Source organism: Microcebus murinus, chromosome 15 (assembly GCF_040939455.1).
Source record: "Microcebus murinus isolate Inina chromosome 15, M.murinus_Inina_mat1.0, whole genome shotgun sequence".
Lineage (NCBI taxonomy): Eukaryota > Metazoa > Chordata > Mammalia > Primates > Cheirogaleidae > Microcebus > Microcebus murinus.
This window is the reverse complement of record NC_134118.1, coordinates 42,702,990-42,991,347: the sequence shown is the minus strand read 5'-3', so window position 1 is coordinate 42,991,347 and position 288,358 is coordinate 42,702,990. Positions and strand designations below refer to the sequence as shown.

At 36.7% G+C, this 288,358-nt stretch overlaps 3 protein-coding genes across 6 annotated transcripts; 1 reads left to right on the top strand and 2 right to left on the bottom strand.

Moving 5' to 3' along the window:
• Positions 1 to 96,888: 96,888 nt before the first annotated feature.
• On the bottom strand, positions 96,889 to 155,733 carry ANAPC10 (anaphase promoting complex subunit 10). Of its 2 annotated transcripts, XM_076010598.1 has the most exons (6): positions 155,591 to 155,733; positions 153,765 to 153,891; positions 149,632 to 149,722; positions 144,742 to 144,862; positions 105,593 to 105,669; positions 97,147 to 97,280 (listed from the first exon to the last, which is right to left on the bottom strand). In XM_076010598.1, exons 2-5 carry the CDS (start codon positions 153,877 to 153,879, stop codon positions 105,601 to 105,603), a joined length of 396 nt encoding a protein of 131 aa, XP_075866713.1. In that variant the 5' UTR covers positions 153,880 to 153,891; positions 155,591 to 155,733; the 3' UTR covers positions 97,147 to 97,280; positions 105,593 to 105,600. The 2 variants fall into 2 exon arrangements, with proteins under 2 accessions (XP_012639252.1, XP_075866713.1); XM_012783798.2 differs by lacking the exon at positions 105,593 to 105,669 and having other exon boundaries at positions 96,889 to 97,280; positions 155,591 to 155,731.
• A 60-nt stretch (positions 155,734 to 155,793) lies between these two features.
• ABCE1 (ATP binding cassette subfamily E member 1) lies at positions 155,794 to 183,616 on the top strand. The gene is made up of 18 exons (XM_012783795.3): positions 155,794 to 155,937; positions 162,118 to 162,244; positions 163,163 to 163,248; positions 165,882 to 165,979; positions 166,998 to 167,115; positions 167,488 to 167,625; positions 167,765 to 167,834; positions 168,113 to 168,209; positions 169,046 to 169,135; positions 174,207 to 174,328; positions 176,469 to 176,690; positions 177,693 to 177,752; positions 177,852 to 177,910; positions 179,448 to 179,558; positions 179,649 to 179,791; positions 179,916 to 180,038; positions 181,471 to 181,582; positions 183,097 to 183,616. Exons 2-18 carry the CDS (start codon positions 162,142 to 162,144, stop codon positions 183,142 to 183,144), a joined length of 1,800 nt encoding a protein of 599 aa, XP_012639249.1. The 5' UTR covers positions 155,794 to 155,937; positions 162,118 to 162,141; the 3' UTR covers positions 183,145 to 183,616.
• A 578-nt stretch (positions 183,617 to 184,194) lies between these two features.
• Positions 184,195 to 232,844, bottom strand: OTUD4 (OTU deubiquitinase 4). 3 transcript variants are annotated; one of them, XM_012783793.3, is made up of 21 exons: positions 232,066 to 232,844; positions 227,794 to 227,877; positions 225,186 to 225,236; positions 218,855 to 218,901; positions 217,928 to 218,000; positions 216,702 to 216,783; positions 214,664 to 214,796; positions 211,719 to 211,776; positions 211,358 to 211,475; positions 211,208 to 211,272; positions 207,243 to 207,337; positions 206,018 to 206,121; positions 205,729 to 205,915; positions 201,661 to 201,823; positions 199,680 to 199,803; positions 199,318 to 199,373; positions 198,726 to 198,806; positions 198,058 to 198,196; positions 197,198 to 197,458; positions 196,141 to 196,181; positions 184,195 to 194,802 (listed from the first exon to the last, which is right to left on the bottom strand). In XM_012783793.3, exons 1-21 carry the CDS (start codon positions 232,222 to 232,224, stop codon positions 193,588 to 193,590), a joined length of 3,336 nt encoding a protein of 1,111 aa, XP_012639247.1. In that variant the 5' UTR covers positions 232,225 to 232,844; the 3' UTR covers positions 184,195 to 193,587. The 3 variants fall into 3 exon arrangements, with proteins under 3 accessions (XP_012639247.1, XP_020135764.1, XP_012639248.1); XM_020280175.2 differs by having other exon boundaries at positions 198,058 to 198,193; XM_012783794.3 differs by lacking the exon at positions 232,066 to 232,844 and adding an exon at positions 231,853 to 231,965.
• Between the last annotated feature and the right edge of the window lie 55,514 nt (positions 232,845 to 288,358).

Sequence of the window (288,358 nt, the reverse complement as noted above, 5' to 3'; positions counted from 1 at the left end):
CAAAAGAAAGGATCTAGTCACATATGAGGGAATCCCCATCAGACTAACAATGGTTTTCACAGCAGAAACTTTACAGGCCAGGAGAGAATTGGATGATATAATTCAAGCTAAAAGAAAAGAAAAAAAGCTGTCAACCAAGAATATTATACTCGGCAAAGTTATTCTTCATACATGAAAGAGAAATAAAGTCTTTCCTAGACAAGCAAAAATGTGATTCACCATATAAACAGAAGTTAAAAACAAAGTCATCTGCCCACTGCTAGGGTTACAGGGTAGATTGGTGCCACCTGAATCATATGTACTGAGAATGAAGGATGGCTTCCCACTAAGAGACACTAGCATACAGAGAGAATATGCATAGTGCACTTCTGTAGCCTGCCCATATCCCCTTAGCCCTCATTGTTCAATACAAGCATGAGTATTTACAGTAAGCACTTGGGATTTCCTATCTAAGGACTCTATCTGGCTGCAGAGCGGGTTACACAGGACCACCAGGGAGGTGGAGTCCACAGGTACAGCTTTTAACTAATGACAAATAGATTTGGAGGACAAATACTCCAACTGCCTCACTCGTCAAGAGCAAAAATCTGAAGCATGTTCTATATCTTCTCACAGTGAGGGTGATCCCAGTGAGGGGACCATGGGGATTGGGCCACAGGTTTCCACAATGGTAGCCTCCTTTTTAACTCAAGTTTTCTGCTTCACTTCCCCATCCTTCTTCCTCAGTCTACTGGAATCACCTCCCAAATAACCTATGTACACTCCAATCTTTGTCTGAGGGTCTCATTCTGTGGAACTGGATTTAAGACATGTATATCATGGTTGGTGGACAGACTCACTGTTGTCTGTTCATATCATGTAAAGAAAATTTGTAGAGGCTGTTTGAGTATTGTCTCTTTGTTTTCTTTACAATGCTCAGTGTAAATGTCAGGACATACATTTGGTGTTAAAGAAAGTATTTGTCTAATAGGCCATTTAAATTTTAAGAAAGTATTTATCCAGAAAAAGATACCAAGGTATATGTGAGCATATTAGTTTTCTAGGGCTGCCATAACAAAGTACTGCAGACTAGGTGGCTCCAATAACAGAAATTTGTTATCTCACAGTTCTGGAGGGGAGAAGTCAAAGTTCAAGGAGTCAGCAGGGTGGATTTATTCTGAGGTTTCTCTCCTTGGCTTGTAGATAGCCATCTTCTGCCTGTGTCTTCATATGGTCTTCTTTTGGTGTGTACCTATGTCCTAACATCTTTTTATTAGGACTCCAGTCATTGTGTCCAATATTGTATTAGAGGCCACCCTGATGACCTCATTTTAACTTAACTACCTCTTTAAAGGCCCCATTTTCAAATATAGTCACATTCTGGAGTGCTGGGGGTTAGGACTTCAACATACAAATTTAGGGGAGACACAATTCAATCCAAAACAGTGGGTATCTATGTGTCTTTTTGTCCTTAGAGGAAAAAAGCTTTATGCAAAGATGATTTCTCTGCCATCTTCTTCTCAGATCAGCACAATTTGGGCTACAAAATAGTTTCATTTCTTTAAACTTCAAGATTCAGCATTACTGAGTGGTCCAAGACTCCTCTCCCAAAAGAACTAAAGGGAAGAGATGTTGAAAACAAGGAAGAACTGAAAAACTGTAGCAAGAAGAAATCTGTGAGCTTCCTAAGTAACATGACCAGGTTCTTGATGAATAGTCCTACCATGATACTAAAAATGAAAGGTATTCTGCGTTGATTTTGAGTCTCCACGAGAAGTACCCGCCTGCAGCTCTGGGAATCTTCACCTCCTCCCCACTGGAGATTTGACATGACAGACTAATTTAGTAACTCAAGGTTGTGTTATACATTCATTCCTCCATGACTTCAGAGAGGACACTGGGGCCAGCAGATAATGCTAGGCTCTCTTCACCCTGTGGATGGTTAGAGAACATTACGATTGTCTCTGAATGAGTGCAGAGTGTGATGATAGCATGATATATGACCAGCAGCGTGGATGTGGTTCTTATTCAGTGCTAACTTATGAATGCACTGAGAAAAATGTTCTCTTATGCCACATCACAAGCCGGCGTTATCTGAACAGCTTGGTGATGTCATGACCCAGAACTTTAGAAAGTATTTCAATTAGGAGATGAGCTGAATGTGAAGACATAAATGCAGTGATTAAAGAGGCAATGAAAGTTGCTCATTTCTGCCTAACAAATGACCTGTCAGTTACAGAGACCGTCTCTACTCGACTCTGCACCTTTTTGTATTTTGACACAGCCACGCCATCTTTCCCTACCACTGGAATTTCTGGCTCTCCTGGGCTTCCTTCCTGCACATATTTCATGGTTCAGAAAGCATGCTAAAAGACAGATAGAGATTTCTCGGTCAAGAAGCCAAGCCAAGTTTGTTTGCTTCCTGGTGCATGTCACCAGGCCACAGGGCCATTTTTTTTTTCCTTATTTTTTATTTTTAAATAGAACTTTCTTTCTCTAGGCTCCTGATCTTTCAGATCTATGGCAATCTGGGTCCTGTTTTCTCTTCCCCAGATGCACTTTCAATTGTGGCCTTTTTTCAATCAATTTCCAGATGTTGTTGCTTATTCATTTTATTTCCAGCATATTTTATCCTTTCCTGAACTTCTGCATAATTCCCTTCCAGGCCACCCTTCTTCCCCTCACCCATCCCAATTAGGCAAATTCCTGAAACCTGCCTCAATTACACCAAATTTAGTTGGGTCTTTCATGCCCCAGCTGACTGTGCCCTGGCTCTGAAGACGAAAGAGAGGATTGGTCAGCAGGAGCAGCCCTTTCAGAATGAGCTCCCAGCTGACAGCCAGATGCTGTTGAAGTCGGGGCTGACTATTGTGTAAAGCCTCTGTATACGGAGAAAAAATGTTCACTGGGGCCCTGAGGTCCAAACCGCAGTTTGTTTTAGAAACTTCTTAAAAAAAAAAAAAAAAACTCTTAAAAAAATATCAAAATAGTAAGCCAGAAATGTTTTTTAATTGTTATTGAACAATATAAAAATTGTAAAGAGGTCTTGCCTTTCTGTAATACTTCATGCATTTGGCACTATTTGAAAATGAGCTCTTCCACATATGTTAATTTTTTGAGACAATTGAAACTTGTCTTTTAGTCTTACATTGTTGCAAATCTTAACCATTTTTATATAAATCTTTCTAGAATGCATTGCATTGTAGTGTGTGCTGATCATAACCTAAATGTTTTCCTAATGATTCAAGGTCAGTGTTATGAATATTCACAGCCATATGATCTATGAGATGTTAATCTTCTTTCCCTCACATTCGGTTTCCCAACCTTGGCATTATTGATATTTGGGGTTCAATAGTCCCTTGTTGTCAGTATATGGCCTGCGCAAGGTAGGATGTCTAGCAGCATCCCTGACCTTTACCCACCAGGTGCCAATGGTGCCATTCCCTCAGTGGTGACAACCAATAATGTTTTAAGGACAAGAGTATGTACCGTCACATATTCTCAATATTGTACTGGAAACTCTAGTCAATGCAACAGAAAAGCAAAACCAAAATAATAAAAGATAAAAAGATTAGAAAATAAGAAAACATGGTCTTTATTTGCAAATATTAATAACATGAATATATACATGAAAAACCCAAATTAATCTGAAAACTATTAGAATTAATAAAAGTGAATTTAGAGGGTCATTAGTAACAAAATTGACATACAAAAATCCATTATATTTCTATGACATAGAAAACAACTGGAAAATGAAATGTTTTAACCCTTTGCACTCGCATGTCAAGTGTGGATAATGTCGAGTGGATAATGAGAAAAAAGCAAGCGAGTGCAAAGGGTTAAAATGCCACATACAATCTCATTAAAAAAGCAAGTAACTATAGATTTACAGAAAAATTGCCACTGAAATTCTGTGGAGAAAAAGACAATAATTTTAGTAAATGAGTCTGTAACAGTTAGATATCTATATGGAAAAATATGCAAAAGGCAATAACCATAAAAAAATATTAAATTGGATTTAATTAATCTTAAGAACTTCTGTTCATCATAAGATACCATTAAAAGAGTGAAAATACAAGCCATAGTGGGAGAAGATATCTACAACACAAACATCCAACAAAGGACTTATATATAGGATATATTTTTAAAAGATAATTTAAAATTGAGCAAAAGATATGACCAGAAATGTTATAAAAAGAGCTACATAAATGGCCAATATATCAAGAGGAATGCAAAATCATTACTTGTTGGGGAAAGCAAATTTAAACCACAAAGAGATACCATCACACACCCAGCCTAATGCTAAAATGAGAAGACTGACAATACCAAGTATTAACAAGAATGTGGAACAACTGGATTGCTGGTGAAAGTGTAAATTGGGGCAACCCCTTTGGAAAACTGGTAGAATCTCCTAACACTAAATATCTACCCACCTCATGACCAATGCTTAGAAGCAGTTACACTTCTAAGTATGTATTTAAGAGAAATAAATATATATTTATTTTAAAAACATATGAACAAGAATACTCACACCAGCTTTATTCATAATAGCCAAAAACTAGAAATAACTGCCCATCAAAAGGATCATGAATAAATAACTTACAGCATATTCCTACACTGGAAGACCTATCCAGCAATTAAAAAAGAATAAACTACTACAGTGGTGTGCTGATAAACATTTAACAACTGGCTCTCTGGGGAAGAAAAAAGTCTTGACTATTAGTATTTTCTTTTTTCTTTTTTTTTTTTGTTTTTTTTTTGGTGTAAATACTCCCAGCATGGAGTCAAATTCAAGTTAGCAACATGAAGTCACAGAATGCAGAGTTGCAAAGAAATGTACATGACTACCAGCCATGTGAGCATGTTCCAAATACCACTGCATTACTGATATATGCAACAACATTAAAGACTCTGTCACACACACTGTTGAGGAGCAAAATAAGCCAGAAATAAAAGAGGTACCAGTGATTTCTCTTATATTAATTAAAAGGAAAAGGAAGAATTTGTTTGGTGATGATAGAAGTCAGAAAAGGGGTTACTATGGGGACTTGGTCTTGACAGGGAAGGAAAACAAAAATCTTTCTGGGATGCTAAAAATGTTTTATATCTCAATATACCTGGCGATTACACAGAAATACATATCTTAATAGACTATATAAAAATTAATCAAGCTGTAAACCTAAAATTAGTGTGCTTTATACACTTCATTGTGTATATGTTATATATAAAAAAAAATTTTTAAAGCAGGATATTGCTAGGTAAACATCCCTAATTTAGCACACACATTTTTTGGTTCATTTTGAAACCTAACTAAAGGAACAGAACTTTTTAAGGCAAAGACTCATAAAAATGGGAAGAACAGAAGAGGAGACTATGAAATTTTTAAAGCTAAAAAACCACTAGACAAGAGAAAATTACTGGTCTAAGAAAACTAAATTCTCAGCTACCAGTAGAGAAAGCCAATACCAATCTAGTTTAAATCACACAATCTCTGAGAAATTCATAAATTAGTACAGAAGTTACCATTAAAAACAAAAGCAGGAAAATGGTACTAAAATATGGAATGCTGGTTGACAGCTTCCAGATAGGAAAAAACAGATCAAACAGGGAAAAGTAAGTGTGGTGGGGGGCCTGGAAATGGAGGGTGATCTTTTAGGGAAGGAAAGATTTGAGCAAAGACCTGGAAGCATGAAAGAGCACAGCTCAGTATTTTTAAGATACTGAAAGAAGACTGATGGGCTCAAAGAGAGCTAGGGCAAGAGTGGCAAGAAATGAGGCCTTACACACCATATCAAGAATTTTGAATTCCATCATAAAACCAATGGAAAAGTATAGACATACATTTAGCATGGGCTGATGTGATCTAGTTTTTATTATTAGTAAATGGCTACAGAATGGAGAATTGATTAGAGGGAAGGAAGACTGGATTGGAGAGACTATTTAGCAGACAGTTGTAGTAACCCAGGCAGAAGGTGACGGTGGAGTCCATTAGCCTGCATAAAGGGGACAGAGAGAAAGAAATGCAGGATACTTTGATGCTGATGATTGGATGTTAGGTGTAAAGTAAAGGGACACATCAGAGAGGTGTCCCACGGGTCTTCCCAACTGGGTGGATGACGATGACAGTTACTGAGATAAGGAACTCAGGAGAATGATTAGATCAAGGCAAGAGGACGTGTTCCACCACATCTTGAGATCTCTACAGGATATCCAAGAGGAAGACCTAGTAGGCAGTTAGATATATAGGTCTCAAAAATTCAGGACAGAGCCCTGACTTGTGGGTATAGATCATGAAGCAATTCTACTTTTTATTAGTGGCAGGATAACATTTTCCAATATTAACTTATATTTTGTTTTTCCTCCAGAATTCTCTTTTGCTTCGTAACCTGCCCCCATTCAGGCAACAAGACTTTACCACAAGATATTAATTCTGGATGGAATTGGAGATCATTCTTCTATGTGAAGTGTCACAGGAATGGAAAAAAAAAAAAAAAAGAAAAACACATGTACTCACTATTAAATTGGAAATAATCAATCATTACTTATGTGCACATAGGGAAATAACATTCATTGGAAATCAAGCAGGTGGGAGGGGTGAGAAGGCAATGAGTAAACCCACACCTGCTGTTTACAATGCACACTATCTGGGGATGGGCACACTTATGCTTCAACTCAAACGGCACAAAAGCAATTTATGTAACCGAAACATTTGTACCCCCATAATATTATGAAGAAAAAAAAAAGACTAATATCTAAGAGCCAGAAAGCTCACTACACAAAAAAGGAAAGAAAAGAAAATGTGGGAAATATAATGGAATATCCTTTAGCCTTAAAAAAGAATAAGATCCTGCCATTTCCTACAACATGGATAGGCCTAGAGGACATTATGTCAAGTGAAACAAGCCAGACACAGAAAGAAAAATATTTCATGATCTCACTTACATATGGAATCTTAAAAAAAAAAAAAGGTCAAATATACAAATAGAGAATAAAACAGTGGTTCTGAGGAGTAGGGTGGGGGGAGGAAATGGGAGATGTAGGTCACAGGTATGTAGGATGAACACGTCTAGAGGTCTAATGAACAATATGAGCACTATAAATAGTTAATAAAATAGTTAATAAAATTGTATAAACAGTTAATAAAATTGTAAGGATTTTTGTTAAGTAGATTTTAGCTGCTCTTGTCAAAAAAAGACTAACTGAAATGACAAACGTCAATTGGCTTCATCATAGTAGCCTTCTTACTGTCTAATTTGTATCCTATAACATCACATTGTAAATATCAAATATACACAATGAAACTTATTTTTTTTTTTTTTTTTGAGACAGAGTCCCGCTTTGTTGCCCAGGCTAGAGTGAGTGCCCTGGCGTCAGCCTAGCTCACAGCAACCTCAATCTCCTGGGCTCGAGTGATCCTTCTGCCTCAGCCTCCCAAGTAGCTGGGACTACAGGCATGCGCCACCATGCCCGGCTAATTTTTTATATATATATCAGTTGGCCAATTAATTTCTTTCTATTTATAGTAGAGACGGGGTCTCGCTCTTGCTCAGGCTGGTTTTGAACTCCTGACCTTGAGCAATCCGCCCGCCTCGGCCTCCCAAGAGCTAGGATTACAGGCGTGAGCCACCGCGCCCGGCCTGAAACTTATTTTTTAAAAAAATGAAAAAAAGAAAAAATAAGCGTCAAATTCTAAATGTCTAAGTCCAAGCCTTGACGGACTTGAGGCCCACAGCTTACATCATAAATAACAGATGCAAAAGAATACATCATCAGTCAGAATTAGTCTTCCTGCCCCAGGAAAGATAAAGAGTTTGGAGGACAGGACAGAAGGGAGCTGGAGAAGTGACAACATCTAGACTTTAGGCTGTTTCTCTGGTAAGAAGCCCTGTTTCTCACCCTCTACCCGTACCAACACTGGGCTGGGTTTTGGGAGAGGGAGAGGAAATCACAGAGACCTCAGCTCTGTTAAGGAATGAAATATCAGAGGAAACTATTCCTCCATTCTCCCATGGAGCTCAGGGAGGTGACAGGTCCTTCAAGGTTGCCTTAATATAGTGCAGGGTAACTAAGCAGACCTGCCCCAGACAGCCTGAGTCTTCCATGCCCCGGTGAGACAAGAGAAAATCATAGAAGCTGCTGACAGAGAAGAGAACTGGACTCTAGAGACCTCTTGGTCAATGTGAGAAAATGTAACAGTTATTTCAATGGATTCGTGACCAAAGAGCAGATGAGAACAATATAAAACCATATAAAAGTCTTATTAAAATCCCATTACCTTGCCCCAAATTCACACAATATATCACTTAGCTTTTGCTAGAAAAATGCTGTTTGACAAACTATCCCAAAACTCAGTGTCTTAAGATAATAGCCATTTATTTAGTGGATATGTCTGCAGGTCAGTTGACCAGGTTGGTGTGACTGGGGGTAAATTCTGTTATATTTGTCTCCCACCCTTTTACTGGGATTTGTGGGCTAGCTCAGGCTTGTTCTCATGGTGCTAGGGAAGGCACAAGAAAGTGCATCTAATTCCCTTCATGTGTGCTTCAAACCTCTGATCCATCCTGCCTGCTAATATCCCTCTGACTCTAAAGCAAGTTCCATGGCCAAGCCCACAGTCGAGAGCCCAGGATAGTCTTGCCCAAAGTTATACAACAAAGAGAAAGGTGAAGAACTGGGACCCTTCATTCTGTCTCTATCAACATCCAAACTTAGCCAAAACCCCTGGAAGGGGGAAAGAAAACCTTTGATTTGACCACAAAAGATCAAAATTAGTGATAAAAAAAAAAAAGTCATATTGCTTGCACAGCTAGGATTTTGAATGATGATTCCTATCTCTGACAGTTAGAAGTATCATATACAATAGGGGCATAAACAAAATGCAAAGGGAGCCTAAAGGAATGATCCCATTCTAATGTCAGAATGACATCACAAATAAGGTGACATCTGATCTGGGCTGTGAAAGATGACCAGAATTCCAAACAACAGAGGTGAAGCAAAAGCACAGAATCTTGCAAATCATTCTTTGGAATGCAAAGATTTCTGTGGCTGGATCATGGCATGTGACTAGAGCAATTCTCCTCAGGAGCCCAGACACATGAGAACAGTGGGAATCCATGGCAGTTGTGTTATCTTTCTATTTCTGCTTTGCTCAGAAAGAAGGCTGAGAGAAGGGCGGCCCAAGAGAATCACTACAGGTCAGGAACTGGGCCAGAGGAGAAACGTGCCTGTCGGCGGTGGGAGTAGGTACGGGAGGTCTGGGATGGGCTATTCGTTCCAGAGGCAAAAGCAGACCGAGAAAAGATATAGGGGCAGCAGAGAAAGAAACTAGCAAAGCTGGAAAAAGATTAGAGAAAATCACAGGAAGACCTGTTTAACCCTAATTTCTGTGGTTTTTCTGATGAAGATGTGGTGTTAATGGTTTCAGAGTTAATCAGAGCCCCATGTATCTTAAGTTTCAGATAGAAGCCAGATGAAAACAGACATCCCACTTGAGTGGTATTTTAGTGGCACAAAGGCTGAAAGAAAGAAAAAAAAAAGATTTGCATAGTAATGACTCTATCATTGCATTAAAGCTGCACAGAATTTTCAGAACACTTAACAACCACCAAATCAGGAATTCATACCACACCCTGGGAAGGCTGGGCTTCCTTTTGTTAAAAAGAAAAACTGAAGATCTCTGAGGTTAGTTACCAGGCAGTAAAAATCAAAGTCCCGATTCCCCTCTAACCACTGGAATATTTGCCATGTGGACCTACACCCACGTAGGACATTGCCAAAACCCCAAGAAAGTACCATGACTAAGATCCATGTCTTTCTCTGAGTACTATTTCCACAGAAAACTTCTTATGTCTCTTCCCTAACATTTCACAGTATAGAGAAAAAGGAGAGAAAAAATATGCCTGGGAAAAGTCCAAGTGTAAAAAAGAATTAGATTTTGGCATTCCTTTAAAAGGTTCCACATACTCCCTCAATCCATGCAAGGCTTATTGTTAAACCAACACTAAAAGAGGATATAGCTTCAGCAGCTAGAACAGACTGCACCGTAAGCAAAAGCACTGATTAAAATGGATAAATAGTAATAATAGCTAATAATCATTGAACTCCTACTATGTGCTAGAAATGGTGCTAAGAATTCTACATGTGATTTATATGAGGCTGACAATGATTTTATGAAGCAAGTACTTTTATTATCCCTATTTTATAGATGAAAAAGCTGAGACACAAAGAGATGACATAACTTCCCCAAGATTAACACAATAAACAAGTGGCTAAGCCAGGATTCAATCCTAGCAGTCTGATTCCAGGGCCCATACATTTTATGTGCACTGTTCACTGACTCTTAAAGAGAAGAAATTAGAAATAACAGTACTCTTACATTAAACTTCTCCAGAGAATGAAAAAAGAGAGACTACTTTCCAACTCATTTTATGAGACCAGGATATCCTTTACCCCAAACCTGAAAAGGATATAATAAAAAAGGGAAAGTATGAGCCAATCTCTCTTGGGAAAATAGAAAAAAAATAGTGTACAAAATATTAATAAATGGATTTCAGAGAATTCTTATAAATAAATAAGAAAAGGACAACCCAAGAGAAAAATTAGATTTCACAAAATGCCCCATGCCCCAGAAATTGCATTCCTAACAGTTCTACTCAATAGAAATTCATATATGTGTGCCAAAGATATGTATAAAAATGTTCATGGCACCTTTCTTCATAAGAGCTAAAAACTGGAAACAATCTAAATGTCTATTAACAGTAGAATTGATAAATTGTGATATTTTTATACCATGGAGTGCTATACAGTAATAAAAATGAACTACTGCTATACACAACACTTTGAATGAATCTCACAAATTATAACGTTGAGCAAGAAGGAAGCCAGACACAAAGATGGGCATACTTTATCATTCCATTTATATATTGTTCTAAAAGAGGCAAAACAAACCTTTGGTAATAGAAGTCAGAACACTGCTTATCTCTGCGAAGTAGTTGCAATGGCCAGTAAGAGAAAAAGAAGAGTGCTGGGAACATTTTATTTCCTGATCTGGCCATTGGTTACATGGGTGTGTTTCTTAATGTTTCAAATACAGTTCCAGAAGTAACATCTTGGTGAGACAGAGAAAGAAATCCAAATATACCATATACCTTAAGTGAAAGTGGTTCAACCAGAAGAGAGTGACATTTAGTAGATTCAACTTCCAAATCAACTAAACATCCATTCCATCTTTTATTGAGTATCCAAAATATGCCTGGAACAAATGCTAACTCCTGAGAATAAAAGGATGAAAAGACAAACTTCGTATCAGCAAATGGTTCACAACTGAGCTGAAAAAAGAGCTATGAAAACAATCTGTTTCAAAACAAGGTGTGCTATCATGAAATTGTACAAATAGTTTTGAGTTTGGGGGAGGCAGGAAAAGCTCTCCAGAGATGGCAACACTTAAACCTTGTAAGAGTTTTGCAGGGGAAAGGGCTGGATCAGGTAGGAGAGGGAGGGAGCAAGGGAGAGGTAATTGAATCAGAATTGTCAGCATTTGCAAAAGAGGACACAGAGAGAAAGGCTTATGAATTCTAGGAACTTTGGATCAGCGGGTATGAGTAGACCTTAAAATATAAGGCAGAGACTAGCAGGAGATGAGGCTGGGCAAGTATGGGGCTCTTATTCCATTATGGATTTTTATTCTGTAGGACATCAGAGTTATTGAAGAATTTTTACTTAATCCAATATAAGGAGTAGATGGGAGGAAGGTGAGAACTGGAGACTGGGAGATGAGGTAGGAGATTTTTATAAAAACTGAGGTATATGTGTTGGGTTTTATTGCACTAATAAGCAATCCAAAACCTTAGTGGCTTACAACAACAAATATTCATCTCTTCCAAAACTTTAGTGGCTTACAACGACAAACATTTATTTCTTACTCACGGGTCTGTGGGTCAGCAGTGGTTGGTTTTAGCTCAGCTGAGCTATGCTGGGCTGGGCTGGGCTTGACTTGGCTCCCGACTCCAGGCAGATTCACATGTGCTCCATGGGTCTTTCATTTCAGCACCCAGGATGAAGGAGCCGTGGCTGCTCTGTTCTTCTATTGGGGGATGGCAGGAGTGTGGGAGCAGCGGAGAAGGTCAGAAACATGTAATGTCTCCTGAAGCCTCTGTTCAGAGCTAGCACACTAATCCCTCCTGCCCATACTCTACTGGTCAAAATCACGTGGCCCAGGTCAATGTCTATAGGACACAGTAGTATTCTCTACCCACAGGTGAGGAAGGAGAGAGTATTGTTGAACATACCAACTCAATCTACACACCAAGCAAAAGATTATGAACACCTAAACTAAGGCAGACAGAATAGGAATAGATAGGAGGAGATTAGGAAACTGAGTTTGTAGCCAGATTCTGGCATTGTAGCTGATTGCGTTGGGCAGAGATGAGCTGTCATGTGAGGAAGCTAGAAATTTAACTCAGGCAAGTGCCTAATTAGAGCTGGGTAGTTGATCTAAATCAGTTCATCGATTTGAAAACATTAGCCCAAGTTAAGTGCAAGGACAAAGCCTCTCAAAGGTAGATAATGAGAGTGAAGAATTGAAATGAGGGGTAGGGTATGGGGTCAGTAACAATCTTGAGCTTATCCCAGCTCTTAAGGCAATGAGAATCCTGGAAACTCTCAAAAAAAAAAAGGAGGAAAGAAAGAAAAGAAAAAGTAAAGCAGCCCCAGAACAGAGAAAGAATGACAGAATAGGGAGGAAAGGGAGAGTTTAGGGGACTCCCAGTTGGCTGGTCTAAGACATCAGATAGATAGTAGGGCCCTGCTGAATTATGGAACATAGAAGAAGAAAGAATTTCAGAGAGAAGATGGCAAGTTGGGTTGGGTTTGGTTTAGCCATCTGGGTGGACAGCCTGCTAGTGAGTTTACTATCGGGCCGCAGAGCTCCTTTCTTTGTCTTTCATGCTGTTTTCACATCCAAGAACCCTTTCTGTCTCCTTTCTCACCTCTCAAAGTCTTAAATTTTCATGGTCTTTATACTTCCAGTGTTGTCTTCTTTCTCTGAGTTCCCTGCATTTAGAATCACCATGCCTCAATTAACACTGGTCATTTGTGCTATCCATACACGTGCATACACGTACACACACTTGTACCCTAAAGTAAACTGAATTCTGTGACAGCAAGTCCTCATTTGTCTTCAGTACCTCCCACGGAACTTAACACCATGCTAGGCAAATTATAAAACCTAAATTTAAAACTAAAATATTCACTGGATGATTAATTACTTCAGTGAAGAATAGTCCATGACTGTCACCCTAAGTAATGAAGTGCTATTATTAGAAAGATCATTTTGAAAGATATTTCTCTTTATTTGGACAGTGCACCCTGAAAATTTTCTTTAAAATAGCACATTTATGACCTAGTTTGAACATTTAAGGTAATTCTTATTCTTAAAATACTTACCTCCTGGTGTGTATTTCCATGACTATATCTTTGTTCAATAAACAATCGCTGAAATTTTAACCTAGATCCATACTGAGAGGCAGACAAGAATTAACCTGGTGTGAAAATTAGGCCATAAGAAAAAGTATCAAGTGTTCACAAGTTAGGATGGTCAATTATTTTGTGATTTCTTTCCAAGCAGACACCAATCAAGAGAAATAATACATGTAACAAATGTAAAAAACCCACGAAATGCTAAGTATTTTCTTAAAAAGTGGTCATGACTCCTTACATACTTAATAGCCAAGCACTGTCCATTTTATGAGAGAGGAGGGGACCCGGAGAGAAAATGATAAGCTCAGACTTATATCACCTTTTGTTCTGGGGGCAGAAGTAGAAGACGGGTCTCTGACTTCCAGACCAGAGCTCTCAGACCCACTGAGTATAAACTCCCAACCAGCTGCTTGATCCCAGCAGGGCAGGAATAAAAGATACAGTTGGGGCAGCTAAAATTAAAGGGAATGTTTTTAAATCTTTTAGTTCCTTTTTTTAAAGGTAGGCTTTGAAAAACTTCATTTTGTGAGGTATTCAATGGGGACCTGGAAAACTGCTCTTAGCATTTTAACATAAATTAAAAATCATTTAAGCAGCCCTCTATTCAGCTCTTGCCAACTGCACATTTATTTTTCTGGTCAAGGAGGCTTTGCTGTTGCAAATGAAGGGGAAATGAAGGCATTAGAGCTTGGGCATATCAGTGTAAAAAAGGAGAAGTGAATGTGGATGTTGGATTAAGTTGCTCTCATGGCTGCAATTCCATTTATCTGGGCAAGGAAATTGCCCCCCCCCCCATGCACACACACACACACACACACACATACACATACAAGGTACTCTTTAAAACATGCTCTAAAAACTTAGGTCGCTGTGCAGAACCTGGAGTTGCTGCAGGTGTTTCTTAAAAGCTTGTTAGCCCTCCAGAGAACTATGAAAATTAAACAGCTCCAGACCTAATGAGAGCTCAGTGAGCAAGGTGGTCAGTTGGAAGAACTAACTTGGGGTTGGGGGGGGGTGGCTGGTTCCACTGCACCTGTATGGAGAGATGGGTGACCTCCAAGAAGCCTGTAAGCCTAATTCCATTTTGGATAAGCAACTGAAAGAGTAGGGGGTGGAGGGTGGGGAATCGAAGGATAAAACATTACTTGCTAATTCCAAACATATGTAGCCCGTGCATTGGTGAGTTGAGGCTGGCAGAGGGTAAAACAAAATCCTGCTGAACTGCTTTCCTCAGTGACAGCTCCGTTTGTTGATTTTTCCACTGGCATCCAGCTTTTGGAGTCTCCATTTTCCTAATTCTGAAACAACAGAGGGCAGTCATCTCTCATGTCTGAATATAACACTTGCCATCCCTGTTTTCATATAGAGAAGATCATCCTCTGTGGGCCTGCAAAACATCAGTCTCACTCAGGCCTACAGAGTAGAGAAATTTATATATCCACAGTCTGGTGGATTCAAAGACCACAGACTAAACCTCTCCCTTCCCTTCTTGGCTTCCTCCGTTTCCCCAAGCACAGGCAGCGTCTGAATAGAATATGGCACATGAAGTTTCTCTCTACCCATTTGCTCCTATTAATAGAACGTGGCAAAGGAAAAATCCCGTTGAGTGTCAACAGCTAACTCAATTAAAGATGGCCCACCTGGAGTCAAAATCAATCAGGGGTCTCTTCTGTCAAAAGGCAGAAGGGAAGCCAGGAAGGGATGTCACCAGCCACCATGTCACGGAATGTGAGAATAACACGAACCAGGAAGCTGCGTGGACTGCAGAAACTGCGAGCACAGACTACACCCTATGATAACTAACACAGCCAAAAGGCTTCCTTTTCACTGTGCTTAAGCTAACATGGGCTGGGAAATACCGCAAATTTGTGAATATTTTATTAGTTCTTTCTTATGGTTCAAGGACTTCCTGTGGCAAAACCTTTATTAATTAAAAATGAGCTTTAGGGAAATAAGTTTCCTTATTTTTCCTGCCAAATCTTGCCCCAGTAGGTCATGAAAGAACTCAACTCATTAATTGCCCTATTTAAAGTATTATAAACTTTGTCCTCTTTGAAGGTACGGAGCTGAAATGTTGTCCAATTCGGGCAGTCTGTAGGCTCCCTGAGGGTGGGGAGCAGCCATATTCATCTCAATATTTAGCATAGTGCCGGCCCATGTCTGCAGATGTATTTCAATTGGTGTCAACAAATATTTATTCAAAATACACATTGTCCAAAGTGCTTTGTTAGTATTGCATGGGATATAAAGGTAACTAAGAAATGATTCCTATTCCCAAGGTCTTTCTACAATAGAAGAACATAATTAGAGATGTACAAATATTGCAATAATGCCAGGTGAAGTAAGAGAAGTATCATGAAAGAAGTTCGACACAGAACGCATTTTAAAGGAAGGAAGAAGCCTCTCTTTTTGGAGGTATCACTAAAAGCCAACTAGAAGAAATGGTTTTTGAGACAGCCCTGACAGAGCAACAGGATTTCAATAGGCAGAGTTACTTACATGTTTAGATTTATTGTTTCCATTGTAGTTACTCTGCATTTTTTTTTTTTTTTTTTTGCCTTTTTGTTCCTGATTCCCTGCAATCGTCTTCTAGCATCCAGTGTTGGTGATGAAAGCAGATGCCAATCTGATTCTCATTTCTTTGTAAGCAACTCTTTATTCCACTCTGGACAATTTGGGCATTTTTTTCTTTATGTTTGAAGTTCTGAAATCTAAACCTATAAGTAATCATAATATTAAAATGCTCAGATTGCAGGAATAGGAGGTACCAGCTATATAACATGGAGAGATACACTGGAAAATATATACACAGAAGATACACTGGAAAACTAATAACAAAAAAAGCTGGAGTGTTAATATTAATATCAGAAAAAAATAAATAAAATTAAGAGGAATATTTATGTTGTTATTGATGTAAATTACATTGATAACACTTGCAGATTCTAACAATTATGCAGATACAGAGTAAAACCTGCATTTGTGGGTGGATAAAAAGACCCTGAAAATAAAGCATCAACTCAAAAACTAGAGCATTAGAGAGAAAGAGAGGTAGAATAACCAAATAAGCCTAAATAAAAAAATTAATACAGATGAACAGAAAAAAATTAATACAGATGAACAGAAAGATTGAGTAGATAATTAATAAAATGATAGGCTAGTTCTTTAATAAGGGTTCTGCAAAAAGAGCAATTAAATAAACGGCCTTTGTCAAATGTGGTCAAAGTAAAAGAAAGAGGACTTTAAAAAACCAACATTAGGACTGGAAAAACTGTGGGAAGATGTTTAAATCATAAGCAAATCAAATACAAGTTTATACCAAACAAATTTGAAAATTAGTTGAAACAGACGATTTAGTAGGAAAAACTGAGTAATCAAAATTGACTCAAAAAGGAACTGAAAACCTGAAAAGGCCAATAACCATAAAAGAAATTAAGAGGAAATCAAAACCCTAGAAAGGGCACAATGCCCAGACAATCTTATGGGCATATTGTGTTAAACCTACAACGAACAGATAATTCCTGTATTATTTACGCTGTTACAGAACATAGAAAAAGATGGAAAGTTTTCAGCTTATTCTACAAATATAATATAACACTGAATCATAACCAGATAAAAATAGAAAGAAAGAAAGCCACAAAAAATATCAAAAAACCCAAAGACAAATAGAGACAAAATTCCCCCCAAAATACTGGAAAATTTAACTCAGTAGTGTATTAAGAGAATTACATCATGACCTAGTAGTCTTTTTCACAGAAATACTAGGATATGTTAACATTAATATGTCTTTCAGTGTAATTCACTACACTAAAAGCTCAAAAGAGAAAAATCATATCATTATCTTAGTATATATGAAAGGCACTTGCTAAAATTTAGCAATCATTCCTGATAAGAAAAGTTTGTTCTTGAGCAACTTGACAGAAGATAACTACTGCAAACCTCTACAATGCTTCTGATTAATCATAGACTATTTCCATTAAAGTTTAAAACAAGAGAACGGTTCTGACAGTCCTGTAGCTCTTCAATAGAAACTACTCCAATGAGACAAGATAGTAAATCAAGAGACAGAAACATATAGCATTCAGGAAACAGGAGATCCAACACAGAAGGGAGACAAAGGAAATTCCCAGGATTATAGTGAAGAAAATCCAAAGGTGATAAATGTGCAGCAGATCTACAGAGTAAGGAGCAGGAAGTTGAATGACTATTGGGAAAATAATTACAAGGAAAAAAATTAAACTGATAGAACAGAGTTAGAATGTATTAGAAGAAATGGCAACTTAAGTTTTCATATGAATTAGTAATACATGCATAGAAAAGTAAGCAAAGAAAAAAAATGAGTTATTAACCCTGGAGAGGGAGACTTTAAACAAAATATTTGAATTATAGTATACTATATGACTCAGCTGCAAATACTATTTATATTATGGTAATATAAAATATAAACTGTGAATATTAGCCAAAATTGTGATATAACCTACATGGGAAATGGGGGGGGATGGGATACATAAGAGAGCTAATTCCTAATCTTCCAAAAAAGGAAGTCAATGGAGAATATCTAAAATTTAAAAAGTAGTATAAGCCTGTTATGTAGAAATATAAATGTAAAAACCAGAAGAAACAGCTGTAAGAATTGAAAGTGGTTGTCACTGAGGAAAGACAGGGTAGGGAAGGATGCAACTAGGATTGCTGAGTTTTGTTATGTCTTATAAAACTAATTCAATTATTTAAAATACCTTTGTGAATTCCTTTGATAAAAATTAAAATTAAATTAAGATTATAAAAAGAATGACAATATCCAGTAAGGATGTGGAGAAACAGATATGCTCTTAGACAACATGGGTGAGACAGTAAATTAGTGCAAACTTTCTAGAGAGCATGTTGGCAGTAATTTCAAATGTTCCTATTACTTAATCCAATAATTCCTCCTTTGGCAAATTATTTAAGGAAACAACTGGGTAGACATGCAAAGATTTACCTAAAAGGATGTTCACAGCATCATTCTTTAAAATATCGGAACACTGAGTATTCATGTTCATTAATAAGGGAATGATTGAGTACATTATACACTTCCATGCAGTGGAATACCTGCAGACTTTTAAAATAATGAAGTAAAGTAGTAGTTTTCAATTCATGTGTTGGGGAGTCTGTATTATTAATTTCTTAAGGCTGCCATAACAAAGCATGAAAACCTAGATGGCTTAGAAAAACAGAACTTTACTGTATTACAGGAATGTAGGCTAGGACTCTTAGATCAGGGTTGGTTCCATCAGAGGGTTGTGAGGGAGAATTTCTCTCATGCTTCCCTCCTAGCTTCTTGTGTTTGCTGGCAATCTTTGAGGTTCCTTATCTTGTGGTGTAGATGCACCACCCTGATCCCTGCCTTCTTCTTCACAGACTCCCTTTGTGTGTATCTGAGTCCACATTTCCCCTTTTTATTAGGACACCAATCATGTCGGGTCAGGGGCCCATCCTGAAAACCTCATCTTGAGCATCTGCAAAGACCCTATTTCCAAATAAGCTCATATTCACAGGGACTACAGGTTAGGGCTTCAATATCGTTGTAGGGGATACATTTCAACCCATAACAGAATTGTGGGGTTTCTAGGGGGTGCCTCGAAAACTATGGCAACTAACTATTGGTCCTGAGCTGCTGAGTTCTGGACTTCCCTTCCCCACTTTAACTAGCAAATTTCCATTTTTTATAAATTAATATTCTGAAAGTTTGTATGAAGAAAGGGCTATGCAATTTAAAATGTTCAGAAGCTACCAATGTAAAACCATATCTATTTATGCCCCAAATATATTGCAAATTAAGAAAAGCAGTTTGCAAGCACATGAATATGTTCCCAGTTCTATAAGAATTTAAAATCTCTATCTATATTTATATCTACAGTGCTTACATTTAGATCAATACTCTTTTTGGTACAAGGTACCCCCAAAATGCTCACAGCGTTAACAGGGCTACAATTTTACAAGTGCCCTTTATATTCCTTTTTGTACTTTTCTTTATTGTCAATTTTTTTTGCAATGAGATATCTTTGTAATCATAAAAGACCATAACTCTTTTTTAAAGAGATAAAGAGGACATGACATTCATTAAATACATGTTGGTGAATTGATCAATATACTGTTATCAGGTATACATGATTTGGCTAGTGAGAATTTCAAACTGAGAGAATTTGTACTTATTCAAGTTCTTTTCTCTGAAACATCAATCCTTACCATTCAAACCCTATTCATGCTCCCCTGATAAAATTGAATCTGTAAATGCAAGTGTTTATAGATAAATGAACAAACAAAATGTGGCATATATGTGCATACTGTATGATTTCACTTATATGAGGTGTTTAAAGTAGTCAAATTCATAGACACAGAAAATAGAATGGTGGTTACCAGGGGCTGCAGGAAGGGGAGAATGAAGATTTATTGCATGAGTAGAGTTTCAGTTTTGCAAGATAAAAAAAGTTCTGGAAATGGATGGTAGTGATGATTGCTTAGCAACATGAATATGCTTAACTTTACACTTAAAAATGGTCAAAATGGTGACTTGTATATTTTACCACAAGTAAAAAATAAACAACTAAAAAAATTGCATCTAAAAAGAAATTGAGTCTGCAAACACTTCAAGGTAAGGTGTACCTATTTGACATTCATTTTTAATTGCATAAACTTATCTACTTATTATTTTTCATTAATGAATCATTATCCTCCTAATCACCACTTTCATTATCCCTATCATCATCAAACTATCTAGAACTATCTAAAGCAGTTGTATGATTTGTTTTAAAGATCATTTTGCATTTCTTTTATACAAACAGCATAAATACTTTTCAGTGAAAAACACTGTGAGGAGCATTGAGAAAGTCGTTGCTTGGAATACTCAGCCACACTTACCTAAACTCAACTTTCCCTTCCTGACCCAGGGCAACCTCTCCCCAGGCCACCACCACTCCCCTGCCTCCCCTGTCACTAAAGATTGAACAAGATAATCAGAGAAACCACCCAAGAAAAGAAAGAGGGGGAATCAGTTACATATTCAACCAGCCAGGGAACAAGAAAACCCAAATCTGTCCCAGTTCTCTAGTTTCAACTCAAAGGCAGAGAGAACTGTAGATGCCTGTGAGGAGCCTTTCAAAGCCGAGATTCACAGCTTCTCTACGCGGGAGGTTACAGGCATCTGAGGAAAAACAACGACTACCAGAAAAGCTCTTCTTTGTTTTCATTCTTTGCAGTCCTTCAGGAAACTCTTGATAATGTGAAATGTTATTACTGCAAATGTTGGCCCAAGCAAGTTTACTCTAGAGTCTGACCATCACTGACGGTTCACAAAATAAAATCATTTTTAAAGGCTGCGAGGAGAGCCAAGTGCAAACCACAAATCAGAAAACCACCAAGGCGGGCTGGCCTCACTGCCAGAGTTTAATGTGATCTAATGGGAGGACAACAAGATGTGAGAATTTGATTTTACGACGCTCCATGTAACATTTGGCAATACAGATGGGTTGGGCCCAACTTCCCATTCCTTAAGCAAACATTTGAAGTAATGTTTCACTTTCTCATCAGTTTCAATTCTGTCAACCAGAGGGTAGAGACCCAGCCCACCCTTCTCATTTTAAAAGTGCCCTCTGCTTTGGATGGTGGTCTATTTGCTTGCGATCAATTCCTATAGAGTGAATCTTTATAGGGATTCACTATATCAGGGATTCCCCTGCAGGCAGGGAAGGGGCCAGGAAAACAGGATGAAGCTCATTAGCATCAGTATATCAACTAAATATACTAGCCAGTCTCTTCTGTGTTTGTGATGTATTCATGGGCAGGAGGGCAGGGAGTAGGACTGACTTAAGCAACATTGTTTCATAAGCAAAAACTAGCCCCAGTGAGAGAGGGTCAGTTCTGGGCTGGATCAGGGTGCCCAGTTGCTCACCAAATGGACTTGGAACTCAGATGGACCTCTACTTCCCATCATTCATTTTATAAAACAGAAATAAAATGGTAGCAACATGGAAACTCTTTGCACATGCCAAATTAACAACTGAGGACCCTATGGAATAAAGAGGGACAGTCAGGAAATCCCACGTAAGGGCACGTGAACAATGAAAAATAAATCAAAGTTCCATTTCATGCCACTTTTATTTCTGTTGCCAGGACAATGGAATGGGAATCAGATCTCCTTTCCTCTTCTTAGAAAATAATACATGCTTAACGATGCCAAACTCTTACTTATACTGTCATTTTACGCCAATTACAAAGCTGGCCCAGTGAAGAAATGTAAAACCCAGAGTCAAGTTTCTTAAAGCAATAGTTTGCTAAGTGAAGTGTAACATATCGCAGGGGCCAGGAAAAAATTATTAAAATTTCTTTCTGTTGACTTTTTAGCTAAATATTAAGAAAGACAGAAAAGCCTCCCTAAGAATTAAAATAAGAACGACACCAGGTATCCTCACTAGTTGCAGAGATAGACAGTCACCTATCACCCATGGACTGGGAGTCTTCCTCAAGGAAGGCTGAGGGCTCAGCAATGCTGAAGATGAGGCAGGTGCTGCATCCTTTCAGCCAGGCTGGGCTGCAGTAACAAATAGACCAAGCATGCAACGGCTCAACAAAACACAAGTTTAGTCCTTGCTAAGGTAACCATGCTGGTGATCAAATCAGCAGGACAACTCAAACCATTCAGTCACTCAAGTGAACAAGGCTCTGCCAACTTCCACTCATGGCCAGCATGGCCATTTGTGTTGCTTCCAGAAGGAAACAGGAAGAGACACCATGAATCAACCCTAGAAGAGTTTTTTCCCTAGAGGTGGCACATATCATTTAAGCCCATCTTCCGTTGGCCAGATTTTGGTCTCATAGCCACACCTAACCATGAGGGAATCCAGGAAATGTAGCCTGGTTATGGGATCAAGAAGAGGAAAATGGACGTGGTGAACAGTTGGCAGTTTCTACCACAGGTGCCCTGCTCTGTCCAGTGGTTTGCAAGGTATCGTAGTCTACATGTTCCCCTGACACAGACCGAACCTTTTTAATAAAATTTAACTTCATAAAATGAACAGGTGGCTTAAAATATTCCTACCAAGAAGTCACCAATTGAAGATAATACCAATAACCCAAACGCAAGCCAACCACAAGAAAAGGTCATAGCTAAAGCTTCATATTGTTACCTCTTTGTCAGCCATAGTATGAGTTTTAAGGAGAAAAAAAAAAAAAGACTATTAAATTACTTCTGGAATGAAGACAAATTAAATATTTTCTAAAAATTTAAGTTTATTTCAAATACAGATTTATATCTACTTTTGTAAGAATGAACTATATATATATTTGAAACATTACTAAGAAGAATGGGACCATATCACAATTAGCAAAAAATTTAAGTAGTCATAAAATAAACATGGAGACAAGCTTCTGTAATTTTATGTGGTCAAGTCATGTTGTACTCAATCTATTATTTTGAAAAATGTTACTAACCTTGATGATAGATGTTTAAAAGCCTCTTTTGAGATTTCTTATTTAATAAAATAGTGCAAAAAGTCACATATCATTGAGTTCTCACTTTTTCTTCACTCTGTAATAAAATGGCAATAAAATAGATGTAAAACAATCTGGCAACAAATAAAAGTGTACTCCTTTGTTAGTGTAGAAAGTGCTAAAGTTTTAAGAAATAAGAATTAAAATATGTTATGCAGTGTTTGGGGGATTGGTTTATAGATGATAAAAGCACAGGTTTCTAACATTTTAGCTTATGATATTTGCTAGATCCTGTTTCAGTAGTTAAATATACAATGATTTGTGTGCCTTTGTGTGTACCTGTGCATGCACCACAAAAAATATGCCCTAAAGAATGCATATTCTCAAAAATCATTCAACTAATCTTTACATGGAGTACCTATTACTCACCCTCATGGTATTTTTATTACACCATCAATGGCAAATTTAACAGAAACAATATTTTAAGAGAAAATTGTGTAAGTATATCACTGATGGAGCAACTACTTTGACTGGAATGTTTAAAAAGGTTTCTGGGATAAATTTAGTGAGGTAACACAAGCGAAATGTATTTGCTTCACCATTCATAGTCAAGCTATTGTGATAAAATGCTACATAGTGCCATTGATGAGGTTAATTTTAGAAAAACTAGACCCTTCAAACATAAGGGAGTCAACCACCTCAGTATATTTTTTTCAATATACTGAATTCCCGCCCTGTGGATATTAGCATGACTACTATCAAAAAAAACAGAAAGTGATAAGTGTTGGCAAGAATCTGGAGACAGTGCACCTTTGTGTATTATCTGTGCACTATTGGTGGGAATATAAAATGGTGTAGTTGTTATGGAAAACAATATGGCGGTTCCTCAAAAAATTAAAAATTCAGGCCGGGCGCTGTGGCTCACGCCTGTAATCCTAGCTCTTGGGAGGCCGAGGCGGGCGGATTGCTCAAGGTCAGGAGTTCAAAACCAGCCTGAGCAAGAGCGAGACCCTGTCTCTACTATAAATAGAAAGAAATTAATTGGCCAACTGATATATATATAAAAAATTAGCCGGGCATGGTGGCGCATGCCTGTAGTCCCAGCTACTCGGGAGGCTGAGGCAGAAGGATCGCTTGAGCCCAGGAGTTTGAGGTTGCTGTGAGCTAGGCTGACGCCACGGCACTCACTCTAGCCTGGACAACAAAGTGAGACTCTGTCTCAAAAAAAAAAAAAAAAAAATTCAATTCATTAACCAGCTCCACCTTATGACCCGCCCCCTGCTACACTTCCCAGCCTCTGGTAACCATCATTCTACTCTCTGTCTCCATGAGATCAATTGTTTTTAATATTTAGTTTCCACATATGACTGAGAACATGCAAGATTTGTCTTTCTGTGTTTAGCTTATTTCACTAAATAGAAGGTTCTTCAGTTCCATCCGTGTTGTTGCAAATGGCAAGATATCATTCTTTTTATGGCTATGTAATATTCCATTATGTATATGTACCACAATTTCTTTATCCATTCATCTGCTGATGGACACTTAGACTGATTACATATCTTGGCTATTGTGAATAGTGCTGCAATAATGGGAATGTAACATGGGAATGTAGATATTTTTTTCAATATACTGAATTCCCGCCCTGTGGATATATATCCAGCAGTGGGATTGCTGGGTCATATGGTGGTTCTATTTCTAGTTTTTTTTTTTTTTTTTTTTTTTTTTTTTTTTTTTTTGAGACAGAGTCTCGCTTGTTGCCCAGGCTAGAGTGAGTGCCGTGGCGTCAGCCTAGCTCACAGCAACCTCAAACTCCTGGGCTCAAGCAATCCTGCTGCCTCAGCCTCCCGAGTAGCTGGGACTACAGGCATGTGCCACCATGCCCGGCTAGTTTTTTTTTATATATATATTAGTTGGCCAATTAATTTCTTTCTATTTATAGTAGAGACGGGGTCTCGCTCAGGCTGGTTTCGAACTCCTGACCTTGAGCAATCCGCCCGCCTCAGCCTCCCAGAGTGCTAGGATTACAGGCGTGAGCCACCGCGCCCGGCTTATTTCTAGTTTTTAAGAAAACTACATACTGCTCTCCATAGTGGTTGCACTAATTTACATTCCCACCAACAGTGTATGAGGGTTCTCGTTTCTCCACAACCTCACCTGGTATTCATTATTGCTGCTTTTTTGATAAAAGCCATTTTAATTGGGGTGGGATGATATCTCATTGTAGTTTTGGTTTGCCTTTCTCAGATGAATAATGATGTTGAGTATTTTTTCATATACCTATTGGCCATTTGTATGTCTTCTTTTGAGAAATGTCTATTCAGATCCTTTGCCCTAAAAATAAGCTCTTTGAGATCAGACTTTATGCTTTATTCACCTTTTAATCCCCAAAGTACTCTTCCCTGGGCTCTGCACATAGTAGGTATCCTCTAAGCATTATCTAAAGGTTTTTGCTTTGTTTTGTGTGTTTGTTTTTGGTTGGGGGTAAGTCAGTGTTTGTATATAAAAACTTTATAAAATCCAAATTTGATGCGAATTTAACCTAAGCCATGTTCATAGTTGACTCCCTCTATTCCCTGTTATTACCCTAAATATCTGCTCTGATCAGAGTAATAAAAAAGCAACAACATATTACACAGGTAATTCACTTTAAATCATAGGATCTTATGGAAGCTTTATTACTTCCTGTGGCAAGTAGCAAGAGCTTTCACATCCAGAGTTAAATAATATAGTTAGTTCTGTGTCATACAAAAATATAATAAAGCCTCAAAAAATATGAAAAGAAATGTCCTTTCAGTTGATTGAGCTATTCTTTAATTTTCCCTACCATTCACCCCTTAGAAAGATAATAGAGAAGGACTTGAGATCGTGCATTTTGATGACTGGAAAAGTTAGGGAAGGAGGAAGAGGAGAAATTTTCATTCTCAAAGAGAAGAAAAAACTTCAACCTCCTAGTTAGAATCATATCAGAATCTGACAAAGTTTCACTGGCTTTTGGTGATAAATGCTTGTTGTAATTTGGAAACATAAAAGACTTACATTATCAGGGTCATAGAAATACCAGAGCCACCTATCTGCACACCCTCAATCCCAGGGTGTTGCTGTATTTTCATTTTCCCACCTTTTTCCTGCTAACTGAAGAAAGCAAGAATGAGCTCATATTAGAAATAAGATATGGCAAGTCTGATACGAAAGTCAAGAGATCAGTACTAAAGACTTATAGTCTAAGGTTTACTCCCATTTTCAATAGTTCCCCCAAACCAAAGGTGATAAAAATAAATTTTATGTAATCACATTAGCTCATTAATTACACAAAGCCCTGGCTATTAACCCTTCACCTTTCCCAATGGAGCTAAGGAAGTCAATAAACTGACAAAATAAAAGGAAGTGTCTGTCAGAATTTTAAAAAGCAAAAAAAAAAAAAGCTTTAATGATTAAGAACAAGGTACACTTGAGATTCAGGTCAATTTCCCAAAAATTTTGCCAAAAAGACTCAAGAACATTAACTATACTCCCCCCAAAAATTGGAATTTTTTTTGCAATCTCTTTTTACAAATGAGAAAGAGAGAGAGAGGGGAAGAGAGAAAAGATTTTAATGAGCTTCCCTGTTCACCTTGATTAAATCAGAACTTTAGAGAAAGTAACCTAGCAGAACTTTAGAAATGTGAAGTTCAAGTTCAACTAATGAAGGAACAAAGACTTTAATTTTAGCTGAATGGTCTTCCCATTTCCGTGTCAGTTTTGCACTCTATTAGATCCTCTGGAACAAAAGGCTCAGACCCTCCCACTGGGAATCTTTCGCTGGAGCCCTGGGCACTATTGTTGATTTTATCCTAAAGGGCTTGGGAACACATTTTATAAACATGAAAATAGAGAGCAAATAAGTGTGAGAAACATCCAGCCAAAGAAGGTCAATGGAAATAGCTCTCATGCTGTCAAAGCCCCACTGGATTTCTTTTAAAATGATGTAGGTAGATGCGTTTCTGGTTGGTATGTTTATTCAAATAGAGGTTTGAAAATAATATTCATTTGTCCCTTTCCTTACATGTGAAAATAATCACAATTTCTCTGGGAAGAATCTCCTCCTGGGTTACCAACTGCTGCACTCATCCTCTCACACAAGTAAATATCTTATTTTCAGCCTGAGACTCAGGGATGCTTTCTTTGGACAAATCAACATTGGCTGCCTGGACGGAAATTCTCCTTCCTAGGGTTACCCAATGCAAGTAAAACATGGGAATTCCATGACACCTGCAAACCATTTCTCCTCTTCATTCTGGGCTTGGCATAGCTAAGCCTGGAATCAGAACAGAAAGCCAGAGACCTATCTGCCAAATGAATGCTATTTCAGGATGTCTTCGATGCTGCTGTTTTCCTTTTAAATAAAAATGAAATAAAATCCATGATAACATCACAATGAATTTTGCACATGCAAAAATGTAAAAGAAAGGACATCGTTTCTCAACTTTCTAATATATGTGAAACACATTTTGTACTGGAACAAACAACTTGAAAATATATTATAGACACAAATAGCATCTGAGTGGAACAGTTGTTTATGAGACTGGGAAGGAAAAGAAACTCCATACTTTGACAGAAGGCTGCCAAGAATTGATATTAAAAACCCAAAACCTTTCTTAGTTTGAATGAAGGAATAAAATTAGTCTTCTACAAATCCTACCCCTAAATCAAAAGATGAAAATCACCAAGCTTTAGTATACAAAGTTTTCCAACCAACCATACAAAAAATTCAGCCTAAGAAAGCCACTGTTATTCAGCATGAAATCTCTAATATTCTATAGAAAATTTTCTCAGAATCTCAGAGGAGTTCCAAGATTGAATTTCTCATTACAAAGAGTGGTTATGGCAAACTAAAATTCTACCATGAAATATAAAGTTGACAGTACACTGCAATCTATTCAGTCAGTAAGCACTCAGTCATGATGAACCAGCTGGAAAACACATACCCAGGACAAACCGATGTCTGTTCTGTCATCTATTCAGTACATATTTATTGAGGACCTACCACATGTACAGCAACCAGGCTGGGAGCTGGGGTATGAGCAAGTGAGACATGGTTCTCTTCTAATGGAGAGAAAAAAAGAGTCGCTTTCAATAGTGAGCATGCCAAGCTATAAGTGATAGTGGCAGCTTAGTCATCACCGCTGTCAGGATGAGAAAACTCTTAGAAACAATTTGCTCAAGGCCAAACTATTGGTGGAGTTGCAAAAGAAAAAAATGTACTTAAATCACTTTTATTAGTTGAAAAATAAATCATTGCATGGAGATAGTATGAATTGTTTTGGGTTTGTTTTTGTTTTCATTGCTATTATTCTTGTTCTTCTGTCTTTTCTCATTTTCAATCAAAATTCAATCAAAACTATGGGCAGATTAGAGTTGCATTAATGTTATGAACCACAGAACACTAACTCTCATTTAGAGTCTTTGGTGCTAAGCTGATCCAGACAAACATCACCATCATCATCATCATCATCATCATCATCATCATCATCATCAAGGTTGGCAATGCTTACTTTATCAATTCTATTTATTATATCCATAGAACATATGTTAGTATCACCCAAATGGCACTAGAGACTTAGAGAACATATCTCAATACGTATCTGCATGTATGGAATAGCTATTGGATTAAGTATTTTAGAAATTGCACACAGGCTGACAAATGCAGATGGGCTGAGACAATATGAAAAAGTAATAAACTACTGATAGAACACTTGAGCAAACTCACACATCTGTGGACAGATGGGAGGCATTATGTAATACAGGTCATTGTTACAACAACCTCTAACTGCCCTGGCGGCTGCTGCCCAGCCAAGGTTGAGTATAAAGGGCCTCTGTGAGTTTTCCTTCTCTGTCAGCATTCACAAAAATCACTTTTCATCTTTCTAAGATGAGCTATTAAAATAGACAGCCTTTGACCTACACCCACAAAACGATGCACAAAATACCTCAAATCTTTGACCTAGGACACAAGGTCTCACTGCTTGTATTTGTTTGCTTTTGGAAACATAACATTTCCATGAATATACTTTGCTACTTGCCAGAAGTTTTTGTCCCTGACAAATGCACTAGATGATAATGTTTGAGGTGGGCTCCTCCATGTAGCTTTGGGAAATAATTTCAGAAGCAGTCAATCAGCTATACAAACCACAAAACAAATGAGACATAGTTTTGCCATTTTTTAAAGGCTCTATTCCCCAGGCCCCATGTGAATAACATGAAATTATTAATAATACTTAGATACTCTTTTTAGATAGAGCGTAAATATATTTGTGGGCATGTATAAATTTTACTGAATTCCAGAGTAACATTAGAACTTCCTCTTTCCATCTACTGACTAACCTTCAACTTGATATTTTGGAATGACTTTCTTCCCTTGATGGAAATTATATCTCCTGGGGTATTAAACACTTAAGGTACAAAAATCTTGGGTGGGGTGGGGTCAGAAGGGAGGAAAGAGGGGAAATCACCTGCAGCATCTCAGTGAAAAGCTATCAAAGAGAATTTACGGAAGTGTGTCTTAGAGATGGGACATTGGCACAAGCTTTGGAGTCAGCTATACCCGGATTCAGTCTTATCACAGTTTTGGCCATATGATCTAGAACATGTTCTTTATTACCTTTATTACTCAATTTCCTCATTTGTAAAATGGGGATAAAAATAGTACTTAAAATGGAAATGAATATAGTACCCAAAATTGTTGTGATGTTTGAATGAAGTATGCATATAAAGTACTTAGAACAGTGCCCAGCATATAGTAAGTACTCTATAAATGCTAGTAATGATTATTGTTGTTGTATTTTAGACCAAGTTGCAAAAAAAAAAAAAATCAACTAAAAACGTTACTGTTCAACTATCAGAATCCTGAGTCCTACTAACGACAAGAAAAATCAAAGACCTCAAAATGTTTAGTAAATATGCCATGAGTCAGTGCCTCAAGTTTTTCATTAGAAGGTGGATCATTTATCACACACTTACCATTAGTGCTCAGATTTTTTTTGTTCCATCAATATCAATGAATTACTAAAATGAAGACTATCACTGAAGAAAAATATGTGTCTAGTCTTCCAGTATGGAATCCTAAGAACAAAAGAGACAAAGTGGAGCTTGATTATCAAATTCACAGATTTGAGAGATAATTTTTCCCAGAACAGGATTCATAGGATTTCATAGATGGAATTAAAATTTTGTGTTTTAATTCATAAAATATTTTATTATAAAACCCTTCATATAAACAAATTTGTAGAGAATATTATAATAAACACTTCTCACCCAGCTTAAAAAAAATAAAGCATTATGAGTACACTCAGGGCTACCATGTTGAACAACTGCAGAAAGCACTGTTCTTAAAGTAGAAAGTAAATGACCCACCTGGAGAATAACACATTGTATTGGGTGTAAATGGTGTCCCCTAGGATAGAGCTATGTAGCCTTGAACCTGGATCTGACCCACCATCCTGAATTTGGTGTTTATTATTCCCAGCCCCAGTTGTATACTTTACATATTATATATTTGCATAGATTTTCTGTGTTTTGAACTTATATGAACAGTATCACTCTTTATGAATTCTTCTGCAACTTGCTTTTTGTGAACTAAACCTTATACTTCTAAGATATATTCCTATTAATGTCTTTAGCTCTAGTTCATCCATTTTAACTACAGAATAGTATTTCACTTATACAATCTATCTATTTCTCCATTCTCCTTTTGATGAACAGTGAGAGGTTTTTTCCTTCCCACTTATTTTGGATGTAAGTATGCAATAAGCATTAGCTATTATTATGTCTTGTTTTATATTTAATGCACTGGTGAGCAGTACCTTTTCCATCCTCCTTCTTGTGTGCCTTCTGTAAATCAGTATCTAAAAACCTAAAAACTACATTTATCAGACTCTCACAGCAAGAGATGCACATATGATTTAGGTTTGCCCAAAGATGAACAGGAAAGGTTTTCAGCCTGGAAGTAAGATAGACGTTGCCCTCCTGTCATTTCTGCTCTGCTGTTGATGCAAGATCACAGAAGTATGTATAGATAGCAATGGCAGAAGTCCTAATGTATAAGGCATAGTGTATCCATTTTGTCACTGTGACTTGTTGTGGATTTGCTGTAGGTCTGAACTGGCAGCAGCAGCAACAACTTTCTTAATGGTGTGACCCTTTCCTAACTGTGGCAGCTTCTTATTCATGGTAGTGGGTAGTTTAGTTCTATGACTAGCAGCTTCCTGATCAAAAAAGAGACAGCCTCAGTAGTCTGTTCTGTAGTGTTTCCTTAGAAGTCATACCTGAAAGCTCCACTGAGAGTCTATTTTTTCATCCTCTTAATGATTTAATTTAATACCCTATAATTAGAGATGGATTTACCATGAAGCTACCGCAGCTTAAGACTTCAGAGACCCTCATTGCACAGGCCCATGCCTGGTCATGTAGTTTTATAAAAATTGCTAAAGCAAGATATCTTAATTGCTATAAATGAAGGCTATTGTCTTTTTCCACTAGACCTTTCCCCTCATTTATACTTTCATTTGTTTCCAGTGTTGATGGAGTAGCCTCAGGCATTTGGGAGATCCAGTTATGAAAAAAAATTGAGTATATGTTTAGATAGGATTAATAGACATATTTGTGTATTTGCATTCACTCCTAATGCCCACTATGTGGAATCCCCTATGTTCATGGCATGAGGGGACAGATTTAGAGATCACATTGTACCAGAAGAGTGGGTAGTAGAGAAGCAACAAAGTTTAAAATTGATGGAGCCAGAAACTAATCTGTGGAAATCTCTTCCAAATCTTGTAGTTCATATAAAAAAGAAATTTGACATGGATTTTCAAATTTTGGCAATAAATCTAAAAATGTACATGGCATTATCAGTTATGAGTTGTAAAAGTAAAAGAAAGTTTCTATACTACCAATAATAATAAAAACTTTGGCTGGGCACGGTGGCTCACGCCTGTAATCCTAGCACTCTGGGAGGCCAAGGTGGGTGGATTACTCGAGGTCAGGAGTTCGAAATTGGCCTGAGCAAGAGCGAGACCCCGTCTCTACTATAAATAGAAAGAAATTAATTGGCCAACTAATATATAGAGAAAAAATTAGCTGGGCATGGTGGTGCATACCTGTAATCCCAGCTACTCGGGAGGCTGAGGCAGGAGGATCGCCTAAGCCCAGGCAGGAGGATCACCTAAGCCCAGGAGTTTGAGGTTGCTGTGAGCTAGGCTGACGCCATGGCACTCACTCTAGCTTGGGCAACAAAGTGAGATTCTGTCTTAAAAAATAATAATAATAATAAAAACTTTATTAACCCACAAAAAATGATACTAAACAATTCTCAAAGAGGCAATTAAAAAGTGTATGGGGCAAAAAAAAGGTATGAAAAATGCTTGAAAAATATGAAAAATATATTGAGCATTTGATTAATAAAACATTACATATATTATTTTTATGAATTTGTGATATTTTGGGTAAATATCAGCTTTTCAGAATTTATATTTTTTTGTAATTTATTTTCCCATTATGAATAAATTTGAATTTCATACCTAATTTCACATTTGTAATGTATCATGTATGCTTTTTCCTAAAGATGCTCTCAAATTTTGTTTTACATTTGTGGCTCCAAACAATTAGATCCTTCTCTGCTAGTAAGAAATAGATTGCTTAAACTAGCTAAAGTGGATTCTGTTCTATACAGTAGTATTCTAAATTAGTAAATTAGGTAATTAGTATTGAGTGTGGTTGCATACAACCAAGTTTCAAGGAAATGGACCAGTGGAATCAATTATCTCACCTAGGTGGGTTTGAAAGCAATGATAACCTCATTAGCAACAGATGATAACCTCTGCTTGCCTGGGACAAAATACTTATCAAATGGAAGGCTTTGGGAGACCAGCTGGCTGTGGCACAACCCCCTATTGGGGGAATGACAAATAAAAGAAATGTGGAAGGAGTTGGCTAATTCTAACTGCATTGGAAAGTGTTTTTTTTTTTTTTTTTTTTTTTTTTTTTTGAGACAGAGTCTCACTTTTGTTGCCCAGGCTAGAGTGAGTGCCGTGGCGTCAGCCTAGCTCACAGCAACCTCAAACTCCTGGGCTCAAGCGATCCTCCTGCCTCAGCCTCCCGAGTAGCTGGGACTACAGGCATGCACCACCATGCCCGGCTAATTTTTTGTATATATACTTTTAGTTGGTCAATTAATTTCTTTCTATTTTTAGTAGAGACGGGGTCTCGCTCAGGCTGGTTTCGAACTCCCGACCTTGAGCAATCCGCCCGCCTCGGCCTCCCAGAGTGCTAGGATTACAGGCGTGAGCCACCGTGCCCGGCCGAAAGTTTTTTTTAAAAGAAAATGATTAAGCTCCACATTTTAAATTCTTAGCTCAGTGCACAGAGAACCAGATAATGTCCCTAAAATCATGGCTCTCAAATGTCAACATTCATAAGAATCCCTTGAAGGGCTGTTAAAGCATGAACTATGGGTCTCCAAACCCCAGAGTTTCGGATTCAGTAGATCTAGGATGGAGTTTGAGAATTTATTAATACATTTCCAGCCAGTTTCAATGTGATGCTAATGTTATTGTTCCAGGGACCACACTTTGAGAACTTTTGCCCTAAATGAATGTCTTACCTCTTGTACCTGCAAGCAGATATAACTAAAAATCAGATGCAGCAGTTTGCTGAAATACCACTTAAGTTAAATTCACAGCCTCATTTGATCTCTTATGTGAAAGTTAACACATTAATTAGGAAAGCGTGGAACACTATGAATGAGAATGGGGATATTTGAATGGATTTAGATGACTCTGAGTACCTAAACCTCCAAGCCCTGCTGAGCGTTTCATTCCAGCAAATAGAACCCCTCCCACTCCCGTCAGCTAAATCTGCCATGCTTGAAGTTCCAATGCGATTGCACCTGCAGTAATTACAATGAAAGAAGAGGCCAATTTTCCTTAGGCTCCATCCTTCCACTCCTCATTCACTCCAGACATTGATTCAGGTCCCAGCAGACCCCAGAGATGTACAAAGTCTGACTAATGAGAAGAAACTTTACATAAAAAATAACCTTAAGATTTTGCTAAGTTGCATTGGCATATTTGCATGCTGAATAACCATAGAGGTGCAGTGTGGTATCTGTGGCAGAGTGAGTGAGATTTACATGTGCAGAGGCTACAAAGCTAAAAGAAATTCCCTTCTTTACGGCCAGGTTCTGGAAGTGACTTAGATTCTGCCAATCAGATGAATTCAAGAAGATTTGGGAAATAGAAGTGAGACAGCAACTGCCCTCTGCTTCTGTGCTCTCTGCAGGAATGATCATGGAGTCAGTGCTGGCTGAGTACCATGGGCTAGTCATGAGCTTTGTAGGTGTCAAGAGCCAGGGCAGGATCTCTGTTGTGTTGGTGTGGATTGCAGCAGACATGGCATTGAACTGGATTCAGCTACAGTAGCAACAGTTTTCTGATCATGGCAGCTGAATTCAGATAGGGGCAGAGTATGATATGAGTTGAAAATGGAGAGATGAGTACTAGAGGTCCAGATCAGATTAGGCATTTTGGACTTGATTATTTTACTCCAAAAGGTTTTATGCCAGAAGTGACACAAACAATTTGTGATTTTTTAAAAGAATGTGTTAAATACCTTAAAGAAGGCACAATGCTAGAATTTCATTAATAAAGGGGAAATCGAAGCAAATATTTTCATAATTACCTTCAGTAGAATTATTCTGAGAGGCAATAAATTTCTCACCAATGTTTAAATTTAGCACAGAACCAGAACAGCAGAGAAGAAAGAGTATAGCCTTTGGAGAAATTCAGATCAGACTTTCATCTCAGCTCCTCAGCTGTGCGTTTTATGTCATTGCATTGATGACTCTCAATTTCCTCATCAACAAAATGGGAATAGTACTTGCTTATAGCATTTTGTTACTACCATTTGTCTACCAGCAAGAGACCACTTAAGAAATATAATTAAACTTGGTCCAACTCTCTGGCTGTGACAATCAAAAGCCCTTCCGCAACTTCCTGTAACTTCCAATGACTCATGACCCTATGATTCCCTCTACTTTTTTGTTTTTTCACCAGGATACCTCAGCATATCAATCTGGAAGGAATCCCAGCCCCTTGCAGTCTCACCAAAAGTTTCCTGGACCAACCTTTGCATAAGTTTAACAAATACACTCAAAATTGGATGGAGGGTGCCATGGGGAGGGATTATATTGAGAATTTCAGCCTTCCAACATCTACTGGTTCCTCTTCCTGTCTTCCTCTTCCTACTCCCCTTTTCTTTCTAGTTCAACAACAATGGAAAAAAGAGAACTTTAACTCCACTTACTAAGAGTGGTTCTACCCACAGTTACATTTGCTCACTGTCTCCCATTATCAATCATCAAAGTATTTTTCTGATAAAGATAGTTCTCCCTTTTAAAGATAAATTCTAGTGAGTAATATTTTCTTCATATCATTATATGAAGATTTCAACATCATCTAGATATTAATATTAGTTATTAGCAATGTCAAGATAATTATTATTCATTGCTACAAATATATTGTTTCTTAGTGTGTAGAAAAACATGACTTTAACTCTTTAGTCAGGGTTTTCTTAAAGCAGAACCATGCCCTTTGTCAGGCAGAGTATCTCTAACCCAAACTAGAGGAGGTTGTATTGCTTAGGTTTGTTGCATAAATAATGAACCTCAAATGATAATGGCTTCCAAATAAGGGTTTATTGTCTTCATTAATTTTTCACATGGGCTTCAGGTCAGCTGCCAATGTGTTTTTGGCAGTGGGGAGGCTATGGCTCTGTTCCATATAGCTTCACATTCTGGGACACAGGCTGAAGTTGTAGCCTATATGTGAGACACGCCATCCTAATGGCAGATGGAAAGAAGGGCCAGGGTCAAAAACACAATGGCTTTTAAACCTTCTGTTCAACCATGACATATACCATGTCCACTCACATCCTACTGACCAAAGAGAAAGAAGTCCCATTGCCATCTCAATGTCAATGAGGCAAAAAAATAGAGAGACTGAACAAACTAATGAATAGTGGCTGGACCCATGCAATAGATCTCTGACTTACAACCTCTGCAGCAACCAGCCCAGGCAGCCAAACCACAACCTCTGCAGCAATTGGCCCAGAATGGTCAGGACTTCATCAATGACTGCCAGGTTCCCTATTTATTGTCCCAGCTTCCAACTCAGGCACAACCAGAGAAAGCAAAATATGCTCTCCTAACCAATCACATAATATGCCCCACTTAGCTTGCTTCAAGTGTCCCCATGCCAACATCTTCCAATCAAAGCAGAACTGAAGGCTTCCCTGTTTTCCACTACAAAGCCTTCCCACTCTCCTGCCTGCCTTTGAGTCTCTGAGTGCAAGTGAAGGTGACCGAATCCCTTGCAATATAGAAAACTCTGCATAACCTATGTTTGTTCTCATTTGGGTGGTTTTTGCTTATTTCCACAAAACATACTCCTCCTATGGTGGCAGAGTGGGGTGGGGAGGGTTACTGCAAATCATAATACATTGAGTTAGGATAAATAATCTTATTTGAGGAAAGGGGAGAATAAATAGAAAAGGAAAATAATACAGTCTTCTATAGTCCACCTTTGGGATCATGAAGAGTTGCTTTCCTCCCCTCTGTGTGTGAAATTCCACTCAGGTGTGAGAGTATGCTTGAAGTCCAGGATTTCCCAGTAGTCTTTGTTTCACGTCTGGTCATGGCTACTCTTTCTCCAGAGATATACGGACTAAAACACAAGTTATATACCTGAGATAGAATAGTGACTCAGGAATAAGATAACAGTAACACTCTTTAGAAAAGAGAAGAATTGAAGGTACACAGCAGTCGCTTATCGATAACAATTCTAAAATCCCCCTGGACAAATGTTGCAAAGGCCTATTCTTCTATGTGGAAGAAATGTTCCTTGATTGGGCTCCAGTTCTGCTTCTTGGAAGTAGTTCTCCTGTCCATTTTTCTCCATGGCTTTGGCTCTACCTTCTGGGAGCTCCTGACTTTTCCATTATCCTCCTTGGCTACATCTAAAGAAGTCATTGAAGAATATGTTCTTCATTGTGGCTGAATATTTTTATTAACCTCTTTCCTGCCTATGGAAGATTAGGGACCCAACAGTTAACTTTTGTCTTAAACAGTCATCCTCTCTTTCTCTCTCTCTCTCTCTCTCTCTCTCTCTCTCTCACACACACACACACACACACACACACACACACACACACACACATACACACTACTGTTGGTTTTATATCTATTTGACTCCTGTCAGGTCCATGTGTGCTATGGTTTAAATGTGTCCTCCAACATTCACGTGTTGGAAACTGAATCCCTAATGCAAAGTGTTGACAGGTGGGACCTTTAAGAGGTGATTGGCTCTGCTCTCATGAATGGATTAATGTGGGTTAGTTATCTCACCTTCTGGTCTCTCATGCCCTCGTGCCTTTGCACCTTCCACTACAGGATGACACAGCAAGAAGGCCTTCACCAGAGGCAGTCCCTTGATCTCCGACTTCTCAGCCCCTAGAACAATGAGCCAAGTAAACTTCTATTGTTAATAAATTATCCAGTCCATGATATTGTGTTATAGCAACACAAAATGGACAAAGACAATGTGCCAATAGACACAACTGCAATTTTTGTCAAGACCCACTCTCGCTTTCACAAGTATTAAATAGTTTGAGCTTATCAGTGTTTTATGGGATAGGCATGTCCTTATCTCTTTTCCCTGGGCGATCTTTCCAGATTAAAGGATTTATTTTGGAGGGAAGGTATCCATTTAGAGATTTTAACAAAGGATGTGGTAGTCACACCCATAGATTGATTCTTTGCCCCAAGATTGAATTTTAATTTATCTTTATTTCAATTTTATCTTTCACTGGTAGATAAGAGTTAGAGTTGCATACTTCAGCCCTGTAAGTCTCAACAGGCTCATCTCTTCTTTATAGTCTCTTGTCAAATGCATTTAATAACCATGGCACTCCAGTGACATTCTGTTTCACTAAACCTAAAGTCACAAGTATGTTAAATATATTATCTGTCTTCAAATTATTGTGGACAGCACTTATACCAAATAGTCATTATTCCATATCATAGACTGCCATTTTTTGTGTGTTTAATTAAAGTATTAGGTAGATAGCTTGGATCTCTGGCTCTTTTAGGGACAAGGGTGCTCTGCTCTGGTGCTGCCTCAAGCAATTGTCCCATCTCGGAAGAAGGATAAGGGCGGATACTTCATTTGGTGGTTGTCCCACCCTTAATCCTATCCTGAGTAACTGGTGCACCTGGGGAAAGAGGAAACACTTTATAAATCTGGGAATTCCCCAGCCTAAGATTAATAGGATTTGGAAAGTGACCTAGAGTAACCTAAGAGTAATTATTATGTCATTAGCTTAAATCTACATTGTGGTTCATTCTCACCCCACCCCCCCACCAGGTAGGGCTTTTAGAGAAGGAGCTCACATAAGCAGATACAATCTTGAGAACACCTGTTAATCATTTGGTAACACCTCCTGAAAGACCTTCCCCAGACCAGGCCAATAAAAGGAAACAACTCAAGAATTCCCAGAAAGAGAGTCAGTTAGTCAGTCTGTCTCTCTCCACTTGTAGAGACAGACCTGTTTCACTTTATGATAAAAAGCTACTCCTGTGAAACTGCTTCCTGCCTGTGGTCACTCTGTTGCATTGGCCCCGCTTGTGATTTTTTTTTTTTCCAAGCAAGGAGCCAAAGAACTAGGATAATAGTCCACCAAGAGGCTGGACCTGACACTTTGGTGTGTCTGGTCATTCTTTAGCCAAGAGCACACCAAGAACTGAGAGCAGACTGCCACTTTGACAAAAATGTCCTTGTTATGCACTGACCAGAAGCCAATGCTACATCTTTTAGGGGGGTTGCTATGCAGCATTTCACTCCTGGTACCAATTTCTGTATTAGTCAGCTTTGCTGTAATAACAAATGATCCCCCGATCTCTGTGGCTTATAAAATAAAGGTTTATTAAGTACTGGTGTTACATGTAGGATACAGATAGGCTATGACTTTATTCCACACAGCTTCTCATTCTCAAACTCAGGCTGGAGAAGCAGGTCCAGCTTGGGACATGCCATCCTCATGGTAGATGGAAGAAAGTGTTACAGTCAACCATTTAATAGCATTTATTACATCTACTCAAGTACAATTGGCCAAAGGAAGTCGCATGGCCAAGCCTACTACCAAAATGGGACAAGGAAGAATATCTCTCCATGGGTGGGAATTGCAATGGATTAAAATGTGCCATCTTTTCACAAGGAAAGGGGAAGGAAATTATTGGAGATGTAAGAAAATTGACCACTATGGTAAAAAATAGAATTATTTGAGGAATATGTTTTTGTATCTTGATATTGACAAAGAAAGAGAATAAATAAATGAGTTAAAATCCCTGCTAAAACTTTGTTATTTGTTTGTTTGTTTGTAATCATAGCTGCCGGGAACTTTAATTTCTATTAGCAAGAAACTTGTCTTGTTCTCTCCCAGAGAACAGTGATGACTGCCATCTCTAATTGAGTATAGTTATAATTTGTACAGCCTTACATTTGTTCTTGCTAAAACTTTGAGAAGAAGAAGGAGGAGGAAGAGAAAGAGGAAAAAATAGAAGAAGAGAAAGAGGAGGAGAGAACAAACTATGTGTGTAACTTGATTTTGCTCTCTTGCTTTGTTTTCACCCCCTCTCTAGTCATATATAAATGTGTAATATTCCATGTGGAATAAAGGAAAAATTGTTCCCCAACAACTCTGCTCACTTTGCATTCCTAGGACCACCAAGACCAAGGAAGACTGGGTGGCAATGGGAGGGGAGGGTTACAGATTCCACCTTTCAGGGATATAAACCTATTTCTCCCTCCTGCAGCCTAACTCTCACCAGCCGACTAGGCCAATTTCTAGAATAGCATGAAGATAGTAAGGCCCCATCTACCCCAATAATAAAAGTTCTCAAAGTATAGGAGTAATCTGCCCTACATATCAGTAGCTGAAAGGTAATAACAAATGATCCCCCAATAATAACAAATGATCCCCCAATCTCTGTGGCTTATAAAATAAAGGTTTTAGTACTGGTGTTATATGTAGGATACAGATAGCCCTCTGTATTACCATTTTCCTATGGTCCAGTGTTAGGAGCAGAGATTCAATCTTTCCTCCTAGGGAAGCTGCTAGCTTATATGAGCCTTTGTGAGAAATAGGAAAAAGGTGTCCCCTCGATGTAGGAAAATTAGAAAAAGCACCCCACCACCATTGGTAAAATTTTTAAATATCCCCCCATCTTTGATGAAATAATAAAAGTTCCTTCTCCCACCAAGTGAGAGCACATGGTTTAAAGAAAGTAGCATTGTGGAAAGAAAAAAATGCACCCCCGTGCTTCCAGCTAATATAGCCCTTAGCCAGGGTTTTGGCTTGGCAAGTGCAGTGTGGCTTTGATTGCAGCCCCTACTCACCCCTTGGACTAGGTGCCTTTGTTCAGTGCACAAAAACACAATTATGAGTGACGGCCCTGCATCTGACATTAAGCATGGGATGCAAAAAGTCTCGTGTAAAACTTGTCCAAATGTATATTTTCCCCCAATAAATTTCATTCTCAGCTTCTGCGGACCAGCGTTGAGTGGTTTAATTAAACGCTACACTGACGTGAGCCAGTCACTTACATCCATTCTCTATTGAGAAAGGAGCCTTAGGGAACTTAGTGGTTTGAGCACAATAAGACCTTTCTCTTCCATGTAGGTAATAATATGTCATGTTTAGTGCCCTCCAATGGAGTTATTTATATACTTCTTAATGCAGAAACAAGCCGGTGGGCTGGGGCTTGGAGGTATTTTCTTTCTCTTTCACTATCATTTTGCATTTTATTCTCCTTTCTGGTTCAATCTTCCACATTTAGGTCCTTACCTTTTCTTGCCAGTTGTCAGTAACCATATACTTGAAAATGTCTGCAGGATTTTCTCCAGACACCTGCTGTCAACTACCACACATAGGAGGCTTGCACGGTAAATGGCTCTCATTAGAGAGATTTGCCATATGCTATCATAAAGAAGCCATTCTTCAACTCCTGTGCTTCACACAGCATCATAGTCGGCAGTGCAAATGTGCAGATTATTTAATGTTTCACAACACTCACATATAGAGTCTTAACAAAAAACGCTCAGCAAACCAAGACTATTTACTTTTGGGAGAAGCCAGTGTCAAAGCATTGCAGCAGCATGAACTATTATGTGGGTTCTAATTTTTCATATTTGTACAGTGTCCACCTGGGTGATGTGTGTGTGTTCAAAGTGCAAAGAGTGGCTGGTGACTTGTTTACCTAGTCACAGTATAAGCAGTTATGAATAATGTAGGGCCACTCATTAGAACCCACATGAAGTTCAGAAGGTGGGAGATAAAAATAAATATACTAATGTTTTTAAAAAACGTGTTCAGCTCTAATATTTATCAGGATAATTTGAAAATCAACTTTTTAAAAAATAATAATTTTTTTTAAGTTGTTAAAAAAAGAGAAGAATCAACATGGTTGGTCATTGCAATGTAACTAAAGTGAGTTTGTACGACTTTAATAAGATGATTTATAAATTCTCACTCCATTATGATCCTCCTGAGGATTCTAAGATCAAGTGATCCAGAGATGAATGCGCTCCAGGTCTTGTCCTTTTCAACTTTATTTGATGTGAAGATAAAAGAAGGGTGTTTTCAGTTGTAGGTAATAGAGATCTCAAATCAAACTAACCAGAATAATAAAAAAAGAAATTATCTCCACAACAGGATTTGCATTGTGAAAGCTGGAAAAAAAATAAATTATCTTACATAATAAGAGGTCCAAAAGCAGGGAGCTGATTAACTCCATGGCTAATAACGTCATCACTACTATCCTTCTCTCCACCAGTGTTGGCTTTATTCTCAGGCTAGTTACAAGATGACTTTGGCAGTTGTAGAGCTCATGTCCTAACAAAATACAGATGATAGACTTTCTCTTCTGCAGCTCTCTCTTAGGAGTAAGAAGATGTATCCTAGAGGCTCTCCCAGAAGCTTCCACATCTCATTCCTAAACCACCAAACCACCACTGTTAAAAGGAATGGGATGACCCTTTAACAAACCAGACCCACTATTGGAGCTGGACAGGCATTAGTTAGTCTTAGGCACATGGCTGCATGGTGTGGAGGGTATATTTTCACAGAATTGGGTTTCTGATAGAAAAGAAGAAAGAGGAAGTGGATGCCAATTGAGGAACCAATATGATCCTCACAGATAGCTAAATCTGCAAGTAGTTTAATAAATATTAGTAAAAGTATCTCCAAAATTATTACTGAAATCTTGGTTATAAAAACAAAAGCTCTTCCTTCTCAAGAGATTATCCAGTGTCTTGATTAGGTGTATTATTAAATGTTTTTAAGAAACAAACAAATCCCTATGCATTCTCAGAGATCCACTTATTGAGCCTATTCAACCTCTCACCAGAAAATTTCTCACTAACTATTTTTAGAGGAGACATTTTGGCTTCTTTTAATTGCTGGACACTCACTTCAGAGAAAGGTAAGTGGACTTGCAATCAGTATGAAGACTTAGTAAAAAAAACCATGGATCTTCTCAAAAGATAGGGTAAACATCCCTAGCTTACTATTATCTTTTTTTTTTTTTATGTTACAGCTATAGATGTACATATTTTTGGATCCTATGTAAGTATTAACATGTTTTCTAAATAGTCTAACATCTTACTACCCAAAGTATATAGCCCTAGGAGCTTGTAAGAAATGCAAAAATCTCAGACTCCATCGCAAACCTACAAAATCTGTATTTTAACAAGAGTCCCAGGAGATTCATGTTAAAGTTAAGTTGCATTATTAAAGTTTGAGCAGCACCACTGTAGGATACATGTATGTAGTCAGTCCCTTGACTCCTGGTGCCTGAGGGATACATATGCATAATTACACAGTAGAAACCAGACCCACAGTGTGTAACCCATATCACTCTAGCTTGGAACTTGAGCAACTAAGCAAATATCATGGGCTCAGAGAACAAAATTCCCCTGCTCATTGCTTATCACTGTTCCACTAATGCAAATGTCAGGATTCCATTTAAACTCATTGACTTGGACCTAATGGATGACAGAACAATGTCTGAGCTCGTCTTCTGTTAACATTAAAACATAGCAGGCCAGGCATGGTGGCTCACGCCTGTAATCCTAGCACTTTGGGAGGCTGAGGTGGGCAGATCGCTCAAGGTCAGGAGTTCAAAACCAGCCTGAGCAAGTGCGAGACCCCGTCTCTACTAAAAATAGAAAGAAATTAATTGGCCAACTAAAAATATATATATATATAAAAACATAGTGGACATTTGTATATGGGTTTGATAGTGGGAAAACACAGTGGGAAAACTAAAGATCAGGACTTGCTTGGAGTCGTTTAGTTAAATGCTGGCACTATTTCTACCAAATATGCACTCAGGGCACTACGGAGGCCAGCACACGGCTGTGCTAGATAAATACCTCACATTAATTTTTTTAAGTGATAATAAGGCTAAAGTTACAGACTGAAATTTTTCCTATGGTTTGATCATTTGGATTGGACAAGTACAGTATGTTCAGAGGCTTATCTACCCCACATGTAGCATACTCCCCTTCTTGGCATTTCTCTCATTTCCTCGAAAAGCCTTTTCTAGAGAAACTTCAGATCAGAAGCCAAAGCAAATTCAGCTCAATTTGCCCTGATCCCCATGGAGCTCCCAATGACTGAAGGCTTTCATTGCCTTCTCTCCCACATTCATTCTGGGTGTGCATTAGTCACCATCCATGTTTCCCCAGGCTTCGTGATGAGAAAGCAGTGAATTTGCCAGGCCATGCTGCACTCAGTTAGAGGGCTGCTGCTTCATCCTCATGAGCAGCTGTTTCACTTTATTTTGTTTTGTTTGTTGTTGTTTTGTTTTGTTGCACACTATTGAAGAGAAATACAGCCAAAGATTTCTAAAGGTATGGTAAAATCTATAAATGTATGGTCTACGAATACGTTGTCCCTGACACATTAGCTCCCTATTGCTCTTTTCTGCTCTTTGTCAACTTCTCACACCCATAGCTTTTGCAGTATTTCATCATTTTTCTCCTACGTCTGGCCCTATCTCCACTGCCTTTCCTCTGAACAGATTATCTTGCCTCCTGCTTCATACAGAAATAAGAGATTTCCAAGTCAGAACTCTCGGCTTCTGACCCTCCAACTCCAATTTCTGCACACTCATATCTCGCCCTCCTTTGCCCCCACAGTTAAGAGAGGCCACATCCCTGATCCAGTTCCAGACTTATCCCTTTACTTACACTCTTGATCCCTTCTGTAGTGGGTTGAAGGGCTGTCCCTAAAAAGATATATCCACATCCTCATCCCTGGAATTTGAGGATGTTACCTTATCTGGAAAAAGGGTCTTTGCAAGTGTGAGTAAGGATCTTGAGGACATCATCCTGGGTTACCCAGGTGGCCCCTAAATTCAATAACAAGTATCCTTATAAGAGGAAGACAGAGGGAAATTTGAAACAGAAGGTGAGAGGACATAGGCACATACAGCAGAAAGTGATGTGAACACAGAGACACATACTGGAGTGATCACATAAGTTGAGGAATGCCAGCAATTGCCAGGGACCAGAAGAGGCAAGGAAGAGCTGTCTCCCATCGCCCAGGCTCCAGAGGAAGCAGGCCCTGCTGACATCTCAATCTCAGACTTTTGGCCTCCAGACTGTGAAAGAATAAATACCTACTGTTTTAAGCCAACGAGGGTTTGGTAATTTGTTATGGCAACCCTAGGAAACCAAAGGAACCATACCTTCCTTGCCAGAGAAAGATCTTGCTCTATCCATTAGTTCCTTCTACACTTTTAGTCTCTGTACTGCTTCTTTTCTTTAGCCATACATCCTTGCAATTTTCTTCCATCATAAAAATTGTGTGTGTGTTTTTAACTCTACTTTTTCTTTCCTTTCTAGGCAAGCACTTCAAACATAGTCTGTATGCTTTGTTTCCTATTCATTAGCTCCCTCTCACATTTCAAACTGCTACAATCAAACCTCCCTATATAGCACTCCACTGAAATGCTCTTGCAAAGATCACCTATGTTCTCATAATTTCTAAAGCCAATGGATTCCTCATCTTGCATTTTATTTGGCCTCATTGTTACATTTGATAATACTCCCAACTCCCTTCTTGAAATTTTTTCCTTCTCTTGGATTCTAAGATGTAACTCTCTCCTAATTCTCTCTCCCCTCAAACCATTCGATCATGGTTGCTCCTGATCTGTTGCTCATGTTTTCCTAGTCAGCTACACATTGCTAATTCCCAAAGTACTTTCTGTTCGTGGCCTTCTTATCTTTCATTTATATGCTGTCTGGATAACTTCATCTTCTCCTATGGCTTTTTGAAAATCTAATAAATGTCTTGATACAAGCACTTCTCTGGAGCTCTAAGTACACATAGCCAACTGCCTACTGAATGTATCTACCTTAATACCCCCATTAACACTCAAATTTAATATTTCAAAATTGAACTCATTAATTTCACCATCAAAAATTGGCAAACATGTTTGCTATTGTTGGGAGGCAATTTCCTGTCGCATTTCTCCCTACACATCTCAGATGATCTTTTCTAAGATGTTAGTACGACGAACAACCTTGGAAAACAGAAATTGCAATGAACTGAATGTTTGTGTCCCCTCCAAAATGTATATGCTGAAATGCCATCCCCCAATGTGATGATATTAGGAGATGGGGCCTTTGGGAGGTAATTAGGTCATAAAGGTGGAATTCTCACGAATGAGACTAGTGCCCATATTTTTAAAAACCCAGAGAGTTCTCTGTTTCCCTTTCTGACATGCAACAACACAGGGAGAAGTCAGCATTCTGCAACTTAGAAGAACCTGACCACACCAGCACCCTGATCCCAGACTTCCAGCTCCCAGAACTGTGAGAAATAAATTCATTGTTTTTAGGCAACCTAGTCTATGGCATTTTGTTATGGCAGCCTGAACAGACCAAAACAGGTAATATCACTCTCTGGGGCACAGAGCAAATACGTTTCTTGATTAGGATAAGAAAGATAATTTCTTCCTCATGGGCAAAGGTTTGGCAGCTTTGCTAGTAGACCCCTTAAAAGAGCGGGGGGTTCCTTTGTGCAGGATTACTCACTCTGACAGACCACACAGGTTAGCGTTTACCTCCACATTGTCCAGAAGGCTCGGGGGAATAAGGAGAACCAGTGCAAACATGAAGCTTGCACTGCCTGCTGTGCTGAAAGCAAGCAACTATCTAAATCTGTTTGGATAACTGTTTCTTTATCATCTGAATTTATGGATGTGTGACCAGCCAGCCTAGCAGCTGCAGTAGTCACTGCTGCTCAGAGACTGCTGGACCACTTGACAGCTAACCGCCCACACAGAGAAGGAGGGAGGAAAATGGCCAAGATTTTGCATAAAAAGTTTGCTATTGTGTTGGTAGAGGCTGGAGTTGGAAATGTTTGAGAAAAGCGAAAGTCTGAATACTTCAACTGGTGGGTAGCCAAGACCAGAGGTTGGAAATTCTAGATATCTTTGGGTACTTCAATCACGGAGGAAGTCACCAGTTCTCTATTTCAAACAACAGAGTGGAACTCCATCTGCTGCATGTGAACCGCACAGATCTGTCCCACATCCATCAGACACTGGCTTCCTGCTGTCCACAGAGGAGACCATCATTGGTTAACAAGCTGTGCCACTTGTGTTGGCTGTAAGTAAACACCCAAGATTGATTAACAAATAGACAAAAAACAATCTTCCTCTAGAATTTTATATCTTAATTAAAGGCACTATTTGCTACTACCTCCAGGTCAAAAACCTGGAAATCATTCTATACTCTTCCCTTCCTTTTATCTTTTCTCCTACATTGCTTCATCAAATTGGTGTTTAAGTCCTGCCAATTTCATATCTATTATATATCTTGTTTAAGTCCATTTATCATCATCTCATTTCTACAGCTTTAATTCAGGCTATCATCACACTGCACCTGCACACTTGCTATAGTTACCTAACCCATCTCTTTGTCCCAAGCCTTGCTTTCTTGAAATCTTTTATCTGCTCTCTTGCTAAACTAATCACATCAGTCTTCTGCCTAGAACTCTTTTGGGGTTCCAAACTGCCTACAAGATAAAATGCCTGCTGAAACATGTCATATAAAGCCCAAAACAATCTGGCTTGTGCCTATATCCCTAGCCTTATCTCTCCCCTCCTCACTGCATCCCTAAGTCCTGATCATGTTGAGACATCTCTAGTTTTCCAAAACCTCAAGCTTTTTCACATCTCTATTCCTTTGTTCATGTTGCTTTCTCTGTATGCAATGCCTTTTCTTCTCCTTCTGGTGAACATCTAACTCAGTTTTCAGGATATTCTTCATAGATGCCACCTCCTCTATGAAATTTTCTTCATACTCTTTGCCCCCTTTGTTGGGGCTCTAACTGCATTCCACACACAATTCAATCAAAGCACTGATATACATTATTATATCTATGAATTTACCTATTTATCACTTCCATACTAGATTATAAGGTAATTCAAGAAATGATCCACCTTCTTTATCCCTAGCACCCTGCACAGTGCCGGACACAGCGTAAGCACTCAGCAAATGCTAGCTAAATACATTAATGAATGAGTGGATGAAGAACATTAATACTGTTTGCTGCCTTAGAGCCATGTTGGGTGTACTGAAGTGGAACAGAATAAACATGCCACCAACTTTATACATGGTGAGTAATTTAAAACATTTTAAATTAAAATAAGCAAGAACTTATGAATCATAGTGTAAATGTTGCATTCATATTTAAAGTAAAGTGTTCAAAGAAAGTTTGAGCCTGATTGGGACTGCTTTGGGCCAAGGCCCAGACTTCCCAAGGACAAAGTTAGTGTTCATGTTCTCTACCACTAAGAGTACTTTAGTGTAAAAGTCTCAGAGGTAATGTTAGAGTATTGTATTTATTGTAAGAAATAATACAGAACTCATTATATAAATATTATTAGCTAGCAGGCAAGGAGTCTGCATAAGCTACTATAGTCTGAATGCTGATGTCCCCCCAAAACTCATATGTTGGAACCTAAATACCCAAGGTGATGGTATTAAGAGGTGAGGCCTTTGAGAAGCTATTGAGTCATGAAGGCTCCACTCTCATGGATAGGATAATGTCCTCATAAAAGAGGGCTAAGCGAGCTCACTTGCCCCTTCCACCATGTGAAGACGCAACAAGAAGGTATCATCTTTTAAGCAGAGAGTGAGCCCTCACCAGACACCAAATCTTCTGGCACTTTGATCTTGGACATCCCAGTCTCCTGAAGTGTAAACAATAAATCTCTATTATTTATAAATTATCCAGTCTAAGGTATTTGGCTATACCAGCCTGAACAGACTAAGACAATCTCTTAAGCCAACACTATAGGAAAGTCTAGATTTACATTTAAAATAGATTCCGAGATAATTCTTTATGCTTCCCCCCAAATTCAACATAAAAGTCTTTCAAACATCACATTCTTCTATGGCAGTGAAAATACAGTTCAAATTATAAATATATGATCCCCCCAACTTCTCATAAATATGAAAATTCTTATATCCCTGAATTTCAGATCAAGTTTAGAGTCATTGATAACAGTTTAGAGGTCAGACCTGGTTTGTTTGTGGGTTCCAGCTTTAGTCTGCACTCTTTCTTGTAATCTGCAGATAATTGTCAGATAAACTAGGGAAGCAGTAGAACTCTAATGTTTCCGTAAATCCTGAGTTGAAATAGAGATTATGTAAATTTTAGAAATAGTTGACCACACTTTCACATCACAAAATACTTTTAAGCAAAGATTATCAAGGTTCATCTTCTGTAGAAATTAAGTTTTTTTCCCTCAAAGGAAGAAACTGTCAAAACAAGTTCTGTAGTAGGCCAACTATAGATTCTCTTCCAGCCACTTAGAATCCATTTAGAGACAAATTTGTATGTGAGTGTATGTGTATACATATGTTATGTGTCAGTAATTATGTATATCTAGCACATAACTGCTGCTTTAGGATACTTGTTGAACCACAAGTAAATAACTAAGTGGCAGCAAGAGTTAGAAAACAAAAGCAATCCAAAAACAGAGGGCGGAGGCAGCTGAAAAATTATAAGTTGCTCAAAAGACTATCTTGGGTCAATGCAAGAGGAAAATCTGAGAACATTTTCTTTAAAAGAAAAAAAAATAAAAGGAAACAGAGCATGCAACTGCAGACCTCAACTTGTGCCTAATCTCTTTGTGTGGGATTTTTTCATTCCAACATGTACCTCCCAGGACAAGCACAACAGCAATCCCTAAATCATGTTCATCTTCTGAGAATAGCATGTAATAAACTTAGCCTTCTTTCAGGAGATATGTGGGTCAGGGCAAAACACATTGCGTATCTCCCATCCTGCAAATCCAAACTGTTTATACAGATAATATCTAGTGAAAACAAACAGTAATGGCCACCTTCGTGGCCATTAAGAAAGGATGCAGATGTAACAAAAGAACATGTGGCTTATGGAATATGAAAAAGGAAAGGGATCCTCATAACTAGGTGAATGTGGTATGGATTTTATGTATGGTTCATTTTCTTTTTTTAACACCATCTCCTTTGCACACTACTATTGCCTCGCTGAGTAGTTCAGGTGCCTGGTTCTCACAGCTTCAACAGAGGAGCCCAGCAGATGGTCAAGTCCCTGATACAGCAACGTTAGAACAGTTTTCATGGCAAATATGTTATCTGAAGGACCCCTTAGATTTCTATTCCTATTCCAGTCTATGTCTTTGGGTAATGAAATCTATTATTAATATCATCTGACTGTTACATCTACAGTAGACAATGTTGTCTTTGAAAAAGAGTATTCAAATATCTAGAACATCAATCTTTTGTATATTCTCTCACCCTTCTTTTTATCTTTTCATATGCATATCAAAGTAACTTCAGAGGCAAAGGAAGGGAGAAATTATTCGTAGTATGCTATACCTTAAGGAAAAGCCAAAGAACAGATAGAAACCTGCATTCCCAGACACTACATGTTTAGAGCAGCCATTCTGTAGTCTTCTGGAAACTTTCTCTGTGTGGTAGGTCTTTGAAGCTGTAAGGCACAAGTGCTGAAGAAAACAGTGAAATGACCTGTTATTCTGTGAAAAGAAAAGAGGTGTTTCTCTGGGCCCACCAGTACACCTGCTATGCTTTACTGAAATTCAACCCCCACGTCGCTCAACTACTCACACCTGGGAGCTGGCTAGCAAAAACACGGTTGGGTCGGGTGTGGGGAAGTGTTCAAATACATCCACCTTGGTTCCTGGGTAAATAACTGTTGCAAATGTCTATGGTTTTCTGTGTATAACTGAATTTAGGTCTAACTATATGGTGAAAATATCCAGACACTTGTGTTTTAATTGAGACACACACACGCACACCAAAAAAAAAAAATTTTTTTTTTAAAGATATTTGGCAAAGCATTTTGTTTTTAACATTCATGAAATGCAGCCTAACAGTGTTCTTACTGTAGTCCTGCCCAAAAGTGATCACTTTTCTGTACTTTTCCTATGACAAATTTATTTTCCCTATATGCTTTTGTTGGCTAGCAGCTCTGGCATGGCCTGACTGACAATGAGCCAGAAGATGTGAGTTTGGGGAAAATGCATGGCTCTCGAGCTCTGGCACAGTGGTGGATAAGAGCTGAGTGAATGCCACACATTCAGGCAGAGTCCTGTCTGTTTGCTCATCAGCTCACCAAAGGACACCACAGATATCAGATGAAAACAACATGCCCCATAACCTCAGAGACAGAAACCTAGTAAAAAAAAAAAGTTTTTCAATGTTAAAACAATTAAACAATTGTCAAAGCCTCAGTTAGCTTAGTTAGCTAAATGATGGGTTATAAGTTACAGGTTTTAGTTCACATAATTGCTGCCCTATATAGAACTTGAGAAAGGTCCCCTCTGATGACTGACCTTTTCTCTATGAGACTGTCTGCTTAGAGTGAGAATGGAAAGTGACAGAGTTGAAAGAGATCATCCTAAACCATGAATTATAAAGGCATTGCAACAGCAAATTCTTCCAAAAAGAACATATACGTATGTGCAGTGGCAATACATAGGGTATTGCCTATTCTGATTAGGGTAGCAGAATTTGAAATTGATCTTTTAATCTAATACTCTAGTATTTAATCCTAAGCAATGCACAAAAGACTTAAGCACTATATACCAGGTGATATCAAGGTATGTTAGCTTACACCTAGAAAAGATATCCAAAGACTTCCAGTTCAATTGATAAAAAGCATGCATGGGCAAGCACACATACACATGAAAGTGTTTTTAATTTTCACTCTAACAAAAAGTGAGTGGAGATTCACCTACATCAGAATCTGAGTAGCTTAATTCAATAACTGAATGGATCCGCTATCTGCCATGTGAGTAAGCCTCTCACTAAACAAATAAGACAATGATCTGTAAAACTATTCTGGACCACGAATGTCTGAGAATTGTTAAAAGCTAAAAGTCTTCCCCAGAAAAGCCACGGATGTCTGAGAATTGTTAAAAGCTAAATGTCTTCCCCAGAAAAGCATACAAACATACCTGATTTTACAAACAATTTCCATAAAGTCTATTGTATCAGTTTGCTATGGCTATAGGGGCTGGGAAATAGACTTCTATGTAAGGTGTTATAAAATCACATTGCAAAGGGCATTATTACAGAGAGGGATAGAGAATTGGGAACAGGTTTTCCATCAATTTACAATAACTATCATGAACCTAGGTTAATAATTTTCTGCAATGAAAATGAAGTAATAGGTTTTTTAAAAAGGAGCATATTTTTATTGTGACATACAAGTGCAGAAATCAATAGTTGTTCGCCTTCCAGAAAGTGCCTTTGTGCTGTCAAGTCGAGAGCCAATAGAACACACACCTTCTTCCTAGCGGCAAGAAGGAAATATTCAATACTTTTCTTTTCTGAAGAAAGATAAAATATCTTTATCTTTATTGGTAGAAAATAAAAATGCCCACATAACTTAAAGTTCTCACTTTGTTCCCGATTAGGACATGGATTGAACACATATTTGGTGGGGTGAATGTCAGCGATTTTGATGGGCTAGTAAAAAAAGCAACACTGGATATGCTAAATGTCTGTGTCAGTTTTCATACCCAACTCTATTGAAGTGGTATCAGGCATCAAGACTTTCCATGTGTTTCATTCCTTGGTTATCCTATAGTAAAAAACCCTAAAATTTCCCAATAAACCAGAATCCTAGAAAGTACCATTTCCATAAAGCATAAGAAAACTTTAAGACAACAAAAAGTCCAAATAGGAAATACTGAATCCATAATGTATCCTAATGCGTGATGATTGATCCAGTGATTGCAGCAGCAGTATCAAAAATCAGCTGTCAATGGGTTTGAGTATGGTCCTATTTTCTTTCCCTGAAAAGAACAGAAAAAAAAAAATAACTGTAGAAATTTCAGTAAATAACTGATAATAGCTGACTGAATTTAGGCAAAATGTTAACCCTTTATTTAAGTGCATTTATTTCACATCAAGGCTGACTTGGCCATTACCAAAGGGTATACATGCCTAGTTAGAAGAGATTTTCTTTGATACTCTGATGCTATAATTCTTCTTACATACTTTTTTGTTTTTAATTATAAGAGAATTGGTGTAATTCACCCACATAGATGAATCCTCCATTTCATCCCAACTCCCTCTCTATAATGCTCTATTAATTTCCTGTTGCTGCTATAACAAATTGTCACAAATTTAGTGGCTTAAAACAACACAAATTTATTACCTGATATGGGTCTCACTAGGCTAAAGTCCAGGTGTCAACAGGCTGCATAGCTTTCTGGAGTCTCCCCAAAATAAAAAAATTAGTCACGTTTGGTGGTGTGTACCTACAGTCTTAGCTACTCAGGAGGCTGAAGCAGGAGGATCACTGGAGCCCAGGAGTTTAAGGTTGCTGTGAGCTATGCTGACCCCACTGTACTCTAGCCAAAATTACAGAGAGAGACCCTGGTAAAAAAAAAAAAAAAAAAAGCCACTTTAAAAAGTTGAGCTGAGATATTTTTATACATTTTTGATGCAGTACACCAAGAGACAGACAATTAAATGCATCACGCTTGGTTATTGGTAGGTTCCTTGATTTGCTATGAACTCTCTGCAAGTCTACTACTTATTTTACCCTTTTTTTATTTGCAAAATGTATAATAATAATTGCTGCCTATTTTGAGATAGTGATCAATGTCAATGTCTTGGTTTAATTTTTTTTAATTACCAAATAAAGACAAGCAAGATTACTCTTTGCTCTCAATTTATAATAAATTGGTACAAAAATGACTCTGCCCATCTGCAAACAGATATGAGGATTATTTAAATTCTGTGATTTAATTTCTTATCCTCTCAGAGAACAGTGAGCACGGTTTAGTCAAGTGTATACCAAAATATGGCAGTATGAAAACAGGTGTTCTAAAGCCCTACCAAAAGGAATAAATGAATTACAAAATAAGAAGTGAGAAAAGAAAAAAGACCAGTGAAGAGAAGAGAGAGTAGCTAATGCAAATACATGGGAGAGAGCACTAATTTCCTTGGGAGTTAAATAGTGGTTAAATAGCAGCTGCCTTCTTTTTTACTAGATACAATTTAATTTAAAATATTGGCACAAAATAGCACAATATTGTATTTGAATGCATAAGGAAATAGGAGAATAGATTAATGCTGATTTGCAAGTAGGGTCATTATATGAGTCTGTAGCTCTTTTGCTATGATATTTCATTAAAAAACTACCTACGTCTCCATTAAGAAATGATCACTCAGAAATGATGTAGTGATGTGTGGATATTCCCATTACCCATAGAAATTTGGGAGGAAAAAATAGGCATGAGCTATTCATTAGCTCCCTATTTATATAGTTAGTGAACATTAGCTACATTCACACAAGTCATGGATAGTCTTCTAGTATATTCAAAGTGGCTCCTGCTGGGACTCATGTGGAAAGGAAATATCATAATACAGTATGTAAACAAACATTGCATCTACACTTTTCTATTCAGCAGGGACACTGTGCACTGTCAGAGGCTTAGGGAGAAATGAATCATATTGTCTCCTCCTCAAGTTAGCTCTGATCAAAGAGGAGAACTTTCCAATCACACTAATCCATTTGGGTTTCCCCCATCATGACTGCCTCCATTCACCTGGAATCTTTCCCATCCGCCCTCCCCAACCCCCCGCCCACCCCAAACTAACTCCTACTCTACATTTAATGGTAAATTTAGACATCACTCTACTCTGTCTGAGAAGCACTCCCTGGTGGCACCCCTCCTGTGTATTCCCTTTATCACCGCACTCAGCACATAGTATTATAAATATCTGTGCCCTTGTTCCCCTCCACCCCACCCCACAAATGAGTCTTCCTGCTACTTGAAGGCAATGCCCCTATTTTTCAGGATTGTACTCTCAGCGTCGGATACATAGTGAGTGAACAACAATTGTTAGTTGAATACATAGATAGAAAATAAATAATATAGACGGATAATAAATAAGTGAAGGAATAATGGGAGGGATGGAAGAAGTCTGGGAGAGAAGATTCTTCACAATGCTTATTCATAGCTCAACCATAAAACTTTTGTAAAAGTGCTGTTTCTCACCATCCATGGTGTATAAAAAGGGCATTTATTGACAGAGCCTGGCCATTCTCAGCAAACTCCATTTTCACAGAATAGCATATACAGAGTTGTCCTGTGTAATTCAAGAATGGTTTCACTTGATCACTAGTAAGCAACCAATGTGACTATGTGAAGAAGAAACTTTGAGAGACTGAATAAAATAATTTGTTTCTACCAAAGAGATATGAGTAAACAGATGTAATTTCTCCTGATTTCATTAAGGCTTTTTGTTTCACAAAACAATGTTGAAGACATTTACAAAAGCAGATTTAGGGCCAAGTTGTGTTCCAAAGGGATAATCAAGAATACACTACATTTCTTCCCTTTACTCATGTTCAGAATAAAGGAATTAAAATATGCAGTTCACCACGTATGCATATTAAATGGTCACTTGTGCTCTGTAAGATAGAATGAATTCCAAATGATTGATAAAATGGGCAAATTTTCTATAAAATGAGATTAAATGGGAAGACAAAAATGTATATATTTAGAAACCAAAATAAACAATTCACATCCAGAATAAAATACCATTGATAGATAATCCTTAAGTACAAAAAGAAAAAATAACTGGGAAATAAGGGGCAAGATTAGACTTGACCAACAGCCAAATGATTTAGCAACATAATGCCCTAAGCTAGTGGTTCTCTATCAGGGATGATTTTGGTCTACAGGGCACATTTGGCAAAGTCTGGAAACGTTTTTGATTGTCACGATTGGGAGGGTGCTGTTGGCATCTAGTGGATAGAAGCCATAGAACTGCTAAACATCCTACACATAGCAAAAGTTCCTCACAACAAGGAATTATCTGTTCAAATTTTCAATAATGCTGAGGTTGAGGAAAACACAAATTAAACAATTATGTGATACATTATTAAAATAAATAATAATAGGCATTTAAAGTTTCCCTACAACCATATTCTGTCCCCAATCCTGATTAGAATATTGTGTCTCACTTAGGGTATTACCGTTTTTGGAATGTATAGGTTGTAAATGATTGTGAATAGACTCTATTATGATTGCCTATGTCTTGCTCCTCTGTTTATGTAAATAATATTTTGCTACTACTCTCTCCCACCTACTTAGAAGATTTGGAAATAATTTATGCCTTTTTTGAAGGTGAGTTCTGTGTCTTGGATTAGTGTCAAGAAAATCTAAGATTCCTGGATTTAAAATAAATGTTTCCTGTAATCCTAGCACTCTGGGAGGCCAATCTGTATAGTAGAGACTCTGTCTCTACTATAAATAGAAACAAATTAATTGGCCAACTAATATATAGAGAAAAAATTAGCCAGGTATGGTGGCGCATGCCTGTAGTCCCAGCTACTCGGGAGGCTGAGGCAGGAGGATTGCTTGAGCCCAGGAGTTTGAGGTTGCTGTGAGCTAGGCTGACACCATGGCACTCATTCTAGCCTGGGCAACAAAGCAAGAATTCTGTCTCAAAAACACAAAAATAAAATAAAATAAATGTTTCACAAATAATACTGGTAAACAGGCCAAAAACAAAAACTGAAGAAGGATTGAGTTGAATGTTTTAGAGAATTAAGTCAGTTCTCAATTATGTGCTAAAACAAAATCTCTAAAAGTTAAAATGCACAGAAAAATATCAAATATACTAAAAATACAAATACCACAAAACTCTCAATGAATGAGCCAGAACTTTTACGTTACCAACATCAAATTATCTAAAAGGCTCAATGTGTTTTAATAGTATGCATTTTATAGTCAGAAATGTGGTAAAAAGGAAGAATGAAGGATTCCAAAACAAAATAAACAAATCTTCAAGTCACTTTAGAGTAGACAACAGTTAGAATAGGGATAAGGCGCTGGAAATGAAGTTAGAAATGACCATTTTAAAAAGTGGGAAATGACAAGCAAGTTTTTGTGGTGAGAAGAGTTTATTTTCGTGAGGCCACATTGAATGAAATGACACAGTGGAACCATTTTGTGTGGTCCTGCTCATATTTCCGCTGGATAGGCACGCTACTGATTCTACCATATGCTTTGCAGCCAAATATGACAAAATGCAATTTTAAGCAAAAAATATGTATAAAATACTGTTTGTTATTTAAATTTCAAAACAAGTACTACCTTCAGAATAAGAACCACACACTAGTTAAGTATTATAAAACATACCATAACAATATATGGGCATAGTTTCAGTCTAAACACTTTCTAAATTTCTCTAATAAGAATATTTAATTTAAAATATATTTTAACTCATTAACCTGTTCTATTTCACAAATATACTAAATTCTACTTTGATAATAGATCATCTGATAACTAAAAGAGCATAACTGGTATTATTGCTATGTAATGTGATCTGGAAATGGAGAAAAATATGAGAAATCCTCAGAAAAGTTTTTTTTTACCTTGTAGCTAGTCATTTCAAGCTCTTCATAAGCAAAATTTTGACATACAGTGTAACCCAATTTATTAGTCAGGGCTCTCCAGAAAAACAGAAACAATAGGAGATAGATAGGTAGACATAGAGATTTATTATTGGAACCGGCTCACATGTGATAGAGGCTAAGAAGTCTCATGATCTGCTATTGGCAAGCTTGAGAACCAGAAAAGCCAGTAGTGTAATTCAATCAAAATTCAGTAGCCTGAAAACTAGGGTGGGGGGCTGATGATACAAGTAGCATTCTAAATCCAAAGGCCCAAGAATCAAGAGTGCCAATGTTCGAGGACAGAAGATGGATGTCCCAGCTCAAATATAGAGATAAAATTCATCCTTCCTCCACTTTTTTGTTCTATTTGTTTCCCAGTAGATTAGGTAATGCCCACCCAAATTAATGAGGGTGGTTTTCTTTACTCAGTCTACTGATTCAAATGCTACTCTTTTCCAGAATCACACTCACAGACACCCTCAGAAATAGTGCCTTACCAGCTATCTGGACATCCCTTAGCCCAGTCAAGTTGACACATAAAATTAACCATCACACCTGTCCACTGAGTTTTGTGTTTCTAATAATTATATTCTTCATTTCTAGAAGTTCTCTTCAGTTACTTTTCAAATCTACATTTTCCTTATTGATGGTGTGTTATTTTTACTTTTTATTCCTTCTTTCATGTCTTCATTTAATTTCTTTTAAAATATTTAGTGATTTTTGTTTGTTTGTTTGTTTACCATTGAAATCATGGAAGAACAAAATTCTAGCCAATGGGGTGGATTGTGCTGACATGGGACATTGCCCCTCACTTTAAACACATACCTATACTGAATAAAATAATATAATCAAAGAAAATTAAACAGTTGAGTTATAAATTAAGAGAAATTTTCAGGTGCTAAAAATGAAAAGGAAATTTGAAGAGTGCTGTTATGAGTTGAATTGTGCCCCTCCCACAAATTCACACACTGAAGTTCTAACTCCCAGTACCTCCAAATGTGACTGAATTTGGAAATAGGTTTGTTGAAGATTTAATTAATACTTATGATAAAGTCATACTAAAGTAGGGTGGGACCCTACTAAATAAAATTACACTGGGGCATCAACACATGAATGTTGGGGGGACACAAACATTCAATCCATAAAAGTCTCTAAGTATTTTCTTATTTCCCTTGTGATTTCTTCTTTGCTCCATTGGTTGTTTAAAAGTGTGTTGCTTGCTTTCCACAAATTTGTGAATCTTCTAATTTTTCTTCATTATGTTATTCATATCTAAGTTTATCCTGTTGTGGTTGGAGAGGATACTTTGTATGATATCTGTCTTTTTAAATCTATTGAGACTTAATTTGTGACCTAACATATGGTCTATCCTGGAGAATATCCCATGTTCAGATGAGAAGAATGTATATTCTGTTGCTGAGTAGAGTGTCCTGTATATGGCAGTTAGATCTAGTTGGTTTATTATATTGTTCAAATCCTCTGTTTCATTACTTATCTTATGTCTGGTTGTTCTATCCATTACTGAGATTAGGGTATTGAAGTCTCCAACAATTATTGTAGAAATGTCTTTCTCCCTTCAATTCTGTCAATTTTTGCATCATCTATTTTGATGGTCTCTTATTAGGTATGTAAGTGTTTATAATGGTTATATCTGTTGCTGTAAACAACCTTTTATTAATATATATAATGTCTTTTTTTTTGTCTTTTGTAAAGTTTTGTATTTAAAGTCCATTTGTCTGATATTAGTATAGCTAGCTACCCCTGCTCATTTTAGGTTACTATTTGCATGGAATATATTTTCCATCCTTTCACTTTCAAGCTTTTGTGTCTTTGAATCTAACATGAATCTCCTATAGACAGCATATAGTTGAACTATATTTTTTTATTCATGCTGACAGTCTCTGACTTTGGATTGGAAAGTTTAATCCATTAACATTTAAATTAATTACTGGTAGAGAGGTGCATACTTCTGTCCTTTTGCTATTCATATTCTATACATCTTATAGATTTTTTTTGTCCCTCACTTCCTGCATTATTGTCTCTTTTGTATGTAATTGATTTTATTATAGTGAAGCATTTTAATTCCCTTCTCACATCTTTTTGTGTATATTCTATAACTATTTCCTCTGTGGTTACCACAGGGATCACATTTAACATTATAAAGTTATAACCCTCTAATTTGTACTAACTCAACTCCAATAACAAAAATTCTCCTAATATACAGCTCTTTCCCTACTCCTTTTAACTATCAATGTTACAAAAGTACTCCTTTTGGACACACATTCATTTATGTCCAAACACATGAACTAATTGCTTTTTAATGCATTAGCCTTGAATTATTTAGAAAACAAAATGTGAAGTTACAAACCAATATTACAATAATACTAGATCTTATACTATTAATAACTTATTTTCAGTATGTTAGTATCTTAAATTGTGTAGAAAACAAAATGTCAAGTTACAGACTGTTGTTATAATAATACTAGCTTTCATAATTTCTCCCGCACTTTTGAAGAACAGTTTTTACTGGAGATAGATTTGTGGTTAATAGTATTTTCCTTTTAATACTTTGAACATATCAGCCCACTGCCTTTTGACTTTTGAGGCTTCTGACAAGAAATCTGCTGATAATCTTATTGAGAATTCCTTGTATGTAACAAGTTTCTTCTCTCTTCTGGCTTTTATGAGTCTCGCTTTGTGTTTTAACAGTTTGATTATAATCTGTCTAGGGGTGCATCTCTTTAAGTTAACCCTATTTAGAGTTCATTGAGTTTCTTCAATGTTTATATTCCTGTCTTTCACCAAATTTGGGAAGTTTTCAGTCATTATTTCTTCAAATAATCTGTCTGCCCATTTCACACTCTTCTTTTCAAACTTCCACAACATGCATTTTGGTCTACTTGATGTTGTACCACAGGACCCTTAGACTCTGTTCACTTTTATTCAATCTTTTTCTTTCTTTTTCTCAGATTTGATAATTTTCATTGTCCTATCTTCAAGTTTGCTGATTCTTCTGTTCAAATCTGCATTTGAATACTAATAGTGAATTTTTCCTTTTAGTTATTATTGTTTTCAGGTCTATAAATTCTTTTCAGTTTCTTTTTAGGTTTTCTATGTCTTTGGTGATGTTTTCCTTTTTGATTTTCCATACTACGTATTGTATGACTTTCATTTTCATGACTTTCCCCATGTCTTCCTTTAGTCCTTTGAGCATCTTTAAAATAGCTGTTTTAAAGTATTTTTCTAGTAGTTCTACCATGTGATGTTTCTCAGGGACAGTCTCTATTGGCTTATTTTTTCCCTTTCAATGATCTACACTTCCTGGTTTCTCTCTATGCTTTCTGATGTTTTTTTGTTGAAAACTTGATATTTGAATCTAATAATGTGGTAAGTCTGGAAATCGGATTCTCTCCCTTCCTTAGAGTTTACAGTTTTTGTTTCATTTTTATGTGTGTGTGTGTGTGTGTGTGTGTGTGTGTGTGTGTGTGTTTTATGGTTGTAAGCTACCTCTGTGCCAAGGATCAGCCTAAAGTCTAAACTTAAGGTCTTCTCAGGTCTTTTCTGAGCCTATGTTTTTCCCTGGTCACGTGTACTTTTTGATTTCCCCTGTATATGGAGTTTCTTAAGTCCTAGTTTTGAGTGTCTGGCTCCCTAAAGGAGAAAAATAAAAATAAAAAGGGGTCACAAGGGGAATGCCAGCCCTTTAAATGCCCTGGAAATCCCTGGAGGGAGAGGGGTTTGCAACAAAGGGTGGGGAAAGTGCAACAGTGACTGCCTACCTCTGTGTCTGTACCTCTGTGATCAGAAGCAGCAGTCAACAATCAGAAGACAAATCCTCAATATTTGGAGGACAAGATCCTTATTGCCTACAAGCTATATGTGAGCTGCTCCAGGAACACATGCACAGGATGGGTGGGGGATGGGTAGTTGGTACTGTGCTAACTGTTGAAATTTACTGAAATTAACTGCAAGTTACCATCCAAGTCTTCCCTTGGAAATTTCAAGCCTTCGATAGACTCCAGAGTTCCCAAATGGTTATATCTAACAGATTCTGCTAGTGAGATTGTTGTCTCAGAGGGGAGATTAATTCCTGGTGCTTTCTATTCTTCCATATTCCCAGAATCCTCCTCCCTGGTTAAACATTTTTTAAAAATATAAAATCTACAAATACCAACATTGCTGTGAACTGAGGTGTTTTCTTTCTTTTAAAGTAAAGAGTGAGAAAAAAGATTAACATAACCACCTGTTTCTACTTGGAAGAAATTCTAGAGTGCAAATGTATTCATATGGAATACTGGTTCATGACATCATCAAAAAATCATGGTCTGACTTCATATCCTTACTATATCATACAAATATTATTCCAAATGATGCCAAGATTTCGTGATCCAAGATGTAAAAGGGAAGAAAAATGAGATCTTTAAGTCAGAGAAAGTTAGATGCATGTGAAATCTGGACTTTGTAAGAGCTGAGTTTCATGCTTCACCACGGAACACATATGGAATGTAACTTATTCATTCACTTCATTCATTCATTCATTCATTCAATACATATTTATTATATGCCATTATGTCCCAAGCACTGTCCTAGACATAGAGTGTACAACAATGGACAAAAAGACAAAGTCTCTTTCTCATGAAGCTTATATGTAAATAGACAAAAATAGTAGACACAACAAATAAATTAGACACTGTGTTCAAAGGTAGTAAATGCTATAGAGAAAATATAAAGCAGGGAAAGAGAATAAGTAATGGAGAGAAGAAAAGTGCTATTATTTCTTATAGAGTATGTAGGGAAGACCAACCTTACTGTAGTAAATAATCTAATATATTTGAATCATAGTTAATTCAGTTCATAGTCAAACCTTCTGTTTAATCAGTTAATATGCAATACCCAAATTAGCCTAACTTTCTCCACCTGGATATTCTTCTGATCTTTTTTCCTTATTAAATTAAAATGTACCAAAATGCTATGCCTGTTCTTTAGTGGATCAGGCAGTTTGATGTACAGAAACCTGAATAAATACCCCCCACCCCCACCTCCATCCCCAGAGCTGTATGCAATTATTAGAGTGATTCTTTAAAGGACTTGTTAAAATGCCAAAATAGTGCCACAGAAAACACGTCAAATAAAGATTTAAGTTTTCTTTATGAAAAAAAAGTGTTTAACGAGGGTTTATGGGGTTTTATAAAAACACCTTAACACCTTACAGACCTAAGGGGGAAAAAGCTCTATTTAAGTATCATACACCAATAGCAGACCACCCAATGCTGATGACTAGAAGCCTCAAACAGACCCATCCTTGGGAGCCTATGTGGAGACCCTTAATTTTATGGTCATTTTAATTGTATTTGGGTTATTACCTCATGCCCCAGCAAACACCTACAGTATTTAATAAAAATGAGTGCAGAACACTGTTCTAGTTAAAGTATGTATTAGCCAAAATCATAAACTAAGTATGCTTCACCATAAATTAACTGGGTGTTTAGTGTTTCTTTGCCTTTAAGTTATATTTATTTTCTTATAACATGGTATGCTTCACTATGTAACAAATCAATGTTAGCTGACTTGGCACTTAGACTCTCCTATCTTGAGCTCATACACCCACAAACACACCTGCCCTGCATATTATAGTGATACGCATAGTTAATCAACTCTGCAGATATTCAAAAGAATGGCAATAAAAGATCACTGAAGCTGAAAAATAGACAAATTTTAAAAAGAGAAAAAATTCCTTTTGTAATCAATAGCCTTGCAACTAGCTGTAGTGCTACTATTTACTTGAATGTTGGTTCAGATGCAAAAAGTAGTGGTGTTCTACGCAGAACATAAGAAAATTATGGAAAGAAAAAAATGCTCCTTTATTTTGTAGAGTCTAGACAATAGATTCTGAATGGTTTTTTGTTTGTTTGTCTTTTTTTTTTTTCCGCTTCAGTACTCTGCAAAAAAAAAAAAAATTAATGGGTAAGGACAACATGCAGAATTTATAATTGACAATCTTTACCGCCACCACTTTCTGCCTAGATTTTCTGGCATTAACTCCCTCTTAATTACCAAATTTGTAGCTGCTCCTATTTCCTTACCTCACCATTCCATAACCCATTAAATTTTGCATCTGCACAATCCTCTCCCCCACTCACATTACACTGAAAGAGTTCTTGTTTAAATCCCTCCAAATCTCCTAATTGCCTGAATTTCTGGTCCCTTTTCAGTTCTCATTCGATTTGAATTCTCTGTAACTTCTAGCTGGTAGACCACTTCCTCCTCCATGAAACTCTCTCCTCCTTGGGCTTCCACTCCATCACCATCCTGATTCCCATTCTACCCTCTTAGAGCCCCTTCTCAGCCTTTTTTACACTTTTTCTCGGATGATCCTACATCATCCTGTACAGTCTTGTCTTTCCACTCTGCAAACACTCGGATTCTATCAATCTTAATCTACCAACTATATGGTTACAATTCAAACCAGATACATGATGCTCCCCTCCTCCTAGAGAACTTAGTTCCTCCTCCAGAGTTCCCTACTGCAGTAAAGAGTGGGGCCAGAAGCCTAGACGTCATCAGTGATTCTCCCTTTCTTTTACCCCCAACATAGGGTTGCCATATTAAAAATACAGGACCCTCAACTAAATTTTATTTCAGATAAACAAAAAATAATTTTTTAGTATTAGTATTTCTGAACTATTGAAATTTAACTGAGCACATCATATTTTATCTGGCAATCCAACAGCTACCTCTAATCGTGAACATCAATCTCCTAAATATTTATCAAACCTCCTAATGCCCCTTAATTTCCCATCAACTCCATCCTAGACCTATCTACCATTGTCCCTTGCTTAGATCTCTAAAATAGCCTCCCAACCAGACTCCCTGAATGCCACATGGCTCCCTAAAATCCATTCTCTATACAGCAATCAGAATGATCTTTTCAAAATCATGAGTTGGATCATATGTCTCTTCCTCTTATTTCCCCTCAAGAAATTCCTCATAATGAACACCCCAATTCTGGCCTCTATCTACCTCTCCGGCCTACTTTTTACTGATTCTATTGAGTTTATGATGTTTTAGCCACAATTATCCTATTTCTATTCTCCAAACTCTTTAAGAACCTTCACACATACTGTTTCCACTGTCCCAGACTTTCTAGACCACTTAAAACAGAATTTTTAAAGTAATTCATTGAGGTGAAATTCACATAAAATAAAATTAACCATTTCAAAGTGAATAATTCATTGGCATTTAGTGAGTTCACAGTGTTGTGCAACCACCACCTCTATATTGTTTCAAAACATTTCTATTAAACAGTTTTTTTCCATTCCCCCTCCCCTCAGCCACTGCCATCCATCAAACCACTGTCTGTCTCTAGGGACTTGTTTATTCTGAACACTTCCTATAAATGAAATCATACAGTATGTGACCTTTTATGTCTGGCTTCTCTCACTTATCATAACGTTTTGGAGATTCATTTATATTGTGATATATATCGGCACTTCATTCCTTTTGTTGCTGAATAATATTCCCTTGTATGTGTATGCCACAATTTGTTTATCCATTCATCTGCAGATGGACATTTGGGCTGTTTCCACCTATTGGCTATTGTGAGTAGTGTTGCTAAGAACATCCATGTACACATACTTTTTCGAATTGCTGTTATCAGTTCTTTGGGGTACATGCCTAGGAGTGGAACTGTGGGGTCATATGATGATTCTATGTTTAACTTTTTGAGGAACCACCAAACTATTTTCTACAGTGACTGAACCATTTTATTAATACAGTATTGCCAGCAATGTATGAGGGTTCCAAATCTCCATATCCTCCCTCAAGGCTTGTCATTATCTGACATGTTGATTATAGCCATCCTAGTGGATGTGAGGTGATAGCTCATGTGGCTTTGATTTTTCTCTAATGACTAATGATTTTAAGCATCTTTTCATGTGATGTACATATTGACTATTTGCATATCTTCCTTGGAAGAATGTCTATTCAAGTCCTTTGCCCATTTTTTAATTGGGTTGTTTGTCATGGGCACAATCCCACTACTGTCAGCACAGGAGTTTTGACCTGCTCCATTTCCGACCTGGCCCGGTTCACCCCTCCTTAGGCAACCTGGTGCTCCCTGCTCCTGGGAGGTCACCATATTGACACCCTACTTAGTGCAGACAGCCAATCGGCATAGCGCACTACAACCTAGAACTCCTGGGCTCAAGCGATCCTCCTGCCTAGGCCCCCTGAGTAGCTGGGACTACAGGCATGTGCCACTCCCTCCAGCCAGGTTTTCTTTTTAAACACAAGGTGAACCAGTAAAAAATATCTGTGCTCTGTATCTAGCCTGCAAGCCACCTATTTATACTTCTTGCTGGGGACACAGAATGCATACTAAAAGTTAGTAAGTTATAGAAGTAGTGGACATATATGTATAGGTTGTGTGTGTGTGTATACATATATATTTCCTAGCTCTGGCCACCGAAAGGCCTAGAAGTAATGACACTCTAGTAGCAACAAACACACCTAGCACCCAAATCTTGGTTTCAAAAAATCACAGCAGGCTACTTTTGGGATGAGACTGCTCATCATGATCCTCCCTCCCTGGGAATTGCTTATGACTAGAGGGTTGGAGCGGCAGGGGCCAAGTCTGCTGTGTGACCCTGCACCCTGGCCATAGCTAATTGTCCCAAGGATTTAAGCCTGACCCAGGCAAAGCCAGTAAGATTCTCGCTCTCTCTCTGTAGCTTTCTCTTTTTCAAGGTATTTAAAACTTGGACTGAAAAGACATTGCAACGGGGCATTACATGAATGGTAGAGCCCCCCAGAAAAAGCTCAATCAGATCCTATTTCTAAGGTCCCTGAAGCTTAATTCCAAAGGTTTGGTATTCACTTCTCCATGATACACACTAGGCTCTTTCCAATAAATGTCATCACTCCCATTTCCAGCTTAAGAAACTTAAGAGTCAGTTTCAATTGCTGCAAACAAAAGACAACTTTTACCACAAATATTTAAGGACCACTTCTAGAGTGCTACTCAAATTTTAGTGTGACTATTAATCACTTAGGCATCTTGTTAAATGTAGATTCTGATTCATTAAGTCTGGAGTAGAGGCTCAGATCTACATTTCCAACCAGCTTTCAGGTGATGCCCTTGCTGATGGTCCAAGGACACACTCAAAGCAGCAAGGCATTACATAATACCATCTCTGTCCTCAAGGAACTTATTCTCAGGCAAGGCAGGTAATTCATAATATGTGAAATAAATAACTCTGGGTAACAGAAAGTACCCTGGACTGATTTTAGCCTTGGCCTGTATTTAAACCTACTGTGTGATCGATTACATCCACATCATTAAATCAAATTAAGCCTTAGTATCTGCATTTGTAGAATGACAGTTTGACAGGATGACCCACCAGGTCACTCTCAACTCTTAAATCCTATCCATAATTATGGTTAAAATTGAATATCAACTTAGACATCTATCACATAAATATAGAAAAAATGTTTAATAAAAATATACATTGAATGTTTTAAAAAATGTACACAAAATATTGATTGAAGAAATAGTTTAATAAACAGTAGTTTTGTTTTAATTTAAATAGTATTATCTTATTTTAAACACATAGAGAAATAAAAAAGCCTAAAAGTCTTTGAAATTATGGTTCATAATGGTTCTGATTTTTCTAATATGGTTCTAATTTTTCCTCTTTATACTTTTCTGTATTTTCTATCAACAGGTTGATTTTTATAAGAAATCACAAATCTGTGAAAGACAGTATCCATTTTTGTCACTTCCTAACTGTCCCAACTCTATGCAACTGTTCCCCACCTCAGCCCTGAGCTGGGAATAGCTCAGTCTGCCAATACGTTAGAAGTTTCCTTCTCATGAGTAAGCAGAATCTGGAAGTAGTTTGTCCAGTGTTCCTCGAGGTGAATTGAGACCCCTGGGAATTGAGCTACCATTCAGTCTGACTGGCCTTCTGCCCAGCTTCTGGTTTTCACCCTAGCTCCCTGCTGGGATAGAAGCCCAGCTCTGAACCCCAGCCAAAAAAGCTGTAGCCCTTCCTCTGCTTAAATCTTGCTAGTCCAGAAGACACACTCTGTGGGGGTACACCACGGTTACCATCCCCAATCTCCCCAGCTACTAGATGTCTGTGCATTAGCCCAATGAGACCTCCCATTATACTCAGATAATGGGATAACCCACAAAACCTGAGAAATGCCTCCCCCACACCACGGACGTTAGTCTGCCAAAGGCCTTTTGCAAATGACTTCTTTACAATCAAGTAGACAACAAACTGCAACACATTTTGCAGGTTAATTCACTGTACTGACAAAATAGCGGCTTTAGTTTAAGTAAGAAGTGGGATGATGTATTTGCTATTTAATCATGGTGCAATCACACACTTGAATATCTATCTCTGCTTACATGATAGACAAATTGTAATCATAAAACTTTTCCTTGGGGTCAGATTTCCACCCTATAAAATGATTAGACAACTATCAAGTCTCAATTAAAATTCTAGGTAAATTTCTTTACCAAGCAATTATATTCACTTTTTGGATCCATTTTTTTTGCCCATAATGTTCATGCAGCTAAGGATAGCAGTGATCTCACAATATTTTATGGTCAGTTGTCCATTTGAGTTTTTACCAGTGAATTCCTTGAATGCAGGGATTTTATTTCACTTACCTCTTTGTATCTGAGCATCTTGCATGGTGATTTGCTTGCAGTAGGCCTCCATAAGCAGTAACTGAACTGTAAACAGTAACAACTAAGTTATAACACTATGTCGTAGAAAACACTCCTTGCTTTTTTTTTATTTCAGTATATTATGGGATACACATGTTTAGGTTATGTATGTTGCCCTTGCGCCCACCCCCAGTCCGAGCTTCCAGTGTGTCCATCCCCCAGATGGTGAGCCTCACATTCATTATGTACGTATATACCTATCCCCTCCTCCTCCCTCCCACCTGAGCGATGCCCCATAAATGTTATTCCTATAAGTCCACTTAGGTGTTGCTTAAGTAAAACTTGCAAAATACCTTCTCTTTATAGTTATTTACTGTTCCTTACATCCTGAAAAAAAATCATTTTTAGATAAAAATAGGCATGCTGAACTTCATCAGGGGAATCTTGAGCTTATTTTGGCTACTCGATCATGGGAAAATGAAAAAAAAAAAACAATTATTTTATGGATTAATATGGTCCACCTTCTTCAGAAAGAATTTAGAACAGTTTATAACATGCAAGAGGATCCAAGAACTGGTAAACTTCATCTTATGGATGTTCAGTAGCCCTGAAGCTACTTCTCAGAGAGAGAGAGAGAGAGAGAGAGAGAGAGAGAGAAACTCACAAGAATTTGGCAAGGAAATCGCAGAGGCACCAGAGAAAGCCCTAGAATTTCAAAGTGAATAATAAAAGTGTCAAGCTGGTGGTGGAGCTCGAGTTCGAGTGGAATAATTTTTATCCTGAAAAATGTGCCTTGGATCGCTAGAAGAACATTTTATAAAATATATAAACCTTAGTTTTTCTTGTTATCCCTAGTAGAGAAATAATGTTTGAGAGTGTAGCACAAGAGAGAGTCATTAAAAGGTAATTTTTAGAAAAAGGTGAGAGCACGGCTTCCATACAGATATAAAAATGAACACATGTTAAATATTTTTTCCCACTCATTTGATATGAGGGAACCAGGCAGATGTTATAACCAATTCAAAGGAAAAGTCAAAACAACACAAATTCATAAGGAGTAAAAGAATGTTGAGATGAATTACAAATAGGGACAAAACTAGTTTTTACATATGGAGAAGGTAAATTAAAATCATTACTAGATTAGACATAATCTACGTATCTGTCAGTTCCCTACAATTTACAAAGAGTTGCAAAATAACTCAAAGACAATATACCGGGCTAAAATCTGATCATCTGGAAGTCTGTGCTGTACATGATGTATAGTTGAAATGCATAATTTTTTCCTACAGTTTACTTAGTCCTCAGCCTTAATAATCTTTTTAATCATGCATGTTTCAGCCATGCTGTGGTGAGCAAATTGCTGTCATTTCATAATTGAGTTTTCTACTGACATCTGAGATGCCAATATTCAAATTGCTTGTTCAGAGGGAGCCACATTTTTGATATTAGAGATCTATCTGTGGCAGAGCTGAGCTTATGCTTTTAGATTCCTATGGACCAGGCATTCTCTCCCCACAGCAGAAACAGGACTCAGAGGTTTTGCTTATAAACCAAGCCAAATTATTCTCCACAAAGGAATATTGACTCTGCTCAAACACTCAGGTGAGTATTAAGCTGAGATTCTCCAGTTCTGTGCCCTGAAATGGGAGGATAAATTTAGGCCTCAAAAGTTTGGAAGCCTGGTGTTTCCAGACTTCATACTTGTGCCCTTCAGGTCAGCATGCCCCTGATCAACTGTCTTTCCTAAGCTTTAGAACCACACAGTGGTTCTGTGTGCTCCTATTTTACTTGCCCAGTGATAGAAGCCAAGACATATCCTTGCAAGTTAAGTCCTAGATAGACAGAAAGCAGGTTAGGTAGCTGAGCCCTCCTTCCCTCTTAGTCATCCTCTGGACACACACAGTGACCTCACCCCTTGGCTATCCTCCCGAGAGGCGCCACGGTGGTGGTCTTGCCTTGTTATCCTATCTCAGCCCAGGCACTGAAGAGTCTTTGTTCACTTATCTGAACTTGTGTGGGTGTACCCATTCTTTCTGTTCCATCCCCACCACCCCCACAAGGAGCTCCACTGCGCTGCCTCCTGCCCCAGGCCACTCCCTCTTCTCATGAATGTTTCTCTTATCTATTTTCCTGTTCATGGCAGCTGACAGCTTTATTCAGAACCTAAAGACTCATGTAATCCTGAGCAAGTAGGCTGGGGGAGGGATTAGGATGCCTTCTAAACAGGGAGAAGGGGCAGTTCCTAGAGGGCCAGACACTCTAAAAACTACTGATTGGCTGCCTTGACTATAAAAGAGGTTCAGCCTGGCCTTTGGCGAATGTCTGATTTTTTTTTTTAAGTAGAATTGAAATTTGATGGACCCACTCAAGTAAGTTAGATGCAAAATATACATTCAAATAGCTGAATAAGTTGACCTGTTGTATGGGGTTGCTTAGTATTGTTCATTTAAATACTGGAGAATGTCTGTCAGACACAATGGTTTTCGTTGTAGCATGGTTGATGTTAAACTGTTCTGACAGTAAGTAGCCAATATGTTCAGCAGCTTTGAAAGGAAAATCCTGGTTTGTGTTAATAAAACCATGTCATCAGCATCGAGAAGGGCACATGCTCTACTATGTATTATGCCTTGAAGCATTCTCCCCATTTATTGAATAGCTGTATCAAGTTATAGATGAGTGAGCTATGAGGCTAAATTAGAACACTACCCTGTTTTATACATTTAGAATTGGAATTTCATCCTACTCATAAGAAATTCAAAATGTACACCAGGATTATTTAAGTTAATTTATAGGTTCATTCAAAAGATATTCATTGAGTATTCCATTGTTCTATGAAATGGAGATAAAAAGACAAATAAGACATGGTCTCTGTCCTGGAGAAACTGAAGATGTAGTGGAGAAGACTGCAAATGAATACTGCACCATTAATATAATGTGACTGTCAATCACTCTTGTATTCTTGGTGTCTAGGATTCCTGGATTTTTACTAACCTCAACTTGAATGAAAATGGAATTCAGTGGTGGTATTATGACATATGGTTTTATAGGAACACTAACAAGTAATCTGATTGGAAAATAAATCATTATAAAAGGTCATTTTGCTTTTACTCCTTACTTTTTCTAATTGGAAAAATAAAAGTAACACGTCTATTATAAAAAATTATCCACAATCCCATCACTTCATTATTCTTAACTATTTTTTTCTGAATTAAGAGAATAATAATGGTCATTCATAGATTTTACCTAAAACTAGCTCATTCTTACATAAAATATGTAAGCTATATCCTTAGAGCTAATTAAGAAAAGGATTTGCTTACGAGCAGTGGACTTAATTTTCTTTTGTTTTGCTTTTAAGCTTTAGGTGATGATGAAAGAGTTACTGAACCCCATGTGAATAAAAGACTTGGACCTACGGAATACAAAGAGATCATCATATGGCCCTAGAGCTGAAGTAGTCAATTTCTTGCACTACTGGAGATTAGTACCACTATGGTTCCTCTTAAAGAAGCCTTCCGTGGACAATATGTTTCCTACATTTGTATTTATTATTGGTTTAGTTAATTCAACCTAATGTATTTCACTGAAATCAATCGTAACCACACTCACCCCTCCAAAAAAAAAAACAAAAACAAATGAGTTATAAAATGATCTGAACTTAGTAAGACAAAGTATCATTCCAGGTGCATCATTTGTAGGGTTGATTTGTAAACTTTGCAGGATATATTTGACTTCTCAAAAGTCTTTCTTAAATTAGATGAAATATAAAAAAAGATCAATGTGAAAAATGCAGATTTTTTATTTCTTTGTCTTTTATAATATCAAAAGATATAGAAATGAATGCAAGTCTTTATTTTTTATTTTTTATTAAAGGGCTTTTCCTCAGGACTGTGCACTGAAATTCAACACTAGGTTTGCCTAGCCCTACCTCAGTCTCTGACTTTGGCCAAGTCATCTCTTTATACCTAAGTTTTCTCACCCAAAACATCGTATCAATCACTAGAAAGTGATGAAAATGAAATCATGACTAAATACTTAAGAAGATAAATGTGTTTATGTATTTAAGAAAAGAATAGGCTACTGATACCAAATCCCATTAAGATAACAAAGTCAACACCAAGGACTGTCTCTTCACCTCTTTGACCTATAATTTCTTCACCTCCAAAATGAAGGGTTCACCTAAATGATCTCTTGGGTTCACTATGGTATTAAAATTCTATTTCCATGAGACTGAGATTCAGAAAACTAAGAAGTAAAATAGCAGACACATAAGTATTAATAGTAGATCCAAAGCAAACAGCTCTAAGTCATTTCTAATTTAGCTTTTTCAATAAGAAAGTAAAATCTCAAAGAGGGTTATCTGGTAGTAAAAAGATGCTCTCAAAATTAAGTCTGACTGAGGCCCAAGGTCAAGGAATTAATGTAGTCAGAACCACAACAAAGTAAGCATGATGGCAGAGGGAATCATTTAGAGTAAATTGGAGAGAAATTTGCTATTTTCTCCCTTCTGATTTTATTGAAATCAACAGAAATATGATTTCCAAAGCAATTATTAAATTGTATTTAATAATAAAATGTCAAAGTTGAAATAGCAGTAGCCGTTTCTCTAGGCCACTCATATCTTCTTGGGTGGCTGAAGGCCCTCAGCTTCCAGGGTATTTGAGGTATGTATTAATGGCTTAGTACAATGAAGCATCTTAATGGTATATTTGCTGAAGCACTTAATCTACTCTTTGCGGGTGAAGACATCAAGTGCATCCCAGTTAAAGCACAGAGGCTTCCTAGAGATAATATAATGGCTGCTGTAGGCTAAAGTCCACAGAGTTACCCCATGGCTTGTTGATAACCTCAACTTGTCAAAGTTATAATTTGTCACCAGGCATTTTGAATTATAACCTTAGACTTTTTGTCAATACCTGTCAATCCACACCCAGCAAAGAAAGCAATACAGTGTCAAGCAAAGGGTTTAATTTAACAAGTTGGCCATAAACCTGTCATGGGTTGTTTTTTCTTAGCTTCCCTTCTTTCACCACTTCCCAAGCCAAATCCAACCAAATACACAGGGTTCAACAAAATCACTCTGAGTTGAGAGAAATCCCCAAAGGCTTCCCCACTCACTATCTATACAATCTATTAGATACTGGCTGACCAATAGGGCCTCAGTTTATTTGTCTGTTGAATAAAGAGATTAAAAGAAATGGACTTTAGAACTAACATTCCATAATTCTATCTCATTTTTTCTTTGGATAACTAGCAGTTTCAAGAATGTTAAATTAAGACAAATTTCTGATTTTTGCCTCAAAGCAATTTTCTCTCCTTTTTCTTTGCCAAAATAATTTCTATGGTATAAAAGCTGAAGGTATCTATTTTAACTTTACTCCTTTAGGTTGATATTTAAAGAATAAAATCAGAAATGGCTTCTATTGAAAGAAGCAGTCATAAAGAAAAGTCATAATTTCAAATAGAATTATTTTTCAATAAAACAGTGCCACACATGAGTGCATCTTCTTAACCTATCAATGTAGGTATAAATGCCATCCCAACATCCCTGTGTTGTAAATTAGGCTCACAAAATAAAGGGCTCCTTTAAGTAAACTTTTTTTTATTGTAGTTCACATAAGGGATGAAAACAAACAAACAAAAACCCCAAAAGGCTAGTTCTGAAAAGGGTCTCGGAATTGAAAACAATTCCTATGTACCACCTGGGGGAAAATACTTAAGAACAATACTGTAGAGAGTGATGTTAGCAAGACAGCAGAGTAGAAGAAACAAGTCTTCTTCCCTCCCACAAAAAACAACAAATAAATAATTTTCCATAAATAATAATAGCCTCAGGAAGGCTCAAGAATCCATTTAAAACATGCAACTACACAGTATAGTAAAACACACACACACAGAATAATCATATAGAATGAATCACTGGGGAAATCAGCACAACTAGGACATCTGGAGATGGCTAAAGACTAAGAAGACTGAGGGCTATCAGTATCAACCACGTGGCAGGTGCCACTATGGTCCCCAGTGGCCTGCTCTGCAGATGACATAGGCACCTTTCCCCACTGAGATAACCAACAGCCATCCCACTGCATACACCCTGGAGAGGGAGAAACTATCATAACCAGTCCCCACAAAAAGAGAACTGCTGTGCTGTCTTGGGACGAGAGCTGCCAACCCTCCTACCCTGCATGCACCCTTGACCCCAGAGTCACAGTCATTTCATGCATGTTTGCACTTTAGACCCTGACTCTGTAGCTGCTCCATGCTTGCCTGCATTTCAGACCCTGCCTCAGTGGCTACACCATGTACACTTATTCCTCAATCACCAGAGTCATAACTGCTAGCCCTACCCTGGGTCTTGGAGTCTTGGTTTCTCTGAGCATGTCCACACTATAGACCCTTGGTCTGCAGCCACATCATAGGTGCCTAAACTTCTATCATCTGAGATGCTGCCACTGAGAGCTGGCCCACTCCCCAGACTCTGAAGCTGCTATAGCTCCTTTTATGCTTGTGCTCCAGACCCTGGCTCCATGGCTGCTCCATAAGCATCCATGCCTCACACACCATTATCAATGCAGCAGCAGGTATGCCTGTGCCCCAGGCACCAGTGCCACCACACCCCCAGACCCTGAAGCACTGGCCTCTCCATGTGTGCCTGTGCTTTAGACTCTGGCTCTGTGGCCATTCCACAGGTAATGCACAGCAGACCTACATGATGTGAGCACACCTACATTGTGAGCACATTGTAAGCACATTGAAAGACATTGTAAGCACACCTACATGCTGAATCCAGCACCAAGAGGGATTCCCTCAATCAGAACTTCCCTAGTATGAAAAAAAAAAAAAAGATGAGGAGGACCCCAGTAGCCTTTGCTATTGAAAACCTCAACAGCTTTTACCATTGCTGCAGACACGCACAGCCATGGCTGCTGAGGATCTCTGTCTTTGCCAATGTCAACCTCAGCTGACAAAGCTGCACAGGGACTAGAATGCTGCTCCCTCACTAGAGCCAGAACCACCACACCCCCACCCAACTGGAAGCCTTGCACTCACCCATAAGGGAAGATTTTTCCTTACTAAAACTAGTCTATAAATTCTGAAAGAGGTGAATGTTCCATCAAACGTGCAGACATCAACACAAGGCAACAAGAAATATGAAAAAGCAAGAAAATATAACACCACCAAAGGAATATAATAATTTTCCAGTAACTGACTCCTTTGAAATGGATACCTATAAATTGGCATAAAAGGAATTCAAAATAGTTGTTTTAAGGAAGCTCAGTGAGCTACAAAACAGAAGGATAATTCAATAGAATCTGGGAAACAATACATGAAAAAAACGAGATGTTTAAGAGATTAAAATCCTTAAACAGAACCAAACAGCAATTCTGAAGCTGAAGAATACAATGAGTGAAATGAAAAATGCGAGAGTGCCAATAGCAGAATTAATCAAGCAGAAAAAGGAATATGCAAACTTGAACACAAGTTTGAAAATAAACAGTCAGAGAAGAAAAAAGAATGAAAAAGAATAAAGAAAGGCTATGAAATGTTTGCGACAGCACCAAGTGAGCTAACATTCACATTATCAAAATTTAAGAAGAAAGGAGAGAAGTGGTAGGAAAGCTTATTTAAAGAAATAATGGTTGAAAACTTTCTTAATCTGGGAAAAGATATAAATATCCAGGTACAGGAAGCTCAAAGGTTCCAATACGATACAAGCCAAAGGAGACTACACTAAGACACATTATAATCAAACTGGAAAAAATCAAAGAGAAAGAGAGTATCTTGAAAGTAGCAAGAGAAAAAATGATTCTCACAGACAAGGGAATCTCCAAAGACTATAAGCAGAATCCTCAGCAGAAACTTTGCAGGCCAGGAGTGAATGGACCCATCCACCCATCCATCCACCCATCTACCATCCATCCACCCATCCATCCACCCATCCACCCATTCATCATCCATCCACCCATCCATTTGCAGTGCTGAGGGGAAAAAAAATGGACATACAATTGTCCAATAGGTAGATGAAAAAAATGCTCAGTATCATTAATCATCAGGGAAATGCAAATTAAAACCACTATGAGAGATCACCTCAACCCTGTTAGAATGGGTATTATCAAAAAGAAAAAAATAAGTGTTGACTAGGAATGAGGATAAAAGGGAACCCTTGTACACTGTTGGTGGGGATATAAATTAGTACAGCCAATATGAAAAACAGTGTGGAGGTTCCTCAAAAAATTAAACATAGAACTACCATACAATCCAGTAATCTTACCTCTTGGTATATATCCAAAGGAAATAAAATCAGTATGCTGAAGAGAGATCTGCACTCCCACATTCACTGCAGCATTATTTGTTATAGCCAAGATATAGAATCAACCTAACTGTCCACTGACTGACAAATGAATAAAGAAAATGTGGTATATATACACAATGGACTACTACTCAGCCTTCAAAAAATATGCCATTTATTGCAACATGGAAGAACCTGGAGAAAATTATGTTAAGTGAAATAAGCCAGGCACAGAAAGACAAATACTTCATGATCTAATTTATGTGTAGAATATAAAAAAGTCTAAGTCATAGAAGCAGAGTAGAATGGTGGTTACCAGAGGCTGAGGGTCAGGTGGGGAATGGGAGATGTTAATCAAAGAGTACAAAGCTTCAGTCAGACAGGACAGACAGGAAGAATATGTCCCAGAGATCTGCTATATAGTATCGTGGTGATTATAGTTAAGAATATTGCATACTTGAAAATTCCCCAGACAGTAGATCTTCAATGTTCCCAGCACAAAAAGTATGTGTGGTGATGATATATTAATTAGCTTGATTTAATAATTTCATAATGCATACATATATCCAAAGGTCATATTGTACACCATAAATACACATAATTTTAATTTGTCAATTAAACTTTAATAAAGTTGAAAGAAGAATAAAACTATATTCAACTTCAGTATTGAATATATCAGGTAAGTACTAAGCATATAATTACCAGCATTTCTAGTGCAAGCAATAAAAAAATTAAATTTCTTAAACATTGGCATAGAAAGCTAAAATATTAATAAAATACAGTATAAAGGTCACATAACAGAGTAGTCACCCCTCCTCCCATAGATAGGGAAGGGAAATATTGACAGTGGGAAATATGTAACAGAAAAAATGGCCTAAAAAAAGAAAACCAGCAAAAATGTTTCATGTCTCTTTAAAACATTCCCCACTCCTTTTCAGGAACTAGGACCTGCATCCCTGCCTCCAGCCAGTGGTCAGGAGGAACAGGAAAATGTCTTTTGTTCTTTGTGCTATAGGAGATGGCTCAGTGGAACTGCCAGGCCACCCAGACCTGGTTGATGGAAGTCCTGGAGGTCCAGGTGGGCCTCCTGGGTGGGCAGAGTTCCTGTGATTGTCTTTGGCAGAGATGAGACAATCAGAATCAGCAACTGTAGTTAAACAGTAATTGCTTCAAGCTGAATGGCCTCCTTTTAAAGTAAAAGCTCTGTATTTCTGCTTATTATTAGGATGATGGCATTTTTAGACAAAAGTCTCCATCCTCCTCATTTGCTGGAAAATTAATAAACCTCTCTTTCTTTCTCCTCAAACCACTTGTCCTCATTCTTTTGATGCAGCCTCAAGGACAAGTGCTGAGTTTTTGGTAACAGATTTGGCAACCTGGGTGGGCCACTGGCACTCTGGTGGAGTGGCACCCTGAGACTGCTGGAGGAAGCAGGGAGTGGCCCCCGTACAAGCTATGGGTTTAGAGGTGAGAGAGTTTGGGACAGTCCCAGCAGCTGCTGGAGCATGTTTTAGCTCCAGGGAACTCCCATCTGTCCCTCCCCAAAGTAGAGGCAGCTTCCCATAACCTGAACTGAGGGGAAGGAAATGGATTTGGGAAGTGTCCAAATGTCATGGCCATTTGTTTCTCTGGTAAATTCCCTGGCATGAACGCTGAGACCCCATTTTCACCCATTTGGGGGATGCACACCTTCCTGTTGGTTATTTGTTTGAGGGTGCCTTTGGGGTCTTGAGGACAAGTGCCAAACTTTCAGTTAACAATCACGTTTTCATTCTGGCTTTTCCTATAACCAACGAACGGTACAAATAACAATGCATCCAACCATAATTTCTGGGTAAGGCAAAGGAGAGGTAGTATATAAGAAATCCAGTTTTATAACAAGGGTCTAACGGGGAGAAGGACTGGGTTGATCTGAAAAGACAGAATAGTTTAGCTAAATCACAGAGGCAACTGAATACCTTCTCCATGAAGTGGCCTGCTCTTACGCTACAGTAGAGGATTAAACTAGTTAATTTCTAAGTCCTTCAAGTCCCTTTTTTCAATGATTCCTGGAACTTTCAAGAAGTTATCCAAATGAAACACATGCCCAGTTTGAAGGCAAATCCACCACTAAAAAAGCCCCCTTTCACACCCAGGTCTATCTACCCTCAGTCAGTTTATTCAAAATTCTGTCCCCTCAGGTTTCTGAGCCCAAATTTTCATTTCAAATACTCCACCTTTTAGAAATACCTAATGGACTATTAAAGAATTGGCAAAGAGTAAAAGAAATATTTCATAACTGGTATTTTTATTTTGGTTAGAAACATTCACAGGTTATTTTAATTCATAGCTATAGTTCTTAGCCCATTTTAGAAAAGCAGTTTAAGCTGGAATTTTTTTATTTAGCTTTTCTCTAGACTACCTGCAAATCATTAAAAATGTGTCCCCACTTGGGCCCATGGTTAATTAACTGTTCTTTGCCAAATCTATCTGTAAAGGTTGAGTATAAAACACATTTTATTTCCCACTTTGCTTGTGATCCTAAGTTATTTGGTGTCTCTGCTTAGGTTAATCTTGACCTAATTCTCATTAAAATAAGCACAATGTTGTTAGAGTTTTCAACCTTTAGGCATCACACTTGCATACTTGGGGCTAACACTGTTCATGTGGGACGACATAGCATGAAAGTCCTAGGAAGAAGTGACTTGAAGTGTGTGCAGCCCCACAAAGCTCCTATTAATGAAGAGGGTGTTTAATTAAATCTTATAACCCTGAATTAAGAATCCACTGGTATTCCATGTTGAAAAGTTCTTTGAAACTGCCATTTATTACATGCTTAAGTTAAGCATTTCTTCAATGATAAATGCTTCACCTCCTCCATTCACACTTGATCCTTTACTTCTGAGACCCAGAACAAACAGAGGAAGAGGAAGCAAAGTTAGTTAACAAGCATAGATGGAATTGATCAACTATTAATTGTCCTGTCGATTAACAGTTATAGTCCTAATGATTCCATGAAGTTTTAAAAAGGCAGTATCAGATATGAAAACTCAAGCATCCATATAAAAATTGGACCTTCCATTGCCATTTGGTCAAGGAACAAGATGAAACATGAAAAGACCACTAGCTTAGGAGTCAGAAGACCTGGGTCATTTACGACCTGAAGTTTCAGTTTCATCTGTTCTGTGGGGATGACACTTGCTTTATCTACCTGACAGCGCTGCTTTAAGCAACTATCCATGAGGAAATGGGTATGAGGCTCTTCGTAAACAATAAAGTACTTTACAAAATATTTGAAGAATTCCCATTATTCCCATTATTCCTTCCCATTATGTCTATAGAAAATGAAATACATTTTTAAAATTAATTTTTATTAAAAACTTTCAAAAGGACTTCTAAAAGATTCCTAATAAAATTTTCTAGTTCTTATCAAAAACATAAGGGTTGGAGGTAGCAAGATAGCAGCCGTCCAAGGAATAAGAGAACAGAAAGCTCAAAATGTGGCATCAGCAAGAGCACTGGAAAAATTTGAATCTTTCTAAGAAATTATGGAGAAAGTAGATTCATAATTTTCCACAAGATACAATTTAAATTGTTTTTTACTCCCCCCTCCAAGCTTTACTGAGGTATAATTGACAAATAAAAATTGTATATTTACAAGGTATACGATGTGATGATTTGATAAACATATTCTTTGAGTAATCATTACCTCAATCAAGCTAATTAACAAGCTAATTAACACATCCATCATCACACATAGTTACCCACCCTTTTTTTTTTTGTATGTGTGTGGTCAAGACACTTAAAATCTATTCTCTGAGTAAATTCCAAGTAAATGATACAATATTATTAGCTATAGTCACCATACAGTGCCTTAGATCCCCAGATTTATTAATTTTCTAACTGAAAATTTCTACATCCAACATCTCTCCAAATTTCTACCTTTTAACCAACATCTCTCCACTGCTAGCCACTGGCAACTACCTGTCTGTTCTCTGCTTCTATGAATTTGACGCTTTTATATTCCACGTATCGGTGAGATATGCATGGTTTGTCTCTCTGTGTCTGGCTTATTTCACTCAATATAATGTCCTCCAGGTTAATCTGTGTTGTCACAAACAGCAGAATTTTCTTCTTTTTTATTGGCTGATTGATATATACATAAATTATAAATATATATGTATATACAATATTTTCTTTAGGGGCAATTCTTTTAAAGGTAGTTTTTACAAGGTTTAAAAGCTAACAGCCTGTTAGTACATTACATGATTGAGAGTTAAGGAACATTCTTGGAGCTTTTAATTTGCATTTTTTTTTGAAGATTTTTTAAAAATTATTCTTTTTTTACTTTAATAGATTCAGGGGATACAAGTTGAATTCCATAACATGTATATATTGTATAGTGGTGCAGTCTGTGCTTTTGGTGTACTCATCACCCAAATAGTGCACATTGTACCCAATAGGTAATTTTTCATCCTTTCCCAACCTCCCCCTTCCAATTTAAGTTTAATTACTGATTTTTAAACTACAAAGCAGCAATATATTCATGCAAGCAGAGCTATTTATTGGCCACCCCAGGGCACTTGTCTTTAGATTGGCCCCTTCTTGCATCTTTACAATGTTTTCGGACACCTGTGAAATTCTGAAGGCAAAAGAAAACATCTGCTCACACTTTTGCCTCTGGATCTTATGAGACAATTTTATTATTAAGGGTGTTATCATAGTAGGACTTAGATTAAACCATGTATAGATAGCAATGATAAATTAGATAGATGAAGTATTATTTTAATTAAGATTATACTAATTCATTTATGATTTATTGCTAATCCAATGAAGGATTCCTAAATGTCTAAGTGCCTCAGGCCCAAATTACTTAAACAGGCCAAAATAAACATAAGCCTCAGTATGAAGTAAAAACAACGTTCAAGATGAAGTTTGCAGATACGTGAATTTCTCTTAAGATTGGGGAAAAAAGATCCATAGCACTTTGCAAAGCTCAGTTTAGGTTAATCACACTGATTTCTTTTTTTTTCTTCTTCTTCAAAATATTAAGGGGATACAATGTTTTTGTTATATGGATAGCTTTTGTAATGCTTGAGTCAGGGCTGTAAGTGTGCACATCACCCAAATAGTGTTCATTGTACCTGTTAGGTAGGTTTTTGCCTCTCCCTCCTCCCTCCACCCCCTGATTTCTTCTTCAAACAAAGTTGTAAAGTCACAAAATAGTCATGCAAAGAAGACACAAAGAGAAATGCAGTTGACTACTTTTCTCTCCTTCCATCTCTCCCTCCATCCTCTTTTCTTTTTTTTTTTTTTTTCTGAAAAGCAAAGAGCTTATCAGAAATAAATAGAAAACTGTATAGCCTGGCCAACTTGTCATGTTTCTTTACTTTTGTGTCTCCATCCTGCATCATCCCCCATTCTCCTAACAGTAGTGATGTGGGGAGGGAAGGTTTTATTTGATTAGGTCAAAGGTGAGGATCCGAGGACAACGCTGTCCTTTTAATAGTCTTTGGTATGACAGAAAACATAAAACCAGAGGCTACATACCTCACTTATCCACACATACCATCAACATCAATAGGTATCTACCAGGGTAGCCTCGGGCCACTGATTCTCACCCACATTCTGCCCTCCACTCACTCCTCTGCCCTCATGACCCAGCTTTCTTTTGGACTGCTCATCAATTCCTTATATTTTTGTTTTATCTACTGCTCGTGAGCAGAAATAAGCTATGTTGTATGTATCATAACAGTTACATGAATCTTTCTGATGCCCTAGTGATATTAAATTATTGCTATATGGTATCCAATACTGAATACTGTGATACAGAAGAGATGATAGATAGGTGATAAATAGATAGATAGATCTAACATACATACTCACACACACACACACACATATATATATATATATATATATATATATATATATATATATATGAGGGGAGTTACCTAGAAGTAAATGTTCTATTTAGTAGCTGCATGACTTAGTCAAATTAATCCAACCTGTTTTCTACATTCTAAAAGAGGGATAATGATAAGAACCTATTTTACTGGAATGTTGTAGGGCTTAAATAAGATAGTTCATAAAGACTATTTGATTATATATTAATACTTGATTTCAAATAAAAGTGGTATTACAGAGCTATGGGAAATGGGTCTTCAACAAATGGTGCTGGGTCAATTGGCTGTCCACTGAGGAGGAAAACATGAAATTTAACTCCTCTCATTTAAGGTGGATTGCAGATCTAAATCTGTGCAACAAGGAAAATAAAGATCCTAGAAGATAATATAGGAGAATATCTCCATTATATTCAGGTTGAAAATAATTATTTAAGCACACAAAAAATACTGAACATCAGGAAAAAGACTGATAAATTGGATTACATTAAAAATAAGTATTTCTGTTCATCAAAAGATCTCATCTTTTTTTCAGTTTCATTGAGATATAATTGACAAAATAAAAATTATATATATTCATGATATGCAATGTGATATTTTGATATACATACACAGATGATCACCAAATGATCACCAAAAGCAAGCTAATGAACATAGCCATCTCCTCACATATTTTGTGTGTGTGGTAAGAATACAAAAAGATTTCACCTTAAAGAGAATAAAAACACAACCCACAAGAACAGAGAGGATAATTATAACACAACTGCCAAAGGGTTTATATTCAGAATATACAAAGCCTTTTATAAATCAATAAGAAAAGTAAAGACAATTTTTAAATATGAGCAAAAGAGTAGGATAGGATATTTCACAAAAGAGGCTATCCAAATTGCCTAGAAACTTACAAAAAGTAGCTTGACCTCATTAGTTATTAGGGAAAATTAAGACTACAACAAGACATACTACACTCACCAAAATAGCTAAAATTAAAAAGATCGACAATACTAAAGGTTGGTGAGAATATGGACCAAAAGCAATGTTTATACCTTGCTGTTGAAATGTGAATGGGTAGATCCACTTTAGAAAATGATTTGGCTTTATCTACAAAACATAAATATACATATAGCCTTTGAACCAGGTCTTTGATTCATATATACATATCTAACAAAAATGCTCATGCAACATGAGTTAAAAGACAGGTACTAGAATTTCATGACAGCATTATTTCTAAGAGCCTCAAACTAAAAACTTCTTCAATAACAAACAACAGTAAAATGAGCAAGTAAATTATGGCATATTCCTACAATGGAATACAGTACATACAGTAGTAAAATGAACAAACTATAGTTATAGGCAGTAACATGAATATATGTAACAAAAATCATGATGAGTAAAAGAAATCCAACACAAAAGAAAATATTTTGCACATTTATATACACATTTGCACATAATGTATATTACATTAAACATAGGTGAAACTAAACTACAGTGTTTAACTCAGAATAGAGGTTAATCTTGGAGAGGAAGAAGGGAATAGTGGTTGAGAGGGGACAGAAGACATCTATGGTACTCAAGTGCTCTAGTCTTGTGCATGTACATGGGTGTCTACTTTGACCTAATTCATTAAGCTGGTGTTTGGTGCTCTGTATATATATTTTGCTATACACATGCACACACATACAAACACACACACTTAAAAGGAAAAAGGCTAACAAAATCAGACAAGGATTACAGTAGACAGTGCTCACATAATTCCTATCCAGCCAAGTTATTTCATTTCAGCTACAAATAATAATAAAGAGAAAATTCACATACAGAATCTTTCTATTAAAATAATATTTCTTCTTACTATATTCACTAGCTATACAAAAAGTATATGCAATATAGTTAATAGTATTTAAAACAAGAAACTATACTTATACTATATCAGGGGTGGGGAACCTTTTCATGTTAGAGGGACACATTAATTTAGCTATAATCAAATAAGGCTGTATTCAAAAACTTCAATTAGATATGCTTAAAAATGTAGATTATTTTGCAAAAATCTAACTATGTACTTAATAATTTCAAAAAATGAAAACTATTTAATTTAAAAGTTAACTAATTTTTAATGACTTTAGTATGTTTGCTTTTTTTTTTTTTGGAAATTCAATTCTTATACAGAATCAGAGAAGTAAAAACCAGTACCAAACTCCCAGTAAAATGGTTTGATCTGATTGATTTGGCTATATACTTTCTGTACATATACATTCTAAATTTTAAAAAAAGATATATTTCATATTACAAAATGTAGAAGTAAATTTTTTTTAAAAAGTTAAAGTACTAGCACATAAATGATATAGTGTGTTAGGGAAATGGTCTCTGTCAATTGCCCATTTTCCCAATTAAATTAATCTACAATTTTAACAGCTTATTTTTTTTTTTCATAAAAGTTGTACTTTCAGAACTTACCCTCTATGTCATAAGAACACAACTTGCAACCCTTTTCTCACTCCAGATCATCTTCTGCAGAGAGCTTTTCTATCAAGTTGGGGTCAACAGTACCCTTAGCACACAAAATGTTTTACTCTGTTTTACCTGCTTCCCATGTACTGTGTAATCAGTGAAAGAAATGTCATTTCACATCCTAAATACTATGGTGAAACACTGTCTAACAATTACTTAGATTTAACCAAATTACAATTATGTTTTGACAATGTATTTACTTCAAGAAAATGTATTTTATCAGGAAAAAAAAAAACACTTTGAAAGAAAGATCTCTGTGGCCAGGCACAGTGGCTCATGCTTGTAATCCTAGCACTCTGGGAGGCCAAGGTAGGAGGATCCTTTGAGCTCAGGAGTTCGAAACCAGACTGAGCAAGAGCAAGACCCCATCTCTACTAAAAATAGAAAGAAATTAGCTAGAAAACTAAAAATATATAGAAAAAAATAGCCTGTAGTCCCAGCTACTCAGGAGGCTGAGGCAGAAGGATTGCTTGAGCCCAGGAGTTTGAGGTTGCTATGAGCTACACTGACGCCATGACACTCTAGCCTGGGCAACAGAGTGAGACTCTGTCTCAAAAAAAAAAAAAAAAGATCTCTGAAATTATTCTTCAATTTCACTTTTAAAAATGCCTTTTCTATTAAAAAAATTTGTGGTGAAATGGGGAGATTTATTGATTTAGGACTATTGCTTGCAGCATGGAGGTCCGCAGTTTCAGTTGATCCTCTAGATGGGTATCAGTCATTTGTGACCCTGATGGTGTTTTTTTTTTTTTTTTTTTTTTTTTTTTTTTTTTTGAGACAGAGTCTCGCTTTGTTGCCCAGGCTAGAGTGAGTGCCGTGGCGTCAGCCTAGCTCACAGCAACCTCAAACTCCTGGGCTCGAGTGATCCTTCTGCCTCAGCCTCCCGGGTAGCTGGGACTACAGGCATGCGCCACCATGCCCGGCTAATTTTATATATATATATCAGTTGGCCAATAATTTCTTTCTATTTATAGTAGAGACGGGGTCTCACTCTTGCTCAGGCTGGTTTCGAACTCCTGACCTTGAGCAATGCAATCCGCCCGCCTCGGCCTTGATGGTGTTTTGATTTGGGTTAGGTAGGAGATTATGTAGATTTGCAGCAATAAGTGGTTGAAAAGCAAGAATGCATTTTTGGGCATTTTGCTGAAGGCATGGGTATTCTACTGCATTTTCCATATTTCAATTGTATCTTTCTTTGCATTAAACGATGACCTTAAAATGTTATCTACTGAGAGCTCAATAAATTCCACCTGTAGTTCTTTAGGTGCCTTGGTGATATCAACTAGGTGAGGCTGAAGCCATAATTTGAGGGTGACATCATGATTCTCAAAGTCAGTGAAACTTTCATTGTATTATCCAATTAATAGGTCTATATCAGCTGCATATTCTTCAAATGATTCACATGTATCATCCAGCCCATCAGTGACGTTTGCTAACCAGGGAAAATGTTCATCCAAAATTTCCTTTTGAAGAAGTATTATGAAAAAAGATAGCTTTTTTTGAAATGCTTGGAATTTTTGCCACATATCATATATAGACTTAGTTTTACCTTGCAAAGAAATAACTCAAGTCATTTTGATTTGACATATCACACAGAAACGCTGCATTCCTATAGAAGTCTTCTTTCAATAATTTACATTGCTGATTCTATTCTTCACAAAATTTAACTATCTGTTCTTACAGAAATAAAATTTTGGCTAGTGCCTATTCCTGCGATGGCCAACGCACTTTAGAATGATAATAGCAAATCCACACTGAATACCTCATCATTCAACTTTAGCATGTTATGAAACTGATGTCGTGCTGCATTTGCACCAATACAGTTGCCAATACTTATAACTTGTTGCAAAGTGTCACTTAAAATAGTAGCTTTCACAGAGATTTTGCTGATGCTAGATACAATGAAAAGAAATGAGAGGATCTGGATCTGTAAATACTTTTTTTAAATCTATGCAATAAACCCTTCATGTTTTCCTGTCATGGAAGGGGCACTGTCTGTACATAAACTCACTAAATTTGCCAAATTCAGTCTAACTTTATGACATTTATATTGAAAGTTGTTGAAGATATCTATTCCCTGTGTTCTGTTTGCAAGAGTGCCCAAAGTGAGTAACTCTTTGCAGCAAAGGTAATCTTCTGTTATGACCCCATGAAGTATAAAACCTGTGCCAAGTCACTAGGATCAGCTGATCCATCCAAAGCAATTGAATAATATATATTTTCATTTTGAAGTATTGCATGAAGTTGTTCTATTAAGTTGAAGGCTAATTCAAGCTGTCCATCCGTTGTGGTTCTCCTTGAAAGAGGCAATTGTTTGTACTTTGTTTGAAACGTTATGGGGGTCTAAGCATCCTACCACTTTGACAATGCATTCTTTCACAATTTCTATTAATACATCAGTGAATGGCTTCCTTTTTTTCCCAAGTATATAAAATACTTTAAGTTGCTTCAGTGGCATTATATCCAGGTCTTATAGCTGCTTGAAAGAATTGTTTGCTTTTGCTTTTCATCTTTTAATTTCTGCAATATAACCTTTCATGCCTCTCCCTCTACTTTAAAATATTTGTGGTCCTTATGAAAGTTATAATGCTGTTGAACATTGAATTTATTAATGTTGATATTGCATAATCACAATGCAAGTATATCATCTAATCTTTAGCAGAAACAAGGTAATATTGCAATTTCCAATCCTCATTAAAAAATGTTTTCTTCCTTCTCTTGGTCTCTTCGTTGACATGATGGGTTGCGAAGCTGACACAATCCAACTAGTCACAAATTCCACTTCAAACAGTGTGCACTGTTGTCAAAGCTGATAACACACTGGCATACTCAAATCCCATAAACTCTCGCCAACCAGCCCAGTGTGGTAGTGGGCCAGTCAGGTGGGGGAAGTTAGAACTAAATCATGAGCATAGCAGCTGTTAATTTACCCCTTTTGGTTTACTAATCTAATTGTGCTGGTCAATCTGGGAGGATTAGTTAGTTGAAACACTTTAATTTTTCATATTTTAAATACATTCATTTTAAAAATAAAAATAATAAAAGATGAACAAAAATATGAATAAAAATATTAATATGAATAAAAATATGAATAAAAATAAAAGGCTTTGTTCTGTAAAATTTGTATTCAGTCAAAAGTCCCCAATTAATGGTGTAGAAGGCCACATGTGACCTTAAGGATGCAGATTTCCTACCTCTGCACTATATTCTTATTTCTTTCATATCCCTAATATATTTCATGCTTCAGTTGACACTCCATGAAAAAGGATTATAGTATAAATAATACTGTTTCAAAGACTTCAGTTTTAAAAGAAGGCTTTCTGATTTTGAATCCAAAAAAGTAATTAGACTTGAGAGAAGCATGAATTACACCCAAAGGAATTAAGTTTTGTTCCTACTAATGATGATTTTATTTCAACACACAACATGCCATATTCCAAGAACACAAATATTTTTGTGATGGTCACTTGAGACCCTTATTTGGAGCTGTGTATGATTTCTGATGGTCTTGCTTACAAGTGGATTTTTCTAAGAATTCCATTTATTATCTAAATCTCTGTAATGGAGGGAGGGAACCTGGAACAATGGATCAAAATTGGCTGGACGTTTCCATGACTCCATAAGTATCATCCTCTAGGGAATGACTTTTGGAAAAGAACAGATTTCCACCCACCTTTTTACCCCAGGCAAACTTCTGATAGCTCTCTCCATGGTCTAACCATAGATAATTTGTATATGACAAATATTAACTAAATATTTTGATTTACGTAAAATTATTGCCTCAAAAATATAATTATTAGCCCCAGAGTCTCTTACAACTTATAATGGTGGTATGTGATAGGCTACCCCTATAGCCCCCTTTCTCCTCCAGTGCTTTAGTATAGCATATAATTATAAAAATTATACAAGAGTATGGCTATAAAACTGCAGCTTCGCTATACCTAACAGGGTAAGATAAATGTCACTCCACCCTAGCCTTCTTCCCATCCTTAAGTCTATTACTGAAGTTAACACTCTGCCGTATACTGCAGTCTGAGTAGAATCTGCTCACTCCACAGTTTGTTCAGTGTTCCATGCCTAAAATGCCCTCCCACTTTCTCTCTCTCTACTTAAATCTGCACATTGTTCTGGAACCAGAGTGTATATTTAGGAACACTTCTTCTCTTTCCTTGCTGGGAAGGACACTCAATTCCCTTAGCCTGGGCCTCTCTCACCCCTTCACCCTATCCCTGAGAAAGTAAATTCACCTGATTTGTAAGTAAAGAAAGAATAGCAGAGAACATATGGTTCAGCTCTATGCTCCTTCTGTTGATAGCAAGCTTCCTGCCCCAGTTAGGGCAACCAGCTATGATGTGAGCCTTCATTATTAGAAGCCCAACTTAACCAACACTTAAAAATACATCCAACATTTTGTCTACCAGGAAGGAAGGTGATATTTTGGCCTTCATTTTTACTATTTGTTTCATTTCTCAACTTGTACAGAACCTAGGAAGGGGGCCTCTTCAGATATCTCTACATACATGAATTTCTCTCTCCCCCATATTCTTACTAACTACACTGGGCATTGGCGATATCTGCTCTTATTAAAATAATACAACATGCATTATATTTTGCTCATTACCACCTTACATTGAGTATATATAAATTTCTGTGTGTTCCTAGTGATCATCATCAGCTACACTATAAGTTCCTTCTGAATAGAAAACATGTTTTCTACTTATTTGTGTTCTACACAGGATTTAAGGCATTGAATAATATATGTTGATTGTTTGTAAAAAGATGCAACACTCTTCTTCTGGAAACTATATATAATACAATTGATCACAGAATTGTGAACATCTTATTTATTTGATAGGGATGAGCAATCAGGTATTCTTAATAATTGAAAGTTGACACTTCGGATCATTCCCCCTTTTAAATAAATCTTTATAAAATGTATTGCACAACTTTCCAGCCTTAGTAAACTTCACAAGCCAAACTGTATTTATCTTTTTTTCATTGGCATAGAGTTCTAAAATGATCATGTTATCTTATTTTATTAGAGATGGTCTAGAATAGGAACTTCAACTCTACTGATCAAAATAGAGCAAATTTACCCAAAGTGGCCTGAGAGGACAATATTGAGAAGAGACAAGTTTGTAAATAGGAAAATAGTGTTTATTATGAAAATCCAAGGGGCCAAGAAAGAACAGAAACGAGAAAAAGTAGCTACCAGAAACTAAGAGTTTCAGAAGTAGAATCAGGAGTAAGGCATGGATCTAGCGAAGTGGCTTACAACTAAAGCTAGGTACAGCAGGAACGTGCTGGATCTTCCCTTTAGCATGATGCTCAGTGCATATTTCTGGGAATGAGCGTGTGTCTTAAAGAACTTACAGGGTTGTTCAGCATCTATTCCAGATAGCAACATTAGAAAGTCTTTATCAGGTATTCTTTTCTCTTTTAGTAAGATAGAAACAATGTCGTTAATCTAGCTAAAAATGTGGTTTTAGCCCCCATCCACTGTAATATTTACAGAATTTACAAATCGTACTGCTCTGTATGATAAAGTTCTATACAATTGCTATTATAGTGAGGTAATGGGATATAGTAGATGATAAAATATAGATGCTGAAAAAAGGATTCTAAGGCCACCGCATATGTAGTATTGCAGAACTAGCACCTATTTTCCCAACTCCTACAGAATTGATGAGGGAAGAGCAAAAAACAGCCATTTCTCTGATCAAACAGCATGAAATGATGACAAAGTAATAATGGCAATAAGAGCAGCTACTTTTTATCAGATACTATTTTCCAGGAATTGTGCTCAAGGCTTACATTTATTACCTCCCTTAATCCACTGAGGTGTATTGCTATTATTTCCAGTTTGCTGATGAGGATGCCAAGGCTTGGAGAGGCTGTGTGTGGCAGACATTGTTCACCATCTACCTAATACTCATTCCTCTGCTTCCTTGCATGATGAATACTGCTTTTTATTTATTTACTTTCAGGGAGGCTATATGTTCAGCCCTAGTCTTCCTAAGTCAACAATGGCAGTCCTGTTCCCTGCTTTCCCAGACATACTTGCTTCCTTTTATGAGGAAGTGACTGTGCGACCCCATTTTTACCAATGAAACATATGAAGTATGCTGGAAGTTTCTGGGGAATTTTTTCCCTTCTGGCAGGAGGACAGACGTGGCCAGTGTCACTCTTCTCCTCTCTTTCTCTCAAGTGCAAATATGATAGCTAGAGCTACATCAGGTATCTTTTGACCATGACAGAATGATCTAAAAATTCTAAGAAATATGTAATTAGGTTGCTGGACCAATGAAATAACCATGGACCTCCAGTGGCTTAAGTCCCTGTAGTAGGGGGTTTCTGTTATTCATAACAGAATGCAATCCTGACAAAGTGATTTTATAAAAATGAGATATAAAATCAGGAGGTATTTGTTGACAAAAGATTTTATTTAAAAAGAGTATTTATTGCATGCCCACTGAGAATTGTAATAATGCAAATGTAGGGGATAAATAAGACTGAATCTTTGCCTTCAAGAGATGACAATACATACAGTAAAATATTCATAAGTTAATACAGGTTGAGCATCCCAAATCTGAAAATCTGGAATCCTAAATGCTACAAAATCCAAAATTTTTTGAGCACCATGTCATTCAAAGGTAAAGTTCAATAGAGCATTTGGGATTTTGCATTTTCAGATAAGGGATACTCAACCTGTATAGGACTGGCAGATTACACAAGTGCTGAGGGGATTTAGAATAAAAGAAGGAACAGAAATATGCAGGATTAAAGTCAGGCAAGTAAGGCTTCCAGGGAATATTTTTTGAGTGACATAAATTGCCAGAAAAGTGACATGATTAGAGGCCATTACATGTTACAAATCAAAAAGGAAGAATGAGGGAGTTATGTACTTAAAACAGGCAAGTGTATTTGCTTGGCTAGAACAAAAAAATCTGAGAATAATGAACAGTTATAAAAGAGTCAGGAAAGATATATGGTCTTGAGGGGATGCCAGAGGACTCTGGATTTATTTATATAGATATATTTCTATAGGTAATATGAAATTAGTGTAGATACTTACAGAAAACCAGCCATATGATGGAATATTGTTCAGATAACTTTATCTTAACATAAAGTAAAGGCCAATGGTCCAGCTGGGAGCTTCCTGCAATTGACCTAGAAGGATGAAACGTGTGAAACCAAAAGTGATAATTAACGTGGAGAAAACAATTTGCAGAACTCAGGATTACCGAATGTGGACAGATGAAAGAGGAGTCAAAATTATAACCAATTATCAATCTTACAATTGAAAATTTCAAGAAAGAAATGATGAATTTTGTTCTAAACTGCCCAGATGACTTAGAAAAAAATGAAAGAAAACTTTTGAAGACAAGCACTTGCATCTCCTATTACTTACAGAATGCTACCCTGAAAAATAGGCACTAATTTTTAATAAATAGTAAAATCCCTTTCCTTGTCTTTGGTAAATACCTGAATGTGTTAAAACTTATAGCTGATGGCTTGTTACCATACTCCTTTCACCAAAGCTACTCTATTTCATTGCGTCGCCATATCTATTTAACATGTGATTCTTATAAATTTTAACAGTTGAAAAACAAACAGCTGGCTGAACTCTCTGCTTCAGTCTTTTGGATACTTTGCTTCTTGGTAAGTGATCAGTATTTTGATACTGCTGTAGTAATAACAGGAAATGATCTGTTTAAATCTGGATCTCCAGCCACAGACAAATGCCAGTGTAAAGAGGAGAGCTAGCCTCAGAATAAAGTCTATAAAAACAGTTTGGAGAACAATTCCTAGGACCACAGGGAGAGAACCGTGATTTGCCCTCAACGTTGAAAAAGTTAATGCATAGTGGAAGAACATCTTATGGTAATCATTGAACTGCATCAATGGAAAGCTGTTGGCTTCAAAACAACTGAGGTAGTAAATGCTAGAACTTCAAGCATGATAATGTGAAATACCATTTCCTGAAATAAAAATTCACTCAGAAAAAGTATCACAAAATGGTAGAAGAATTCAATTGTAATTTTATGTTTACAAAAGAGCAAGTTGGTTCTATTCACCAGAAAAGACAAGAGAAAACAAACAATGGCGGTGGAAGTAGTCATGGAATAAAGTGAGGGTAGTCTCATGTAAAATTAAAAAGTAGATTGGTTAATAGTCCTAAAAAATGACTAAATTTTCATATAAAATTGTCACTGGTTATAGACATTTTCTTCAATTTTAAAGTGGGGACTTTTCTAAATAATTGGGCTTAAGATTTTTCCTGTTTTGTAAATCATTATCCTGGAAAATTAATAAACTAATCCCTGAGGCTTTCTCCCTCATTATCTTCCTCTCACCAAGGCTTTACGGATACAACTGCACAAAAACAGACCCAACTAAATGGCAGACCATGAAGCACAGAGAGATTCCTTGTAGAAGACTGGTAAACAGCCTCGTACAGCAAAACCTTCCAAACACCATACTCCAGGGAGTCACAGAAGTCAGGAAAGCTAGAACAATATGGGCAAAAAAAAGATAATCTTGGTTTAAAAGACACACAAAGCAAAAATGTCCATATATAACCATAAGTACATTAATTATATTCCTGAATGCTTTCACATATTTTGTAATTTTCTCATTTAAAAAGCTAATTGATGAATTAAAACTAATAACCTAGAATTCAATTTAAAATAATATATAATATACAAATATTTTACTAGTTTAGAGTTACAAATTTTATAGCAATAACAATTTTCTAAAACACTGAATGGATACGTTATCAAATATGTTATATATATTTGATTCATAAAAATTTATACCACAGTGTATTAATTTGTACTAAATTAAGAGTCATAAAAGAACAGAAGGCATGGTATCTAAAATTACTTTTCAAGATTTGTCTGTGTTTTAATTGCTGAACACTTTCAAATGAAAATAAATGTACAAAACATCACTTGGTTCTGGGTACACAATTCATCTGTTTCAAATTAATTGTCGTTATTCATATAAAAATAATAATAGTTTGGATTTAAGAATAGGCTTGAAAAGTGAATAACTAGCTGATATTACAAATAGTCTTTCCAAAATTCTAGCTTCTCCATAATGTCTCCTTTAGCTTCACCACTATGTTCCTGAATAGAAAGTCAACTTTCCTCTGTCCTTTACACTCTCACATACCAATTAGAGAGCTTACCACTTTCTAATTTCTGACTTGGTTGGGTTAAGACTTACTATTTCCCTTACAGTAAGGGGAAGCATTATCTCCATAATCCTCAGCTACCAAATTTTCCCATGCCTAATAAGATGGTCAGCTAGCTAGCATATGAAAAATAGAGAAAGAGAGTAAAAGTAGAAAATGTATTGATTTTCCCCACATTCTTCTTAATCCCCTCTGATTTTAGGTATTTCTTAGCCAATTAACAGTAGGAGATAACAGACTGGATTATGTAAATGACAATTAGTCCTCCTTTTTTAAGTAGACTGCAAGCAACTGGAAAGCAAGGTCTATATCACTTTATCTTGGTTTCCCTATTACATCCAATTTAATACCCAAGATCTATGCACAAAAAAATCATTTGGATGAATTAGTCCTTTTAGAGTTTTGTATTTATTAGTATTCTGTGATTGTATATTTTAAAACTCCACAATTTTTTTAATATAGAGTTTCTTGTGATAATATTTCCTGGGCTAATAAACTGATTTTGAATCTAGTCCTGGTAAAGATGCTGTGAACATTGCTGAAATGACAACAAAGGATTTAGAACATTACATACACTTTGTTGCTAAAGTAATGGCAGGGTTTGAGAGGACTGACTTCACTTTTCAAAGTTCTACTGTGAGTAAAATGCTATCAAATAGCATCACATACTACAGAGAATTTGTTGTGAAAGGAAAAGTCAATCCATGTGACAAATTTCACTGTTGTCATATTTTAAGAAATTGCCAGAGCCACACCAACCTTCAGCAAAACTGATCACCCTGATTAGTTAGCAGCCATCAACTTCTAGGCAAGAGCCTCCACCAGCAGAAAGATTTTGTCTTGCTGAAGATGCAGATGATCATTAGCATTTTTTATCTATATATATATATATATTTTTTTTTTTTGAGACAGAGTCTCACTCTGTTGCTTGGACTAGAGTGCAGTGGCATCCCTAGCTCACAGCAACCTCAAACTCCTAGGCTCAAGTAATCCTTCTGCCTCAGCCTACAGAGTAGCTCAGACTACAGGCATGCACCACCATGCCCGGCTAATTTTTTTGATATATTTTTAGTTGGCCAATTAATTTCTTTCTATTTTTAGTAGAGATGGGGTCTCTTTCTTGCTCAGGCTGGTTTTGAACTCCTGACCTTGAGCGATCTTCCCGCCTTGGCCTCCCAGAGTGCTAGGATTACAGGCATGAGCCACCGTGCCCGGCCAATAAAGTATTTTTAAATTAAAGTATGCACATTGTTTTCTTAGAATTCTATTGCACACTTAATAGACTACAGTACATAGTAAATACAGCTTTTATATGCACTGGAAACCAAAAATTTATGTGACTTACTTTATTGTGATACTTGCTTTATTGTAGTGGTCTGGAACTGAACCTGCAGTATCTCTGAGGTATGCCTGTAGATCCTCCCCAGCAGTGTGAGATCCATTTTCTCCACATTGTCGTCAACACTTGGTATCATTTTAGTTGTAGTTACTGTAGCGGCTGTGTAGTGGTATCTCATTGTGGTTTTAATTTGCACTTTACTAACATCTAATGAAGTTGGGCATCTTTTTGTATGTTTACTTGCCAATCACATATCTTCCTGGGTGAAGTGGCTATTCAAATCTTTTGCTCATTTCTTAGGATTGTTTTTCTTCTTACTGCTAAGTTGTAAGATTTTTATGTATTCTAGATACAAATCTTTATCAGATATATAATTTACAGTTTAGAAAGTGAAAAGCAACTACTTTTGATAATTTTGCTTTGTTAATGTAAGACATAGTCTATGTGTATTTTAAATTTTCCTTACAGTAAGGGGAAGCATTATCTCCATAATCCTCAGCTACCAAATTTTCCCATGCCTAATAAGATGGTCAGCTAGCTAGCATATGAAAAATAGAGAAAGGGAGTAAAAGTAGAAAATGTATTGATTTTCCCCACATTCTTCTTAATCCCCTCTGATTTTAGGTATTTCTTAGCCAATTAACAGTAGGAGATAACAGACTGGATTATGTAAATGACAATTAGTCCTCCTTTTTTCTTTTAAGCAAACTGTAATAAGTAGACAGTAAGTAGTAATATTATTACTAATAAAACCTCTTGCACTTTTAAAATTAGATTCCTGTCTCTTAGACTAAGTACTTGTTGTTTACATGACTGTTTTCCTTGTTATACAAAGCAAAGCATCAGTGCCTAGTTCATATTTCTGTTCTTATTTCCTTTAGTTCCTATCTATGTTTTTTCCTTTAATCCTCTCTTCTACCTTCTCTAATATCACATATCTATAATCTGCTTACTTTGGTGATTCCAAATAAATCTTGGTTATAGACTTTTTGGTGATCCTAAAAATTACCTACCATGCGTTTTACTTCAAAGGCAACAAAATGAGAATAATAATGAAACTCTTTTCAGAACTCATAGAAAGAAGAGCAGAGTTTTTGATAAGTGAAAAACTGAAACCATTTTTTATAGTATACAAGGAAATTAGTACTTTCTGCCAGAATAAAGCAAACACTATTATTTTTTAAACTTTACTATTTAAGACTTACGTTTACCCAGCAACACATGAATCACTGAGCAATCTTTCCCAAGCAAGAGCAAATCTGGAGAAGTTCTATGGCTAAATAACCATACCCTCAAAGTAGGAAAAAAAGTCCATGGAATCAAATCTACTCATTTTCAACCATGAAAACATACTTCCATGTGTTTCTTTAAAATATTTTTATATATAAAAATGTCGTATATTTTAAATTTTTCATGGGATATATAATATCCCCCAGGGAATGCTGTAGTGTCAGACACAAATTTTAAGCTAACTCCTCTACAAGTATCACTAGAACTGAAATAAACAGCAGATTATACTGGAATCTGGAATATAATATCATCAGGATATAGACAATCCTAGGGTTATAAGTATTTCATTAAGGTAAAAATGAAACAATTAATTATATTGCCCAAATCAGACTGGCTCTTATCAGACACATAATACTAAGCTTATTTTGACACTGTTTCTAAAAAGAGATCCAGTATTGAAAGAATAAACTTTCTCTGGGTACAAAAATAATAATTTTGACCTATTAATGATGATATATATGATAAAATGATGATAAAACATAGTTTTGTTTCCAAACATGCAATAAACCATTACTCTAATGCATAATCACTGTATGAAATAATCACCTGGTTATTATAAAATTGTATGCACCTTGAAATTTTCAGTTCAACTGCTTTTCTTCTGGTATAAGGGAAAATATAATGATTGGTTTCAAATCTATTTTAAGTAATGTAAAATATGTGAGCTTTAGTATATGTTAAAGAAAATAGAGATAAATATGACCCAAATTTATTTATTTATCAAAGTTACAATAAAATAATTTTGAAGAAATACAAAACTGCAAAATAACTGATACTTTTCTCCATAAAGATACCTAATATAATATTTAATAACAAGATAAAACAAAGACACGTTTAATGACTTGTGTTCCACTTTAAAGTCACCTTATTGAACGATACATCATGAAATCAATAGTTGTACATCTAGGAAATTTACCAATGGAGCTCTCTTCCACTGGTGTGTATATTTTAATTTGTCTCATGTGGGTGTCTCTTCCATTCTGGTGATTGGCTAGAACAGCAATCTGTATCATGAATGTGCGAGTTGGCTTCTTATGATTATCAGTTAAGGGAACATGAATCCAGCCACTTGGTTCCACCAATTCCAGTTGCTGCCAAAAAAATTTTAAAAAGTCAGATTATGCTTTTAGTCAGTGAATATAACTTATAATAGTGAATGCACTTATAATAATGAATTAACATTTTGCTCATTGAGAGAATGTCAATATGATAAGAATAGTTACCAATTATTGGGCACTTTTACCATGGTCTGCTTTTACAGTTACTAAGCACTTAACATGTACCATCTTAGCAGACAATATAAAAACAGATGTACGCAGTCTTAATGTTTTCAGAAACTTGTACAACTTACACAACATTAGAAAACACATGTCCCAAACTTTTCAAAACATGTGAAACGTTTTTGTACAGATTAAAAAATACATAATTTTATAATATCACACAAATTGTTTGTTTATACAAACTAAAGTAGCCAATATGGAAAATAACAGTTAAATGTTGCATTGCTGCCAAGAAAACACATATTTCTGGCTTTCTAAGTTCAGAAATACAAAATGCTATGAAATAAAGAATACTAGCTGTAGTGTCAGCAGAATGGGCTTGAATGCCAGTTCCACATCTTATAAACTATTGGAGCTCGGGCATATTACCTAATCACTCTGAGCCTAAATTATATCATTTATGAAAATGGGAATAATATCACCCACCTCATTAGGATATTGGAAAAATTATATAAGATAATGTATATAAAGAAGGAAGCACCATATCTGACATACAACAAGTATTCAATAAATTTTTAAACCAAAAGTTATATAAAATTAACTCCCTAAATAACCAAAGCACTTGAAATACTAAAAAAAAATACACAATCTATGAAATAAGGGCAGCCTCTAGAAAGCTGCAGAAGACAAGGGACAGATTCACTCCTAGAGTATCCAGAAAAGAAAGTAGTTTGCTGATATCTGTTTTTAACCTCTAATATGGTCAACTCTGGGCTTTTTGGTTTCCTCACTGCTGGTATTTTATGAAAGGCTTAAAAGACTTTCGTAAAGTCTTACTAGTATGTTTAAATTATATCTCTTTTACCTCATTGAGGAATATTTTCAGCCTCTAGGACAATGTTTTGCACATAACAATTGCTCAATAAAAATTTGATGAATGAATGTATACATGAATAATCAATCATACTAACTGATCTCATTTTATATCCAAGAAAACAAATTTCAAATGCCTATTTAGCACCATACAAAATTCCTATTACATTCTCTTAGAAAATTTGCTTTCACTGTCTCTGGGACAGCTGTTTCTGAGCTTCTCCTGAACTCCTAATAACTACTATAATCTCTCTCTAAGCTGATGATATTTTATTCTACTAAGAAAATAGGAATGATCAGAAAAAAAAATACCATCTTCCCATCAGCTGTTATATGGTAGTTAAACTATTCCTCTACCTTTTTGAGTTTAGTTCTTCCATTTGTTTGACAGATCCCATCCCATTCTTTCCTTCCCAACCAAAGATTCTGCTCTCCCCAAATAATTTTCTTCTCTCCACTGGATCACTGTTATCAGCATACAAACACGCTGAAATATTTGTTATCTCGCTCTTGTTTCTTTAAGAGACAGGGTCTTGCCCTGTGACCCAGGCTGGAGTGTAGTGGCATGATCACAGCTCACTGCAACCTTGAACTCATGGACTCAAGTGATCCTCCCACTTCAACTTTCTGAGTAGCTGGGACTACAGGTATGCACCATCACCTAGTTCTTTAAAACTTTTTTGTGGGACGGTGTCTTGCTAAGTTGCCCAGGTTGGTCTCAGACTCCTGGCCTTAACGCCTCGGCCTCTCAAAGTGCTGAGACTACAGGTGTGAGCTACCATGCCTCGTCCAATATTTTTCATCTTAAAATGAAAACTAAAACCCTTTCTCAATCCTATGTCCTCCTTCCTCTATTTACTGCCCCAATTCTGTTTTACTTCTCAGCAAAACTCCTTGAAAAGTTGTAGTTAATGTCTCCATTTTTCACCTGCTGTTCCAATCTGAATTTTCTCTCCACCACTGAAACCAATCTTGTCAAAGTCACCAGTGATCTACGCCTTGCCAAATCAATTCTGTCTAAGAACTATTTGATATAGGTAAGGAAGATAGCTATTGTATTCTGGATTTTATTTAACAGAATAGATTAGAGAGCCAAGAAGTTGACTTATTAATGCTAAAGTTTTATATAATATTTTAATTTAAATATATATTATTTTACATAATATTTTAAATATATGTAAAATTTTACATAATATTTTAATTTAAATGAATATATGGTTTTGTATACAAAATACATAACATAGTTTACTAAAGATAGTAATAGAATGTAAATGACAGAGAAAATTACTGGTAACTCAGTAAAGACATAAATTTAAAGCTTAATAAAGTTGACTTATTAATGCTGAGCTAAATAAGATACTTGAAATTATGTGCTTAAAAATACATTTACCTTATTAAGATGTCAATATTACCCAAAATACATATTTTAGGGGCAACCTACACAGTAGTATCCTATTAGTGGCAGGAGAAGTCATATAATAGATCACAAAATCGGCACTACTGCTAATCCAAGGACTACTAGGTCACTTCTGAATAGTCACCACCACTTTTCCTATCACTTAATAGTCTTTCCTTGTGGCTGCTGTGTTATAAAACCTATAACAGTGGAAACTGTATGCACATAGGATCCACTAGATTGTCTCTATGAAGGACTCTTTCAGCCTGGCTCCTGGTCTTCTGCTTATTAGCAGCCTTTAAGTTACTACTTTTACTCTAGTTATGTCTTATTGAAGAGCAGGTTTGCCCCTCCCGAGATACACTGACTGACAATATTAACTCCAGCATAAACAAAGCTTATATTTAAAAAAAAAATTCATCAATAAAAATTATGTCAAATATTAAATATTTAATACAAAGCTGTTTACATGTTTTTTCCTATTGGTAATCACATATCCCTGGAAAATAAAAGAGAAAAGGAACAACTACTTAGTAGTTGCTTTAGGAAAGTTGTCCTCTTCTCCCTACTCTTATTACCTCTCCTTCATTAACTGTTGGGATTCAGCAAACAATACCCAAAATGAAGGCCTCAGAAGCAACCTCAGAAACAAAAGTTTTTCTCTGATGTTCTCCTATCCTCCTGCCTCTCAGTCCCATTCTCCCCAAAGGCTAGCCATAGAAACTAGAATCCCTCTTCTCCAAGCTAGGTCATAGAAACCAGAACCTCTTTTCCCCTAAGCCAGCCATAAAACTTAAAAATATTACTCTAAATTTCACCCCATCTTTCTGTGTAAAAACTGGCCATAAAAGAAATTTTCTGACCTACCTTGTTTAACAGATCATAAGACCCCCATTCCAGGGAGGATCGTGCTCCATGCCCAGGAGAAAGGAGTACATGCTCAGAAAGGCCCAGTAGAATATAGACAGGCCTTGTTGGGTTTCCCCATTCAATCTGTTAGCTTTAGATCATACTCTTTTTTGTCCAATCATATTCCTACACAGCTGTTTATGCGTTGTTGAACCTAAGCATAAAAATGGACAATTTCCTGTATATCTTTGTGTCCTCATTCTGAAGGTGCTCCATGTCACACAAAACTATGATCAAATTTATATGCCTTTTCTCTTATTAATCTGCCTCTTGTCAGTCATTTTCAGCAAAACCTTAGAGGGCAAAGGAGAGGTTTTCCCTTGGCCCCTACATAACCATAGCTGTGACTTAATGAAATTCCATAGAATCCCAAAACAAGCAGCAGATTCTAGAATTTTAACCAACCTTTCAACCTAGAAAGGAATATAACAAGTTAACAGCAATATTGACCTAGTTCTAGAGAAAAAAAAGTCTAATATAAGCCAAAAAAAACTTCAGAAGTTCCAAATGTGTTAAAAAAAAAAAAGGATACCACAAAAGCAGCTTAACAAGGACAGAAGCCAACTCAAAGGGCTCACTATGGAAAGCAAGCTCTTTGCCCTAGTGAAGAAGACGACCACCTAAGAAGATGACTTCGAAAATCAAATCAGTCACCCTGCTACAAATGATCAAATCATTTTGGACTAGCAAGTCAGCAAGGAGTTCTTAGAGAATTAAGATTACATAGCTTAATTGGTCTTAGTTACCTATTTTTTAAAAAAGAGGCATAACAAAAAGAGAAGAACTAGAGTGTTCTAATCTACATGAACAATTTTGAATAAATTTGGAGTCAATGTCAATTAAAAAAGAATAATTTCATCAGAAGCCCAAGATGGTAACAAGTTTTTAAGAAGAAATTACAGAAAATCTTTGACTCTTTGGACCCCCAAAACAATAACAACAACAAAACTACTTTCCAGGTTAATCAGATTTAACTGTCATTAAAAAGCTATACACAGAGGCCGAGGCGGGCGGGTCGCTCAAGTTCAGGAGTTCTAGTCCAGCCTCAGCAAGAGCAAGACCCCATCTCTACTAAAAGTAAAAAAAAATTAATTGGCCAACTAAAAACATATAGAAAAATTAACCAGCACGGTGGCATGTGCCTGTAGTCCCAGCTACTTGGGAGGCTGAGGCAGAAGGATCACTTGAGCCCAGGAGTTTGAGGTTGCACAGAGTGAGACTCTGTCTCAAAAAAAAAAAAAAAAAGCTATACACATGTGTATATAATAAAAATGAGTGCAATGAGCACCACCTGGAGGATGGACACGCTAGAAGCTCTGATTCAGCGGGGGGTTGGGGAGTGGCAAGGGCAATATATGTAACCTTAACAATATTTGTACCCCCATAATATGATGAAATTAAAAAAAACTTTATGTACAAATTATAAACATAATAAAATATACTTTATTTTTGTTGTAAAAGACTAAAAGCCTTATCCAAATAATGAATAATCAAGAAATTATGGCAATGGATAAATGAATGTAGTGCAGTGGAAAGAACATCAGACCAGATGACAAAAGAAGACCTAGATTTGAATTTCATTTCTAGTCTTGAATTTAAACAAATTACTGCTGCTTGCTAACTTTTATTTCTCCATTTATGAGGATGAATCATATGATATTGATTTTATGGATCAAAAATTAAATTATCCTAATTGTTATACTTTCCTCATAGAAATGTTGTAAGATATTAAAATAATAAATTTCATTATTACTAAAGCCATGGGATCCTTTTCAGTTTAAACCTTCTTGTCCTTTCTACAGTTTTTGGTGCAACCTTTCACTGAAATGTTTTTTTCTCACGGTCTCTGTGTTATTACATTCTTCAGGTATTCCTCCCACTTTTCTCATCTCTGCTTTATCTCTCCAGAAACTCCTCCGTCTGTTCCTTTTATGTTGCATTCTGCATAGTTCTGTTCTAAGACTAGGCCCAAAATATAAAGTTTAATCTATTATATATAACCATTAAAATCCATGACTTCAGTACCTCAAGTAACTACGTGCTGATGATTCAAAAATGTACATCTCGTTTTTAGGGGGCAACTTCTGAAGGTACCAGCAAAGGACCAGGTATCTATGGAAGGGAAGGCAAGATAGAAAATTCCACCATAGAAGATACATGAGAAAGGTCTGGACTTCTAAAATGTCATTTTTAAATTCAAGAGGATGCAGTAGTTTGTGGCAAATCAGTGATCCTGCTGAGACTAACTACAGGCACAACACAAAATATCATCATTAGAGGTATCGGAGAGTTGCTCAAGAAATAAGGACTAGTGAAGGCCAGGATTCTGGGGAGGAAAGAAGATCAGAGAGGTGACTGGTCTTTCTGTACCCACTTTAACCATGGGAGCATTTGCTGAATCTGGGAAAGGGCAAGATGCTAAGAATTGTGGCTTTGCCCAGGTAAAGAGTTGTTTCTTAAAGCCAGAGAAACATGTAGAGCTGTTACTAGTGGTCTTTCAGAGAAGACAAAATTAGGGACTTGAAGGGCTTCAAACACGTAGTCTATTTCCCCTCAAAATACTGGCCACATTCTGAAGTTGCCTAGGATAGGAGACTGAAAGGTTAAACAAGGGGCCTCCAAGAAGCAGAGCAGAATGTCTGGCAATCTCTCAGGGCTAAGGAAACAAATACTAGAGAATATGCCAAAGGGAAGAACCATGAACATAACTGGCTCCTGGTTGAAAGCCTTGAGTGGTTAAGCCCTAGGGGTGTTAAAGAACAGAAGTAGAGAAAACCTCATCAAAACTCCAAAGCAGCCTCAACTCAACTCTGGAACTGAGAGGAGTAAAGCATCCCAATCTATCTACCTAATAGAAGAAAAAGTAAACCCTCCCTAGAAAAAGAAAATATCATCTGGAGCAGCTCTATCCAATAGAAAAATAGTGTGGGCCACAAATATAAACCATATATGTAATTATTATTTTTCTAGTTGCAACACTAAAAAGTAAAAAGAAACAGTTGAAATTAAATTTATATTTTGCATATCCAAATATTACTACTTCAACACGTGATGAATATAAAAGGTTATTAATAAGATATTTAAATATGTAAAAAAGATTTTTTCCATGTAAAAAATTAAAATTTATAATTTTTATAAAAATTTATAATAAAAGATTATCTGATAATCATAAATTCTATGATTAAGAAATAATATGCAAAGATGAAGAAAATAAGTGAAAAGATAAAGAATTTGAGAATTAAAATATATTTTAATGGAAGTTCTAGAGTTGAAAAATATCTATAATTAAGAATTTATCAAGTTGGTTTAATAGTTTATATACATCAGAAGACAAAATGGACAATCATTGAAATATATAATTTATTAAAACTAGCAAAAATAAGAAATAGAAAATCTGAATAGAAATATATTTATTAAGGAAATTGACTGATAATTATCACAAACTCCAGGCCCAGATGGCTTTACCAGTTGAACTAGTTTCTTCTAAATATTTAAAGAAGAAATGACATCAATTTTGCACAAAGGTTAACAGAAAACAGAAAAGGAAGAAACACTTTTTAACTCTTTTGATGAGGCCTGCATAATTTTGGTTCCAAGATTTGATAAGGATATTACAAGAAAGAAAAATTACAGACTAATCTTTCTCATGAACACAAATAAAAAAATTAGAACAAAATATTAGCAAATCAGATCCAGCAATATATAAAAAGTATATCATTCCAAGTATGCAAAGTTGGATTGTCATTTGAAAATTAATCAATGCAACTGACTTCATTAATAGTAAAAATGAGAAAACATATTATCTCGTAAGATGTAAAAAAAATTGACAAAATTCAATACCCATTTATGATTTTAAAACTCATCCAATTAGAAACAGAATGCAATTTCCTTAATAGGAAAAGCAGCATCTTTCAAACAACTTATAGCACACATTATATACAATAATGAAATACTGAAAACTTTCTCAGTGAGCTCATGAAGAAGACAAGATTGACCAATATCATCACTTCCATTTAACATTGTACCAGAGGTACAATGCAATAGGGCAAAGAAAAAGAAGGGAAACAAAGGGAAAAGAACTAAATGGGAGGAAAGAAGATGAACAAGGATTAGAAAGGTAGAAAACAATAACATTATTTGCAAATTATGTGATCCCATATCTAGAAAATCCAAAAGAATCTACAATTAGAATAAAACAATTAATTTTACAAGGTCACTAGATATAAAGTTAACATAAGGTTATAACTAAAATTGTGGAATTAGGGCAAAAATAGAGTAACAGACCAATAAAACAGATTAGAGAATTTAAAAACAGACCCACACACTTACAGTCATTTGATTTTTATCAAAGATGGCATTTCAGATCATTAAGAGAAGGAAGGTTTCTTCAAGTTATGATGGCGGATGATTTGGATTTCCATTTGGGAAAATAAAAAAGATTCTTGACCCCTACACTTCTCACCATAAACAAAAATCAGCTCCAGATGGGTTTAGATGTAAATGTCAAAGGTAAAATGATAAAGCTGCTAGAAAAAAATAAAACATTTTTGTGACCTCGGAGCTAATAACATTTTCTTAAATAGATCACAAAAACCACCAATCAACTAACATTAACTACTTTAAAGTTAAGAAATTTTGTTTATCAAAAAATATCATTAAGAAAGTAAAAAAACAAGCACCACACTGGGAAATCCTATTCATATATCCACCAAAGGACACTTATTTTGAATATAAAAAGACCTACTACAAATCAAAGAAGTTATATATCCAGCAGAAATACAATGTGTACTAGAATGTTCATAGGAGCCAAACTATCTAAATACCACATCAACAATCAAATGGTTAAATAGGCTGGCGCAGTGGCTCACATCTGTAATCCCAGCACTTTGAGAGGCCAAGGTGGGAGGATCACTTTAGCTTAGGAATTCTAGACCAGCTGGGGCCACATAGCAAAACCCTGTCTCTAAACAAAATTTAAAAATTTGCTAGGCATAGTGGCACACACCTGTAGTTCTAGCTACTCAGAAGGCTGAGTTGGGAGGATTGGATTGCTTGAACCCAGGAGTTTGAGGCTGCAGTCACCTAAGGATAAATAAAGTGGAGTATATTCACAACATGGAATGCTATACAGAAGTGAGGATGAATGATGAACAATTTATAACTACCCAACTATTACAATGACTCACAAATATAAGGTTGAATAAAAGAAACCAGACACAAAACAGTATGCATAATATGATTCCATTTCTATAAAGCAAGAAAAAAACAAAAAAATTTTTTTAAACACAGGTGAAAAAAATCTATACTATTAGACTCAGAATAAAGGTTAGCCTTCAGGAAGTGTCATGAAGCATAACCAAGGTTTCTGTATTTTTATCTGGTTGCTGAGTGTTTTGTTTGTGAAAATTCAATAAGCTGTTCATTTATAATATGTAGACTTTCAGTATCAATATAAAATAAATTTTTTTTTTTAAAAAAGGCCTTCTCTGTGACTGTGATGCCTACAGCTATTTCAAGCATGTTCTCATACAACAATGTCCAAAAAGGCTGTCTCTTTTAATTACAAAGGAAAATGTAGAAGTTCTAAAAGTTATCAGATTTCCCATTGGCCATGCCTGGATCACATGCTTATGCAGTAGCTGAAAGGAAAGTTGGAAATGGAATATCTGGAATTTTCTATTTTTATGATGGAAAGTAGTCTTTATTGGCAAGGAAGAAAAACAGAGGAATTTTGCATAGGTAACCAAAAATGTCTGCCACTCCAAATTATTATTAATGGCTTCTTAACTAGTCATGCCATAGTTATTTAATGGTTTTGTGTTTCTCCAATTTAAACCCTGCTTAGTAGCCAGTCATTTGATAAAAATGTAAATTTGAAAAACCTTTCATAAGCTTCTCAGTACAGTAAGAATAAAACCATAACCCTTACCATGATTGAGAAGGCTTACTACCTCTTCAGCCTTATCTCATACAGTACTTTTGCCTAACTACATTTTACCCATATAATCTGTAATAATGCAAAAGTAAATTTACATCATGCAGAAGGCAGATCCTAAAAATATTCCAAAGATCAAGGTATGGCAAAGGGATATTAATTATACATCATTTTAATGGGTCATATCATAGATACTCTAGTAACTACCAGGATTTTGTTTATGTTTTTATTTTCAGAAACCTAATACTCATGGTTAATGTGAAGAACTACGCTCAATTTCTTTGTCTCTTCTTTCCAATCATCATGCTCTATACCTTAAATGTTAAACTTAAGATTCCAGTTAGTTCTGTGCCTTTATGCAAATCTCTCTTGTCACTAGAAAACATACAAGTATATAAACACAGAGAAAGTGGTTTTGCCTTCAAACTTTCCAAACAATGTATTAAAGTACCACAACATACAGCTCTAATACAGGAATAAAAATCTGTTCATTCAGTTACAAAACTGTGCACCTATGTACTAGGAACTGGAAATTGTGACAGATACAATAAGAGAAAATAATTATCAATTTATTAGAAATTAATGTATTTCATGTTCAGCAAATATATCTAATGACTCACTCGTTTTTATTCAAATACCATTGATTACTATAATTTGTGTTTTGAAAAAGTACTTCAGGAAACATTGAAGTAAACAAATACTCTTTTTTCGTCTTGCTCTCAAAATTCAGCTAAAATGACAGCTGAAGCATTTAAAGAATATATAAATCTACAAAAGCAAAGGGAATAGGAAAGGACATAAAAACTGGTACGAGGCCGGGCGCTGTGGCTCACGCCTGTAATCCTAGCTCTTGGGAGGCTGAGGCGGGCGGATTGCTCAAGGTCAGGAGTTCAAAACCAGCCTGAGCAAGAGCGAGACCCCGTCTCTACTATAAATAGAAAGAAATTAATTGGCCAACTGATACATATATAAAAAATTAGCCAGGCATGGTGGCGCATGCCTGTAGTCCCAGCTACTCGGGAGGCTGAGGCAGAAGGATCACTCAAGCCCAGGAGTTTGAGGTTGCTGTGAGCTAGGCTGACGCCACGGCACTCACTCTAGCCTGGACAACAAAGTGAGACTCTGTCTCAAAAAAAAAAAAAAAAAAAAAAAACTGGTAAGAGGTGATAAACTGTGAGAGATTAGTGGTAACTAACTTACATTTTAGCTTTCTCCACTCTGCTTAGTCCCTGAGATGTGTAGAAATAGGAAGGGTAGAGGAAGTGGTCAGCAGGAAAAGGTCAATAAGAAGCAAGGCGCACTGTCCCCTAATAGCTCTGAAACTGAAAGTGCAAGGTAGTTCTGAAGTGTTGAGTTGGGATAAAATAAACAAGCAAGCAAGCAAGAGAACTGGCTGAACACCTAGACAGGCATACCTCTGAGATGTTATGGATTTGATTCCAGACAACTGCAATAAAGTGGGGGACACAAATTTTTTGGTTTCCCAGTGCATGTAACTTATGTTCACAGTATATTGTAGTCTCTCTTAAGTGTGCAATAGCATTATGTCTAAAAAACAATGTGCATACCTTAATTTAAAAAATACTTCATTGCTAAAACATGCTAATTATCACCTGAGCCTTCAGTGAGTCATAATCTTTTTGCTGGTGAGGGTCTCCCCTCAATGTTGATGGCTGCTAACTGATCACGGAAGTGTTTGCTGAAAGTTTTCAGGTGGCTGTGGCAATTTTTTAAAATAAAACAACAGTGAAGTTTGCTATATAAATGACTCTTGTTTTCGTGAAAGATTTCTCTGCAACATGCAATGCTGTTTGATAGCATTTTACTCACAGCAGAACACTTTAAAAAGTGAGGTCAGTCCTCTCAAACCCTGCCACTGCTTTCGCAACAAAATGTATGTAATATTCTAAATCCTTTGTTGCCATTTCAACAACGTTAAAAGCATCTTCACCAGAAATAGATTCCATCTCAAGAAATTACTTTCTTTGCTTATCCATAAGAATCAACTCTTCATCTGTTCAAGTTTTATAATGAGATTGTAGCAATTCAGTCACATCTCCAGGTTCCACTTCTAATTCTAGTTCTCTTGCTACTTCCCTTATATCTGCAGTTACTTCCTACACTGAAGTCTTGAATGCCTCAAAGTCATCCATGAGGATTGGAATCAACTTCTTCCAAATTCCTATGAATGTTGATATTTTGACTTTCTCCTGTGAATCATGAATGCTCTTAACCGTATTTAGAATGACGAATCTTTCCAGAGGTTTTCAATTTACTTTGCTCAGATTAGAGGAATTGCTATCTATGGCAGTTATAGTCTTATGCAGTATATTTCTTAGATAATGGGAATTGAAAATTAAAATTACTCCTTGATCCATGGACTGCAGAATGGATATTGTGTTAGGAGCCATGAAAACAACATTAATTTCCTTGTACATCTCCATTAGAGCTCTTAGGTGAAGATGCATTGTCAATGTGCAGTAATATTTTGAAAGAAATCTTTGTTACTGAGCAGTAGGTATCAATAGTGGATTTAAAATATTCAATAAACCATACTCTAAACAGATGTGCTATCATCCAGGCTTTGTTGCTCCATTCATAGAGCACAGAAAGAGTAGATGTACCATAATTCTTAAGGGCTCTAGGATCTTCAGAATGGTGAATAAGCATTGGCTTCAATTTAAAGTCACTAGCTGCATTAGCCCCTAACAAAAGAGTCAGTCTATCCTTCAAAGCTTTGAAGCCAGGCATTGATTTCTCTTCTCTAGCTTTGAAAGTCCTAGATGGCATCTTCTACCAATAGAAGGATGTTTTGTCTACATGGAAAATCTGTTGCTTAGTGTAGCCACCTTCATCAATTATTTTAGCTATATCTTCTGGATAATGTGCTGCAGCTTCTATATCAACACTTGCTGCTTTGCCTTACACTTTCATGTTATACAGATGGCTTCTTTCCTTAAACTTCATGAACCAAGCTTTGCTAGCTTCAAACTTTTCTTCTGCAGCTTCCTTACCTCTCTCAGCCTTTCTAAAATTGAAGAGTTAGGGCCTTGCTCTAGATTAGTCTTTAGCTTAAAGGAATGTTGTGGCTGGTTTTATCTTTTATACAGATCACTAAAACTATCTCCATGTTAGCAATAAGGCAGTTTCCCTTTCTTATCATTCTTATGTTCACTGGAATAGTACTTTCCATTTCCTTCAAGAACTTTTCCTTTGTATTCATAATTTAGTTAACTGTTTGGTGCAAGAGGCCTAGAGAAAAGGAAGGCTTACAGAAAATGGCCGGTTGGGTGGAGGAGTTAGAATACATTCATTTATTGATTAAGTTCACCATATTATATAGCTGTGATTTGTGGCACCCCAACACAATTACAACAGTAGCCTCAAAGATTACTGATCACGGATGTCCATAACGGGTATAATAATGATGAAAAGTTTGACATATTACATGAATTATCGAAATGTGACACAGACACACAATTGGCCCATGCTATTGGAAAAATGGCACTGATTGACTTGCTCAATGCAGGCTTGCCTTAAACCTTCAATTTGTGAAAAATGCAATATCTACACAGCACAATAAAACAAAGTGAAATAAAATGAGGTATGCCTGTAGTATAAGGAATAGATTCTCACCCACCCCTAGCATAGGCAGGTGAAGGTTAGTTTTCCACTCTTAGAGAAAACTCAGATTTTATTATCTAGACAGGTTAAAAAAGGAGGTTCTAAATTCAGATAAAACAAGCTTAGATGGCAGCACCTGATTATAATAAGGAGAATAAATGAACATCTGTATACTTAACAGTAAAAGCTCAGCTCTTTTCCTCTTGCTCAACTACAAGAACACTGACCCCTAGACAGATTACCTTGCAGTTCCCTACACATCCCACCTCCGATTCCCTGCCACATGCCTCCAGGCTAGAGAATGTACTATTATTTTCTGGCTAAATGAGAAGTCCACAAGAAAAGATCTAAAGATAATGTTGTATAAATGTCCTCAATTTAACAAACATTTATCGATTGAAGGTCTATTTTGTGCTAGGCACTGTTCTAGTTTGTTGGAATATATCAATGAAAATGAAGACAATGATGAAATCCCTGTTCCCTTGGAGGTGATATTCTAGTGGGGGAAGATAGAATATAAACATAATAAATGATTACACAGCATATCAGGTAAGAAAAATGCTTTGGGAAAAAAATTGAGCAGGAAAACACAGGGGGCAGGTGTGTGAGGTTTTAAATAAGGTAGTCAGAATAGGCCTCATTGAGAAGGTGATATGTGCAAAGGCTTGAAGGAGGTGAGGGTTGCAGCCTAGCCATACTATAGGGAGGCCCACTAAGCCAAAAATTCCATGAACACAAACTGTTCCAAACTGCTTATTTGTGCCTCACTCTTAAATATGAGAAAACAGCCAAGGATCTCCAGGCACATAAGAAAACAATTCAAAACAAAATAGAAACTGAAAGAAGAAGGCAAACACAAAAAAGTAACTCTGAAAAAAGGCCATGAAGGGAATACAAGAAATTTAAAAAAGAAAACAAAGCATTATTAACACCCTCAGTGACATAACATATTGCATCCATGAAACAGGAACAGAATGCTATTTTTTAAAAAGACCAAAGAACAAGAAGAGGTCTTAGAAATTAAACAATATACATATGAGAGCAAACATTTCTTAAGAGAAGATAAATGATTATTTGGAAGACAAGAAAACAAAAGAGATAGAAAATTAGTGGTTCAATGCAGGAGATGTCATAGCTAACAAATGTGAATTTAGAAAGAGCACAGAGAAAACAGAGAGGAAAATATCAAAGAACATGAGTGTATCCCAAAACTCAAGGACATGGTATCTCCAAACTGATAGAAACCACTAAGCACTCAGCACAATGAAGGAAACACACACAATAAGGCACAGCATCATGAAATTTCAGAATATCAAGGATAAGAAGATTATAAACGCTTCTAGAGAGAAAAACAAGTCACATGCAAAGCATCAGAAATTAAAAGTGGCATTGTATTTCTCAACATTTACACTGAAAACTATGAAGCAATGGAGAATGTGTTTAAAATTCCGAGGGAAAATTATTTCCAAACTAGAATTCCATACCCAGCCAAATCATCCCTCAAGGGTGAGATTAAAATTAAGTTTTCAGTCATGCAAAGTTTCAACAATTTACCTCCCATGTGGAGAATGCATTCCACCAAAAAAGGAAGTAAACCAAGAAAGATGAAGACTTGGGATCCAGAAACAAGGGCTTTACCAAAAGAAAAGGTGAAGGAAATTCCCAGGATGATGTTGAAGGGATATTTTAAGATAGCTATGTCAGTCCAAGAAGCAGACACCAAAACAGGCTTAGAAATACAAGAAATTTACTAGGGGAAATAGCTGTGAAAGAAAATGAGGGGGGAGCCTGGGGAAGCTGGAAAAGTAGACAAAAAGCAATGCAGGTCTGATCCCTGGGGAAGGAGACAGGGAAAGAAAGAAGGAAGGATAGGTAGGTGTGTGTTAGGCTGCTGTGCAGTGGTACGGAAAGCTCGGCAAGGCTGCCTGTGGGAATACTCAGCATCTCTCTGGAATGAGCTTGCTTTAGTGTCCCCATTGTGCTCAGTTACTGGCTGGGGGCAGAATGTGTGAGGCATGGCCTCCACATAGGCACAGTGATGGATTCAGAGAGCAGCAGCTGCAGCCATCAGTCAGTTACTCCTTGTGGTTAGAGATCTGAAAGGAACATTCTTGGCCACCTGTGGTGGCTTTGTAACCTGTCAACTTGGCTAGTCTAAAGCACATTTCCAAGGATTCCCTTCCCCACACATTTGTGGTTAGGTGAAATACAGGAGATCTTCTCATGCAAGATTTGGAGAGCAGAAGTGAAGCAGCAGCTGTTTTGTTTTTTATGCGCAAGTCAATTAGGTGCTTTTGTAGATCGTACACGTTGTCAATATCTACTTGCTCATCTGGCTGTCATGGGGCAGTGGCCTGTAACTGCCCCTCCTTCTCCTGGATCCTCTTGTCGCCTCTCTAACTCCTGGGCCAGGTGTGTGTTTAGCTTTAAGATGAAGTGCATAAGCTTCTTCTGCAGGACATTCGTGTTACAAGGTTGGAGGCAGTGAGAACAGACAGAACTGGCATATGAACAATTCTGGTTCATCTTCATAGGTTCTAGCTTGTGCTCATGGGTTCCAGATCGTCTTTGCTCTCCAACATTGCACATCAATCACTTTTGACTTCCAGCCCTGTGGACTTCAAACTCATCTATTTTCATCAGATGTGAAAACTACAGCCTTACATAATTTATTTAATCAACTCCTACTTATATAAAGTAAAATCCCTATAACGAATTCCTCATTATACACTGTCTGCTCCTGCACCCCACCCCGCCCCCAGTGCTTTGTAGTTGTAGGTCCAGGAAGGGTGTTTACAGGAAAAAATGTGGAACTGAAAGAATATATGTGGCTGTATATGAGGCAACTATTATTTCCAGGAAAACAAAATAATGCTTAAAAAGGAAGTTTATGTGGTCATAACAATGAAAATGTGCATGATGATTTCAGCAAATAACATACAAAACTCTTAACAGGAAGATTAAGATAAGGGAAGTATGAGAAAAGATGAGATTATAGAGCTAAATCCTGATGTTTTATAGTAGGACATTATTAAATCGTGTCTTTAGATACAGATATGTACATACATGTTATTTAGGATTGCAAAACTCTTAACAGGAAGATTAAGATAAGGGAAGTATGAGAAAAGATGAGATTATAGAGCTAAATCCTGATGTTTTACAGTAGGACATTATTAAATCGTGTCTTTAGATACAGATATGTACATACATGTTATTTAGGATTGCACACATCTATTACAGAGACATACATGTTATTTATAAGTAGGAAAGTAAATACTACTATAAATTTTGTTTAACAGAAAATTGGGTAATGTAACTAAGAGGATTGCTCCAAAGAGTGGGCTGGGGGTGTGGGACAAGGAGAGAAGTGTGACTATTCTAAGTGCCATTCCAATTCTTTCACTTTTTTTTTTTTTTTTTTTAAAGAGACAGAGTCTTACTATGTTGCCCACGTTGGCCTCAGACTTCTGGACTCAAGGGATCTTCCCAACTCAGCCTTCTGAGTAGCTGGAACTATATAGGTGCACACACAATTGTGCCTGGCTCTTTCGTGCTTTAACTTATGTATATGATTTACTATAGTGAAAATTAAATTTAAAAAATTTAAAAATTTAAAAAATTTAATTGAAAATCAAAGGCTATAACTAATCAAGTTAGCAAAAACAAACAAAACAAAGAATGGGAAAAGTGTGACAATACCAAGTCTAAACTACTTCGAGTTCAAAAATATGTGCTGAATTATTGCTTAGGTACATGTACGTAGGTAGTAAAACTATAGAGACAACTCAGGAAATTATCATAAAAAGTCAAGATAGTGGTTGCCTCTAAAAGTAGAGAAAGGTTTGTGATAGGGAAAGGAAAAGGGTATATATATTCCCATCTTCTGAGATGCTCATAATGTTTTATTTCTTACACTAAATACATTATATAAACTTTGTGTGTGTGCATACGTGTGTGCCTTATGAACTTTGGTGAGGGGGAAACTTTAAGCACACAACAAAAACTCGAAGAAACTCCAACATACACTCGTAGAACTATACATGAGGTTTAGCTTTGTCCTGATCTTTGATATTCCCAATAACATTACTATTGCCGTTACATAAGCTTTAAAAGAAATGAATATACTGAAACTTCTTTTATCTTGAAACAAAAATGAAATAGAATTTGTATGTATGATAGGTATGAGAAAATCTTATGCAAATATATACAAATTTAGACTTTTTACATGTGTAAGTAATTTCTAAGGTGTAGCAAATTGAAGAGTATATTGTTATTCTACTGCCACAAATTGTAACAGTAAATAAATACTCAAAATACAAAAAGGGTAAAGCTAGCCTTTAAGTACAAATGTCAGTAATATATCTAAGAAAATGAGCTATTTGGTGACCTATTGCTGGATTATAAACCACTGAAATATAGGTAGCTCGCATCTGTAATCCTAGCACTCTGGGAGGCCAAGGCGGGAAGATGGCTCAAGGTCAGGAGTTCGAAACCACCCTGAGCAAGAATGAGACCCCGTTTTCACTAAAAATAGAAACAAATTAATTGGACAACTAAAAATATATAGAAAATATTAGCTGGGCATGGTGGTGCATGCCTGTAGTCCCAGCTACTCGGGAGGCTGAGGCAGAAGGATTGCTTGAGCCCTGGAGTTTGAGGTTGCTCTGAGCTAGGTTGATGCCGTGGCACTCTAGCCAGGGCAACAGAGTGAGATTCTGTCTCAAAAAAAAAAAAAAAAATAGGTTGAGAAATCAGAAATTTAAGATGCAAAAAAAATCACTACAAAATATGTTTTATATAAATCATTTAACCACTAATTGGTTATTTGAAAATCCAGTTGAAGCAGAAAGATACAGAAGCAGAAAGAGACCCAACTACCTGTTAAAGAAATGGTCAGTATAGCAATGAAGTTTTTAAAAGGTCATTTCATAATCAAGCTGCCTACATAAGGACTGTTAAAAAGCAAACTAAGGAAAGACCTATAAGAAACAGGCGACAAACTCAACAGATACTTTTGATCAAGACACATCTCTTTCTAGAGAGAAAAACGGGTCACATGTAATCCATCAGGAATCAAAAGCAGCATTGTTATTTCTCAACATTTACACACTGAAAACTATGAGGCAATGAACAATGTGTATAAAAAATTAAGGAAAAATACTTCCAAAGTAGAATTCCATACTTAGCCAACTATGAGATTCTTTCTGCAAAGATATCACAATTCTATGTAGGTAATGAATAAAACGCAGAATTCTGACTGCAATATAATCCTAAATATGCCCTACAGAAATGTGGAACTCTAAAGGTACTGGGAAGAAAAGTAGTGGGAAATATTTAGGAGTGGATGAAAGAGACATCCATTAATTAAGGCTGACTCCATTAAAGTTTTTTGTTTTATGATTCAATAACAGTTAACAACAACACTTTTGGAGCACTTACTCTTTGGCAGGTATTGTTTTAAGAATTGTATTGATATATTCCAACCTTGCAATAACCCTATGAGGCACACTATTTTAATCTTCATTTTATATGTAAGAAATTTGAGGCACAGAGAGGCTAACTTTCCAAGGTTCATGGTCAAGTGGCAGAGCAGGAATTCAAATCCCAGGTGACTCCAAAGCCCATGCTCTTTTACATCTTTATCAACTCAAAAAAATAGTTATGTGTAGCAAAAACTCTCAATTTCACAAGATTATATAGAAAAGCATATATTATTGTATACTTTCAGAGCCTATAAAAACATTACCAGTTTTCAAGGTTTTGCTCCTTTCAACTTACCATTCATTGAGCTGCTACTATGTGCCAAGCACTTAACACATTTGTTTCAATCATCCCACACCACATCCCTAATTTACAGCAACTTGAAGTTCACAGACAGTTTATATAATTGTCCTGAGGGTCACTTAACTACTAAAGGATAAGAGCCAGGATTTAGGGTAATTTCTCTGCCAAAATCCTGAACATCACAAAAATAATAAAGTAGTCTCAAAGTATGTCTGCCTGGAATAAAAATAAGACAAGAACATATTCTGAGATGACTACCAGTGAATAAATATTGACAACTCACAAAGCCATAATTCCATATATGCTATAAAGAAATGTGCAGCCGGGCGCGGTGGCTCACACCTGTAATTCTAGCACTCTGGGAGGCCGGGGCGGGCGGATTGCTTGAGGTCAGGAGTTCGAAACCAGCCTGAGCAAGAGCGAGACCCCGTCTCTACTATAAATAGAAAGAAATTAATTGGCCAACTAATATATATAGAGAAAAAATTAGCTGGGCATAGTGGCGCATGCCTATAGTCTCAGCTACTCGGAGGCTGAGGCAGCAGGATTGGTTGAGCTCAGGAGTTTGAGGTTGCTGTGAGCTAGGCTGACGCCACAGCACTCACTCTAGCCTGGGCAACAAATTGAAACCCTGTCTCAAAAAAAAAAAAAAAAAAAAGAAAAGAAATGTGGGAATTTGAAGGGGATTGGGAAGAAAAGAAGAAACTAATTCAACTGTGTAAAAGTCTTACAATACTTATTGTTTTATATTAGGTACTGTCCGTAGAAATAAAGCATGTCAATGGGAACAAATGAAGTTCTTGTTACTGATCTAGAGAGAAGTGAAGACCCAATATATACCTCCAGCTATATTAAAAAGCAAACATCTCTACTATTCTCAATAATAGGTTTTCAAAACAGCCAAAGTAGTATCCTCAACCTCTACATGTACACTTGCTTGTAAGATATGTGATTTCCATTGATCCATAATTCATATATAACAGATTTTGTTTACAAAAGTACAAAAATTTCCCTAAAAACTCACCTCATAATTTACTTTCAAAAGTGTTTAAAACATCCATCTAATAATAGTTGAGGTGAATATTTTGGAGTGAGAAGTAACATTGTATTTTACATGAATTTTAAAAACACTGAACTAACTCTACTACTTATAGCTTAGATATCATGAAGTTTGACTTCATCTTGATGTGAATTACCATCATTTTGATAAAAATGCTAACTGGTCTCCTAAGACTGCAATCATTGACAACTGAGGGAAAAAAGTACAGGCATTTTTGTTCTATTCATAAGCACCAACAAACAGCCCAGTGGGGAAATGGCAGTGTGCCAGGTTGCCCTGTGAGCAATTAGGCTTCATGGCAATCAGTAAACTCAGGCGTGTTAGGCCCTTAGAAAACTAACTGTTAAGGACTTGATGCTTTTACTTCCCCTTCCAGATGGCATATATGAGATATGTCTTGTTTAGATGACAATCTCTTCCATCCTCTGGACTGAAAGAAAGGTTATGACAACCAATAAGAAGCAAATTGAGGATAACGTGTGAGGGATTAGCAAGCATTATTGTCCACTAGACCAACTGACTAAAATTTAGGAACTGGTCCCAGATATACAGTAATCCCATTCTAATAATCCAAAGAAATAATAATTAAAAGATCCATACAACTATTATAAAATGTAGATCAATTAAAAAGTACATTCTAATTGATCAAGAAACTTAAAGTGAAATTCAGAGATAAACAAACCTGAAATTGTATCTTTATAAAAAATAGTCAAAATGATAAAAATCCAGTTTCAGCAAATGTATAGAGCAAATGTATATATTTACTCTTGCATTAACTTCTACATGGAAAGTTTCTAAGAGAAAAACAAATGATGCTGAGTAATTCCAATAAGCCTTATGGGAGACTGTGGACAACTTTCACTTTATCAAATTTAAACCTGAAGTCCTCTATTATCTAGTAAATAATTTCTCTTTTTGATGTTTTATGAGTCTGAATAAAGGCTGAGACTGCCAACATACTAGACTACTTTTTACAAGTTTTCGGCCTGTGTCTAATATGATATTCAGCAGCATAAAAAATAATTCTTCATTTTATAATTCATTTTTACTTTTTTTATGCTGCTGAATTTTTCACCTCCAATACTTTCTAGTTTTATTTAATATTTTTTATTATTTTATAGTACATAAACATACAAGCCTTTTCTCTACTTTTTGATGTACCAATGACAATAGTGCAACATACAGGCATGACAACTTATTCTAGACACAAAAACCCTCACAAATTGAAAAATGTAAGGACCAACAAATGTTTCACTACACTCAGAAAACACAGAGTCTTTATTCCAAGAGGAACTTTCAGTAAAAAAAATGATGTGTGAACAGCAGACACTGATGTTCACACAAGCATACTGCAGACAACCCAGCAGGCGGTTTTCTGTTTTTTTTGGATTATGCTCTGGAGGTGCTGGCACAATGGAATTTCAATACCATAACTGCTTATTTCACTGTATATCTTTAAAATAACAGGTAAAGAAAAAATTAACTACAAAAATAACAAAATGTTTTTAATTCTTCTTTTCAAAAGACGTAATTTATAACCATTACACAAATAGAGAAGAAGTACAAAAGGAGGGGGGGTTAGAAATAAAGTAATGTTCCAAAGGTTCAGTTTACAAGGACCTCACACAAAGTTTTTTTTTTTTTCTCTGCAACTCTTACTAGAAACAGTATTATTTGCTAAAAATGCACTAGCTGCCAAGAGCTATGGTCCATCTAAAGCAAAATACTTAAGATGGAAATAGAGTGTTAATACAAAAAAAGAGCAGGATTCAGTATACAAATTTCTGTAAAATCTATTAAAAAATAAGATGAAATTTTAATTTTGATCTATCTTTTTGACTAAAATGTAATTGTAATAATAGCTAAAATACTAAAATATATAACACTGTATTAAAACAATAAGAAGTAATCAAATTTCAAACTTTCTAATTAATCCCTTTTTTGTAAGTTATTGGGAATTCAACACTAGTCTTGGTTCACATGATAGAACAATGGGAAAATTTTCCGAATGGTTGAACACTAACCCTGACAAGTGTGGAGAGCCAACTACAATACATTATATGGTAGCATAACCTGCCACCCACGTTGCTGAGAGAACAGCTTTCAAACACATGCACTGAGCTGTAAAACCACAAAATCCCTTATTACACATTGTCTTTCTTATTCTAGGTGAAATATACCATCAATTCTTTCCATTATAAATCTTTTATTACTAATTTGAAGCTCATTTACAACTAAACTGTTGTTTTCTGATGACATACATGATGACTTTTTAAAAAAGTCACAGGAAAAAATGCCACAGGAAAGTTGTCACCCTCCTACATATTAGAAATGAAGGCTGATTGATCAATCTGCTGTACAATTTCTCATAGATTATTTTGAGAATCCATATTACCTAAAATGAGTCTCCAGATAAACTCTTTTTTTTTTCCTTTGAAGACCAAATCCTTGCACTGATTCACTAAGTTTCTTAAAGCATTTGAAAATATTTGCTTTCTTTAAGAAAGACTGATATATTGCTTTGGGGGATTCAATACATGGTTTTCATCATTACCCAAAAAAGTGAAAAACAAATTGCCAAAATTTGTCATGAAATGAGTATTCTCTCTCTCTTTCTGTGTCTCTTTCCAACATTCACCCCCTTCCTCCTACACTGGCACAAACACAAACCTACACCAAAAATAAATAAATAAACAAATAAATAAAAAATTTAAGGATATAATGGTGCCCTTGACAATATTTGTCTGATGAAACATGTAAATGAAGCAAGACTGCAGAATGACAGAAACACTTCATGCTCATTACAGCACTGTTTGTCAAAAATAATGTTCTTACGTTTCAGAAAAGAGCTCACTGCAATAATGACTATCAAATATGAACAAAGGGGCTTAAGATACAGAACAAGAAGGGCGAAAAAACAAAGAACTTAAAGGTACTACTATTTGGAGATTTAAGACAGTTAAAATCCTTTCAAAACCTGTGTTTCTCTAACATTTTTCCTGATTAATTTCCCTCTAAAATTCTCCCTCCTATCCTTTACATTTCCTTCTCCCCAACCTCAACCCACCATTCACTAAAACCCACCATGGTTCCTGTTCATCCACAGTCTGCTAACTGAATCACAGCATTCCAAGAATGTTACAGGACATAACAGTTTCTTCCAGGGTTTTCACTTGCAATGTTGTTGGCAAAGAGAATTTTATTTGTAAGTGTTTCTATTATACTGACAGGGTCAATTAGTCTTGTGAACTATTGGTCTTTCTGCCTGATAGCTTGGTGGATTATTCAAGTGGTACTGTTCATAACCGATAAGTGAATGTAGTCAATTAACCTCAGAAACATGACAATACTGGCTATCTAATGGGATTTTAAGTTTCTCTTAATAACAAACTCTAGTAATGTCATTTCCCCTCAAGTGGTGGTATATTATTTCATAGAAAACTCTCTATTTTTCCCAAATTGATTTGTAAGTTATGTTACAAAAATTAGAGTAATTTTATTTTATAGAAGTTGACCATAATTATTTTGAAGCTTTTTGAAAACAATAATCAGCTATTATGCCTGTATTTATTTTTATGTTTATACAACTAAATAAAGCATGAGAAACTCTTAATATATTAATATCTAGTGCTCATATCGATTTCTCCCAAGATGCAGAAAGCACAATTCTCCCAGAAGTTAATATGAAAACAAATTCGTATTTTACTGCAAATATTCAAATAACCTTTAAGTTGTTAAATATTAATTTTTTTAGAATTCAAAAGAAAATTTGCATTAACTATGTAACAGACAATATAAATAAGTACTTTGCAAACTTTATCTTATCTTACTTAATCATCTCAGGAATCCAGTATGACAGGCATTGTTATCCCTATTCTAGGTATGAGAAAACTGAGGTTTCAGAAGAGCCAAATATGTCTCCTAGTTTCACATAGTTAATAAGTGGCAAAACTAAGATTTGAAACCAGATCTGTGTAGTTCACCAAATTGTGGTCTTTCAATATCACTGGGCCTATAACATAATTCCTTGGTCATCTCATGTCATCTTGTAATAACTGGATCACAGAATATCGTCAAGCTCCAAAGCCATTCTACAAAAGAACAATATCCAATTATTAATGACCCACAACTTGGAAGGAAATTAATGAATGAGAGTGTTTGATATTCATGTAACAACATTAAAGTTTTATTAAAAGTAGAATACTCTAGTTTTTTCATATCACTTCCAATACAAATGTACTCTCATTATATATGAATGTACATGTAATCTTCTACACACATGCTTTCATGCACATGTACTCACTAACAAAAATACATACTTATCCAAACTATCACTGCCAATGCTCCTGTTTTCCAAGGCAAAGGTATTGTCCATTATGCTAGGTCACAAAAAAGTGAAAAGCTGTTTAATGCCACTAGGTGTCATGGTATTAATTTCTTTGCAAAGAAGGATTTTTAAAACAAATTAAATGATATTTTCATACCATAGTTTTGTAAACTATTTGATCTAGTGAGCCAATTTAATGTATGTTCTAGCAAAAGTCATGATTACCTCATTTTGCTTTATAAATTTTCAAACAGAAGCAATTTTTTAAATTGTTGCTCAAATTGCCTTGAAAGCAAATGCCTATCATAGGAACGCACCTTGAGCATTTCCAAAAATTACTTACTACTCCCAAATTCCTTGCCTTCAGATTGGCTAGGGAAACTGTCAGGGCTTCATTCACTTCTTATTGGAAAAGTTTGCAAAACTATTTATGCAATTAGGATAGACAGCACTTTCTTGAAAATATCCAAGTGGTTAAAAGTCATGGCAATGAAGATGAATAAATAACATTTTTTTAAAAAAATGCCCACTTATATTCCCTACTCTATAAATTTGTAATTGTAAATATTGTATATTACTTAAAAAAATACATCCTGCAGAGAAAATATAAGGCCAAGAAGTAAAATTCAAAGTTATCCACATTATTACAAGCTTTGCTTGTTTTTTGAATAAATCAAATCAAAATAAATCCCATAAGCACAAAATATTTTAAGAACAAAATACAAAATCAAAGTATCCACATTAGTAAAACTATTACTTTAATAAAGATCTAATATTTGACACAATGGATCAAGATATACCCTAGTAGATTTTATGCTATTAACTATGTAATGTCAGAAAACTTAAATTGCTAAACTATTACTTTACATATGTCACAAAACAATAATGCCACTGATGTTGCAGTTTAAAAGGATTAAATCTGTATATCTAATCCAACACTAAGGGAAATTTCGTTAAAAGAAACAACAATAAAAAAGATAATCTGCATGGGATGTTCTCTCTGTCCAACTGTGAATAGTTGGTATTGAAGTGTCAAATATCAATGTTAAAAAAAAAAGCAACACGTTATGCTTAGGACTGGTAGTAAGGAATTTGAATCCAAGACAATCTGTTTTCTTTTATTTGAGCATGCCTTAATATAGATAAGACACATTTATCTAGCATTTTCCAAACTTGTGTATTCATGTATGAGTACGGATAAAGCAAGCAGCCGTTATCAAGCTAAAGGACAAAAGTACAGAAGGACATAAACTTATATAGACTGAGAATCTACGTATTAGGTAGAGAATCTATGTATTAGGTATACGGTAGATGTTTTTTACATATTTTATCTCATTTAATTTTCACAACCACCCAAAAAAGATAAGCACTGTAGGTCCTCATTTTTTAAAAGTAAACAGAGACTCAGAAAGAACAGAAAAAATGTCTTATATCACAAAATAAGAAAGTGATAGTACCAAAATTCCGACTGAATGGAATTTTGATCTGACACACTCCAAACCCTATGATTAAAGCAGCATGTGGCAAAGACAATCTAGAAACATGTTCCTTTCTCTGGCTTAGGTCTCATCCTTCTGTCCTACTCTGAAAACAATATTTAAAACCCAGATTGCAGATTATGAAACAGACTGGGTTTTTCTTCCTGTAAGCCAAGGTTAGAGAACTCTGCGTTCAATGGTGAGTACAATATGACTCTGGGGGAATATCAGCAAGTTTCAAATGACTAGAACTTCAGGTTAAATGGAGTTCAGTGAGTCATCTTAATTCCATGCTACTGATAATCTTGATCTTGGTCAACAGAAAACTTTCAAATCTGAATTCCACATTTGCCTTAGATAGTTCCCTCTCAACACAAGGTAACTCTTCATACAAAAGAAATATTTTAAAGCCAAGAATACTTTCAATGCCTTTCACTAAATTTCCTTAGAGAGATGATAAAATGATAAAATTTTAAATTTGATAAAGCTAATGTTTAACAACTAGATTTTATAAACTGCTTGAGAAGAATTGTGACTCAAGTTTTATCCTTTTGTAATCTTAAATGTAAAGTGGCTACCTAATTAGTGAAGTAGAAGAGTGAAGGCAGGAAGAAATTTCTTCTCATTCCTCAGTCTAATCTTATTCCCTAAAGTGCCTTCCTTATCGTACTTAACCTGAGCTTATCATCTTTGGGCCAAGATAAGATGCAAGTTATGAGTCCTCTAGGTTCCTGCAAGGTACATTATGTTCCCTTTAGTGATTTTCTTCTCTAAGATCACATGCTTATATTAGAAAGGAGGGCTGTTAGGGTAGAATCAACTTAAGAACTAATCTGCCTTGGACTCTTCTGTAAAGCTAAAACAGATGCCCCTCCACTATCTTTAAAATAAATATCAAGAGCCATTGCAGAAAAAAGTTACACAAATATTAACTGAGCATCTATATGCTAGGGTGATCAAGACAGATAATATCCTTTTGCTAATGGAAGCTATCACAGATTCATGGCAGCTGAAAAGAAATATGCCATAAAATGACAAAATACATGGCTAAGAGCTAACATTAGCATATAGAAAAAAATATATATGTATATGTATACATCCAATTGTTACCAAATAGGCCACAAATTTGGTTCTAAAGTTCCTGGCACTCAAAAAAAGTGGGTCTCATTATTGGTTCTGACAAAGTACAGATATTCTTCTGCTTACAAACAGATCAGTTTCCAAAAGACTATCATTAAGTACACTTAATCACATGTGAAAATTTTTAATTACAGAAACAACCACTAATACTATCTACTGGTGGCTGAAAAAGTTGACATACTTCTCCTCTACCTCCCTCAATGGATTAATACTAAAGAGAAAATCTATAAAAGCAATTTTATAAAATAATACACCCAAAATATAATAGTTATAATAGCTACAGAACATGTATGTCTTTCAGTTTCCAATTAAAAAAAAAGATACAAAATTCAACTACTGAAGGAGCAATCTGAAGATCTAAGAATATCTCTTTAAGACTATTGGCATTACAGTTATTTCTTACATAAGTCCTATGTATAATACATACCTCTTTGCTGTAACTTCATAAAACATAAGAATTTAAAATCTGAGATAAAGTATTGAAGTTTTAGCAATTATCTCTAAAATTAGTACAGGCATACCTCAGATGTATTGCCGGTTTGGTTCCATACCACCACAATAAAGCAAATATTGCAATAAAGTGGGGCACACAAATTTTTTGTCTTCTTGGTACATATAAGTTATGTTTACAATATACTATAGTCTCTTAAGTGCGCAATAGCATCATGTCTAAGAAAACAAACATACCTTAATTAAAAAAACATTTCATTGCTAAAACATGCTAATGATCATCTGAATCTTCAGAAAAAAATCATAATCTTTCTGCTGGTAGAGGGTCTGCCCTCCATGCTGATGACTGCTAAGTGATCAGGGCAGTGTTTGTAGAAGGTTGGAGGTGGCTATTGCAATTTCTTAAAATAAAACAACAATTAAGTTTGCAACATGAATGACTTCTCCTTTCATGAAAGATTTCTCTGCAGCATGCGATATTGTTTCATAGTATTTTACCCAGAGAACTTCTTAAAATGTGACAGTCCATCCTTTTAAGTCCTACTACTGCTGTAGCAACAAAGTATATGTAATATTCTAAATTCTTTGCTGTCAATGTCCACAGCATCTTCACTGAAATAGATTTCATCTCAAGAAACTACTTTCTTTGCTCATCCATAAGAAGCAACTCTTCATCCATTCAAGTTTTTTTTTTATTTTATTATATTTTGGGGGTACAATGTTTAAGTTACATATATTGCCTTTGCCCTGCCTGAGTCAGAGATTCAAGCAATGTCCATCCCCCAGACAGTGCACACTGCAAACATTAGGTGTGAATATATTCATCCCCACTCCACTTCCCACCTGCCCAACACCCAAAGAATGTTACTACTATACATGCACTTAAGTATTGATCAATTAATACCAATTTGATGGCAAGCACACGTGTTGCTTGTTTTTCCATTCTTGTGATACTTCACTTAAGTAGACTGGGCTCCAGCTCTATCCAGGACAATACAAGTGGTGCTAGATCATCATTGTTTTTTGTGGCTGAGTAGTACTAGTTTTATCATGAGATGGTAGCAATTCAGTCACATATCCACATCTTTTAATTCTAGTTCTGTTGCTACTTCCATTATATCTGCAGTTACTTCCTCCACTAAAGTCTTGAACACCTCAAAGTCATCCATGAGGACTGAAATCAATTTCTTCCAAATTCCTGTAATGTTGATATTTTGACTTTCTCCCATGAATCATGAATGTTCTTAATGGTATCTAGAATGAACACTTTCCAGAGGTTTTCAATTTATTTTGCTCAGATACATCAGAGGAATTGCTATCAATGGCAGCTATAATTTTATAAAATGTATTTCTTAAATAATGAAAATTGAAAGTCAAAATTACTCCTTGATCCATGGACTGCAGAATGAATATTGTATTAGCAGGCATGAAAATAATATTCATTTCCTTGTACATCTCCATTAGAGCTGTGGGGTGACCAGATGCATTGTCAATGTGCAGTAATATTTTGAAAGAAATCTTTGTTTCTGAGCAGTAGGTCTCAACAGTGGGCTTAAAATATTCAGTAAATCATGCTCTAAACATATATGCTGTCTTCCTGCTGTCTTCCTTCATGCCTATTGTTCTATTTATAGAGCACAGGAAGAGTAGATTTAGCATAATTCTTAAGGGCTCTACTGTTCACCATATGACTATACCATATAATAAGAATATATTGTATACCTGAAAATTGCTAAGATAGATTTCAAGAGTTATCATAAAAAAATGATAAGCATGTGAGGTAATAGATATGTTAATTAGTTTCAGTCAGTCCATAATGTATATAAATATCAAAATATCAGTTGTACATCATAAATATATATAATTTTATTTGTCAATTAAAAAAGGTAAAATAACACTAAACAGTTCATAGAGTTAGAAGCTATATATTTTCAAATTTTAGTTGTTTTCTAAATATAGATAAATAAATATGCTAATATATTAAAACAATATTTTAGTTGTTACTGGCTGTAAATTTCTATTAAATTAATGTTCTTGATTTCTATTATAAAATTGGAATATTTTCCTATAGAAAAAATATTGGGGTACTCATTTATTATAAAATCTCATTTGCTTAGCAGCATGTATGTAGTCTCAGGGAAAAAGTAGGAAAAATAGAAATTGTCAGTGTGCTATAACTACTATTTTATTTGAGCTCAATGGACCAGGCAAACCCTAAGGAAACTTCTTATCCTGACTAGTGGGGAGGGAGATTGAGGGAAGATTATATATTTTGAATCTGAGGGATCTATCACTACAGTTTTGTTTATTTGGTAGCAAAGAACGGGAACTTATGAGATAAATAAGGCCCAGACCAAGAGTTTAAACTCTTCATTATCAGAAATAAGTACCAGAAAATTCACACAGCTATTTAGGAAACACCATGTTAATTTGAAGAAGATCAAATCTAATCTTTAGGCTCAATAAAGATAAGATAGATAGCCAACAAACTATCCAAACAATTTCCCTACTACTGTCTCAAAGTTATTGTACCACTTAGTCTGAACCTAGATCTTCTTTTCTCATTAGAAGTTCCTTGAGAGTCTCCTCTGCCTAGTGCTACTGTCCTACTTAATTAAGTACCAGAAATCAAGATTAGCTGTGGACCATTCAATTAGCTAATTATGTTTCTTGAGCTCATTACAAAGTAGATAATTCACCTAAAAATGGTGGTGAGATAGCCGGGCTACAGTGTCTGTTTCCTACCATTAACTACAATTTCAAGCACAAAGGAAAAGACCCCCAAACAGCTATAAACTCTTGTATGATGAATTCTCTTAATTCCTTTATGAAGGAGAAATGGCCATGGAAAAGTATCCATTGTCATATATTCTCAGTTTCTACTTCAATATTTTCACTCCTTTATTCTGAGACTTGGAGATTTCATTGATTCTTCACTTACCACATGTAACACAGGAGGCTGAAAAAAAATAAGGTTCCTGAATGGGCTTATTTCAATTAAGATATACTTTTAAATTATGATAAAATGGTTCAGCAGGTAGTTTTTAGCAAGATATCAACAAGCTTTCTGCTAATACTATTGTTATAATCAGGGACACGTTAGTTGCCAGGAATAGAGATTCACCCAAAAGTTACCACAGGATGAAGGGACTTACTGAAAAATTTATTTTATATATATCCATGGACCCTAGAAAAAGTGACTAATCAGTTATGAGAGAGGTCAGTAAATAAAGACTATCGGGGGCACCAGCCACTTGTTCAGCTCTATTTTTCTCTCTCCTGGTTATCTGTGTCTATCTTTGCATCTACTCTATTCATTCTATACCATCTAACTTTACAATTTCAGTTTGCACATGGCCTGTCACTTTACCTACCCTTCTCCATGTCATTCTCTCTTCATGTCAGCTCTTGCTGCTACCAACCTTGCCTCTGTTTCTTGTGAGTTAAATTTCCAAGAGAGGCCAAAAAAAAATTAAAAATAGAACTATCATATGATCCACTGTTCCTATTTCTGGGTATATACCCAAAAGAGTTGAATGCAGGGTCTTGAGGTATTTGTATACCCATGTTCATAGCAGCATTATTCACAATAGGTAAGAGATAGAAGCAAGCCAAGTGTCCACTGACAGATGAATGGAGAAACAAAGTATGATATATACATACAGTGGAATATTATTCAGCCTTAAAAAAGAAAGAAATTCTGTAACATGCTACAACATAGATGAACCTTGAATACATTATGCTAAGTGAAATAAGCCAGTTGCAAAAGGACAAATATTGTATGATTCCACTTATATGAGGTATTTAAACCAGTCAAATAATTCATAGTAATAGAAAGTAGACTGGGAGTCACCATGGGCTGGGGGAGGTGGAAACGGGGAGTTGTTATTGAATGGAAATACAGTTTCAGTTTTGTAAGACTTTCAAAAAAGTTCTGGAGATTTGTACAACCATGTGAATACTGTATATTTACTACTGAACTATACAGTTAGAAATGGTTAAGTTGGTGAGGGAAGAATGTAAGTTCCCCACCGATGGCTTTTAATGTTTAACAGAACTCATTCAGGTTTCTTTTGAATTTAGAGATATAGATCAAAACAAAAAATCTGATAGAAATACAAAGCACAAAAGGTACTCTTAAGTAGCTCCTTTTGTGTAGATGGTCATAAGTTTTAAGACCAGTTTGATCCGTTTCCTTAGTTGCCTTAGTATCCTTTAGTTAATTATAATACTAAATTTTCCACCTAATGAGGAGTACTATGCATACTTAACCTGTATTGTATATAAATACACAATGATACAGAGAGAGAGTTCCATATCACTCACCAAAAACAAAATTAAGACTCCACAAACAGGCAGGCACGCAGGTCTTTCTCTCCAAACAACTCCTGCTGCCACCCAGAAATGAGAACCCAGAGGATTCCTATCTTGACAAGGAAGGTACAGCCCTGTGTAAGTAACCTCTAATAAATTCATATAACTCATCAAGCTGGACTAGTCTGGGTCATTTCTTTGGTCTCTCAGCACCATCTCAGTTTGGAGGGTGGATTTTCTATATCATCCCAGGATTTTCCCGAAACAGTTGGTACATTTAATGATATGTATTTTTTACAATTAAAAAAATGTTTTAAAAAATGTCTGCGAGAGGGAATCTGATTTGCCCAGATAATCTTTTTTTTTTTTTGAGACAGAGTCTTTCACTTTGTTGCCCAGGCTAGAGTGAGTGCCATGGTGTCAGCCTAGCTCACAGCAACCTCAAACTATTGGGCTCAAGCAATCCTACCGCCTCAGCCTCCTGAGTAGCTGGGACTACAGGCATGCGCCACCATGCCCGGCTAATTTTTTCTACATACATTAGTTGGCCAATTAATTTCTTTCTATTTATAGTAGAGACAGGGTCTCGCTCTTGCTCAGGCCAATTTCGAACTCCTGACCTCGAGCGATCCACCGGCCTCGGCCTCCCAGAGTGCTGGGATTACAGGCGTGAGCCACCGCACCCGGCCATGATTTGCCTAGATAATCTTTTTACAGTAAACTACACAAGCACTGGCAAGCCTATAGCCTAACTGCTAGTATATTTATTTAACAACTCTTTTATTAAATGCCTACTGTTTCATCAGACACTGTGCTAAGGTTCTCAGCCAGATACCCATTCCTGCTCTGGTCAGTAGGCCATATCTGCTGAGTATGCTTTCCTTACAAGAGGAGTTGATAATCTGTATCTCTAAAACGACATCATTTTCACTTTTGTAAGTAAAATGTACATTTCTATTGAATTATATCCTATCATAGGGTTAAACAAAGAGCTTTTTAATTTTGTTTTTTTTTTTTTATTTTCTTTGCTTTTGGCTGTTACCACTGTTATTCTGCCTAAAAGAAATAGTGTAGTTTTTCTACAACTGCTGTAGAAGATCACTTGAAAAAAGTGACCTTACAGCACAAATGCTCTTGAAAGAAACCTCATCAACTTCTAAGCTTACTTTAAGTATTCATTAGCTGTACAAAACCTTCCAAATCCACACATTATGACATAAAACAAGAATCCCCCTCAGAATCATCTTTTTAGCACAAATATTATCATAAGAAAAGATGAAATGCCTGCTATTAAATCATTTCTTCAACAAAAATTTAAAATAAATAAAATTTTAAAAAGACCCAACATAGCATTTCATTAGTCTCCAATCTATAAATTTAGAAACTACTACTCCAAAGAATGATTAAACTACTTCTAAGAACTACCTTAGTTCAGAATTGCATTGAGTAAATTGCCAAAACATTTCAGTCCCTATCTAAATGGCTACTAGCGACCTTTTTCAGCTTCTGTGAAATCATATACTGTTAATTTTCTTCTCACTTTTCTGGGAATTCCTCTCAGCTTTATTCATTGAATAATCTTTTTTTTTCTATCCAATCCTTGAAGTTCCAAGGTTCCAGCTCTAACACTTTTCTACACTCCCTGAGTGAATTTAAAACCCACAACTAAGCTTCTACTTACACACTGATGATTCCCAAAGCTATACTTCTAACCCAGACTCCTTTTCTCAATCCAGATCCATACACTACCATGTACCATGTACCATACTACCTATAGGCTACAGCCTGAAAATGCCTCCATTTGAAGAGACAGCAGAAATCAGTGACTAAAATTAATCTCATTACCTTAACACCTCTCTCTCTGTCTCTTTCTCTGCCTCTCCTCCCCTCAGAATGTTCCTTAACTAACTCTATATGGCATTTCTAGCAAATGGCAACTTTCACAACCAGTTGCTCAAGGCTGAGAAGAATTCTAGATATCCCCCTTATACCTACTCAAACCCTACCCAATATTTCCAATATATCCCAGGTACGTATCAGTCACAAGTACTTTTGATTCTACTTCAAATACAACCCTTCTCCTTGAATCCAACTACTGTAGCCTTAGCTAAATCTTCATAATTTTCACATACATATTATCTACCTGGTCTTTACATTGCTCCAGCCCCAGCATTTCTATGGTTAAATGTTTATCACTGTTTCCTCATTTAAAGTCTAAACTCCCTAGAAGAAGTCTGACAGTAAGTATAATCTGACTTTTGCCTATACATTTTCACTGAAACGACGATATATTAATTTCCCTACAAGAATATAAACTCCTTATGTACAGGAGCCATGTTACATCACAATAAATGTCTTGAATAAATAAATACTTCTCCAGTCTTTCTTGCCACTCCCTCACAACTACCTAGCTTCCAGGTACACTGAATTACTTGCAGTTCTGCCATTATGCCATGCTGATGCACTTGCATGCATTTATATACACCGTGCCCCCTTCTAGAAAGCCACCACTTTATTCTGTACCTGAATTGGTTTTATATTTATCTTTAAGAGTCAGTTGAACCTTCACCTCTTTTACAAAGACTTTTAAAACCATTGCTCCTAATATTTCATTGTGCTACCATAGCCCCCATATGTATTTTCTAGACTATATTGTAATTGCTTATTTTATTGCCTGTTTCTTCCATCAGACTATAAATTGGGTAAAGGCAAAAACTATGACTATCTTTGCTGTATTCCCAGTATCTAACACAGTACCTGGCACTTAGCAGGCTCCTAAATAAATGCTGACAGAATAAAGCATGAATCTATTTTGTATGAAATGCCAGGCTACATCTCTTAAATAACCAAATCTAAGTTAGTGGTCAAACAAAAAACAATAGATACAAGAATATTTCTTAAAAATATATGATATTCTTCTGTACAACATATTTAGGTTCAAAAGGAAATATACCCCAAATGCATAGTTACCTCATTTTGGAAGTAAGTAATTACATAATCACGAAGAAAAGTTTTCAAAAATTCAATATATTACTTTTAGAGAGGGGAAAAAAGAAGATAACATTTCTAAAAATGATGTACACACCAAAACATTCTATGCTGACTTCGAAGATAAACTAAAGTTAGTTATAAGAATTAATTTTTAAAAAATTCTCTTTTAAACTAAATTCAATTAAATGTTTTTTCCCACAGGCTCAATAAATCATATTCTCTGTCTTATCAACACAATTTATGTTTGTATATCCTGCCTAAGTCATTCCACTTTATATCAAATTGTTTAAAATAGGCCCCTCATAAGAAAGTAAATATAAGTAGATTTTTAAATCAGTGGATAGAGCCAGAGTCTTTGTCTGCATCTTCTTATTCTACCACACACATTAATGGAACTCAAATTATAATAGTAAATATTATTTTAACAGAAGAACTGACTTATTAACCACTTCTGTCAAAGTACCATATATGGACTTACATAGCTGTGCTACTGATTTAAGACATAAGCAGAGAGCCAAAGGCTCACCCACATGGAAGAAAGGAATGATATCATTACAGCTCTCTTAACTTCGAAGACTTATTTCAAACCTCCTCTTTTTGAAAAAAAAAAAAAATCACTTGGTAACAGCTTTATTATCTAAAGACAAAAACAAGGTTTAAAATTCACTTATGTGCTCAATCTTGAGCTTTTATCAATATTTCATCCTTTCGTGGCCACAAATTTTAGAAGCAAAGCACTAACAATAAACTAAAAGATAATTTTCGCATGTGCTGAAAATATCTGCTTAACCTTAACAAGTTATTTTTCATATAACAGTACAGAAATAATTTAAAAATTTGTCACACTATGCCTAATAAATCACTTTAGTTTCATATTTAAGTACAAAAAGTTCTATAATAGTTTTTTAAAAGAAAAATAACTAGTTAGCAAATTGAAAAGGAAGTTTTCTTGCATTTCAGCTAGAGATATTTTCTAAAATGTTATAATGGTCACCACTAAGATATAGTGTTATTTGGTCCCACGTTCTAAATGACAAAAAATTTCCCTCACATACTATCTTCCCTTCTAAGAACAAAAGAAAGCAACAACACAAAACTAAAACATAATGCTAAAATACAAAAGATTTAAAGATTTTAAAAACAACCCTGATCTGAAAACTTTTCTCGAATAACATGACCTCCTGCATAAAAGTAATACAACTGAGACGAAATATTCTCCAAAGATAACAATATAAAGACTTTGAAAGGCTAAATTCTCACTTCTATATAGAAATAGTCTCTTGTATTGAAGCAATAAATTTCAAACATCCTATAAAATGTTCTCAAATTATTGGCTTTCCATTTGTGTTCGTTGAAAAATTTTGAAGACAAGAAAATATGATGAAAAGCATAAATAAATTCAATTTTGTCATAAAAACATTCTATGTGACCCAACTCAATTTTAGTATCTTGTAACTATTTGGCAGACAGTCCATTTTAAGTTTCTCCTCAGGTATAGAGGTTAAAATACACATTCTAGTCTATTAAAAGAATTGCCTGATCCCTTTTTAGAGATTTATCAATAGAAGTAAAAAAAAGATCTAGATACAATACATGCTTTATAACTGAAATGAAAGAAAATATGTATGACAGAAAAAGAATAATTTTCGTATAAATAGAGTAGCCATTAGCTATTCTCATCTTAAACTAATTTTTAAAAAGTTACTACTTCAAATCAATACAATTATTAAAAAAAATACGTATTTAGAGAGTTTCAAGTAAATAAATCCGTAATTTCTAGTAAAAAAGGAAAACCTATTAAAACACTCCAATACACACTATATCCTCCAGTGGGCAAACATCCATGGAAAAATATAAAAAGATTTAGTTGGATTTTCCACTCAGTTAAATCAGTCCCATAACTAATGAAATGATGGTTCTAAAAACCTCATAAAAGTTCACACTATTTTAACCACTTGTCTTAGCATCTGAGTTAGAAGAAACAAAGATTAAAAATAAAATTAGATATTGTGGTAGAATAATGTAAAAAAAACATGATCTGCTTCATTTTTCCTTAAAAAACGAAGGGATATCAGACTCTTATTTCTTAATCTTATAAAATAAAAAAGTAAATAGAATAAATCACACTTAAAGACATATAACTAAAAGATGAAAACATCTTTCATATTGTGAGCTGCAAAAGGCTAGGCAATAATATTTTAAAGCAACATCCAAAAATTATGGTTCCTTAGTGAGAACTATGACAGAAAAGCAGTATGTTCATTAAGTTTTTCAGGAAAACAACTTACATTATCACCTGGTAATATTTAGTATTACTAGTCTCATGAGGCTATGTGGTCACTACACAGAAATATAAACATACTTAGAAAAAATTAAGAGACTATCTACAAGAGCCCATTTTCTATATGGCTAATGTTTCAGCACTTAAATAATATAATAGAGGCAAACACTAGATTAAAAGTATTTTACAAGGTCCAAATATTATTTAAACTTTCTATTAACCTCTCAAAATCCTTATTTAATGTTAGCAAAATTTACAATAGAATACATAAAATCTTTAATACAAAAATCTAGATATCTTATATGAAGATATACATATTCCAAAATGCATCAAAAAGTTTTTGAGTATATATAATCTAGGCAAAACTCGTACAACTAAGACTACTTGAGATTTTGAACTTAGTAGGGTATGAGACTAGAAAGTAAAGGACAACAGTGACATCTAGTGGACATGTCAAATATATACCATATCAAATCAAAACATTTTTATTGTTTCACACATCTCAAACTGCCTGTCAGCTCTATCTCCAAAAGGCTTCTCATTATGAGTGATTCAATCATTTGATAATAAGAAATCTTTAACAAAGCATAAGAAGTAAATATCTCAAGTCATCAGAGCTCTAAACACTGACAAAATATATCAGATATGACTAAAAGAAGGGCTATCAATTGACCCAACATGATTATCATAAGAAAAATAATTTAAAATATTCTGAATGAAAAAAAGCACTGGAATGAATGGAGGAACTCACTAAGAAAATTAACAGCTGATTTCCTTATACATTTATTCAAGCATGAGAAGTGCATATTTACCTGTATGGTCTGTCAGGCCAAAACGTTTGTAACTAAAAGAAAACTATCAAATTTACAACAATTTTTCAAAATTTCAAAAACTGAAATTAGTTCTCAAGAAAATATTTTTAGAAGTAAAGTAAAATAACTATCTACAACAAGACAAGAAAGTCATTTAAAAGTGACAAACTTGAGTCTGGATATCAGCAAGATAGTGAAATAAGACTTTCTAGTGCTTGTCCTCCAAGCAGGAACATCATTTTGGACAACTATCCACATCTGCACAAAAAATACCTTCCCAAAAGCTAAGAAAACCAGGTGAGAGATTATAGCACCAGGGTGTAGCACAGAAATAAGAAAAGATGTATTCAAAAGGGTAGGAAGGACAGTTTTATATTACCCATGTCACCTGTCTCCAATTCCAGGCAGCACAGTGTGAAGAGAGGTACCCTCTGCTTGGGGGAAAGAGAGACAAGTTGTTATAGACTTTGCCTCAAACCCCAACATCAAGCCCAACCCAGTAAAATCTAGCACTGGACAGGACACCACAGTTCCAGACTGCAAGCCAATATCCAGGCCTCTCTCAGCATGAGTGAGGTCTCACAGCTTCAGGCTCAAGGTTACCTGGGATGCTCAGTCTCAGGGTCTACTGCACGGTCAGCCCAGCCCATACAGATTGAGGTTCTAAGCTCACCCTCTAGACTCATCCTCAGGCCCATCACAGGGCCAGATCAGCCCTGGTCTCTGGACTGCCCCCAGCACTGTACTGGCACTCCACAGGCCCAGATCCCAGCACAAGGTTAGTCCACAAAACCCAGTTTCCAGATCAGGCCCTGTGACCCCAGGCTCCAAGAACACCCCAGGTTCCAACCCAGCCCAGGGCTATGTTGATCATAAAAGTCTAGTTTTCAGGTCTACCCCAGCATCATGTAGACACCCCTGGCTTCAGACACCAGACTAGCACCTGCAGACAAAGGCTCCAGGCCTTCCCCCATACTCCAGTAGACCCAGGGTCCAGGCCCATCCCAGTAGATCCCAGCACTAAGCTAGGGGTCACAAACTTAAACTCTAGGACCACCCTTGTGGATCTAGGTTCCAGGCGCTGGCCCCTGCGGCCCGGATCCAAGCCAGCCCTCACAGACCTAGTCTCCAGGTCAGCTCCTGTGAATAAAGGCTTCAGGCCAGCCCCTATAAAAACAAGCTCCATGCCCACCACCACAGACCCAGTCAATAGGTCCACCCCAGTGGATCCAGGCTCCAGGCCCAACCCTGCAAAGCCAGGCACCAGGCCTGCCCACCTGCTGACCTAGGCACCACGCCAGTCTGCTAGGACTCCAATAGCAAGCCCACACACAAGCCATGCCAGATGGCCTGCCCAGAATCTCTAAACATGCTGACTGGTGAGGGGCTTTTCCAGGAAAAGTTAGTCTGCAAAGACTAAAATAAGTACCTATTTCTTCAAATGCAAAGATAATAAGACATGGACATAAGACCAAAAACAATCAAAGAAACAGTACACCACCAAAGGATGAAAATAAAGCAACAGTAAATGAACCTAAAAAAGTGAAGATTTATAAACTGCCAAAGAATTCAAAATAATTATTTTAAGGAAGCTTACCAAGCTTCAAGAAAATACAGAGAATGATTCAACGAAATTGGAAAAGCAATAAATGACTGATGTGAGAAATTTAACAGAAAGATGTTATTTTTAAAAATCAAGTTCTGGAGATGAAAACTACAGTAAATGAAAATTTAAAAATGGAACAGAGAGCATAAACAGCAGAATTGATCAAGCAGAATCAAGATCAAGAAAGAATCTGTGAACTCAAAGACAGGTTACTGGAAAATATATGGTCAGAGGAGAAAAATGAAGATAACTTGCAAGATTCATGAGATAGCATCAGAAGAACAAATATTAGGAGTTTAAGAAAGAGAAGAGAGATACAAAAGGGTAGAGGGTTTATTTAAAGAAAGTAATAGCAAAAAAATTCCCAAATTGGAAAAAAAATAATAGCCAGGTACAGAAATGTCAAATAACTCTAGTCAGATTCAATTCAAACAAGATGACAGTGAGACATACTATAATCAACCTGTGAAAAATCAAAGACAAAAAAAGGATCCTGAAAGCAGTAAGAGAAAAGAAGAAAATCACATATGAAGGAATTCCAATAAGGCTAGCAGCAGATTTCTCAGGAGAGAGTAGGATGATATATTCCATGTACTGAAGGGAAAAAACTCCTAACAAAGAATAATGTAGAAGGAAAAGCTGTCCTTCAGAAATAAAGGACAGAGATACTCCCAGACAAACAAAACCTGATGGACTTCATCATCAACAGACCTGTCTTACAAGAAATGCTAAAGGAAGTTCAAGCTGAAAGATAAGTACACTAGTTAGTAATACTAAAACATATAAAAGTATAAAACTCATTGGTAAAGTACACAATCAAATTCAGAATACCTTAATACTGATGTGTAAATTACTTATATCTTTAGCATGAAGAAGCATTAAAAATAATAATAGCTTCAATAATTTGTTAAGAGATATACTACAGTCATGCCGTACATAACCGTTCAGTAAATGATGAACTGCATACACAACAGTCCCATAGATTATAATGGAGCTGAAAAATCACCTAGGGATGCTGTTGCCACTATAACATCATAAACACAACACATTACCCATGTGTTTGTGGTGATACTGGTATAAACAAATATACTACTGTTAGTTATAAAAAAGTATAGCACATAAAAATATGTACAGTAGATAATGCTTGATAATAATAAATGACTTATTATATCCTATATTATGTATTATTTCCTACTTTTTATTATTTTAGAGTATACTGCTCCTACTTATAAAAAAAAGTTAACAGTAAAATAGCCTAGGACAGGTCCTTCAGGGGGTATTCCAGAAGAGGCTTTTGTTTTCATAACAGATGACAGCTCCATGAGCATTATTGCCCCTGAAGACTTTCCAGTGGGACAAGATGTGGGGGTGGAAGACAGTGATAGGGATGATCCTGACCCTGTGTAGGCCTGGGCTAATGTGTATATTTGTGCCTTAGTTTTCAACAAAAAAGTTTAAAAAGTAAAATAACAAAATAAAAAATTAAAAATAGAAAAAAATTAGAGTAAGGATATTAAAAAAAACGAATTTTGTACAGTTGCATAATGTGTTTGTGTTTTGAGCCAAGTGTTATTACAAAAGAGTCAAAAAGTTTTAAAAAATTATAAAGGTTATAAAGTAAAAAAGTTACAGTAAGCTCATTATTGAAGAAAGAAAAATATTTTTATAAATTTATTATAGCCTAAGTATACAGCATTTATAAAGTCAACAGTAGTGTACAGTAATGTTCTGGATCTTCGCATTTACTCACAACTCCTCACTGACTCAGCCAGAGGTGAGGACTTCCAGTCCTGCAAGCTCTATTCATGGTAAGTGCCATATATAGGTGTATCATTTCTTATCTTTTATACCCTATTTTTTACTGTACATTTCTATGTTTAGATACATCAATACTTACCATTATGTTACAATTACCTATTGTATTCAGTACAGTAACATGCTTCATAGGTTTGTAGCCTATGAAGCAATAGGTTATCTCATATAGCTAGGTATGTAACAGACTATACTAGGTTAATATAAGTACACTGTAATGGTCACACAATGACAAAATTGCCTACAATGGATTTCTAAAAATGTAACCCCTTCATTAAGTGACACATGATTATATATTAAAAAATATAAATTGTGACATCAAAAACAAAAACTGGGAGGGTGGGATAAAACTGTAGCATTAGCAGTCTATTCTAACTATAAGATTTTTTTATGTAAGGCTCTTGCTAAACACGAAGCAAAAACCTATAGAAGATATACAAAAGATAAGAAGTAAGGAATCACATACATTTAGAGAAAATCACCTAATCACAAAGTAAGATACCAACAGAAAGAAAGGAAGAAAGGATCTACAAAACAAATCAGAAAATAACTAACAAAATGGCAGTAGTCTTTATCTTGAATGTAAATGAATTAAATTCTCCCATCCAAGGATATAGAGAGGTTGAATGGATAAATAACATCCAACTATATGCTGCCCACAAAAGACCTACTTCACCTTAAAGAACGTACACAGACTGAAAGTGAAGGAATAGAAAAAGATATTCCATATAAATGGAAATCAAAGTAAAGCTGGGGTAGCTATACTTATATCTGAAAAAATAGACATTAGGTCAAAAACTGAAAAAAAAAAAAGACAACAAAGGTCATTATATAATGATAAAGGGGTCAAATCATCAATAGGGTACAATAATTGTTAAATATATATACATCCAACATCGAAGTACCTAATACTTAAATTAAATATTAAATGAACTGAAAGGAGATGTAGACCACAATACAATAAAAGTAGAGGGAGGGGGCAGGGATCAAAAATTACCTATTGGGTACAAAGTATACTGTTTGGCTCAGATTTTGCCACTATGTAATATATACATGTAATGGAATTCAAATTGTATCCCATAAATCTATTGAAATAAAAAAAAATAGGAGGGAATTTTAATACCATACATCAGCAATGAACAGATCATTGAGAAAGAAAAACAGTAAGGAAATATCAGACTTAAACTATCCTTTACTAAATGGAACAAACAGACATATACAGAACAATCCATGCAACAGCAGCAGAACACACATTCTTCTTAAGCACATATAGAACATTCTCCAGGAAAAAAATCACATTAAGTCACAAAACAAGTCTTAACAAATTTAAGAAAATATAAATCATATCCAATATATTTTCTGACCACAATAGTATAAAACTAGAAATCAATAATAGAATTGCAGAAAATGCACAAATACATGCATAAACATGCTCCTGAACTACCAATGAATCAAACAAGAAATTAAAAAGGAAATTTAAAAATATCTTGAGACAACCATAAATGGAAATACAACATCCCAAAATTTATGGGGTATATCCAAAGATGCAAGAGGGAAGTTTATAATAATAAACACCTACATCAGAAAGAAGAAAGATCTCAAATAAACAACCCAATGATACAGCTCAAGGAACCAGAAAAAGAAGAATAAACTAGGCCCAAAGTCAGCAGTAATAAAGGAAGGAAGGTATTAATAAAGATCAGAGCAGGAATAAATGAAATAGAAACTAGAAAAACAATAGAAAAGATCACTGAAACTGAGTTGTTTTTTGAAACACTAAACAAAATTGTCAATTTTTTAGGAAGACTAAGAGAGAAGACTCAAATAAAATCAGAAATGAAAGAGGAAACATTACAACTGATGTCACAGAAATATGAAGGATCATAAGAGACTATTACAAACAATTATACAATAATAAATTAGATAACCTAGAAGAAATGGATAAATTCCTAGACACATATAACCTACCAAGACTGAATCATAGAGAAATATAAAATCTGAAAAAAACAATAAAGACTAAGGAGAGTGAATCAATAAAAAAAATCTCCATTCAAAGAGAAGCCCAGGATCTGATAGCTTTACTGGTGAATTCTACCAAATATTTAAAGAAGAACTAATACTAATCTTTCTTAAACTATTCCCAAAAACTGAAGAAGAAATACTTCCAAACACAACTTAAGAGGAAAGCATTACCCTTATACCAAAGCCAAACAAGGACACTACAAGAAAAGAAAATACAGGTCAATATTCCTGATGAACATAGATGCAAAAATCCTCAACAAAATACAAATTGCATTCTACATCACATTAAAAGGATCATTCACCATAATCAAGTAGAATTTATCCTAGGGATGCAAGGATGGTTCAACATGTGCAAATCAATAAACATGATAAACCGCGTTAATAGAATAAAGGACAAAAACCATATGATCACCTCAATAGATGCAGAAAAAGTATTTGACAAAATCCATTTCCTTTCATGATAAAAACTCTCTACAAATTAGGTATAGAATAAATGTACCTCAATACATTATAGGCCATGCATAACAAACCCACAGCTAACATCATTCTCAATGGTGACCAGTTGAAAGCTTTTCCTCTAATATCAGGAACAAGACAAGGATGCCCACTCTTGCCACTTCTGTTCAACATAGTTTTAGAAGTCCTTGCCAGAATAATTATGCAAGAGAAAGAAATAAAGGGCATTGAAATTGGAAAGAAATAAAGTTAAATTGACCCTGTTTGCAGATAATATGATCTTATATAGAGAAAACCCCAAAGATGTCACCAAAAAACTGTTAGAACTAATAAACAAATTCAGTAAAGTTGCAGGATACAAAATTAACATAAAAAAAATCAATAGTGGCTGGGTGCAGTGGCTCACACCTGTAATCTCTGGGTGGCCAAGGCCAGAGGATTGCTTGAGCTCAGGAGTTTGAGATCAACCTGAGCAAGAGCAATACCGCATCTCTATTAAAAATAGAAAAATTAGCCAGGCTTCGTAGTGTGCACCTGTAGTCCCCGCTATTCGGATGCTGAGACAGGAGGATCGCTTGAGCCTGGGAGTTTGAGGTTGCTGTGAACTAGACTGATGCCACGGCACTCTACTCAGGGCAACAAGACTCTGCCTTAAAAAAAAAAAAAATCAATAGCACATCTATACACTAACAATGAGGTATCTGAAAAAGAAATAAAGAAAACAACACCATTTATAATAGCTACAAAAAATGCTTAATAATAAATTTAGCCAAGGAGGTTACCTGTATGATTTACAATGAAAACTATAAAAATTGATGAAATTTAAGACACAAATACAAAAATATCTTGTGTCTATAAAGTAGAAGAGTTAATGTTATTAAAATGTCCATGCTACTCAGAAGTGAGCTACAGATGCAGCAGATCCCTACCAAAATTCCAATGACATTTTTCACAGAAAAAAAAATCCTAAAAGTCATATGGAACCATAAAAGATTCCAAATAACCAAAGTACTCTTGAGTAAAATGAACAAAGCTAGAGACATTACATTACCTGGCTTCAAAATATACTGTACTACAAAGCTACAGTGATCAAAACAGCATGTTACTGGCATAAAAACAGGCATAGACCAATGAAACTAAATAGAAAGCCCAGAAATAAATCCACACAATTATGGTCAATTGATTTTCAACAATGGTGCCAAGAATACACAATGGGGAAAGGACAATCTCTTTAATAAATTGTGAAGAGAAAATGGGATATTTACAAGCAGAAGAATGAAAATTAACCCTTATCTCACATCATATACAAAAATCAACTCTAAATAGATTAGAGACTTAGATGCAAGACCTTAGACCGTAAAAACACTAGAAGAAAACATAGGGGAAAAGCTTCTTGACATTGGTCTGGGCAATGATTTTTTGCGATATGATCCCAAAAGCACAAGCAATAAAAGTAAAAATAAACAAGTGGGACTACAGCAAACTAAAAAGCTTCCACACAGCAAAGGAAAAAAAATCAAGAGTGAAGAAAGAACCTGTAGAATGAGTGCAAATGTGTGCAAGCCATGCATATGATAAAGGGCTAATATCCAAAATATATAAGGAAGTAATACAACTTAAGAGCAAAAAAAGAAAAAACCTAATAATCTGATTTTATAATGGGCAAAGGACTTGAATAGACATTTCTCAAAAGAAAACATAAATGGCCAACAGGTATATTAAAAACTGCTCAATATAACTAATTATCAGAGAAATGCAAATTATAATAAAAGTACAGTGATATCACTTCACACTTATGAAAATATTATCAAAAAGACAAAAGCAACAAGTGTTGGTGAGAATGTGGAGAAAGGGAATCCTTTGCACACTACTGGTGGGAATATAAATTAGTATAACCATTAGGGAAAACAGTATGAAGGGTCCTCAAAAAATTATAGAACTACCGTATGATCCAGCAATCTCACAAATGGGTACATATCTAAACGAAATGACATCAGTTCATCAAAGAGCTATCTGTATTCTCATGCTCACTGTAGCATTATTCACAATAGCCAGGATATGAAAATCAATCTAAGTGCCCACCAATGAATGAATGGATAATAAAAATGTGGTATATATACACAATGGAACCTTCTTCAGCCTTAAAAAGAGGAAATCCTGCTATTTGCAACATGGATGAACCTGGAGGACATTATGTTAAATGAAGTAAGTCAGGCACTGACAGACAAATACCACATGATCTTACTTATATATGGAATCTAAAAAAGTTGACTCATAGAAGAAGGAATAGAATGATGATTTCTAGGGGCTGTGGCAGTGGGAGAGATTGGTGAGAGTTTGGCCAAAGGATACAAATTTTCAGTTAGATAAGAGGAATAAGTTCAAGAGATCTATTGAACATAATGATCACATTAATAACAATGTATTATATTCTTCAGATTGCTAAGAGTGGATTTGGAGTGTTCTCACAACATAAAAGTTGTGTGTGAGAGAATGCATATATTAATTAGCTTGATTTAGCCATTCCACAATGTATGCAGATTTGAAAACATCATGCTGTACATGAAAAATAAAATTTTTATTTGTCAATTTAATAATAAATAATTAAAGTGACAAATATCCAAAAGAACAAAATAACAAAAATACCTGTGTACCACGCCCTTTTCTTATTTGTCAATATATAGACAAATTATATAAGAGAACAACACTGTATTTAATGAGAAAATGATGAAAGTAAATGTGATTTTTTATTAAGTATTTTATTATTTACTTAGATAAGAAATATAAATGGTTTTAATATAAACACTAAGACAAATAAAAGTCCAGGTCACAAATTAAATGGAGGTCTCTCCAAGACCAAAAATGCTTCCCAAATTCTGAAAGCCAACAGATTTTAATGATTATTTGGGTGCAATGACTTTCTAAAATAAAAAAAAATGCAAACAGCCAAAGCTACACAATTATACAGTTCAAAGCTATTGAAAACATCTTTGAAATGTAAATATTTGGGGGCTAGTAAAATTCAAATCACAAAAGTATGGTCCCAATAGCTTCAAAAAGTTACATACATGATAAATAAATTGTAGTCTATTCAAACAATGGAATACAACTCAGGAATAAAAAAGAATGAAATACTGATGCATGCAACATGGATGAATCTCAAAAAAACAGGCTGAGTGAAAGAAGCCTTACATAAAACTTACATCCTGTATAATTCTATTTACATAACATGATAGAACAGACAAAACTGATATATGATAAAAAATAAATAAAATCACAAGAATAGTTACCAGAGGGTAGGGTAGTGATGAAGACTGACTAGGAACAGATATATGGGAATTTTCTGGGGTGATAGACATATGTTCTATATCTTAGTAGGAGTTGGGCTTATTCAAATGTATGCATTTGTATGCCTCACCAAATAACATATAATACTTAAGATTTCTACAAAATTGTTCATAAATTTTATCTTAAAAATGGACATTGCTGGGTGCACTAGCTCACACCTATAATCCTAGCTACTAGGAAGGCTGAGGTGGGAGGATCACTTGGGGCCAGGAGTTTGAGAGCAGCCTGGGCAATATAGCAAGAGCCCATCTCTAAAAAAGGGAGGGAGGGAGGGAAAGGAAAGAAAGAAGGAAAAGAAAGAAGGAAAATTATAATTTTTTAAAAAAGAGCATTAAATAAATATTGATAACTCCACTAACATCTTATGCCAAGTGTCTGAGATGAAATGTACAGATACTTGTGACTTATTTTAAAATGCACACAAAAATTAAATAGACAGATCATAATAAAGCAAATATAGCAAAAAATTAACAACTGAAGAATCTACGTAAGTATATTCCTTTTCTGCATGTCTGAAAATTTCCATAATAAAATATTGAGAAAAAAATGAAGACACTTAGAATTCAAAAGAAAATAAAAAATATTTTACAGAAATATGTTTTCTTAATATTAACAATTTTCCTTTTAATCTGTCTAATCTAATGTCAACTGTGTCTATCTTCTAAAGAGCAAGAGTTAAAGGATGATATATTTTTAAAAATTTGAAAGACATACCCGAATTTCTTGAAGATTGTGAAAATTATTTCCTACTCTGACTGAGATCTTGCTTGGAGTATAGCTTTCGTCAGATTTATAGTCTGCATAAATACATAATGTCTTCACTGTTGTTTTTCTTCTAAAAGCAATAAAGTAAAAACAACATACACTTAATCATCTGGAAACATTATTTCCAAAGCTTCTTACCTTCTGATTTTAAAAATATAGTTTGCTTAAAACAAGTATTTAAATCAACAATTTTAATTTTCTTTAATTTCAATAATGAAAATGAAAAACATGTAATAATGTAGATATAGATATTTTACTTATATATACATCTCTTATGTAGAACAGTCAAGAAACAGATGTAAGTAAAGATGGTACAGTTAATCCAAATTAGGTACGTTACTGAGCAAACAAGCATTAAGAATTTCCATTCTCTTCATTTGTATTTTAGACAAAGAAATTATTCAAACAAGCCTGGCTTTTATTTACTAGTTAATTATTTCCTATATTAATGCTTGGAAATAACTAGCTAAGTGAGAAACTGAGTCCAGCAAAGAAAAAAAACATCTTTTTAAAAAATAGAAAGCATAACCTATTACTTAATACAAGAAATAAAAGTTTGCTCTTACTTTTAAAATATACATAATCTAGGGAAATAAGCAAAGAAAATACAATAAAAATTCACTTCAGAAAAATGCAAGTGTCAAAAAAACATGAAAAGATGTTCAATTTCTAATAATCAAAGAAATTAAAATTAAGTGACATGGAGATAGTATTTTTATCATCATATTGGGAAATACTAAAATGACTGATTATACTCACATTTGATTAGAAAAAAATGTGCTTTCACAGCCAGTTAGTAATACATAATCTTTGACCCAGTAATTCAACTTCTAAGAATGCATTAAAAGACAATAACACAATTACTCAAAAATGGATGTAGAAAAATATTGTCCTGTAATTAAATTACTAAAAAATCATAAGCAACCTAAATATCCACAGCAATAGGGAATTGATTAAATAAATTATAAGATATCCATTTTATGAAATACTACACAACTATTTAAAATTTATCACATGTTGTAGAAAATAAAAAATTTTAAAAAGGGATATAAACCTATATGTATGTATACAAAGAGACCTAGACGGAATCATATAAAAATGTTAAAAGTGAGTATTTTGGTGAGGTAGAACTATGGGAGATCTTTATTTTCTTCTTTATTACATTTACATTTCCTGGATAATTTTTCAGAATGAGCATATGCTATTTGGCCATCAGAAAACAAACAAAAAAAAAACCTAGGCAATTTAAAAAAAAACTGACCCAAAAAAACCATTTAGAAGTCTATTTAAATATGCTTTAAAGTTAAGTTCTAGTATAAACTGGCACTAAATTAATAACAATGAGCTCCTTGAAACAGAAGTAGTCTGTGTCAAAAGTCAGCCAATAAAAACAGCAGGGGATCTTTAGCTCTTAGTGAGAGGACCAAATTTCTACAGCAGATGCCATTCATCAGAAAGGAATGGGGAAAGTTAAGGACTTTTCTTCAGATCAAGATGTAAACACTAAACACCCAGGATCTACTGACAGAATAAATACCATTACTAGGTTTTCAAATGAGGCCAAAGATATCAAACTGACATCTTTCTCTTTCTGCTAGGCCAGGAAGGAGACAGGAAATTAAGCAAAGAAAGAAGAGAAAATTTTGAAGGGCATACTAAAGGCTTTTTTCCTTGAAGAGCCATGCAAGAAGTAAAAGGTCTTTTTAACTATGGAGAGATCAAAGATAATGAAGATTACTCTCAAGGATTTTTCTTAAACAAAAGCAGACCTAAAAGATTATGTTTTTTGTTCAGAATAATTTTATTTCTAAATTATGAAATTCAGGATAATTTAGTCATTGGAACCTACAAAATAAGCAGGATGAGGTTAGAAAGGGAAAAATAGTAATAATGCTTATGATAATAAAAATAATGGCAGCAAATAGCAAGTGAATATTTTGTGTCTAACCCAGAAGTAATGCTTTATATGCATTATCTCATTTATTCTTCAACCTTGTGATATAGGATCTATTATTAGCTCTATTTTACTGACTAAAAACACTAACTCTCAGATTAATAATTGGCTTAAGGTCAATAAGCTAGTGGGTAGGCACAGTCAGAGTTCAAAAGTGTGTCTGTGTGCCTCACATGATCTGAACCACTATTTGCAGTCCTTTTAATTAATTATACTTAGCTTATTCAACAGTCATTGAAACCAGCTTAGAGTGATATGTAGGTGTGTTTTGTAAAGGGACCATACAAGTAAATCTACCTCAAAATGCAGAAGGAGCCAAGAAACCAAAGAATTAGGCAGACAAATCCAGTCTGTTGGTTTAGGGTATTTTATTAGGGAATTTATGGACAGAAGCATGGGCTTGGGTGGCTACAGACAGGTAGATCTCTGCCCTATTACCCCCAAGATCCAGGACTTACATACTAGGGAAAGGGTATATGTGCTTCAGAGAGAATGTGTAGGAATTTGTTTAAGGGCAGTGTTTATGCTAAGTACATATTTATGATAATTGATCTAAGGGCAGGAATTACATGCTCTAACATGAGGAACAACAGATAAACTGGAAATCTTAGAGGCATTCCCAGGACTGGTGTTAATCATAAGTCAACACGGAGGATTAGCATCCAAGATGGATACTGAAGAAATGTTCCAGATTAAAGGAGTATACAGAAATGACTACTAAATTCAAGCTGTGATTCAACTTCATTGGAACAACTAATACAACCTAAATGATAATGTAGAATCAAACAGTAATAATATACTGATGTTCATTTCATAAGGGTATATTCTGGTTATGTACAAGAGTATCTTTGTTTACAGGAATGAAATACTAAACTATTCCAGAGTGATGAGATATCATATTGATAACTTGCTCTGAAATAATTCAGAAAAAAAAGTTGTACTGTACTTGCAACTTTTCTGTGGTGTGAGATTATTTCAAAAATCCTAATGAATTTCCTTTTTTCTAAAACACTTGTTTAAAAAGTGTTCCTCAAAGCTTTGGGGTTCCCTAATAAAGGCAATGGCTGACTTAAGTGAGGAGGGCCTTGAATTTCTTATTGCTTTAATAAGAACAGCTACACCTTTGTTGAGGAGCAGCTTAAAGAACTGATTACAAACCCAGCCCTTGAAGTCAAACCTCCTGGGATCAAATCCAAGCTCCGTAACTGCATGATGTATGAACTGAGTAAGTTATTAATCCTACATCTTTCTAAGCTTCATTTTCATCATCTGTAAAAAGGAAAAATGATAGGACCTAAACTATTTTACAAGGTTGCTATGAGGATTATAAAAAATGATACATATTTATAACTATTAAACCTTAAACTCTTAATGAGATAAGACAGAACCTGACAATAATGCTCAATATGACCAATTTTTATTATTATTTGTTCAGTACATTGGCCTTCTGTATAGAGTTTTATTTACTTAAAAAACCCTGCTATTCTAATATAATACAGTTAGATTAAGATACTCACTATATAACTTTGAAGCTATAGGCTTTATTTTCACGAAGAAGCAATTTACCCTGGGTCATACAGGATAATGGTTAAAAGCACAGGCTCTAGACCCGCCTGTAGTCCCAGCTACTCAGAAGGCTGAAGTGGGAGGATTGTTTGAGCCCACTAGGACTTAAAGACCAGTCTAGGCAACATAACCCTGTCTCTTTAAAAAAAAAAAAAAAAAAAAAAAAAAAAGCAAAGCATAGCAAAGCAAAGCACAGGCTCTGGAGTCAGAAAACTTGGGTTCCAACTGTAATTCTGCCACTTCCTTGCTGTGTGACCTCAGGAAAGTAATTTAATTTATTTAAGTCTCCACTTCTGAGACTACAAAATAAGGATAATAATAATTATAAAGGTTATATAAGATGAAAGGAAAGGCATTTAGAAACGTATCTGGTATCTTAAGTCTCAAAAAAACCAGTCAGCTGCTGTTACTTCTCTGTACATATTTAATATACTATAATAGGAGTTGGCATACTATGGCCTGTGGGTCAAATCCTGCCCACCTTCTGCTTTTATAAGATAAAATTTAATTAGAATAGCTGAATTCAGTCATTTATGCATTATGTATGGCTGCCATACAATGCATTGTGTTGTAAGGGCAGAACTGAGTACTGCAGCTGCAAAAGAAACCTTATGGCCCACAAGGTCTAAAATATTTACTATCTGTGTTTTGCAAATGAAGTTTGCTGATTTGTACCCTAGGACAATAAAAACAAATGACCAAAAATACAATGCTACAGAATGTTAAAACAGATAGTATAAATGCAGCAAGATAAGCATGTTAACTAGATCCCATTTATGCCAATAAATTTAAAGCAGTTGACAAACATATGGCTGTTTTCCTTTCCTCAAAAAAGCAAGCATTTTTAAAAATGAAGATGTTCTTTTCTAAGTTAAAATAATTTTTATTCCAAATAGAAGTACAAGTTTGAGGAGTTATATGAATATCCTGTAGCTAAGGAAATTACCATCATCACTTCAGGTTTACTTATTCCAATATATTAAGGCATTGTATTAGGCCACAAGCAAAATATATTTTTCTGAAAGTACCTTCTAAAAATAAATCATATTGAAAAGCATATTTGAGAAACATCTACATAAAAGGAACTGTGCAAGGTACCATAAGAAATTAATAAACGTTAAGACAGAGTAAACTTAAGATGCTATTAATAACTATCTAATTAAGCAGAAAAATAATCTCTGAAACTTATTATAGTTTAAAAACAAAATTAAGTATATTTCATTATAATTTCTGTATTTATTTAATTTTAACAAAAATAAAATAGATTTTTTTTATCCACTTATAACCTATACTAGTTGAAAAATACAAAAATGTATTACCTGAATTGAATGTTCACTAAATGAGGCTGGGAGCCATCTGATTGCCAATATGTTTCTAGATTGTCATCTCGTAATTGATCCACTCCAAATCCTAAAAACACCAAAAGTGGTAATAAGTTCCCATGAAGAAGACAGACCTACATATACAAAGCCTATACTAGGTCCATTTTTTTGGTGGTTACATTTCTAGAAAACATTTTCTAGGATATATTCTAAAATATCATATGTATGTATTGAAACTCAGTTTCTTATACTTTTTATGAGCTGAAAATATGAATGATCCCCATGTCCTGAAAAATCAACAAAAATATTCTATTTAATAGTTAGTTCAATATCCCATTCTTACTTTGACAAGAAAAATGACAACTTAAAAATATTTTCAAAAGGCATGTATATTTGATACCAAGTGCTTCTGATTTAAATTTGAATCAATCAAAATTAAATTTACCCAGAATCCCAAATCTTCCAGCCTCTAGATAACTGAAGTGGTACTACTGTTGCTTGTTCCTAATTAAAACCCCAATAACTCATACTAATTCTAGAAATGAGCCTGATTTAATGGTAAAGTATAGACTTTTCAAAAAAAGTTAAGAGAAACAGATTAAATTTACATTTTATTTGTTGACTAAGTAATATATTCATTATGGGTCAAATTCAGAAGATACAGAAAATAACATAGTGAAAAGTCACTATCCTCCTACCACTTCATTCCCATCTCCAAATATAATTAATGTTATCAATTTATTGCGTTCTCTTTCACAGATACTGTATGTATATACAAGCAATCATATACACATTTTCCCCTCTCTTTACACAAACAATGACATAATATAAATAATTCCACACTTCGTTTTTTTAATTTTTTATTTTCACTTAATATATCTGGAAGATTATTCTGTATCAATAAATTAACAATAATAATAGTAAATATTGATATAACTTTTACTATGTGTCAGGCACATTCTAGGCATTTTACATATATTAAATCATCAAATATTTATTAACTCCTGTAATAACTCATATAAACAGCTTCTACATATTTTAAGGTTATAAAGTATACCACTGTCTGAAAATAGCATAATTATCTACCAAAATCACTGTAGGACAGTTAGGTTGTTTCCAATGTTTTGCTATTACAAACAACACTGCAATAAATACCTGTCTATAACCTTTAAATATATGTTACTACTTTGGGAGGATGGATTTCTAGGAATAGAATCCTAGATCATTTCAATCTTTAATTTGATAAATATTGCAAAATTCTCCTCCAAAATCCTTCCTCACTGATAATATATGAGAACATCAACCCCCTCTCCATGGTTTATAAAAATTGTGATGTTCTATAATTCATTCATTCATTTATTTATTTATTTTCATTTCAGAACATTAAGGGGGTATAGATATTTTTGATACTAAATGTGCTCATCACTCAAATAGTGTTCATTGTACCTATTGGGTGGATTTTGGCCCCTCTTCTCCTCCCCTATCTCTGCTGCTTGATTTTTAATGATTTTTACTTCCCTCTATCCACCTGTGTGCCCATGGGTTAGCTCCAATTTATTAGAGAGTAGATGTGTAGTTTGTTTTTTGAGATACTTCACTTAGGATAATGATCTCCAGTTCCTTCCAAATTATTGCAAAACACATTAATTCATCCTTTTTTATGGCTGAGTAGTACTGCATGGTATACATACACCAAATTTTGTTAATTTACTCATGAACTGATGGACACTTGGGTTGATTCCACTTCTTTGCAATTGTGAAATTGTGCTGCAATAACATTCAATTGCAGGTATCTTTTTGACAAAATAACTTTTTTTTCTTCAGGTAGACATCTAGTAGTGGGACTGCTGGATTGAATGGTAGATCTACTTTTAGTTCTTTGAGAAATCTCCACACTGTTTTCTTGGGGTTATACTAATTTGTAGTCCCACCAACAGTGTATGAGCGTTCCTTTCTCTCTGCATGCATGCCAGCATCTAGGACTTTTTGATAAAAGCCATTCTAACAGGAGTAAAGTGATATCTCACTGTGGCTTTAATTTGCATTTCATTAATGATTAGTGATTTTGAGCATTTTTTCATATGCTAGCCTTTTGTCTATCTTTTGAAAAACTTCTGTTCATGTCACTTGCCCACTTTTTAATGGCATTGTTCGTTTTTTCTTGCTGATGTGTTTTATGCTAGATTTTGAAGACTTTATATGAAAAAATTTAAATATATGTTTAATAAGTTTTTATATTGATTACATGTTTTAATGATATTTTGGATATATTGAGACAAATTAATTAATTGTACCTGTTCTTTTTACCTTTTTTAATGTGGCTGCCAGATCATTTTAAATTGTAAATGTGGTTTGCATTATAGTTTGACTGGACAACACTGTTCTGTACTCATGCTAAAATACAATCAATCTTTTAGATTGATTTATTAGCCTAACAGGTAAAAATTGTACATCATAGTTTTATTAATTATTTACATTTATTTTTATATAAAATTTCATACCTTCCTACATTTTCAATAGACTTTAGTCTTTTAATTGATTTGTAACTCTTTTTACTATTATAGATATTAACCCTCTGTTTGTTCCATGTAATCCAAATATATCCTCCCCAGTCTGAGATTTGTATCTTAAATTTGCATCTGCTGCCTTTATTGATATACTACTGTATAAGAGAGGTTTTCCCAGAGAAACTGACTTTTGCATTGAATTCTGAAGTATTAGTTAGCTAGGTTTGGAAGCTAAGGAGAAACATTGTTGTGGAGCAGGAAATAAGCCAGAGACATTTGAAGAAGCTAGATCACACAGACTCTTGTGCACTAAGCTAAGGAATATAAATTATCTTGAAAAATAGCCAACCTATTGAAGAATTTTTAGTAGGATCAGGAATTTATAAGATCAAAATCTTTAGATAGATTCTTCAGCCCCAGGGAGAGAGAACATCACTGTAGTAATATAAGTTGCAAGTGATGATACTTTAAGGTGGTGACAGAAAATAGTTTTCTATTAAAATGTAAACTTGAGGCTATTACTCACTCTATGACTCTTAAATCTGCACTATTCAATATGGTAGCCACCACATGTTGCTACTGAACACTTGAAATATGGCTAACACTTGAAATATGCCTAGTCTGAATTGAGATGGAAAGTGTAAAATAAATAAAAGATATACTTGTTTTTGAAGACTTAGCATGAAATATAAGATATGAATATTAAAATCAATCCAGTGTACAGCAGTCCCTTCTTATCTGCAGATCTGCTTTCTGTGGCTTTACTTTCCACAGTTTCAGTTGCCCTAGGTCAACCTCGATCTGAAAATATTAAATGAAAAATTCTAGAAATAAAAAATTTATAAGTTTTAAATTGCACACTTTTCTAAGTAGTGTGATGAAATTTTTCGCCATCCCACTCTGTCCCACCCAGGGCATGAAACATCCCTTTGTCCAGCATATCCATGCTGCATATAGTATCTGCCTGTTACTCACTGACATCATCTGCTCCTGACATCCAACCATCAACACTGTCATGGCTCAGTGATCCAGAATCAACTTCCAAGCAGATGCTCCTCCTCCTTCTGAACTATTGTCAGAAGCTAAATAGTAGCTTAACACTACGTCACAACACCTACATCATCCACCTCACTTCACCCCATCAGGGAGGTATTTTATATTTCACATCATGACAAGAAAGGTGAATATAGTACAGTAAGATATTTTGAAAGTGAGAGAGACCACATTCATATATCTATTATTACAGTACATTATTATAATTGTTCTATTTTATTATTAGTTAATGTTAATCTCTTATTGCACTTAATTTATAAATTAAACTTTATCATAGGTACATATGTATAGGAAAAAACATAGCATAAATAGCATTCAGCACTATCCTTGATTTCAGGCATCCACTGGAGGTCTTGGAACCATCCACTGGAGGTCTTGGCACTTAATTTATAAATTAAACTTTATCATAGGCACATATGTATAGGAAAAAACATAGCATAAATAGCATTCAGCACTATCCTTGATTTCAGGCATCCACTGGAGGTCTTGGAACCACCCATGATATGGTGGGATTACTGTACAAGAAAACTGTAAGTAACTATTACTGACAGTTTTTTCATTTTGTTTTACCTGGTTTGCAAGATGAGAGTGACCAAACAGCTTGTGACCCAATTTCCCGTACTGTTCCAGTCCTTTCCAACTGCTTCGGGTCAGCACCAGGAGGTGTTTTGTTTGGTGTGGTCATTTTTTAAACATTCTATGCAGAAAAAAAGAATATGCACATTACACCAGAAACTGAACATCTTTATACAAAAGGTAAAAGTAAAAATTTAACATCAAAATGGAGCACTCATATATCCCAATATTAATCATCTATTTCTCAAATACAGTTAATATAACTCAATCACTATAATCAAAAAAATCTTGGGAATTCAGTCTGAAATATATTATGACCAGATGTGCAAAGCAGTAGAGTATGGTACTCAAAAGAGAACAGGAACAAAGTTTTGGCTTCAGTACTTCTTTTAACTACCCTAGACTTTGAACAAGTTTGGGTTTTATTTCCTCTCCTGTAAAAAAAGTTGATTTGATGATTTTTAATTCTACAATACTATGCAGTTCTATACTTCTATGAGTAAAAATTCAAATGACTTTTAACCCTAGAAAAGTCAGATTGAAATTCTCTTATTCCAGGAACACGGAAATATTGGTATGTTATTGATTGACTGATTGATAGAGTCTCGCTTGGTCACCCAGGCTAAAGGACAGTAGCATGATCGTAACTCACTGCACCTCCAAGTCCCATGCATAAGCGATCTTCCCGCCTCAGCCTCCCCAGTATCTGGTGCTATAGGCACATGCCACAATGCTAGGCTAATTTTTAAACTTTTTTTTTTGTAAAGACGGGCTGGTCTCGAAATCCTTGCCCCAAGTGATCCTTCCGCCTCAGCACTCCCAAAGTGCTGGCATTACAGGTGTGAGCCACTAAGCCTAGTCCTGGTTCTCATTTTAAATATTCATTAAATGATGCAGAGAACAATTATATCTCCCCATCAGCTGTCAAAAGTTCCATTTACATGTGCTCTTACCATAGAAGATAAAGTCAGAAAAAATGGCTTCAAAGTTTAGAAGTGAATAACTGGCTTTTCTAAAAAGGTTGACTTCATCTTTCATATCTTTTGTTAATAAATCTATGCAAACGTGAAAAAATACTTCTTGGATAGTGAACAATATGTAAAACTGCTTTGGTAGCACAGTTACTGCTACTGTAGCGGTTATTGCTACTGAACATTGTTATACATGCAAAATAGATCCAACAGTTGTGTATATACCATGTCCTTGACACCTCCCATTAGATCTCAAGTTGTTCACTAATACACACTTGATACTCTTAAATAATGGCAGAGACAGTGGACTGTAAACTTCGGAAAGGCCTCAGAAGTAAATGCTCAATAAGTAACTTCCTGAATTAATAAATGAATAGGTTTAGTCGTAAAGTATTTGCCACTTGCCTGCAAGTTAACAGAGGTCTCGGACAGGATTATTAAACTCTAGCCATAATTACAAATTGAATGTCCTGTCATCTAAAAAAATTAATAAATAAAAAGCACATCTCCACGTTGGGGCAGAATTCAATTGCAGGACTTGAAACTGGACGCCACCAAGTGGATAAAACACGGAGCTCGGGGAAGACCGGGTTCCTGGCCTTAAAGAACTGACCACACAGATGACAGGGAGCTGGGGCCAAAGAGGGCGCGCCACAGCGAGCAGTGTGGAGACCAGACTCTGTTGGTCCTGCTTGACACCTCTGGCGTGATAGAAAGACTGAGGCTCCACGCCTGACCCATCGGCCTTGAGGAGACGGCGAGTGTAAAAAGAGACTGAGATTAGGGAGGAGAATGCCTCTGCTTACACTAGGACCATTCTTCAAGTCGGGGAAAAGCCCACACACTTACAGAGTCCAGACCCGGCTGGCCGCAACTCAGGTTCTCAAGACGTGCAGCAGTTCCGCGCCACTCCCACTATGCTTCTGAGGACAGCCCGGCTTCCCAGACGACGAAGAATTAGGGTCGCAGCACAATGACGTCAGACATTGTCATCCCGCCCTGCTCACCTTCAAGGCTCCGCCTCACGCTCTCTGTCGCGCGCGCGCGCACTAGGCCCTTATGGCTCGCGCGAGGCGGCGGCTGGGCACCGCCATTTTGGCCGGTGGCCGTAAGAGCACGCTGTGTGGCTGAAACGTGAAGGCAAGAATTGATTTGGCCTCTGCGCTCCCCTCCGCCAGGGGATCCGTTCACTGCAGGTACGTGAGTAGCCCGGAGGGGTAGGGCCGTTAGCCGCCACCTGCCACTTTGGAAAGACTGTAGGGACGTTCTCCGAGAGCCTTTGGTTAGGCCTCAGGTGGCGGAGACGGCAGCGGCGCGTGGCAGCCGGCTCTGGTGGAACAGCTGGGACCGCCGGTGCGCGGGTGACGCCGAGAGCTTGGGGTCGCCTCGTGCTTCCCCTCCAGCAGACCAGCTTTCGGCCACTGTTGCCCGCCACCCCCACTAGGGGATACGAGAGTGGACCTAGGTGCCATCATATGCACTCCCCCTTTACCCTGCTCCCACCCTGGAGCGAAACATTCCAGGGAAGAAGGCACCTTCAGAACTTAACAGCACCCTCTAGTCCCCCCACGCTCCCCTCGTGATTATATCGTAACATGTGCGTATTTGGTTGTGGGAAGTCGTGGCTTTTCTTCCACCTTTTGGTGATTGTGGAATGAGTCATGGCATCTTGCCGCCATGAAGTCGAATACTCCCTGTCCTCTCCCAGGCTTTATAGAAATGATGGCCAAACCGCGCTCTCCTTTTCCCTTAGAACAACGTGTGCTCGGCTGTGATGGGTTATCCCAAGTAATTTCCCAGTTGAATGCCTTTAGCTTTTTTGGTACGCTTTTATCTCACCTGGCACTTTTTCCCCTTGGTGATTTATCCGTTTTTCCTTTGTTATCTTAAACTCCTTGAGGTCAAGGGTGATGTCTTTACTCAAAATACCTCATTGTCTCTTTAAGGCTTCGTACATTGTAGGCACTTAGTATTTCTTGTGAATGAATGACAGCCAAAGCTGGATTCCCTTATTCCACGAACTACATAAATGTATTTTCTCTTTCTCGATGGTAAAATCGGTAACAGTGGTGAATAACTGTCCAACTTTTTTTTAACCTTCTCTTCCACAGGATTGCTAACTAATTACTTAAGACAGTGGCATTGATGTTGCAGTAGTTTGTCCCATATACTGAGAATATTTATTTTATACCTGACACCTGACAATAATGCTTTGTCAATGTAACCAAAGGCTCTTAATCTGTATTTGAACCAAAAGGTTTTTTGGGATTTGTTTTGTTTTAGTTAAAAACATTGTTCTTCCCTATCTTAAAAACATTTTGTTTTTTTTTCTTTTTTAGGAAGGACGTTTAACATAATTGCTGTGGGAGGGAAAGTATTAATAAGTTAGAGTTCCTTCTCAGTGTCTTGAATGTAAGACTCTTTGAAATCAGAGTTGTACACCACTCCCATCTTATTATAAGTGTTTTATGAGACTAATAGCCTACAATAAGCATAGGTTAGAATATTTCATGTAATATCAAACATCATTAATAGCAATCTTTGAAAATGTTTTAGTTAGCATTGCAATAATTTTGGTTTTAAAATGTAAATGCTTTCTGTGTATGCCTCGCTTCCTTTTATCCGCTCAGCTGGAAGAATGACACGTGTCATTGTTTGCCCATTTTGAACAGTTTGTCATTAGATCTGAAATATCTTTATATCCATCTTTATTCCCAGGAGTCTGTCTTCTCCACAGAGCTTCCCTTGGCCTATCTTTTGTATTGTAAAAGAAAGTAAGGAACACACTTTCCCCAATTCTTGAAGCTAATATAGAAATTGAATTAAATGTGTTTACACAGATAATAGTTCTATAAAGAATCAATATTCATTTTTCTTAAATGAATTACAATTTATCACTATTTTTATGTAAATAAGTTTAGTAACCACTTCTGGTATATTTTTATTCTTTATTCTGTTTCTGAAGTCAAGGCTACTCAGGAGGCTAAGGCAGGAGAATCACTTGAGCACAGGACTTTGATGCTGTAGTGCCTTATGATCACACCTATGAATAGTGACTGCACTCCAGCCCGGGTAACATAGCAAGACTTCAGCTCTTAAAAAAATTGTTTCTGACAGTCTCTTAGTTTCTAAAATAGTTTGAAAAATCAGATGAAATGTTTTAGTAGTTTGACAGAAATAAAGTTTTGGCAATTTCATAATAAAAGATTTATCACCTGGAGGAAAATTCATTATGCTCTTTCTCTTTCACTCACTCGGTAATTTATAGAAAGACATTCAGTATTTAAGTTGGAATGCGTGGTGTCCGGTTTTATTTTAATAGTTTGCTAAAGGATCTTCGGATCTTAGGAAGTCATCATTTCCAGAATGGTAGCTTTTGTAGCAATTTAAGTCATTTAATTTCTTTTGTCTAATCTTTACAAGACCTGGACCAGTTTTTTTGTTTTGTTTTGTTTTGTTTTTAAGACTAGTCAAGTGCAGTCTGGACCAGTTTTTAAGGGAGTAAAGTGAACCTGTTTTTTTAGCACAGCTCTATCTTTATTACATGGATATTTAGTCTCTTTTTGGGTGATTTTCTTTTCAGTATATAGTAGACTACTGTCACTATAAAATATTGATAACCTGTAAGATTTCTAAAGTTGTTATAACTATAGAAAAATTATTTTGTTTAAATTCATTTTCTCATTCAGCAGAAATGTTTGAGTTCCTTCTATGTGCTAGGCATTGGTTCAGCCACTGGAATGAACAAACAAAACCCTGTCCTTGTGGTAAAGTAGATTCTACTTGGGGAAGGGAAAAATGATTGTATGTTTATAGAAAGATTATATATATGTGCACACATATGATAAATGTGTACATATACACTGGATGTATATACGACGTATATAGTATGTCATGTAGTAGAGCTGAGTAGAAAAATAAAAATAAAAAAGGGATAAAAAGGCAGTCAAGTGTATTTTTTTTGTGGTATAGCTAGAGAAGGCTCACTGAGAAATGGACAGCAAAGATTTGAAGGAGTGAGCTGTGTAACTCTAGGGGGGAAAGTATTATAGGCAGAAGGAAGAAAAAGTGCCAGGATCCTGAATCAAGAACATGCCTGCGATATGCTAGGAACAACAAGGAGCCAAGGTAGCTGTAGCCAAATGAACAAGAGCTAGAGAGTAATTGAAGATGAGATCAGAAAATCAACAGAGATTGATCAATGCTTCATTGATTATTTTAAGGACTTTGGCTTTTACTCATACTGAGAAGTGAAACCATTGCAGGATTTAAGTAGGAGTGACACAATCTGGCGTATACTTTAAAAAGATTACTCTACATCATGGTCTTTTGACAGTTGGCATAGGAGGCAAGGATAAAAGCAAAGAGATCTCTTAGGAAGCTATTAGAGTAATGCAGGTAAGAGATGATGGCTTAGACCATAGTCATGAGAAGTGGTCTGATTCTGGATGTGTTTCAAAGGTGAATTCAATAGGATTTGCTGATGTACAGTGGAAAAGAAAGATGACTTCAAGGATTTGGCCTGAGCAAATGGAGTTACTATTTTGAAAAATGGGCAAGACTGCTAGAAAAATGAATTTTGGTGAGGATTTCAGTGGCATAGTTAGGAAGATGCCTCCTAGATCTTCTAGAGAAGGTGTTGGGTAGGCAGGTAGTTAGATGTACAAGTTTAGGGTTCAGGAAAGATGGAAATATGCAATATATAAGTGGAATTTTAAGCCATAAGACCAGAATAGAACACCTTGGAGGAATGAATATAGATGGGAAAAATGACTGAGTGCTTTTAGAGCACTCTCAACATTTTGAAGCATTGTAGGTGAAGAGTGACCAGGAAGATAGGAGGAACCAGGTTAGTGATGTATCCTAGAACCAAGTTAAGAAAGGGCTTTTATCTAGTAGGAAAAAGTTATAATTTGTGTCAGTTGGGGTCTGATAATTAACCATTCGATTTAGCCATGTGTAGAAGGGTAATGGCATGACTAGTTGTTTTGATGAAATGGGCACTAGAGCTTGGAATCAATTCCAGAGAGATTTGTAGAGAGAAATTTGAGACACTTGAGTATAGGCAACTTTTTCAGTAGTCTTGGAGAAAGAGAAATAAAGCAGTAGGACATGATGAATTCAGATAACAGAATGCTTGAATGCTGATGGGAACGAGCCAGTGGAGAGAATAATTGATGATGATAAAGACAAGAGAGAGAATTTTTTGAACATTATCCATAGGGAATGTCTTCTGGTGTACACATAGACTTAGGGAAATATTAATACATACAGTGTCATTGATGGTTAGCATAAAGTACATTTGGGATGATGGATTTAAAGGAAGACTAGTTCACAGGCTTTGGTTTTTTTCTGTTTTCAGCTGTATGTATGTGTGCAGGTCAAGATTGAATTTAACCAAGATTGTGGAGAAGGCTGTTAATAATTGGCAATGGAATTTTAGCTGGATAGGAAGGGAAATGAAGATTACTGAGGACAGTGAAACCGTAGAGTCAAGAGATAGTGGTAGTAGGTTTGGAGAATGGGGGAATCAAAGGGCTGTTGAATGTAGGGGGTGAGCTGAAAAGATAGGAATGGTGGTTGGAGAATGAGGCATTTGAAATTGAGGTTATGGAAAGATTGCAGTTAGTAATGACAAGGTCTAGGGTTTGACCAAAGGAGTGTCTGTGGTAGTGTAGAATACAAGATATTGGAGGAGAGGAGTTAATGAACTGAGAGGACATGCTTTTACTAGAAGGATCATCTATGAGCGTATTGAAATCACTAAGAATTTTGTCAGGAGTTATAAAAGTGTGAAAGTTAGCCAATGGTTGAAATCTCACAGAATAAAAGGAGGTAGTCTGATGGTTAGTAAATGACTAAAGCAGTTGGATGGTGTGAGAGGCAAAATTGACTGTTTTTAGGGAAGAGGAAAAGATGATAATATGGGACAGCATTGAGAAGTAAGATCTCTTATCCCCCTTAAAGCCTGATGATATTAATGGGTGTAAGAAAGACTTAAAGAGGTCTGCAAGGGGAAGCAGTATGTCCAAAAAAAATTAGAGTTGAGGATCACAGTAAGAAAAGGCCAACAGAATATCTTTATAAATGAATAGTCTTGGTTTCTGGTTCTTTCATTACATATTGGAATATTAAGACATTGTTGGGCAGGCATCGTGGCACATGCCTATTCTCTCAGCACTTTAGGAGCCTAAGATGGGAGGAACGTCTGAGCCCAAGGAGTTCGAGATTACGGTGTGCTATGATTGTGCCATTGCCCCTGGGCAACAGAGAGAGACCCTATCTAAAAAAAAAAATACTTTGGAATTATTTACTTTAATCACCATTGTAAGGAAATTAAGGTCCAAATCACTAAGCCTAATATTCTAAAACATTTTTGAATTAGCTTTGATCTTAATGCTATATAGTGATGACACTTGTTATATATGTATTAAGACTTATGAAGGCTTTAAAAATGAGCATAGTATATAATATAGTTATTAATACTTGGTCTCTTTTTAATTCATTGCTGTTAGCATAAAATCCATCTGGCCATATCACAAGTTCCCAGAGACATGCAGTTTTTGCTTTTCCCCGTTGATCAATATGATGGTCACAGCCTTAATAATTATTTGCCATTTCTATCAATAGTGTTATAAAAAAAAATAGCGTTACAGTGGGGTGACTGAGACATCAAGTAATGCTTAGTTTGAGGGAGGGGGGCAGTGAACATCTTAATGTATTCATTTCATATCTAGTTTTTCTGTTTTATTGGTCTGTATTCATACACTGATATAAATATTAATTACTATGGCCTTACATCATTTTTTTAAATGTGTCTCAAGTGAAAGTTCCCTTATCCTCCTTGTTCTGTTACAGTTTTTCTGACAATTAGTACTTCTTTTCTTTTTCCATAAGAACTTTAGATTTGGTTTGTCTGGTTTATTTTTTCCCCATGAGATTGAATTAAATGTATAAATTTAATTAGGATTGAAGGATTAAAAAGTATTGAAATGTGTGATATCAACAATTTTTTATTATAAAAACTGAGCATGTCACTTTATTCAGGTCTTTTATATCATTCATTGTTGTTTTGAAAGTTTCTTCTTGTATATATCTTGTTTGGTATATTCCTAGGTATTTTCCTTTTTGTTACTATTATAAATGGTAATTTTTTTTTCTTATATACATCTTCTGATTAAGGTATATGTAAAATTTGGTTTTCACAACCTTACTAGATTATTTTACTATTTTTTCAATTTTCTTATGTCTTCCAGATCATCATTTCATTTCTAGATAATTATTTATGTCCTCCTGTCTAACTTTTATGCCTATAAATTATTTCTCTTAACTAATTGCATTGAATTTGCCATAATTTTGTTAATTTTCTTTAATAGAAGAGCTGGATATTCTTTACAATTATGGCAGACAAATTAACAAGAATTGCTATTGTCAACCATGACAAATGTAAACCTAAGAAATGTCGGCAGGAATGCAAAAAGAGTTGTCCTGTGGTTCGAATGGGTAAGTTGTTCTGGGGATCATTTAAAGGTAAAAGAAGGTTTTGAAAGAAATAAATTGGTTTCATAGTTCTGTATGGGCTTTAGCATATACTTTGTTTTCCCCGTTAGTTTCTTTAAACTATGAAGATGAGAAAACTAGAGTTTGTTCTAAATTTCTTTTATTGCTTTGTGACTAAATGGTCCTATTTTTAAAAAAGAATTAGAATAATACATCAATATTTAAAAGTTTATTACTGTGAAATCAAACCAGAGTTCAGGTTAATGGGGAAAGGGCTGCCAGAAACTTTGAGAATTGACAGTATTCTCATGTTTAAAAAACAAGAATAAATAGCCTAATAAGAATGACTATTCTTAAGGTTTGCTATATATTGACAATTAGATAAATTTCCAACAATTCAGAGTTGGCTAATTGTTGGTAATCTTTAAGGGCTATGTTAAACAACTGTTACTTTAAATGTACTAGAGAGGTATAGAGTTATTAAATCTTAAAAGAAATTTTAGATGTCGTTTGTTATTTTCTCCCATGCTATTCAGAAATTCCATTCTTAATATCCCTAATATCTTGTTTAATTTTACCTGTGTATTAGGTAATTGCATACCTTTTTGAAGTTTCACTAATCTAGCTAACATATATATTCCTTTCTGTGGTGTGCATTACCATTTCCAAGCATATTTTATGAATCAAAGATTCAGGTCAGTCAGCTTAAAAATAAAAATATAAGTTGAGAAATTAATTCAGAAATATACTCCCACAAAGCTGTGATTTAAGACATTATCTCACATGTGTTTATTTGTGTGGCCTTTGTTTTTGAAAGTCTGCTTGTTTATGGAAAATTGGAACTGGTATTGCCTAAATCACAGTGTCCAGAAAATTAGAAGATCAGGGAAAATAACTTGATTGTGTTTTTTCCTTCGCTAGGAAAATTATGCATAGAGGTTACACCCCAGAGCAAAATAGCATGGATTTCTGAAACTCTTTGTATTGGTTGTGGTATTTGTATTAAGGTAAGTAATGATACTTTATTTATTGGATCAAATTTATAACCTGAAAATGAAATCTGAAAATTCTGAATACTGTGTTAGGAGTATTTTTTTAAAGAGGCCAAATCTAAAGCTAATGGATAAAGAAAATAAACTTAGTAAAGTGGGGTTCTAATCGCAATAATATTGTTGCTTTTTTAAGTTAATTAAACCTCCCTTTTTAAAAGTTATTCTTACTATACTCTGTAAAACCATTTTAAGGGAAAATTAATTTCTTTTTTTCACCCCTTTAAGAGCAGGACATGCTCCAGAATGTGTTTATCAGAAAGTTTTGGAAATATAGATATAAAAAAAGACTATCATATTAACATTTTTTCAAGTCTCTATTTAATTTTAAATTCACACTTTTTAAATAGAAATACAACCAAGAATTTTTAAATTTAACCTAATCCTTAAGTGCTGCTTCGTGCTTCTAGTTATCCTGATAATGTAATTTTTAAAATAGCTCAATTAGTTGTTGTTGCATTGAATAGTTTGATTAGGCTTTTTGACTAATTAATGGTATATTTTCAGCTCTAGTTCATAAAAGAAATTTAGATAATAAAAGAAATTTAAGAGACATGTATGAAGTGCTTAATTTGGATACAGTTATTTGTAGATGTTATTAAAAGGAGCTTCATCAGAGTATGGATGCCACTCTATTAATTGTTCAGATAAATCATATGCATATTTTATATTAGTTTCTGAATCCTTGGCTAAGTATCCAGAAAGATTTTCTAAATAACTGAAAACATTTTCCCTTGTTTTAAAAAAATAAGCCGGAAACATTGCTTCAAGCAAATAATCTCTTATTAGATGCCTGTCTATGTCTAATCTATTCATAGGTACTTGGAGTCTGATTTTGAATACAATAGTTATCATCTATTCTGTTTTCTTTGCTGCTCTAGGAAAATGAGATTCCAAAATTTTGGATACATACTTGAGTAGCTGAAAACATTCTAATGAGATGGAAAAAAGGGGGGGAGGGAGCAGCCCCAGTGGTTTCCTTATTATTTTTCATTCCCCCCCCCCCAAGGATTCTTTCCTGGATCATTGTTTTTCTTTCCTCCAGGTGTAGTTTCTTTGCTTATGTTGAATTTCATTGCATCCTTTCTCATCACAAAAGTGATGCTACAGTAGTTCCTTTGGTGTATTTGATTCATGTTTTGTTAAGCATAAACAGAAGGTTTTTTTTTTATTAGGATTCTGAAAGGAAGAAAGTAAAATGTATAAGTTTATTAACTTGGGGTGGGGAAGTAATATATAGTTCTGTACACTAAGATACTTCAAGTATGCCTCATATATGAACAGTGTGGATATTTTTTGCCTTGTAAATTTAAAGAAGCTTAAATCACTGGCAACCTATAAGCATTTTATGTACATTGATGAAAAGAGAATAATGGAGATAACTCCATTGGCAGAAAAATGTAATTTATAAAAAGGTAGTAGTTTTGATAACAGGGTGGAAATTGCTTTATTAGAAAATAAGAGGGTTTTTTTCTAATTCTGTATGTTCTTGTTACTTATAAAATGGAAATTCACTGAAATCTCTTATACAGAGACTTTGGAATTGGTCCCTTGAGATTGACAATGGCTGCTAAACAGATCTCTGATCTGAGGTTATACTCTCTGGATGTACCTCTGTAGTTGCCTATACTTCTGAGAAATTTTTCTTGCCGCATTACCACTCTGAAATGACCTTTCTGTTCTTGCCATTCTTATTCCTTGGACATTTACCTGGTAGATGTTCTTTGAATAAGTTTTTTGAAGAATAAGTGGTTTTTTATTTTTAACATGAAATTAGAATTGAAGCATCTTTTTCATATGGGATGGATAAAAGTTACAATGAAAAGACATTAATCCTTGGTCTGTGCAGACCTGCTAGCTAATGGTGGAATAGAAATAGCCCAAGAAAAGAAAATCTGTGACATTAAAGGACTTTACAAGATAGAAAAGGAAGCATCAAGGACAGGAATAATTGAAGGAAGTAAAGGGAAGCTATCTGATTTGGAGAAAATATGGAATCATATATTCAATGACCACTTTTTTGTCTCACCTCTTAACTTTATCTAATATGTTTAAAAAACAAAACTTATAGTTCTATAAGATTTTTCAGTAAGTGTTAAACATTCATTAAATATTTAGGATTATGCCAGTCACTAAGAAGAATATCAAATTATAGACCCTTGAACAATACAGGTTTGAACCATGAGGGTCCACTTATATGTGGACTTTTTTCAACCAAACTTGGATTGAAAATACAGCATTTGTAGGATGCAAAACCCAAATACAGGGAGGGCTTACTTTTTTGTGTACTCAGGTTCTGCAGGGTCAACTGCAGAACTTGAATATGCACAGATTTTGGTATATACAGGGTTCCTGGAACCAATCCCCTGCAAATACCAAGGGATGACTGGAGTTGATATGATTCCAGTCTTCAAGAAACTTAATTTTTATTTTTAGGTAAATAAGAAAAGGAAATGAAACAGTATTTCACGTCTTTGTGAAGCTCCAATATTTGGAAGATTGCTTATCAAAATATTCTTAATCTATCCATTTTAATCATGTGTATATTTCTATAAATTAATACAAAATTAATTCTTTACTTTAAATAACAGAAATGCCCCTTTGGCGCCTTATCAATTGTCAATTTACCAAGCAACTTGGAAAAAGAAACCACACATCGATATTGTGCCAATGCCTTCAAACTTCACAGGTATATTTTCACATCAACATTCCTCTTTACTTCTGTCAAGAGTAATATACATTTAGAATTTTCCGAGAAGTGCAAAAATGGGGGAAAATTACATTAACCATCCGCCAAAGGGAAATACAGTCTAATAACATCATGCACAATCATATTATATATGTCAGTGGTTCATTCTGGCTAACATTAGAATCACCTGAGAGACTTCTTAAAACTGCTAATGTCCAGGTTTCGGCCCAGTTGAATTACATCATAATCTCTGGATATAGGAGCTGGACGTTAGTAAATTGAAAAAGTCACAGGTGATTCTAATGGACAACCAGGACTGAGAATCACTATTGTTCGTAGTGCCCTTATCCCCAAAATAACTTTTAAGGGAACTTGCCTTTGATTTTGTTTATCCATTAATTTTATGATATACAGAGAATATCACTTTGAACTTGGATATATATTATTAAATCACAAATAAGTCCTTAGTTCCTTGTGGTTTTTATCTGCTAAACACTAATATTTTGATCTGGGAGTCTAGATCTTACTAATAAAAAGGTATTTCTCAACCTGCCAGCTTTAAAGGGCCTACTGCAGCAGGGAGAATGAAGTGGAATATTTCTGGTTGATGTGGCACTTCTCTCCTTGTAAGTAAATGGCAGGCCAGAAAAAAAAGACAGTGTGAGGTTGCACCTGCTATGTAATTTTGTACCAAAGCATTTTGTTAAATATTAAAACTGAACCTTATGTGTAAAAAGAAATGTTACTGTAGAATGGACTTTGAATGAAAATTGAATAAATAAAACTTGGAGTAATATTGGTTATGAATGCATTTCTAACAATTAACAGTTTAAGTTAATCTTGGCTGATCTTTTTTTTCTAATAGCCAATAATATCTGGCATATATTTCTTAGCTTATTAATGGATGTGTGTGAAATGCAAGCGCTTTAAAATACATCATTCTGATATTATGTAGCTTTTTCTGAGCTTTTTCACCTAAGTCTGAGTTTTGTTTTTTATTTTTATATATTTATAACAGGTTGCCTATCCCTCGTCCAGGTGAAGTTTTGGGATTAGTTGGAACTAATGGTATTGGAAAGTCAACTGCTTTAAAAATTTTAGCAGGAAAGCAAAAGCCAAACCTTGGAAAATATGATGTATGTATTGCCACCTTATAAAAGTCAATATCTTGAGTTGATTTTATGAGATTTTGAGGGGATTGGTGTGTATTTGGTTTACTTTAATGTTCTTTTCAAGGTTATTGGTGGAATTCAGCTGAGAAACTATATAGATGAGGCTCTTTCATTCCTTTTTAATTAAAATCTGTTAGTGCTACTTAACTGGAAAATCTGAGTTTCCTTAAGGAAACTGATACTTGTTAGGCCTTCATGTGAAATTAATTCTGTCTCCAATTTTAAAGAGAAGCCAGAAGTATTCTACTTGGACAGATATTCTATTTCGTTTGGCATTCATCCTCTTTGCAATTGTATTCTTAGTTTAAATTTATATAATTATATATACATTTCTAGGACCCTCCTGACTGGCAAGAGATTTTGACTTATTTCCGTGGATCTGAATTACAAAATTACTTTACCAAGATTCTAGAAGATGACCTAAAAGCCATTATCAAACCTCAATACGTAGACCAGATTCCCAAGGCTGCAAAGGTCAGTTGCTTTTTAGGGGGAATTAATATACTTTATTGGTGGTGGTATAAAAGATTTATCAACATAAACTTATTTTACTTAGTGATTCTTTTTAATACTGAAGAAAATAGTGGTAACTATTTCTGGTATATTATGACAGGGGACAGTGGGATCTATCTTGGACCGAAAGGATGAAACAAAGACACAGGCAGTTGTATGTCAACAGCTTGGTAAGTTTATTTAAAAAATATATATATATATATATATGTGTGTGTGTGTATATATACTAACAAGCTCTGAACTTAAGTCATAAGGGAACACATCTTTATATGGATTACTGAAATAAATGGGAACATTCTCTAGTATTTTGTCATATTTTTTTATGTTACACAGTTTTCAACTGAAATCATATTCAAACTTAGAATGATGATACATAGTATACATTTATCCTGGAAGAGATAAAAGAAAATTTATAACATTGAGCTTAATGCCTCTATGTTCTTTATAGATTTAACCCACCTTAAAGAACGAAATGTTGAAGATCTTTCAGGAGGAGAATTGCAGAGATTTGCTTGTGCTGTTGTTTGCATACAGAAAGCTGATATGTAGGTTACTTTAAAATTTTTATCTTAATCTTTATTTTAGAGATTTTATTTGTAATGCTGCTACTAAAGGAATGGTTTTGAGAAATTAATAGAAATGGTATCTAAGGTTCTGATTTTTGAGGTGAGATGTTAAAGCAGTTGTGCATCCACTACCCATTTTCCCTGTTATTTTTTCTGCAGGAAGGGGAAAACCCATTTACTTAGATAAGTATTTTCTAACTTATGCATTCCAGAGTTGTTTAATGTAAGTCACTTGTTTATAATTTAAGCTCATTTTTTACATAAAGTTTTTTTTTTCTTTTTTTTTTTAAGACTTCAGCTCTCCAACCAGGCCAGCAAACTTTTTAAATACCTAAAGCAAAACATGAGGTCTTTGAGATCACCCTAGATCAGGGTGACATGCCACATGAGAGAAAAAGAGAAGTGAACAGGCGATTTTCTTTCCCACCTGTTAGTGCTTCTCAGATGTTTATTGCTTCCATCTTTTTCCACATTTCTACTCTGGCATGCAGTGCCCTCTAAAAGACTGTTTGCTAGCTCTACAAACTACTTCAGACTACATCAGAATATTTTTCATGAGGAGGTACCATTTTGTAATTAGCCTCATCTTATAGGTTCTCCCCAACCTTGGTATGCAGTCCTACTTTTGCTGATAGTTCTCATTCTTCTATTCTTGAACAGAATATAGAAAATTTTACTGTTATAGGTGGAATTTTTGTTAGTATTTGGGGAGGTTTGTGTTATTAAATCAGAAGCTGTTGATACTATAGTGCTTTAGTTAACATGCAAAACAGAATGTCTTATTTATTTGCTCTTTTTTCTCCTTTTTTCCATAGTTTCATGTTTGATGAGCCTTCTAGTTACCTAGATGTCAAGCAGCGTTTAAAGGCTGCTATTACTATACGATCTTTAATAAATCCAGATAGGTAAGTAGAGATCTGGAATATTACTGTGTTGTTTTGTTTGGGAGTTTTACCGATTTGTAGAGATTAAACACTAGGACTGCCAGTGTCGTGTCCATGTTTCATGTTTGTTGTTTGTAGCTACCACCTGAATTGACCTTACTTTATCTGGAACAGAGGTTCTTGGTGCAAGATTCATTTATTTATACCCCTGTTTCCAGGATCCCTAGGAATATTCTGAAATGATACACATAATTGTGGCATTTTTGTATGGCTTTCTGGGAAGCAGATCCTTAGCTTTTACCAGTTCCTCAAATCTCAGTATCTGTCTATTTATCTCTCTTCTCTTCTCTTCTCTTCTCTTCTCTTCTCTTCTCTTCTCTTCTCTTCTCTTCTCTTCTCTTCTCTCTCTCTCTCTCTCTCTCTCTCTCGCACAAATTCAGAACGTTGTAAGAATCACTAGAGTAATTCTAATTGTTCAAAATTTTGCTGAGTGAAAGAGTTTTTAATAACCTCTGTTAAGTATTCACAACACCCTGTGTCTTATTTATAGAGTACTTTTGTTGTTTGTGGCTTTTTAAAATATATAATCTCATTTGATCCGCATGGTAATTTTTTAAGAATCTTTAGGTGGTAGTCCCATTTTGCAGACGAAGAAGCCAAAGGTCAATAAAGCTAGTTATAAATTGACTATGTGCCAAAGCTATGACCGTTACCCAGGGATTTTTTTGTGCAGCATTTTCTAGACCATACTGCTTCTCCTTAGTAACTGATTTAATAAATATCCTTTTAAATATACAGCTGATCTTGCAAGAAAACAAGAGAAATCCCAAGTAATCAAAAACCAAAGTGAGAACTATAAAGAGTAACGATAAGAGCAGGACTTTTCAGATGTTGATGGTCTCTAATAGGTCTTGGGTTTTAATACCCACTTTTGTGGACAAGAAGCAAGGCCTTGTATTGGATTTTATCACACATAAAATGCCAGGACTCAAAGAACTGTTTTCTCGACAGAAGAACAAATTGCTTATCAGTGCATGGAGATATCAAGGAAGCATATATATGTCACTAACTGAGCTTGTTAAGAGTGGAGGGATGGCTCCCTTTCAAATCTCTATTCATGGCCCAACAGCTTGCATGGCTGTGGAATTTGAAAGTTACATAACCAGTGGAGTCTATGAACCCTTCAAGGTGAGAAAGTAACATTAAAAAAGGGTCCTGGAATTTTAGTTTTATGGTATATAGCAGAAACAAATATAAAATCATTCTGGAGGGATATGCCTTCAACCCTGGTTTCCTCAGGTACAGGCTCATGAACATGAGCTCAAATCTATAAATTATAAAATTTATAACTTACAGTAGGAAACAGTCTATAAATTAGTCAGCAGACATTACCAGACAGCAGGATTAGACCTTCAGAAACTTCAGGTGACATTCTAAAAGAAGCTATAAAATAATAATACTTAAAATGTTTAAAAGAATTCAAAACCCTGAGGATATGCTACCAAAAAAAAAAGCAATAGGTAAATGTTCAAAAACCTAAACAAATGTAGAAATTAAAAAGTATGGTGACATTAAAAACTCATTGGACAGACTAAACAGGTTAGGAACAGTAGAAATAGTATTAGAAACCTGAAAAGTTGATCTGAGGAAGTTACTAGAATACAATAGAGAAAGAATGAGATTAAAATACAGAAGGGAGGTTTAGAAACATGCACAGTAGAATGAGGAGACATTCACGTATATCTTAAGAACCTGAAAAATAAAGGTGTGAAAGGATTATGGGTGACAATTTTTCAGAATCGATGAAAAGCTCAACTCAACTCCCTAGATTCAAGGAACACAAGTCCTACACAGGATAAATAATCTACCTAGAGACTTGAGAGTGAAGCTTAGAGTATCATAGATAAAGACACAGTGATATTTGAGCCAAATAGTAGCCGTAATTTTCACTCCATACACATGCTTGGGCATTATGTTAGGCACTCTGAGGAATGCAAGTATAAAAATGTAGTCTCAGTATTCAAAGACTTCAGAATGTGGTAAAGAAAAGAGTACACATGTACCGTAGAGTCCTGAGAAAAATACACAACTAGTTCTCAATCCAAGCCCCTTTTTATAAAAAGTATTTTTAAAGCCCTTTATTATACTAAAATGATAGTCATAGGTAATATTATCTACATATAAAACTTTAAAGATATCAAATAATGTCTTAACTACAATAAAAAGGAGAACTAAAAGGAAACTAATTTACAACCAATATTTCAATGTGTAACCATTCAGGCACAACACTAGTAAACAAGACATCAGGTGCAGGTGCTTACACACACTTACAATGAAAAAATTTTAAATTAAGATGTCAGGAGCTATTGTATATAAAGATAGGAACATGAAGTAAATAACAAGGTGTGGATGGACCTCAAGGAAAAAACTTCTGAGGAAAAGTTTTTCTACAAAAGACTTTGCTGTTTTATGAGAGGGTAATAACCTTAATTGTAACTGGGATAACATGTTAAGACAAATTAGATCAACAAAATTGAGAAAATACTTAGACATTTCACAAATATGCTGGTCTTATTTCTAGGTTATACCATTAAAACTCTATGTAGAGATAAATTGAGGATAAAGAGTCATAGGAAGTATATCTTCAATCTGAAATTCTCCTATGTGTCAAGGCATACATTCAATCTTTAATGCTATAAAAAGATTTTGGAGATCATATACTTGGATAAATAATGAGAAATAGAGAGCAGGATAGATTGGGGAAAGGAACAGTGATTTAAGAAGTTTTATAGTTTGACCTCAAAACATTATCAGTAAGATTGAAGACTAAAAGGTAACCCCAAAACTAATTGTAGGGTGTAAATTTTTACAACAGATTTCTTACTGTTCTACAGATTTCTTCCCAAACCTTCAGGAAACAGAGTGGCTGACTGACCTAAATCATTTTTGTATTTTGAACTTCTTTATGCATAAACTCCATTCAAAGGGGAGGGAGGCAAGAGGCTTGACCTACTTTTTTCTTCTTTTCAAGCAAATTAAAAGCCACTAAATACTGTGCTCTCTCATACTAGGTCATAAAGGAAAGCATAGAATTTTAATGGCAAAAAGTAGAGGAATATTCCAGATAATGGATCAGTGCCTACAAAGACACCAAGGCAGGATGAGTATCAGCTCACCTGGGTGATTTGCCATTTTTATTGATACTACCACCATTGTGTTAGAAAACATTTCCTCTTGATTTTCCCTTTTCGTCTTAGACTTGCCCCCATTCTTTTTTATTTCTTTTACCACCTAAGACTTGGATTACTGTTTAGAGTCCCCCCAAAAATTATGGATTTTTCTTCTTGCCAGATAACTCTTTCTGAAATGATGTTTTTTTCATGTCATTCTCAGTTTAAAACTCTTATGTAGACCCTAGATATATGTAGTTAATTAAATTTTCATTAATTGAAATTAAAAATTCATTTCTTCAAACTAGTTACATCCCACTACAGCAAATGGCTACCATATAGGGTATTACATAGAGATAGAATATTGTCATAATCATAGAAAGTTCTACTGGACCATGCTGTTCCAGAACCTACCATCTTTCTCATTGCCAATTGGCTTTAGTCCAGATTTTTTTGTCATTCCGTAACATTATTAATTATCTAGGATATACCACAAGACTAAAGGTCACAGAGATGCTAAAATGTATTACTCTTCCTTTAATATGTTTATGGGCAAGTTAGAGGGGTACTCATAATAAATAAGTCCCAAGTATCAGTTCAAATACTTATTATGGGGGTGCAAGAATGGGAAAAAGTTCATTTGCATGAAATATATTTGTAAAAAAATTATACAGGGTTAAGTAGGATTTCAACAGGCGAATATTTAGACAAGAGAGAATTTAGAAAAAGAATAGCCTCTCACACACAAATGAAGAAGCAGATTATTCAGAAACAAAGATCCATTTTTTTTTTCAGTGTTTTGTATATATAAATTAAGAAACAGAAAGATAGCTAAAGTTTTGGAAGGCCTTGAAAGAAAGTCTAAGGACCTGAAGAAGATGAGATTTGTCAAAAATCTGTAGCAGAATTGAAAGATCAAAGAACTAGAATTTAGGCAGAGAAGATCAAAGAGCTAGAATTTAGGCAGAGAAGGAAAAGGATGAAATTGACACACAAGACACTGTTAATTAAAGAGTTGACGGACTTGGCAGTTTAAATACTATATATCATTGGAATTAAAATGAGTCATTTTGGTGGGAGTGATGATTCCATTAATACAAATATGGAGTGTTTTTATTCATGCAAGAAGCTGATACATTAAATTTGCATTTGAGATGTCTATAGGACTTTTTTTAAAATGTTGAACTAAGTTGGAATGGGAATAAAGTGCTGCATAAAAGTTTTGTGGCTATACTGGCCTAATAAGTTCTACTCTAACACTACTTTATCACTTCATTCAAATCTACTCATTTAAGGTTCACTTCATATCCCATCTCATTCATATAGTGTACTAGAGCTCCAGTACACACTGACCTTCACTGGAATTTATTATTTATAGAATTCATTTTGCCACATGGTGTATTTCATATCTGTTTCTTGTCTTCCCAGCTAAATTAAAAGTTCTCAAGTTAAAGATTCTGTCATAATTTTTCTCCATGTGTCCCCCCACTCCATCTAACATAAGACAGGACAAGTACAGGGCATAATACATAAGTTGAACAGCATAATATTCAAACAGTTTAGGCTACATCTAAATCAGATCTATTATAATTGGTTTTCTCTGTAAAGTTTATTTTAAAATGTGTTCCTTATTAGCAAAACACATTTTATGTATAGTTATGTATACATAACTATACATATAGTTATGTATAGTTATGTATAAACTTTGCATTTTTTTTTTTTAGCTTAGGGAAACATTTTTAAAGATGGGCATTGATAATAAGCATTTTTCAAGAAAATGTTTTGTGGCCTTTGCTTAATTTTTTGTGCTTAATATTTTTAAAATATATTCTGAAATTTGCAACTGTAGTAAAAATGATTATGTAAGAGTTTCAGCTGATTACATGTTAATTTTAAAAATAAAAAGATGTTTTGATTTTCAGATATATCATTGTGGTGGAGCATGATCTCAGTGTATTAGACTATCTCTCTGACTTCATCTGCTGTTTATATGGTGTACCAAGTGCTTACGGTGTTGTCACTATGCCTTTTAGTGTAAGAGAAGGTAACTTGAAAAACTGTTTTCACATATACTGTATTTTCTTCCACTCTAATGCTTATAAAATGTATTATTGATATTAAGTAGTTTTATGTTGCTCTAATATTATTTACCTAAAACTGTGGTCTCTTCGACCTTAATCACTGAGCAGAATGTATATATAAGGTTATATAAAACTTTTTTTTTTGGTAGAATTCTCTGTTGAGGGAGCAAAGAAATGCAGTTTTACCCTTTTTTGCTGTATTAAAAATCTTGTGTATTTTGGTTTCTGCACTATCATTTTTCATCAAATTTATCTTTGACAGGCCTACACCAGTGATGAAACTTTTAAAATTCATTCAGTGCTCATTTTGTTTTCATGTTTCAAATTTATGTGTATTCTATATCTTAAATCTGTAGCACTAAGGTTGTCTAAAAGTCTAATAAGATACTTTAATAAGTATATTAAAATTGTCATTTATTCCCTCTACTAAGCAAAAATAGAAACTAGCCTACCACTAAGTGGCTCCTGAAACAAGTACCACTGTACTCTCCACCTTGCATATCTTTTTCCTTTTAATTTCTTTCCCATTTCCTTTCACTGCTGCCTTCTATTTTATCTTATATTTCTTTTTTCCAGCTGTTTCTTGACCTGACAATTCCAAACACTAAAAGGCTAGAGCTGTTTATTCTATATCTTGGGTGAAAAAATACCATAATTCTAGAAAAAGAATTCATGCAACCTTGTTCCCTAAGTAGTAGCAGGTTCCTTTTTACACTTGAGTACCTTACTCTACATATATAGTAGTTCTAGAATCAGATCAATAACCATATGGGTACGTGACAATCATTCTTCACAATTCCAGTTTAAATGCCATGTCTCTAAAGACTATGCCATTCAATAAATGGCTCCTGGTGAGCTTTTTAATGTGCCTCATCTGTTAAAACAATTGAATTAAGAAATTATATCTCTTTAACATACTAAAATTAATGCAGCATATATATAAGCTTTCTATGAATTATAAAGGTGATTATAGTTTGGACTCATTTTCAGATTAATCAGACAAACATTGTAGTACGAATGTAAAGACTGATTTACTATGTTTTTTGAACAGAATTATTTCTTTGAGCCTTAATTTCCGTAAATAAGTTAGGCACATGGATTAATTAAGTCATTGGCTGCTGAGGTACCTTTGAGTTTTTGTTTGGATTTAATTTTTAATTTCAGATTATTATTTTTAAATAGTTTAAGATTTTTTTTAAATGCTGATTTTGGCAAAATAAATGTATCTGTTTTGTTCTGTGAGCAAAAATTTATTGAACACTTATGTTCCAGGCTGAGGATACAGGCCCCCTGATGTGGCCCTCAATTCCAAATGAAATGTATTAACATGCTTAGACTCCCTTTCAAGACCTTCCAAAACTTCAGCTACTATCTTTCTTTTACTTCTTATATATAGCTAAGAATACAGGTCTTTCATGGTTTCTCAAGTAATCCACTTTTCCAATTCTGCATATCTGCCATTGTAGATCTTACAATTTTATTAGGAAGGGATTCTGGTATGTTGGTTTACTTTCAGTTATTAAAATATTTTGATAATGGTGGTGTCTTTGTACAGTGAAGCAAAAAACAGTTAAATTAATACATTATTCAATTTATTATGAACCTTTAAAATTAGTCTGAAAAAACAGTAAACTTTCAAAGTGTATGGTTATCTCTCATGGTAAATGAATGTTCATAACTTGAATTATTTGTTTAAAAATTTATCCTCCAGATTTTTACATCAGTATTATATCAGTCTGAAAATATTCATACCTGTCATTTTTAAGAAAAATAGCAATTTTTGATTTAAAAATAAAGCAGAGATATCATATGCTATCTTATGCATAAAATCTGATGGGGGAAAATCACATAATAAAAGATGTACTTCTGGGCTGGGGGGACACAAACATATGCATGAATTATTTAAATTTATATACAGGAAAAACCGTGTTGTCACTTCGTTATATGCAGACCTGCTTATTATCAAAAATCCACCGAAATTTAAAATCTATACATAGATGGCTTCCAAAAGAGCTTAGGATTTTGGCTTTGATGATTTCTTGCTTTAGAGGTTTAGTCTATAATTGAACTTTATTAATCTGTTAACAATTTTATTTCCAACAGGCATAAACATATTTTTGGATGGCTATGTTCCAACAGAAAACTTGAGATTTAGAGATGCATCACTTGTTTTTAAAGTTGCCGAGACAGCAAATGAAGAAGAAGTTAAAAAGATGTGTATGTATAAATATCCAGGGATGAAGAAAAAAATGGGAGAGTTTGAGCTAGCAATTGTAGCTGGAGAATTTACAGATTCCGAAATCATGGTTATGCTGGGGGAAAATGGTAAGTCAAGTTTTCCTTATTTTGTGATATGTAAAAAGTCTTTTTTTGTTTATCAAGCAAATTAATTGTAATTGTTCCATGGAAAGCTGAATCAGTTACAAGGCTTTGATATGGGTTTTGAATCCATAAATTTCTCAGTATAGCTTCACATTTTTGTGGTATTATGTAATTTAATCTCACTGTCACTCAATCAAGTGAATATTTCTTACTTTGTTTCATAACCTCCAGTGAAAAATCAGGTGTTTTTTCTCAGCTGGTTTTTCTGCGTGTAAATTAATAAGGTAGTCATCTTGCAAACTGACTAGGAAGGAAAGGATAAATTGGTAATTCGGAAACAGTCTGGTTTAAACAAATTTTCCTTGTATACCTCCATTTGGAATTTATTTTAAATTCAAGGCAATCTATCTTTGTAAGTAGTTGTATTACTAACATTTTTAATATTAAATTATCATCATAAGTATAGTTTTAAGATGAATTAGACTACTAAACATGTCTTGTTTTCATGACTTGAAAAAATTATTTGAATTGTTAATCTTACAGCTTACAAAACTGTAGACAAAAAATGGTTGCAATGTATCAGTCTTTAGTTAGCAGAAATTTTTAATTGGGTTGCAATTTAAATATTTCATGTAAATGTACTTTAAAATGATGGTATCTATTTATAAAACAACCTACACTGTCTTAATACATGGTGTGCATTGATAATGTAACTAAATTAGTCGTTTAAAACTATCCTAAGACTTAAACTTTATAGATCTACTGTTTATTAAAGTGGTCATTATAAGCTTTGACTAGTCTTTATTCCTCCTAATTAGCTTAGAATGATACTTGAGAAGTGAATTATGAAAAACTAAATATTTTTCTATATAAGCTTTATAATTCAGTAGTGTCAGTGTATAGCTTTCAAATAAATTCCTCAGTTAAAACCAAGTAGGGGACATAGTGGTTTTCTCTAAATGTGAAGCATCTTTCAAGGCAATTTGTTGGGTGTTCTGTTGCCAGGTACGGGTAAAACAACATTTATCAGAATGCTTGCTGGAAGACTTAAACCGGATGAAGGAGGTACAGTTGTAAATGTAGAGTCTTTTTACTCTCTTCCCATAGTAAAGTTTAAAGATCTGGGTGGTTTTTAGTGTCTTATGTATTTGCATTATTTTGCAGGAGAAGTGCCAGTTCTAAATGTCAGTTATAAGCCACAGAAAATTAGTCCCAAATCAACTGTGAGTTGTTATTCTTTTATATGCTTACTAAAGAAAATTATATATATATATATATATGTCTATAGCTTTAATCTTTTACTGTATTAAAATTTTTCTCTAAATTAGATTCTGTACAGTTTTATTGAAAGTTACTAACAAAAGTATTAAGATTATAGTCCTTGATTCATTTCCACTACTAGGGAAATGCTTTTAAAATCTGGTATGTTTTTCCAGAATAAACCTTTTAAAACCTAATGTATTTTGTGCTATACATGACAACATCAAGAAAGTGAAAAGGCCACCCACAAGATAGGAGAAAACATGTGCATTTGTATCCAGAATATATAAAGAACTCTTGTAACTCAATTTGAATAAGCAAATGTCATTTCCCCAAAAAAGGACATTTTTCCAGGTATACAAATGGCCAGTAAGCACATGAAACAATGCTCAGCATCGTTAGTCATTAGGGAAATGGAAATCAAAACCACAGTGAGACACCACTTTATACCTACTAGGATGACTAAGTTCAAAAATGCAATGACAAGTATTCATGAGGATGTAAAGAAATTGGGATCTCATACATTGCTAGTGGTAATGTAAAATGGTAGAACCACATGGAAAAATCTGACAGTTACAGAAATGATTAAAGATAGAGTTAGCATAAGAACCAGCAATTCTTATTAGCATATCCCAGCAGTTAAATAAACTAAAAAAGCAAAAGAAGAAGGAATAAAATGAGGAAATATTAATTTTTAAAAATTAAAAAATAACCAGCAGTTCTGCTTTTAGGCATATACCCAAGAGCAATGAAGACCTATCTCAACACACAAACTTACATACAAATGATTACATTATTCATAAGAGCTAAAAGATGGAAACAACTCAGATGTCCCATCAGCTGATGTATGGATAAACAATGTGTTATAGCTATATAATTTAATAGTAGTCAGCCATGAATAGAAGTGAAATACTGATAAATGGTGCAATATGAATAAACCTTGAAAACATTGTGCTAAACTAAATAACCTCCTTTGATTTCTACAGGGGTTGTAACTACAGTACTACACTCAGTACCTTAACACCCACTTTGATATACCTATTTGACATGGCTTAAATTACAATAAAAGTTTTATCACTGATATTTTTTATAAGCTTAGCTTTAAATTCTCAAATTCAGCCTTATCCTGAAATAGCATGCAAAAAGCATTTTAGGATTTATCTCTAGCACATTATGGTGCATTTTGTGTTACCTCTTACTGCTTGCCTAAGTTCGCTTGATACCCACACTTTGATCTTCAGAATTCCTACTCTCACATGATTTCTCCCCTGAAACATTATTTGCTTATTACTTTCTAATTTCAAGATTATTATTGCCTTTTTACATGTTGAACATAATGAGTCTGTAATAGAAAATCTCAAAATATTCCATAAATGATGAATAAGCATGAAAAATGTGGTTGATATCTGTTGGTGGCAAATTGTTATACTTTTGCTCTGAGCTTAACTTTTGTCAAGATTCTTAAGTAGAAGAGTACTGAAATTTTATCATTAAAAACAGGGAAGTGTTCGCCAGTTACTACATGAAAAGATAAGAGATGCTTACACTCATCCACAATTTGTGACTGATGTAATGAAGCCTCTGCAAATTGAAAACATCATCGATCAAGAGGTACTTTAACATAATTATTTATCTTCTTTTAATTTTATTATTTTAAATTTTATATATCTTTAAATGGTTTGCTAACCTCTCTCCAATTAGGTACAGACATTATCTGGTGGTGAACTGCAGCGAGTAGCTTTGGCCCTTTGCTTGGGTAAACCTGCTGATGTCTACTTAATTGATGAACCATCTGCATATTTGGATTCTGAGCAAAGACTGATGGCAGCTCGGGTTGTCAAACGGTAAATGCTTGCTCATAAGAGTAATACCTTTGGTTATGTATACTGGCATAAAGTGTGCTTAATATAACATCTGAATGTTTTATGATAAAAAGCTATAAAAGATTTCAAAATCATTGTGTTTTAGTTTCATACTCCATGCGAAGAAGACAGCTTTTGTTGTAGAACATGACTTCATCATGGCTACCTATTTAGCAGATCGGGTCATTGTTTTTGATGGCATTCCATCTAAGAACACAGTGGCAAACAGGTAAAATTACTTTTTAAAATGTTCAAAGCTAACTATAAATTCTAACAATTAGGGGGAAATAATTAAATTTTAAATTTTCCAGTAAGTTTATAAACATGAAGGTCATACCACTTCCATTTTTAATAAAAAGTCAAAGAACCAAAAAGTCTAAACCTGATTCTGTGACTCCACAGATTATTTATATTGAATACTGGATGGGACCAGGTACAATAGTGTTTTGACGACATGGAATCCCTGACCCAGGGGCATAAACACACACAGCTCTGAGCCCCTCACCTTTTCTTTCAACTTAACTAGTATCTGCTTTATTATTTGAATTTCCAGAAAAGAATTTTGTTTTTTATAAATAATTTCCTGTATTAATAAGCTATTAATGCTATACATGACAGAAAAAGTAAGATCCAAAGAGACATGATTTGCCCTTCCTATAGTGACAGTGATAGGTTACAGTAGGTCTCAAATACCTGGTATTGATCCACAGCAGACTTAAAATGAATGATTTTACCTTTTTCTCCTCTTTCCTCTCATTTTTCCTTATCTTGATTGTGAACACTTGCAATGTAGAGAAGCCTAACATTCAAATCAGATTATATTTCTTTTACCTTTAGTGCTAAAACCTGTATTAGGTTTAACTATATGAAATTACCAATATGCAAACATTTTTGACCTATAAAATAGCAGTTTCATGTGGTTCCAGTATTATATTTTCTGATATTGGAGAGAAGAATTCAATTGCTATTTGAATAATTCATCTAAGAAATGAAAGTGTTTTACTGAGTGAGATTCTTCTCTGAATTTGCTTTCTTTTTAAATTTGTATATCAATTAATGAGAATAATATATTTCTCTAAAATTTAGGCAAATTTCTTAGAATATATAAAGCTTATTTATTCACATAACATTCTCCCTTTGTATTTATGAAATGTCGAAAATGTATGCCCTGGTTTGGCATGATTTAAGACTTAGCTTGGGTGAAAAAGATGCATAAAGCATAGAAATTTAAAAAGGAATTATTACAGAAAACCACTATATTGAAGTACATACTCCCTCCAATGCCAAGTTTGTAACATAAATATAACTTTTTGTTAAATTGTCTTCTCCCCTAAAAATGTCAGCTTTGCGACTCTGTAATCTCCTTATTAATGATCTTTTGTTTTTCTAAAGTAGTACTTCTATCTTAAATGCTTTTTATTCCAGAGCAGAAATACAGGTTAAACTATGTTTTACACAAAAATATTATAGCCAAGAAACTGTATAGTTCAAGAAAAGCCATTTCTGAACATAGGATTTACAATATGTTGTGATTATACTGTTATTCAGATGATTTATGATTAGGGATTTGAGGGAATAGTGATTCTTAATACTCTTCATCTCAAAGGGTAGTTACATTTGGGGGATAAAATTTCATCAAAATTGATCTTTTTTTCTCCTAGTCCTCAAACACTTTTGGCTGGCATGAATAAATTTTTGTCTCAACTTGAAATTACATTTAGAAGAGATCCGAACAACTATAGGCCACGAATAAATAAACTCAATTCAATTAAGGTATGTAGAAAAACTATCTTAAATCATGGACACCTATCTCAGTATAAACAAAGACTTTCTTTAAAAATCAAAACTATATTTCAATAATTCTAAAATCCTGTTTTTTACATTTTAAAAGCTGATGATAACTTCAGTTTTTTAAGCAGCAATTGTGATGTAGCTGCATGGACTCAGGCAGAGCTGTTCATGTTGTCTCTTAGAATCATATGCACAGTTGCACTACCTATGCTAATTGCCATTCACAGTGTCTTAGAAAGAGTCTACTAATTCACCATTGAAGTGAATTTTTAAGAATGCCTTAACCAATTTCTCTTATGTTTCTTATGTTTTTGAATACATGGTAAAAATGTATATTTTAAAAGTTTAAATAAGCTTTTTTGATGAGGAAAATGTCATGTCAGCTTAATACTGTTTTTTCTGTCTTTGTAGTATATAAAATAATTATGTGCCCTATACTTAGTCTGTGAGGTATGCTGTTCATTTCTTAAAGGCAAAAATCTCCTGGTTGCTTAAGAAAAAGAAAATGAATGAATTCTAAGAGCATTTCTATCATTCTTAGTATCACCTGCAAGTGCCTACCTAAAATATTTACATTTCATTGTCCTGTGTGCATCATCCTGACACTTAAAAGCTTTAGGAGTGTGTTTTATATATACCTCTGCTGTAGCATTTATTTTCCTGTTTGTAGTTCTAGCTTTGATATAAACCATGAGTTCTTTGGAGGCCAGAGGCAAAGTCATCTTGCATTTCATTGTATTCTTAAGTACCTAACATAGTGTCTGGATGCCTTTAGCCTTCACTGTATATTTTGTTGATAAATGATTGATATTACTTCTTGGCCAGGATAAAAAAAATGGTAAAATTTTTTTGAGGTGAAATTGAAGAGCTTTCTCCATTCTGAAAAGCATATTAAGCAGAAAAGAGAACAGGAATTTCTTCTGAAGCATTATGAACACTTTGTATTATCATTTTCTTAGGTAGGTGCATGATTCTATCCTCAGTCATAGCTGTTAATCATTTTTATATGCCCACTCATGTTAGGTAGTCATACCTTAATCCTAATAAGGGAACAGGTGGGCAAGTAGGTAGATGGATTGTGACTGGCCAGTCTATAAACAGATTTGGGAAAAACTATTTTCATATATATATTTTGTATAATAGGTAGTTCTAAGGCTGACAATATGCTGCCTTTTGCGCCAGGAGTTGATATAATGAAACTGGGATTTAATAGTTTTCCCAGAAATAATATTATAAAACGTAACAAAATTCTATATATGTGAGGCAGCTTATTTAAAGGAACTTTTGCTTTGGCATAAGTGAGCCTTTCTAGTAGTAGGGATAAGGGGCAGAAGTGGTAATCTTGCCTTGGATCCAGAACCAGTTGATGGCTGCAGAAGAGGTTGTACCAGAGCTGTTGCTAAACACGGTTAAGAAATACTGTAGGTGAAAGTCTATCTTTACCAATAGGAGAATGGTATTGCTGATTCTTGTTGCTTCTCTGTTTTATTTTTTAGGATGTAGAACAAAAGAAGAGTGGAAACTACTTTTTCTTGGATGATTAGATTCCCTGAAAATACTGATAAGCCATTTATTAAAAGACACAATTACTATGATTTTTGTCGTATAAAACTTGAATCAGGTTTTATGCCCCACATGTTCTGGAGCTTGAAGTAGAATGTATTTAATGTAACATCAAAAGCCAGTTGTGTTGTAAATTGTAGTCTGAACACAGAAAATACCACTTTTCTGTTCTTGATGATAAGGTCCTTTTGTGCATAATATTCAAAAATGAAGACACATTTCAAGCTATACAGATTACCTCCAAGTTTTCATGATATATGGGAAGATTTTCAGTAGGTGTATTATATTCATATACCAAATGCTGACCAGTGTTGCCCCATTTTAAAAATCTTGAAAAAAGTTTCTGTGCTTACCTGGTTTGCCAAGTATGCCAGTATAATGAAACTGCCCTTATTTTAAAAGCCAGTCGAACACTCCACTGGTGAGATTTGATAAATAAACATCAGGATTATATTTATTGTTTTCAGTCTTTGCACTATATTATCAATGTATGGTTTCCAAGGAAGATTACCTATTACAAAACACTGTTGGGAAATAGGTATTTGTTACATAAGAATTGTTTTTAATGTTTTTTGGTGCTTTCAAACATCTTTAGCAAAATTCATTTCAATTCCCTCTCCCCCCTCCCCCCCAGAAAACCTAACTTTACTCTGAATTTTTCAGTTTTTGCCTTATAAGAATCTGTATTATGTAATCATTCTCTCAAGGTAATATCATTTTTATCATACCTTTATATAATCACTGATATCAAGATTTAGGAAAAAGCTTTTCTAAAGCGTATTTGCTTCCCTTGAAACTATAGACTCACAGTCTTTAAAGATGGTGCCTAAGCATCTGTATATTTTTTAAACCTCCACAGATTTTTCTGATGGGCAGCCCAGGATTGTAAACTGTAAACCACTTCCCTAAAGGCAGCATTAATGCAAAAATCCCCAGATAGCAATACAGAATATCCCTTAGTACCAAATGTATTGTGTTCATTTCTAAGTTTGGATATAAACTCATCCAATTGTCTTGAGTTCCTTGGTTTGAGCAGCAGGATACCTGTACCCTGAAACTACTTTCAGTTGTACGTCTGACTAATGCATTGAACTGGAATTTAACTTAATTATGAGTGAGGAAAGAAGGTTTATTAAATAATTGGGACAAGCAAAATAGAGGAGAAAATTTGAAATTATTTGACAGACTTTTAGAGCTCCTTGAAATAATAGAAGCCTTGATTAATATGTAAACAGTAAATAGAAAGTATGGTTCAACTGGATCCCATTAATAATTTATGTGAGTAACCCATAAATACATGTTGTAAAAAATTTAAATACACATTAAGTATATGGAATAAAAAAAAAGGTCTACCTTTATTACCCTCCCAAAGGTTACCAGTGTTTGAACTTAATAATATATATTCTTTCATGCTTTTTTCTGTGCACTTAGACCTAAGTGTGAATATGTAAAGGATTTATTTATTTACATATTTGTTTGTAAAGGGTAAATGAGATTATACTAAAATAAGTAGTACCTATTTTTAAGGATAGGTTAAATTTGTGAATGATCATTTCAAATATATGGAATAAAAGAAGACAAAGGCTATTTTTATTTACTGATTCCATATTCTGCCCTAAAGAAAATACTTGTGATATAAGACCATACATAGTTCTTTCTACTTTTTGCTGATGACAGAATATGTGTTAATTATAAGGAAATATTTTTGTGTGTAAATGAAAATTTTATATAGGAATAGAAAGGCCTCCAATCGCTAACACAAGGAGAAGCTTCACCAACAAAATCAGTATTATTACATACACTAGATGCTAGCTATTAAAAGGAATGAGACTGCTCAGTATGTCTTGACTGGAAGAAGTCTCAGATACTAAGAAAAACCAGTACAACACGATTTATATATTACCATTTATGTGAAAATATACAAAATATTTAAATATACAAAAGGATACTCAAGAAACAATATCACTTTTGGGAAGGACAGCTCGGCTAAATAATAGGGAAGGAAAGGAGACATTTATATACACACATAGTACCTTTTGAATTTTATTAATATATTTTACATGTATTAACTTTAAAAATCACTGATGTTTTGAAATTGTCATTAGAAATAATCCATGTTAATTATGTCCGCCTAGTTTAGAGCAGTCTTAACAAAAGCAGTGAATTCTATTCAACTATTTTTTTCAATTTAAGTTAACCTTTAGACCATAATTATCTTGAAGTCCAGTCCTGTATCTGTAATGCTTACCACTCAGTGCGTACATAGTGGCCTACTTTATTGAAAGAATGAGCCAACATGCTACAGAGAAAGAAATAAGACTGAAAAACTACTCTGTTGTATAATTTCATTCATGTTCACCAACAGACTTAATTCATGAGAAGACCTTAACCCAGTGCGTGGCATATTGGGAGCACTCAGTGGTTCAGAGGAGAAAGTAACCATTCTGGGTTGGAAAGAGGAATAGCACCCATCTCACAGTTGTTGTAAGGATAAGTGAGATAATCCATGTAAAGCAAAATACGTGACTGGTCAGAGGCAGAAATGAGCATGGACATTCAAGAGATGAGTGGGAAGAAAAGATGAATGAATACAGGCAGATTCTGAAGAGCTTTCTGTCCCTTCATGGATGAAAAAAGACACAGAGCAAGGCCAGTTAGAGAAGAATTGCCAAGATAGCAGTGTTCAAGAGCTTATGTTTTAACATTTCTATCCTTTTATCTTTTGAAAAATTTATAGTCCACTTAATTCATGTAGGTCTAAATTTGCTGTATGTTTTCTCTATTGACTTGCTCTTGGCTGATTGTTTCCTTGTATTTTGGGTTGTGCGTTGATGTTCAGTGAGGCCGTATCTGAAAATTAGAGATTTAATGTGGCAAATGCAGTTTCTTCTGAACCCTGTACTCAGCACCACCCTCCTTCCTTGCCAATTTATTAGGACACACAATGTGTCCCACACACGGTGGCTGGTCATAATTGGTCTAAGACAATCATGACAGTCCTCTTCCATGTTTTCCCAGGCTCTCTTGCAGTTAGACCATGTGACCCAGTTCTGGCCAACAAATTGAAAGCAAAAGTCAGCTGGGGTATTTCTGGAAAACCCTTGCTTAATAAAAGGAGATACATATATCTGGTACTGCTTCTTGAGGATGTGATTGATGCAACAAGCATTTTGTGCTCATAAGGTGATCATATAATGGAATTGCCAAGAAAGCTACAAGGATGCTAGTGCTGACATCAAACACTGCTCAGCTGCCAGCAGCCACTTCCCTCCAGATTTCTTATGGAAAATCACTATTTGTTTAGTCTACTGTAATTCAAACTGGTTTTCTGTCACTTGCTGCCAAATAACCATGGCTCCTTGTCTGAGGTCTCTCCCACCAAAGGCTTTCTTTCCATTTGCCTTCTGCGAGGCGACCCAAGAATATTAACCGCTTGGAACCACTTTTTGTTTTTCTTAGTTTGCAGATTCCTGGACCTCAAACCCAAACAAAGGTGGTAACATTTTCAGTGGAGTGTGTTTTGTTGTTTTGCTTTCCATCCAGAAACTGGAACCCAGAACAAGAGAGGCTTGTCTATAGAAATTTTCAGTAATATTGACCTTTTCATTAGAGTGATTCTGGCTTTACTTGCAAGTGTTAGTTGCAGCTCCCAGCGTTGTATGTTCCCAAGTATGCATTTCCCATATCGACACAGTTCTTGGCTAATAAAACTGACATCCATCTCTTCTCACAGAGCATAACCTTAGTAATCACTTCATGTTTGCGCATCCGGTTTCCAGTGACCATTTATAAAAAGTACCTTATAAAATTCCAAAGGACTTAAATGCTTTTACTAACTCCTAATTTAGAAAGTCAATTACAAGGAGGATGAAACAAGTTAAACAAGTAGCAGGTATACCCTGGGTAGGTAAACAGCAGTTTTCTATTTCATCTGAAGAATCAATAACCTCCCAGGTTAAGTAGAATATTCAAAGAGATAAGCAGCTGTAAGAACTACACTCTTCATCTTTACATCTTTATAAGGTTTTTCCCTAAATGAGAAAAATAAAATGTAATTACAGGAATGGTATGTATTTTAAAAGTTGACTTTGAAGCCCCATATTTCTCTAATGAACTTGATATAGAATTGATTGATATTAAAAACCCTAATGTGTTTATACCAATGTCTGTAATTTCTCTTAGAAAACTTAAACTATTCTGAGGGGTCCATGATGCACTTTTAGAAGAGCTTACAAACTAAGTTAGGGTGTGTAAGTCTATAAAGAGAATCTGTGTCTAACTTCCTCTTTTGTGGTTATTTACATTCTCACACTATTCCCCAGACCTAAGTCTTTCAGAGTTCAGTAAAAGCTTAATCAGTTATTCGAAGTGAACCAGCAAGCCTTATAACTACCATGTTTCCCCAAAAATAAGACAGGTCTTATATTTATTTTTCCTCAAGAAGACAGTCTAGGGCTTATTTTCAGGGGATGTGTTTTTCTAAGTACAGTACAACAATCTACATTTTTTTCAGATATAGTTAAATCATCTTCTGGAACATCATCATAACTCTCCAAATCCCAAATTCCATCCTGAATTTCTTGCAACTCTATTTCCTTTAGAACCATTGGCCCCAATCTCTCGTGTGGAGAACTAGAGCTCTCATGGGGCAGATGTGAAGGGCTACTCGTCTTCTTTTCTTTAGCGTTCCACAAGGAAATGCATGGGTTGTGCAGATACGCTGCGTAGCCATGCCCATCACTAGGTCTTATTTTCAGGATAGGCCTTATATTGCGCAAATGGTTAGAAATCCTGCTAGGGCTTATTTTATGGGTAGGTCTTATTTTCGGGGAAACATGGTATAGAGAACCTTGAGAGAAACCCTGTACCAGACACTTGTTGAGGACCATTCACTGAATTCATTTGGTCTTTCCTTTTATCCCATCCACTTTTTGGAGGGACCAATTCTGCAAGGGTCCCAACCAGCTACAGACACATCTCTTGCTTCTCTGCCCCTGCTCTGGCTTCTGTTGACTTAGGTGAACCCCTTGGCATACAGCTAAGAAATAATGCTTTTTCTCTATCCTCTCCCCTTTCCCCCAAGGGTTCTTGTTGATGTTTCACCCTCAAGCAGTCCCAAATAAAACATCCATACAGCCGACCAACTCATCTTTAAACTGGCTCCTCCTTCCCAGCTTGCTGCCTCTGTTCCTAGGCCAACCACTTTTCTATCAAGTACTTGCACTAAAAGAGGCCTTTGTATATTAAGGTATGACATTATTTTTTGGTGACTTTCATATATAAATACAGCGTTAAGAAATTGTGAGGTTTTGAAGGTAAGTATACTTGATAACCTGTTTTCAAAACCTTCAATTTTTGGTCTCTTTCCACTCATGGAGACTGACCCATTGCTCTCTGGAGTGTACTTTGTATAGCTCCTTATTCTGCAATAAAAGTTCTTTGTGTTTGGGCGGGAAACTTTGCATTTTCTTCATGTTTCTTTAGACAGCATTTTTTTTTTTTTTTTTGAGAGTCTCACTCTTGTTGCCCTGGCTGGAGTGCCCTGGTGTGAGCCTAGCTCACAGCAACCTTGAACTCTTGGGCTCAAGCAATCCTGCCTCAGCCTCCTTAGTAGCTGGGACTACAGGCATGCACCACCATGCCTGGCTAATTTTTTCTATATATATTTAGTTGTCCAGCTCATTTCTATTTTTAGTAGAGACGGGGTCTCGCTCTTCCTCAGGCTGGTCTCGAACTCCTGAGCTCAAACTATCCACCTGCCTCAGCCTCCCAGAGTGCTAGGATTACAGGCATGAACCACCACACTCAGCCGAGGCAGCATAATTATTATTGAATACTAATAAAAAAACTTACAAGGACCATAACCTGTAAATTATTCTTAGATGCTATGTACATTCCCATTTCATTTAGTGACTGCTAAAAATGGTTGAGAGCACTAGCTATAAAATCACTTAAAGCTAGGTTAAAATCCAAATTTTACCACTTACTAGTTCTCAAACTTTTTAAGCGGGGCCAGTTCACTGTCCCTCAAGACTGTTGGAGGGCTGGACTATAGTTTAAAAAAAACTATGAACAAATTCCTATGCACACTGCACATAACTTATTTTGAAGTAAAAAAAACAAACGAGCAAAAAACACTTGCATGTGGCCCACGGGCTGTAGTTTGAGGACGCCTGCTTTAGGCAAATAATTTGGCATTAGTCTCAGTTTTCATTGTGTCTGTATACCAAGTAGGGAAAATAGTAGTACCTACTCCATAGGTTATGTTATAAATCTCACATGGTTTTCAGTTGCACATAATAGAATTTTCCGGCTAGAAAAATACCATGGATGTTTTTTTGTTTTTTTTTTATTTTTGGAGAGAGAGAGGGTGTGTGTTGCCCAGGCTGGTCTTGAACTCCTGGCCTCAAGAGATCCTCCCATATCAGCCCCCTAGAAGTGCTGGGATTACAGGTATAAGCCAAAGTACCCAATACCATCTTTTACTTTAAAAGTTTATTAAAATTCCCCTTTTTATATGCTGTATTACTTATTTAACCCTGGAACCAAAGAATCACAAGCAGAAGCAAGAGACAAAATTTAATATATGCACACAGTTTTATATATAATGCAGCATCACACCATGTAGGGCATTTACTCTTATACATTCAGATATGTTTGAAACACTTCTTAAGGCTACAAAACAACATAGAAAAATAAACAGGAATATATTCAACACTTACAAAAAGTGATATGATAAAGAATATAAAGTACTATTTTCCTTTCAACACTTCAAAAGATATGTATATATACTTTTTTTTACAAGTAACATCACAAATGATCACATCTTCACATGCTTTAAGTATTATTTGTACTCAGTGTAAGGCTATTATCATTTTTCATACATGAATTTTTTCTAGCTCTCTAACAATGCAATTTTTAATCCATTCAAGTAAATTCAACCCCAAAGTTGCTGCTTCCCAGCATTAAGACATGCACCCACCCCTCTTCTAAAGATTTTTCTAAAACTTATATTTCAGGGGGGAAAATCTTTTTAAAATAAAATCCCAATTAGTGGGAGAGTAAATGGCTGACACTAGTAGCAAAACCTTAGTTCTTTGAAATTGACATACTGGAAGGGAGCCATTAAGATTTTAAACAGAAACAATAGCATTCGGACATAAAATAGGGAGCAAAATACAGTAAACAGAAATAGTGTAGCCAAATCTGCATTCTCTTCAGCTACACTAGAATGGACCTTGCTTAGTACCCTTAAGTGAAAGACAAAAAGTTTACCTCATCTAAAACTGAAGATAATACAAAATGAGGCAAAAATAAATATTGCTAGTTTCTAGGATGGCTGAATGTTTTCTAAACCAGAAATGGTTAGAAGGAACTTTATTGCACCAAGTCAATCAAGCAAGTTTGCAGTTCACAGGCATTTTAACTCAAACTTGAGTCACACAGGAAACAGTACACTTCGAGAATACACAGTCTGCATCAAATAAGCTGCATCGGCATTGTGGTATGGGAAAACCTACTCCTGCCCCAGGTCAAGGCAGGGTCTGAGCTTAGGTCTGCCATGAAAATGAACTTGTGAGTTACCAGGAAACAGCATGAGGACTACACAGATGCCAGCATCCTGCTTCCACAGAGCACACAGGGCAAGAGTTGAAGATTTTTCTGAGAGGAAATGAATTTGTAGAAGAGACAGAAAAGGAAAGGGGTCTGGAATCAAGTTCTGCCAAAGCACCTAACTAAAACAGAAAGAGCAGGTGAGCTTTGGTCAGTCTAAACATTTGTTCTTCAAAATGTGTACGATCATAATATGGTGAAGTTTCATAATTTCCAACTCAAAATACAAATGATTCTCAGTTCTATACTTTTGCTTCTATTCTCTTATATAGAAATGCATCTTATATGTTAACACACAGCTAAAATAAAGGTGAACAAAAGCTTGCTTGGCCTTAAGTTTGACCTCAGCATAAGGCAAAATCCCCTGGACTAATAAACTTAAAAACAAACCTAAAAGAAAAATACAAAACTGACCTTCATGCAAAGTTTGATAATTTTAAAACTATTAAAAGTCAGAGTTCTTTTATTCCAGAGGGTCACTGAGAAAAGTACCATCTGCTAAAATTCTCTTTCAGCACTGTTTCCATCATGTCCTGGAGGTGAGATATGGCAAACAGGAAGCAAATCAGTATTTCCTTCAGGAGCTATAGAGTATTCTGTTACTCAGTTGAGGTAAGACAGTGACAGTGAAGAAATGAATAGTATTCTTTCCTATCCAATTTTTAAACATTTCCAGAAACTGAGATCAAACCCCAGGCAATAAAATGAAGGACACTGGAAACAGCAATTACTTTTGGACTCCTGAGATCAAACTTATATTGAACTTTCAACTCTGGTATTTATATCAAAATGTGATTTTCATAGAAATTATCAGGTAAGCTAATCCTATATAAAAAAGCATGGGCTGAAAGTGGAGGACCATCTGATCGTCTCATTCCATAATTCAGCCATTGATGTTAAGGAAAAAAATGGCTTCAGCGGTACCTTCAACAACTGTTCTACCTTAGAAGGTGACAACAAATTTGTTTCAACAGGTTCTCTCAATTTTTTCTTTTCCACACAACCATCCCAGTCTTTACAAATTTTTACCTAGCACCATCATAATAAAATGTTATCTGTCAAAGTGCTCTCTAAAATCCTATGTTACAAAATATCTAAACGTTAATCACTACTCATCAGCAGTTACACAGACATTAGGTAATTAAAACAGCACAGAGGTAAATAACCATTATTACAGTACAGCGGAGATTCACTGAGCCTTGCTGGCATCCAGACATTCTTACAGGTTATCAGAGAACCCAGAAAACTCATCTGCTTCAGTCTGTCAAATTCAAGTGAATTGTATTTGCTTTTAAAGTAATTTGCTTAGGGGGTTAAAAAAAAAAAAAAAAGAAAGCCACCACATCTGGTTTTGGCTAGGTATATTACACATGGCATGCAAAGAGAAATTCTACTATAATATTTGCATAGCACTCAAACTTCCTGATCAAAAGGTAAATCTCAACATAAAAAAAAAGGGTAGATTTTCACATTGGTATGTACAAAATAAGAAATATAAGCTACAGTTATTTTTACAAAGTAACACAGATGAACGAATACTGTGTTAATTCAGAGAGTACAATCTCCAAATGAGAACAGAGTGCAACATGCAAAGGGAACCTCTAGTGAATACTGCCAAGATTGGAAGGAAGCAGGATCAAAGACATGTTACCTACCCTAAGGGTAACAAGCTATAAAATGCAAAGCAAAACCATTTTCTAGCAGCATCCTCTAGAAAAGAACTAGAAATCACAATCATCTTATTCTTACAATAGTTCCAGCCATGACAAGTTGAACATGCAAATGTAAAGTGATACACATAACCAATGGTGCAAGGAGAGAAACAAAACAGGAACTCTCTGTAGAAACCTGCCCAGCTAAAAATTTTTAACATTTCTTGTCACAAAATATTTAGAATCTGTCAGTGCATTAGTGTTAAAGTGGCATTATAAAAGTCTGCAGTTTTAACAGATGCAGATTATTTTCAAAATGCATAGCATCTACATTTCTTTCGAGTAGGCACCATGATATTTACACCAGTGCTAAGAATTCTTGGTGGAAACAGCCATTTCATTGAATTTCCTACTATTTCTTAACCATCTATATTCTTGTATGCAATTTCAACTTCAACAAATACTCACCAAAATTCAAAAATATACCCTATGAATATTAAAAGAACTATATACAACATTTCTAAGACACAGGTTAATAGGCTGCCTTATGTGTAATATTAAAGAGAAGACATTATTCAAGTTTGACAGATATTGAGATGAAAGGCCTTTGGGTTGGAAGCATTTTAAAAGACAACAGTGTTTTAGGCTGAGAATTGTTTGAGCCCAGTTTATGACTAAGGCATTGCATAATAAAATATACATTTCTATTTGGTGCAATGTTATGTTTTGGAATCTATAGTGTGTCAAATGGTATATTTTCTTGTCACTTTAGTGAACACTATAAAGCACACATTTCCAACATTTGAAGTCAAACTTATATAAGGAAAAAAAAAACCAAACACTAAATCTATAATGTTTTATATTAAGCTGTTTATAAAAAATACTTTAACAAACTTATCTTCTACTTTTTAAGGGGGCAGGCACCTGATAAATAAATCAAACAGATTTTGAATGAAGAAAACTAGCAATGCCAGGAATTCCACCTGCCCCCTTGAACTCATGTCCAGAATCTCTTGTCCAGATTGGGAGTGAAGGTAAAGTGGGGGTGGAGGGGAAATAGTTCCAATTCGGGTTTTTATTTTATGTCTTTTTTTTTTAAAGCGTTCAGAAACATTCCACCTAAGAAAGGGTTTCTGCTTGAAAATACTACAGCAACAATCAAGTGTTTTGTCCCCTATGGCCATCTCCCATCCCTGACCTCCTCCTATCTCCCCTATATGGTCGTCCTCTAGAATTCCGATGGTACTGATAAGCTTCATCCCGGCTTCTGCTTGGCTGCCCTTTCCAGGACTCCTCACCTCTCACGTGCTGATATCCACCCCTACCAGAATAGCCCCAATCACTTTTGTACTTCCTGCCTCCATAAGTCTGATTATAGAACTGCTTGGATCTACCACTTCTCAAAATATTAGACACTTCATTTTCATCTTCTGAACTCTCTTCTTTTGGTCTTTGCACTCTGCTATCCACAGAGTTGGCACCAGGGCTGACCACGTCAGCAGCAGTCTTGGGATCTTTTACTTTTTCCGGTTTTTCTTTCTGACTCTGAATGGTCCTTTTAGGCTCAAGTTCAACAGGCACAGTTTCTCTCTCTCTGTTTAGAAGCTGAGTGGGAAGATGAATCTTTCCCTCTGCAACAGGTGGAATGGCAGTCAATACAAGATCTGCCTTTCGTGTCTGGGATGACTGCTCCGCCCGGCCTTCATGCTTACTACTCATGCTTGCTTCAGGGAGAGAATGTGCACCTTCACCCCTGGCTTCTGGAAACTCATCTGCTGAAACTGAACCACATTCTTTAGACAGATCCAGATTTTCCAGAGGCACATCCAATTCTCCTTTCTCATCAGAGGGGAGGACAATATTCTGCCTCATTACTGGATTTTCTATGAATCCCTGAAAAGGGTACCCATACCAAACATGAGGAAAGAAAGGAGGTGCAATAGGAACTGGGCCTAAGAATGGATTAGGTCCAAAGGACGGTTGTGGGAACATATTTTTGCCACTTAGTGACTCTTCATAATCAGCATGAAGAAGCTGCCCAGGGTTCTCAGATTCAAGATCAGCCTGGTAAGATAATTGTCCATGACTTTCAGACACCTGAGATGGAGGAATAACCAGAGGTGAAGAAAATGTCGGCTGTCCAATCTCCGGCTGTGGCATTTGACCATTAACACTGGCCTCAGTCTGCATAGGAAAGTGGGCATCGGTACAGGTACAATCACTTTCATTCTGAGCAGAAGGAGCTTCTTGGAACCAAGGATTATGAGGGTACACAGGGACAGGGACCTTTGGGTACATCCTGCAGGCTGCCAGGTAGGCCTGGTGCAGAGGATACAGGTAAGAATGTGGGGCCCACATAGGACAACTATATGCCTAAAAGAGACAAAAAACAGTAAAGTAAACAAAATGGGAGGCAAAAGAAAGAGGTGTAGGTAGGCATCTATCTAAAAGTACAGGGCACAAAATAAGTTTCTCATGTCTACAAAGACCATATTATCTACAATCCAAATACCAGATCACTGTGATACCCAACATGAAAAGGAATACAAAATCAGACCATTGCTTTAAGACTCCATTATTTGCTCCAGCCCTGAAGCCAATCCAAAGTCCTGATATAAAGGTTGAGAGTATCTCAATCACTGGCTGTTTAGCTACACCTGCATTCACATTCTGGCTCTACCACTAACTCACAGTGTGACCCCCATGCCAGCCAGATAGCTTGTGTAGACCTATTTTACCAGGAAAACACTGGTATAAGAGTAGATGGTCTCCAACAACAAGACTCCATAATTCTAGGAGCCCCCAGAGCCCTCCAACTGTAAGGATTAAGTTAAACTAATCAGAGAAGGGTAATGTTGAAAATGAAACACTCCAAATCCTTCCTCTAAAAAGTTCAATTAAAAATCAAAATAAATGTGAATAAAATATAACCAACCAATAGGCTAACCAATTTGATAAAGCCAACATTAACTAGGTAGATTAAAAACTAAGCAATGAATGCAAGCAGATGGTAAAATTAATCAAGTCTCCTTTTATGCAACTAACTGGTCAGCAGGCTAGGGTAAGGCACTTCATTTCATATTTTAACCATCTATAACCCACAGAAACTAATCTAGGACAGGAAACAACCTAGCAATGATAAGGACGTAGAGTTCTCCAGCCTCTCTTTCTAAGAATAGCTACTTCTAGGTTGATCACTTCCAAAAGATGTCTGCTGTGCTAGTGAACACCCACACCATCTTACATAGGAGTGCTTTCACATGTTATTTCCTTTGAACCTTTCAACAACTGCGGCAGATAAAGAGTTATTACCCCCATTCCATAAATGAAGAAAGCTAGCCTAACACACTAAATGGCTTGCCCAGGGATATACAGCTAAAGTGAGATGGAGCAAAGTTTCAAACCCAGATTTTCAGTTAATTCCCCAGTGAGAGCATTTCCACTAGGCGACCTAGGGACTCAGCCATTTTTTTATTATATTCACAAGGTTAAACTCATCACCAATTAAGAAAACCAGGCAAAATTAGATCCTCTACCACCAACCACCAAAAACAAACTGTACAGTACTGAAAATGCTGGTTCTTAAGATGATGAGACTTAGTAAACTGTAGGTTACTGACTACAGGAGTTAACACTATTTCAGGAGCAATAATTTAAAACAGCATTAACCTAAAAAAATAAAATAACTTTAAAGTTATAAAATATAAATACCTTCAGACCAAGATTGAAGAAGAATCGCAGAATGTTCTTATCTGAAAATAAAATAATCACTAAAATTATACATTGACGGATTTTGTCATTCTCAATCAAAATATATAGTTCTAATAACAATTTTACCTACTATAATTGTTTTCTCTACACAGATACATACAGATAAAAACTAGGACATAACCAAACAACAGGCTGTCACTATATGGTAATTCCAGATTCAATGTGCTTTGTTGATAGTAACATCTAAATTCCAAAATGGCATAAATTGAGATTTTTATCTTATTAAAACTCAATCTGGGTAAAGGAAATTTAGGTGCTCATTATATTTCTCAGTTTTTCTGTGGGGTATTAAAAATTATGAAACAAAAATGTTTGGAGAGAATGGTAAAATCAACATAAACCTAACTTACTAATAACATATTTAGGATATTAGTATAGACATTCATTTGCCATTAGCCCAGTTACCCACAGATTCAAACATCAAGCTACTGACTAATAAAATAAATCCAGGTAAAGAACACATAGAAGTCACTGCATTCTTTCAGATTTACAAATAGGAAATTTTACAAACTAAATATGGGGGGGGATAAATTCCTTAAAAATAAAGAGGGTAGCAAATTTTCAAAAAATTTTAAACAAAAAAAAATATTAAATATAGCACTATAGTAACAGCCACTATAATATTATATTCACTCTTCTACATGTTTTCATAGATGAAATAATCTGAATAGTTCCAAAATAAGACCAGTGTTGAGAAAACTGAGTAATGTTTAGATATTTAGTCAAATAATTAAGATCTTAATTCAGAATGGTTTCAAGGCTGATTATGAAAAAAATGACACAGGGAGAGTGGCTGTTAAAGCATACAAAAAACATTTTCTAATAAAACCAAGCTGAAAAAGAAGTGAATGATTAATAGCCAAACTTCTATCTTTCCCAAGTCCTTCCTTCAGCTTACTAAAAAAACCAGACCTCTAACTTCTACATCTCTTTATTTCTCACTAAACCTGTTTGTACTTGATAAATAAATCAATTTGAACTTGGAGAAGGATCTCACCTTTAGGCAGGTCCTCTCCAGTCTGACACAGTGAATAAGGTGGTACAATGGCTCGATCTCCCTTTTCATTATAAGGAAACCCAGGATACAGTGGGTCTTGGTAAAGGCTCAACGTCTGAGGCAAAGGCATCAAGGGCTGGTTAACTGCCTGTATTGACACAGGAACTGGAGAGGGTGTTAAATGAGCTTGGGATACAGCAGAATCGGGTCCAGTGGTCAGAGTCTGTGTCACTGACAAAACAGGAATTTGAGCAGGAACACCTACAAAAGAGAGGGAAAGGAATCAAAAACAACAAAAAGATGGAAATAATTCCCTCTACACAAAAAAGTTTACATTAAACTATAAAGTAAAAGAATGCTGCATAACTGACACAGTTGGTAACATGGTGAGTAAACAATCTAAAGTAGTACTTTTTATATCAACCAAGGACCCTCCTGGACACATAGGAAATGAGCCTAGGAAACAAGCTTTGAGTCAATGTCTTCTAATCATAGCTCTTGCAAACACGTGTAAGGCACAGAGCCTGGCAAAGGGGTCAAAAGGGGGCCATAAAGAGCTGACCCACAGGGAAAGCATCAAACTGTGGTGCTGGCTAGTGCAGAGCAACCAGGGCATCCAGAGTGGAGATAACCAGCTCAAACATCATGCTCCTGGGATTATGAGGACATACCTCAGATGAATATTGCCCAAATGAAGTTGGCCATCCCATGCTGGAAACAGAGCAAAGCCAAGAATCATAGAAAGCTCTGTGAGACTCCATACACCTAACCCTGCTCTGAGGTCAAGCTCATGTTCAAGAATCTGAAGTCTCTGACTTGAAAGGATTTTGTTGGTTGGATTTTCTAAATTCTTCTCTAACCTGTTGGTCCAAAAGTTGTAGGTTCACTTGGCCAGGCTGGCACAGTGGCTGGTAAAGAAGGCACCGCAGGAGTCAGATGTACCTCTGGAGGAACTAGAAGGGGAGCTGGACTTGACAAAGACACATGTTCTGCTGGCTTCTTCAAGAAAAGGGGGTTTAGAAAAAGACAAGAGTTCATTTTGCTTAAACACTGTTTTTAATCACCAGATGTATACCTTGAGCTGCCTGCCTTTTATACTTATGCCTTTATAGTTATAAGCGAAGTATAAATGGTCCTTCTAGTCTTAGAAATAAATACCCACACAGAGTAGTTAAGAATATGCAAACAAATTTGATCCTACTATGAGCTGCCTAAGAAAAATCATAACTGCACCCAATTGTGATGCTTGAATAAATTCTTCCACTTTCTATTTTTTTTTTTTTTTTTGAGACAGGGTCTCATTCTGTCACCCAGGCTACAGTACAGTGGCCTCATCATAGCTCTTGCAACCTCAAACTCCTGCGCTCAAGTGATCCTCCTGCCTCAGCCTCCCAGGTAGCCAAGCAGTCCCCAACTTTTTTGGCCCCAGGGACCAGTTTAATGGAAGACAATTTTTAAATAATCATATACACAGCAAAAAAACCCAGGGAAATGGAGCATTCAATATCAAATGCAACAATGTACTTACCTGTTCTGCGGGAGATGGGCACTCTAATTTCTTTGACTTTGATGGTGATGAAACTCTTGCACATTTATCATCACTAATATTCTTTGGAAGCAAAAACAAAAAACATAATTTTGTATTTCAAAGACTCACATTCTGGGATAATTATGGTTTCCTTTTATAATTCGCCCTACCTGCATCTGACAGAATCCTCCCACCAATGAGTATTTTTCCCAATCATATCTGGCCTTCAATGGGTAGGTTAACTTTTGCCTGTACATCTTTATTATCAAACTACTGGGTATAGATTTTACTGAGTGCATAACTTCAAACAGTTATACTCTTCTCCCTTAAAAATATCAATCTACTAGACTGATGGAGAGCATAAGCCACGTTCCAACAAATCAGAAAGGGCATCCTCATGTACCTTGAAGAAATGATTATAATTTGTGAGTGATCTGTCAATCTCCATCATCTTTTCCCTACTTTTCTACTACCATAATATATAGTTATAAAACACTAAAATCATCTCCACTTTCTCCTTCCACTTCTTCCTGTTGTACTATCATGGTGTTAAGGAAAAAGAAAAAAGGCAATTAATGTTTAAAACTTTTACCTCCAATGTGCTTGGCTCAGGTTTTTTATCCAAGTGAGTATGTCCATGGATAGAGTCTACAACAGACCAAAATAAAAAAGGCAGCATCAGCCACCACTCAGGTTTGAAAACAGAACAAAACATGAAGATAGAGAAAGCTAAAGTACTATTTGAACCATATTTAGTCAATGAAAAAAGGCAGTTGTTAGAACGTTTTATATGCTTTTGCTTGAATCAGTGTTCCTCAGCAACAGTCAAAAATGTGACATTAGATAAACTGACATTAAATAAACTTAAAACACTTAAAAAGTGTTCTTTTCCCAATACACAACTTTAAAATAGACAGATCTCTAGCACCTGCTTTCAGTGGTGAAATAACTTACCTTTATCTTTACGTTCTTCTGTATCCATTCTCCGCCTGCTTCCTTTTCTATCATTTACATGTGATGACTTTCTCTGGACGCTTGGGTTGTTACTCTGAGAAGCTGACTGGCTGACTGACGAGCTCTTTAAAATGAACAAAACCCAATATTTTGTGTTAAATATTTATCCACAAATATATGAACAAAAGCTCTGTGATGAAATTTACAGATATTTCTAAAAATCTCAGAATTCATAGCCCTATTACTTTTATACTTCTGAAACTACAAAAGATAGGCTCTAGAGTGCATATATACTCTAGATTAATAGTCTGATTACTGAGTCAAAAGGATAAGGCAATCAAATTTCAGCCTAAATTAGTAGACGATTTCATATCCCTATTTCAGGAAGCCACTCTGACCAAACCCTCACCTTGCAACTTACATTCTTTGCACAAACAATAGCATCTTCTGTACCAACCTTCTAAACAAGCCATTGTAGAGTCAGTCCTTCATGTGTGGGGGGAAAAAACTTAAGTGCAAATTAGCAGATACAGTACACTAGGATTCTTATCATTGAAATGCTACTGACTCTAGCAAATCACTTAAGCTCTGCATGAGATCCTGCCTTCTAATTGGTGAAACAAAGGGAATGGATGAATAAGTCAAGTCTTTAAGCTAAACTATCACTGAATGTACTAGGTTCGTGTTCTAGCACTCCAAATAAATGTTTCACACAGCTGAGAAGGATCTCAGCCCCTCTCTAGAAGGAGTGTTCTAGAAGACAAATATGAGTCATTATCAAATCCAATGTTGGATCAAACTCCTTATTCTAAACATAATGAGTATGAAAACCTCATTTTTAACAAAAAAATTGACAATCAGTCCCCACGTTATATAATTGTACTTTCACAATTCACTAACTGAAAAAAAAAAAGATATGAGTATAAGCTTAAATGATTTGTAGTTATATACAAACATGATGGAAAAATGACATACCTGACATGAGAGATAAATGTACTTAACACACAAACAATACCTATTTACAAATGGATTTGGGTACTTCTTCCAATAATTCCTGAACTCCAACCGCTATGCCAGATTGCACTACTATTCCAGATGAGCTGTTTTCAACTGAGCGCCTCAAACATCTAAGGAATTCCACAGAGACCATAGACAGAACTGAATGTGAGGGCCTTTAATGTTTTATACTGGTACACTGGGTAGTCTCCCCTACATTCCATTTTGTTTGTTTAATCCACTGTTAAGAAAAAGTGTCCAACCACCTTTCTGGATCAAAGGTCATTTGGGTCCAACTTAAAAAGACTTAATAGAGACCATAAGCACAGGGCTCCCAATCATAAGAATGAAATAGTTATGCCTCACCTGTGCCACCAATGAACCCACCTCCCAGAGCACACACTTCATTGTACATGAGAACAGCTTTCCCTTCTGACTCCCCCCAAAGAGTTAAAAAACCTGAAGGTAAAGAACATTTCTTTCATCAGAGAAGCATCCATCACAGCCCTGTGTCTGAGCCAGGGAGCAAGGACAGAGCCATAAGATTACACGTGCTACCACCTCTAACAGCGAACACTCTGAAAGACAGTTCTATGTATCAGATCCTATGTATCAGACAGTTCAATAAGTAGTGAAAAGGGTTCCTGATTTCATAGATGCATCTTATAATGGGTTAACCAAATTGTGATCCTGCATATTACTTTGCTAGCAAATTAAACATATTTTGGTTCAAAAAAAAACCACTAAATACTACAAGTGAGCAAACCAATATAATTGCCTAAACTCTGTCACCAACTTTTTAGTAGTTATCTCTGGACCTCCTATTCCTCATGAAAAATGTGAGTGTGAGAAGGGAGAACTATACCATCTTTAAGGTTCAGTTTAAAAATTATTAGTCTACCATTAAAACTATGGTTTACTATATACAGAAATTGTATTAAGAGACTTCTAAATAACAACTCTTTAAATCTCTTTTTATACATACGGAAAGGGCTGGGAAAGCCTGTTCATCTCTGTTCTGAATCTCATAGAGTAAACGAGATTCTTCTATAGCTTGCTTCTCTCTGCGCTCTTCTGGGGAAAGGCCGAAATAGTTAGATTCTCGACTCATGTGATCAAAATCCTCAACTCTCTCACGATCAGGTTTTCTGTCAAATAAAACATTCTTGTCAGAAAAAGAAAGACAAAAGGTATTGAGTTCCTAAGATAAAATGATCTATTTTGCAATACAAATATTTGACTAATTTAGCTACACTGTGACATTTTAGAACTTTTGGTGACTGGTTAATAAATTTTTAGCAAATGGAAGGTCCTGTAGCATAAGGCTACCTTAAGTCAAGAAAAAACAAACTTATTCCAAGTGATACAGAAATAATTGATGATTTTTTTTTTCCTTTTCATGAGGGAAGAAATGTTAAGCACTGTATATATTTCTTATACCATATTCCAATACTTCCGTAAGAATTCACTCTTACAAGAAAGGGAAAGTTATTAGTTTAGGTCTCAAAAGCATTCTAATTTTCTGTTCTAAGTGAAGAGTAATAGTCAATGAGACACCAAGACCATCCTCCAATTGTTGATGATACCACCAAGGAGACAGCTGAAAAAAGAAAAACTAAAATGTGCCAGGATGAAAACTAACTGTATACATAAGACTGCTGTCACTTCAATATAACTTTGGTCAAAGAAAAATGACAAGAAATTCATGAGTAGAGTTTGGCAGTCTATAATGCAACCCTAATGTTTTTACATGGTTTATAACTATTAAAGGCAATATGAATACTATTTCTATTACATCTAACAGTTTCATAATAGTAGGAAATGGAAATCCAAAACCTATAAGGAAACATATATTGTTTGTCACAGTACAGCGACATCATCCTCCTAAAAAGAATGGGAGGTTCGCTATGATTCAGATTTTTTTTTTACCTCTGAAATAAAGAATAGCCATTTCATGTCCTCGGATAGTCCCACTTACAATCTCACACTCTAATTCCAACAGAACAGATGTCAATCCTGAAGGTACTGGTGAAAAAAACTGGGCCACAAATCTGGACCCTCAAAATCTTAGACCAGTCCTTCTCAAACCCCAGTGGTAAAAGATGCCAAAGAGGACTCAGCAAGCATTAGGAGTCTGGTAAATTAACACCACCTTACCACTGTCTCCTACCATCCAAAAAAATTACCACTACTGTTGGTTTTCATCTTATCCTCACCTACCACGCAGAGAAAACCAACCCCTTTCTATTTTCACCTAGCTGGAAGAGAGATGTTTAGTAATATTATTTCTTGCACATCCACATTAATGAAAACATAGATGGCAACTCTGCTTGGGTTTATTTATTTATTTTTTGGTGATATTTTGTTTTCTCCAAAGGAGAAGAAAATATCAATAAGGAAAATGAAAAAGTGAGAAGTCATGAAGGTCTCATACCCAGCAAGTGGGTTCTATTTTACTCTATAACTTGAAAAATTTAAAACTATTGTGTAAAACATTAGAAATAACTTTAATGGGCTTTAATTAATTGGATTGTTAGCTATAAAATTCTAAACCTCAACTTGGTTTCTTTAAAATCTTACTTTAGATATTCAATAATCAGCAGTTTCTAAATTAGTTTTAATATACTAGTAAAATTCACCCTCACATTTAGTGGCAAAGGCACACTAACCTATGGCTAACTGCAAATACCACAAAGTTCCTATGCGATCAGTCACAATGTCAAACTCTCTAACCCACAGACTTGTCACATACCATCATGCGTTTTTACATAGCAATATATAGCTAACACACATAAAGATTCCAATAAGACAAAGATAATACTTCTCTATAGCACTGAATTAAAAGTACTATTGATATGAAACATCTGAGCATTCTCTCAATTCACAGGAGATTGGAGTCAACACCAGAAACACAAGAGATATAAAGTTAGTTTGTGATAAACAAGTATATGTAAATTAGCAATTTTATAAGTTACCAGAGAATATCCTTGTGTCAAGGAAAAAAAAATGCTGCTTTTCTATTCTATCAAAAAATGAGAATTTTATTAAAGAAACAACTCATTTCTGTCTATGACCTTCCTATAGTTACTTTACATTTTTAGGTTTCCAAGGTTAATATTTAAAATAACTTAATCTCGTACACACTTTCCCTATATTGGATAAGTTACCACCAAGTACTAGTGGAGTTTGATCAATGTCCAAACAAACTTCAGCCACAACTAGCAGATTAGTGGCACGAATTCTGTTTGGGAGAGGTAACCTACCATGGGCCCAAGTGTCCCTGCACAATGTTCTGGGTGTGCCAAGAATGCAAGGCTCTGATCGCTCTTTGTCCAGGGCATTTCTCAGGGATGTGTTTGCAATGAGCAATCTTGACAGATAATGTATGTCTTACAACTGATTTTTAATCATTTGTTCTCCTTAGAACTTCTGAAAAAATGGTTATGAATATAAATGTATTTCTTATACATGTAAAAAGGATCCCGCAAGGATACACAAAGGTCTGATAATACTGGATGCCTCTGCAAAAGGAAACTAAATCAATGGGAAAATATGGAAACGAAGGAGATTTTACACAAAATAGATAAGCTTCTGTTTTGGATTTTGAACAATAGGAATTAATTTCCTATCCTAAATAATTTTTAACAGACAAAAATGTAATGAATTAGAAGTATTAGTATTTGTTATGGATTGAATTATATCTCCCAAAAAGATAATGTTCATGTACCTAACCGCTGGTACCTATGCATGTGACCTTTTACAGAAACAGCGTCTTTTCAGACATAATCAAGTTAAGATGCAGTCTTAGGTAGGCCCCAAACCCAGTATGACTAGTGTCCTTATAATAAAAGAGGAGACACAGACATGTGGGGAGAATGCTGTGTGATGATGGAAGCAGAGATTAAAGTGATTGCACCTACAAGTCAAGGAACTCCAAGGACTGTAGGCTATCCTAGAAGTAGGAGAGAGGCATGAAAAAGACTCTCTCCCCTGGGCCTTCAGGGAGCACAGCCCTGGCAACAACTTGATTTCAACGGTAAGAGAATAAATTTCCGTTGTTTTAAGCTGACCAGTTAGTGGTACTTTGTTACATCAGCCCCAGGAAACAAATACAAAATTGATAAATGTCAGTCAAAGAACCTATAGCTCTGTCTGGAAGATGCTATAAAAAACATCTTTAATGACAAAAAATGTTAATAAGTGCATTCCCAAAAGAAAGGGTATGCCCAAATGCCAGAAATCAAGGACCTAAAAACCAGAGCACTTGGTGCACATATAAGCTGATGCTACAGCTCCTTAGGCAATTGAGGAGGGAGCACTTGGGTGGAGAAGGCATTGGTCACAGTAAACTAGGAAGGCTCCAGCACCCACAGGAGTCATGGCTACGTTTGCATGAAGAGGACAGTCTCAACTTTGGACACACCTTCTCAAATAAATCTCCTCCAAAGGACTATAAACTACTAAGCAGAAACAGTAGACTAGGGAAAAATTAAAATCCACATCACACAGGAAAATTATGATCCTTAGGTTCATCTGTTCTAGATATTCAGTCAGAACGCTGATAATCATAATTATACAGACCTAAAACATATAGCCCCATTCAGTATTAAAGCCATTACCACGATCAAAACTTATCAGAAGAAAGTAAACCAATAATTTTGGTCAGTTTAAGATCCTGTACAAACAGGAACATCCTCTCACCTTCCAAGGAATTAGGAATACAATTCAGAATCCAGTATTTACCATATTACAAGCCACCAGAAACTATTAAGTGTCACATTAAGATTTGGCTAGGATAAAATTTCCCAAATCATTTGAAAAAGCCATTTAAAAATAAAGGTCTCATTCCCTGTAATAAATATTACCTTGCTTTGTTTAAAGAGGATTCAAAAGAACTGTAATCCTCACATGGTGTTTCATCAATAATACTTTCAATACTAGACTAAACAAGTATATGAACAAGAAGTTGTAACAATTTAAATGTATGTTATGTGGCAAATACAGCAAATGCCTCTCACTTGCTTTCCACTTCTCTTGCATTCAGGAAGGTTACCTTATGTTCTGTGAGGGTGTCCTGCTAAGATTTTTGTGCTCACTGGAGGATTTCTGAGACTGTGACCCTGAAGAATGACCAGAGAATGCATGTTGTCTTACTCCCGAAGGATGCTGTAGTCGAGGAGGTAGTGCTGATGGGGCTTTTACTGACTTGCTTGGATTCTTTGGCCCTCTGTAATCCATGTCTGTGACAAGAACCCAAAAATACCTCATAATTTTCCTATTATAAACAATCTCCAAAACTACCAACCCTATCCCAAAGAAATGGTAACTTGATGTGCTCTTACCAGAATGGAAATTTTGACCAGAAGTGGAAGGTTTCTTTATCTTCTTCCCTGACACTGTGTTCCAGCTTTCTGGGGGAGATGCTTTGAGATTCTTTGATGTGTGTCTTCAAAAGGAAGAAAAAAACTCGTAATAACTTAAAATACTCCTAGTAAGAACACTTGACAAATATTATGTATATTTTATTTTCAACTTATATAAGAATTTCCTATTTTAATTCTTACATTAAAAACAAATTAGAATTTAAGTACAAAAAGCATTTAGCTACTCAGAACTAATTCTAATCAAATAAAATGACATAATTTAAAAGCATATTTTCCAACTTAAAAAAACAAAAGACTAAAGGCGTTAATCACAATCTAAGCAAAAGATTAAATAAGGAATGAATGTTATGCTGTTGGATATAATGGTCTGTAGTTAAGGTGGGAAGGGAGGTCCTTATTCTGACAGAGACACATATCAAATATCAACTGGAGAAATGGTGTGATTTCTGAATTTGCTTTAAAATGTTCCAATTTCATTCCCATTTTTAAATAGTATTAGGGAGAACAGATCCAAAAAAATTTCTAAATGCTGTGAGCTGATGAAAACAGGTGTTGGTTACATTGGGGTTCACTATACTATCCTCTGGTACATGTGTGTATGTTTATAATAAAAAATTTTCCACAATAAAGTTTAAGGAGTAATTTATTATCTTTTTTCTTTAATAAAGGCAGCAGCAACTGAAACAAAAGGTGCTCTAAAATAACACTGCATAATAACAAGTTAACAATATTTTACTACTCCATGTAACATTTACTGAATACTAACTATATGCAATGCAGCACTGAATAAAATTAGAAATGAACCCCTGTTCTCCAATGCTCCCACTTTACAATCTAGGCTTTCCCAAATTGTGAAGAATGGCACATTTTATACAGTAAGCAATAAGTACTCTTTATTTAAAATTTGCGGCCAGGCGTGGTGGCTCACGCCTGTAATCCTAGCATTCTGGGAGGCCAAGGTGGGTGGATTGCTTGTGGTCAGGAGTTCAAAAATTTGCTAATATGCAAAATATTATATGTGCACATTTAATACTTTTTAAAGATCTGAACAAATATACTTTCTACACATGTGCAATACCTTTCACTGAATTTGCAAATACATAGGGCCATTTAACAACATTCATGATTACATTACGCTAAATGGAAGAAGCAATAAATGCCTTAGCTGAAAAGTAGTACATACTTCTTTCCCAGTTCTTCAACCAAAACTGGTCCATTCTCAGAATGAACTCCTTGAATGTCGGCATTAGAAAATTTTCCATTGTGATCTGACCTAACCTGTTGAACAATTCCAGAAATAAAAATCAGTCACCTGCTCCCGTTGCATTAATGATCGGTTTTAAATTTTAATTTTGTTTTCAATCAAAGAGAAACAAATGTTTATCGGTAAAGACAAAATAAGTTCAAAAGGGTGAACAATGCAATCAATCCATCTCCCTAACCTCAAAGACCTCCATACCTCTACCTAAAAGAAAGAAAAATTTTTCCTCTTTACCCTTCCATAATTTTTCTGAATTGTTTTTTCTAAATAGTTCCAGAAGAAAAAGGAACACAATATTAAGGCTCCAAACAAGAGAAGCTGCAAGTCCTGGTTCAGAAGGCAGGGCCCCACACACCCAGGCTTCCATGCCCAGCTTTTCTACCTACCAGCAATATGACCTTGGGCAAGCAACTTATCTCACTTCAGTTTCCTCATATGCAAAATGGAGCTATTAATAGTACCTACATGACTGAACCCAGGGAGGTGGAATAAGGGTGCACATGACACACACAAAGGACATCAACTTGCACACAAGCAACCATTCAACAAAGGAGAGCAATTATTATAATTACTATTATCTGTCCATTTTTCTAATATTAAAAATATATAACTATGATCTTTTTCTCACCCTAAAAATAAATCCATCAACTGTGCAATTAGCACTATCCAATTATAGATCATGACAGAGTAAGCCTTAAGGTTTCTTCCTATAGTCAAACTGCACAAATTGAATTGTGAACTTGCCAATCACTGCACCAGAAGTAAAATATACAGGGCACTACTATAGATCAAAGTCCTCAAGCTGATATTTCATTCTTCATCATTCACAACAGGATACTTTTCCTTCCTCTCTTCAAAAGTTTCACATTAAAAAGACTTTTCTGAACTTAATTTTTATCAGAAATTTAAACATCTTACACACTTTTAGTAAACAAAAGTCACCTGTGAGTCATCTCAGTTTAAGATTTCAATTTAAAAAAAAGATTTCAATTAGATTTTATCCAAATAAAATGGTCAAGTAGTAGAAATAAATAAAATACTCTGAAAAGGAAAAAAATTAAAACAAGTATCTGCTTTACCCTACTTTATAAAAAGCATCTACTTTACCAAAGCAATTTCAACTTCAAAGAAAATATGCTTGATTTAAAATAACAAATAACACAATTTTAGTGATACAGCATAAGTAATCTTCTCTGTTGAGAGGAGAGGTCTCTAAGCCCTGGATTTAATCTTCTGTTCTCTTTCAAGTTTTCCAAATCAATGTATTAATATTAAAAGCCACCACAACTCTGTTCTACAACTGTAGAGCAGATTTCTGACAATCCTGTAAAGGAAGCACGTGAATGAATCTGATCGTCTTCTTCCTTACCTTTCAAATACCCCAGAATAAGAACTATTAAACGTTCATAAGGTAAAGCCCATCAATGACTACTTAAGTCAGCTACTCAAGTCAAGGGCAGTACCTTATTCAAGGTAACACTTCTTATATGGCTCACTTTCCTTCCTCAGTTCAATAATAAAACATTATCTGCTAGGCGTGGTGGCTCACACCTCTAATCCTAGCACTCTGGGAGGCCGAGGCGGGCGGATCACTAGGTTAGGAGTTCAAGACCAGCCTGAGCAAGAGCAAGACCCTGTCTCTACTAAAAATAGAAAGAAATTAATTGGCCAAGTAAAAATACATAGAAATAATTAGCCGGGCATGGTGGCACATGCCCGTAGTCCCAGCTACTCGGAGACTGAGGCAAGAGGATTGCTTAAGCCCAGGAGTTCGAGGTTGCTGTGAGCTCTAGGCTAACGCCATGGCACTCTAACCCAGGCACAGAGCGAGACTCTGTATCAAAGGAAAAAAAAAATTATCTATATATCAAAATCTTTCAGATTGACTTTCAGAAACAAACTGATCTATAAAGTCAATTTTAATAAATTACTTGCCAATTTGACGAAAACACTTAAATATCTAAAATGTGATGGGATGCTATGGTTTTCTTTCTTTTTTTTTTTGAGACAGTCTCACTCTGTAGCCCCAGCTAGAGTACAGTAACATCATCATCATAGATCACTGCAACTTCAAACTCCTGGGCTCAAGCCATCCTCCTGCCTCAACCTAGGCAGTTGTAGCTGGGACTACAAGCATGACACTGCACGTGACTAATTTTTCTGTTTTTAATAGAGATGGGGTCTCATTCTTGCTAGGGCTGGTCTTGAACTCCTGACCTCAAGAGATATCCTCCCTCTTCGGCCTCCCAGAGGGCTAGGATTAAGTGCCTGGCCTTCTTAATTTGTTATTTTTTATTAGTAGTACATAATAGCTGTATATTAAGTATCTTTATAGGGTACATGTAATGTTTTGATATAGGCATACAGTGTGAATTAATCAATCAGAGTAATTACGGTATCCATCTCTCAAGTATTAAACATTTCTTTGTGTTAGGAACATTCCAATTCCATTCTTTTAGGTATTTTAAAGTATGCCCTAACTTACTGTTGATTATAGTCACTTTGTTGTGCTATCAAATATTGTTCATTCCATCTATCTATATTTGTGCTCCCATTAACCATCCCCACTTTATCCCCGCCCTTCCTCGCTACCTTTCTCAGCCTCTGGTAACTGTCATTCTACTCTGCTGACCCCAAGAGATGAACTGTTCTTAATATTTAGCTCCCACTTATGAGTGAGAAAATGTGAGATTTGTCTGTGTTTGGCTTATTTTACTTAACATAATGTTCTACAGTTCCATTCATGTTGCAATTGGCAGGATTTCATTCTTTTTTGTAGCTATACAATGTTCCATTGTGTATATGTACAATTTCTTTATTCATTAACCCACTGATGGATACTTAAGTTGATTCTGTATCTTGGCTACTGTGAATAGTGCTGCAAAAAATATGGAGTGTAGGTATCTTTCCAATATACTGTATTCCCATCCTTTGGCTATATACCCAGCAGGATTGCTGGGTCATATGGTAGCTCCATTTTTAGTTTTTTGAGGAACCTTCATACTGTTCTCCATAGTGGCTGCACTAATTACATTCCCACCAACAGTGTACAAGCACCACATCCTCACCAGCACTCATTACTGCCTTTTTGATAAAAGCCATTTTAACTGAGGTGACATGATATCTCATTGTAGTTTCAATATGCACTTCTCTGAAGACTAATGATGCTGAATATTTTTTCATATACCTATTGGCCATTTGTATGTCTCCTTTTGAGAAATGTCTATTCAGATCCCTTGCCCATTTTTAATTGGATTATTTGATTTTTTCTACCAAGTTGTTGGAACCCCTTATATATAACTAGTTATTAATCCCGTGTCAGATGGGTGGTTTGCAAATATTTTCTCCCATTCTGTGGGTTGTCTCTTCCCTTTGTTGATAGTTTCCTTCGCTGTGCAGAAGCTTTTTAGCTTGACGTAATCCCATTTATCCAATTTTACTTTGGTTGCCTGTGCTTTGGGGGTATCACTCAAGAAGTCCTTGCCCAGACCTATTTCCCAATGTTCTTTCAATAACTTCATAGTTTCAGGTCTTAGATTTATTTAAGTTTTTAATCCATTTAATTTGATTTTTGTCTTTGGCAAGAGAAAAGGTTCTAAGTTTCATTCTTCTGCACATAGATATCCAGTTTTCCCAGCACCATTTATCGAAGAGACTATCCCCACTATATGTCCTTAAAATGCCATGGTTTTAGACATAACAATTTTAGCAATGTATTCAAATAAGTCAAAAAGCTAAATACTTGCTAACTATTAAAATGTACACGATAAATATATTCTGAAATTCCAAATTAACAACACATTCAAACCTCACCTGTTTGCCTGATTTCTATTAGAAAAAGCAAGATTTCAAGGAAAATCTTTTCATCTTTTATAGAAATCACTTACTTGACACTTATCTCCAACTTCATATTGTAAGCCAGCAGCAATGGAATAATCACGTTTTTGTTGAGCTGTTAAAAAAAAAATCAATATAAAGCTGACTTGATTTTCAACTGGTCCAAAGCAAACATGAAAAAATGCATATTTTTAACTCACCTTGTTTAGACTTCAGCCATATTTCATATTCCACGTTTCTATAGATTGCTGGATTGAGTGACTTAAGAACTTTTCTAGACAAAGGAAGGCTAGGAGAGTTCCCATTGTTCTTTGGGTACTAAACAAACAAAGTCAGAAAGTCCAATCAACACAGAAATGCTTTTAAAACATTTTTGTTTGAGATACATGTAATTGTAAAATCAAATGAAGAAACTTCAAAAAATTAGGAAGTCACCAATTTCTTACTAGTGGATGACCCTGACTCTGCTGAAATGTACCAGAAAAAAGAAAAAAATTAAGACTAAATTCATGTGCTTTCTTATATTGAAGAACTAGTTAAAACTGTTTAAAAGAAAAATACCTCATCTCCTGACAAAGGTTTAAATCCATTCACATCATTAGCAGTGGTAGTTTTACTCCTATAAAGGAAGAAATATAACCATAATTAGGAGCAGAAAGATATATTTGCATGTAATTAACTTCTCACCTCATCTAAAAATCACAAGTCAGAGCTATACTACAAAAAGCTCTCACAAGTTTCAATATACATCTAAATAAAAGTATAAATGTATGTATATGTATATACATACAAGATAGAAGTGAAAGACCTACTGGTAATTCTTACGGGCTCAGTAATCAACAAGAAAACACTAAGAGAAATAAACTGCAAAATCTGGGTATGTAGAATAATTTACAAAATATTCCAAATAAAAATTCCCTTTAAATATATAGGTGGATTACAACAAAAGTATCTATCTAGGATTCAACAACCAATTCTTTTATTAAGAATATTCTACATCAAATACTCTTCAACACAACAGAAAACCATCATGAGCCCTTTGAATTCACTGTAGCATACATACCTACAGTTTACATTCATTTATTCAATAAATATTTGAGTGCCTATCTGCCAGGGACTATATATCATTGACCCTTGAACAACATGAGTTTAAACTGAAAGAGTCTACTTATACTCTCGATTTTTTTGAACCAAAACCAGATTGAAAACACAGTATTCATGAGATACAAAACTCACACATTTAGAGTGCGGGTATTTTTGTTTACATGGGTTCCAGCAGGGCCAACTACAGGTCTTAAGTATGTGTAGATTTTGGTATACGTGGAGGTCCTAAACAATCCCCCTCATATTAATATACCAAGGAACAACTGTATTATTAGCTCCTGGGGTCTAGCAGTGAGCCAAACAGACAAAAACTCTGCCCAGATGAAATGTCCAATCTACTGAGAGTAAACACCAGCTAAACAAGTAACCAGTATGTTAAATGCTAGTAAATGCTATGAGGAAAAACCGTAGGAAAAAGTGAATGTTAAGATGTAGACTCAAATGACAAAAAGTAGGATGAAGAAAAGGCCTTGCTAAGATATCTTTTTGAAAAAAGAAAGATAATGAGACAGCAAACCGTATGTGGCTATTTAGTATTCTAGGCAGAAGGAAAAGCACATGCAAAGACCCCGACGTGAGCGGTGTGGCTGGAACAGAGTAACAACAGGTGGAGGGGAGAGAGGCTCTGAATTGCACCTACATGTACTCTTCCATCCCAAATTGCTCCTTAATAAATCAATTTCTAGTTTTCAGTACAATATGCAAGTCTACATCCTTAAATACAGCAATATTTAACAGACCTCAAGTGTCTAGAGTCTAGATTAGAAAATCATTCTCATTTCCAGTACTTCTGGACTAACAACTATGAATGTGAAAAGAATCCAGGCACACAAGTACAGCACATCTTTGGTCTTCCTTCCTCCTTACCACACTATGTCTATCTATCTTGCCATGGTAATACAGCATTCTTCTTCCGTAACAGAAGCCTTGACCTCCCTAAATCAGACATGACCAAGTAAAACAAAATTTTAATAATGGAATGAAAAGGTAATCCATATTCCTAGGGCTACCATTGTACAGTATAGCAATAGAAACTGAACACAATAATGAGCACATCTTCTTAAACACTTGCTTCACCTTCCCTGGTAAACTTCTCCAGCTTACTAAACTCCACTCTACACTTCACCTGCCAACTGCCATCCCAGGCTCAATTGTTTCCGATACTATTAACAACCGCAGCATCCAAAGGGCATGTCCTAGAAGTGCCCCCACCCCAATTATAGGTAATAGGTTATAACAAGCTTATCCTTTCCCCCAACTTCCCCATGGTCAATGACATCCCTTAATCACACAGGTGCCTGGAGAGAAAAGGGACATGGACCAAAATTTCTATCTGTGCAAAGTTAATTAGTCTATTTTAGAATGAGATTTATTACAGCAGACACTGATTCAAGTTAGGAAAAAATGGTAGTCAATTTTTAATTAGGATCAGCAAATTTTAATTCAACAAATTCCTGGAATTACACATAAAGAGAAAACCATATATATTTTTTAAGTATTTTTATAATAAAGAATTAGATATCCGAAGGTTTAAGCTCCATTTCTATCTCTAGCTTCTCAACGTGTAACACACCAAGTAAGATACCTTTATACTCTCATACAAACAGAATAGACTTTTAGCTTCAATGGGAATAAAGTTGGTTCTTATAAAAGGTAAGCTTAATATTACTGACAATATGTTTGGATGCTATACCTAGGAACTAGGCTATGCACTTTATATGCTATCTCATTTAATTCTCACCAATTCTCCCTTTTGTGGAAATACTGATATATCCTCATTTTATAGCTATAGAATTTAGCCTTCTTAGAGAATTTATATAACTTGCCCCAAGTCTAGTGAGCAGGAAGTCAGAATTGAAATCAGAGCCCAACCTCTTAACCATTACCCTTTAAGTCTTACTGAAAAAGAAAAATTAAGCCTCAGAGATTCTTTGTTAAAAGGTGTTTACTCACAATCTACACAGAGACACTACCCAGAGTTCTTCACATAGTTAAAACTATTGGGACTTTCATTGTCTAAAAAGAGGAAGCACTATCTAAGAAAGAAAACAATAAAACAAAGTGAAGGAAATCAAAACACCCATAGTTTTCATCACTAAGTATGTAAACAACTAACAGGTTAACTTTAAAATTTACAATAAACACATATATAAGTAGGATCAAATCTATTCTACGGGTATGCATCCATATCACATATACAAATTCTTATCAAAAACATCAACTTTCAAAAGAAATAGTCCCATCATAAAAATTAGGCAAAATTAGTGGCAGGGATAAAGAAACTTGTGTAGATTGTTATATTTTATGAATACCATAACACCTCAGTGTGTGTTGTGCAAAGACATTTACTGAAATGTTTCTTTGTATGGCATTAGAAAGATATTTTAGGATTTCATTCTTACTTGCAACTGTCATCCTCTGAATCTGATATTTCACTGTTGTCTTCATCAGCTACTTCAGAGGTGTCCAGTCCCATCACGATTTTACTAACATCAGTTTTAAACACCTTCTCATACAGCAATTCATAAAGGAGAGCTGCAATTAATGACAGATTTTTATGCAACATTAACTACAAGCATTTTTTAAAAAAACAGGAGCTGAGCATAGAAATGTGACCGCCTATTGTTCAGGCTTCTAAAATCCTAACTAGATATCTGCAACATCTTATGGTCAATAACACAATTTAATCAGAAAGTTACCTAGAGAGCAAATAGAATTTCTGCCTGTGCAGTTATTTTAAAACCACTGTAAAAAAGACACTGCCATTTTTAAGACTAAAAACACAAAAATGTATCACAGTTGTGAAACAAGTACAGAGATAGGAAAAACTAAAACATGCATACCGAGAAATTACTACATTCCACACACTGTGCTAAGCCTTAATATACCCTCATATTTATTCCCTGCACAATAAAGTATTACTCTGGCTGTACATACATGGAAACTGAGACTTACAGGTGTCATACAGCAAGCCCAACCTTAAAAGGCTTGGATGGAAAACATTAAGAAACATTAATGCTGCTAGAAAGATAAATACAGTATAGTAGAGTATACTAGCTGACCACTGAGAAGACTTGGATGCTAATCTTCGCTTTCCTACTAAATGTAACCTTGGACAAGTCACTTCTCCTCAGGTTTCTATGAAACAAAAGGACATTTGACTATATAACCTACCTCCAGATTTTAATTTTACATAAGGAACTGAAGAGAAACTGTTATAAAATATATTCTAAGCAGAGCCACTGAAAGGAAACAACCGCTTATTTGGATGACTTAGTTGCCTTAAAAAAACACAAAAAAACCAAAAAAAACTCTAGTCCTAAAACAGGGAAATATACTTTTAACAAAAATTCGGTTTTACTTATCACAGTGAGCTTTAAGAAAATAAATGTACCTAAGAATTCATCAACAATGGGTGCTCACCCTCTAAAAGAGTTCCCAAAGAGACCTTGTTTTTTCATGGACCATTTTATTTCCAGATTCGCTTAACAGGAGACACACTCCTGACATCACCCGAACCACAGGCACTTAGAAGTAAAGGAAAGGCAGGCGCCAGGAGCTACCCTTCCCAAAACGGAATGTCTAGATTTTGACTAGCTAGGGGAGGGGGAAGACAAGGTCCAGGATACAGACAGCAAGAATTTCACATCTCAAAATGGATCCATTTTTTTTCTATATTGCACACATTTTATCTATCTTTACTGGTTACCACTGGCTTAATTTTTATTTATTTATTTATGTTTTAGACACACACATGCAGAGGTCCCCACTACTAGCTGAAGAACAGAGGAAAAAGCTGTTACTTGCCCAGCACCACTACTTGTATGAGTGATTTGTGCTTTGTCAGGACAGATGACAAAATATAACAGATAACAGTAGGAAGGGCCATTGCTCTTCTAGAACAGTAATTATTCAATGGAGGATGTAGAAGAGGAAATTCACATCCCTAGAAAACATTTGGCAAAATCTAGTTTTGATTGTCACAATGGGGGCGAGAGAGAGTGTAGAGGGTAGGGATGCTACTAAACATGCTGCAGTGCACAACAGGAGAGTATCCAAAACAAAGAATTATCTCGCTCAAGATGTCAATAGTGCCAAAGTTTAAAACCCTGCCCTAGAGCCAAAGATAATCAAATGCTTGGTTTGCTCAGTCATTTGGATTTTCAAGCTATACATCAAAAGCTTTAAAAATGCATATAAATATTTATTATTGAAATTACCACACCAAAAAAACTTGGCATTTACAAGTCAAATTCTAGCCATTAGCTCCCGTTTTTCCTACTGAAATAAGTTATAATATTAATATTCTTGGTAACCTAAGGTTCTCAGAAATATCTTTTGTATTACAACAAAACAGAATATACTGGCTCTGATTTGTCTGCATTAAGGCTGAATAGTTTAGGAATATAATTTCCTATATAAACACAAAGTGATACTTACACTGACACACAGAAGAGCTATCTTTATACTTTATGGGATAGACAATATCATAATGATTTCCATTTGAAAAACACAGTAATACCTAAAAGGGAAAAATAAAAGATACATTTTTAAACACAACAAAAGACACATTTCACACCCTCATATATTAATATGTGACATTTACCAAACAACAGAACATCTCCAATGCTTCTGAAATATTAATGTCCAAATAGAAAGCAAATATTTTAAGAGAAGGAACTTAAAGCTCCAATACTATGGCACATCCATATGCTAAAATACTATACATCCATTAAATCAAAAACAGTTCTTAATGATCTGTGGAAATGTTTATAGGATCACAAAAAACAGACACAATATATGAAAACAATATAATTTCAATGACTTAAAGAACAAGAAAGTTAAAAGACTATAAGAAAATATTCCAAAATCTTATTAATGCTAACCTCTAAGAGACAAAAATCAAAGAAATTTCTTCTGCTTCTTTACTGTTCTAAGAACTTTTTAAAAGATGAATTACGTACACAAAGAGAAATACACAACATTTTGTTTAGACTATGTCATATTTCAAAAATTGTACTGGAAAGGCCAGGTCTAGGGTAAAGTGCCTTGGAATCCCCCAAGTTCTTATCATGATAGTATTTCACTCAATTCTCCTCTCCTCCTCACCACTGTTAGCATGGTGACACACAAGTCACTTCAACTTGTCCTAATGATTCCAAAACAGCTAATTAAGACAAAATTCTCTTATACTCAATCAGTTATTCTTTCTTTGTAGCCTACAGAAAATTTTTCAGTTGTTTCTGCTTTATGACCAGATAATATAACACCCTTGCCAGTAAAATTATCTTTACAATAGGAAATATGTTTACCAAAGTATTCCCAGATGCAACGGCAGAATCTATTTTCACAAGTTATTTTACTATTTGTTTATATTGACAAAAAACAGCAATAGTTTAGTTCCTCATATACATTAGTGTGTCATCATAATTTAGTGTCTGTACTGAAATGTTATAAAAGGGTTCAACACAGTGATTTGTGGGGGCCAAAAAATACAAAATGATGACTACATAATGATTAATAAGAACTTTTAAAAACTCAGAGTACAATAACCTGAGAAAGAAATATTTTACAAAGTCACTTAAAATTATAGCTTAGGAGGTCAAGGTAGCAACTGAATGGTTCTTTTACTTAAACCCTTAACAAACATTTTGAAAAATTCTTACCTTTTCAGGAAAATTATTTTCAGTTACTTGTGAAGGAGAAACATTTGGTTCCCGATAAATTATAAAATCTTTCCTAAAAAAAAATAACATTTAGAAATTACTTCTTATACTTCAGAATTTAAATTTAATTATCCATTCATTTATCAAGGGCCTAATAATATGTGTCCAGCAATGCTCTAAATACTAGAAATACAGCAATAAACAAATGACAATGATGAAACAGCTAAGTTACAAAATACCTATAATCAAAGTATCTTTTCTAAAAAATAAAACTTCAAATTTGTGTATATATAGCTTCATATAATCCTAACAAGAAATTATGAAGATGAAAGTTAAATGACATTTTGAAAAGAAAAAATATTCACCTGTTCCTCTACAGGTTGAGCATCCCAAATCCAAAAATCCAAAATCCTAAGCTTTTTTGAGCGTCAACATGATGCTCAAAGGAAATGTTCATTAAAGCATTCTGGATTTCAGACTCTCAGATTAGAGATTCTCAACTGGGTAAGTGTAATGCAAACATCCCAAAAATCCAAAAACATGTCTGGTCCTGAGCATTTCGGATAAGGGATACCTGACCTGTAATATGGTACTTTAGTTCCACTCTACTGGCCATTCAATGCTACTGGCCCTGAGAAAGGAGGAAATAATTTCTCTACAAGCTTGATAAGTGATATTTTATAAAACATAGCCTAGAAAATTTTCTGTACCCTTTTCCAAAAGTATTTTGAGAATTAACATTTCTAAACGTTGACTTATATAAATGTCAAAATCTAATTGATGCAATATAAAAAAAAAAACCTTAGAAAAGATGCTTTAGAATCAATGCATAAAATAGCTTTGGTATTTTAACACTTTTAATATGATGGAATATGCTAATTTCCCACTGGTTTTATTTTTGTTTACTTATATAATTACAGTGTTTACCTGTACATAAGAGAAAGGGCACTTATTTCCACTTGTCCTACCCATTCCTGTATTGAAGAAAAAAAAAGTTGACACATAAGTGTCCCACACTTTTTACAATACACTTTATAACTCTATACATACCTTTACAAAATATACCTATTACAAATACTTATATAAAACAGGCATAATATATACTAAAAAGCAGTTCAAGTCTCTGTTGCAAAAATCCTTAGTAATAGTAACAGGGTGTAATAACAGTTCTTATTGGTGTGGCAAGACCACAGAGTAGCATCTATAAGTTTAGAACTTGTTGAAGGCAAGGGCTATCCTCCAACATAGCACCTAGGACAGAGCTTGCCACATGGTGTAAATCCAGAAAGTAAACCGTTGAATAGAAGAAGAAAATCACGAAGCATAAAATAGAACAGAAGGTTTCTTACTGTGGGGGTGAATGAAGGTACAAATGAGAACAGTGTCCTAGTAATCATTTTGAAAAGAGGAGAAATTCTACACTCCTCAAAAAAATCACTCTAAGCCTTTCTGGAAGGCAAATGGCCAGTATATTTCAAAATTTAAAATGTCCATATACTACTCTCTGACCCGGCAATTCACCTTCTATAAATCCATCCTAAAGAAATATTTCCTATGTCCACAAAAGTGTATATAAATAAGAATGTCAACAAGTAAGCTACTTGTTGTATAGTGTAAAGAAAAAGGCACCTAAAATTCCTAAGGAATAGTTAAATAATTTATGGTTCACCCACACTATAGATCATCATGGACTCATTGAAAAAGGAGGTATACCCACATGAAATGACTTGAAAAGATCATTCAAAACTATTAAGTTAAAAAAGCAAGTCATGCCACAGTTAATAATATATTAATATATAGTTTCAAATAAACTAGGAGGATATTGAACATTCCCAACACAAAGAAATGATAATGTTTGTGATGATGGATATACTAATTAGCTTGATCTATTAATATATGTCAGACATTATATGTAACAAAGCATCACTATGTACCCCATGAATATGTACAATTATTTATAAACTGTCAATTTAAAAAAAAATGTTAAAGATACATGATTGTATTAAGAAGCCAACCCTTAACTTATAGTCAAGTTATATACCAAAATAAAAATGAGTAATTGTTTCTCTAGGGATAACATAAAAATAAAACTTTAGAGCTTAATTTAAAAAAAAAAAAAGTAAATGGTAAAATAATCCTACTTGTATACAGCAAACAAAAATGTGTATTTATGATAAATGTATGTCTGTATGCACAGAAAGGTGACTGAGAGGATGCATCCTAAATTGACAGTAGAGACAGGGAATTCAAGATGAGGCAAATGAAGAATTTTCACCCCTCATTCCATATATATGTATATTTTAAAATCCTTCACCATGAGAATGTATTCCTATATTATTTGTGAAACTTGTTAAAGGCCTAATATTAGGAGCCACTGAAAACAATGAGCTATTATAAATGAAAGCTGCCACCTTGCCCATGAAAGAAAAGAAAAATTGAGATAAAAGATTTTAGACAATATTTTGATCTCAGACAAGAACAATCCCCCAGACACTTTTCACTTTAATAGTTCTAAAAAGTTGGCACTGATTTTCAAAATGAAATAGGTGCCATATATATTTAGATTTCTTAAAATAGGCCTTAGCCTAACAACCATGGCTTCTCACAAACTACCACAAGTGGCACCCTCTGGTGTAAAGGAAAGCCTTCTTTTTAAATCACACACACACTACATTTATAATTTATGCAAAATGTACTACATAACTTTAAAAAATGGAAAATTCAATCAATGTCAACAAAATACTACATGAGAATAATGTATCTTTTTATAAGTAATCTTCAGAATAAATTCTGTCGTAGTCTCATTAAGTAAACAATGTCATTAAATCTTCTTCCCTAACCAATGTCAGTTTTAAATTATTATTTTAAAAAAAAATGACGTTCTACTACCATTATCTTCTACCTTAAGGATATAATTTTATTTACTCATCACTTTTTATAATGTTTAATAAGTATATTTCTTGTGGGTATGAGAAAAGAACTTCAAAATTTATTTCAACTAATGAATCAAAAATTATTTCAACTAATGAATCCATATCAAACCTATGTAATGTAAATGTTCTTAAATTGTCATCAGTACTATGCTTTTGATGCTAAAAAGGCATTGTTAAGAAAATGAAAAACCAAAATACAAACTGGAAGAATGTATTTGTAAAATACATATCCAATACAGGATAAAGAACTCGTAAAATTCAGTTAAGACCAAAGTCAATGAAAAATGAGCAAAATCTATGAATAAACATTTATTTCGCCAACAAAAACATACAGATGGCAAATAAAGCACATGAAAACAAGTTCAACATCATTGGAGAAATGCAAGTGAATGAAAATCACAAACAGTGTTGGCAAGGATGTGGAGCAACTGGAATTCTCATATACTGCGATGAGAAAGCAAAATGCTTGTTTTGGAAAAGAGTTTGGCAGTTTCTCATTAAGTTAAACATATTTACCATATGACCCAGCAATTCCACTCTCTGGTATTAATCCAAGAGAAAAGAAAACTTATGTCTACACAAAGACTTACACGCAGAATGTTCACAGCACCTTCAATTTTAACAGCCCAAAACCTGAAAGAACCTAAATATCCATCATCCGGGAAACAGATAAATTGTGATAGATACATCCATACAGTGCACTACCATTCTGCAACAACAAGGAACTACTGATAAACACATGGATGAATTTTAAAGTGTTTCCAATATACTAAGTGAAAGAAGCCAAACACATAAGAGTACAAACTATATATATATATCATTTCATTTGTACACACCTAGAAAACATAAAATTTGGAAAGCAAATCAGGGCATTAAGAGCATAAGGACATTGTCTGGAGTGATGGAAATGTCCCATATGTTGTTTGTGGTGGTAGTTACACAAGTGTATACATTTGTTAAATGACATCAAATTGTACATTTAAAATTAATGAATTTTATTGTATGTCAATTTTACCTTAACATAGCTGACAAAAATTCTGAGGCATTTTTCAAAATGCCCTACTATTTTAAGGGGATAAAAGATCCTTTCTCTGAGAACTGGATGGAGAAATCAAGGCCCATCCATCAACCATATTTGTTTTCATTTTATACATCCCATATATCAAGGAGGCAGCCAAAACAACAACAACAAAAAAAAAAAAAAACCAAAATGAAGACTTAAAAATATTTGTTGCTGGCCGGGCGAGGTGGCTCACGCCTGTAATCCTAGCTCTTGGGAGGCCGAGGCGGGCGGATTGCTCAAGGTCAGGAGTTCAAAACCAGCCTGAGCAAGAGCGAGACCCCGTCTCTACTATAAATAGAAAGAAATTAATTGGCCAACTGATATATATATAAAAAATTAGCCGGGCATGGTGGCTCATGCCTGTAGTCCCAGCTACTTGGGAGGCTGAGGCAGAAGGATCGCTCGAGCCCAGGAGTTTGAGGTTGCTGTGAGCGAGGCTGACGCCACGGCACTCACTCTAGCCTGGACAACAAAGCGAGACTCTGTCTCAAAAAAAAAAAAAAAAACCAAAAAAAAAAAAATATTTGTTGCTAATAACAAAGGAGGCAGCACTTAGGTTCAGAAAGCACCTGAGATAGCTGAAGAGGTCTGATCAGACACGGTAGAGGAGTTTCATAAGTCCTGTGTGTGTGTCAGAAAGAAACCTGGCCAGCCAGCATCATGAAAAAGAGGCACAGACACCCTGCTCCACCTGCTCAAAACCCCAATCAACTTTAGTACCTTTGTTCCCGACAGAACTCAAACCAATGTTCAGTTCACACTGCCTCATTTCCTACCTATCTCCTCTCCACTCCTATCACTTCTATCCTAGCTTGGACCCTCATAGCACAATAGCCTGAACTGTTGCACAAAGATTATTATAAAATAACATTGGGGGGGGTTCCTGATACAAAATAATAAATGGTCTTTGTCAATTCTTTCATTTAATATAAAGGAAGTAAAAATCACGTACAATATTTGCCACCTGGAGAATAACAAATTAATATTCTGGTGTTTATCTTTCCTATGTGTTACACATAACACCATACAATAGGTATTTAACATTCATTTAACACACATAAACAGATAAGGCACCCCTATTTAGTTACTGAAAGGTAACTATGGGAATTCCAAAGCAATAAAAGTATACAATGCTTGCCTTCAAAGAGGCTTATACACTATGAGAGAAAAATGTAAACTTCAGGAAAATGAATCTGTGATCATAGTATATGGGTAAAACTCAGTTTCAGAATTACATAAAAATACAGTTGGGGTAAATATGGAGAATAGGCCTTCAGGGAATATTTGCCTCCAAAACTGGATTGCTTTTAAGTGTAAAAAGGAATAAGTACAAGTATTAAATATAATGTGCACATTTTTCCATATATTAAACAAATTTTAAGCCATTATAAAATGGATCTTTTGGCCGGGCGCTGTGGCTCACGCCTGTAATCCTAGCTCTTGGGAGGCCGAGGCGGGCGGATTGCTCAAGGTCAGGAGTTCAAAACCAGCCTGAGCAAGAGCGAGACCCCGTCTCTACTATAAATAGAAAGAAATTAATTGGCCAACTGATATATATATAAAAAAAAAAATTAGCTGGGCATGGTGGCGCATGCCTGTAGTCCCAGCTACCTGGGAGGCTGAGGCAGAAGGATCACTCGAGCCCAGGAGTTTGAGGTTGCTGTGAGCTAGGCTGACGCCACGGCACTCACTCTAGCCTGGGCAACAAAGTGAGACTCTGTCTCAAAAAAAAAAAAAAAAAAAAAAAAAAAAAAAAAAAAAAAAAAAAAAAAAAAAAAAAAAAAAAAAAAAAAAATAAAATGGATCTTTTTGCCTCAGGTCTCATCCACCTCAAACTATTTTCACACAATACTCTTTAATCCATCCATTCAGACAACAAAAATGCCAGGCACTATTCTCAGCTCTGGGGCACTCAGCAGTGAACAAAACACACAGATCTCTGTGTTCATAGAGCTTAATTCTAGTAGGAAGTAGATATATAGTATGTTAGAGGGTATAAGCACTACAGAGAAAAATAAGCAGGGAAGGAAGATAGGGAATGTGTTGAGGCCTAGGAATTACACAGAGGCTAGGGAATCTGCATTATTATAAGCACACTGAGTGATTCTGATGCAAATAACCTATAGATCACACTTTCAGAAATGCTGGTCTGAAGTATACACTCCAAACTGTGAGCCTAGCATTAAGGGCTCCCTCACAATCTGGCCCCAACCTGCCCCTCCAACTTCTTTCTCACTGCTTCTTACCTTCATGTGCTCCACACTCCACACAAACTGAACTGTTTTCTGAATCTGTCTTACTCAGTTTTCACTTCCTGGAATGCTCTTCAGCTCAGGCATTTCCTATTTAGAATCTTCTCAGACTTAAAATGTGAACTCACTCTCAAACTATTGCTTTGTCTACCCAACTGAAATAAAACTTTGAATGCCTATGGCATCATAGCTAAACCTCTTGGAACCCATGTACTCTTCTAACTTATATTTGACCTTCTTTCCTATAATAGGGAAACTTTTTGGTTATCTACATTCTCTCTGCATCCCCAGGATAACTAGCAATTCTTGATCCATAATAGGCACTCAAATTGGCATTAGGGAATCAAATGAACACACCACTCACTGATCAAACACCATTGTTCCTATGTTACATTCCCTTTACTCCCTTCTTTTTAGCTCTTTCCTTTGCCAGTGTTATTTTTAACGTAACAGAGGATGATGGAAAATCTGAACATTCTAAATGGCATTCCAAGAAATTAGTATTTCTACACTGAGAATATTAGTTTTGTAAGCAGAAAAATCCCTTTAACTTCAACAAAACTGAGAAAGTGTGGCTAGCAGGTGGTGGGGAAGTGCTGTCCTTTTCTTTCACAATAGGTTCTTCTCTTTACAAGCTGATCATGGGAAATGGAACCTGCATAAAAGAACTCTGCCTTCTCAAACTGCCTAGAAAAAAAAAATCAAACCTCACCCTGTCCAAGTCCCACACCCACACCAACATACCATTCTGAAAACCATTACCAGTGTCATTTCAGATCTTTTATGCTACACTCACATGCCAATATGACAAAGATAAAGATAGCACAACTCTTAGGGAGGCAACCTGTGGTATACAGCTCCAATGTCTTCCAATTAAGTGCTACATAAAATGTGTACCTAAGACGCCTACAGAAAATGTTTATAAGGAAATAGGGTACACTGCCACTGTAACCCCTCTATATACAATATTATCAATATTCCATTTTAATGAATTTTAAATAACTGCATACCTGTGGATTTTCCAAACGCTTTAAATACTCTTCAAATGATCCTTCTATAAACTGCAAAAAAAAAAGTCTATTAAGAATGTCATCTAAGAAATATGTCAAAACAGTTAACTGCTTCACTGTGCAAATAATGTTCACTTTGAATTACTGATTTCATACACAAACCTAGAATACATCAGTATTATTAAAAATATATATATTTATAAAAGCTAATTGTGAAAATATATACTAATCATTAAGTAAAGAGCACAAACATACAAAAGAATTTAAAGACAGAAATGTTGCCAGGAAAGCTTTCCTGAAGGGGAGTGATTCAAGATGAAGGCTGGATGGCACAGGGAGAGGATACTGCACAGAGAAAGCCAAGGTGGCGTGAGGAGGAAGAATGAACACTGTGTTAGGAAGACAGGAATAACCTGGCCAGTTGGAGCGAGACAAGTCGGTGGGAAGCTGAGCAGGAGAGGACTCCAACAGGGGCCTGTTTATAGAGGGCTTTGAGCCCAAGCAGGACCTTCAGACTACCCAAGAAAGGCAATTCAAGGTCACTGCATATGACATTCTCAACTGAGAATTTACATGATATGCAGTCCTTTTATGTTAATTTGGTAGCAGCCAGTGTGTAGAATAGAATAAAACAAAGACTGATATACACTGGCTAAGAAATAATACAGTTTAATTATACAGATATTAGTAGTCACTGTCTCTCAGGTCAGTCACCCTAAAAAGAGAGATGAGAACTAATAATGTTAAGAAAAGTTTGAAACATCCACAAGATTTTTTTTAATACAGCCTGCTTTTTTATTGTTACTTTAAAACAAAAATAAAATTGAGTTTTATTTTTAGTAACCCAACCTTGTTTGTTTTTCTCATAGCAATTGCACTCATTTGAGAAAGCTCTAAAAGACATTCATCTTAATCACCAAATTCAATTGTATTTTTAAATTACAGTCCCAGTTAATTTAGCAGAGTGATATACTTAAAAACATTAAAGTACACTCCCTAGTCTATAAAACTCTTTTATGTACCCATGGATTTTTGTAAAGATTGAGTTTAATTCTCTTCTAGATTGTATAATGTCAAATTTCCAAAAACTGTCTTAAGTTTCAAGACAAATTTATAATAAAAGAGCCATGTATTTTAAATATCCCACTAATCAAAGGCTACTGTTCTGTATTATATGGCCAATTTATAAATAATAATAATAAAAAAAGCAACAGAACCATTTAAAGTTAGAAGAGACCTAATTCTCACGCAAGCCTGAATCCAACCTGAGAGTCTCCTTTTTAAGCAAGAAGCATCCATCCAGGCTGTGGCTGAACTCTTGTCAGTGACAAGGTACAACCCTTCCTACAATATCCCTTTCCAATGCCAGCCAACAGAAACTGCCAGGATTTTCTTATTATAAGGAAAGTGAAACTTTCTCTCTTGAAACCTTCAATCTCTAATCATACCTCATAAGATTATATGGACTAAATAAATGCAAAACACTTAAACCAATGCCTACCACATAGCAAGAGTTTAACTAACACTGGCAACATCCATTAGTATCAACAGAGTTTTACCTTCTGGGGCCAATATTAATGATTCACTTGTAATTTTTTTCAAATATTTAAAGACGACTTCACTTCTCCACCTCTTCTCTACCAACCCTAGTTCTCTCTTATCTAGCCTCTATATTATCAGTTTTTTTATAAGACAAGATTTCAAACCTATCAAGCAGGTAACTAATTCTCCTTCCTGGAATATGTCCATCCTAAACCATAGCACCCAGAAAAATGTTACTAGCAATAATATTTTGCTTAAATACAGGAAACATCAATCCAAGAAAATATTCAAAGAACTCTTCACCTATTAAGTCTTAGAATTTACTTATTCATGAAGTGACAATGTTCTTTACCAGTCAATAGAGAAAAATACTATTCAAAGTTGTCAAGTTATATAAATCTAGGTCATAAAACCAATAACTAATAAATCCTATAAGGCTTTGAATGTAAAATGAAAATAGGTCACTGTGGCATGTTATTTCACAGCCTACTAGTTACTACTGAGAAAATTATACTAAGTTGTTATATAAAACTTTATTAACTATTAATTACCACTTACATAATTATAGTTTTCTGATATGTGATTTCACAAGGAACCCTGAAAATTCAAAATCTATAAATGCCTTCTGATAAAAGTAAGGGTTCAACATTACTTATGCTCAGTATATTTTTTATACTGCTTGTCTAAAATTTTTTTCATTCATAGGGAGTTGCCAATCACCAAAACCATTATTAACCACAACACCCAATTTCCTGACCACGTAAGACAAAGCTCATAGAATGCAAGGAACTTGTCCAGGTCACCCTTCCATTCCCCACAGCTCAATGTCTTATCTATCACAGAAGCTTTCTAAATATCTGAATAAATGTGTAACACAAAATAGCCTAGAAAATATCATAACTGAATAGAAGCAGATTTAAGTTCAATAAAGAAGTTCTTTTTAATAAGGGTTATTTTTATAATCTGCATTGAGATCCAGCCTGTGAAATTTCTACTAGAACACTTCTAAAGGCCAAAATGTAAATGCAAGTCAAGACATCATCACATGTTTGAATTTACAAATTACCGCTTCAAATTTCTCTCTGTTCTCTCGCAGATAGTGAATACAGGCCATTCTGACTTCAACATGGCGAGACTGAGAGTGCAATACCTAAAAAAAAAAAAAAAAAAAGGCAATAATCCGTTAAGCATTTTGTTTAAAGTGGATTTAAGTTATAACTTAATGCCTTCTTTCACACCCAAAATAACCTGACAACCAATAGATACTAGTCTTCCTATAGTTCCCTTTCCATAATTTCGAGGTCTTTGCCCATTCCCACCTCTTCCTCTAAGCACAGTGATAACATAACATACACAAACAGTAATACTGCTTAAGCCAGATGTCATTCTATAAAGAACTGATTAGCATTTCTCCTTTAGGTGACTAAAATAACTCCTCTGAGGACATCTTTGTAAAACTTTACTCTCTGGGCCAGCCCTCCACAGTAACTTTGCTCTTGACAAAGCAGAGCTAACAAAATCCCTGCTATTGAACCTCATCCTATGCTTATTGGAAAAGAGAACAGACAGACAACTTCAGAAGGAATCCTCTTTCAGGGTTTAAGCCTGTAAGAGACTTTTTTCCCCAATAAGTTTGAATGCGTTTAGTGTCTTTATGTAGAAATTTAAATCCACCGTGGTCTCAGAAAAATTAAGGCACTCATTCTTAAATCCTTAGTTACCAAGCTTACAAGACTAGAAAGAACATCCAAGTGGGCCGCACATATGCAAAAATGTGTGTTGTTATCCCAGAGGCTTAGGATTTGTTCTTGTGCCCAAAATTGTAAAGTACCAATCAACAAAGTATGATCCAGACCCCCTCACTCTGTATCCTCTGTATTCTTCTATTAAACAACCAGTGCAACAAAAAGATAACTTACTGGCATTTTCTCTTTTACTAAAATTCTAAAACTTTGGATTGAAACAAACTAGTATTTCTTATGAAAAACTTAGAAACCCTTTGGCTAGCCCCCAATTCTTTACCATGATTAAAAAAGAGATTAAAATTCTTTCCTATTTCTAGATTTCTCAAGTGAAGATATTCCTAGTACTCTAAAGGGTCAAGGTTAAAAAAAAAAAAAAACTGACATATTTGAAATAACTAACACACCTCAAACTACTATCAAGGCCCCTTGAGAATTTATGTTAACAGAAAGTAGCTGTAAGAGTTACAGATCCAATTGAGTGATTTTCCCTTATGTTCAGGGTGAACGGACCATTCAGGAAAAGGGAGTCTCCAGCTGCACATTTCACAGCTCTCTTGGGTAACAGCCAAGGCTCATTTATACCCATACAACCACAGGCACAACTGCCTGCCTAGACAACTAGCACATCCTATTACACTGAAGATGCACCTGTGGAGGTTAGCAATCAGTTGGTTTTCAGTATTACAGCTGGTTTTCAGCTTAACCTTCATTGCTGTCTTAGGACACTATTAAAAATTATCCTTATATATTCTAAGCGTCCATGACTGAAAGAACTGCCTATATATAAAAATAACCACCACAAAACTTTTTTGCCAACTCAACAAATGACATTTAGCAACACTTCTTTCACAGAAGCTATGTTAGACATTATTATGGATCCAGGTATTATTAGCATGAATAAACCACAGTGTCATCTGATAGGGCTTTCCTGCCATTAGCAAAGTGAAGCTAGTCTTAAAGCTATTTACCTAGCAACAGGTGGCAGATGTAAGCTCTGTAAAGCTTATTTTCCATCAAAAACAATGGCAGGCGTATCTGTTCATTTTTCTCTTTTCAACAAAAATTTTAGCACATGGAATCAATCTGCAGCTGCTGCTCACAAGCAAAACTCTCAGCAACCTCCATAAAGTGTAGGGTGCTGGTAATTTACAAAGCCAAGAACTGCAAGAGGTTAAATGACAACTTTTTAAAAAGTAAATTACTGTGCATAAGGACACCCTGGAAAAATTCAAATGGTATGACAAATATCTATCTTTGCAAATTATTATATACATGAAAATAAGCTAGAAGTAAGAGGCTTCCCATCGTTACTTTGGACAAGATAGGGATAAACACTGGGATAGGCTGAGACACACCGTTTTAGCAATTCCTCTAAGAGTGCCCTATTTTTAGCTCCATAGCTATGGAGCTGATTCAGGTCAGGCCTCCTGCAAGCCCAAATCCACAAGTGTAAAAAGGAAAGGGCCTATCTAAATCAGATAATTGGGAGGGAAAGACTACTCCTAACTAGAGTCTTCTCCCCCTCTTTAAAGACTGCCATTTAGATTACTCATTCTGACTTCTTAGAAACAGTGAAAGCTGATTGTGATTTTATAGGAGAAAGTGTTAGCAAAAAAATAAATCCTTTGCACACATTTTAAAAGGGCAGCCTAAGGTCAGTGTTGTGTCCCTTTTCTCCCCACATACACTTTGCCTATGGCCATTATGGCTGCACTCTTAGTCCCTGTCTACCGAATAGCTGAGCTTCCCCCAAAGTTCAGTCTTAAACTAAGCTCAGTCTATTAATTCATTCACATCACTGGGGAGGATAGTTCCTAATGGCTAACCTAAATCCCATTACAATAAGACATAATAAAATGTGTTATCTACGTTAACCAGGAGTTCTTAGTGTAACTAGCTCTTGCCCTCTATTTAAAATGAGATCCCACTACAATAATAGAGGCTCCTATACAATTTAGTTTGCCAAATATCTATGGCATACAACACTGATATCAAACACAGCCTTCTGCTTCAATATACATTAGTATTCAGATAACTCCAAATAAGCTCCAACCTTCCCTTACCTCTATTAATTTCTACCTTCTTGCTTACCAAACTATTGCTAGAGTTAACAATATGTAATAAATAAGAGTTGAATTCACTTCCACCTCTTTTCTCTGCTTCTGGAGATGCCGAAAAATCCAAGCAGGCTGAGACATAGGAAGCTGGACAGATGGAGATTTAGAAAATGAACAAGTGGGGCAGACTGTTTACCTACTATTATTAATAGTAATAGTAAGGACTGGGGTGGATATGTGTGAATATCCCTACAGCAACATTGAAATATCCTAAATTTCTGAAAATGAAAGAAGTCTAATTAATGAACTGAAAAAGGCAGAGCCTGGTTTGGGGAGCTTTAGGAAGAATGTTTGAATGACAATGCCTACAATCTAATGCAAAGGTTTGTCTCCATTTAATAAATGTATTGTTTTAATAAAAAGACTTTATGCTACCTTTGAGAAATAAATGGCTGGCCTTTTAATGTATAAAAAAATGAGAATAGACTGGCCTACAGATGTTAAGTAAAACGTTAACTCACAAACAAAATTTTTAAAAGTTATTTAGCATTCAAAAAAGGTGAGAAACCAGTAACAACATAAAAACCCCACAGGGAGTGTGAAAAGGGGTGGGGTAGGGAGGAGCCCTTCTTAAGCCAAAGAAAAGCAAACTGTAGATGTGAGAGATATGAAATACACACCAGGGCAGTAATATAAAACTTCTATCCAACTATTTTTCAATATAGGATGGGTTTTGGTGGCTGCACACCCACAACACAGTGTTATGTAACATGGAATAAGCTCTCTCAAAAAAAAAGAAAGAAAAATCTTTCCAAGCAACTATATTAGAAAGTGATTTTGACCATTAACAAGGGAAAAAATCCATTCACAAAGGGCCTAGATAATCCTGTTACACCCTTCCCAACACCAAAAAGACTTTAATAAAAGCAAATTCTTTTTAGTGTACCTGTACTGCCTTGCAGAGCATAATAAAGCGTGGAATCTACTCAAAGACTTAATTCCTGCAAAATATCCTACACTTGTAAAAGGCTGGTTTTCCCAAATGGCAAATTTTGCCCTCTTGACTCAAGTGACATCGCCGGACTTGATTACCCCCACTCCAAGGTCCAGCAGCAGAAACACACATGTTCTACAAGGAAAAGTTTGGTCCACCACCTCCTCTAGTAAACATCTGGTTTACTGAGGTGAACGCGGTGCTTATAAAGCGAGGGGAAGATGAATGCGGAACAGGAATGAAAAACAGCACGTCGCCAGGTCAAATCAAGCAATAAATCAAGTGTCCAAGCACCGAGCAGGCCTCACAAGTTGTCCTCAACTCATTACCTCTTCACCAGGAGGGACGACATCCAGTTAATTTTACGGGCTTTTAAGTTTCGATTTGCACCTTTCAGACCCAAAGCGGCGCCCCGTTCCGGCGTTACAATGGGCGGCTGTGACGACAGCGGGGGCACGCGCGGCCCGGACGTGGGCGGCCCGGACAGCTGCCCGCAGCTGCCTCCGCACCCGGACCCGCCGCCCCTCGCCCCCGCCAATTACCTGCTCTGCCACGGCCCGGAACAGGCACGACCCGTCCTTGGCGACCAGTTTCCGATACAAGCCCAGTTTCCGCAGATAGGCGTCCATGGGCGTCGCGTCGTCGCGGGGCCCCGCGCCGCCCTGGTCCCCGCCGTCGGGGGCGCCGACGGCCGCCTCCATGTTGCTGGTCCTGCTGCAGCCAGGCGCGGCGAGGGCTAACCCCACATGGCCGCGCCGCCGGCTGCTCGACGCCCCGGCCTGGGGCAGGCGGCGGCTCCGGCTCGGGCTCCGCGAGGGGCAGCAGGCGGCGGCGGCCCGAGGCAGCGGTCGGCAGTCTCCAGGCGCATAAGGGAGCCCTGCCTAGTGCATGGCTGTCCGCACGCGGCCGCCGCCCCGGAGGGACCACGCGCCCGAGGAGAGCGGGGCGGGGCGGGGTGGGGGGTTCAAGGAAGCCCCGAGAGTGAGGAGTCACTTCCCGACGGCCTTGCCGCCCGGCTCCGGAACCGGGCCCGGGGTCGTCGCCCAGACAAGTTTCCTGGCCCCAACTGGGCTGAAGCGAGGCGGCCCCCGCCCGCGGCGCGCACGCTGGGCCGGCTCAGGTGAAGCGAGGCCTGCGTCCCCCGCGCGCCCCCCACGCTGGGAGCCGAGGAAACCAAAAAGGAAAGACGCGGCCTTTCGCTTCCCCACCTCGCTGGAGGGCGCCGGAGGGGCGGGGAGCGGGAGGGGGCGCCCGGCGGAGGGCAGCACCTCGCAGCCCAGAATTTGTTTTCGCTTTCGGCCCGACCGCGGAGAGGACGGCGGGAGGTGTAGTTTTGGCAGCCGCAGGAAGTCGGACTGCGGCGGGCGGGGACGCGCGGCCCTGCCTACCCGGGGGGAGGCGCCCGGGAGGCACGAGGACTACAAGTCCCTACAGCGCGGGCGCCGCCGCCGCCGCCGCCCGGAGCCGGCTTCGCGCTGCCCTGGCGCCGCGTCCGAGCAGGCCGAGGGTCTCCGCCAGCCGACGTGGGGCGACCTGCGCACGCCGCCCCGCCCGCCTGGCCGCCCGCTGCGCCGCGGGAAGTGCGCGCGCCCTGCTTGCGTGGAGTTGCCAGGGACACAGCTGCGGCAATGTCGGCCCTTTGTGTATTTTCTAACAGAGGGCGCACCTGTCTGCTCCCCTCCCCCCGGCCTGCTCTCCTGGCGTTTCCATGGAGGTGGCTTTAACGGCTTAAGCAGAAAATAGAGCTAATTGGCGCAGGCTCCTGGCACGGTGCAGGACGACACACAACTGTCCGTAAATCAACCGTGGAATGCTGATTCCCATTAGAAATTACAGTACGGCTCCCGCACCCTGGCAAGATGATGCCTTCGCCAGAGACATTTTTGTTCACCCTGTCACTGTTGCTGAACATCCCAACACAAAGAGATGTCAGTGTCAGAAGTTAGATTTTTTTTTTTTTTTTCCTAAAAGATTCATCTCGTGAATTGCTCAATAACATGCTAGGTTTGCCGTGGTTCCAGCAGCGCTCGAGGCTTCCGGCTCAACTTCCCACCCTCCCATGTTGAATGACAAGGAATTGGCACAGTCAGGTTGTGCATCAGAACCCAGAATTTATCCAGCGTGCTTCTGTGAAACCAGAATTTTAGTTTGCTAAAATACAACCGCATCTGTTGGCCTTATTTAATAAATGGTTAATCATAAGAACTACTCCACTCTAGGCCACAGTGGAAGGGAGGGAAGAGGAAGAGAAAAGTGGAAGGCTACTATAGGTTTAGAGACATATAGTCAAATACCTTGGAATGGGGTCAGGGCAGACCAGGTGGTGCAAGTCCAACATAAATAGCTTTAAAAATTATGTTAGACACTTTTCTTCAGTATTTTAAGTGCAAGCAATTAGTCATTGGAGCATCTAATTTTGATTTCTTAACGTTTAGAGATTATATCTCCAATTGTGCTGTTTTTAGAGAATACAAAGATTACTGTTACCAAAATGAAAAATTATTCCTGTCCCAATATTAATTTTTTTTCCCACGTTGTAGAGAAGAAACACTTCGGAATCACTTTTAGAAAAATACAGTTTTGGATCAAACCTGTTGCTTTTTTTTTTTTTTCATATGCTTACATTGGATATACTTCTCATTCTGCTCAAAAAAAAATTGCTGAGTATTGCCACTACTTACAACATGGCTTGCCTTTTAAACTCACACAGAAATTCCAAGTAAAGTAATATCTAAATTCCTGCTGAATGAGTGCAGAACAACCTCACTCTAAACTGGCTACTTCTAGTTCCAAAATTAGAAGTGATGCACCTGTTATATCTGACCCTGGGCCTGTTTAAGGAAATCCTTTAGGTATTTTGAGACCTAATCCAAGACAGACCCCTCTGTATGCCAACTTCCCAAATATAGCTCAGTATTCAGGCAACATTAGAGGATCCTATGTCTTTAAACTGGACCAAAACTTAGAAAAACTCATTTTCAAAGGATCTTTACTTGTTAGCATTAATTTCTGAAATGTTTCAAGAAACCAAACCAGAGCTGATTAAAAATGTTCATCCTGAGGAAGCCATTTCTGACCATGTGAAGAACTTTATAAACAGATATTTTAATCAAATAAAACCTGAAAGATTCAATGATTCTGAAACCTAATGAAATTAATAAGATTAATCTTATGCATATGTGTCAACCAACTTTTTTTTTCTTGTACATAGTCAATACCTCAAGTTTACTTTGTTTACTCTGACAAGCTTTAGGGCTAATATTTGTATTAGATAGAATTTTTTAATTGTTTTTAAAAATGATAGATGGATAGATTTTATGGAGTTTTGTTTTTTCCAACATCAAGTTATGTATTGTGGTAGGCAGCCTCTGAGATGGCCCCCCAGTGACTCCCAACTCATGGTTTCACACTTATATATCACCCCCACCTAGTACCAAGGTTGGTCTGAGTGGTCAACAGAATAGAGCAAAAGTGACGGTATGTCACTTATGAGATTGGGTTGTGAGACAATTTTGGCGTTTTGATTGCTCTCTTATACCCCCTCCCTCTTGTGGATCACTCACTCTGATGGAAGCTGACTGCCATGTGTCAGACTTACAGAGAAATTCTCTTGGTAAGGAGCTGGAGCCTCCTTCCAGCAGCTATCTGATTCAGCTTTGAAGCAAAAATTCCAACCTTATCAGGCTTTCAAACAACTCCAGCCCTGGCCAAAAAAAAATTTTTTTTGTTTGCTATGCATATAATTCAGAGTTTTGTGTTATTTTGTTTGTTTGTTTTTTTGAGACAGAGTCTCACGCTGTTGCTGGGGCTAGAGTGCCATGGTGTCAGCCTAGCTCACAGCAACCTCAAACTCCCGGACAAAAGCGATTCTCCTCCCTCAGCCTACGAGTAGCCGGGACTATAGGCATGTGCCACCATGCCTGGCTAATTTTTTTCTATATACATTTTTAGTTGTCCAGCTAATTTCTTTCTATTTTCTAGTAGAGGTGGGGTCTTGCTCTTGCTCAGGCTGGTCTTGAACTCCTGAGCTCAAACGATCCACCCGCTTCAGCCTCCCAGAGTGCTAGGATTACAGGCGTGAGCCACCATGCCTGGCCAAAATCTTCACTATAGTCTCATGAGAAACCCTGAACCAGAACCATCTAGAAAAGCTCTAAAATTCTCACCTCAGAAACTGTGTGATATAATAAATTATTTATTGTAAGCACCTCAATTTTGAGAGTAATTTGTGACACAGCAATAGATACATAATACAGATATGCGTCATTATTTGTCTTTACTAGATAGACATAACATGAATGCTTTTCAATAATCTTGAATTTAATATCACCAGTAGTTTTACCAGTTCTCTGAATCCTAAAGAAAAACAAAGTAAGATATTGTACCCAAAAGCTAAATGATGAGTTTCAAGTCAAGGCTATGTGAAAAAAAGAAAAGAGAATAAAAAAAATTCAAACTAGTCACTAAGTGGGATTTTTTTTTTAATTTATGAAATCTTTTATAAAAATTGAGTAACTTAATGTCTGGGCTTTTTTGTCACATAGCATTGTGTTTCATTTTGTAGAAAAATTCAAGTATTTGAATTCTACTCAAAAAACCATATTTTAATAGGGAGAAAGACCTGTTTCTTCCAGATCATATGTTCTAGAGCAGGGATCCTCAAACTTTTTAAACAGGGGGCCAGTTCACTATCCCTCAGACTGTTGGAAGGCAGAAGTATAATTAAAAAAAAAACCATGAACAAATTCCTGTGCACACTGCACATATCTTATTTTGAAGTAAAAAAGCAAATGGGCAAAAACACCCACATGTGGGCCACAGGCCGTAGTTTGAGGACGCCTGTTCTAGAGAGTGCTAATTGTGGTCCTCCACTTCCCATTTTATTTCTTCTGAGTATTAGCTAGGCCATGGCCACCCAGCTTTAGACTACATCTCCCAACTAAACTACCTTGAAGCTAAATGTGACCACGTGATTATGTTTAGGCCAATGTGATGTGAGCAGAATTGATCAATTTAACATCCAGCTCATCTCCTTAAAGATGAAACCCCATCCCTTCTACATCCCATGGTTGGAACTATTTAACAATTGGCCATCTTTGATCAGGCAAAGACAACACCCTAAGATAACAGAGCAACAAGATGGAGGATTGGGGTCCCTGAATACCTCATAGCTTGTATGACTTGGACTACTCCCCTCCACACTGTGAGAGAGAAATAAACTTATTTTACCACTGTTTTTGTTGTTATAGCTACTTAGTCTATGTATTCTAGCATATTTTTCCTTCGATATTAAATAAGGGGACAAATTAAATTTGTTTATAAGAGTTCTTTCCTGAGTTGAGGCAAAACATAATTCTTTTTTCTGAAAAACTAGAGAATTGCCAAAGACTTAATTGCAAAATTCCAAATGTCAAAGGTCTTTAAAGTAAGGAAGTTTTACCACCGAAATAATGGTGTCATTTCAACCAATGACATTCTAAACCACCAGTCTACATTCTCCATCAGCTGCTACATTTGATAGTGTTGACCACCTTCCCTTCACTTTTATGGGTATGACCATCTAAGTATCTTGGTTATGTCTCCTTTGCTGATTCCTTTTCTCCCCCACCTCCCATCTCCTAAATGGGGAGGTCCCTGAGGCTCAAACTTTAACCTATTTAACCCTGTTCTCTTTTCTAAGTTTAATTTCTTATTTCTAGTCCATGTCTTCCACCTAAAACACAACATTTGTAAAACTAAATTCATCTTCTTAAAACCATTCCCCTCAAGTGCTCGAATACCAAGTTTTGAGTTTACATAGTAGTTATTCAAAAGACACTTATTAGGCCGGGCGCGGTGGCTCACGCCTGTAATCCTAGCTCTCTGGGAGGCCGAGGCGGGCGGATTGCTCAAGGTCAGGAGTTCAAAACCAACCTGAGCAAGAGTGAGACCCCGTCTCTACTATAAATAGAAAGAAATTAATTGGCCAACTGATATATATATAAAAAATTAGCTGGGCATGGTGGCGCATGCCTGTAGTCCCAGCTACTCGGGAGGCTGAGGCAGAAGGATCGCTCAAGCCCAGGAGTTTGAGGTTGCTGTGAGCTAGGCTGACGCCACGGCACTCACTCTAGCCTGGACAACAAAGCGAGACTCTGTCTCAAAAAAAAAAAAGACACTTATTGAATGAATCAATAGTAGGTCATTTATTGTGGTAGATAGCTCTTATGCTCTTGTGTTTTGCTTGATCATCACTGTGGAATAGATGAGAAAAATTAAGGCAGAATATTATAGATAAAATAAAGTGAAAAGAAAAACAACTTTCTGACAATGAGATAATTTAAATGCTCAGGCAAAGCAGAAAAAAATTGGTATGATGCATTTCCCACTTATATTTTCGGGGAACTATCACTCAGAAAAAAAGTGTATCTGTAATTTAACAACACAATGAAATGGGAGAAGAGAATATATATTATAGCTTTTGTGTTTCATTTGCAAGCTGTTCACAAGGAGAAACTAGCTGGTGGTAGTAAAAGACGTTAGCTAGTGGTGGTGTGCACCTGTAGTCCCAGCTACTCAGGAAGTTGAGGGAGGAGGATCGCTTGAGCCCAGGAGTTTGAGGTTGCTGTGAGCTAGGCTGATGCCATGGAACTCTAGCCTAGGTGACAGAGCAAGACTCTGTCTCAAAAAAAATTTTTTTTTTTAGCTCATAAGCCTCTGATTCTATGTCCATTTCCCATTTTCTTTGGTAACTTGGAATATCAGCCTTAGCAAGGTCCTCTACAAGCCACTTAAGTCTTCGATACTATATACTCCTGAATAGCAGAAAATACCTTAACATTGCATGAATTATTTGATTATTCTACCTTTTCCTTGCTACATCAAAATGATCAAAAGAATGGTGGGAGGAGAGACATCCTGTCCAAGATGGAAAGCAAACACTTTTTACTGCAGGAGAGTGTTTGAAGATCACGCTTGGCTAGACCTGAAGGAAAAAGGAAACCTCGTTCATTTTCTTACTTTTTAAGATAGTAAGAAACCTCAACTATATTTTTAATTTTTAAAATGTTGCTCTGGCTTAATAGCCATCAAGTTCAATTCAAAAAATTAAAATTACAAGGAAAGAGGGAAGGAAGGGCAAATCCCATCAGTCAATTGCCAGGTGAGTTAACCTAGAGAAGGAACTTGCGAGAGGCTTGCTAGAGAGACTCAGGTGGCTGAGTCCTTTCCAGCCCACGTCCAGCCTTCAGGTGAAGGAGCATCTCCTGTTGGACATTTTACTTAACTGTCCCAGTGCTTCGCTGTATGCTCTGTAGTACCAAAGCTGGTATATGCCACGGATCCTCGCTCAATCTCAACGTGAATACCTAGAGGAGTAGAGAAAAGGGAATCCCTATCTGGACTGCGGTACACTGAGTAAGTTCCAAACCCCAGAGTGAGGACTGCAGTGCCAAGACCCTATTACTTATATGATTAGAGAAGTGAAACTATGAATTAGTTTCTTATTGTAGCTGCCATTTCCTTGGGAGGTAAGCGCATTGCCATGCCCAAGCTGGATGAGCTAATAAACCTGCCGGGAGACAGGTTCTCATACAAGTAGCTAGTCATCATCTCTGCAAATAAGACTTTCATGTACTTCCAATATTTAATTCTTCTGACACCACTTTTAATTCCACTCTGACCAAACCAAACTCACAAAGTACCATTACAGGGTATTCATTTTAGTCTGCCAGTGGGCTGTAAACTCTTTGTATACTTGTAGAATTTAAGATTCTTTTGTCTTTCTCATGTGTCCAATAGTGTCCAGCAATTCAATCAATATTAATTAAATGATTTCGTGTGTTCCCAATAAAACTCTCAATGAGGAAAGTATTTAGAATGAAAATATATAATTATAGAACCTATGGTTGAGGCCTAAATATTTGATATTGAAAGGCCCAAACTAGCCTAAAGGCCCAAACTAGCCTAACCAGCTTTTCGCTTCTGTAACTATGCTTGCTCATAGGTAATTAAGACCCCTACCCCTCCCTTTTTCTTTATCTTTTCCCCTAAGTGTCCATTGCAAGTTCTCGGAATTGGGTAGTGGTCGTGCAACTGGTTGTGCAACATGGAGCTACTGGAATTTCCCCACCCTAAACTCCCTGGCCACCTGCGTGTGGTCTCGCCCCATAAAAACCCTAAGCTTGAGAGCTTCGGCGCGGCAGCCTCCCCATCTTGGTGATGCTGTTTAGCCCCTGCGCGCGCTGGAAATAAATCCTCTTGCTCTCTTGCATCAAGCCTCTGGACTCTGAGTCTTTTTGGGCGGTCGTCTCTCTCTCCCAAACGGGCTGTACATTTCTACGGCCCAACATTTGGGGGCTCGTCCGGGATCGGAGAGGCGACCCCTCTTAAAAAGACCGGTGGCACCAGGCTTGGAGGTAGGCCGACTCCGGAGTTGTCCTTTATGTTTGTCTCTGTGTTGTATGTGATGTGTCAGTTTTGAAGTTTGAATTTGGAACGACAGGGTACTAACTCCGTGAGGAGGAAGTTCCTCTGGACCAAGATAGGGTTCTTGGCGGCCAGAAAAACTGTCGCCCTGGAGGACGCTCCAGGGATTAGGGGTGAGTGACCAAGTGGCCTTGGTCGACTCCATTTGTTTGCCTGCAAGTTGTTGCAGGATTGGGCAAGGTAACCCTAGGGTAAGGTATCGTCCTTTGTCTGTGTTTGTGTGCAAAAGCAAGTGGCTTCGGTATTTGTCTACTGTCTGTGTTGTCGTCCTTTTCTCTTTAATTCTCCTTTTTACTCATCCAGGAATTATGGGCCAAGGGAAGAGTACTCCTCTCTCCCTCACCCTGACACATTGGAAGGAAGTACGAGACCGGGCCCACGACCTGTCCGTTATCATCCGGAAGGGCCCCTGGCAGACGTTTTGTGCCTCTGAGTGGCCCTCCTTCGGCGTGGGGTGGCCCTCAGATGAAACTTTTAACCTTTCTGTTATTTCTGCAGTGAAAAAGAAAATCTTTGCACCGCACCCCCAAGGACACCTGAATCAAGGTCCCTATATCATTGTCTAACAGGACCTCACCCAAAACCCTCCTTCTTGGGTAGAGATGCCAGTGCCTCAGCCTTCTCTCACCCTAGTGGCCCAGACGGCTCCATCAGATCCAGTTCGGTAACCTCTACCCCTAACTGATCCCCAGGCAGAATCCCTCCTCCTGGAATCTCCCCCACCCTATGTCCCCCAGTCGCAGGCGCAGGCAGCCCGGCCAGGGCCGGGGACAGCCCAGCCCACGGCCCCTATGGTTGAGGGTCCGGCCCAAGGCACTAGGAGTAGGAGAGGGTTGTCTCCGGATTCCACTGTCGCCTGCCCCCTACGCCCAGTGCCAGTTCCCAACTCTGGGCCAGGGTCGGATGACAACACAGCTCCCCTCCAGCTCCTCCAATATTGGCCCTTTTCCACAGCTGATCTCTATAATTGAAAATCTCAAAACTCGAACTTCTCCCAGAATCTGAGAGACCTAATTAATCTTTTAGACTCTGTTCTTTTCACTCATCAGCCCACCTGGGATGATTGCCAGCAGTTGCTTAAGGTGCTCTTCACAACGGAGGAAAGAGAAAGGATTCAGGGGGAGGCGCGGAAGCTGGTTCCGGGGAGGACGGCAGACCTACTACAAACCCGAGAACCATCGACCTAACTTTTCCCCTTGAACGGCCGCTTTGGGACTGCAATGAGGCTGAAGGTAGGGAGCGTCTCCGGGTCTACCGCCAGACTCTGATGGCCGGTCTCCGTATGGCGGTGCGAAAGCCGACCAATTTGGCCAAGGTAGGAGATGTTTGTCAGGGGCCAGAGAGCCCGGCAGCATATTTAGAGAGGATCATAGAGGCCTTCCGGCAGTACACCCCATAGATCCCACTATGGAAGAGAGCAAGGCAGCTGTTATGATGGCGTTTGTCAATCAGGCGGCCCCCGACAGTAGGCACAAGGTGCAGAGAATAGATAGATTGGGCGAGAAGACTCTGCAGGACCTGTTAGAAGTGGCAGAGAAGGTCTATAACAATAGGGAGACGCTAGAAGAGAGGTTAGAGAGGATCAGGATAGAAAATAGGAAATTCCAAGCTGGAAAAGCACGGAAAGCAAACAGAGAGATGGCTAAAATCCTGCTAGCCGCCACAAGAGGGGGGCAGATAGGGTCAGAGGATAGGGAAAGGCCCCGGCGGGAAAGGCTAGGAAGGATCAATGTGCCAATTGCAAAGAGCATGGACATTGGGCCTGAGAGTGCCCCAAAAGAAAGAGGGGCGAAGACTTAAAGGTCCTGAAAAAGTCACGGTTGCAGGACAGGTGATAGACGAATAGGGAAGATGGGGTTCGGTCCCCCTCCCCAAACCTAGGGTAACTTTGCAAGTGAAGGGGAACCCAGTCAGCTTCCTCATAGATACAGGAGCAGAACATTTGGTACTAATGGAAGACACAGAAAAATTGTCCAGTAAGACCAGCTGGGTGCAGGGGGCAACAGGAGCCAAACTATATCGGTGGACCACGTGGTAGAGATTGGATTTGGGTTCAAGATAAACTTGCCTACCCTGTTCAACGAGGCCCTCCATGATGACCTTGGGTTTTCGGAAAAGGCTCGACCTCTGTATGAAGGGCATAAGACGGGGCGAGCATGGGAGTGGCCTGTGCAAATGAAAGACGCTTTTCAGGCCCTGAGGGCAGCCATGCTAGAAGCCCCGGCCCTAGCACTCCCTGATCCTCCCAAAGAGTTTCACCTGTTCATAGATGAGAAGAGGGGAAATAGTCAAGGGAGTACTCACGCAGGCCCTGGGACCCTGGAAGAGACTGGTGGCGTACTTGTCAAAAAAAAACTAGATCCGGTGGTGGCGGGGTGGCCAGTGTGTTTGCGAATTATCGCGGCCAGGGCCCTGTTGGTCAAAGACGCTGATAAGCTCACCCTAGGGCAGTGGCTGCAGATCACCACCCCGCACGCCATAGAGGGGGTCCTGAAGCAGCCACCGGGACGGTGGATCACAAATGCGGGGCTGACTCATTACCAAGGGCTTTTGCTGGACGCACCCCGCATCGAGTTCCGGGCCCCTGCCGCCTTGAATCGGCTACGCTTCTGCCAACCCCCGCTGCAGCCGCACCTAAACGTGATTGCCTTGAGATCCTAGCCGAGACCCAGACGACCCGTAGAGACTTGAAGGATCGCCCCCTTCCAGGTAGCGACCTGACCTGGTTCACGGACGGAAGCAGTTTCATCCGGGACGGACGCAGGTACGCAGGGGCGGCCATAGTAGATGACCAAGGTAAACTTGTCTGGGCAGCACGCTTTCCACAAGGGACATCTGCTCAGAAGGCAAAACTAATAGCGTTGACGGAGGCTCTTAGCCGGGCCGAGGAAAAAGGCTGACGGTGTACACTGACAGCTGCTTTGCCTTTGAGACCGTGCACATACATAGGGCCCTCTACAGGGAAAGGGGCTTCATCACGGCAGAGGGAAAGGAAATTAAGCACATGCCTGAAATACTCCACCTACTAGAGGCTGTTTTGCTGCCAAAGGCAGTGGCGGTAGTCCACACCCCGGGACAGCAGAGCGGGGATTCAGTGGAAGCACAGGGCAATCGCAGAGCGGACGCTGAAGCTAAGAAGGCTGCAGAAGACACTCCGCAGCCAAACATCCTGCACCTTAGCCTGCCACCCCCAGGCATGGGACGGTTGCCTCCTCTGCCAGACTATTCCAGTGTAGATGAGGTCTGGGCCTCAGAGCAGCTACGTGAAGATGGCTGGTTGCGGGACAAAGGGCATCGCCTAATAGTGCCAGAACTCTTAAGACGCCACCTGTTAAAGCACCTGCATCAGACCACACATCTAGGAAAGAAAAAGATGCTGCAACTGCTGGACACTGCTCAACTAAGGTTCAAGTCACAAGGACGGGTTCCAGATGACATCGTCAAAAGTTGCCGAGCCTGTCAGGTCATGCAGCCGGGGAGGACCAGAGGGACCCACGCAGGTATGAGGGAAAGGGGGAGGTAGCCAGGACTATTTTAGGAAGTGGATTTCACAGAGGTCAAGCCTAGAAAATAGGGGTGCCGATATTTACTGGTCATAGTAGATACGTTTTACGAAAGGAGAAACAGCTTTGACAGTAGCTAAGAAAATATTAGAAGAAATAGTCCCCAGGTATGGACTGCTGGAAGGGATAAGATCAAATAATAGACCTGCGTTTGTCAGGTTGGTCAAGGGCTGGCCCGGGCTATGGGGATAGATTGGAAATTACATTGTGCATATAATCCCCAGAGCTCTGGGCAGGTAGAGCTAATAAATAGAACAATAAAAGAGACCCTGACTAAATTGGCCCTAAAGACTGGCGGAGACTGGGTGACCCTCCTTCCCTTCGCCCTGTTCCGAGCCTGGAACACCCCATATCACTTGGGTTTAGCCCCTTTTGAAATCATGTACGGCACACCCCCTCCTGTAGTTCCTAGGATGAGCCCTGAGGCTCTTCCGGGACATCCCAAAGTGTTGCAAGCGGTGCAGGCTCTGCAATGTGTCCACAGTCAAGTATGGCCTGCCCTCCGTGCTATCTACCGGCCTGAGGAGAAGGGTGCTGGATATCCATTTCACCCACACCAGCCAGGGGACTGGGTGTGGGTGAAACGGCATAACAGCAGAACCCTCGAGCCAAGGTGGAAGGGCCCCTATCAAATTATTCTTGTTACCCCCACTTCTCTTAAGGTCGATAGAATAGTAGTGACCTGGCTACACCACTCCCACGTGAGACCTGCTAATAAAAAGACCAGGAGCGGTGCCAGGACCAGTGGAAAGCAACTGCAGACCCAAAGAATCCTCTGAAGATCAGACTGACCCAAGTGGCGGCGACAGCCCAGGACCACTGACACAGACTTGGACTGGAGTTGTGGCATCTAAAGATTGACTAAGTGACAAACATGGACGGGTCTCGGTGGGGGGTTGGTTATTGTATTTTAGAGATGTTGTGTTTTTGGTCCAGTGTTTTTGGGATAGAGACCTACAGCTGTACTTACCGCCCCAAACCCCCACCAACCCCATAACCTTACATGAGTCTAAAGATTACTGTATAATGGTGTTAATGTTCCCAAAAATAATATAGCACACTGAGGAGACAATGTATGAGAGCATAATAGGGCAAAGAGTCACCAACCTAATTTTTAAAAGAAAAAGAGAGCCCTTCACAGCCATAACCCTGGCTACTCTTTTGGCTTAGGGACAATAGGAGCAGGAACTAGTATCTCTTCTCTGGCAATGCAGCAAAGAGGGTTTAATACTCTGAGGGCAGCTGTTGATCCGAGGTAGTGCTCCAGAACCAGAGGGGGTTAGATCTAGTATTCCTCCAGCAAGGAGGACTGTGTGCTGCCCTCAAAAAAGAACGTTGTTTCTATGCAGACCATACGGGAGTTGTTAGAGAATCTATAGCTAAGGTCAGGGAAGGGCTTGCCCGCCGCAAACGGGAATATAAACGGCAAGCAGGTTGGTTTGAGTCTTGGTTTAACAGTTCCCCCTGGTTAACTCCTTTACTCTCCACTTTGTTAGGGCCCCTGCTTATACTCATCTTGCTCCTAACCTTTGGGCCTTGTATACTCAGCCGACTAGTGACTAGTCTGAGAGCAGGTTGGCGCAGTTCAATTAATGGTTCTACAACGACACTATCAACCTCTTGCTGGAGATGAAGTCCTGTAGTTTCAAGATTAAAACTTTCCAAAAGAAAAAGGGGGGAATGAAAGGCCCAAACTAGCCTAAAGGCCCAAACTAGCCTAACCAGCTTTTCGCTTCTGTAACTATGCTTGCTCATAGGTAATTAAGACCCCTACCCCTCCCTTTTTCTTTATCTTTTCCCCTAAGTGTCCATTGCAAGTTCTCGGAATTGGGTAGTGGTCGTGCAACTGGTTGTGCAACATGGAGCTACTGGAATTTCCCCACCCTAAACTCCCTGGCCACCTGCGTGTGGTCTCGCCCCATAAAAACCCTAAGCTTGAGAGCTTCGGCGCGGCAGCCTCCCCATCTTGGTGATGCTGTTTAGCCCCTGCGCGCGCTGGAAATAAATCCTCTTGCTCTCTTGCATCAAGCCTCTGGACTCTGAGTCTTTTTGGGCGGTCGTCTCTCTCTCCCAAACGGGCTGTACATTTCTACGGCCCAACAATATAGTATGTGTTAGGTTATATATCATACCTTCTTCCTAATCAAAAAATTTTAATGTCCATACAATGAGAATACTGTACTACTCAGCCTTTAAAAACCATTTGTCTGTTTGTATGTGTGTGTCATATCACAATCACCCAGAAAATTTCTTAAAACTATAGAGTACTGAATTAAAGGTAAAGGATGGTAATAAATTAATCAGAGGTCAGCCATGAGTTAATGATTATAGGAATTAGACGATGAGCATTGGGGAATTCTTTATACTATTCCTTTTACTTTGTACATGTTTGAAACTTTCTATAAGAAAAAGTTTCAAGGCCGGGCGCCGTGGCTCACACCTTTAATCCTAGCACTCTGGAGGCCAACTCGGGCGGATCGTTGGAGCTCAGGAGTTCAAGACCAACCTGAGCAACAGCTAGACCCTGTCTCTACTAAAAAATAGAAAGAAATTAGCTGGACAACTAAAAATATATAGAAAAAATTAGCTGGGCACGGTGGCACATGCCTATAGTCCCAGCTACTCGGGAGGCTGAGGCAGGAGGATCGCTTGAGCCCAGGAGTTTGAGGTTGCTGTGAGCTAAGCTGATGCCACAGCACTCTAGCCTGGGCAACAGAGTGAGACTCAGTCTCCAAAAAAAAAAAAGAAAGAAAAAGTTTGAAAACAAGGTTTTGAAATCCCACTTCAGGTTTCCTGAATAGGAATGACACAGGATGGAGCACAGGATTCTGTGTTTTTTATCAGTCTCCCCAGATGATGCCAAAGATCAGCCAGCATTTGGGAATGTTGAAAATTGGGATAAGATAGGCAACCACCCAAGAAAAGGAGATTATGGATTTTCAAATGAATATGAACAAAGAAAGTAGACATTGCCCTGCAGCCCAAGCTCATAATTCCTGGTTCTAGATCACCAGGAAAAATTCCTAAAGATGCCAATCTTGGGGGAGGAGGGCATGAGTAAATTCACACCTAATGGGTGTAGTGGGCAGTCTGGGGGATGAGAATGCTTGTAGCTTTGACTTGGGCAATGCAAAGGCAGTATATGTAACCTAAACATTTGTACTCCCGTAATATTCTGAAATTTAAAAAAAAATGACAATCTTTTTTGTTGTTGTTCTGAGACGGAGTGCTCACTCTGTTGCCAGGCGTAGAGTACCATGGCGTCAGCCTAGCTCACAGCAACCTCATACTCCTGGGTTCAAGCAATCCTCCTGCCTCAGCCTCCCAAGTAGCTGGGATTGTAGGCGCCCACTACCACGCCTGGCTAATTTTTTCTATTTTTAGTAGAGGCGGGGTCTCACTCTTGCTCAGGCTTGTCTCAAACTCCTAACCTCAAGCAATCCTCCTGCCTCAGCCTCCCAGAGTGCTATGAGTACAGGCATGAGCCACTGCGCCTGGCCTTCGTTTTAATGGGCTTAAGCATTAGTTTTAATGGGCTGTCAAGATCTGTTGTGAAAGAAATTCAAGAGTAGGGCATTTGATTTGTGTGACTGTATTAAAAAAAGAGGGGGTAGGATAGAAAGCATGTAGATAAGGACTGGTGCTTGGGACATAAACCTAGGGAAAAAATGTCACAGAAAGTAGACATCTAGTGTCTGAGAAGTGCCAGGTCAGTGGGCTATGGATTACCGTGAGGTTTCCTGGCCAGCCAGCCTCCCAGCCTTCACCTGGGGAAACTCCAGGCTCTGGTCCACACTGACTCTGCCAGCTGGCACCAGGCATGGACCCAGCGTATCAACAGATTGCCATCTGAGCCCAGCAATTTTACTCTGCCTCCAATCAGCAATGCCACATTCATACTGTCCAATGCAGATGTAGCAATAGCTTAAGTCTTATTGAGGTCCAAGGAGGACCTTGGACACCAGGTAGAAGGGTGAGGTTGCTAAAGAAAGCCAGAGTCATATTGTCTCCTCCAGCTGTGATGCACAGCGCTGCTGACCTCTTCCCTTATTGTAACATGGAAAGAAGAAAAAAAAAAGACGAAAGAAAATTGGAAAGTTATGCCCCTGAGCTTACTGAGCTGATCATTCACCTATCGTTTCTCAACCTCAAATTGACCCTTTTATAAGCTCTTCAGTGTTGCTAGGATGGGGGCTTTGCAAATTACATTTCCCAGACTCCTTTGCTAGTTGGCGATCTGTTAAATTCTGCAAATAAAAGGAACAAGAGAAAGATTAGAAGGTAGGAGGAGGGGAGAAGTGACCTCTTTCTGACTTTGTCCTGTTCTTCTGTTGGCCTTAGCTTTGTGTAGCACCGCCAGAATAAGTCTCATCCCCTCTTCAGAGGTAGCCAGGCGGTGCACGCTTCTCAGAGGCCCCATCTCCAGCTCCAGAGAGGCCTTTCCTCCAGGGAAGCAAGTGGTACTCTTAGTATCTCTGCTATTATCTCTGGGTTACCCCAGTTCTCCATTTTTGTTGTTTTAGTCCTACAACACTTGAGTAACCAATTCTCTCTATATAATCTCTTCTGTTAAACTACCTAGTGTTGAGGCTTTTTTCTTCCTGATGGACTCTGGTTGATATAACACTGACATCTCCTACCTGTACCAAGTAGGAACATCCTCCTCTTCCTTTATAAAGATGAGAAAAGACTGAACCAAAAAAGATGAAAAAATTCTTACGTTTTGCTCTTTAGTTATTTAAACCCAAATCATCTTTTTAATAAATTTTTAAGTTCATCTCAGTTTGAAGATGGGTACTTGTTTTCTCAACATGCTTAACTACCACCTATAAAGCCTCCTATATCATTGAATGGATTCCCATATGAAATAAACATTGAAGAGTCTTTTTATTAGGGTATGCAACACATTTTTACAAAATAAAATATTCCTGTAGATGTAATTCCTATTGCATTTGCAGTGCTGAAGGTCTCCTAGTAATATATTTTCACACCATTCCCCAAATCAAAGAAGGACACTACCATATTTCCATCTTCAGTCATCTATTCTGAAGCAAAAATCTCCTCTATTGGCAAGATATTCAACCCTTCCTTTTTAATTCTTAAGTAGTCCCCTCTCACCTGTGGAATTTGCAGAGCCTCCTGAGACACTGCATGCCCTCCTCCTTCTCTGGATAAGTTGTAGTTAAGTAGAGCAGAAAAAGGCTGATGGATGGCATTTCTTCAAGGTATTTCAGAAAATTCCATGATACTCGGTACCAGTTACTCTACTCTGCATCCATCCTTCATGGCCTGTCCACGGTAATGAAGCTGGACTTTGTGCATTGCCAGTTGGCATGATGTTAAATGTTGTCACCAGAAGGTGTTAGGAGGAGAAAGGAGTTTATCTTCCTGGTTGCAGTGTAGGGTCAGGCTCCTGTAGCCCTTAGCTGTACCCAGGGGTCATTAGCATGTGGCACCTCCTTATAAACAGCTTCTACAGGCACTTTGTGGGTGATTGAGCAGTGGAGTGCTGGCAGCAAGGTATTTCTCCATGAACATCTCCCCCCAGCACTCCAGGGGGTGGATTGCCAGCCAGTTTCACCACTGGCTCCTTGGTGAGCCTCTCTAGGCCTTGCTGCTCCCAGTGAGGACTGCGTATCAGCCCTGTGGGGCCTCTTCCTTATCTTAGTTCTGTGGGTAGTGGCCGCTCCCTAAATCTGCTATTCATGCATCCTTTAGAGTTCTCTTTATGTCTTACTAGCCAACCCCTCATAACTCCATCCCCATTATAGTTCATATTTCTTTATATTGAACTTTGTTGGTTCAAATTATTGTGTGGTTTCTCTCTCCTGATTGGACCGTGATTGATACATTCTCATTTGCTATATTTTGCCACATTGCATCTGTTACCAATGGGTAACTAAGCAAAGATCAAGCATCTTCTTTGCCTAGTAATCACATCATAAATGTACATTAGAGGAGGAAGTGAAGTTTTTAAAAGGCATGATTCATGTCAGTGTAAGTTTTTAGCCTTTGTCCTACCCTGCTCCCTCTCTCACTAGACAATTATAGACTTATCTAGCTGAGATTAAACCTCAGCTTTGGTGTCACACGCCAATCTCTTCATTTGTCCTGCACTGTTGTCCTCTCGTCTTGGAGAATGCAACCCTTGCTTTGAGGAGCTGCTCTCCTCTCATTCCCACCTGCTCTTCTCATTGTGTGATTCTGATGGAGACAACCAGTAACACGCCCTATTATGGGATTGGACACAGGACTCAAGTCTGGCTGTCAGAGACTTTGCCTAGGATTTTCTGAATTAGAAATTAAAGAAAAAAAAAATCAATTCCTCTCTGGCCAGGCTGAGAAAATGTGAGCTGGGAGCTGTTGGTAATTGCGGTTCCGGCCTTGTGGAAAAAGTCAGTCTAAGAAAATGAAGTTGCTGTACAGAGAAAAGCAATAGTAGGAGGAAAGAGAAAACAAACAAACAAACAAACAAAACTGTTGGAGTTAGAATGCCTGGTTTCAGTACTATCAGAGGCACAAAGTTGCCTTCAATTAGTTAGTTGAACCAACTCATTAGTTTTTTTCTAAGCCACTTTGAGTTGGGTTTTTATTGCTTATAATTGAGAGTCCTAAAATGTTAGCTCTCCTGAAAGCCTTTGACCACGTTCTTACTTCCGTTCTTTATTCCTTTAGCACATTGTACGTGTACTAACCATTTGCCACTTGATACTGTGCTTGTTCCCTAACTGCCCATGTGGCACAATTTTGTATTTCTAGCTAACAGTATTTAAGGCCATATTTTGCATCTAAACATTTTATTCTTGCCAGATAGATGGTAATCTTCACATCTGCTACAGTGCCATGCACATAGTTTGTCGATTAATTGATGAATGGGAATTCAACAGGGCTACAAAGGTGGTTATCTGTTTCCTTCTAGGGGTCTCGTTTACTATCTACTACAGTACAGTCCTCCCTTGGTATCCACCGGGTTGGGGGAAAAGGGAAGGGGAAGTGCTTCCAGGACCCCCTGCAGATGCCAAAACCTGTGGATACTCAAGTCTCCAATGTAAAGTAGTGTGGCGTTTGCATATAACCTACATACATCCTCCTTTATACTTTAAATCATCTGGAGGTTACTTATAATGCCTAATGTAAATGCCACGTAAATAGTTGCTTACTGTATTTTTAAAATTTGTATTATTTTTTTATTGCTGTATTGTTATTTTAAATTTTTTCCCAAATATTTTTGATTCAAGGTTGGTTGAATCCTTGGATTTGGAACTTGTGTATACAGAGGACCGACTGTATAAGGTGCCTGAGAAATACTCGAACAGCATACTGTAAAAGCAATAGCCTCTACTTGTTAAGGCTCTGTTGTATTTAAGGAACTATGTTTTGGGTACATTATCTTATTCAGTTGTAACACTAGGAAGTATTATTTCCATTTTAAATATGAGAATATTGAAATTAAATTGACATGACAATTCGAACCAAGGCTTTACTGACTCCAAAGTTCATCTACGATGCTATGCTGCTTCACCTGTAGTATATATACACTATATTTTAAAAGGAAGACCTCTGAAGGTGTATCATATATCCTTCTACACTTAGCTATAAGAAATGGTTTAGGAAGAATAGATAACTAGATAGAGCCCAGGGTACAAAATAATCATTATTAAACTTTGGACATCGTTAGGACTTTTTTTTTTTTTTGTAAAGTCCTGAATCTACTCAAGACAGGAATTCTCTTTATCTGCCTGCTCAATTAGGAATGTGCTTCTCTTGGCCTCATTTGCCTCAGATGCTGCTCTATTTTGCAGTGATGAGAACCCCTGGTCATGGTCCTAAAATAAAACTAATGACCATTTAAAGCTAGTTTAGTTTTGTGAAAAAATTATAAAACATATATACAAATAGCCTTGTCTTATCCTCTAACCAAACTGTCTTAATTCTTATTTAAAAGAATGTGCTTGATACATAAAAAGAGACCATTTCAATTTCTATTTCAAATTAAGCTTACTATGATTAGGAAAAGACAGAGCAGCATTTTCTCACCAATTGCCACACTTTTGGGGTGGGGTTATTACATTTTAGGTCATAGGTCAAAATTTTTTTTAAGATTTTTTTTGGTTAGTTGAACCAACTATTTCCCTTTTTTCCTAGGCTACTTTGAGCAATTATTCATAAAAATGTACTTGCTGGTGTTTTTATTGCTAGTTTTTTTTTAAAGGACTATTAATGATATAAATAGAGTAATTGCAATTCATTTGCTGTCGTTCACATTCAACTCTAAATCTATTCCTGGAGAGAACATTGAAAAGATCCGTGGGGCTGTATTGACTACTTGCAATCAGAAAATGTTTCAGAAGCTGTATTTATGATGTTAAAAAAGATAGATGAAAAGCAAAACATTTGTTATATCAGTCAAGTTTTTGTTCGTGTGTATAGCAAATAATTAATTTGAGTCATTGGCACACAATAGACTAGTTTTGCTTTTACTTTTCTCTATCTTTCAGCTGAAATTACAAGTTATCCACAATTCAAAGACTAATTTTGTGTCAATAAAGAAACAGCAAGGATAAAGACCTTCACTCTGAAAAGCACTGCAGAGCTGGACCAACTAAATCAGACCTCACTTAATGTTGAATTTGAGTTTAGAATCAACACTGTGAAAGAAAGGAATGCTAGTGAGAGCTTAATCCCATAGAAGCTTTTGGTTTTAAATACTTTCCAATTATTTGGCCCACATGCAGAAGACAGTTCTCCTGGAGATGGTCACACATTGATAAACAAGCTGCTCAGTGTTGCAAACAAATACATATATAGTCAATCGAATCATTTTTGCAAATGGGTAGATTTTTATATATGAATCCTGGTGTCAGAAACACACACATACACGACTCTAATGTTTTCAAAGTAGGACATCTTAGAGGGACCTTTTCCCCTGCAACTAATAACACTAAGGATTGTGCATGTGTTTACTTCTGCCCTGTGAATTTTTCCAATAGCTCAGTTGAATTTTTTTTCCTGATTACTACTGAAATGAAAAATAAAATTGGATAAATAGACACATTTTAATCTTTGGAAAACACGATTCATTACAATTTAAGTCATAAAGATACTAGAAGATAGTAAATTTCTCTGCTTAAAGAAGGGACTAAAAATTAAGAACAAAACCATAACTGGCTCACTCCTATCCTGCCCCCTTTCCATATTCTTCCAGTAAAGAAAACAAATTAGAGTCTCTTTCTCAAAAGCCAGGGTAAAACTGAAGAGAGCCTCAGATAGCAGAACAATATAGCCCAGATACACACTCAGAAAATGCCTAAATTGAACAATCTTCGAGCACCTGAAGCAGTGCGTGTTCCACTGTTTTCCTACGTGGATTTTCCTTATCTATGTTCTATTTAAAGCATGGAGTGGGCAGAATGTTTTAATTCAGAGTTTTTACTGTTGTAACCTAGGAACAATAATTTGAGACTTCTAAGTAGGTGAGTGTTGCCATGGAGACAAAAAGAAATCTCTCCGAGATCTCCTACGTGGAGTGTATCACTAAAAAAAGGATGAGAAGCTCAAAGTATTTCAAGACAGACTCATGGACTGTTGAGCTTGCTGAATGTTTGGTCTGTAGGTAGTTTTGAAAATAAATTTTTAAATGTTCAGATACATTGTCAGTGTATAAAATGGTATAACCTCTGTGGGGAACAATTTGTAAATAATCATTGAAATTACAATTACACCTACTCTTTTACCTAGCAGGTCTTCTTCTGGGAATTTGTCCTTCAGATATATCCTATATGTCCTTCAGACTGTATCCTATAGATATGTATAGCATATAAATATGTGCTAAATATATGTAATAAGCACATAAGTTATTTGTTGCAACATTATTTGTCATAGCAAAAGCCTAGAACCAATTTAAATTTCTGTTAATAAGGAACAGGTTAAAGTACGGACTACTATGCAGCCATACTGATATAGAATGTTATATATGATACACTATGAAGCAAAAATAGCAAGTGCAATAAAAAGGAAAGTCTATACAATGCTACTGTTTGTGTAAAAAAGATGGATAGTATTCACATTTATTTGTTTGTGCATGCATAATATGTCTTTGGATGGATTCATCAGAAAGTACTAACCGTGGTTCCTTCATGAGAAGTAGAACTGCTGGGTAACTGACATACAGGGGTAGGAAGGAGACCTTTCACCATTTACCTTTCACTCTGTACCTTTTAGTACTTCTTGAATTTTGAATAATGTAAATGTACTAACTATCCAAAACACAAATAAATTAACACAAAATATATACAAGTGAACAAAACTATTTACTGACCCGCAAGAGTTTCATTGGTTCTAGCCACACTTAGGAATATCTTCTCATTTCCACCTTTCATTTTGTATAAAAAGACTTTCTAACATGAAAAAAATGTTTTGAAAAATGTATTAAAATAATAATAGCTAACTAAACACATGCTATGTGCCAAGTAATGTACTCAGCTCTTTACATATATTTTCTCACTTAATCTTCACAACACCATGACACAGGTATTATTATTATCTTATGTTACGGAAGAAGACATTGAGGTAACACAGCTAGGAACTAGACACACTCAAGTCTTACTGACTCAAAAACTTGTGTTTAATCACTGTCATACTGCTGGAGTTTTCTTCTTTCAGTATACCTGAATTCAAAGACCTTTGGCTAAACATCAGCACACTAAAATTAGATAAGTTGGGGGTGGAGAGGAAATGTATAGGTATTATTTGGTGACTAGTTATCTCATTTGATCAGTAAAAAAAAAATTTTTTGTTTCAGAATAAAAGGGCCAAATATATTGGCTGCATTCTTTCATTTCAATGTGGTGTATTCCTTGAAACCATCTGGTCAAAATCACAAGTCATTAAATATAATTTGTGATAAAATAGGAAATTTCAACAGGGTAGAATGAATCATAAAAGAAAAAAATTCCCAGTCTTTGGTGGCCAGATGTGAAAACATCAGTTAACTTTGGGCCATGTGCAAATTTGAAAATTCTTAGGTTCATTGGATTCGAACCTTGTGTATCTCAAGTTTCACTTAGTATTGTCAGTACTCAACTTTGGTCTTCAAAGGATAAAGATATTTGAAAAGCATCTTGGCCTTCAAATATTTTGTACCCAACAATGCCAATTAGTTAAATATAAACAAATCAGTAACATCTGGATTACTTGCAACTTCACATGCAATTTTAAAGAGAAAAAATAAAATGCCTGGAAGATTAGATTTAGGACTGGATCAAATATAAAATTTGGGCAATAGACTTCTTTGAGTAGACTTGCGGAATTTCTGTTCACAAAGAAAGGTAATTTCCACATCACAAGAAAAATACCACATTCATGTAAATAATAACACCATCAGCTGGGCACCTAGGGAGGCCTAGGCAGGAGGATTGCTTGAGCTCAGGAGTTCAAGACCAGCCTGAGCAAGAGTGAAACCCCATCTCTACTAAAAATAGAAAGAAATTAGCCAAACAATTAAAATTAGAAAAAATTAGCTGGGCATGGTGGCACATACCTATAGTCCCAGCTGCTCGGGGTGGCTGAGGCAGGAGGATCGCTTGAGCCCAGGAGTTTGAGGTTGCTGTGAGCGAGGCTGATGCCACAGCACTCTAGCCCAGGCAAGAGAGTGAGACTCTGTCTCAAAAAATAAAATAAAATAAAATAAAATAAAATAAAATCACCACCTTATACTAAAGTGCTTTTTAGTTTACATAAGGAGCTTTTTTACATTTTATAAAACTAATAACTGAGTTTTTTAAAGAGATGATTATGACAAAATTTCAAATATTAAGATAATTTTGATATCTTTTATTTTATTTTATTTTATTTTATTTTATTTTTTTTTTTTTTTGAGACAGAGTCTCGCTTTGTTGCCCAGGCTAGAGTGAGTGCCGTGGCGTCAGCCTAGCTCACAGCAACCTCAAACTCCTGGGCTCGAGTGATCCTTCTGCCTCAGCCTCCCGGGTAGCTGGGACTACAGGCATGCGCCACCATGCCCGGCTAATTTTTTTATATATATATATCAGTTGGCCAATTAATTTCTTTCTATTTATAGTAGAGACGGGGTCTCGCTCTTGCTCAGGCTGGTTTTGAACTCCTGACCTTGAGCAATCCGCCCGCCTCGGCCTCCGATATCTTTTATTTTAAAAACTACTTCCAAAAGAGCTTGAGGTAGTTTATTTTATTTTTTTTTATTTTAGCATATTATGGGGATATAAGTGTTAAGGTTACATATATTGTCCATCCCCCCCTCCCTCGAGTAAGAGCTTCAAGCATGTCCATCCCCGAGGTAGTTTATAATGAAACATATATATTGTTTCATTCAGGGGCCAGGCAGGAAAACAGAAACCACTCAATATCTTTCACTAGAGGGAATTTTAATACAGAGAATTAAATGGTCCCAAACAAAAGCTGAGAAGTCAAGCACAGGACATTGAGGCAACCCAGAGATTGGCACCACAGGAAGCTACTACCACTCTAGGCCGAATTACAAAGCATTTACCTTCTCCCCTCCACCTGCACTTAGGTCTTCTGCCAGTGTCTCTGACTAGCTGACCCTGCCTGGAAGCCAGAGGGAGAAAGAACCTGGGAATGGACAAGAAGGGCAGAGAATGGATTTGCCATTCAGGATCTATTTGTAAACCAGTACAATAGCAATTTCATGATTCTGCCTAACATGAAGCAACTGTCCATCATGCAAACAGAGATACTGTTGTCTTCTTCCCAGAAAGATGAGACACAAAGTCCTAGAAATGTCAGCTTTTGTATCCGTTTTAAGGTTCTTCAGGTGGTTTGCAGTCCTGCAATCCTTCCTGGATGTGATTTCTTGTGAGCCTGGTGACCTATAAACTAAACTGTAAAATTAAGCACTACCAGTTCTCATTCAACATAGTGGGGAAGATAGAGGGAAAAAACCTGAAAGAAAATGAAAAATCTGGTATATATAATATATATTTTACACACATTTCCACACGTGTGTGTGTGTTTATATGTATCTGTGGAATGTGTATGGGCATAGCTGCTATGATCCTTATTTCTATAACTGATTACAAGGTCAAAGATAATATTTATCATTTCCTTCTTCTACCACCCATTCCATGATCTCCTTGTCCTTATCCAGCACCTTTATTGGTTGGGATTCTTTGACTGATTGGGTGACTACAACCTTTATACTGAAAGATTCGAATCTATAATAGTCCACATTTTATTGAATTGCTTTGTATTGGACACAGAAGTAATGAGATATTCCAGAGAATCCCTGGGGTTCTAGACATGGTACCTGCAGCATGCACCAGCCACCCAATTTTCCTGTAGTAATCAGATCAATTTCCCCAGTCTCCACGGCAACTTCCTTCTTTGCCTGTGGGTGACAGTCCCAGCTTCCAATTTGATAGGACCAGTGTTGGATCCTCTGGTGACAACATTGCTCCTTGAAAATTAAATCCTCTAAACTAGCAGAGCTCAAGGGTGAGAATGAGAAGCAAGACCTCTCTTTTTTGTTGAGAATAATAGGGAGGCCACTCCCATTTCTATAACGTGGGCTACCCCATGCGTTATGGCTATGGCAGAAATACACACCATACGAGAGAGCTGGTTCAGAGATACACTGTACCCCGACATCATAGATCGTTGTCTTCCAGCGGATGCCAGAACTGGTTTTTCAGTAAGCTCTTCCTCTGTTCTGTCAGTCAGCTGCTTCTGGATGATGATTTATGTAGTAATATTAGTGAATTCCATGAACATGAGCAATTGTCCCTTTTTTTTTTCTTTTTCTGTAAAATGGTTTCCAGAAGTAATATTGAATGGAATGCCATGCTATTGAATAAGGTCTTCTATAAACCCACAGATGGTGGTGCAAGGAGACTTATTGCAGGCATGGAGGACAAATGCATATTCTCAGTATGTGCCTAATTTGTTCCTTCTGGGACATTGTCCTCTGCTGTTGGCAGGTGGGGCACTCAGCAGTGGCAATAGCCAGATCAGTCCTGTTAAAAGAAGTCCCTGTTATTGAGTTTATTGTAGACTGTAGCCCTACTGCCATAGTCACTGTGTATGTGATCAAGCACCAGGATGAATAAGAAAAGAGGTTGTGCCAAATATCTTCTTTTTGCTTCAGTGGCCACTCTACTCTGCCTTGTAAGTTACATGTGGGGATTCTGCAGCTGCCAAGTATGTTTACTTAAACTATCCAGAGATGGAGGATATAACCACAGGACAGGGCTGCGGGGCCCCCTGGGCCCACTGTGACATGGCTTCGGCCCAAAACTCCACTAGCCACCTGACCTCCATAAGCCCCCATTTCTGAACAAATGGTAGGCTGTGGCAATTTTTTCAGTCCCCAGGAATTAGCATCAACTCAGAGCAGTGTCTATTAATTCCCCCAAATTTGGATATTTGTCTTTTCCCAGTGCATAGTCATTCTGGTAAAGGACAGCAGGTGTTTGGGGGGAGGTTTGGAGGATGATGTACAGTACGTGCACAGAGTGTCGCCAGGTCATTCCTGATAGAAGCCCACTCTCCCTTTGAAAGGGCTCCAAGCCATTGAATTGGCTTTGATCTGGGAAGCGTGTGAGAGGCCATGACTTCCTTCTGTGGTGATCAAGTACATTTTCTGCTCTCTAGACCTAGAATTTTTTTGGCTGTATAGATCAAATATATTAGCATGCTGCCCTCTACTTCATTCCTAAGAACACTATGTTCAGTTATCCAACACCACAGATCCCTCCATCTAGAGTGTCTTGTTGTCACTCTGCACCTGTTGCTGCTCATTATGGTAATTGCGTCCAGTTTGTGTCTGACAGTGAAGAGCTTTCACCTGGCCTATGTCACACCAGGATCCCATTATTCCGACTGCACTTGCGGAGCCTGTTCCAACGGCAGCATCTCCCAGCAGCATCCTAACCAGCCTACAGAGAACAGTCACCACCAGGTTTTTCAAGGATGCTAGTGCACCTTTTGCTAATTAATCAGCTCAGTGACGTAGTGTGTTCTTTGATCCCCCCCAGGAAACAAAGTCAGGGAGAGGGTGGTGAGTTTCATATAATCAATCCACTCCAACATTCCCAAACCCCTAAGCTTTTAAATTTCTTCTTCCACATTATGAAGGGAAGCTCTGGCATTGCAGGTAGGCTTCTACCAAAAGCAAATTTAAGCCAATAAACCAAGCACACTGTTAAGCCATTTCCCTTTTATACACCCAGAAACTTATATGTCTAGTAAATGTACTCATATAGATACATTCAGCTTGATTCAGTGTTATAGTCCATTTTCTTTGGTCTAATATCCTTAGAAACTATCTTTAAACATGTCACACAGGCTTCTTCCAATGAACATTGCCAAGATTTCACAATTGTTTGGGTATATAAGCTATCTCCTCTGGATCAGACTTTGCAGTTCTCCCCTGGGGCATGCTGGGATCTGACTCTAGTTACAGGCCCATAAGCAATGATGGAGGAAAGGTGGGAAAAATTGGTGATCAAGCCAGCAGGATAGCTCTTCCTCTCTCTAGAAAACATGGCATACCCTGTCACTGGAAGGGCATCAGAGCAAAGTCCCAGGTTCTATTCAGCCTTCACTGTACCCGATATATGCTGGTCCTGTTTTACATACCAGACTGGGTAATGTGTGTCTTTCAGGCAGTTCTCACAAATGGCCTCTTCCGTCTTCTTTGCGTACACATTATCTGTACGCTGAGCTACAGAGTGTTCTGGGCGGCAGGGCAGGGTTGCACTTGATTATTCCTAATTACCCATAGTAAAAACCTCCAAAGTCAGTGACCAGCCCTAGAGTTGAAACACAGTGCTGACAGAGTGGGGTATGACGTAGCAAGGGCAAACTTGGGGATCAGAGTTGTCAGGGAGGTACCAAGAGGTAAGAGTTAACTTGTGCAAGATTGATCCTCTTGCAGGATGGCCTTTCAGAAAAAGAGTTGACTTCCTGCCAAGTTCCCTGGACACTGATTATTGCTGAGTGCATAAGATACTGGCCAATGGTGAGTATGGACCCAGGCTCCCCCACCCTGGTCACACCAGGGAACGGGTTGTTGCTTCCCCAACTGTGAATGTTAAGGTGAGAGTCAGGCAACCAGCTCACCGTGTCACAGAGCTTCAAGGCTTGGACTCTAGTCTCTACTTATTTCATGCCAGGAGATGAAAAGATAATGCTGACATGGAAGAACAAAGAGCTAGATCCAAGTTTCTGCCCTGTCATATTGCTGTTGTATCCTGGGCTCTGATCATGCCTGGTGGGGGGTAGGGGCTGGGGCTGGGGTGCTGACGCTTCCCTGATAATGGAACTTAAAAGCCTCAGAGCCCAAGGGTTGGGGTCTCTTCCCCACAGGCTGACTCAGCCAGAAGTCTCTGCACTGCCCTAGAACGTATAGACAATGAGAGTCTTCCCTGTGGATGCAACTATACGTGTGACGTGTGGTCATTTTCCCTTGTTTGCTCACCACTCATCTTAAAGCTTCTGTTCTGATGTATGTATTGTTTGGTTAGAGTTATTTCTCAAGTATTTTTCTGAGATCAAGTACGGGTGTGATATATTCTCTGAATCCCTATATATAACTTTCTTTCCCAGTTTTCCAGTTGTTGGTTTGGTTTGGTTTGGTTTTGGTCTTTTTTTTAGTCTAGGTAAACTATTGTAGCATTTTAGCCCTTTCCTCCCAGTAACGTATAGATGTCACTCTATCAATTTCTAACTTCTGATATTACCGATTTGAAATCAGATGGTAAATTTGTCTTCTTTTCTAAGTAAAATTTTTTCTGACTATATAGAATCTTTTATGATTTTCTCATCATTCTTGGACTTTTAAATTTATGCCTTTTCTTATTAAAACCATCTGGAATTCAGTGAGCCCTTTCAGTCTGCAGATGCATGTCTTTCTTCAGCACAAGGAAGTTTTCTATGCTTAATTATTTTCTTTTTCCATTATTTCTTCTTATTACCCTGTGGATTGCCTGTTACTCACACATTGGATCTTCTGGCTCTATCCTTCAAATCTTTGATCATTTCCCTAATGATTTCCACCTCTTTGTATTTTTGTTCTGTGCTTTGAGATCCCTTTCACTTGATTGTCGGGCAATACTTTGAGTCTCCACTTTAAACATCTCCTTTTTGAATCAAGATGCTGAATTCCTAGTCCATTTGTACTGTTCATGAAATTCCTTTAGAGTTCTCATTACACTTTGAACTCTCTTCCAACAGCTCTCTTTTAATAAGGCATTGTTCTGGGCATTCATCCTCTCTCTGGCTGCTAGACCTGATATATTGACCTTCCTCCCAGGGGCCTATTGATCTTTGAGAGCCACACTTTCCACAGGAACTGTGGAGTTCAGATGCTAGCACAAGTGTTCTCTGGTGCAAGTCCTTAGGCTCTCATCTGGCTCAGACAGGGGAAGTTCTTGCAGCAGCTCCCTCCCAACAGAGAGTTTCGTTCACTATTGGCCCCAGTTCTTCACTCCTCCCTGTATCCATGTCCTTGTCACTTTATAATACCTGCCCATTCTGGATGAGACATTCTGCCTCAGGATATTATTCTGGTCTCAGCCATGTGACTTGATATGACCAATGAGATGTTTTCGAGCAGAGGCTTGAAAAAGTGCTTGCACATGTCCACTCACTGCCTGGCCTCTGCCTTCGCTATGGCAACATCTCTAGGCTCACCTGTGCAAGGATGAAACCTCTGAAGCGGAAGTATGTCATCCACTGTCCCTCCAAATGCCTTTCTCTCTCATTGCAAAGTGTTCATAAAGTCTGAAAACCTAGGCAAATATAAATAATGCCATCCAGGACATCTTCAATCTGTAAAACATACAATTATGTAAATAGTTATGTTTCCAGGCTTCATGGACACTTTTGTACAACAAAGCCAAAGTCCTAATGAAGATCTTGGAGGAGGCCCTATATGAGCTCCCACTCCCTCCACCTCTCTTACCTCCTGTTTTCCCTTTGGCTCATTCTGCTGCAGGCACACCAGCCTCCTTGCTGCTCCTGCCTCAGGGCCTTTGCACATGCTGTGCCTGGGCTTCACCCTTTACTGGATGTCCATAGGCATCGCTCAGTCTCTCCATCTCTTCATGTCTCCTCAAAGGTCACTTTTCCTCATCCCTCTACTTACTCCCCTCCAAACACTCTCTTTCCTTTTTCTGTTTCATTTTTCACCTACTACCTACCAGAATCTAATATGCGCTTTATTTAATTTATTTATTTTCTCCCTTCCTCACTAGATTGTAAATTCTATGAGGGCAGGGATTTTTGTCTGTTTTGTTCCTTGCTTTATCTGTAATATCTAGACTGTACTTAGTAAATACTTACTGAATTGAATAAAGCAATCAGTATTTTAAAGCATTATCTTTGGCATAGAGATGAATGCTTATTTTATTTATTGTGACAGAACAAGCATTCTGTTCATCTAAAAGTTGTATCATGTCATTTAAGTTCAAATGAACTCGACGGGTAGCTGGAGAGAGATGATGGTTTTAGATGAAATTTATTTAATTTGTTAAGGGCCTGATATATTTCTTATGGTGGTAGATATGATGTGGATTTTTAATAAATCTGATTGTCCAAATAATTTTTTAAATAAAAGGCTAATAATATCTCAACATAAGCCTTAAAAATTCTTAAACATCCTCAATAGATTTCTCATTAAATTAAAACAGAATATAGTTTTGGCTATTAGTATAATGTGGTCATGAGTCATTCTGAGGCTTGGCTTAAATAAAATAACCTTATGATGTATTTCGAATAGCAAATTAATTCAACTCTTTCCTTAAGTCACAAATTGTTAAATATATGTGCACATTTTTACCAATTAACAATGAGAAATACTTAGAGAATGTTTATAAAATACACAGAAATTCCCTTTTTTCCACTTAGCACTGCATGACAGTAAGTATTCTTTATAGACATGGTTATAGTTGCAACACACAAATCTATATGGGTTCTCTGAAATTTATTTTTATAATCCTCAGTTACAGGATTTGTAGGCCATTTCCTATTTTTCTCTCTTGTAAATAAGCTTTTGATGATCATCCTTGTACATAATTCTTGGATTGTATCTCTGTTATGTATATCTTAGATGGAGTCCTAGGTATAGAATTAATCAAAGCATATAAACATTTAAAATTTTCTTGCTACATATTGGATTATTTTCCAGAAATGTTGCATCACTTTTTACTTCTATCTGCAGTGGAATAGTGTATCTCATCCCTCTTATACCAGCATTGAATTTGTGTGTGTGTGTTAAAACATATCATATATACATGGTAACATAAAATTTACCATCTTAGCCATTTCTAAGCATACACTTCTGTGGTATTCAGTATATTCACATTGTTGTGTAACCACCACCACTGTCCATCTCTAAAACTTTTTCATCCAGCCAAACTGAAACTGTATACTCATTAGACACTAAGTCCCCTTAGCCCCTGGCAACCACCCCTCTACTTCCTGTCTCTATGAATTTAACTACTCCAAGTACCTCATATAAGTGGAATCATACAGTATTTATCCTTTTGTGACTGGTTAATTTAACTTAAATAATGCCTTCAGGTTTCATCCATGTTGTGATATGTCAGAATTTCCTTCCTTTTTAAGGCTGAATAATATTTCGTTGTTTGTGTATACCTTTTGTTTATTCATTAATCTGTCCGTGGACACTTAGGTTGCTTCTACCTTTTGTCTATCCAGCATCGCATTTTAAAAAGACTTTTCCCTATGTAGTTTTAATCTTAGTTATTTGATTTATTGTAATGCTGACCACATACATATAAAAACACACACCTTTTCCCTCCTGAGCAGCTATTAGTATTTTAATTTTCCTTATTATGCTAGATTCGTTGACAAAAATGTCATTGTTGTATGGTGTCAATACAGGAATATATTAAGCTAAGGACATATTATTTATGTTTGTATCCAGAGTGAAAAGTTTTACTATTTTGTCATGTATTTTTTTGTTTTTGCAATTTGCTACAGTTGCCTTTAGGTGGCATTAGACCCTTGGGCATGTGTTGCAGAGATTTTTTTTGGATATTGGTTGCGTTTGTTTGACAGTTTGATGGATTTAAAAGCTGATCCAAATGCTATTTGGGGTCTAAAATGCAGGATAAATGAATGTAGAAGCTGGACATCCTGGGACCTCTTTCAGTCTGCAGCTATATGTTGACTAGAATCTGTCCTGCTTTCTACAGCGAATACTCTCCAGGTCTTGGCCTTGGATTAGAAACTTTCAGGACAAACATCTTAAAAATGTTTTGAAGTTTGGTGTGAGGTTCTAAGCAAAATGCAGACCGTCCTTTGTCCCATATATGGTAAGAATCCAGATTGAAAGGGGGATCTTTCATGTATGTAAGGAATCCCTTACACTTCCTTTTCTAAATCAACATTTTAGACATCAGAATGTACAGTTTCGCTTGGCGTAATGGAAGCTTAAGCCAAATATTTAGCAATGAAGGATGTGAAAAATTGTCATCTCCACGATTTTGATATTTGGATTTTGATGTAAAGCAGTGACATTTGTATTCTCATATTTTTGCTACTGCAGTCAGAGTTCATGTTCCTGGAAGACACTTAAAAAAAATTCTCAAGCACTTCGGCCCATTTAAAAGATGCTTTACTTCCAGGAAAACAGGGCCTGACTTTAGCACGTTTTGCTTTGTTGCCATGGGTTTGGCTGGAGCTTGGGAGGTCAAGGGATTTGCTCAGGGCCTCTCAGGTTGGTGACTGCATGACTCGCCTTCTCTACAGTGCCTTAGAATCAGCTGGCTCCACAATCCTTGTTCTCTTTAGCCACTAGACCACACTGCCTTCCACATGAAACCAAAGTACTGCTGAAAGTGGGAAAGACACTCCTCCACTCACTTGTTTTCCTAAAGACTTCTTTTAAGGCAAAGACAGGGGAACAGTAAGAATAGCCTTTTTTCATAGGCAAGTGACTGGGACCTTCTCTACCTTTGCAACAGTTCACTTTTTCTTTACTAAATTATTGCTGAAAAATTACTCTTGAGTGTTTATAAAGATCAGTGACATATATCGTATACGTGATAGATTTTCTTTTAAAGAAAAAAATGTGTTTTCATCACATCTAGGGTGGAGAGCTAACAAATTTTGAAAGCCTGTTATGTGCCAGGTGTCTTACATTTGTTATCTCAAATACTAGTCACAATAACTTCACAATAAGCATGGTTGTCCCCATTTTATTGATATAGAACTGGAAATTCAGAGAGATTAAAAACAAAAGAGAAACTTGGCCAACTGCCCACAACTATTAATAGTAAATGACAGAACCAAGATCATGGTTCATTCTCATTGACTACATGGTAGAAATAGGAAAAATTTATTTAGGTTTGAAACATAGTTGGTTGCCTATCCCAAATTCACATCTTTCGAATCTTTGTAAAATTTCATACCCTTTCTCTCCTTAATAGTCTCAGCTTACGATCAATGAACTTTAGATGTAGTTCACAATTTTTCTTATCTCTAGTTATATCTTAATCATAATCAGCAGCATTTTATCATTTTCCCATTGAATTTCATTTATTATTGTTATTTTTCCAGATCCACCTGACCAAGGCAGTTTTCCCTCTGAGTGCATAACTAGTCCATGTAGGAGCTCAAAGGATTTGAGGCTGATCAAGGAAAAGGATGACCAGGAGAGGCAGTGACAAAGAAGATGACTGGGTGGCACTAAGCTCACAGCCTGAGACCACTCAGAGGCTTCCTGGTGAGGGAGGAGGGCGAGGGAACTCCCAGGGGAGAGAGGGACCAGAAAAGGGAGTCTCCGGGTCAGAGAGCTCTGGGTGGAAGCAGTGGCTTGGGCCCATGACGGCAGGGCTCTATCTTCTCAATAGGTGACAGCTGCTGGGTGAGGTTTTGCGGGGTATGCAAAGCAGGCAGGCTCTAAGTGGCTAAAATTTTATTGGTCAGGCTATTTAAAAAATAACTGGAGTTGTAAAAATTTAAGTTTGGGGCTAGTGTGCTTTTGAGCTATAGTGGGTCTCAGCCTGCAGGAAAGAAACAAATGACCTGGGGGCCCATAGACAGAGGCCATCTTTGCCTCCTTCATTTAACAGCCTATCCCAAAGGCACCAGAAGTGTTTAATTGTTCGGGGAACAGAGAATAGCTTTTGGTCTAGAATGTATCTGATTCAATTTAACTAATACTTTAAAAATTCAATAATATTACCCCCTATGCTTTTATTTACTTGTATTTGGAACAAACAATATTTATGGTTAAGAGAAGTAAATATCCCTACCTTCAAATGTAATTTTATTCCAAAGAGTTGAATAATGTATTCAAATACTTCTGCCTCTAGCTGGAACCACCTAAGAATTCATGTTTGTTTCTTACCCATATATGTTTGAACTAAATAAACATGGAAGAAAAGTCCAACAAAGCCCTAAACTCCCCTTCCATCTTATAGATATATGTGTATTTGTCTTTAGTTTGTGAAGGCAACTCTTATTTGGGTATAAGAAGTTACTATTAATAGTTCCATTGGAATGCATAATATTTACAGCTGTGTGTGAACAGGATGCCGGGCCTCTGCGGTCCTGCCTCCTGGCCCGGACATCGCTGGCAGCTCCAGGCAGCCTCCTGTGCTCAGGCTCACCCAGGCACCAGCCTCTTTGCCCCCAAATTCCAGAGGACACATGTCATGTTTCCCTGAGAACTCTGAGTCACTGTACACTGCATTGTGATCTTGTTGCAGTCCTGGGGATGTACATCTGCAGTGTTTTTCTACCTTCCAGAATTCCATGAAGGAAATATCTCCTCCAATGAATTTCCAGGCTCTTGGTGGGCACTGGTTGTTGGACCAGCGTGGCTACCTCGAAGGGGGTGTGCCTAGTGTATCTCTTTATGTGGGCATTTATCCCACCAATCCCAATCTCAAGGCCACATCTGACACTCCAAGATTCCTGGAAACATCTCATTTGTCATCCTTTTACCTATTTACCTACATAGGGGGTGATTTACTGGAATTAAAGTATCTGCTTAGGAAGAACAAAGGGAAATGAACTAATATTTGTTGAATACATTGTATGCATTACTACATTTACTCTTTATAAAAACCCTAAGAAGTAGCAATGATTTTTCATTTTTTTATTAATGAGCATATTAAAACTAGGAGGCTCTAACTATGATTAAAGCAATAGTTCAAATTGGGATGTGTTTGACTTTGAAATATGGGTATCAAAATTATTAGCATTAAAAAAATATCAATCATCATTTCCTCTTTCAAATAATTCTAAGACAGAAATAGCATTAAACCAGTTAAAGATTAAGAAATATTTAAAAAGAATAACAAAACTTATAGAATAACTTACCTTCATTTTTAATGTCAATGTTTACCAATTTTAAGTCAATGCTTCTCTTTCAGAAACTGTAGATATATAACACAATGGAAATATGCAAAAAAGGATGATCTTGTAACACATTTATTTGTTGAACAACTAGATAGCTTGTTTTCATTGGTGAGTATTTTGAACTCCCAACCTCGAGCAATCCGCCCGCCTCGGCCTCCCGGAGTGCTAGGATTACAGGCGTGAGCCACCGTGCCCGGCCAGGTTTTTGTTTAGTATAACTGACCTTAATTGTGCTCTTCACCTACTTTATATGTAAAAAAACCACATGCATAAGTAAACTGAAAACTATAAAATCACAAATTTGCATGTCTTGTGTTGTCTCTTTTTAAACTGCTTTACTGAGGTATAAGTGACATATAATAACATAACACACTATGTACTTTTAAAGTGTACACTTTGATAAGTTTTGACTATGTCTATGCTGTAGTTTGAATGTGTCCCCCAAAAGTTCGTATATTGGAAACTTCATTGCCTTTGTAACAGTATCAAAAGGTGGGGCCTTCAAGAGGTGATGGATTGATGCCTTTATCTCAGGAGTGGGCTTCTGAAAAGATGGTGAGTTCTGTTTGATTTTCTCTCCCTGTCTTATGTGTTTTCTTGCTCTTCTGCCTTCTGCCATGGGATGACCCTTGCCAGAGGCCTGCACCATGCCTTTGGACTTCCCAGCCTGAAGAACCATAACCCAAGTAAATCTGAGGACTAATGGGGCAATGGGAGGGATTGGCTGCTGGAACCTGGCAAGGGCCAAAGCTGAAGGGAAGTGCCACCAGACAGAAGTGGGGCCGTAGGTGGAGGCACACAACTGCTACCATACTGTGGCCTTGCAGGAAGCCAGCCATGCCTCTACTCCTGCCCAGTGATTTCTGGAACAAACTATTAATCAGAAGGCAGGGGAGTCATGATGTATTCTGCACAGCTCAGTTGCCAGAGGTTCAAAGAAGAGCTGGATAGAGTAGACAGTGAGTCTGGGGGAATGTATAGAGAATATTCATGTACAGACTTCCCACAAAATCCTATTCTCCTAATACATTAACACTGTAAACTACCCACTTCTCAGCTTGAAAGTTATAAGAGATGGTTTCAACCCAGAGACTGGTGTTTCTTAATTACGTTGGGGTCATAGACTCTAAAATGTGCCTATAAGCACATGCACAAATTTGCACACAATATTTTGCCTCTTCAGAAACAGAGAACCTTTTATTAAACAATGAGTTGGATTTTTTTCACTTATATTCTTAGAAAAAAATAGTGGTCAATAGCTAAAAATTTAAGAAATAAATCCAAATTATGTATTTAAAATGGAAAAAAAAGGAATTCAACAGGAAACTTCTGCTTAAAAGGAAATTTCAAAAGTACATGGATTTTCTTTTTTAACTGCAATGAGAACTTTAACTTTGGTCACTGACATGATAACACTCGTCAACTTTGACATTCCACAGATGTCAACTCTAGTGCTGATGACAGAAAGTTATGAAATCCCTGACTTCCAAGGGTAGGTAGTTGCAGATGGAATAAAAATTCCCCTTGCTTGCCTTTCCAAGTGAGGGTTGGCTTGTATCAAAAAATTGCAGGATTCTCAAACACTTTTTGAGTTGGATTCCATGTGTACCATTCCTTTGTCCTCAGGTCATTGAAGATATCTTTGTCATTGGCACTATCTATATGGTATTTTGAGCAGAAGTAACCTGCAAAGAGATTTGCAATGTTTCCATGTTCTACAAGTTTCTTTCTGTAGAAGGATTGCTACTCTGGACTCTAGCTGCCAGAAGAATTTCCCCTAGATCTGGAAAGTTTCCACAGCTATTTACCTCCAAGCTTCGCTTCCAGAGGGGTAGTTTTCTAGCAGCTCCTATAATGGTGAGTATGGAACCTTGAGTTAGGAGTGTGGGCTTGAGATTTAGTCTGCCTGGGTTAGAAGCTTTGCTCTACCTGCTTATTAACCATGGCAACATAAGCAAGTTACTTGCCTCTACCTGCCTTGATTTCTTCATCAGTGGATAATATAGCCCCTATCTGATAAGATTATGTGAGAATTAGTTTACGAGCCTTACAATAGCAGCAGCTGCATTTTTTTGTTGTTGTTCAAATGGTCACACGAGTCTGGAAACCTCTTCCAGAAAAACCTCTTCCCGGCCGTTCATTCTTCTGTTCATTTCATTTCTATATTTCTGAGTATTTATCAGGCACCCACCACATGCCCAGCATTGTATTGTGTGTCAGAGACACAATGATCAACTAAAACAGAATCAGTGCCTGGCCCCGTTAAGCCCACGATCTAATGGGGAAGACAGAAATTAATAAAAAAAAATCACAAACACACATGTAAAATTGCTGTGGAAGAAAGGTACATGGTTCTGTGCAAACCAATAATGGAGAGTTAACCATTGTTTAATCTGAGACCTTAAGACTAAGTAGGAGTTATCCAAAAGTTATTTATCTCAAGTTCAATTAAGTGCTATTAGACTTAACTTCCAGACGGCTGATGGATTTCTGCATAGCAGAGGACAACTTCATGATCTGTTTTCCTAACAAAACTTCTTGAAAAAACAGGAATATAAGACCCTACTACTGAATAGGTTGAGGACTTCCATGGTAGTAAGCAAAATTGTATTTGGGATTTATCTTTGCCACTAATGCAAGACAATCTAGAATGGAATGAATCACACTGACGTGTGGAGTTTCTTTCTTCACCAAAACAGAAAACCTAGGTGTGCCTCCAAGCATTGCTGGTTTTCCAACCATGCACAGTACCAATGTTTCTTTGAGTTCAAGTTTTGTTTGGCAAATAAGGTTTTTACAATTTCAACACCACAGGAGGCCTTTGAACTTTCCAAAAGGGCTCCCAAAATAGGAATCCTTATTTGATGCTGTCCTTGTGCAAATAACGTGGGACCCTGGACTTGGTTCTGCTGAGAGAAGTCAATACTGTCACAGTGAAGGGAAACAGCAATTCCTCCATAATCTGCTTCAGAACATTGGAACGGGTTTTAGCGATTGTGGAATGGATGAGAACATTTGACAGAAATGTTTTAGTTTTTAAATTTTCCTCCAAAGCACAAATCAGCTTAACCATTTCCAGGGCGTATTGCTTCACCAAGATATTTTATCTGGTAACACACAGCAAGTGATCTTGCAGGTTCCCCACCCCTGCTCGAGACAATACATCTTTGTGTTGGAGCAAATCCAATTTGGGGAAAGTTTTTAATATTTTCCAATTGAGACTTTTATTCAGGCAAAAGAGGCAGACCACGTGGTGTATTTCCAGGATGTAAGGGGCCACTTCAGCTTTTCTGCCTTCCTACTTCCACAGGTAACATGTTTAACGATACAAGTAAAATATAAGCAGGGATGAGGGGTGGGGAGAGAGAGAGAAATTGATTTTTTGGGAGGGGGAGGTGTTGTATTTCCTCGCCTAAGCTGGCATTAGGTATAGACAGACAGATGTTCGTAAACTTAACATGTTACATTTTCAATTCATATCGAAGAACGGCCTGTTAGATATTATAGCAGGCCAACGATGACAATTATAGATTACCACCTGTATATTGTTTTTTGCATGCTGCTTTTTACTTGTTTAGTGTGCATCAATGCTTTAACAAAAATATGTTACACAAAAAAATTTCTCTACCCCCAACTATAGTTTTCAATATTGGGAAAGACATAAAAGAAAATTACACTCTCCCCATGTTTGTGGATCTTCCCGAAGCCATTTATGAGTGCTCTGGCTCATAAACTCCAGGCCAATTTCACTTATCAATAAGTCTTTAATCTTATGATACTAGTGTGTCTCTCCAATTTCACCTCTATTAAGCATAATTGTCTGAAGTGGGACAGGAAATAATTAAAATAACTTGGAATAGTGATTCATAAGCTATTGTGCAAGGGGCTACGGATGGCCCCCTGAAAAATGCATCACATCCCCAGCCGTCCCCAGCCTTCACAGTTAGCAGAGCCTTTGCCATTTCCTCCTTTCTCCTCAGACTTTTTTTCTACTCCAACATTTCTCTGAAATTATGATGAATCTTTCAAGAGTTTTTTGTGTTTCAAGATTGACCACTGGCACATCTGAGAAAATACTGCCTTCTCTTAGCAGGAAGTCTAGACCCACATGAGGTCTGCAAACTCAGGGGATTCATAGATGTCCTTTAAAAAGGGTTTCGGGTGGGGAATGGTGACTCCCGTCTGCAATCCCAGCACTTTGAGAGGCCAAGGTGGGAGGATTGCTTGAACTCAGGAGTTCAAGACCAGCCTGAGAAACTTAGTGAAACCCCATCTCTACAAAAAATTTCCAAAACATTAGGGGGCAGGGTGGTGTGCTGCCCTTGTTGGCCTAGCTACACTGGAGGCAGAGGCAGGATTGCTTGAGCCCAGGAGATAGAGGTTTCAGGGAGCTGTGATGATGCCACTGCACTCTAGCCAGGGTGACAAGAAAAACAGAAAAAAAAAAAAAAAAAAAAGTAGGGATTCTGAAACCCAAACCTCCATTTAAGTTTATGCATCTTAAGTTTCATGTACTATGGTTCTTTTCTTGCTATGACTCTTTTTCCTGCCCTTGCTGTGGAGTTCCTGAAGACCAACTACCTTAGCCTGTTCATGCATGAGCACTTTATCTTGGATTCTTTTTCTTTCTTTATTCTAAATCCTCATCCTCTTAAGTTTTTCAATTTGCAACCTCCTTGTTTAAGGAGGTTTAAGCCTGGCCCTATGTGGAGAGCCCTACCCGTCATTCCCCCAGCAGGGGGCACCATAGTTCCTTCCCAGAGAGCCACATGGTTCAAATTGCCATTAGCACATAAAAGAATCCACCTCTGGTCATGATACAGTTCCAATTTCCACGAACACTATGAGTACTTAAGGTTCAACATTCACATTCTAGTCATGTCCATCCTTATCTAATATTGAGTAACACTTTAAGCACTTTTTGAAGCAAGTAATTTTATTTTTAAATGGTATTTATTTATTTTTGCTATAATTCTAGGATGGACAGGAAGGACACCCCCAAATCCTACCTTATACATTGCAGATCAAAGTTCCTATCCTTAGATTAAAAGATATACAAAGGTAAAATTACTGCACTTTTCTTTTTTCTTTTTTCTCTTCAATCTATACTTCTAATAAATTGGAGATTTATATATGTATGTATTTGAAGCACTTAGAATCTAAATGATGCAATCTAAATAAGATTGAATTAGCATATATTTTAATTGTTTTCTTAAAGCCAACCATTTTCTGTAAAATTATTTTCTCTATGTTATTTTTAATTCATTGCGTTTATTATTTTTTATTATGCTAAATAAAAAGGAGCCAAGAAAAGTTAGCTACATGATAGCTAGTTATGGAAATGTAATAAAGTGTTAATTAAAGTGATTATTATAGAGTTAAGTTCAGGGAGCAACACCATTTAAATAAGGATATCTACCCTCTTGTTCTTACATCATTAAATTAGATCATTCCCACAAACATCAAACACACTATTGTCTTTTTCATCTTAAGCAAACAAGCATAACCTCTTTGGAGCCCACTTCTCCAGCTGCTGCCTTGATTCTCAGCAGGAGAAGCAAAACTACTTGAAAGAGTTGCTTATACTTTCTGTCTTCCTTTCCTTCCATTCTCCTATACCCATTCCCATCAGGCTTTTCCTCACGTCCCCTGAACTTGCTCTTGTCAAAGTCCCAGTGACCTCCATGCTGCTAAATCCAATGGACCATTCTCAGTTCTCCTTTCACTTGGCCTATGAGCAGCTTTTGACAATGAATTACCACTTCTTACCTCAATACTTTCTTCACTTGCTTCCAGGACACCAACCAGACCCGGTTCTGCTACTACCTGGTTGATGCCTCATTGTTGATCTCTTTCCTCACGTTAAGCTGTTGGTGTTCCATAGGTTCTGGTGTGATCCTCTTCCCTCCTCTATCCCCACTCACTTTCCAGATCATCCCATCCAGTTCCATGGCTTTAAATATCATCTTCTCTCTAAGAAATTGTGCTCACCTGCTGATAACAAAGATCCATCTACTATAGCTTTGACACAAAAGAGTTCATTGTCTTACATGAATCAGAAGGAGGCAGTCCACAGCTGATAGGGCAGATTGGCAAAGCCATCAGAGACTCAGGCTGCTTTGAACATGTGAGTTACATTCTCAGGTCCACTGTACGATCTGACATGGCTGATTTAGCTCTAGGCATCACATGCACATTCCTGGCAGAAGGAAGATAGAAAGGGGCACCTCCCAGCAGATCAGCCCTTTTATAGGGCTTTTTTGGGAAGTCCAACCCCCCTACACACACACACACACACACACACACACACACACACACACACACACACACAGGTTTGCCTGTTTATCTCATTGGTTCAATAGCTAGACTCTGTCATGTGTTTACATCTTGCTGCAAGGGAGGCTAGTAGTTGTAGCCTTTATTCCAGGCTCAGCTAAACTTGAAATTCTGATACTAAGAAGGAAGAGGAAAAAGAATATTTGATGAACACCTAGTAGTTTCTGCCATAACATCAATATATTGAAGATTCTCTCATTGATATCTCCAGCCCTGTACCCTTCTCTGAGCCTCAAGACTACTTACTCTGGGCTGGGTACAATGGCTCACACCTGTAATTTTAGCTCTCTGGGAGGCTGAGACAGGAGGATCGCTTGAGCTCAAGAGTTTAGGTTGCTGTAAGCTAGGCTAACACCAGAGCACTCTAGTCTGGGCAACAGAGCATGAATCTGTCTCGAAAAATTTTTAAAAATTAAAAAATAAAACATGGGTACTCATGGGAAGAGAATAAGATTGGGGATGGGTAACAAGGGACTATAACAAAATAAAACTAAATCAGAAAACTAGTTTAAAAAAACAAACAAAACTACTTATTCTGCTTGGATGCCCACTTGGCAACTCAAACTTAACATGAGCAAAGCATTGCTTTTGTAGGGGAGTCTCGGGGATGAATGAATGGTTGATTAAAATAAAGGAAGAATGAGGAGTGAGAAAGTGAAGAAAGTACAGAGAATTCTTTCATGGAGTTTTGGTATGAAGAAGAGCAGACGTGCAGAAACATGGGAAGAAACAGAAGGAGAATGTGAAGTGAAGGAATTTTTTGTTTTATAAAACAGGCGATACCTCAGCCTGTTTGTATAATAATGGGGATGGCTCAGGAGAAAAGAAACCAATGGTTCAGGAAAGAGGGGGAATAATTGCAGGAGTAAAGTACTCCAGAAGTCAACTGGGATGGAAAGCAGAGCACAAATGAGGAGATGGCTTTTGATAGGAACAAGAGAAGACAGAGTATGTGGGTACCACTTAGGCAAGATGGCTCACTGAGCGCAAGCTTTGATAGCCTACTCTGCTCCAAACTCATGACAATATTAGATCAAATCTAAAAGAAGTAAATACAGATAAGCCCAGGTTTAAAAAGACAAACATCTCCTAGATGAAAATAGAACAAAAATGTCAAAGTAAGTAGGCTGAAGTCATAAAGTTTATGGAAAATTCAGAAATCATTGACTACTGGCTAGGGTTTCAGCTCCGGAGGGGCAGAGGACAGTAAAATCACTTCATGAGAAATTGATTCCAATCTTACAGCTTGAAAACACCTCTATTCTTGGGAGCAAGGCTGAAAAACTATTTTTAAATTTTTTTTTAAATTTTATTTTTAGAGACAGTTCTTAACATTTCCCAGGCTGGAGTGCAATGGCTATTTACAGGGATGATTATGGCACACTGCAGCCTCAAACTTTGGCCTCCAGTGATCCTCCTGCCCCAGCCTCTTGAGTAGCTGGGACTAAAGGAGCATGCCACCACTCCTAGCTCTGAAAAAAATATTGAAACTCAAAATGACTTCTCCTTGGAGATATATGGCTTTTAGGAAGCTGTGGACCCAGAGAGATGGGGGTACAGAGATACAATCTCACAGTCAAATTTGACCCAAGCTGCCAAATTCCTCCGTGACTGGACCTGTGGAGTCCTCAATGTCATCTTTGGGCTGACATTTCAAGCTGTTACTATTGGATTTGGCTTTTGATTTAGGGCCTGCTGCTAGAAAAGAGTGAACTCATGGTTGAAGCCATGAGGAAGAGCTAGAAAGAAAAATATTAAAAGCTTCCAATGTTTCGATATGAGCCCGCAAACTCAAATTTCAAAACTTGTGGGATAGGACTAATGCTTAGAAAGAAAACCAACAAAATCAATAATTAGAATGTGAATTGACTGTAGATAAAATTAATTTTATCTCTGGAGCAGTATGTTAAGATTTTAATGTAAATAGGATTGCAGGATTCAAAGAGATAAAAGCATAAGTTCTACTAAAAAGAATAAGAAATTATAGGATAAAAATAAGCAAAAATGAAGCACAAAAGAGGTGATTAGAAATTTGTAAATGAAAAAATATGGTCATTGGAGTACAAATGTATTCCTAGATTTGAATTCTCATGTAGCTGAAGAGAAAATTAGTGATTTGCAAGATCATATAAAGGAATAGCCCAGAACATGGCATAAAGAGCAAAGAGAGAGTACATATGGGCATGGACACAGGTCAATGGGTGTATTTGGTGGTAGAACATTAGGCATATCTCTTGGTATTGCCTGTAGCTTTTTCAGTAAAATTAGAGGTAGAGAGCATCAGCTGAGATGGAGAAGGATGTGTTCCATGTTTGAAAAGAAAGAATAAGGTGTCCTTTTAGAGAGGGGGAAAGTGAATTGAAAATGTGGAAGGATTACTAGGAAGTACTGGTGGCCCATAGTAGCCTAACTGGGATTTAGATCCTCTAAAAAAGTTTTTTGTTTCCAATCAGATAACACCTGGGCAAGAAGCAACAAGGAAATTGGGTAGGAAGACAAATATCAGAAACACATTCAATACATTGTGATCATTTACTTTTTGTTTATTTACTTTGTTTTATAGAGATAGAGTTTCACTCTGTTGCCCAGGCCAAAGTGCAGTGGCACAATCACAGCTCAATGTAATTTCTAACTCCTGGGCTCACGTGATCCTCCTGCCTCAGCCTCCCAAGTAGGTAGGACTACAAAACCATGCCACCACTCTCAGGTAATCTTCAAATTCTTTTTGTAGAGATGAGGTCTTGCTGTGTTGTGCAGGCTGGTCTCAAACTCCTGGTTTCAAGGGATCTTCCCACCTTGGCCTCCCGAAGTGCTGGGATTACAGGCATGAGAAAATAATTATTTTCTTTGATAATTGAATAAAAAGGTGTATTCTGTCTATAAAAAGCCATATTTTTCAAATCAAAGTACAGAGAAAAGAGGAAATAAATGATCCATGAGGAGAGAAGAACAAAGAGAGAGAAAAAGGAGAAAATGGTAGAGATATGTCACAGTACCACATGTGAGAAGCAGGTACAGTGAGTAGCAGATACTCAGAAAGGGGAAAGGACAGTTTAGGAGACAGACCAACTTTGTTTTTATAGTGGGGAATCAACTAACCACCTCTACTCTATTGACCATCAAAGGTTTCCTTATGGTATATTTTAGAAAATTTTTATCAAAATAAAATAAAACTTTATAATCTATTTTTTTTAAGAGTTGAGTGTCTACCTGGAAAATTCTGCTCTCGAAAGCTCAGTTCTCAGTGTTGATAGTTATCAAAAGTGTGAGAAAGTTTCTTTTGCCTTTCCTCATTTAGAAAATAATAAATTATGCCACGGGAATCTGGCAATATTCTGACCACTTGAAACACAGCCATCTACCTACATGTGTCCATTCAGTTTTTACTGCCTGTGTATCTGCACACATCACTGGTTTAACTACAAGGAAATGTCACGGCAGATAAATTTGATCACCTGGATTCAATTCCAAGTTCTGCTACCTAATACTATTGTGAACTGGGATTGAGGGAGTTAAACTCTTTGAGTCCCTGCTTTCTCTTCTGTAAAAAAGAGATAATGATAAAAAAAATACTAGTTTTCATCAGGTTCTCGTGAGCATTAAATGATTTAAGATATTTAAAGTGTTTAGACTAATGGCTTACAAGTGCTCACTAAATGGTAGCTGCTATTGTTATCTACTAATTAAAATTCCAAATTAGCATATTGTACTGTGCTAGACAGTGCAACCAAAGGTAAGTATTTTAGAGTGGGCATAATATACATATTGTATTAATATTATGTATCCAATGCCCCTAGCCCATTTGACCAGACAGTATTTTGTATTTGATAGTGGTGACATAGCATAACCTAAATGTATCCTAACTGCACCTGGAGAAGGGTGACTGTTGTCATCTCAGCTTAATAGATGGAGAAGTAGAGGTTTGCAGAGAAGCTAAATGACTTGACCATGGCTTGCAAACTGAAGAACCCAAAGTAGCATATCGTTTTTTATTACTCATGATTGTTAATAAGCATCATAGAGATTGAGAACTATCATTCATGGAATTGTTGGTTACCTTAATAATTGCCCTAATCATTTCTTTGTTTTGATATAGAAATCGTCTTATTTTACTTCCTGTTATTAATATATCTGTGGATATCTACAAAGTAATTTTGTTAGTTCACTATGCTGTATGAAGCATAATTTTTCATATACATTTACAGTGGGAGCTGTTTCTTTCATTCAATAGTTTAAAATTCATATATTCAGCAGTCCCTTTCCGGTTACACATAATCAGCTGAAGAAAATGTAACTATTGTTCTTGCCACATATCTTTTCAGTCATTATCTTCCTCTTTCCCCTTCTCTTTTCTGCTTCACATTAAAGACTGGTGAAATTTGTGACATTTGTTATTTTTGCTCTATGGTGTCGTGTGAAAATAAATTAACATGTTTTCGTTCCAATAGTTTTATTATGTATTGAAAATGGGAAGTTACTGGCACTTTATGAAGCTATATTAAGCCCTATATTAAGCACTTGCCTAGAGTTTGCTGTTGCTATGATCTGACCTATGTCAGTCTCTCTCCCTACCCTTTTGTTTAAGGAGGAAGGCCCTTTCCTGCCTGGGAGGATAGAGCAGGCCTTTGATGTCCTGGTGGAGAAATGCACAAAGCTATGGACCCAAGGAAGCTTAGAAAAGGGGGTGAATGGCTCTTCTGGAATAGGCGAGAAAGACAGAAAGAATAGTGTAGGGATGGCAGCTGCCATGTGACATGGGCCAGAGGAGAAACCTTGTGGTGTGGTATGTCAGGGTAAGTTCTCTTACTTCTCCTTGAGAAAATTTGTGAAAATTTACATTATTCTTCAAGGCTTTTGGAGTCGAATTTGTAAATATTGTGTATGTGCGTCACTGTGAGCCCTAAGACCAGAGCAATGTGATTTTTGGATTATACAGTCATACACACGAAATTTATTTAATTCAGCTATCTTTAATTAAATGCTTATTTGTATATGGCCCTGTTCAAAATGATTATATGAGGAAAAAATTTGTGTTTTCAATCATAATGCAAAAAGTTGAAAAAAATCTACCTACAAGGGATTTCTTTTTAAAACCTGCCTTAAAAGAGTGTGGATAATTTTTCATGATTTATCTAGACATAGTCCTGTCTACAGCTTCGTTGGTAGTCTTTAATATTACATGGAAGAGTCCTTCCTTAATGGATGAGCTTCACTGAAAAAATAACCAATGTTATTATTGATATATGTTACATATTATGGTCTTTAGTTTGTAAATTTATTCAGAAGGCTCTTAATGTTTCTGGAAATCGAGATAGTAGCATTGTTTCAGCAGTTTTCCTAAATTGTCTATGTAGTTGGCTTTATTATCCTCTTTGCTAAGAAAATTTGGTCCACAGTTCTTCCAAGTTAACAGAATCAGTGAAATTTAATATAAAGCTGTCATTTTTCTGGTTAGCTAATTTGACTGTCAGGTTATTTAATTTCAACTGATTGGCTCCACCACAAATTTATAGTGTCCGGCCTCAGCTGAGTCTTCAGTGCCATCTGGCAACCATCCCCGTGGGCAGAGACCAAGGATGAGCCATATGAAGCAAATCATATGCCCTTTCTCTCTTATCTTCATTTACAGCTTGGGCTGGAAAACTAAAATTCCCTACTTCCCAGCCTCCTTTGCAGCTAAGAGATGGCTACATAGTTCTGGTCAATGAAGAAAAGGATTTCCCTTGACACATGGAAAGGTATTAGCTGTCTAGGAGAACACTTTTTCTCTTTAGACTGTTTGGCTCTTTTTTATTTTCCTAACTTGAACCTGGATGGGACACTTGGAAGTGCAGCAGTAACCATCCTGAGAAAAGGGCATCACTCAAGGGCATCACTGAATCACCACACTTAGCCCTTTATTTCCTAGCTATTGTCCTTTCACTGGGTGAAATAAATAAAACCCCTCTCCATTTAAGGTTCTTGTTAGGCTTCTGTTATTTGATTACACTTGGACTTTTCTAGCCCCAGTTGGCTCCCTTTCCTTACAGTGGCAGTACTGTGATTCTACTTGAGTAGAATCAGTGGCCTTTCAAGCTATTCCCCAAAGCTCCAGTTTCTGTTCCAGAATCCATGTGGCTTATGGAAAACTATCCTATTCCCATATGCAGGGGGTAAAGAACTTTACCTAGGGTAAACCAGTTTGGTGCATTCCATAGTCTAGACATACTGTTCACAACTGAGTATTTGACCTAAGATAGTCTAATCAGAGTGAGTCTCAAAACTTTTACTGGGAATTCTGAAACATTGTCCTCTTTTACTAGTCAGTGTGATATACAGGTGCAATGTCAGGAACTGCTGCAACCGTTTTGCTACCATGTGGTAAGGTGGTCTGAGTAGACAGCTGGCACAGTGAGAAGAGCAGATCTTACCGCATCACAGAGAGCTAGCCTCCTGATTTGACTATACCTGAAACCTGTCCAGTAACTCCTTTTTATTGTGTAGTCAAAGTAAGCTGAAGTCTTACTGATACACTGTTCTAGTGCAGCCTCTAACTCTCAGTAGAAAACCTCATGTGCAGGATGTCTTCTATAATACTTGCCCCTCCAGATCCACTCTACTCCTTTGCTACTTGTTCTGTGCCTCATGAGGCTACGTGGTAGTGATTCTGTCCATAAGCATCCTTGCCTCTGGCTTCCAGTTGAATTGGGCCAAAGGGAAGTACCAGCAGGTGATCAGAGGGGGAGGAGTAAGATCAAGGTATTTATTTCTCCAGACCCCTTCTTGTGGGGTCACTACGGGCTGCTGTGCCCATGACTAAAGAGCAGAGCTCCTGTGAGCTGGTCTTTCTGCGCAGGTTTTCCTCTGCCTGTTCTCATAACCACATCCTCCTCTTGTTCTTTCAGTTCTGTGCATGGTGATGTTCCTCACTGATGCCAACTAGAAAACCGTACTAGGCCTTGTGGTTTGCCTGCACCCTGAGCACTCTTTTGTAAATAATTCCTTTATTAAAATCTCCTCAAGGTATCGAATTTGACCACGTCATCTGTTTCCTGCTAGGGCCCTGACTGGTGCACCTCATTTCCTGTTTCTCCATATCTCCTGCCATCTCTCAGCGTCCCCGCACATTGAATGTTCAACTGTTTGAGGCTTCAGTTTGGTATATCTGAGATTATTAGGGGATGTAGAACAAGTCTGTGCCTCTTTCTTTCTTCAAAAGAATGGGAATAATGATGTTGTTCCTACATATCTTGCCAGGGATTTTGTAAGAATTAAATCATATAATGGATATGAAAACACTTAGCAAAGCCAAGTATTAGACTTATGTGAAACATTATTATCATTATTGTTACTGCTATAGAACTAAATGTCACCCCAAGTTATGATTGTAGCCCAATGAAGGATGTTTGAGCATGCTCTCTCTCTTTCTTTCTCTCTGAGTTTACACGCTACTATCTAAACAGGTATGTGTTTTGGTGACAACCGCAAATATCTCTACTTACTGGCCACATAATCCAATCAACCACCGTCTTAGTTCAGATCACACGTGCTCTTCCTGTCCTTCCCTCCATGGTGGTCACATGGTAGAAAGAGCATGGGCTTCGGAGCCCACTGGATTTAGCTTCAAGCTTTGCTCTGTTATTTACTAGTTCTCAGACACTAGGGAAATCACTTAGCCTCTCTCAGGTTGGTTTTGGCCAATAAAATGATGAGAATTGCAAAGCTTGAATATGATAATGTAAAGGGCCTGCTCTGGGGTCCCTTTTCCTTGTCTAGTAATAGGAGATGTCCTGCAACAGTGTGGCACACATTTCCTGGACCTGGACCAAGCAGGCCATGGCTGATCTCTGCAGGGGATGGAGGGCTAGAATGCCAAAAGATGGACTCCATGATGATTATGGCAAAAGGACTGGGAAATGACAGCATGCTCAGGTCAGGGAGGGGACACTCCTCTTTGATTGAAGCTTACTGGAAACCACACACTGTGGGTGGGACTAACCGGCCACAGAAATTCTTCCCAGAAGTAATCCATGTGATTTGAGGACATTTTACTGATGAGATTAAGATGCTAAAATGCCATGATGAAGCAGCCAACCTAAAGTATAACTAATGTCTAACCAGTTATAAACTTGGAAACTGTAACATCCTATGGATGTCTATTAAAGTGATGATATGGGATGAGGGAAATAGTATTTATACAGCACCTACATTGGGCCTGGCAACTTATACAGCATATATTATCACATTGAGATCTCATATTAGTCCCATGCAATGAGTATTAAAATTCTTATTTGGCTCATGGGTAAATTGAGACTCCAATGGTATGGTATGTAAGTGACCCTGGACCAACCTCTTGAACTCATGGGAATCTGATGTATATGATACGTATAGTGGGTATGAATCCAAGGACACAGATTTAGGTGCACAAGAAATACAACAGATTTATTCTTATGTAACTCAGCTAAATTTGTATTGAGTCACGATTCCATCAGGATGGCAGACACTTAATCTCTCCAAATTTGGATTCCTGCTCCCTCTTTCTCTTATATGGGGTTATATCTGAGCTCTGACTTTGTATGGTTTATGTGCATATATATGGTTACAAAGCATTGGTGATATAGTACAGGGGTGGAGGAAACCTGGTCTCTGTCCAGGGGCCCAAGGGAAAATTTGTTCCTTTCTTGAAGGCTGCCCTAGAGGCATCTTTTGTTCCCATCTGTGCAAAGCTAGTCAGTTTCTCTCAACTATTTTTATTCTTCCCTTGGGTGCATGAGAATATTCTGTTGGCTGCCCCACCATGATGTCTTAAAGGTTAGTCATTGACACTATCTCTAGAAAGATCTCAGAGACATTTCTTCCACGTTATTATGCTATCTACCCAGGATTCTACTCAGTTGCTGGGGCATAGGTCTCTTCTGCTACTGGATTCCATAATCTCGTCTAGGGTTATTGCTCTGGCTCACTTCCAGGTGCTCAGTCCCAGAGCAAGGCACAGATTCTCGGTGTCACACTGGGGTCATACTCTTGCCACTTTATCTTTAATTCTTCCCCTTTACTAGATGTGGAGAATATTTTCCTATCTGGTAGGGAAGGTTGATAGACTGGGTCTGTTCTTACTGCTCAAGAACCTTGCCATGATCCCTTTTGTTACTAGAAGGAGTTAGCTTCGGAAACACAAAGCGCAGTTCCATTTTTCCCTGTTTTCTGCTATCATATACCTTCCCTGGGCCAATCAATACCTAATGGCTTAGATGTCTTATTAGATAGAAGGAAATGCTGGGAAACAAAGTATAACTCTTTGGAAATACTATTTCATCTGTACACAAATGACTTTATTGTTAATTTGTTTAAATACAGTAAGATACTTGAATTTGTGGTGGATGGGAATCACCCCTCACACTCCCTAGGCTAATTGGACTATATTTTCTCCACGGACAAGATACATGGGAAGCCAAACAGTAATTAGAAACTTGCTATCAGGGTGAGTAGAGGCAGGTGGATGATGTCATGTCGCTGTGATGGTCTGAAATGCCTTCTACTATTGCTCAGGAACTACCCGACAGACTGAGAGTTACACTGTCTTGGGCACTCAACATCCGAATGGGAAGAGATTCTTAATTTCCAGCTCCCACTTTCCCTGGCTCCATCATGCCCGTCTCTCTTTCACCTGTCCCATCACTCTGTCCTAGCCCCTCAGATCCGCCATCAGGCTTTCTCCAGTCAGGGTACACCAGAATTGTTTAAACCTTAATTTTCTGAAAGTTGTATATATATATATCTATATATCTATATCTATATCTATATCTATCTCCAGGCCTGTTTCTGAAAGTGGCTTGGATGTGCTTGACTATGCCTCAACACCTGAGCCTTGCATTTCTGGGCAACTTCATGCATTCTTGTTCTACTTTGGAATGAAAATACATGCACATGTTAAAAAAGAAAACAACAACAACAACCCAAAACACATAAAAAAGGTACACAACAAAAAAACCTACTCCTCACTCTAGTCTTCACCCTACAACCTCGTACTTCTAATCCCATTTCTCAGAGGCAACCATTCTTACCAGTTTCTTGTGAGTCTTTCCAGAGACATATTTATATCATTTGCGCACATGCGCGCACACAAATACACACACACACACACACACAGGGGCACCACAAATTATAATAATATATTCTGTCCATTGCTCTGCCTTCTGCATCTTTTACTTAACAATATATCTATCCACCACGTTCTGAGTGCCTCACTTTCAGTGCTTGTGTTCCATCAAAATTACAAAACTGTTGCTTCTAAACCTCTCTTTAGTCCTTTTCATTATTACATCCGTCTTCGGAGGAAGTTACCTTCTTCCTTATTTGATGTCAGCCTGAGGACAAACCATTATAGAATTATTAGATACATACCATTAACAGACCACTTTAAAAGAATTTCCAGCAAACTTAACAGTACCACAAGCTTGTGACTATCTGTAAATCATTTTCTTACAATGAGCAGAGTAAAAGAACTCAGATCTTTTGAAAAGATAGAGATCTATATTTGTATCATACTTTTATTTCTATACCTATAAACTATGACATGTATAGCACACTAAAAGAATGTATTTTAATCTGCTCTGAATACAACTTAAACTCTCATAAATCTTAGAAATGGGTATTTAAGTGGCTTATCATTTATATCTAAATTATTTCTACTCTAATAGTATAAATTTTCTTATAAACTCGTATACCAGGATGGAAGCCCTTTTGAAAAAACAAAGACATTTCTTAAGAAATGTGCTATACTTTATACTGTAGAAAGAAGGAGATATAATGGTCTGAAAAGAACCCTCTGATTCCTCATTTCTTAAGCTAGCGATGTCATGGGACAAAAGTGGTCCTTGAGGTATGGTTGTCTGAAATGACTGGCACTTGTCTTTTCTGGTCAAGAGAACCCATTACTGTGTAAGTCCTTGACATCTTCCTCTAGGAGTTGGTGAAAAAACTTTGCTTTAAGGTTTTTGTGCTATTTCTGGAAACCTGTGCAGCCTCTGCATGAGAGGGCTGTGTTCTTGAAAGCTTATGTTTAAGATTTGATTTTAATATTACCTCTTCTTTCATGCCCGGATTGATCCTCTATTTCATTCCAAACTTGGCCTTTGGAGTCAGACAGACCTGTATTTGGATACCAGTTCTTCCATAACTGTATCAACTTAGACATGTTACTCAACCTTTCCAAGCCTTGGTTTCAACCCCCACAGTGAGGGGATAATTATATCTATGTCACAAGGATGTCATGAGGATGAAATGAGGTAATGTATATAAAATGATTAACATACAGTGGATGCTCAATATTTGTTAATCATTCAAGAAGTATTTATTCAGAGCCTACTGTGTGTCAGAAACCTAGCTCAGGAACAAGCTGAATGTTGACATACAAGCAAGAATTAGTCAATGAAGGTGGATAGAAGGTTCTGGGATCAGGGAGAAGAGTATTCCTTCTAAACAGAAGAAATAGTGTGTGCAAAATTGCAGAGTATGAGTGAGCATGTAGTGTTTCCAAAATGGAAAGGGGATTAGGATGATGACCAAGAAATGCAAGATGGGCCAGGGATGAAGCTGGGGGTGCTACAGAAATTTATAGGCCAGGCAAAGGTATTTTAATATTATATTAAAAGCAATAACTCACTATTTCCCCTATTCTTCAAATGGAGAAATTAACCCAATGAAGGTAAATATTTTCTTAGTGCCAAACAACTCGTGAGTGCATAGCTTAAAGAAGGGCTTTAAGTAAAAAGTGACACGATCAGATTTTGTTTTAGACATTTCATTAAGGCAGCAGAATGGAGTATATGTGTGTGGGAGGGAAGCCAAGGTGAGGAGGAAGGCTGGGCGGCAAGGAGGCTGTTGAAACAATTTATGGGAACGGTAATGAGATGAGAGACTTAGGAATTAGAAGAGCAGGACTTAGTGGATATGAGGATGGAGGGAGGCAGGGAACAATCAAAAGTAGTCTTTCCTCCCCATGGAGTTCGGCAGTCCTGGCTCCTTGACTAGTAACATGACCATCAATGTCTCAGGCTTTAGGGACGTGGCATGTGGACTGATAGATTCAAAGCCAGGGCAGGAGGCAAGAAGGACAAGGGAAGGAGAGGGAAGGACAAAGCCATAGATATGCTATGGCAGGTCAAGAAGGAGGTGGAAGAGAAGAGAATGACACAGTCAAATCTCAACAAGTGCAGCAATCTTCCTTGCTGAGCAGGAGGAGGGGGAGGCTATTTTAAGGTGTCTGTATACTTGTTTAACGTAAAGTCATAGAAAAGGAAAGCCAGCTCTCCAAGAGGCTTGACAGAGGCTAAAGAAAGGCCATTAAGTTTTGCTGCTCTGAATCTATGATTTAGGAGGTTATATTTTTCGGTGCATTTGATCTTGCCTAAGTCCCTTTCTTTCATTGCCCTCAATTTTCATATCACCACAATAAGGCTACATCATCTAAGTGTATTGAGTGCCTACGGTATGCCATACATTTTATGTGCATTATCTCATTCATTCTCACAACAACCTTGAAAGGAAGATATTGTCCTAATTTCACAGATTAGGAAACTGAAATGTAAAGAGGTTAGATGGTTTTAATACTTAGAAGTATGTCAGAAGAAGTTTTGTCATTGGGGTTGAAGAAAACATTTCTATGCAAAATTAAAGTTTGTCAGCTTTTAGGAAAAGAATTACAGATTACTCTATACAGATTTTAAATTCCTGTATGTTGAAAGATACCTGAAGATGGTTAAAAGGGAAGTGACAGGCTGAAATAAACTATCTGCCCCCTGTATGTCATGCAACATATCAATATATAGACTATACAAAGAGTACTCACAAATCAACAAGAAAAATTGCAAATGACCTAAGAGGAAAAACTGGGCAAAAAAAAAAAATGTAAATAGTTCACAGAAATTGAAGTACATAAATGGTCAAAAAACATAAAAAGATGCTCAATATCTCTGGTGGTCAGGGAAAATTTTTATTTTTAAAATTTAAAAATATTGAAATATTTTAAATTTAGATCAACAAATTTTTTATTTCCAAGAACTTTTTCACAGCAATCTATTCTGTTTTTATGGGCACAATATTCTCTTAGGATACTTACATAGTTTTAAAATTGTCTTTCATTTCTTGCATTAACCCTATTTTCTCAGAGGTTAATTCAATAAAATAAAGTAATGCCATGAAGTGAAATAATCTGGTTTTATCCCAATGTTTGGTAGTTTTTCGTTGTCTGTAAAAGAGGTCTACATGGGCCAACGTGTGTCTGAGAGACCTGATCTCCTGGCAGTGACTCCAGCTTCCCATCATAGGAGCCAGCTGTGGTGCTTGGGGTGAAGGGGAGGGCCAGGAGGACTGAGTGTGGCCAAACAGACTATTTTCCTTGGGGTGCCTGGGTACCTGGTTTTCTGCACGTGGGGGCTCCCTGTCCCTCAAGCCAGCTGTCAATTATGGAAGCTACTGCCTATTCTCTCTTGTCTCATTGCTCACACTGGGAATCTTACTCATCAGAATTCTCATTTTATTTGGCTTTTTGAAAATATATTCATGGCTTTAACCCAAGGCTGAGGTCAAGTCAGCAGCTCTGAGAGTTGCAAGCTGATGCAGTTCTTCCTAGCCCCTTAGCTATCTGTTGGCTGCCTCTCAGACTCAGTTTCCCGCTAGCCCCAGTTACTTCTAATCAGAGTTTGTTCCTATTCGTTATTGGGAAAATTTACTCGTTTAGAAGTCTATTCTTTCATTTAACTGGGGTTTCTGGTTCCTTGAGGGAAGAGAGGTAAATGTGTGCACCTTGAACTGAACATCTAAATAATTATTTGAGTCCATTTGTGGTAAGTGCTTTGAAGGAGAAATACAATACAGTGTGAAAGTGTATACTAGAGGGGCCTAACCTAATTTGAGGGTAGCGGGGAGAGGTTTAGGGAAAACTCCTCTCTGGAGATACATTTTAAAGTTAGACATAATTTTTTTGTTTTTACTCAGAAGCAGAGAAACAGGCTAGACGGCCTTTAGAGATTGCCTTCAGATTTATGATCCATTGGTTTGCTACATTTGTGTTCATAGTTGAGGAGTTTTAAAAAATGAAGGAAAAGAATAAATTTCTTTTCAAAATAGGGAGACTTATGAACCTGAAATGGCGATAGACTGAGCTCAGCATTTCGGCTAGCTCCTCTGTCATCACCTCTTCGGGCTTGCTCTACTTAGGCCTGAATGCACTCCTCAAAGAATTAGAGCTTTTACTGGAGACTGGAAGACTTTTCAAGGGATTACCTTCTTGTGGGCAAGGAAAGTTCACTTCTTGCCTAGGCAACAACTATCTCTTTTCTTTAGCTCTCTAATTTCACAGAGAAAAAGCCACTACAGAAATTCTTAATAAAATACTAAAAGCTAAATCAATCTTTCCTACAGAATGTAGGATAAGTAGCGTTTATATTGCTTTTTTTGTTACAATCAATAATTATTTTACTGCCATGATTATACCTTGACCATCAGCAAGATTCTGATCTTGAGGATCAGAACTTTTCTTATTCATGTAATCTTGCTAATAGGCAAAACTAATGGCTCAACATAATTGGATTAGAGAATGTATGCTTCTTGTCATACCTAAATTTGAGTTTTAGAAACTTGTATTCAAAAGGCTTTTTCTAGAGTACAGAAACTTGAATGAATGTTCTGATAGTTTCCAAGTTAAGATCATCATAACAGTCATTTAATGATACCTCCCTTATCTAGTGAAGAATCTCCAAGTATGGGCATAAAATTCCAGAAAGTCTACTTCAAATCCATTGGAAGCATGGATTTGCTTATCCTATGGATCAAATTCTACCTCCTGTGTACATAGTGATGGTCACCAAAATACTAAAATTATAGTAATTTGTCACATGATTAGCCATATACTGACTGCTACATAACTATTACCAACACTTCAGTTGAAAATTTGTTATTTGAGAATAACAATGGAAGGAATGTATTAGCTGCTTGCTATTTTTCTCACTCTCTGTGTTCAATCCCTGAGAAAAATTCTATTCCTGAGAAACAATATGTCTGGATTTTTGTAATCTCAACCCCCCACCACTTCTTTGAG

Excerpts from the sequence above, each read along its gene's own strand:
- OTUD4 (XM_012783793.3), bottom strand. The coding sequence starts at position 232,224 with ATGGAGGCGGCCGTCGGCGCCCCCGACGGCGGGGACCAGGGCGGCGCG. Across the intron at positions 198,197-198,725 it reads GCCCATCTCCCGCAGAACAG|AAGCCAGCAGAACATGTGTC; the intron begins GTAAGTACATTG and ends CTTTTCTTGAAG. Across the intron at positions 197,459-198,057 it reads TACAACTTTTGGACCAACAG|GTGTTCCTGCTCAAATTCCT; the intron begins GTTAGAGAAGAA and ends TCTCTTTTGTAG.
- ABCE1 (XM_012783795.3), top strand. The coding sequence starts at position 162,142 with ATGGCAGACAAATTAACAAGAATTGCTATTGTCAACCATGACAAATGT. Across the intron at positions 167,626-167,764 it reads AGATTCCCAAGGCTGCAAAG|GGGACAGTGGGATCTATCTT; the intron begins GTCAGTTGCTTT and ends ATATTATGACAG. Across the intron at positions 181,583-183,096 it reads ATAAACTCAATTCAATTAAG|GATGTAGAACAAAAGAAGAG; the intron begins GTATGTAGAAAA and ends TTTATTTTTTAG.
- ANAPC10 (XM_012783798.2), bottom strand. The coding sequence starts at position 153,879 with ATGACCACACCAAACAAAACACCTCCTGGTGCTGACCCGAAGCAGTTG. Across the intron at positions 149,723-153,764 it reads ACTCTCATCTTGCAAACCAG|GATTTGGAGTGGATCAATTA; the intron begins GTAAAACAAAAT and ends TGGTGTTTTTAG. Across the intron at positions 144,863-149,631 it reads TTAGTGAACATTCAATTCAG|AAGAAAAACAACAGTGAAGA; the intron begins GTAATACATTTT and ends TATTGCTTTTAG.